The following is a 288,358-nucleotide window of genomic DNA, read 5'->3' on the forward strand; positions in this document are numbered from 1 at the left end:
AAACCATTGGTCATGGGGGCGGGGTTACAGGGAACTGGGAAAGATATAAATTTGAAGGAGGGTTCCAGAAAGTTCCAGTCCCCAGGGGGAGCTCCAGTGACAGGAGGACTTCGACAGTTTGTGCACTGTGAGGAAAACCGTATCAGGGGGACTGAGGAGAGAGAAAGTCATGGGGGTGGTCCTGACAGGAAGAACCACAGTATAGACGAGACACCGGGTGTAGGACACCATATTTGGTACGACGTTTGACCAGTGAAATTAGTGTTGGTGTACAGGCCTACGGCAGCCACAGTGACGGAGCTGACAAGAGCGTCGAAGACTGAAAAAGGTACAGGACGTACAGATACGTCCCAGGTGAAAAGTACGGTGTGTGAAGCTGCCTGGGCAAGGAGGGCCGTGAGGAAGGTATTGTGTTGTATTGTGAGGACCGTCAGTCGGACGGAGAGAGCACGAATGAACTTGGACATGTTGCACCCGAAACCTGCCTCATCTTGTGTCTGTATGTCACTGCGCGGTATACAGAGGACCACCCCCCAGTCCGGCCCACGACTCTACACTGAGAAGGTCAGAAGACTAATGGTGTTACGGTTCTGCAGCACAGGACTAGGGTAGGAGGAGGAAAACTGACCCTGCACTGCGGCTAGGCTGATGCCATACGATGGAGTGGGCGACCCATTCCTTGTGAATAGACCCACCGATGATCCTAGGCTAATATCAAGCAAAGACCTATAGCTAGGGGGAAGGGGGTCCCTGAAAGATATAAGGAATGGGTACAAAAATGGGTCACCTCCTAACACAAAACACAAAGATGGCTGCAGAAACAAACTGAAAACAGAAACGAAGGCTAGCAGAACTGGAGGTCCCAGAACTGCACTAATTAAGCACTCTGAAAGCAAAGCAAGGCTCCAAGCCAGACTTCAAGTGGATTAACACTGTTGTCCAGCAAGGAATGAGAGACAAGTGCAAGCTAATACAGGGTGATACAATCACCTGACCAAAGGCAAACCCAGCACCAGGGGAAAAAGACCAGCAGCCAAAACACTACAAGAAAATGGCGGATAGTCACAAACTGAGCAGATTCTAACAAATGGTAACTATGTAGTAGAACATTGTAGTAGAGCCTTGTAGCAGAGACCAGTACTACAGCAGAGCTGGGTATGTCAGAAGACACACAAATAGTGAAATAGCAGTACACCAAATACTTGAATATTCATATAGAATGTTACCATCTGAACTGGCTTATAAAGCCTGAGAGTGTGACTTTAGTGGTGTGCACCGGGTTATTATGATAGCCTCAGGCGGAGCAGAACATTCTGATCCTGGAGCGAGGATTTGTGAGTAACAATACCTTTATAGTTTATGTCATAGGGACTTAGTATGCATCTTTTCTTTACTTTTGTAATTCAGTCTCCATATGAATGGTGGTGTTTTTCTTTCCCATGAATGGTGGTGAGCTTGAGGTGTTGACGAGATTGATCCATTAAAGTACATTTGAGATACCTGAAGAAGCATTTAAATGTTTGTTCTGACATTTGGGAGATTCACTACATTTCACTTATGAGCATAAAAGAGAATTAGGATGTTAAAACCCATCCCTTTCATTAAAGGGCACCTGTCAGCAGGATTGTGATGAGTAACCTACAGTGTCAGGTTAGTGCAGTTGTACTGAATAAAATGATACCTTGGTTGTTTAAATCTGTCTTGTGGTTGTTGTTTAATCTTTATTTTCAATTTTGAGTTCATGAGATTCTCATGATCTGGGGCGGCCTGTGTATGTGTGTGGGGGGGTCTTTATATTGTGCTCTGCTTAGGTATTCATACTGATGGCTTATGACTAGAGTTGAGCGATACCGTCCGATACTTCAAAGTATCGTATCGGATGGTATCGGCCGATCTTTAAAAAAAGTATCGGTATCGCCGATTCCGATACCGGAAGTCCCATTCAAGTCTATGGGACTTCCGGTATCGGAATAAGAAAAACCCTTTCCTGCCCTTGTACAGCCTCTCTGGGGTCTGTACGGGCCTTTCGGGGGGCTGTGCCGGCCTGCCAGGGGGTCTGTGCAGGCTCCGGTGGTCTGTGCCGGCCTGCCGGTGGTCTGTGCAGGCTCCGGGGGGCTGTGCCGGCCTGCCGGGGGGCTGTGCCGGCCTGCCGGGGGGCTGTGCCGGCCTGCCGGGGGGCTGTGCCGGCCTGCCGGGGGGCTGTGCAGGCTCCGGGGGTCTGTGCAGGCATCGTCCGATGGGACTACAAGTCCCATCGGGCGATGCCTGCTACCATGACAGTGATTGACACATTAGCCAATGATGGGACAGTAGTAGTCCCATCATCCGGCTAATGTGTTAAATGTAAAAAAAAAAAAAAAAATTACATGCTACATACATACAACATGCATACTACATACATGCTACATTCATACTACATACTACATACATGCTACATACATACTACATATATACTACATGCATGCTACATACATACTACATGCTACATACTACATGCATGCTACATACATACTACATGCATGCTACATACATACTACATACATACTACATATATACTACATGCATGCTACATACATACTACATGCTACATACTACATATATACTACATGCATGCTACATACATACTACATACATACTACATATATACTACATGCATGCTACATACATACTACATGCTACATACTACATGCATGCTACATACATACTACATGCTACATACTACATATATACTACATGCATGCTACATACATACTACATGCTACATACATACTACATATATACTACATGCATGCTACATACATACTACATGCTACATACATACTACATATATACTACATGCATGCTACATACTACATGCTACATACATACTACATATATACTACATACATACTACATACATGCTACATACATACTGCATGCTACATACATGCTACATACATACTACATACATACTACATACATACTACATGCATGCTACATACATACTACATGCATGCTACATACATACTACATACATACTACATATATACTACATGCATGCTACATACATACTACATGCTACATACTACATGCATGCTACATACATACTACATGCTACATACTACATATATACTACATGCATGCTACATACATACTACATGCTACATACATACTACATATATACTACATGCATGCTACATACATACTACATGCTACATACATACTACATATATACTACATGCATGCTACATACTACATGCTACATACATACTACATATATACTACATACATACTACATACATGCTACATACATACTGCATGCTACATACATGCTACATACATACTACATACATACTACATACATACTACATGCATGCTACATACATACTACATGCATGCTACATACATACTACATGCATGCTACATACATACCACATACATACTACATGCTACATACATACCACATATATACTACATACATACAATACATTCATACAATACATACGTAGACATACAGTACATATAACATAGAGTAACATACTTACCAATACTTGTCACATTGTTCCCCGAAGCCATTGTCTATTCCGGGATAAATATTAACATAACAAACCACAAAAATACTCACCCACGATCCGAAGCAGTCCACGAGTGTGTCCCACGACGATCTTGGGTAGAGAACTGCAGCATCAGATGATGCTGCCGTTCTCTACGGGCTGCAGGAATCCAATGACGGAAGGTAGGTATCCTTCCGCACTGTATTCCTCCGCCACTTAAAAAAAAAAAGTCCCTAGTCTCACTTTATGCCATTGCTGTGTGGGAATTTCCCACACAGCAATGGCATAAAGTGAGATGAGGGACTTTTTTTTTTTAAGTGGCGGAGGAATACAGTGCGGAAGGATACCTACCTTCCGTCATTGGATTCCTGCAGCCCGTAGAGAACGGCAGCATCATCTGATGCTGCAGTTCTCTACCCAAGATCGTCGTGGGACACACTCGTGGACTGCTTCGGATCGTGGGTGAGTATTTTTGTGGTTTGTTATGTTAATATTTATCCCGGAATAGACAATGGCTTCGGGGAACAATGTGACAAGTATTGGTAAGTATGTTACTCTATGTTATATGTACTGTATGTCTATGTATGTATTGTATGAATGTATTGTATGTATGTAGTATATATGTGGTATGTATGTAGCATGTAGTATGTATGTGGTATGTATGTAGCATGCATGTAGTATGTATGTAGCATGCATGTAGTATGTATGTAGCATGCATGTAGTATGTATGTAGTATGTATGTAGCATGTATGTAGCATGCAGTATGTATGTAGCATGTATGTAGTATGTATGTAGTATGTATGTAGCATGCAGCATGTATGTAGTATATATGTAGTATGTATGTAGCATGCATGTAGTATGTATGTAGTATGTATGTATGTAGCATGCAGTATGTATGTAGCATGTATGATGTATGTAGTATGTATGTAGTATGTATGTAGCATGCATGTAGTATGTATGTAGTATGTATGTAGCATGCAGTATGTATGTAGCATGTATGTAGTATGTATGTAGTATATATGTAGTATGTATGTAGTATGTATGTAGTATGTATGTAGCATGCATGTAGTATGTATGTAGTATGTATGTAGCATGCAGTATGTATGTAGCATGTATGTAGTATGTATGTAGTATGTATGTAGCATGCATGTAGTATGTATGTAGCATGCATGTAGTATGTATGTAGTATTTTTTTTTTTTTTTTTAACATTTAACACATTAGCCGGATGATGGGACTACTACTGTCCCATCATTGGCTAATGTGTCAATCACTGTCATGGTAGCAGGCATCGCCCGATGGGACTTGTAGTCCCATCGGACGATGCTTGCACAGACCCCCGGACATCAGCACAGCCCCCCGGCAGGCCGGCACAGCCCCCCGGCAGGCCGGTACAGACCCCCACAGGGTGCACAGACCACCGGCAGGCCGGCACAGCCCCCCGGCAGTCCGGTACAGACCCCGGGCAGTCCACACAGCCCCCCGGCAGGCCGGCACAGCCCCCCGGCAGGCCGGCAGAGACCCCCGGAAGGCCCGAAATGACGGCGCATCATGATGCGCACACACCGCGCATCATGATGACGTCAGGCTGTCAATCAACTGAACTTCCGATTCCGATGCCGAATTCCGATATTGAAAAAATATCGGAAGTCGGTATCGGAATTCCGATACAGCAAGTATCGGCCGATACCCGATACTTGCGGTATCGGAATGCTCAACACTACTTATGACAGGTCACTGATCCCTCAGTGAACTGCCCCCTATATTATATACTGATTATTACATGTATTGAGAAAAAATAAAATCACATTCACCACACAGGTGACTGTGGCCCCTGCGCTCCAGCATGGTCGCATGTTTAGTGGGCATAAAATTGTTTTATTTAATCATATACATTTATTCTGAAAAAAAAATCTTTCTCAAAATGGCACCTTCCGTGCCTGCGTAGAAGCATCTATTGGTGATCCGATAGATGCTACTGTGCAGGCGCTGGCGGCGCCATTTTGCTAGAAGAAAGAAAACTGACTCTACCAAGATGGTGCTGCTGGCACCTGCACAGTAGCATCTATCGGATCGCCAATAGATGCTACTGCACAGACGCTGCCGGCGCCATCTTGGTAGAGAAATTTTTTTTTCCCTGTAGCAAAATGGTGCCGCCAGTGCCTGCGCATTAGCATCTATCGGATGTGAAGTTTTTTTTTTCAGAATAAATGTATATGACTGAATAAAACAATTTCATGCACATTATACATGTGATAATGCTGCAGCACAGGCGCCGCGCTAACTTTTGACATGGCCACTAGATTAGTGTACTGCAAATCTTTTTTGCTCATCTCTACTATAATACAATAATAAGAAAGTGCAACACATAAGAAAGTCACAAAAAACATTAAATCTCCCATGTTCTTCACTAGAAAGCATATGAAATTCTTCTAATTTTGATAGATGAAAAGGTATGTAAAACTAAATTTTGGGAGGAGTCAGAGGTTAACGACATGAGGGAAAGAGTATATGGGTAGCTGTAGAAGGTAAAAAAAGGCAAGTAGAAAAGACTCACATTTTTCGCAAGGAATATTTTAAGTTCATACAAACTGAATATTTTTTTTTGGATTCATTTGAAGCAGAGTTTTCTGACGTAACACAAAATACCTTGAGAAATCCTTATTGCCTCATTAGCTGAGTGGTCGGTTTATCGTTATTCATTATTTATAGGTAAAAATGAGCAATGTAGAAATATAATACTTTAAAAGAAAAGGATGTGCAAACTGCAAAATGACTTTTGGAGTTGTACACAGTGATAAAGAAACGTTTGCTTATTTTAGCCTAATGTTGGAGTGTAGAAAGAATCATTTTGTGTATTTTACTAGTTAGAATTTTTTTGACTACCAGCAAATAATTAAATTGTATTTGGTAAGAGGAAAGCAAATATATTTGAGTGAAATCAAATTTTAATTTTGCAAAATACTGCATTTACCATAATGCATATTTTAAGTGATTCACTTCCACATTAATTAAGTAAAATGTCACTTTTGATAAACTGTAAAGAACCTCAAAGAACCATAAAAAAATACTTTTACTCACCATAAAACTCTTCCACTTTTCTTCCATGATTGCTGAATTCCTGGGCCTCTTCATATTAACCCCTTCATGACCCAGCCTAATTTGACCTTAATGACCTGGCCATTTATTGCAATTCTGACCAGTGTCCCTTTATGAGGTAATAACTCAGGAACGCTTCAACAGATCCTGAGATTGTTTTTTCGTGACATATTGGGCTTCATGTTAGTGGTAAATTTAGGCCGATAAGTTTTGCGTTTATTTTTTAAAAAAACGGAAATTTGGCGAAAATTTTGAACATTTCGCAATTTTCACATTTTGAATTTTTATTCTGATAAGGCAGAGAGTAATGCAACACAAAATAGTTAATAAATAACATTTCCCACATGTCTACTTTACATCAGCACAATTTGGGAAGCAAAACTTTTTTTTTGTTAGGAAGTTATAAGGGTTAAAAGTTGACCAGCGATTTCTCATTTTTATACCAAAAATTACAAAACCATTTTTTTTAGGGACCACCTCACATTTGAAGTCACTTTGAGGGATCTATATGGCAGAAAATACCCAAAAGTGACACCATTCTAAAAACTGCACCCCTCAAGCTAATCAAAACTACATTCAAGAAGATTATTAACCCTCCAGGTGCTTCACAGGAACTAAAGCAACGTGGAAGGAAAAAATGGACATTTTAATTTTTCCAGCAAAAATTTTCTTTTACCGTCAACATTTTCACATGGGTAACAGGATAAAATGGATTCTAAAATTTGTTGGGCAATTTCTCCTGAGTACACTGATACCTCATATGTGGTCATAAACCACTATTTGGGCGCATGACACGGCTCAGAAGGGAAGGAGCACCATTTGACTTTTTGAATGGAAAATATGCTGAAATATTTAGCAGTTGCCATGTCGCGTTTGGAGAGCCCCTGTGTGCCTAAACATTGGAGCTCCCCCGCAAGTAACCCCATTTTGGAAACTAAACCCCTGAAGGAACTTATCTAGATGTGTGGTGAGCACTTTTAACTCCCAAGTGCTTCACAGAAGTTTATAACGCAGAGCAGTGAAAATATAAATTCATCTTTATTCCTCAAAAATGATTTTTTAGCACACTATTTTTTATTTTCACAAGGCTAACAGGAGAAATCGAAGCACAAAAGTTGTTGAGAAATTTGTCCTGAGTACACTGATACCCAATATGTGGGGGGAACCACTGTTTGGGCACATGGGAGAGCTCAGAAGGGAAGGAGCGTCATTTTGGAATGCAGACTTTGAAGGAATGTTCTGTGGGCGTCATGTTGTGTTTGCAGAGCCCCTGATGAGCCTAAACAGTAGAAAACCCCCACAAGTGATCCCATTTTGGAAACTAGACCCCCGAAGGAGCTTATCTAGATGTGTAGTGAGCATTCTGAACCCCCAAGTGCTTCACAGAAGTTTATAAACGCAGAGCCATGAAAATAAAAAATCATTTTTTTCCTCAAAAATGATTTTTTAGCCCGCTATTTTTATTTTCCCAAGGGTAACAGTATAAATTGGACCCCAAAAGTTGTTGTCCAGTTTGTCCGGAGTACGCTGGTACCTCATATGTAGGGGGAACCACTGTTTGGGCGCATGGCAGGGCTCAGAAGGGAAGGAGCATGATTTGACTTTTTGGATGGAAAATTAGCTCCAATCGTTAGCGGACACCATGTCATGTTTGGAGAGCCCCTGTGTGTCTAAACTTTGGAGCTCCCCCACAAATAACCCTATTTTGGAAACTAGACCCCCTAAGGAACTTATCTAGATGCATAGTGAGCACTTTGAATCCCAGGTGCTTCACAGACGTTTATAACACAGAGCCGTGAAAATAAAAATAAAAAATTTTCCTCAAAAAATGATTTTTTAGCCCGCTATCTTTATTTTCACAATGGTAACAGGAGAAATTGGACCCCTAAAGTTGTTGTCCAGTTTGTCCTGAGTACGCTGGTACCCCACATGTGGGGGGAACCACTAGTTGGTCACACCTCGGGGCTCGGAAGGGAAGTAGTGACGTTTTGAAATGCCGACTTGATGGAATGGTCTGCGGGCGTCATGTTACGTTTGCAGAGCCCCTGATGTAGCTAAACAGTAGAAACCCCCCACAAGTGACCCCATTTTGTAAATTAGACCCTCCAAGGAACATCTAGATGTGTGGTGAGCACTTTGAACCCCCAAGTGCTTCACAGAAGTTTATAATGCAGAGCCGTGAAAATAAAAAATCATTTTTTTCTGCAAAAATATTTTTTTTAGCCCCCAATTTTTTATTTTCCCAAGGGTAACATTAGAAATTAGAACCCCAAAGTTGTTTTTTAATTTTTAACATGTGTTTATATTTTGTGTTCAGCCATCCTGGCTTCCCTAAATGCTTCCTATTAGTCTCTCTTTTAGGGATTGCTAATGATTGTGATTTGAGAATCTAATTTTTCTAAATTTCACATCTGTCCTGGAGATATTTCTGTCCTTACAGACATCCAGCCATTGAATTCCTTTTATCCTCTTTCTGAGTCCCTTAAATCTGTCTTTCTGCAAAAGGGAGGAGATACTAAAAGACAGCTCATGACCAGAGAGGCTTTCTGGATCTTTCACCTGGGAACTTGTTGACCTGTGGAACTAAATGCCCGCAAAGAAATCATATTTCATTATTACCCATCTTGTTTATTCATCATGTTGTGTATTTTTGTGCATCATTTATTTTTCATTTGTCTGTTGTTTTTTTTGTTCTATTTTTTCCGTCTGCTGTTTAGTTTAATTTAATTGCACATTAGTCATGTGATTTTGCATCAGAAGTCATGTTGGTTGATTACACATTGTATAAAATTCCTTTAGGACCTTACATGTTTAGCTTTGATAAAGGACGCATTGAGCTTGTGAAACGCGTACTTAATATGTGAACCTTTTTCTACCATCTACTTTTAATGTTTAAATAAGCATTTTTGAATTTAAGAAGCAGGAACACTATCCTATTTTTTTGCATGAAGACTTTTCTAGACCTGTTACTTTTGCATAAGGCTATGTACCCACGTATGCAGAAAATTCCTGACTAAAAACCGGACTCCTTCCCAGAAAACGCAGGTTTTTTTCCCACGTGTTTTCCGCACGTTTTTTGCACGTTCTTTATGCGTTTTTTCCGGAGCGTCCCCAGGCTCATAGAAAATAGTTAAAAATGTGGATTTTTCTGCGAAATTAATGAGCATGCTGCGTTTTTTACCATGGTGCATTTTTTTCACGGAAAAAAACACATCAATATGCACAAAATGTGAACAATTCATTAAAAAGAATGGAATGCTTATTGTAAGCATTTTTTAAGCATTTTTTCTGGTAAAAACGCTTAAAAAACATGAAAAAAAATGCTTATGTGTGCACACACCCTAAGAGGGATTCTCAGGCAAATCCCCAAAAAATAATTAAAAAAAATTTGCTGGATTGAATTTGTCATCCATACAGTTTAACATTCTTTTTGTTTATTTACAAAGATTATGAACTAAAAAAAGTGCTTTGCCTGCTGTAGGCAAAGAAAAACCTGGTTTCCATAGAGAGAGTAATAAGAAAATCCTTCAGACTTGCAGTAATGGACGGAGAAGGGGAAGTGCTGATGATGGTGCACTCACACACTGAAAACCTGTGGCAGGTGTGACTGCTCCTGTAGCTGAAGTACAAGAAACGTGCCCATACCTGCCACATAGCTTCCTGTCCCACTTTGCAGGGAGGCACAGAACACCACTTCTGAAACCACACAAGTGCAAACAGGTGGTCGATTGGATAGGAGATAATGCTGCCAGTAATCTTGTCAGCACCACCCAGTCTTCCACATGGTCCATTTTTATCAGCCAAAAGTCTGGATCAATTAACTCTCTCCTTGATAAGACACTAAGTCATGAGGACCATGGTGGTGCAAGACAAGGTGGTTGATGATGAAATCACTGACCAAAACTGGGATGCTGGCATGTAAAGTGAGGCAAGCTGCTCTGAGGTGAAGGAATCAGCAGCACCATAACAGGCAGGAAGAGGCAATGGGTAACCAGAGGGAGAAGTTGGGCAATTGTTCTGAAGAGCACCAACTCTTGTGCATTTTCTCATGAAAGAGTTAGGCGTTCCCCAAACAGGGACTTATCAAAAAGACTTCTGAGACAAAAAAAATTGTAATTTGCAACCTGTCAAGGCTGTCATTTGCCAAGATCAGCATGGGCCTGACTACTAAGAGCCTAACCACCACTAGCATGATCAGGCACATGTCATCTAAGCACCTGACTCGGTGGGTTGAATGCCTAGGTCTACAATTGGTGCAAATGGTTGATACCTTTCTGGCCCTTACCTTTTGGTAGATGCTTGCCAATCTGCTGCCCATGAAACTGTCACAGATACCTCCCACTCTGCACCTGTCATTGTACATTCTGGGGCACCATCATCAGGCACTTCCAACTTGATATCACAGCACGGTGTTCAGCTGTCCCTATCCCAGGCCTTAGAATTAAAAACATAGTTTTCAGCCACCCACTCACAGGCCCAAATGCTAAACAGGCACATTTCAATGCTGTTTGCCATGGAAATGGTGCCTTTTATTTTTGTAAACACTATTTCTCCTGGTGTGGCATCCATGCCTTGAACCAGCATGTGTCCATGAACATCACCCATGCCCTTACCAATGTACTTACTGGTATTGTCCACTTAGCGACCAACATGTGGACAAGCACTTGTGATCGGAGACGCTACATTTCCATGACCGCACACTGAGTGAATATTGTGGATGCCAGGGCTTATTCCTGAGGATTTCTGGCCCTACTTATATCAGGGTTTCCTCCACATCCTACATCAGTTCCTGTATCCCCTCCTTCTCCTCTCATCCTCCATCTCCAATGTTTTTATCTTAGAGCTTGTCGTCCACATCAACCAGAAGCCGGACGCTATGCAGCACTGCCTCACTGAAGCAGCAAATGCTCAGTTGAAGCTAATTTGTCTTGGAGATAAGCTGCACACTGTGAGAGTGACTTAAAGGAATATCGAATAACAGACCAGACAGATCTGTGGCTCTTGTCGCTGAACCTAAAACTAGACATGGTCATGTCTGATAATGGTCATAATCTTGCGGCAGCTGTGAAGCTTGGCAAGCTCGCACATGTACCATGCTTGGCCCATGTGCTCAACTTGGTGGTTCAGTGATTTCTAAAAACCTACAGAGATCTGTCAAATCTTCTGATCAAGGTACACCATGTCAGTATCCATTTTCGCAAGTCAGCTATAGCTGCTGCCACTCTGGCAGTTCTGCAGCAGTGCATGCAAGTGCCAGCTCACAGGGTGGCAGCATACATTTGGAAGCTACTTTTCTTCCTCCATCCCTTGATGCATCCTTTAAAACATTTTTTCCAATATAATTAAAAAGGGATTGACAATTCTTTACAGCAATGGTCCAACAAACAAATTTTGTAGCCTTTTTGAAAGGTCTAAGTAAGTCAAACTGCTTAGATCAAATCATTTATTTTCTTGATTGCTGCCATAAATAAATCACCATTTCACCTTATTTGAGTGCCAGCTCTCTATCGACATATTGATAACAGATCATGTAAGAAAGAAGAGGAGGATGAGCATGGAAAGCAGTAAATGATGATGATAATGACTAGGCAGTACTTGAAAATATCTTCTAGCTACCAGAAAGATGATTACGAGAAGGAGGACTGCTTGAACTTAGCTCATATTACTGGCGAGTTTGCTTTTGCCATGTGAGTCGATAATGTTTCATGACAGCAGTGACAACAACCCAAAATAATGGTATGGTGTGTATTTCTGTCAAATTTTACTAATATGATGGTTGTGCAAATAATTTGCAATCTGTTACAAACACTGTGAGGTAGACAGTGACACAGTTAAATGTATATACTTTTTCTGTTAGCTTTTGTATTTATTTTAACTATTTCCCATTTCTCAAAAAGGACCAACCAATGTTTTGTACCTGGTGCACTCAAAAAAACAGCTGCAATTACCCACAGAATTTTTGTGGTTTGCACGCATGTCAAATTTGACTTGTGCAAAAATCTGTTTGTGACATGTATCTGTACTAATAGCAATTAAGTGATGTGAATATGTAGCACCATCACTCCTTTCTGTCTAAAATTAAATGTTGCTATTAGTGATGAGCGTAAGTGATTGTTAATCGAGAATTGCCGATGGAGATCGGATATGCACTGAGTAGTGCGGGTGCTCAAAGGAGATGTCTACGTCCTCGTGGCAGCGGATGTTTGGTGGATGTTAAACAGTCACAAAACATGCAATCCCCCATGTTTTGATGCTATATTCAGCGTCAAGGATGTGAACATCTCACTTGAGCACCCAAGCTACTCAGTGCAAATCCAAACCCCCTAGACAAACTTGAGTAACGAGCACATATGCTCATCACTAGTTGCTATGTTTTCAGACACCATATTATTAAGAAATTCAGCATATAGCTTTTGATGGTTTATCTTTGTGGAGTTTATGAAATTGGCACCACAACACAAGCAGTTGGTTGACACCATATTTATGCATAATGTACTGTAGACTGTATATATCTGGAAATGAAAGTATCCAGACTTGTACAATACAGCATCTATTGGCTTCTATATAGCTAACAGTCACCGCATCCCTTTAGACACTGTTTGTCAGGCTTACATCTGGAATTGTTTTTCAGTATCCAATTAATGAGAGCGATGAGCACATATTTGCAATCCCTTATGCATGTATTTGTGTATGATTACATCCTGTCCATCAAGATGTGTTTGTTTTCGCTGAATGGGTTGAAGTAGACTTAATCTGTATAATGGGTTTATTAATTACATTTACATGTTTCTTGTTATTGCATAGACTATATTATATCGTTGAATGGCTGTAATGTTAGAATTACATATAGAATTGCATATTGTGCACAAATCCAATGAGCATTAATCAGTGTGAAGTGACAATAAAGAATCTATAACTTGTGACTTCATTTGTGCCATAAATACACTCCTACACATAGTAATTTATTAGCTCTACCAATTAAACTAATTTACAGATGCCTAGCAAGTCCCATCGATAAAACAATTTCTACTAATCAGATATTTGATGAGGGTTGATTTAAACAAAGTGCTTCCGTGATAGCAGTAAAAAGAAGAAAGGGCAAGAACCCGGTAATGAGGAAAATAACAAACAAGATAAAAAGGTGATTACTTTAATAGCCATTGAAACAAAAACTGGTGTTAAGCTTTTAGGCTAGGACGCTTATGGTGAATAACGGAATTTAACTCATCAAGCAATTATAGGTATAAGCAAAAATGTTCAGAGTGGGAGCTTTAAAATATACACAAGTGAATGTGTGCTTTCTTCATATTCTGTAACATTAACAACTGTAGTGGATGTCCAAAAGCTTTGGTGAAGATTTTATTTCCTAAATTACAGAAGTGGAAAGTATTCTCTAATGAAATATTGGAATATAAGAAATAGCACAAATGACTCACATTTTTTGACATAGGAATGCAATGACAGAGGAGCCCACGTACAGATTAAAGTAGTTAAAGTAGTCATTGGAATACAATTTCTTATAGCACCTACTTACTATGCATTCTCTAGCCCGTCATACTGTATGTCAAATTTGGTAAAAAAAAAGTTTGAGAAGTAAAATTAAAGCAGGGATGTGGTAGGTGTGTAAATGTGTGTATGTACTGCATATGACTTATGTCCTGAAGACGATTACTTTTGCAAATAAAGCCAGACTGGCTATTATATGATTGTTGTGGATCTTGCGTTACAAACCCACATTATGTCAAGGCAGATGATAAGACTGTAGGAAAACAAATAGCACCAGATCATTGGGTGATATTCTTCTAAAAATGCAATAGATCCAGGTAATATGCTTACCTGAGTGAGTTATGTAGGCACAGCTCCTCTAAAAGTTCAGTATTGCTTGCTGCTGCCCTTTGCCTGGGGATGAACAAGAAGAGATAATGCACAGTTATTTCGATAAATAATGATTCTTGATCCAAAGATATAATGTGTATCTCCAAAGAAACAACTGCTGGAATAGCCACAAACCACCAGAATATATTTAAAAATAATTGCTTTACTGACACAAGATTAAAATAGCACACATTGTATAATGGTTTTATAAGGAGGACAAAAATGTTGACGAACAATCATGCACATGGGTAGAAGGTAGCTACATCATATTCTCATATTATAGTGGACTTACATGGTTAAATTATTATATCTAGTCACATAGTAAATACTATTATTCCTCATAAATTCCCATACATTTCTCATATTCCATCAAAGTCTGCATTCCAAATTGGCACTCCTTCCCTCCCGAACTCTGCCATATGCCTAAACAGTGGTTCCCCCCACATAAGGGGTATCAGCATACTCAGGATAAATTGCACATCAACTTTTGTGGTTCAATTTCTCATGTTTCCAGTGTGAAAGTAAAAATTTGGGGGTGAAAAGATAATTTTTGTGGAAAAAATATTATCTTTTATTTTCACGGCTCTACTTTATAAACTTCTGTGAAGCACTTGGGGGTTCAAAGTGCTCACCACTAGAGTTGAGCAAAACAGGTCGAAAAAATTCAAAAGTCGCCGACTTTCGCCAAAGTCGGGTTTCATGAAACGAAGCCTGACCTTAGCCACGAGGTTGGCGACTTTAGCGCCAAAGTCGCTTTTCAAAAGATGCTTTAGCGCCCTTTTTCAGCCAATCAGGAAGAACGGACACTGTGGGCAATGTGATAACATAGGCAGCCGTCACCACCATCTTGGAGAAGGGCATGCAAGTGATTGGCTTGCTTTGTGTGGCGTCACAGGGGGTATAAAAGGGCGGGGATGCCGACCACCATGTTACTCATGCTGATCTCAGAATAGGGAGAGCTGCTGCAGCTGCTGATTCTGTAGGGAGAGCGTTAGAAAGGCAAAAAGGAAAAAAAACTGCTTCTGCTAGAGCTTTTCACTGTAGTTACTGTGCAGTGAAAGGTGAAGATTTTTGCTTTTGTGTCGCAGTGCAGGTGGTGATTAGCCTGCCTTTTAAGGCTAGCTGCATTGTTGTGTGCACACTGGTGTTCAAACTGCTTTTTTAAAAGCAATCCAAATTGTATTGTTTTGTCCTGGTGAGGTAGTGAGCGTTCATTTTTTCACACACCATACAGCGGTGTATGCTCCTCACACAGTACCGTGTAACGGCTGTTATCATGGCCAAATTGAAGCTATCTAAGTGTGTGACTCTGTAAGGAAAAGCCGAGGAGTTTGTCCATTCTTACAGACCTACACCTTATAGTTTTGTCCATTTTTCAAACAGTTTAGTATATTTGCTGTTTGATTACATTCAAAACTAGAGAGAGACAGCGTGTGTCAGTCCGTATAGAAAAACACGGAGCTTGACAATTTTACATACACCGTACAGCGGTGTACGTGCACGCTCCTCTCTCAGTACCGTGTACCGGCTTTTATCACGGCCAAATTGAAGCTATTTACATGTGTGACTCTGTAAGGAAAAGTCGAGGAGTTTGTCCGTTCTTACAGACCTACACCTTATAGTTTTGTCCGTTTTTCAAACAGTTTAGTATATTTGCTGTTTGATTACATTCAAAACTAGAGAGAGACAGCGTGTGTCAGTCCGTATACAAAAACACAGAGCTTGACAATTTTACATACACCGTACAGCGGTGTACGTGCACGCTCCTCTCTCAGTACCGTGTAACGGCTGTTATCACGGTCAAATGAAGGTGGAGGGCTGGGATGGCTTTGCGAGAAAAGAAGTGGTGACTGGGTAGGTCATAGCGTGGTACTGCGTAGGCCATGAGTTCGCGGAAAGCTGCGCTTTCAACCAACTGATAGGGCATCATCTCTAACGAGATTAGTTTGGCAATGTGGGCGTTCAAACCCAGTGTACGCGGATGAGAGGATGAGTACTTTCTTGTCCTACTCATAGTCTCTGGTAGGGTGAGCTGAACTTGAGAGCTGCATATGGTGGAACTAGCGGTGAACATGGCGGACTGAGAGAGGGTTGATGATGGTGATGGAGTTGGTGTTCTTTCTGATGGCCTAGATTCAGTCGTTGCAATAACAGTGTGATTCCCTGACTGATTTGCCCTTGCGACGACAACTCAACATTTGCTGCTGGTGGTGTGCTAACTGGTGGACTTACAGTGGGGGAAACAATGTAGCGTTGCTGACTACCTTCTTTGGGAGCAGTAGCCCATGTGGTACGTGAGTTTTGGTAGTCCGTCCACGCTTGCAAGTGCATGGTGGTTAAATGTCTTAGCATGCAACTGGTATTCAAATTTCTCAGATTTTTCCCTCGGCTAAAGGTCTTTGCGCACTTCTTACAGATAACCTTTGCCTGATCATTAGGATTTTGTTCAAAAAAGTGCCACACTGCACTCTTCCTACTATGGAAGACATTTTGAAGCCTTGCACTCTGTGCTATTTTTACCGTCTGGCCAAGCTGTCCTGCAACTCTTTTGGTTTTTGTAACCCGTTTTTGGACTGCTCCGGGCCTGCCAGATAACAGCTGTTGCGATGTCGATGCCCGCTGCGGATGCTCCTCCTCCTCTTCTGAGCTATTGGCAGCGGCACCCTCTACCCCCAATGGATGCCAATCTGGGTCAACAACTGGGTCATCCATCACCTCCTCTTCAATGTCATGTGCACCATCCTCTGTTTCACCGTGTATGGTGGTATAGTATGCGGGAAGGGGCACCTGAGTTTCATCTGGGTCAGATTCTGGCTCAGTACACTGCGAGGACAATGTAGTGCTCTGAGTGAATGTACCAGCAGATAAATCTAGCAGTGGCTGTGCATCAGTACACTCCATGTCAGATTCATCTTTGCCTGGGTAATTCACGATTTGACTTGATAACCCAGGCATGGTATGTGAAAACAGCTCCATGGAGTAACCTGTAGTGTGGCCTGCCGCATCCTTCAATTTTGGTTGGGATGAAGGACACAAGGAAAGGTGTGGTTCATGAACATGAGCCTCCAATGATGACTCAGTGACTTTATTTTTTAAAACTTCAGAAGAGGAGGTGATAGAGCTGAAGGCTGAGTCAGCAATGTAAGATAAAACTTGTTCTTGAAGCTCTGGCTTTAAAGGCGGTTTACCTACTCCCAGAAAAGGGAGCCTTCGAGGCCTTGTGGAGCCAGACGATGACGCAGGCTCAACACCTCCTGCATTAGGTGCTATTTTACTTTTGCCACTACCAGCAGATCCACCACCAACACCAATACCATAATTACCAGCTGCCAAACCCCGCCCACTTCCACGGACTCTTCCACCACACTTCCTTATTTTTGGGGAAAATGTACCCAAAAAACCACCAACTGTATGGTACTGTAAAACAAGGTACAAGTTGTATATAGTAGTGGGGAGAATTGGAATCTCTGTAGACTTCAGGACACAGTTGGATTCTGTCAGGCCCTGTTTATTTTACACAGCAATGTGACAGGCAGATTCTCGATGGTGTAATAAAGGTGAATAGAGGACTGTGGAGAATTGAAATTTCTGTAGACTTCAGGACACAGTTGGATTCTGTCAGGCCCTGTTTATTTTACACCGCAATGTGACAGGCAGATTCTGGATGTTGTAAGAAAGGTGGATAGTGGACTGTGGAGAATTGAAATCTCTCTACACATCAGAACACAGTTGGATTCTGTCAGGCCCTGTGTCTATAATAGTGCAATGTGACAGGCAGAAATTGTCTAGTGTATGACAAACTACAAGGTGTATTTAGAATTGGGCAGAATTGGAATCTCCCTAGAGTGTAGGTCTTTAAGACCGGACAAACTCCTCTGCTTTTCCTTACAGAGTCTCACAATTAGATAGCTTCATGTGAAAGACCGCATTATCCATGCACTCAAGCAATCAGTGAGTGGAAAGGTGCACCTCACAACTGATGCATGTCCAGTAGGCATGGCCAGGGCCGTTACGTGTCCATCACTGCGCACTGGGTTAATGTGGTGGATGCAGGGTCCACAGGGGACAGCTGTGATGGCACAGTGCTGCCTAGCCCACGGTATAGGAAACAGTTGGCTGTAGGTGTTCGACCATCCTCCTCCTCCAGAAGTGAAAGCTCGTCCACAGAGCGCAGTCGCACGAGCACTACATTCGCAGCTGACAGTGGTGCACACGATGTGTCCCACTATCGATCAGCTAGTTGAAAGCGTCAGCAGGCTGTGTTGCAGATGATGAGTTTGGCAGACAGACACACGGCGGAGGTACTGGCCGACTACTTTCAGCGACAAACTGAGTCATGGCTGGGCAGTCTACATCTTGAGACAGGCAAGGTAGTTAGTGATAATGGCCGGAATTTTGTGGCAGCCATAGCCCTTTCAAAACTCAGACACATACCTTGCTTGGCTCACACCTTGAACCTGATGGTGCAGTGCTTCCTCACTAATTATCCGGAGTTAACAGGCCTGCTCCATAAGGTTCGAAGACTGTGCTCGCACATCCGCCGGTCGCCGGTACACTCCAGTCGTATGCAGAAGCTGCAGCGATTGCTCCACCTTCCCAAGCACCGCCTAATTATCGACGTTGCAACAAGGTGGAACTCCACCCATCACATGGTTGAGCGGCTGTGCGAACAGAGGCAGGCCGTAATGCATTTGTGGGAGGATACACGGGCAGGCACTTTGAGGGCAGACATGAAGTTGACAAGTATGCAGTGGTCGAAGCTGAAAGACCTCTGTAAAGTCCTTCAATGTTTTGAGGAATGCACACGGCTGGTAAGCGCAGACGACGCCATCATAAGCATGAGCATCCCACTTATGCGTCTGCTCATGCAAACTTTGATGCACATCAAGGAGCTGGTGTCTGCAACCGAGGATGATGAGGAAGAGGAGGAAGGAAGCCTTGATGACAGTCAGCCATTGTCTGTTCAGGGAACTGTCGTGGACGAGGTGGAGGAAGAAGAGGAGGAGGAGGAGGATGATGGGGATGATTATTTAGGAGAAGAGGATGCTTCTCATGGGGCAAGAGAAAATGTTGGCTTTGCATGGTCTGGTACTGGGTTTGTGCATGACTGGTGGGATGTGGATTTGCCTGAAAGTGCTCCTCCACCCAGCACTCGCAGTGCGTCATTGACACCGGGAACATTGGCCCACATGTCAGATTATGCCTTGCAGATCCTAAAAAGGGATTGTCAAAATGATGAACGATGATGACTATTGGTTGGCCAGTATCCTGGATCCACGCTATAAAGGCAAATTCCAAAACATCATGCCACAGGAGAACCTTTACCTAATATTGACTAACAAACATGCAACTCTGGTAAACCGGTTGGTTGTGGCATTCCCAGTACACAGCAGCGGTGATGATTGTCACACGAGCCGTAGGGGCCAGGGGCAACTTGGAAGAGGTGTTGGTGGTGCACAGATCAGAAGTGGCATTGGAGACAGGGGTTTCATGACCATGTTGTGGACTGATTTTTCAAGTCCCGCTCACACGACTGGTAATACTGCATCAATTGAAAGTGACAGGAGACAGCACTTGTCAACTATGGTTACAAACTACTTTTCCTCCCATATCGATGTTCTCCCTCACAGGTCATTCCCATTTGACTATTGGGCAGCTAAACTGGACACCTGGCCTGAATTGGCACAATATGCCTTACAGGAGCTCCCTTGCCCAGCTGCAAGTCTGCTATCGGAAAGAGTCTTCAGTGCTGCTGGATCAATCCTGACAGAAAAAAGGACCCGTCTCTCGACCTAAAATGTGGATGATCTAACTTTCATTAAAATGAACCATGCATGGGTTTCCAAGGATTTTGTCACACCTTACCCTGATGACACATAGGTTGACATAAAAATGACTTTCTTTGGTCCGCCTCTTCCTGGGACTTGACCAATTTCGCCTTTAGCAGCAGGTGAATGTCCCACATCAACATATGCCATTTTGTAAACCTCCCTAAGTGGGCTGCCTCCTCCCCCCATGGCCAGGGTCACCACCTAGCGCACGCAACCGTGCGAGTGCCGTTGCCCTGGACAGGTGGGTGGGCCAACTCTTGGGCGTGGGGACTGGCACAGGGTCCCTCATAGTGCAATCAAGTGTCTCTGACGGTGGGGTACACACCCGCCGTCAGACACACCGCCGTACTATGAGGGGCCCAGTACAAGTACCGACGCCCATGAGTGGGCCCCCCTTGCTTGGGCAGGGCCCCAGCATTTGCAATGTTTACCTCTCCCTGCTCCTCCGCTGTGTAGTCTGGGCTGTCAAATCCTTCACTGTGACTGCCATTACAAATTTGGTGAACTGATAGAAGATGATGGTTGCGACGTAGCTATGCCCTGTCCCGCTGGCCGGGATCTAGCTTCAGATGATCAATGGCTTCCATTTCTTATGGACGTCGACTCACAATGAGATGCAGTGGTGGTTTCTCTTCAGCTTTCACAGTTTTCCTACCCACAGACGTGTGACATTCCAGTGCACATTTTTAAATGTACCCTCTCATGCCAATCCAAATGAATTGCCTACGGCCTGTGGCTTCTCTCTTTTGCACTCCAAAGTTACATGACAGAGCATGATAGGCAGTGAGCACCATGTTTACATCTCTCCATGTGATCAAAATTATATGGATATGAGTAATGGCGATGGGATCAACGGTACTGCGATACAGCAACACTTTCTTCACAATGAAAGGTTTTCGCTGTCTCCACACACTAAGTAATTGAGGGTCTGCATCGCCTCTGAGAATTGTGACGGAAGTTTATCCCGTGAATAGGAATTCCTAGATTTCTGCAATCACTAGAATTTATGTCAGTAATTGTATGCATCTCATTTCCTAATGCGGAGAGTCTGGACTGTCTTACTGAGACAGAAATATATATGAAGATTTAAAAATACCACCAAAAGTGTATACTGGTGTACGCTTCAAATACATTTCCTTTTTTCTACTTTTTAGATTGTTGTCTAATCCATACTGAGAACATGGAGATTTTAAATATTTAAACTATGCTATATTTACCTGCTATCCAGTGATAATGTACCCTTTCTCAACTTTGTACAAGCTGGTCAAATCCATACTGGGCCTGAGACCGTCTGAGCCTGCATCCTGATCTATAGACATAGGTTTTTAATGTGTAAACTATGCTATACATACCTGTAATCCGGTGATACGTTACCCTTTCTCACCTTTGTCCAATCACATCTAATCCATACTGGGCCTGAGACCGTCTGAGCCTGCCTACTGTTACATAGACCTACATTTTTAATGTGTAAACTATGCTATACATACCTGTTTTCCAGTGATACGGTACCCTTTCTCACCTTTGTCCAATCACGTCTAATCCATACTGGGCCTGAGACCATCTGAGCCTGCCTCCTGATATATAGACATAGGTTTTTAATGTGTAAGCTATGCTACATATATACGTGTTACCCGGTGAAACTGTACCCTTTATCAACTTTCTAGAATCTTGTCGAATCCATACTGGGCCTGAGAACGGCTGCCGAGCTGTTAAGCAAGCTACAGCAACTGTGGTTTGGACACGTAATTTTTTGCATTTTTTCAGGAATGCCGGTTAGGCCTAATTCAGGAATTGCGGTTGACCTGCACTTACTGGGAAATCATCGTTCGCGGGGAATAATTGGAATCACAGATCCCCATCACTAATGGTGTTCTGCTGGTTATCTGCACCTGTAAGCGACAAAAGCTGGTCCTTTCAGTGTAGCGTGCATGCAGCCCTGGACATGTAACGCCATGATAGACCATGATAGTGCCAGAGCCTCGCGTATCCCTCTAGTAAGCTTGACGCGTACCGCGGGGGCATGCCGGAGTCTCGCTCGTTAACGGAATAAAGCTGACAAATTGCTAGGACAACTACAAATGGACATACCACTCCACACACACAATCGACAAAGCTTTCTATATGTGCATCTTTTCTTGTGGTGGCATGGTTGTGGTTTCCCGGGTGGAGTCCAATTAAGCCGCAGGCTCCACTCCTGGTGGTGGCCTTTTGGACATTCCTTTAAGGTTCAGCTTTGCAATCATACTGCCCCCGGTAAGCAAACACTTTGCCTTCATGGACGTTGTTTGGAGGTTCGTGGGAATAACGCTGCCCGATCGCCAGTTGGCATAATTTATTGGTGGGAAGTCCGACGGTATATGATCGTGTTCGATTTCAGAATTGTTTTTTTTTGGATGGTATTTTACATTTTTATTCCAGCCTTTCTTGACTTCATAAGGGAATGACAAGCCTATATCTGTCTCTCCTCCACCTCCTCCTTTTACTCCTCCACCTCTTTTCTAAATGTAGTTGCCCTTTTCCATATGTAATATTTGTCTTCTGAGCATATTCTCTGCTTTGGGACACCTTTTAAGGTGTTTTGTAATTGTTTTCTATGTGTTTGTATGTGTTTGTGTTTGCCTGCCATTGTTTTCAATGGGGTTCGACGAACTTGCCTCCTGTGTGACGAACCAAAACACTAGCGTGGTGGCTCAACACTACTCCTGATATATAGACGTACATTGTTAATGTTTAAACTATGCTATATATACCTGCTATCTGATGATACTGTACACTTTGTCTACTTTTTATATTCTTGTCTAATCCATAATGAGCCTGTGAGCGTCTCTGTGTGACTGATGGAATATATATGGAGATTGACAATTATCCTGTGACTGAATAGAGCTGTACATTTCTGATACAGTGCCATATATCTGAGGTTATTTTGTGTCTATTTTGTGCAAAATTTTGAAGTTTGGTGGAAGAGGCCATGGACGTGGGCTCGGGGGGGTCAGCTGGTGATGATGGTGGTGGTGCATCTGCTGGTAGTGGCAAAAGCACGATAGCAGCTAAGGCAGGAGGTGTTGAGCCTCTGTCATGGTCTGGCTCTGGAACGCCTGGAATGATACCTTTTCTGGGAGTATGTTAACCGCTTTTAAAGGCGGAGCATGAGGAACTGGTTTTGGCTTACATTGCCGAAACAGACTCGATCAAATATGCCCGCCTCTTCTGAAGTTTCAAAAAATGCAAGCACTGAGTGGTCAAGTGCTGGCTCCTGGTCAGGAAGAATCCCTTTCCTTGTGTCCTGCACCCCCACGCAAACTGAATGAGGCAGCAGGCCACACTTCACATTAGTCCATGTAGCTCTTTCTATCATACCATGCCTGGGTTATCAAGTCAAATCGTGAATTCCCCAGTCCAAGATGAATCTGACATGGAGTGTGGGTGGCCAGCCAGGGCAGTGGGGTTAATCGGTACCGGGCCGGTGTCTCACAGGGATGTGTCACGGTTCCGTGGCCCTGGGCGTCTATGCAAAGGGGTGAATTACGTTTATAGGTGAATGATACGTGACGCCACCTCTGGTTTCTGATTAGATTGACAAGCGCTGCAGTGTCGCTTCTGTGGGACAGATGTTGTGGTGCAGCTAAGATGTAGAAGACCTGCACAGGTAGGGCCGTAGTCACAGGGCAGATGAAAGAGTTGGGAGATGGTGTGCAGTACAGGATGTAGCTGAGCCATGCGCCAGGCGCAAGAGAAAGATGACAGACACAGTCGTGCAGTTCCTTTACCTGTACTTGGTAGGTGCTGTCCAGGACCCAGACTACAGATGGAGAAGGAGTTGGTAAGCCAGGAAGCCAGTTTGGATTTCTCTCTCTGCAGATAGGTAGTGTGGCCTCCATTCTAGCGCTTATCTGAGGTACTCGCAGTGCTGAGTTCAATGAAGTTATCCCTGTTGACTTTCTTTTGGAACTTTCTCGTATGGCTGGCAGCCATAGCCTTTTCCTTCTGGCTCACACATGTCGATGCTGGGGCCTCTGAGCCTCAGTTGGGTACAGAGCATTTACAACTGCTACTTCCTCCGGATTCTGCTGCAGGAACGTCAGTGTCTCTACAAACTCGGAGACCGGAATCCGGACCATGCGCTCCAGCTAGGAGTGAGCCTTAACTCTGCTCATGCTCATCCTCCAGCTCCCCTTCTCACGTCCACACACTTCCCCTTCCCTGCACAGAATGGCCTAACTTACCTCCTCCCGACCACAGAGAGCAGCTCCTCAGCAGTCATGTTCAGAGGTCTCCCTGCTGGCGTGGATTGGGAAATGTGTTGTGTGTTGTTTTAACTGCTAGAGAGATCCTTTGTTGCTCCCAAGCATGACATCACACTCCCTAGGAGGAAGGTAATGCCACTGTGGCGACCGTACTCCTGGGGACGCCACAAGTGCACTGATGCCCAGTCACTGCTAGATGATTCTGCTGGTACATTGACCAAGACCACTACATTCCCCTCACACTCTACACAGCCAGAATCTGACGCAGAGGAAACTCAGGTTTCCCTTCCCGCATACTATACCACCTTACACGGTGACAAAGAGGAAGGTGCAGATGAAAGTGCAGGTTCCTTGAGCTGGTGGAGGGGCATACTAATGGGCGACGGCTCTGGCACAGGGCCCCTCATAGTACGCAAAAGTGTCTATGCCGGTGGGAGGGCCCACACCCCCCCACCCGCCGTCAGACACACCGCCGTACTATTAGAGAGGCCCTGTGCCACTACCATCGCCAACGAGTGGGTCCCCTCTGCTTGCTCAGGATCACAGCACTTGCAAAGTTGAAATACTTACCTCTCCCTGCTCCACCGCCATGACGTCTTCCGCGTTTCCTGACAGTGATAGTCTGATCAGAGAGCGCAATGACATCATGTCTGTATGCCCTCTGCCTAAACAGCCAAGTGCAGTGAGATGGACGATGGGGACGACGAGGAGTCCAGACTAGTACAGCGATTCCATAGTGAGGAGACTTATTTAATTGTTTTCAATGTTGGGACAGCAATTTTTGGGGAGCACTATACTCTGGAGAATGATATATGGGGACCACCATACACTGGAGCATTCCAAAGGTGGACATCAGACACTGGAGCAGCATTTACAGGGCACATTATACACTAGAGCATTAGAAATGGGGCCCATTATGTATGGAGCATTATTTGGGCCCATAAAACAGTGGTGCTTCATCCATGGGGACCAACATATACTGTAGCATTATGTGGAGCTCATCATATACTGTTTCAAACATTATATGGGACCAATGATTCTGTATGGAGAAATATATGGGCCTCATTACTATGTATAGCGCACTATGCGCTGGCCATAATAATGTATGGAGTAATATACTGTCCGTTTTTGGAGCTATTAAAAATGGATATCAGTCATGAGAAGTAAAAAGTGAAGTATTTTTCATTGTACTATGCCGCTATTTCTCTGCGGTATCGGAGCATCATGAGTTGTGGTATGTGTTAAAGGGGCGCTCTTTGGCCAAGGGCACATGAATACCTGGAGCCAGCCCTACCCCCCACAAAATTAGCCAAATAACCCCCATTTTTCAGTGCGTAACTAGTATTATGAAGTAAATTAAGGTTGAAAAGCTTCAGTAATCAGAATTGATGTTTTTGACATTCAAAAGGGCACTGTAGGTGTGTTTCCTGTCCTCCACTCCCTGCCGACTTTGCTTCCCCATTGACTTGCATTGGGTTTCGTGTTTCAGTCGGCCTTCAACTTTTCACGATAATCGGCCGATTTCATTCGACCCGACTTTTGCGAAAGTCGGGTTTCATGAAACCCGACTCGACCAGAAAAAAGGCAAAGTCGCTCATCTCTACTCACCACACATCTAGTTTCCAAAATGCAGTCACTTGTGGTGAGTTTCTACTGTTTAGGCACATCAGGGGCTCTGCTAATGCAACATTATGCCGGCAGACCATTCCATCAAAGTCGGCATTTCAAAACATCACTACTTCCCTTTCGAGCCCCGACGTGTGCCCAAACAGTGGCTCCACCCCACATATGTGATACCAGTGTACTCAGAATAAACTGGAAAACAACTTTTGGGGTCTAATTTCTCCTGTTACCCTTGTGAAAATAAAAAAATGCAGGCTAAAAAATAATTTTTGTGGAAAAAAACTTGATTTTTAATTTTCACAGTTCTGCGTTATAAACTTCTGTGAAGCACTTGGGGGTTCAAAGTACTCACCACACATCTAGATAAGTTCCTTAAGGGGTCTAGTTTCCAAAATGGTGTCGCTTGTGGGGAGTTTTCACTGTTTAGGCACATCAGGGGCTCTCCAAATGCAACATGGTTTCCGATCTCAATTCCAGCCACTTCTGCATTGAAAAAGCCAATTGGCAGTCCTTCCCTTCCAAGCTCTGCTGTGCACCCAAACAAGTGGTTTACCCCACACATGGGGTATTAGCGTACTCAGGACAAATTGCACAACAACTTTATGGGTCTAATTTTTCCTGTTAAACCTAGTGAAAATAAAAATTTTGGGGTGAAAAGATCATTTTTTGTGGAAAAAATATGATTTTCTGTTTTCACGTCTCTCCGTTATAAACTTCTGTGAAGCACTTGGGGATTCAAAGTGCTCACCACACATTTAGATAAGTTCCTTAAAGGGAATCTGTCACCCTTTCTTTGGCCTTTCAGCTGCCGGCATAGACATTGGGGACTTATCTACAGCATTCTGTAATGCTGTAGCTAAGCCCCCGATGTAACCTGAAAGAGAAGAAAAACACGTTATATTATACTCACCGAGGTGGGCGATCCGGTCCGATGGGTGTTGTGGTCTGGTCCGGCGCCTCCCTTCTTCATGCAATGACGTCCTCTTCTCCCATCCTGAAATGGCTCCGGCTCATTGCTCTGCACTGTTGAGGCCCGAGCAGAATTCTGCAGTGCGCAGGCGCCAGACTTCTCCCAATGCCTGCGCACTGCTGGACTCTGCTCTGCCCTCAACAGGGCAGAGCAGTGCGCTTGTGCCAGAGCCATTTCAGGACCGGAGAAGAGGACGTCATCACATGAAGAAGGGAGGCACCGGACCGCAGCACCCATCGGACCGGCCCGCCCACCTCGGTGAGTATAATATTAAGTGTTTTTCTTCTCTTTCGGGTTACATTAGGGGCTTATCTACAGCATTACAGAATGCTGTAGATAAGCCCCCAATGTCTATGCCGGCAGCTGAAAGGCCAAAAAAATGGTGACAGATTCCCTTTAAGGGGTCTAGTTTCCAAAATGGTGTCACTTGTGGGGGGTTTCCACTGTTTAGGCACATCAGGGGCTCTCCCAAAGCGGCATGGCATCCAATCTCAATTCCAGCCAATTCTGCATTGAAAAAGTCAAACGGACCTCCTTCCCTTCCAAGCTCTGCTGTGCACCCAAACAGTGGTTTACCCCCACATTTGGGGTATTGGCATATTCAGGAGAAATTGCAGACCAAGCTTTGTGGGTCATTTTCTCTTTTTACACTTGTGAAATTAAAAAAAATGGTTTTTAATTAAAATGTTTGTAAATAAAACTTAAATGTTAATTTTTTCCTTTTACATTACTTCAGTTCCTGTGAAGCACGTAAAGGGATAATAAACTTCTTAACTTCTTGAATGTGGTTTTGCGCACCTTGAGGGGTGCAGTTTTTTGAATGGGGTCACTTTTGGGTACTTTCTGTCATGTACACTGCTCAAGGTAACTTCAAATGTGAGAAACCACTGGTCAACTTTTAACCCTTATAACGTCCTAACAAAAAAAAATGTTGTTTCCAAAATTGTGCTGATGTAAAGTAGACATGTGGGAAATGTTATTTATTAACTATTTTGTGTGCCATATCTCTATGATTTAAGGGCATAAAAATAAAAGTTTGAAAATTGCTAAATTTTAAAATTTTTTGACATGAACACAAGTCATATCGAAGAAATTTTACCACTAACATGGAGTACAGTATGTCACGAAAAAACAAACTCAGAATCAGTGGGATCCGTTAAAGCATCCCAGAGCTCTAACCTCATAAATTGACAGTGGTGACAATTGTAATAATTGGTCTCATCATTAAGCTGCAAATTGGCTCTGTCACTAAGGGGTTAAAAAAAGCTGAGGTCATGAACATGTAGCCACTGCAGATATCAAATCTACCATAGGCAAGAATGGTTTGTATTTCAATAAATAAGCATTGAGCAACAGTTCATATTTTAATTAAAAAGCACTAGAGTTGAGGTAAACGGGTCAGTCAGATTCAAAAGACGCTGACTTTCGCCAAAGTCAGGTTTCACTCAGCGAAACCCGACCATAGCATGAAGTCGGCAATGCAGTCGCCGACCCAAGCGCCAAAGTCGCGCTTCCCATAGTGCCTTTCAGGTGCCTTTTCTCTGCCAATGAGAAAGGACGCAGACTGTGGGCAATGCGATGACATGGGCAGCGGCCACCACCATCTTAGAGAAGGGCATTGCAGTGATAGGCTTGCTTTGTGTGGCGTCACAGTGGCTATAAAAGCCCTGACCACCGACCACCATTTTACTTCTGCTGATGTTAGCATAGGGAGAGTTTGCTGCCGCTGTTTCTCAATAGGGAGAGTGTTAGGCAAGAAAGAAAACAGATAGGCAGAAAAGAAAAAAAACATTCTGTGCTTCTGCTGATAGCAATTGTGCTGCACAGTTAGTGTGCAGTGACAGGGGAGGATTTTTTTGTGTGCAGCAGCTCTGGTTATTAGGCTGCCTTATAAGGCTACCTGTTAGCTGCATTGCTGTGTGCACACTGCTGTGCAGACTGCTTTTTACATAGCACTCATAATTTTATTCTTTTCTTCTGCAGTTACCGAGCGTTCATTTTTTCCCACACCGTATAGAGCTGTACGCTCCTCACACACTACCGTGTAGCGGCTGGTATCACGGGCAAATACATGCTATCTGTGTGTGACTCCGGAAATAAATACACGGAGATTTACATTTTTCCATACATCGTATAGAGCTGTCCGCTTCTGATACAGTACTGTATATCTGCTGTTGGAATTACGGTCAAATCCAAAATCCATACTGAGACAACGTGTGTGTGTGACTCCGGAAATAAATATACAGACATTTACATTTTTCCTTACACCGTATAGAGTTGTCCGCTTCTGGTACAGTACCGTATATCTGCTGTTTGGATACGGTCAAATCCATACTGAGACAGCGTGTGTATGTGACTCCGGAAATAAGTATATGGAGATTTACATTTTTCCATACACGGTATAGAGCTGTCCGCTTCTGTTACAGTACCGTATATCTGCTGGTTGGAAAACGGTCAAATACATACTGGGAGGGCGTCTATGACTAAGGAAATATATACGGAGATTTAAATGTTTCACTACACCTTATACAGCTGTAGGTTTCTGATACAGTACCGTATATCTGCTGTTTGGATTACGGTCAAATACATACTGGGAGAGCATCTGTGACTAAGGAAATATTTACGGAGATTTAAATTTTTCACTACATCTTATACAGCTGTACATTTCTGATACAGTACCGTATATCTGCTGGTTGGATTATGGTCAAATACATACTGGGAGAGCGTTTGTGAATAAGGAAATATATATGGAGATTTAAATTTTTCACTACACCGTATACAGCTGTGCATTTCTGATACAGTACCGTATATCTGCTGGTTGGATTACGGTCAAATACATACTGGGAGAGCATCTGTGAGGCCGGGGTCCGATGCAAAATACGGTCCGTAGTTTACATGCGTAATACGGATGAATGACCCCTAAATAGTGCTCCTTATGTCATCTGTAAGCAAGGTGTGGTCGCTTATTTTGCGCATGTCAGCATCCGTATGTAATCCGTATTGCGAGATTTTCTTGCAGGCTTGCAAAATGGACATTTAACGGTTTTGAGGCCAGCTAACTATTTAAATCATTAGCCTGCGCCCTATTTATTGCCTCAGGAACAGGTGGCTGCCTCCATTGTGTCCATTTGTGACCTTGCCCTCACTAGGTGTGTTGGTGTTGCATGTGCAACGTGGCAGACAGTCTGAGTTTCAACACAACTGAGCAGGTTCTCTTCAACTGGCTTTTGTCACACCGCTTTGGTCAACCATACCCAGTGATAGTGGATCCGTGGAGGAGGAGACGCATGTGAGTACATCCACTTTTGAGGCAACGACTCACAAGAGGTCATTTTCACTGCCTCTATTCTTCTCTGCGGGAGCATCCTGCAAAATTCTACCAATACTGTCGCATGAGCCTTGCAACATTTGATCGACTCTTGGAGACAGTGCGCCCTGGGATAACCTTTCAGGACACAAGGATGAGCAAAGCTATATCTGCAGAGGAGCGACTTCTACTCACATTACGGTATGTAATAAAAAACCACATTCTCTTTGTTCATGATGTGTTGCCCAAAGTATGTATTTATTGCTTCATGGACTAATTTTAATGCTCTCATCTTATTCTAGATATGTTGAAACTTACAGACCAGAATGTTATGTGTAATATGTACTGAATATCACTTAGTCATTGTGCGACCAAATATGTGTGTGTTAGTAGATCTGAAATCCTAACAAGTTTGGTGTGTATGTACCTGTTTTTTGGTTAATTTGTGCATTCTAAAATGTTCCTTTTCTGTTGTTCTTCAGCTTCCTGTCCACTGGCCTGTCTTATGCCGCCCTCCACCATGAGTTTCTGATTGGAAGATCTACCATTTCTGGCATAGTCAGGTCGACATGTAGTGAAATATGGTCAAGACTACATCAAATCGTCATGCCCGAGCCCAGGATGGAAGACTGGTTGAGGATATTAAGGGACTTTGAGGAGGCATGCCAGTTTCCTAATTGTATTGGGGCCCTTGATGGCAAACATATCCGGGTGCCTAAGCCGCCGAACTCTGGCTCCCAATTCTTCAATTATAAATAATACTTTTCTGTTGTATTGTTGGCTCTGGTCGACCCTCAATACAAGTGTATAATTGTTGACACTGGGGCCTATGGAAGGACGGGAGACTCTCGAGTCTTCAATACTTCCATTATGGCTCGGCGGCTACGCACCAACCAGTTGGATTTACCACCACCACGCCAGCTACCAGGCTCCACTCAAGAATCTGTCCCTTATGCCCTTGTGGCAGATGAGGCGTTTCAGTTAATGCACAATGTCATGAGGCCATATCCCCGGCGCAACCTTGACCACCGGCGCAGAATTTTTAACTTGCACCTATCACGTGCTCGGCGACTGGTGGAGTGTTCCTTTGGCATTCTTTGTGCAAAATGGCGGGTACTCCAGTCTGCCATTCAGCTGAGTGAACAAAATGTTAATGAAGTAGTTAAAGCCTGTGTGGTTCTTCATAACTTCACCAGGATACATGATTGCTCCTCCTCTGCTGGTGTTGTGCGTGGGTTGGACAATGTGCGTAGGGCGAGACCACCTATCAACCCTCAACGTAGACGGCTCTCTTGCCTCAAAGTGCGTGATATTTTCACAAATTACTTTATGTCACCCGAGGGGGAAACTTCTTGGCAAGAGCATGCTGTGTCTATGTTATAATATTTTGGTTTCTGTGTGTCTAAATATATATATTTCTTCCTCTTCTGATTCTATGACTGTTGAATTGCATTGGTAAGCGTATGTTAGTATGCTGACATGTTTTTTTAGAATTGAGACAGAGACGTAAAATGTAGTAGACAAATGTTTACTTTTGCCTTTTTTTTTTTTTTTTTTAGAGCAAAACATATTCTTGCCATATCAGAAATGTGGCAATGGGCCAAATTGGCCTTTTTGCAGATGTGAACATTCTGTGACAATAAAATTTTCACACATAGAAAACAACAAAAATAACATTAGCCAATAACAAAATGGAAATATAAATTTTGGCACGTTGGGGGAGGAGAAGGCGGAAGACCAGCCTGTGTTTGCTGCTGGCTACTTTGCCCAACTTTCCCATAGCCCTGTGTGGGGGAATACTGTTGCCCATGATGTGGGTAGTGTACTGCCTCCAGGGATTGGGCTTGGTACTGGCCAGAGTGATAATGAACAGGGGCATCTTGTTGGGTCTGGTAGGCCCGTGTCTCATACCCACCAATATAGCCATGTCATCCCCAACCAGGTTGGGACCAGCCTCTAACACTGGGTGGGAAAAAGTGGCCATATTGGTGAGGATGGCAAGAGCCAGACATATGTGGCTGCTGTTGTAAAGGTTGGGATGGGGGAGGAAGGGGGTGAGGTGTAGGCCCACGTATTTGATGATCCTCAGAGCCTGCTTGAGCAAGCATGTGTGTGGGTGGTCTAAGGCGCATTAGATTTTTGGGTGAAAGCTGCCACCTCTCCAGATATTCATATAACTCATATGGCTATTGGGGTGTGTGCTTGCATCAAGCAGGATCTGAAAACATCCTCGAATACGGAGCCTCACCTCACCGGAAAGGGCACGAAGATAAAGGGCCAGGCTGCGTGAGTATGCCTCCTCGCCATCATCATTATTGACTCTAGACAGATAGTTGAGGACCCCTGTGTCCACATTGGTACGGGTATCTTGGGCAGGGATATGGCGCCTTCTTCTTCCTCACCGGGATGGTCCAGCAGGCTGTGGGGAGCCCCGGATCTGGGCAGTTGGGCTGCTGCTTATGTTGCCCTGCTCCTCTTGTATGGCTGATGGTGCAGCAGCAGACGGTCCTGGTTGTGGATGTGGTCCTGGTGGTGGGGTTTGTGGCGCAGGCACTGGGTTTTCCTGAGAGGATTCTTCACCCATGCTTCTTGTAGGGGGAGAAGATGGGCCAGCCACCTCATCCCCTACAGGATCAATGATGGGCTCTGTATCTGAGCCAGTTCCTTTCTCCGTAAGGTTGGACTGAGTTCTGTTATGAAATAGAACAGAGCCAAAAATAAATCAATATTTTTGGCCCTGTAAAGTATCTGTGTAATGTGGTGTGAGGTATCTACTTACGGTCTCAGATCCAGAATAGGGGCGAGGAAGGAGAGGCGGTCATAATATATGTATTTCCTCTTTATGTGGCCCGCATCACCACTCCTGGACCGCTGCTGACGTTCCCGCCTGTATTGGTTGCGGATGCTGCGTCAGCGTTTCATCACATCTTCCACTGCAATGTGACAGGAAATATTCTCAATTTCACATATTTTATAGGTCAAATTTGCTACCAGTAGCTTAGGCATGTGGCCTTCTGGGGTGTGCTTTCTACACAGGGTGGCAAATATAATTGGGGCATCCAGGCCAGATACACAGGGTCACAGTAGTTCATGTATCAAGTAACTACACTTACTAACTTGGTTGGCCAGGAGGATGAGGAGCTTGTGGCCTGGGCCAAATTATGGCAGTGTAAAACCATGGGTCACATCAAAATCTACCCGCCTCATGAGGGAAAAAGTACAAGCACAGGAAGGGGGGGGCGGATTCTATATGCATTTTTTGATGTGAGGTAATTTTAAACAGTTTTTGGGTTGTACTTAGTTGCTGCTGCTCCTCATGTGGCCGATCACCAAAATCGTGGAACATCTGGCGACATATGCGCCTCTATGACGCCTCCTTTCTTGCCCGGTTGGCATAATGGGCATCACGTTGGTCCCAGATTTCTGGCCGCTCCTGCACTAACACAATAAACATCTCCACATTGAGAAAATATGGCGCCCTGACGCTGATGTACTCTGTGGAGACGTACTTCCTGTATGTCTGAAGCGCTTTTTGAGCTCATTTGCCTGTCTAAGCTTCCTGATGATGGATTGGCCCATTTCCTGTCACCTGCCAAAAGACCTGCATATTTCTCACAAGTCACACGTGTGGTCCGTGTGTAATCCGTATTTTTTGCGCACCCATAGATTTGCATTGGCGTACTACGGGCGTAGTACGCTGACAATCGCAGCATGCTGCGATTGGCATGGACCGTAGAATATGGGCGAGAATTATACGGCTGTTGGGAGCTGCCCCATAGAGAATAATTTGTCCGTGTATAATGCGTGCTTTTAACGCCTCACACTCGCCCGTGTTCCTCTCTAGTGTGACCCCGGCCTGACTAAGGAAATATATACGGAGATTTAGATTTTTCACTACACCTTATACAGCTCACGCTCCTCATATAGTAAGATATATCTGCTGGTATTTTTGGTACATTTTTCCAAACTCGAGGAAGTATGGTGGAAGAGGCCGCGGACGTGAGCGGGGGGGAAGCTGGTACTGATGGTGGTGGTGGTGCATCTGCTGGTTATGCCAAAAGCACAATAGCAGCTAAAGCAGGAAATGTTGAGCCTGCGACTTCGTCTGGCTCAAGAAGGCCTGTAAGGTTCCCTTTTCTGGGAGTAGGTAAACCGCTTTTAAAGCCGGAGCATCAGGAACTGTTTTTGGCTTACATTGCTGAAACAGCCTCCTGCTCTATCGCCTCCTCTTCTGAAGTTTTAAAAAAATGCAAACACTGAGTCATAAGTGCAGGCTTCTGGTCAGGAAAAACACCTTTCCTTGTGTCCTTCACCCCCACCAAAAGTGATGGATGTGGCAGGCCACACTTCAGATTACTTCATGGAGCTCTTTTCACATACCATGCCTGGGTCAAATCCTGAATTCCCCAGTCCAAGGTGAATCTGACATGGAGTACACTGATGCACAGCCAGTGCTAGATGATTGTGCTGGCACATTGACCCAGAGCACTACATTGCCCTCGCAGTCTACTGAGCCAGAATCTGACCCTGATACACTATCGAACAGCTAGTGGTAAGCGTCAGCAGGCTGTGTTAAAGATGATGTCTTTGGGTGACAACAGACACACCGTGGAGGTACTGGCCGACTACTTGCAGCGAGAAACTGAGTCATGGCTGGGCAGTCTAGATCTTGAGCCAGGCAAGGTGGTCAGTGATAACGGCTGTAATTTTGTGGCAGCCATAGCCCTTGCAAAACTCACACACATACCTTGCCTGGCTCACACTTTGAACCTGGTGGTGCAGTGCTTCCTTAACCCCTTTCTGTCATGTGACGTACTATCCCGTCCATGTGCCCTGGGACTTAATTCCCAGGGACGGGATAGTACGTCACAGCGCTCCTGCTGATCGCGGCCGCGTGACAGCTGATTATCTCAGCTGACACCCGGCACAATGTGTCAGGGGCAGTCACGGACTGCCCCCGACATGTTAACCCCTGGCACACCACGATCAAACACGATCGCGATGTACCGGGGGTTAAAGGGAAGTATTGGCAGGGAGGGGGCTCCCTCCATGCTTCCCTGAGCCCCCCACAGCAGCGCAATGTGCAGTGCTGCTGCGGGGGGCTCCATCCCTGCAGGTCCCCGAATCCAAGATGGCGATGGGGATCTTTTGGGGGCCTGCAGGGAGCTGGCTTCCTCAATGCCTGCAAAGCGCAGGCATGAGGAAAGCCTGTGTAGTGCCTGTGACAGATCGCTGATCTGTCACAGTGATCTGTGATGTGACAGATCAGCGACCTGTCACATGACAGGTATGTCCCCCCTGGGACAATATAATAAAGTTGAAAAAAAAAAGTGTAAAAATAATTTTAAAAAAATTGCTAAATAAATTAAAAAAAAAATATTCTCTAATAAATTCATTTTTTGGAAATAAAAAAAACAATAAAAGTACACATATTTGGTATCGCCGCATCTGTAACAACCCACCCTGTAAAACTGTCCCACTAGTTAACCCCTTTAGCGAACCCCTTAAAAAATAAAAATAAAAAACTAAGCAAAAATAATGATTTATTATCATACCACCAAGCAAAAAGTGCAATAACGCGTGATCAAAAAGATGCATATAAATATCCATGATACCGCTGAAAACGTCATCTTGTCCCACAAAAAACAAGCTGCCATACAGCATCATCAGCAAAAAAATAAAAAGGTTATAGCTCGCAGAATAAAGCGATACAAAATAATTATTTTTTATATAAAATTGTTTTCATTGCATAAAAGCGCCAAAACATAAAAAATAACCTAAATGAGGTATCGCTGTAACCATACTGACCCGAAGAATAAAAGGGCTTTATCAATTTTACCGCAGGCGGAACGGTGTAAACGCACTCCCCAAAAGAAATTCATGAAACGCTAGTTTTTGTTCATTCTGTGTCCCAAAAATCAGAATAAAAAGCGATCAAAAGATGTTATGTGCCCAAAAATGATACCAATAAAAATGTCAACTCGTCCCGCAAAAAATAAGACCTCATATGACTCGGTGGATCAAAATAGGGAAAAATAGCTCTCAATATGTGGTGATGCAAAAACTATTTTTACAATAAAAAGCGTCTTTTAGCGTGTGACAGCTGCCAAAAATAAAAACCCGCTATAAATAGCAAATCAAACCGCCCATTATCACCCCCTTAGTTAGGGAAAAATAATAAAATTAAAAGAAAATGTATTTATTTCCATTTTCCCATTAGGGTTAGGACTAGGGATAGGGCTAGGGCTAGGGTTAGGGCTAGGGTCAGGGCTGAGATTAGGGTTAGGGGTGTGTTGGGGTTAGAGTTGGAGTTATAATTGGGGGGTTTCCACTGTTTGGGCACATCAGATGCTCTCCAAATGCAACAGGGCGTCTGATTTCAATTCCAGCCAATTCTGCGTTGAAAAAGTCAAATGGTGCTCCTTCCCTTCCAAGCTCTACCATGCGCCCAAACAGTGTTTTACCCCAACATATGGGGTATCAGCCTACTCAGGACAAATTGCAAAACAAATTTTGGGGTCCAATTTCTCCTGGGAAAATAAAAAAATTGGTGACTAAATGATCATGTTTGTGGAAAAAATACGATATTTTATTTTCACGCCTGGGCGTTATAAACTTCTGTGAAGCCCTTGGGGGATCAAAGTGTTCACCACACATCTAGATAAGTTCGTTAGGGGGTCTAGTTTCCAAAATGGTGTCATTTGTGGGGGGTTTCCACTGTTTAGGTACATTAGGGGCTCTCCAAATGCAACATCACACCCGCAGAGCATTCCATCAAAGTCTGCATTCCAAAACGTCACTACTTCCCTTTCGAGCCCCAAATTGTGCCCATACAGTAGTTTTCTCCCACATATGGGGTATCTGCGTACTCAGTACAAATTGCAAAACAACTTTTGGGTTCCAATTTCTCCTGTTACCCTTGGGAAAATAAAAGAAATGGGGACTAAAAGATCATGTTTGTTGAAAAAATACGTTTTTTTTATTTTCACGAACGGGCGTTATAAACTTCTGTGAAGCAATAGGGGAGTTCAAAGTGCTCACCACACACGTAGATAAGTTCCTGAGGGGTCTAGTTTCCAAAATGGGGTCATTTATGGGGGGTTTCCACTGTTTAGGTACATTAGGGGCTCTCCGAAGGCAACATGACACCCGCAGACCATTCCATCAAAGTCTGCATTCCAAAACCTCACTACTTCCCTTCCGAGCCCCGACTTGGGCCCATACAGTAGTTTCCTCCAACATATGAGGTATCAGGGTATTCAGGACAAATTGGACAACAACTTTTGGGGTCCATTTTTTCCTGGTACCCTTGGAAAAATAAAAAAGGGGACTAAATGATCATGTTTGTGGAAAAAATACGATTTTTTTATTTTTACGCCCGGGCATTATAAACTTCTGTGAAGCCCTTGGGGGTTCAAAGAGCTCACTACACATCTAGATAAGTTCCCTGGGGGTCTAGTTTCCAAAATGGTGTCATTTATGGGGAGTTTTCACTGTTTTGGTACATCAGGGGCTTTCCAAACACCACATGGTGTCCGATCTCAATTCCAGCCAAAAAAGTCAAATGGCGCTGCTTCCCTTCCGAGCTCTGCCATGCGCCAAAATAGTCGTTTACACCCACATATGGGGTATCAGCGTACTCAGGACAAATTGCACAATATTTTTTAGGGTCCTGTTACCCTTGGAAAAGTAAGAATTGAGGGTGAAAAGATCATTTTTGTGGAAAAAATATGATTTTATAATTGTACGGCTGTACGTTATAAACTTCTGTGAAGCCCTTGGGGGTTGAAAGTTCTCACCTAACATCTAGATACGTTCCTTGGGGGGTCTAGTTTCCAAAATGGTGTCATTTGTGGGGGTTTCCACTGTTTTGGTACATCAGGGGCTTTCCAAACGCGACATGGTGTCCGATCTCAATTCCAGCCAAAAAAGTAAAATGGCGCTGCTTCCCTTCAGATCTCTGCCATGCACCAAAATAGTCATTTACATCCACATATGGGGTATCAGCGTACTCAGGACAAATTGCACAATAACTTTTAGGGTCCTGTTACCCTTGGGAAAATAAAAATTTGGGGTGAAAAGATCATTTTTGTGGAACAAATATGATTTTTTAATTGTACTGCTGTACGTTATAAACTTCTGTGAAGCCATTGTGGGTTCAAAGTTCTCACCATATATGTAGATAAGTTCCTTGGGGGGTCTAGTTTCCAAAATTGGGTCACTTGTGGGGGGTTTCCACTGTTTAGGTTCATCAGGGGCTCTCCAAACGTGACATGGCATCCGATCAGAATTCCAGCCAATTTTGCATTGAAAAAGTCAAACGGCGCTCCTTCCCTTCTGAGCTCTGCCTTGCACCGAAACAGTGGTTCCCCCCACATATCAGGTATCAGCGTACTCAGGACAAATTGCACAGAAACTTTTCCAGTCCAATTTCTCCTTTTACCCTTGGTAAAATAAAAAAAATTGAACCTGAAATATTTTTTTTGTGAAAAAAAGTTAAATATTCATTTTTTTTTAAATATTCAAAAATTCCTGTGAAGCACCTGAAGGGTTAATAAACTTCTTGAATGCGGTTTTGAGCACATTGAGGGGTACAGTTTTTAGAATGGTGTCACTTTTGGGTATTTTCTATCATATAGACCCCTCAAAGTGGCTTCAAATGTGATGTGGTCGTAAAAATAAAATGGTGTTGTAAAAATGAGAAATCACTGGTCAACTTTTAACCCTTATAACTTCCTAACAAAAAAAAATTTTGGTTCCAAAATTGTGCTGATGTAAAGTAAACATGTGGGAAATGTTACTTATTAAGTTTTTTGTGTGCCGTATGTCTGTGATTTAAGGGCATAAAAATTCAAAGTTGGAAAATTGAAAAATTTTCAAAATTTTCACCAAATTTCCATTTTTTCACAAATAAACGCAAGTTATATGAATGAAATTTTACCACTATCATGAAGTACAATTTGTCACCAGAAAACCATGTCAGAATCACCGGGATCTAATGAAGCGTTTCAGAGTTATTACCTCATAAAGGGACAGTGGTCAGAATTGTAAAAATTGGCCCGGGAGTTCTCGTGCAAACCACCCTTGGAAGTGAAGGGGTTAAGGGTCCCGTTTCACTTAGCAACGCACCAGTGATCCCGACAATGATACGACCTGGTAGGGATCGCTGGTGCATCGCTAAATGATCACTAGTAAGCTGCCAAACAGGCTTTCATATGTCGGAACTGTAAGAAAAAATAAAAAAGAATTGCCTACACAGTTTGTAAGTGTGAAAGGGAGAAAACAGTACAGCAGTATGTTTGCATTCCATAATGGAAAGGTTTTGGTTTCCTATCTACCACGTGAAAAAAAAGTGTGCTTCTTCTCTCAACACTTCATAATGAGCACCTTGCAGGTCAGCCACACAGACAGCTGGTGACCAGGAAGCTGGTCCATCATGTGTTCCCCTGTCCCACGTCTCTGCCACTGGTTATGCGGGCACTACCCGCCAGCAGCAGAGGGCCTTGGACAGGAATGTCTTGCCCGAGTTTTTGCACTGTAGCGAGGCCTTTAATGCCAGCCTCAAGTCGCTGTCCGACAGAGTGGAAAGCGGTTTTTCACTCATGGAACGTGGTTTTAACCACATGGAACACCACTTCCATTCTGTCGAACAGCGCCCTGACCGTCTGGAGGCTGACCTCAACAGACCTGTGCACCATTTTTTTAGTAACATTGAAAAGGGCATGGCGGAACACCTTAGTCTTAAGCAACAGCTGAATATGCTGCAGGCCTGCAACAATGCTTTCTTGCAGGCTATGCAGCATAATCGGTACGGGCAGCAGTCAGTGGTATCATTTCCACCTGTGACACCATTGACTCACTTCACCTCACTACCGACTTGTGCTGCATACCACTGCACGGACACCTCTATTCAAAGCCACGACACCCACCGTTAGACCACCACAAGTCTGAGTGCAGCAGGTCACTTCTCCAACACCACCTTGGCAAGCGTTGCTCCTGTCTGGAGCACCACCGCCACCCCCATGCATGCTTGGAGCACAGCCACCACTCCGCAAATGTGGAACAGCCCTGCCGCTACAACAACATGTAGTAGCCCTGCCACCACCACTCCGCAAACCTGGACCGTCACTGCCACCACCAGTCCTCCTGCAAGGACGAGCACTGCCACCGCCACCACAGAGCATAAGCAGCAGCCACAGCATCAGCAGCAGCCACAGCAGCAGCAGCCACTGCAGCAGCAGCAGCCACAGCATCATCCACAGCAGCAGCAGCCACAGCTGCAGACAGTGGACCCACATTCAATATTTGCCCCAAGTTCAAGGCGCCATCAATCAAGGCGGGCATTGGGCCCAAGTAGGTCCAGGCAGACAAGCTTACGGAGATAAGCACTTAGGACCAATGTCCCTGAACCTCTTTCCTCTCCTCCAAGTGTTTCTAGTTCAATTCCCTTAACTGGACTCCCTTCCCCCACAAGTTTTCTTGCCCTTTCCCCTAGAACACTTTCTTCAACTGTAAGTTCTGCATCTTCCGTGCGCACCCCCAACTTGCAACCATCTGCCCCCAAACGCAGAAAAAAATAAAGTTTTTTTATATTTTTGGTTAAAAATAAATTTAAAATTTCTGGTTCACCATAACAAAGTTTGATTAATGTTTTTGGCGCCGCTCACACACACTGCGCAGTACACACAATGCGACTTAAACTTTGCAAGGTGTCATAAAAAGTGTTTGGAGGATTGGCTGTTTTTACCATCCTCATTTCACTTATTGTGATTCTAAGCAAGGGGGATTATTGATATACCTTGTAATTAACAAGATACTCTTGTGTGTTGAACCCACTGATGGGTAAAATACACGTCATATGTTAATATGTTAAATACCAAGGCCTAGTATAATAACTAGCGTTTTACCGACTAGGATCTGGTTTCCAGAAACACAAACTGGTGAAACTCGGGCAAAAAAAAGGCGAGTTTCTTTGCATTGTGGTTTGGTTTTGAACAAATCTCCTACTTGTTTTCCACTAGTTGGACAAGTTTCATTTGAAACAAATTTGGTTTCATGAAACCCGATCCCACCAAAGTCGATCAAATGTCATATTCATAACTATTTGTCAATCATGGCCTGGTTAATACACATATCATATTTAACCTGCAGCTTGGCTTACATACCAATATATTTAACGCAGACTAGCGATGCTGCATTTTAACTCATATGTGTATTTACCTGCGCAGGTTTGAAAACATCATGAATTCACAAGTAGACATGGGTATTTTTTTATTTTATTGGAGTGTAAAAAACATAGTGCACTCGGTACTGGTATCAAATCAGGTTTTTTATTAACATACACAAACGAAAACATTCTTACACCATTTCATCTTGCCAGTGCACCCGTCCTACATCAGAGATAAAGTAGGCTGCAAATTGGTCCCTCATTTGGCCAACTTCAACAGATGACCTGAGAGGGTGCTGAGTGAATTCAGGCAATGGGGTAGGAGCAGCATCATCGAGTTCAAAGGTCGGGTGCTCTTTAGCCATCACAAAATTATGTAGAACCACACACGCCTTCACCACCTCATCAACTGTTTCAAGTTTAAGATTAATGGCCGTGCCGAGAATTCGCCATCTGGAGACAAGAATCCCAAAAGCACACTCAACAGTTCTTCTGGCCCGGGTCAGCCTGTAATTAAATATTTTTTTGGTGTGGTCCAAGTCCCGGCTGGAGTAGGGTTTCAGTAAGTTTGCGCACATTTGAAAAGCCTCATCCCCAACCATTACAAAGGGCAGTGGCGGAGCTTCGGTGTGAAGAAGAGGCTGTGGCATAGGGAAATTAAATTGGTTGCCATACAATCTCCGGCCCATGTCTGAGTTTTTAAAAGCCTGTGAGTCATTACCACGGCCAAGTGCTCGAATGTCCACTGCTACAAACATACGTCCGGCATCCGCAATGGCCATGAGTACTATTGAAAAGTACTTTTTGTAATTATAGTACTCAGATCCAGTTCTTTTGGGTTTGATGATCCGTATGAGTTTACCATCAACAGCTCCCAAACAGTTGGGGAAATTGCAGACTGTCCAGAATTTGTCAGCAATTTGCATCCACTTTTCTGCGGTGGGCAGGGGCATAAATTCTGGACAAAGAACATTCCAGAGAGCCCGGCAGGTGTCCGCAACATTTCCAGACAAGGTAGAGATTCCAAAACGGTACTGGAAGTGTAGTGAAGATAGGGTTTCTACAGTCGCCAGGAATCTGCGAAACAGAGAAAGAAGTAAAATTAATATTTCTGTATATGGTTTTGTAAAACTATAAAATAAAATATAGTACATTCACGAAAAATAATTAGCCAAGGTTTTGAATAGTATATGTAAAAAAAACCCCATCAGACTCCACCCCTTGGTTTTTAAATATTACGTACCGTAATGTCACCAGTAGCCATTCCTCAGGAGGAATCGCACAACGGAGCTGTGTGTCCTGTCTCCGGATGGATTCTTGGACACAAGCAAGCAAATCCCTGAAGCTTTCTTGGGACATCTGGATATAATCTGTAAATTTCTCTGGGTTTGCCTGTAGCTCACTGTAGAGGGTGTGGTATGCCCCACGGCTCTCCCGGAGTTCAACAATCGGCTGTATCCACATGCACTGCCGCTGCCGTCTTCGCTGCCTCTCTCTCTTCCTTTGTTCATGGCAAGCAACTGCATAAGCCTGAGCCTTCGCGATGTCCAAATCCAAGTTGAAGTGAAAACTCTTCCAGCGCAGATCCATGTTGACACGAGAACAATCAAGCAAATGTGAAGAATACGGTATACAGGGTCTATATATTAACTTACCACACCGCCACTGACGGCCCATTGGTTGTGTGTGTTACCAGATTGTTATTTGTTTTTTGTTTTTTTGGGTGAGGACAAACAATGTGGAAAAAAACGCAAACGCACTAAAAACGCATACAGACGCATAAAAACACTGCATTTTTTTCCTGCAGGAGGGGTTAAAATGAGAAAAAGAAAGTGAAACATAAATACGACCTACAGGTTAAAATAAAAGCATATTATAATTTTGAATGACATTGAGCTAATTAATAAGAACATTATAAAAAAGAAAAATGTTTTAAAACAAATCTGAGTTTTCTATTCAGTCATGTGATGTGTATTGAGACTTTTTGCTTCAATGTTAACCCCTTTACCACAAAGCATGTTTTCACCTTCCTGACCAGGCCAAATTTTCCAACTCTGACCTGCGTCACTTTATGAAGTAACAACTCAGGAACGCTGCTATGTATCCCAGGGATTCTGTGAATTTATTTTTTTCATGACACATTGTACTTGATGGCAGTGGTAAATTTAGGTTAATATTTTTTTCATTTTATTGTGAAAATATCAGAAATTTGGTAAAAATTTTGATAATTTTGCAAATTTCCAACTTTCAATCTTTATGCCCTTAAACCAGAGAGTTATATAACAAAAAATAGATAATAAATAACATTTATCACATGTCTCTTTTACGTCAACATCATTTTTAAACATAATTTTTTTTGAAGAGTTAGAAGGTTATCAGTAATTTCTTATTTTTTTCAAAACCATCTTTGTTTGCTGCTGTATGTGCGTGTTTATCTCCTGTTCCTTTTTCACATTCAGTTCATTTCCCTTCTGTCCATATCCTCCCTCCTATTGTTGGTTAGTGCTTTTGTATTGTAGAGGTTTCTGTTATCCCTGTATTGTCTTTGTGTCTGGTTTACTTTTTATTTCTGTCCCATGCCTCATGGGGTGGGAGAGGGGAAAGATTATTTTTTTTACGGAAGCATTGTAAAGTCAGAGACTCGGGCCTCTCTAAATTTAAGAGTACCCATAGGACAGTAGGACAGAGATTGTTACGGTCCCAGCTCCAGGGGTAGTTTGAGACCCCTCGTCCTTACTGAAGACCATCATCACAGTGTGACATTTGCGTTTGCAGAGCCCCTGATGTGCCTTAACAGTGGAAACCGCCAACAAATAGCCCCATTTTGTAAAGTACACCCTCGAGAAATTTATCTAGAGGTGTGGTGTGAACCTTGAACCCACAGATGCTTCACAAAATTTGATAATATAGATAATACATTTTTTCCCACAAAAATGTTGCTTTAGACCCAAATTTTTCATTTTTGCAAGCATAAAGAAGAGAAAACAAATGGTACAATTTATTGAACAATTTCTCCTGAGTGCACCAATAACCCATATGTGGTTAAAAACTTCTTTTGTGGCAAAATACAAAGCTCAGAACAGAAAGAATACCATATTGTAGTACAGATTTTACTGTTATAGTTTGTGGGTGCTATGTCACTTTTACAGAGCTAATGAGGTGCTAGAACAGCAAAACCCTCTCACAAGTAACCCCATGTTACAAACTACACCCCTCAATAAATTAATCTAAGGGTGCAGTGATCATATCGACACCACAGGTGTGTCATAGAATCCTTTACCATTGGGCGATGAAGAAAAAAATATTTACATAATTACCACATAAAATTTTGTTTTAGCCCCAGAATTTACATTTTCACATGGGGAAATTAGTAAAAATGACACTAAAATGTGTCAAACCATATCTTCTGAACGTTCAAATACCCCATATGTGGCTGTACAGTACTGCCTAGTTATATGGCGAGATTCAGGAGGGAAGAACCACTATTTGTCTCTTAAAGCACAGATTTTCCTAGAATTGTTTGTTGATTCCATATACAGAAGCTCTAAGTTCCAGAACAGCAGAATCACACCTGAAGTGGCCACATTTTGGAAATTACACCCCTCTGGGAAATTATCTACAGGTGTAACGACAATTTTGACTCTAAGGGTGTTTTCCAGAAACAAACGGCACTTGATGTTGAAAATTGCAAATCTGCCATTGTAGTGCCTATAATTGAAGATGGCTTTAAGGTGCAATGATACACTGCGCTGCTGTAGGTATAATTCAAGGAACTTTATTGGTGCCTACGCGTTTCCTGAGCTGTCCCAGCTCACTTCATCAGGGCATGATACAAGCATGCAATGCAGGAGTTTATATACAATCCAAAGTGGAAAAAAAAAAGGAGGCAGGGCAAGTAACTGCCACATCAGCAAGGCAATGGTATAAAACACATTATAATAATTGTACTTTAATAGAATATATTAAAACCGCATATAATAAGAATACATACTCAAGAACAATAAAAGAGAAAATATATATATTTCTTTTGAAATAGACATGGGGGATCACGGGGTCCAATAAAAAAGTAGTTAAAACCATCCTCAAGGAGTCTAGAACACAGTTCCAATATTAAGAGTGTATGGTGTTTTAATCCACATGACCATGGTGACTAGTGAGGAATGGGGTATGATTTTTTGGATCAATGTTAAGATCAATCTATTCTCTTCCAGAATAAAGAGTAAATCCAAAGAGATGTACCCTGAATAACGGATAAAAAAATGATTAAGGGCACTTATATATAAAATGTAAAAAAAATACCGATTGTAAAAAAGAAAAAAATTTTTGAAATAAAGTGCAGTAGTGTTTTAATGTTAAATATATTAAATCATAAAAACATGGTAGCAATGTAAAAAAGGGGGGTTGTAGTATTATAAAGAGACACTAGATGGCGCTAACACGAGCTTCAAGGAAGTGTCAGAAGCTTGAAGAGAATACTACAGTTAAAAGAGAGAGCTTTCTGTGTGAAACCAATGTGTGGAATGGAAGGATAAAACAAGATGGTCAGGCTAAACATCCCAATGGAGGGTTCAGTATGCATGGGAGGCAGGAACAAAAATCTCCAAAAAGCAAAATGGACTTTTAATAAAAGACATCAGAAACAATATTTAGTCCAAAGGGTTCCAGAGATTTTAATTTGTAAATCCAGTACACCTCTTTCCTATTAAGTGTCTGGATTCGGTTTGGTGTATTGTCTGGTATCTGTTCAATGGGGTAAATAGTCAGTTCCTTGATGTCACGACCATGTATAAGGTCAAAGTGATGTGACAGACCATGCTTCTGAAAGCCAATTTTAATATTATGTCGGTAGGAATTTAACACACAATGAAGTGCCTGGGTGGTACGTCCAACATAGATTTTGGGACAAGTGCATGTAATGATATAGATGACGTGTGAGGACAGACAAGTGAGGTGGTATTTGATGGGGAATTTTTCTTGAGTGATGGGATGTGAGAAAGTGATAGTCTGATGTGCAATATTGTGACAGCAACTACATTTAGAGTGATGACATTTATAGATGCCAGGAGATAAGAAATTTCTGCTTGTGAGATGGAATAGTGAGCCTGCTGGGTGCCAATGTGTTTTTTAAGGATTTAGCCTTCCTGAAGGTTATAGCAGGTTTCTCTAGAATGATTCTGTTTAAAATGGGGTCTCTTTTGACAATATGCCACAGACCCTCCATGATGTTCCTGATAGATTTGTGTTTTGAACTGTAGGTGGTGATAAAGTTGGTACAGAATTTATCACCTGAGGGTTTGGGAGTGGGTTTTCTGGACAGTAAAAGATCTTGATTAGAATTTTTAAAAACATTCTCACATGTGGAAGAAACTAATTTTCTAGGATATTTCTGACTTAAAAACCTCTCCTTTAAAATGTTAGCCTGGCTAGTAAAATCATCATCACTAGTACAGTTCTTGTGGATCCTTTGGAACTGGTTGTGAGGGATATTAAAAAGCCATTTCTGGTCGTGGCTACTGCTAAAATGGACATAGCTATTTGTATCTACCTGTTTAAAATAAGTATTGGTGCAAATCTTACTATTTTTGACATAAAAAGTAATGTCTAGAAAGTTCATGGTTTGGTTACTGATGTGAGGGGTGAATTCCAGTCCCCAGTTATTATTCTGTGTGGTGGAAATGAACTGATCAGCACTTATAAAACATGTGTCCCACATTAAAAAGAGGTCATCTACTGTATATATCTTTTATAAAGGATTATGCTTTTTGCAAATTCTACTGTAGTAATAAAAGCCTCCTCAAAAACACCCATGAAAAGATTTGCATAAGTAGGTACGACCCGTGATCCCATGGCTATCCCACGTGTCTGATGATAAAAAACCCCTAAAAAAAGTAGTGCCTATACACTGTGCTAAACTTGTGCTTCTGGAGACATGCACCCATAAATTAAGTGGGCTCTCTTTTCTACAGTGCTGACAAACATGTGAATGCTCACCTCCAGGCTGTGTAAGGGCTTTTTGACCAAGAAGGAGAGTGATGGGGTGCTACACCAGATGACCTGGCCTCCACAGTCACCAGACCTGAACCCAATCGAGATGGCTTGGGGTAAGCTGGCAGCAGAGTGAAGGCAAAAGGGCCAACAAGTGCTAAGCATCTCTGGGAACTCCTTCAAGACCTTTGGAACACCATTTCTGGTGACTACCTCTTGAAGCTCATCAAGAGAATGCCAAGAGAGTGCAAAGCAGTAATCAAAGCAAAAGGTGGCTACTTTGAAGAACCTAGAATAAAAGACATATTTTCAGTTGTTTCACTATTTTTGGTTAATTATATAATTCCACATGTGTTAATTCATAGTTTTGATGCCTTCAAAGTGAATCTACAATTTTCATAGTCATGAAAATAAAGAAAACTCTTTGAATGAGAAGGTGTGTCCAATATTTTGGTCTGTACTGTATGTGACTTACCTGCAGTGAAGTGTGCAATCCTCCAATGTGCCTGATATAGGCTGAGCAAGCACTTGAGCAAGCTGGAAAGACCCCAAGGCAAATGTTTGGATTTGGTTGTGATGTATGTAAGCAGCTTTGGGGTAGTGTGCTTCCACCTGCAGGTAATTTGACCTTTCAAATGGTGTATCATTTATTTGTGTGGGTGGAGTATGAGCGGAGCAAGTGTGCAATTCAATAGGCAGTGCATGTTTACAAATGTGTTTGCATATGTGCCTCACCTGCAGTGAATTGTGCAATCCTCCAATTTGGCTAAAATAGGCTGGGCAAGCAGTTCAGCAAGCTGGAAAGCCCCCAAGGCAAATGTTTGGATTTGTTTGTGATGTCTGTAAGCAGCGTTGTGGTAGTGTGCTTTGGGGTACTGTGGTGCCACCTGCAGGTTATTGTTCCTTACTGCAGGTTTATGAAAATTAATGTTAAAACTGTATTTTGTGATCAAATCATGGATGTGTCGTTTGTTTGGCTATTTTCTTGCTGAAGGGGGCAAGTTTACCTTTCAAATGGTGTATCATTTGTGTGTGCGTGCAGTATGAACGGAGATACAAAGTAATCACTGAAAAAGAGTGTTTAGAAATAATAGAATAGATGATAATTAGCATTGACAGATCTGAGTGGAGACTTGCTTGTTTTGCGGTTTAAGTTGTAGATTTTATTGTGGACATTTTACATTGCAATTGAGTTCACATTTATGCTGCGCTCTACACTAAGCACTTAAATCAGGGTTTCCTTCTAAATCTCCGAGTGACATGATTCAGATAAAACCATCCACTATAATAAGGCAGCAGAGTTACTCTTGTCTGGCCTCTGTTCAGCGATGTCCTTCTTTTCAGATGTGCACAAAACTATGCCTGGCCATGCTTTTTATGCACGCCTAAAAAGATGCAGTTATGTGACATTAATGTATCACACTAAAAAATGCAATATCACCTAGTCTGTACAGTCTGCGATTGGGGTGCAAAAGTCCTTGGAGATCCATGCAGTTCATGGATCCATGCATAATGCAGTTAGACAATGCATTGAAGCTGATGTTCCTCTCTTCTCTTCTTCACACAGGTAATTCATTCCATCATCCATGTGTGCTGTCTGACAAGTGTGAACTGCATCATATATTGCCAGATATTTTTATGGTAATTCATTCCATCATCCATGTATGCTGTCTGACAAGTGTGAAGTGCATCATATAGTGCCAGATATTTTTATGGTAATTCATTCCATCATCCATGTGTGCTGTCTGACAAGTGTGAACTGCATCATATATTGACAGATATTTTTATGGTAATTCATTCCATCACTCCTGTGGTGGGTCTTTCTTTTTTTATCTATTTGGTTTGTGCTTTGAAGTGTAGAAAGGTGTTTTTTTTTTGTTTTGTTTTTTTCCCTTTCTCTGTTTGATGGCCTTGTCCAGCATTAGTTATTTACCCTGCATAGTAATGCCTGCTCTGGCCTTGTGCTAATTGGTTAATTACTGATTGTGGCCTTTTGGTGGCTGAAGCTAGCAGACATTTCATTTCATATATATTTAGCTCTGTCTGGGATAGCACGCGTGCAACAGATATTAAGTGCAACAGGATCAAGTGTTTTGCAGTTAGACAATGCAGTTGGACAGGGCAGGAGACAGGTAAGGTGCATAAATTTTTCATGCACGCATGCTTCTTGGTCAGTCGTACTACATATGCATTGATCATATCAACCTGCTGCTTTTTTGTCTTCACCTCTGCTTTCTAAAAACTCGCCTGCCCTTTTACACATTCTGTGCACTCTCTGCATATCCACCCCTCCCTTTTCCCCTCTCCCATGTATAACTCTGAGGCTCTATTGACATTTCTTACCCACACCAAACCATCCAAAACCACCATGCAGCACTCCAAACGTTCATACAAATCATCCCACCACCTGCTCTTTCTGTTTTTTCTCCTTTTAATAGCTGCAGGTGACATCTCCCCCAACCCTGGGCCTCCCTCCACCAGCATACGTTACTCTCCTCCAGCTGCATATAGAAACCCTGCTAATCTTATTAACATTCAGTGCATGCCTTCTCCTCTCACTTTCCAATGTGCTCTCTGGAATGCACGGTCTGTGTGTAACAAACTGACTTACATTCACGATCTTTTTCTCTCTAATTCCCTTAACCTTCTGGCTATTACAGAAACCTGGATCCAGCATTCAGACACCACTGCTGCTGCCGCTCTCTCGTTTGGTGGGCTGAAATTTTCACATACCCCCAGACCTGACAACAGACAGGGTGGAGGTGTTGGTTTGCTGCTTTCATCACAATGTGCTTTCCAGGTCATCCCCCCGGTTCCCTCACTTACATTTCCTTCCTTTGAAGTACATGCCGTCAGACTCTTTAAGCCCTTCTCCTTACGAGTGGCGGTTGTTTATCGCCCTCCAGGCTCCTCCCGCCAGTTTCTAGACCACTTCACCACCTGGCTTACTCACTTTCTATCCTGTGACATCCCCACCCTCATCATGGGAGACTTTAACATCCCCATCAATGATCCGCTCTCCCAGTCTGCCTCTCATCTTCTTTCTCTAACTTCTTCATTCGGCCTCTCACAGTTTACTAATTCTCCTACACATGAGGACGGGAATACTCTGGACCTGGTTTTCTCCCGTCCCGGCTCGCTGCATGACTTTACTAACTCGCCTCTCCCGCTCTCAGACCACAACCTTCTTTCCTTCTCTGTCAAAAAATCCCTGTATAAATATATATATATACACATATATTTAAGACCAAATGCTGAAATAATTAATAATAAATAAAATAAATAAATAAACTAATAAGCTGCCGCACATAAAGTGCGATGTGCTGCGGTGATACAGGTGATGCGGTAAATCAGCGCTTATAGTAAAAATAAATAATAAAAGAAGTGAGCACAGTGTGGATACCTTTCTGCTGCTTCTGTCCCCAGGATGTGCCAGCCCCGACGCGCGTTTCGGCGTACCTTCGTCAGGCACCCCCTGACGAAGGTACGCCGAAACGCGCGTCGGGGCTGGCACATCCTGGGGACAGAAGCAGCAGAAAGGTATCCACACTGTGCTCACTTCTTTTATTATTTATTTTTACTATAAGCGCTGATTTACCGCATCACCTGTATCACCGCAGCACATCGCACTTTATGTGCGGCAGCTTATTAGTTTATTTATTTATTTTATTTATTATTAATTATTTCAGCATTTGGTCTTAAATATATGTGTATATATATATATTTATACAGGGATTTTTTGTACACTTTTTTATTCACTATTTTTCAACACATTGCACTTTATTTGTGGTAATATATTTATTATTCATTATTAATTAATCTTTTTCATTGTATATTTATTTTAGTTTTATTTTTATATTACATTTTTTTTAATATATATTTTTTTACACAGTTCTTTCTTGCTTGCACTTATCATCTGTAGTTTTGCACTTGATATATATGTTTATATATTTATATATTATACATTTATTATACATTTTTGTTTTCACTAGATTTTGTATGACATTATTGTGGGTGCATTTTTACTAAGTATTTACAGCTGTCCCCTGGCTGTGCCTTCATTTTGGCATTGACCTCCCCTTATTAATCTATTTTAATTATATATATAATGTATACATTTGTTTGTTAAATAATAAAATAAAGAAATTTTAATGATTGGACATTTTCCTCGGTTTTTTCGTTTGTTTTATCTTATTTGTCCGAGTTGTCTTTTTAATATTTTCCATGGGTGCATAACTATGATATTTAGGTGAATTTTATACTGCACTTTCCTTGAGTTATTTTATTTTACTTCTCTGTCAAGAATTGTCTCCTCACCCGGGACACCCCCACTTACCACACTTATCGGAATACACGTACCATTAATACCCAACAGCTTAGGGACAATCTCCACACATCTTTAGCCCCCATCTCCACCCTCTCCTGTCCAGACATAGCATTGTCACACTTCAATAATACACTGAAGAATGCCCTAGATGAAGCAGCACCTTCTATACGCAGAAAGACCCGACACAGACAATGGCAGCCCTGGCACACAACGCAAACACGCTTTCTTCAGCGCTGCTCGAGGTGTGCAGAGCGGCAGTGGAGAAAATCTCTCTTAGCAGAAGACTTCATCCACTATAAGTTCATGCTCAAAACCTATAACTCTGCCCTTCATCTGGCCAAACAATCCTACTTCACCACCCTCATCACCTCACTATCCAACAACCCAAGATGACTTTTTGAAACCTTAAACTCCCTCCTGAAACCTAAAATACAGGCCCCCATCACAAACCTCAGCGGTGAGGATCTGGCCACTTATTTCCTAGAAAAAATCAGCCACATACATCAGGATATCTCAGCCCTATCTCCTCAGTGCCTGGATCCCCTTCCCTGCCGCACCTCAAGCTCACTAGACATCTTTGAGCCTGTTTCAGAAGAAGAAGTTTCCAAGCTCCTCGCTTCTGCTCGGCCTACAACCTGCAACAGTGACCCTATTCCTTCACAGCTCCTGCAGTCTCTCTCACCAGTGGTCACCACTCACCTGACTAAAATATTTAACCTCTCTCTTTCTTCAGGTATATTTCCCTCCTCATTTAAACATGCCATCATAACCCCTTTACTTAAAAAGCCATCCCTGGACCAGAACTGCACTGCTAACTACAGACCTGTCTCTAACCTTCCCTTCATCTCTAAACTCCTGGAACGCCTGGTCCACTCCCGTCTAATCCGCTATCTCTCGGAAAACTCTCTTCTCGACCCCTTACAATCTGGTTTCCGCTCTTTACACTCTACTGAAACTGCCCTCACTAAAGTCTCTAATGATTTAATAACAGCTAAATCGAAAGGTCATTGCTCCCTGCTGATTCTACTGGATCTCTCTGCCGCATTTGACACTGTGGATCACCAGCTCCTCCTCACTATGCTCCGCTCTATAGGCCTCAAGGACACAGCCCTCTCCTGGTTCTCCTCCTACCTCTCTGACCGCTCCTTCACTGTATCTTTTTCCGGCTCCTCTTCCTCTTCTCGTCCCCTTACTATCGGGGTCCCGCAGGGCTCAGTCCTAGGCCCCCTCCTCTTCTCTTTATACACTGCCCCTATTGGACAAACAATCAGCAGATTTGGGTTCCAGTATCATCTCTATGCTGATGACACCCAATTATACACTTCTTCCCCTGACATCACCCCTACCCTAATTCAAAATACCAAGGATTGTCTGTCTGCTGTCTCTAGCATCATGTCCTCCCTCTATCTGAAACTAAATCTCTCTAAAACTGAACTTCTTGTGTTTCTCCCCTCTACTAACCTCACTCTACCTAACATCGAAATAACCCTGGAGGGTTCAACCATAACTCCCAAGCAGCATGCCCGCTGTCTTGGGGTCATATTCGACACTGAACTTTCCTTTACTCCGTACATCCGATCACTCAGTCGCTCTTGTCACCTGCATCTTAAAAACATCTCCAGAATCCGACCTTTTCTCACCTTTGAAACTGCTAAGACTCTTACTGTCGCTCTTATTCATTCTCGTCTGGACTACTGCAACTCTCTTCTGATCGGTCTCCCTCTTACCAAACTTTCTCCTCTCCAATCCATCTTGAATGCGGCAGCCAGGGTCATATTTCTGTCCAGCCGCTTCACCGATGCCTCCATCTTGTGCCAGTCATTACACTGGCTACCTATTCGCTACAGGGTCCAGTATAAACTCATCTCTCTCACCCACAAAGCTCTCCACTGTTCTTCACCGCCTTATATCTCCTCTCTCGTCTCTGTCTATTGCCCTACACGTGCCCTCCGTTCTACAAATGACCTAAGACTAACATCCCCCATAATCCGAACCTCGCACCTCCGTCTCCAAGACTTCTCTCGTGCTGCTCCAGCTCTCTGGAATGCACTTCCCCAGACGATCAGACTGATACCTAGCCCTGACCTATTCAAGCGCGCTTTGAAAACCCATCTCTTCAAACAAGCCTACCACATCAACTACTCAGCAAGCTAACTTTGCCCTGTTCCCTCCTTCCAAATATTATTCTGAATCTGCACCCTACTATTCATCTGTCTCCACACCCTTCATGCACATGATAACTGCATTTGATACTTGTCTATTGCACTTAAACACACGGGCTGATGACCGGATCATGCAGCTTTATATGAAAATCCCTATTATAATTGCCAGACCTGAATTAACAAGCATTTCTCACCTACTGTGTCCCCCCATTTCCTTGTAGATTGTAAGCTTGCGAGCAGGGACCTCACTCCTAATGTCACTGTTTGAATTGTCTTAACTTGTATTGAATTTATTGTCTGTACCTGTCCCCGCTTAATTGTAAAGTGCTGCGGAATATGTTGGCGCTATATAAATAAAAATTATTATTATTATTATTATTATTATTACTTGTTCAACTTGATGAAAGTTAGGTGGTCTACACTTTCAGGGGACAGCGGGCTGCGCTTATCTGTCTGAGAAAACGCTGGCTGCCGGACACGATAAAACCTCCAAGGCGTGTGAGGCTTGTTCAGGCCACTCATCCATTTTGGAAGACCAAAATGTTAAAGCTTCTGAACCCTCCCTGACGGTATTGAAATTTATCTTTAGATAATCCTGCACCATCCTCTCCATTCGTTCACTACACGTAAAACTTAGACTCTATTGTCCTGGTGCACGAGCTGGTCTAAAAAGTGTCAAAGGACTCATAGAAATTGCTTCTTCCGCTTCTACCGCTGCTGATGCTAATGTTTTGTCATTGATAAATTGACATGCCGGAGGTTGTAAGTCTAGAGCTGCGATGTGAACTGTGTCCTTCACTGCTATCTTGGGGAAAAGCTCTCTTAAGGTTGTGTAAAAGTGTGTTTCGATACTCCAGCATTCACGGGTCCCTTTCCAGGGTGGGAAGCATCTAGCAAAATTTGGTTTTATAATGTGGATCTATCAGAGTGGCAACCCAGTATTCAGCAGTTTTCCTGATCATAAATATATGGGGATCATGTTGCAGATAGTGCAGCAAGAAGGCACTCATATGGCAGGATCTACCATGAGATCCAAGCCCATGCTGTGTTGGTGGCTGGGTAACACTGATGCTTGTTTTCTCTGTCCCCTCCCGCCAACCACAAACAACAGAAAGGGGAGGATTAACCTCTTCATCTGACAGCTTCCTGCCCATCACCTCTTCCTCCTACTTTTGTTCCTCTTATCTTGCACCTTCGATAACAATTTGTCTGTTATCATCAGCCCCCCTTGTTCGCAGTAATCCATCCTCCCTTGGCAACCTCCTGTGTGTCGATAGTCTTGAACTTAGAAAAGAATGTTATTCCTTCCACATTCTCCTCTGCTTCCTCTTCTTGTTCTGGGACCATCATCTACTCCTGCAGGCTATTCAACATCTGCTCCAGCATATAGATGACTGGAATAGTGTTGCTGATGATGGCTTCATCGGCACTAACCATCTTAGTAGCCATTTTGAAACTGTGCAGAAGGGTGCAGAGGTCCTTTCTCTGTGCTCACTCTGTAAACGTGACATGTGCCTTGTCCGTACTGCGTTGGCCCATTCTATACGACATGACATACTATGTCAGGGTTCATTGCTGCTGCCACAGACGCTGCAACATGTGCAGAGTGGAATTCCACCCTGTTGGCAAATTGCATATCAACCTGTCAGCTGGCATGGACAAAGACCAATGTATCAATGTAAGTCGATGAGCAGAGGGTGCAAACGGTGGAAATAAGCACACAACTTATGTGCTATCTGGAGCATCTCACCCAGGCCAGGATAGTGGCTGAGAAAATGCTGTACCACCAGGTTGAGGATGTGAGTCATTCAAGGCATGTGTGTGAGCTGCCCTCGCCATAGGGCAGCCACCAGATTCACACCGTTATCAGACACGGCCTTCCCTGGATGCATGTTCAGCAGAGACAGCCATTGATCAAGCTCAGCCTGGAGAGCTGTCCACAAATCTTCAGCTGTATGACTGCGATTTCCAAGGCATATACATTTTAAGACTACCTGATTGTGGTGAGACCTGGCTGCACAGTAGGAAGGTAGTGAGAGTTTGCTCTGCACTGTTGGAATGTGTGTCTGTATAAGGCAGAGGTTGAAGGTGCATGTGGAGGCCCTAGAGGAGATAGAGGAGACAGAAGCTGTGAAGGAAGTGTTAAATGTAGAGGTTTGTCCTGCAAGCCTTGGGGATTTCAAGACTTGTGGAGCAGCACCTGTTCCCACAGTCAGCACAGTCACCCAGTGCCCAGTCAGTGAGATGTTACTAGTCCAAGTGTCTGTGGTGAAATGCACCCTGGCAGACATAGATTTAGTCAAGGAATGGGTTATGCGACATGCTGGTGCAGCGCAGGCTCAGCTTTCTAAGAAAAGTACTGGTGACTGGGCAATTGGCACTGGGGAAAGCGATGGCAATCAGCTTTCAGAAACCATCTGTATCTAGCAGGTGGAAATGCAGCATTTCTGTGGCCAACAGATTGGAGTTGGTGGAGTTCAACCTCTTAGCTTTGTCATGCGTAGGAGGAAACAATCTTTTAAGTGTCCACAACTGCGGAATCGTGGGCTGGCTGCAGTGCTGGTAGAGGGCAGGCAGAGATATTAAGGTGGATTGAGAAACTTGTGGTGTGCTCGTTCTCTAAGATTGGTCAAAAACAGCAGGCATGTCCACTTCCGTTACAGCTGACAGTGGGCTCTCAGTCAGCAAGACTGGAGCGAGTAAAGAACCCAAGGTTCTGTGGTCGAAGACCTGTGTCTCAATATTTGATACGGTAACAGAGGAGGAGGAAGAAGCAGCAGATGTGATTGATGGGCGGCTGATGGTTGATGAGGTCCACTGGTCCGCATTTTTGTACAGTGGGATTCCCACAGTAAAGCATGTTGATTGCGCATGTGAAGGTTCATACATGTAGTAGTCAAATTATTGCACTTTTTAGCTTGACTCAGTTTCTTTTTTTGCAAAGCTGGCCGATTACATGAGTTGGCTCATCTTATGCAGTGAGAAAAAAGACCAAAGCTAGGAACCCTTGCAACCCTTGTGAGCTGCAGACCCATGTACGCTGCTGTTTACACGCACAGTTGTGGCTGAGAATGCTTTGCTCATTGTGGATGCATCACTATGTATCTGCGATGTTCGGCAGAACGTAACCTCCTCGTCTACTTCCTAGAATGACCTACTCAGCTGTGTGCCTCTATGTTCATGCCAACTGGGATCTAACACCTCATCATCATCATCATCCTCTGTGTTATCACATTCCTCGCCCTTAGAGTCACCATCTTCCTCTTCCTGCCCTGAAAGTACAGTACAATCAGCGTGAGCCTCATATATCTGAGTCTCATTGGGATCACCTCCTCCCCAGGGGTTAACATCTGATGACAAGAGTCAGGATGCTGTTCGGACTATACTATGTACTGCCTCGGATCCAAGCTAAAAAAATTTTGGGCATCGGTGCTGATTTCCTCCTCTTGACTCTTTAAAGCTTTTGAGTACACTTCTGATGACCAAGGCATAGAATGTGTGAATAGCCTTTCAGACTCCCCCATCTGTGGTTCAATACAGTCAGTCGCACGGTTGGAGAGGTAGAACGAGGGGGAAAGCAAAGGGAATTTTGGTGCAACCTCTGTGGACTGTACTGCGTGTGATGATAAGATGGATAAAGAGGAGGAGATACCACTTGAAGCTGCACTTGCCATCCACTCAAGCATATGCTCTTTCTGGGCATCATCTACAAGGCGTACTACTGTACGACTGCCAAAGAAAGGTAGTGGAGTACCCCATCCTGTAACAGAAGTCGTCAGTTGTCTTTGCATAGGACATGACGTTGGTTCAGTAGTGCTTTCACAAACATTACCACCTACCCCACATACACCTTCAACAACAAGCCTAATCCCCTTCCACCATGGCCTCAATTTTTCGCAATCATGCTGCTCAGATAGTGTGGTAGGTGCACAGTATTAGCAACAAAAAATATTTTTAAACTCTGCACCACCTCTGCAAACAGCTGAAATTCGGCAACAGTAAATTCCAAGTTGAAATATTGCTGTATCATGTTAGTCACAAAAAAAGAATTGTTTGAGTGTGGATGAGGCATGTATGACAAAGTTATGCTACAAACAATTTGAAAGTCAGGTCCCCTTTTGTATGACACAAGGAACAGAAGATTTTTTTGTGGCCTATGGATAAAGCCTCTAAAGCACAATAGATGCTAGAAACTATTTGAATGTGTGTTGTCCCATACTGTATGACACTAGGAACAGAAATTTGTTTTATGGCCTATGGATAAGGCCTCAATAACACACTAGATGCTACAAACTATTTGAATGTGAGATGTCCCCTACTGTATGACACTAGGAACAGAAAAATTTTGTGTGGCCTATGGATCAGGTCTCAATAATACACTTGATGCTACGAACTATTTGAATGTGAGATGTCCTCTAGTGTATGACACTAGGAACAGAAGAATTTCTTGTGACCTCTGTATCAGGCCTCTATAATACACTATTTGCTATGAATTATTTGAAAGTCAAGTCCCCTACTGTATGACACTAGGAATAGAATAATTTTTCGTGGCCAATGGATCAAGCCTCTATAACACACTAGATGCTACAAACTATTTGAATGAGAGATGTCCCCTACTGTATGACACTAGGAACAGAACAATGCTTTGTGGCCTCTGGATCAGGCCTCTACAGCTTAATTTCAACCCAACAAAATGTGAAAGTGTAATATGGCGGGTTGTCTAACTTTTTGCAATTGAAAAATTATAATTTTTTTACTGGGCCTTATGTCTGCCAACAGTTTCAATCACCACAGCACAAAATGCCAAGGTGGGATACAGCAGGCTGTTTCACATTTAGCTAGTGAAAAACTATTATTTATAATGCTATACTCGTGCATGGAGCACAATAGAAGCAGTGCACTAAACACTTGTAGGACATGTGCCCTGCTGGCTTTGTCTGCGGACCTCAGTAAAAGCTAAAAAAAGTGCTGGAAGGCAAATTTTACAGCCTCACGGGACACTAGCTAGCTACACTATTTGACTGATATACAACCAACTATTTAATTAAATCTGGCATACAGCAGGCTTTTTCATATTTATCTAGTGAAAAAATATTAATTAGAATGCTATACTCATACACAGAGCACAATAGAAACAGTGCACAATACACTTGTAGGACATATGCCCTGCTGGCTTTGTCTGTGGACCTCAGTAATGGACAAAAAAAATGCAGGAAGGTAAATTTTACAGCCACACAGAACACTATCTAGCTACACTATCTGACTGATATACAACCACCTAGTTAACTAGCTAAAATCTTGCTGCTAACAGTGCCAATGTCAGGAGCAGCCTCTCAGCGCTGTTACAGTGTCAAAATGGCACTAAAACAAGATGTCCACTATTTATATGGAGAGGGACATGTGATTTCAGCAGCCAATGACACAAGTTGTTGTGTCAGGACATTGTGGGTGTTTCCTACATCCTGATTGGCTAGCTGCAACATAAAGTTAGGAGAATAAAAAAAAATGCTTACAAGAATGCCGTGCCTCTGAGCTCTGTAAACCCCCTCTGTTGTGAGCTCATCTGTTCATTCATCTTTTGTGTCCGAGGATCTCCCTCTTCTGGTGAAGGAAGGTAGTGAGGCTGATTTGGATGAAAGAAACCAAACACCTGATCAGGTGGATCGTGACTGGGTAACGGGAACTACAGACTGGATATAAGGCAGCCCACGCCCTTCTGAGTCACTGGTGATTTCTCTGCTGTATTCTTGGAGACCAGCCTGACTCCTGCTTCCCAAAGATAAGTTTTTGCTCTGCTATTGAACTTATTAGTTTTGGTTTTGTTTACCTTGTTTTTTGAGTTCAGCCATCCCCGGCCGGGGGTGTGCTGGATTCTTTTTCCTTGATCAGTGTTCTCTTTTGCTCTGCTTCCAGAATATTCTGAGTGCTGATATAGGGTTTGAAGTCTAGTGACTTCAGGGTCCTTTTTGCTTATCAGTTGTGTTGGTAGTATTTTTTGGCAGGGTTTTCTCAGATTGCAGACAGCAGCTTTTCTGCCCTGTCCCTTTTAGTTAGCTTGGGCCCCATCATTTTCTCAACCTATCTTTCTATCTGTGTTAGTGTTTTCATCTTACTTCACCGTCATTATATGTTGGGGGCTGCCTATTGCTTTGGGGTCTGCTCTAGGGCAGTCAGTTTTTCTATTTTCTCTCTTTAGGCTTGTGTACATCTCCGGCTGTGACGAGGCGTCTAGGATCACCGTAGGAACACTCCACGGCTACTGCTAGTTGTGTGATAGGATCAGGGGTCTGCAATCCGCTAGTTTCCAACCTCTCTGATTTTCTGGGCTGAGCTTGTGTTTTGCTTTTTCCTCCTCGGTGACTCAATCATAACACCCCTCCCCTCATCAAACATGTGCCAAACGCTCATGATAAACCGTCGCTATCATTGCTAAAGTGCTGAAAATACTTTTGTGGCATTGCATATTTTTTCCCACACTTTTAATAATAACAATAATCTTTACTTATATAGCGCCAACATATTCCACAGCGCTTTACAGTTTAACAGTTTCAAAACTCAAGCCATAAGTAACAACGTTAACAATACAATAAATAAAGCAAAATAAGACGAAATAAGATGAAATAAGACGACCTTGCTCGTGAGAGCTTACAATCTACAATGAGGTGAGGGAGATACAAAGTACAGGTGTGTATTTACAATTGTGTATTTACAATGAAGATCCAGCCATCTTGAGGGAGTGAAGGATGGATGGATATAGTAAATGGGCTACACACGCACCCTTACACATAGAATGACTTTGATTAGTGAACGTGATAAGCCACTCTGAACAAATGTGTTTTGAGGGAGCGCCTAAAACTATGCAAATTGTGGTTAGTCCTATTTTCTTGGGGTAGAGCATTCCAGAGGATAGGAGCAGCATGGGAGAAGTGTTATGAGTGGCAGAAGGCACTAAAAAAATAAATAATTAAAGTGCCTTCGCCACTCGGGGTCCACCATGCGGCAGATGGCAAAACCGCTGCTAAGGGAGGCAGTGCACTACAGCGGTAGTGTGCACAGGGTTCTAAATCACCCAAGTGCAAAAGAGGCAGTCTCTGTTATGGGACACAGAGCTGCACAGGAAAATAATAAAGAAAAGGTAACGCTGAGCCTGTTAAACGCACAGGGGCACAGCGGCACACGTACGGTAGCCGAACACAGGAGTAGTTAAAGTAGCACTACAACCAAATGGACTTACCGTAAATGAGCGTGTGCAAAGCGTCGCAACTGCCAATGCCACAGAAGTCTGCAACCGCAATAACGCAAGTGCGATGCAGGACGCTTTGCTGCTGAGATGGCTTGAAGCTTGAGCGCGCTGGCGCTAGCGCTGCTACTGGCTGACCCAATCACTCACACACTCGTAATAACCGAAGGAAGGGGTTTCATAATAAGTCATCCACCAGACCAAGCATCCATCAACAAACATACAGCAGCAAGTATCAGAAAATACTAGCGCATGGCATAACGGCCATGCGCACTTTTTATAGTGACCGGGACCTTCCGGAAATCTCCAGAGACCTCAGCTGAACCAATGGAATCAGGAGCAGGACCTGAGCACCTGACTCCTGAACTCCAATGGGAGCTCATTCCAGGAGCATGCTCACAAGCTGGCAGAAAGGACTTAGCCTCTGGAGATAATTGTGAGGATCTGGATCTCTGCATTAGTATGGCAGGACACAGATTCCTAACAAGAAGTCTTGGAGTCGGGAGTGGGAGGTATGGATTAGTGCAGAGGTTAGTCGAAAGTCATTTGCAGAGTGCAGCAATCGGCTAGGCCGATAGACAGAAATGAGGGAGGAGATGTAGGGGGTGCTGCACCGTGGAGAGCTTTGTGGGTAAGTACTTTGAATTGGATCCTATAATGAATGGGCAGCCAGTGTAATGACTGACAAAGAGAGGACACGTCCGAGTACCGATTAGCCAGATGGACAACCCTTACTGCTGCATTAAGTATGGACTGGAGAGGGGATAGTCGAGTGATGGGGAGGCCAATTAAAGAGCGTTGCAGTAATCCAAGCAGGAGTGAATCAATGCTACAGTGAGGGTTTTTGTTGTTTCCATGGTGAGAAAAGGGCGGATTCTAGAGATGTTCTTTAGGTGTAAGCGGCAAGAGTGGACAAGAGATTGTATATGGGATGTGAAGGAGAGATTGGTGTCAAAAATAACGCCTAGACAGCACGCCTGCTGCCGGGGTGTTATTGTGGTACCACCAACGAAGAGGGAAATGTCCGATTTAGGGAGGTTAGTAGATGGCGGGAGCAGAAGAAGTTCAGTTTTGGAGAGGTTTAGTTTCAGCTAGAGAGTGGACTTGAGATTGGAGACTGCGGACAGACAGTCACTGGCGTTCTGTAGTACAGAGGGGGTAAGGTCGGGGAATGACGTGTATAGTTGTGTGTCATCGGCATAAAGATGGTACTGAAAGCCATATCTGCTGATGGTCTGTTCAATTGGGGCTGTGTAGAGAGAGAAGAGAAGGGGGCCAAGGACTGAGCCCTGAGGTACCCCGACAGCAAGAGGAAGAGGAGATGAAGTGGAGCCAGAGAACAAAACACTGAAGGAGCGGTCAGAGAGATAGGAAGAGAACCAGGAGAGAGCAGTGTCCTTAATGCCTAGTGACTGGAGCCTAGAGAGTAGGAGATGGTGGTCTGTTATGGAAATATATATGTATATGTATTTCATATAGATCTCACTTGCCTGCTATAGGCTATATACTCCATATACTGCTATATACTCATGTACTCTTATATATTCTTATATGCACACAGATACATATTCACAGTTTGAACCTTGTAACTAGTTGGTGGAAATGACCTACTGCCCCCCCATGAGATAGTCTGGGGAGCAGATGGTATTTTATGATAGCATTGTCTTGTGATATTTGTCCCAGACATAGAAAGAGGAAGTTTAGGCCACATGTGCCAGCCGATATCAGAACATTGCTGACATTGTAAGACAAAGAGCAGTATATCATCTGACGCTTAAGTCACCTTAGGTCGACGCCCATATATGTTTATGCATTAAAACTGACCAATTAGCTAAGAAGTAAAGCCTCTATGTTAATGAGTAGCCACTCCTTTTCTGTACAACTGATAAAACCAAGTATATTCAATAAACTTCCAGAGTTTTGCTGGGAGGTATTGCTGCCAACCAAGTCTGGCGTCTTTCCTTCTTTGAGCGCTCAATAAGACTCTGTCTAATTAGGACAGGCCACAGTATGCACAGGGGTAAATCTACCTAAATCAAAAGTAAATCCATCCACAACAAGTGGCGCCCAGCGAGGCCGTGGACGAAAACGCACGGGGATCCTGCTGACCGGAGAGGACAGAGGTGCCGGCCAAGGTCTTGGCTCATGGGAACGGAGATTTGCGCAACTCCATAAGTAAGGTAAGAAAATCTAGTTATCTTACCTGAATGTTCCCTGTGCTCAGTCCGGGTCATCAACTCTAGCCGGTCAGTGTGGTCACCAAACCCAGGTAGTGTTGAAAAGTCCACGAGAAAATCCAAACCCTGGGATAAGCTAAGTGTCTACTGTGGTCCTGAGTGTCTAAGATCCGGGTGGGGGAGTTGGTGGGAAATTGTGACAGACTTGTGTTTATGGTTGATGGTAGATCGATAACGGGTTAGTTTGACCCACTCAGATAGGTCCTCACAAATACACCTGGACACAGGGGGAGGACAGGTGAAGCCTTGCCCAGGGACAGGTGGTGGGGGCCTTATGGAAATATCACGAGGCAAATCTCACATCAAGCTATCACAACAAACACCCGTGCACAGGAAGGGACAACAGCGCCCACGCCAGGCCACACGGTGGTGTTAGCTTAGGGGAGATATTGCGAGCCAAACCACTTGACAGGTTGCCACCAACACACCTGGTCACAGGGAAGGACAGGAGAAGCCGGCCCAGGCATCAGGTGGTGGCAACATAGTGGGAGTTATCACATTACTGATACTGACGAGCCAGTCAGGACGTCCGGTACAGCGTGTTAACATTCCCGGGTCACCAGCGCAGTGCACCCAGTGTGGTTGGCAGTTATCGGTTACCAGCAGCTGTTTCACATACGCGTCACAAGACAAGGGCTTTCGATCTCTCTCCCTGGACGTCTATATGTGAATTCATTGCAGGGTTCCGCAAAGATCTGAAGCAGAAAGAGTTTTGCCTTTTTTATTGTAAACTTCCTCTTTTGCCTGCAGGGTGTGGTCCCTGAGATGTATATATATTTCATATTGTTATATTTGGGACTCTGTTTTTCCCTATTTTATCTTTTATTTTGCATTTTTGGTAGAGGCTTTTGTTACTGCAGTGTGAGAATTTTCGGGAAAGCTGGGTCTTTTTGAGCATATCAATGTTTGTTTTTTTTTCCTCTTCATGTCACTGAAAGACACAGGCAGAAAAAAGAGGAAGTTGGGTGCCTACATTCTACATTAACTGTTTTATTGTTGGTTTAAAGTTTTATATACTATATACTTTTTGATTTTATCAATTTTTTGGGGGGGTTTCATCCTTTAAAAATTTTTCCTTTTTTTATCTCTTTTAATTTTTCTTCCGAGTTTTTCTTCCACGTTTTTGTGACATATTTTATCAGTTTTTTTTAAGTTTTAGTTTTCACTTCTTTCTTCCAGTTTTGTGTTAAAAAAAGAATTTTGAATTTTTACCTGCTTTGGTAATTCCTGTGTTATCTTGCCAATTTTTGATTTTCCTTATTCTTGTTTTCTTTTTGTTCCCTTTTAAGCAGGTTAAATGGGGTTGCAAGGTGTTAAAAGGTTTAATCACTTACCTTTTTTTTTTGAAGTTTTTGGAACAGACACAGTAGGTGTTATTCAGAAAGTTAAGCATGTCGGTTTCTACGGGCAGCTCCGTATGCTGTACAATGGCATAATGTATTGAAAGGAGAAAAGGGAAGTAGCTAGTTGAGCTCAATTGCAGTCTGCATTTCTTAAAGTGACAGAGCATATAACAGCGCAGTAGGTGCTAGCAGATAGTGTGAACAAGACAGGATTGTTTTTTTTTGTTTTTACATGTAGGAAAAAGTGTTTTCATAGTAATCTGTGCCGTCTGAGGAGGACCATAGGTCGAAGAATGCCTTCCGTGACGGCAGGGGGGGGAGCAGTCCGCCCCCCCATCTTCTCTCTCCTCACTCTTCCCTCCTCCCATCTCCCTCCTCGCTCTATCTCCGCTATTTTCACAACCTCCTCCCCTCTCTCATCTATTTTCCCTCCTATACCTCGTCCTCCCTCACCATCTCTCCCTCCTCTATCTTCTTCACCTCCGCCTATCTCTCCTCCTATCCCTTCTCCTCCTCCTCCTTTTCTCTCTCCTACCTCTCCTCCCTTTCCATCTTCATCACCAACGCCCTCCTCTCATCCCTCTCATCCACTGCACCCGTCTCCTTTTCCCTCCTCCTTGTCTTCACCATCTCCCCCACCCTTTCTTCTTCTTCTTTTTCTTCTTCTTTCTCACCCACCTCTCAGTTCATCATCACCCGCTGGCCCAGTGCCAGATCCAGACAATGGAGTGTCCCTAGTTCCACAGGGGACTCTCTCTAAAGAGACAGTTATGTCACCGGGAGAAGAAAGTGAATAACTCCCCACGCATGACAACACAGGTGCCCTCCCGATACAACAGATAGCAGAAGGGACGTGTGGGCCATCAGACACTGCACCTGCTAACTCTGAGACTGAGGATCCTATGTGCCAAACAGAGCTGCAGTCTCAGAAGGGGGGGGAAGTACACACACACACAGAAAGACAATCACACAGTGGCACAGTTCCTCCTCTGATGAACATGAAGAGGAGATTATGCTGCATAGTAGGCAGGGGCAGATAGAGCCAGAACTCTTACACTATGTGCCCTTCACCCATAGTCAGGTGTTCAGTATTCTAAAATCATGAAGGAACACTCCAAGCTTCCATCAGAATTAGATGTGCATTCCTGGGAATCAGGATCAAAGCTAATTGAACAGCTTAGAGAGTGGGCCAACGCCAGACAAGCACTCAGCCTGCATAACATGAGCCAAGCCGAGACAGAGTCTGTAGACGAGTTTCATGGCAGAGTGAGGCAAGTATTCCAAATTTTAGGCTTCACTATTCATGATCAGATACACGGACAGATGTTGGCACAGGCCTTTGTGCATGGACTAAGAGAACCAATCAAGAAACTGCTGATAGTGGCCAGGCCTGAATACAGGACAATAGCAGTAGATGTCCTGCTTACAGTAGCCAGAAGAATTGAGTCCCTCCCAGGAGTACGGAGGACAGGCCCTCCCGTGATGGCCCCTGACGTGGAGGAGCAACCACCCTGCAGAGACAGAAGACCTGTCAGGCGTTTCAACTGTGGCAACTTTGGCCATTTCCGGAACCAGTGCACAGCACCCCGGCAACCCAGGTCATGCCGCAGAGGAGTAGGCCAAGAAAGAAACACAGAAGACAATGAAGAACCCTGTCCATAGGACAGAGGCAAACCAGGTCCGCCAGACGTCACGCCCCTGACATGTGAAACCCCATCAGCGGACCCAATACCTCAAATCACTGGGGGGCTGTCATATCTTTCCTTGTGGACACTGGTGCAGTCAGAAGTGAAAATCCCCGACACCCCCAGTCTATCAGAACACTCTGTGTCTTGTATGGGGATTTAAGGTCAAGACATACGTTCCCCAGCTTGCAAGCCCCTGAGCATGTGGACACAGCCAGGACACTCCATCTTGTTCCAGTTTACGGTGGAGACCTGCCCACCCCACCTGATGAGCGCAGACCTACTGCAGGAACTGAAGGTGACCAAAGTGTCCCATGAAGATGTGACCTTGACCTCTTCCCCACCTCAGACCCAAGAAGAATCAATCATGCTGGTGGCCCTACAAGAGCCTCGCTCGAACAACCGGTGCAAGCCTACCCAAGGAGGTGCTGGACATAGCACCCAGAAGCCTATGGCCCAAGGGAGACTTCAAGTTGCGCCAGTGCGGGTGTCATTCAAGTCTACAACCCTGGACGCTCCGAAGGCCCATCATCCGCAGCTCATCACCCAGAGCTAAACTGACTCTGACCAGCTGGAGGTCTAAGTGGAACTGCTGTTCAAGAAACGGCCTAAGAACTTTGGCAAGGGCCAGGAAAACTCTCAACCCAGAGGGACCACACCCGCTTCGTGAAATGGCTGCACTGCTTCCGGCTCCAGTGCCAGAGGATCATCTTGGACAAGATTCTGAAGGTGCTCCCCGAAGTTAATCCAGGCCCTGGACCATAAGACAGCCACTCAGCTCCTCAAATTGGTTAACAAGACGCTGACCTGGAATCAAGCTGGGTGAAAGGAGCTGCTGCTGGCTGGTAAAGAAGATGCCCCAGCAAAAAGACCACCTGTGAGAGCAAGAAAGCTCAGCTGAACGTCACCTCTGACGAAAAATAAGGACCCCAGCAAACGGTTTGGTTTCCTGCCAGCCCTGTGCCAGAAGATGGGAGTCGCTCACGGCACTGTGAAGAGCAAGGCCAGATTGAGCCGCCTCACCCACGGGAATCATCATGCGGTCCCAGCTTCTCTCGATCAAGAGGAAGACTGTGAAAGGAGAACCAGATCAGATTGAATGGTGTATAACCTGAAGACTGTGAGTGAAGCAACCGTGTTTGAAACCCCAGTTGTGCCAGATCTGCACACTCTGCTGACAAACGTGCCAGCCACAGCAACGGTGCTCACGGCAATGGATCTGCCCGAAGCTTCACCTAAATGTTCCCCCTCACCTGGACGACCAGTTCCTGAAAACGCACAAGGGGGTGCGGAACAAATGGACAGTGAGACCCAAGAGGGCCCAGAACAGCTTTTCACAGCTCGCCAGAGCATTGCCCTCCGTCACCACCAACTGGATTGCGGAGCATGCAGAAGTCATCGACACCGCTACCTGCACAGCGCTTTCCATGTCTCCTCTACTCTGCCTGGCAGAGCAGCAACGTATGTTCTGCAAAACAGAGTCCAGTGGTGTCAAAAGCAAGATCCTGAAGACACTGTATCGCCCACTAGACGAAACACTTGACAGATGACCGGAGGGCCGCGGAGGAGAAGGTGGCTCACTCAACAACTCCGAAGATGCAGTCCTTCCTTAGTCTAGTCTCGTACTGCAGAACTTGGATCCCTGGTGCTCCAGGCTTAATGCAGCCTCTGTACAATTGCATCAACGCATTGTAACCTTCATCTCGTACAGAAAACTGAAAGACTTCATAGTCTCTGCGCCAACTCTAGGCCTCACTGAGTACGAGAAGCTATCCCGTCCTGACCAAAACGGAAAAAGAAGGAACAAGATGGAGAAGGTCATGCTACTGGCCAGGCTTAAAACAGACTAACGGAGGGAAACCAGAGGCCTCTGGACTACCTCTCAGCTGGCCTGGATCCAGTTGCAAGGGGGGGGCCCTCCTGCATGAAAGCAATACCCGCAGCACACGCCCTCCTGAAAAGGCTGCTCTCCACCACTCTTCAGTGCTCTCAGCCGTTACCTGTCTCTACTCCCACTCCCAAGGGGGGATGTGGATACGGACCCTCAGATGAAAAATCTGCAAGATACCATACATGGCTCCAGCCTTGCAAATGACACGGGAAGGAAAGTTCCACACGGGATGTGCAGCGACCAGCAATCAAGACATTCTATGGTCCAGAAGGTTGTCAGCCCAAGAGCCCAAGAAACGGAGCTGATAGAGCTGACTAAAGACCTGCCAGATTGCGAAGAACGAAAACTTCCAGGTACTCGCATGACATGGCACCTGACTTGCGACCCATCTGGACTGCAAGAAACTTCATCACAGCAAGCGGATCGACTGTGAAGCACCATGGAGCCATCAGAGACCTGCTGGACGCTCTTCAACTACTAAAAGTGGTGGCAGTGCTGAAGGCCAAGGCACACGGAAAACTGAACACAGTAGAGACACGGGGCATCAACAGCAGACATGGCAGCCAAAGAAGCAGCCAGAGGAAGACAATATGGAAAATGGGAGAGGTCGTAGAGCCGGACGGCTACTACATGACGACTGAAGACGAGAAAACCTGGCAAACAGAAGTCAATGGGAAAACCATTGAAGATGCCATCTCTGAATTGGACAGAAGTGCTGCCTCCTCCTCCACCAGCCAACAAGCTGAATCACTTCCAGGACGAAGACTCTGACGTGGGTATGAATTCTGAGGCAGAAGAATGGTGCCCACCTTTACCAGAAAGGACGTATTTGATGGAGAACATTCCAGAAGATTGTCCTCCACCACCCTCTCGTGGGGAAGCTTCTTCTCCAGCACAGTCCTACGGTCAGCAGTCCACGGCAACACTTACCCCGCCCCCCGAGACGAGCTGCATGAGTCCGAAGGCATCCCAAGGCTACAACAGTTTGATCTTCCCCCTCATCCCCGGAGAATACATGCTGGACCTGTACCAATGCAAAGAGTCCCAAGTCCTCCTCTGACACAGTCTAACCAGAGTCTTCATACAAAGGGAGGCACGGATAGAGACAAAACCTCAGCTAAAATCCCACCATCAGCTCAGAGAATGTCAATTACCACAACCCAGTCACTAATCCTGACAAGATGACTTCCTGAAACCTGTACAAGAAGTAACAGGATCAGACTCAGAAGGAGGAGAAGGAGAGCTGGATGCTGAAGGCCAGAAGCCCTAGTCTACCTCAAACCATCTACCTCAAACCGTCTACCTCAAACCGTCTACCTCAAGACAGACCCAGTCTATCTCAAAGTGTGTACCCTACGGTGGTTCAATGGGCACATGGCCTCCACACAGAATTGAAGACACGACACAGATGAATGACCTGATTGGACTCAACTCACACCTAAACAGCTAAGATTCCCAGCAGCTGTTCGGCCACCGACAAATTTAACATCGGACAAGCGGGAAAAGTTCCCCCACATCATCTGGCCTGAAGACTTCCCAGTAAGGAACCAGTTGGCGAAGACTACCGCAAAGAAGCTACTCTCAAAAATAGTGTGCAGGTATGGGGTTTCCAGAAGCAATAGCAAGTGATCAGGGACCCGCATACACAGCAAACCTTACACAAGGGATCTGATCAGCAGTAGGGTCAGACGTAGACCTACACACTACTCACCATCCCACACCATAGACTAGGTGGGACACTTAAGAGCAGCATGCTAAAAAATTTGCCCAAGAGACAGACAAACCCTGGCATTAGACACTCCCGTAGGCTCAGAGAAAGCTGTCACCAATATGAGACTTTATTTGGGTAAAAAACCCAGTTTAGGGGTATTCTTTACTTAGCAGTTGACTATGCAATATGATACTTTGTCTGCATGTGTAATTGAATTTATCAAGAATTTTGCTAATGTCCATTCTTGAGTTTTTCTCCCTCATTGCCAGGTCCAGATTCGGTGCCTGGTATGCACGTCCTGAAGTCAGGAGACTGCTGAGTGTTGGTGAAAAAAAAAAAAAGTCTGTAAAGAGAAGCACTCGATCTCAGATCCGATGTCCCTTCTCCAAGTGCTGACGCAGCCGACCTGGAGAGAAAACCCCACCTGGATCCACGCATTGCATTACAGGAAAAGGCCTTCATACCAGAAGATACACCTGAGCTGGAATGATGCTGTGGATCACCTCCCTGACTTTACCTGACGGAGAATACACATGCACTGACTGCATAGACTGCTAGCTAAGAGACTTTGATTACATTGCACCACACCCCCTTTAGGGACAGATCTCCTGACTGCCCATTTGCGAAAAGTCTGTATAAAGGAGGATGTGTGCACTAGGCATATGTCAGTCCACTGGCAGCGTAAAAGAGTTGCAGCGCTTTGGGCCAGGAGCAGGGTTTTAGGGCAAGTGATATCTAAGGGGGGATTGTTATATTGTTATGGAAATATATATGTATATGTATTTCATATAGATCTCACTTGCCTGCTATAGGCTATATACTCCATATACTGCTATATACTCATGTACTCTTATATATTCTTATATGCACACAGATACATATTCACAGTTTGAACCTTGTAACTAGTTGGTGGAAATGACCTACTGCCCCTCCATGAGATAGTCTGGGGAGCAGATGGTATTTTATGATAGCATTGTCTTGTGATATTTGTCCCAGACATAGAAAGAGGAAGTTTAGGCCACATGTGCCAGCCGATATCAGAACATTACTGACATTGTAAGACAAAGAGCAGTATATCATCTGACGTTTAAGTCACCTTAGGTCGACGCCCATATATGTTTATGCATTAAAACTGACCAATTAGCTAAGAAGTAAAGCCTCTATGTTAATGAGTAGCCACTCCTTTTCTGTACAACTGATAAAACCAAGTATATTCAATAAACTTCCAGAGTTTTGCTGGGAGGTATTGCTGCCAACCAAGTCTGGCGTCTTTCCTTCTTTGAGCGCTCAATAAGACTCTGTCTAATTAGGACAGGCCACAGTATGCACAGGGGTAAATCTACCCAAATCAAAAGTAAATCCATCCACAACAGTCAACAGTATCGAAAGCTGCAGATAGGTCAAGAAGAATGAGCAGAGAGTGGTGACCATTACGTTTTGCTGTCAGAAGGTCATTGGTCACTTTGATGAGTGCAGTTTCAGTCGAATGTAGGGGCGGAAGCCGGACTGTGAAGGGTCTAGAAGGGAGTGAGTGGAGAGGTAACGGGTAAGGCGGGAGTAAACTAGGCGCTCCAAAAAGTTTAGAGATAAAGGGGAGATTGGAGACTGGTCTGTAGTTGTTTGTGCAGGATGGGTCGAGAGCGATTTTCTTTAGTAATGGAGTAACGATGGCGTGTTTGAAGGAGGATGGGAAAATGCCCGAGGAGAGTGAGAGATTAAAGATTGTAGTTAGGTGGGTTGTGACGACTGGAGAGAGAGACTGGAGGAGATATGAGGGAATGGGGTCAGTAGTGCATGTAGTCGGACGAGAAGAAGAGAGGAGTCTGGAGACTTCTTCTGTGATAGGATCAAATGTGGAAAGTGAGCCAGGGGAGATGCAGGAAGGGATGGAAGTCACAGCACTTGGTGGTTGGGAGCAGATTTCCTGACGGATATTATCTATTTTTTCTGAAAAGTGGGAGGCCAGGTCATCAGCACAAATGTCTGTGATAGGGGCTTGTACGTTTGGCCTGAGGAGGGAGTGAAAAGGGTCAAAAAGTTTCTTGGGGTTGTTGGCTAGTGAGGAGATCAGGGTGGTGAAGTAGGTCTGTTTGGCGAGGTGAAGGGCAGCGTTATAGGTTCTTAACATAAATTTGAAGTGGATGAAGTCTTCTGGTGTGCGGGTTTTTCGCCATAGGCGTTCAACACTCCTAGAGCATCGCTGGACCAGTTGAGTTTGCGATGTGAGCCAGGGCTGTTTAGCTCTGTGCTTGGAGGTTCTGAGGGTGAGGGGAGCTACTTGGTCAAGGGTGCTTCTAAGAGTGTCATTGTAGTGATGAACAGCCAGAATAGGACAGGAAAAAGAGGAGATTGGGGACAGTGATGAGTGTAGGGAGTCTGAAAGTGTCTGAGGGTTAATGGTTTGTAGATTTCTGACTGTGTGGTAGGTAGGAGTGAGCTGGGGTGGGCGAGGATTTGTGAGTGTGAAGGAGACAATGTTGTGGTCAGAGAGTGGAAGCGGTGAGTTATTTAGGTGGGAGATTGAGCAGTGCCGGACAAAGACCAGATCAAGGGGGTTACCATCCTTGTGTGTCTCAGAGGTTGAAAGCTGCGAGCGGCCTAGAGAGGTGGTTAGTGATAGAAGCTGGGCCGAATGTTACCGATTTTCTTCCAATTTTATGAAATTTTGCTCATGTTTCCGTTCATGAATCCGAATGTGCCATGTTCAAATTGAATTTTTGTTTGGCGATTGTTTTCCAAACAAATTTGCTCATTACTAGTTGTTATTTCATATGAACCCTAAGCCCAATCAGTGCTGGCATCACTGTCCTCGCCTTTGGACATATTGAGCATCAACAGGAAGTCAGGGCTGCGCCTGATCTCTGACTTAGATTTGTCATATGGCGAGGACAGTGACGCCAGCGCTGATTGGATGCAGAGCTCACATGACATATCAAACTCAAGTGATCCCTGGAAACGCAAGTGCTAACACCATTGGGTCAGTGACGTGGCGGGAGTGGAGTATGTGATTTTATTTTAATGGAGCTAAACATTCAGAATGAGCTCACAGTTTTGACTTGGTCTCCAAGATATCATTCTGATGGGATATCTGTATAATATGATGGAAAATTTTATTTGTTCAGTGAAAGACATATTTGGCAACATACATTACCGAAAGGATCTGCTGCTATATTCAGATAACATAACACACTTCATACCAGGACTTGTCAGATACCACAGCGCACACTCATAAGACTTGTTTTGGAAAAATGAAGGTATCAACACAATATTGGGCTAGGTGGTTTTAGTGTTATGGTTCATTTTTTTAATATGCTATGTAATGCTTACCTCGCATTCATATGTTGTATTTAAAACGAGGGCACTAGAACTCTCTGTACATCTTCATAAATCTAGGCCTGATCATTGGAGAATTTGAAACAGGTTTGTGCCTTTGAAAAATATATGTGCTTATATGATTAATGGTGAGAGGAATACACAGGGCAACCATAACGTATTAGTTTTCTTTTATTTGATGACACTTCGCATGTTGAAACTAATTAATCTGTGCAATTTTTGCAATATATTTTTTTACTTTTTTATTCCAGGATATTTGTTTTGTGTTTTGCTTTTGGTTTTCTCTGTGTAAAGGTCATGTGTTCATATGCAATTACATTTTGCATGCACATTAATTTACTTTTTCTGCTCAGACCCAGTTTCTCATTTGTTTCATTGTGCATTCTGTGCATATAAGGGTGTGACCGCCCTGTTTCTGAGTTTGAAAATCCATCCTGTCTGGCCTATACTATTACTGGTGGTTCAGTCCCTCTGTCCTTGTTCACATTTACGTCACTTGACAAGTGGAAAGGTTTTAAATACAAGAGTTAGGACTGTCCCACAAGGGTTGCCGTGACGTGGCGGGATGGCTTCTACATTATTTTGATCAAAATTATGTTAACTAAATACCCTTATTATTACTATTATTACTACCTTCATGCAATTTTTGCAATATATTTTTTTACTTTTTTATTCCAGGATATTTGTTTTGTGTTTTGCTTTTGGTTTTCTCTGTGTAAAGGTCATGTGTTCATATGCAATCACATTTTGCATGCACATTAATTTACTTTTTCTGCTCAGACCCAGTTTCTCATATAATTTTACATAGTTCTTTGCACATAGAGTAAAGCAATCTATTACAGATCTGTTTATAGAAATTACATCAGAAGAGTAAATATCCAAACTTGGGCAATCAACATTTTTTATCATACCATTCTAATTTTCTTTGCTGATTAATTTATTAATATATCCATATATTCCTACAGCATTCTTAGCTTTATTTTGTGACACACAAATTCAAAACATCTACATATTAATAGAGTTCAGTTGCAAACTTCTGTTTGCTTACATAGGACACCAGGAAAGCTTTGAAACTTAAAGGGGTTGTCTGATCTTCTACTAAAAGTCTGATATAATTCAAAGTTATTGCAAACTTCTGAATCCTTACAGCACACATTAGATATTGTCAAGATTCTAAATTTTTGATGCCAAGAGCCAGCTTTGTGATTATCATTATAAACCCTTTCAGATCTCATTTAATGGCAGTCAGTGTGGGAGGATGGTTACAGCTGACAGCACTGTGAGAGGAGATCTGGAATTGTTTGTAATGTCTCAGATTTGCTGAATCTTTACTCAGTAGCTGGAGAGATCAATGAGGTGAGGGGGGCATTTTCAATTATACCCTGCGTGATACTGCCACATTATTGATCAAACTCATGGAGAGAAAAAAGTACATGACCCCAAAGAGAAATCTCTGGTAACACCCACTTGAACTATAACATAAATTATAACCTAAATTTTACAAACAAATATCTTTGCTACAATTTACTCAGCTCTGCAGCCACTATTCAATCTGGTCAGTTTAACATGATAAAACTTGTGAAAGGTAATCTTTAATGTTGACAGCTCTTGAAGATGTATCTGTATCACCCAGAGCGGGGTACTCAGATCACCGGGCCGCATTGGATTCAGGAGGCCATAGGGGTGGCAGCCGTGCCCGGTGCCTGTGCTCCGGAGACAGTGAAATGGGGGTTAAAAAAATAAAATAAAAATAAAAGAAATTTGAAAAAGAGTTTGTGACGCCAGTTGTAGCATTCGACTTTAAGATAGCCGGCACTGCAGATGATCCCTGGGGGGTAGATAGTGATGGCAGTGTAGGTGTTTAACCCCCTGCAAATAGGGATGGCCCCAAGAGATAGCGATGGAAGTAGATGGTACGGAGTAACAAGGCAGTAGACAAGGAAAGTCACTTTATCATTTACTGAAGTTCAGATGCAGTTCAGAGGATAAAATACAACTCTCTCACCAGGTTTACAGTCTGCTCTGCACGATGGGAGTTATCTCTCTCTCTGCTGTGGTTCAGTGTAAACTTCCTGCTGTTCTAATCCCTGCATGGACAAAGGTTTCCCAGAGTCTGAAACTTCCAGTACTACCAGTACTCAGGGTGTTTTCTGCCCTGGCAATGTGCAGCTTGAATCCTATGTGAAGCACGTGCTCATTCTGGCATAATCCCTCACTGATTCTCCGTTGCTGTAGTTTTGTCATGGTCACGTGTGACTGGACACACCACCTCCAGCAGGGCGAATTTATATGACACGCGTGCAGTCGGATACACCGCTTCCAGCAGGCGAATTTCAGAAGTACACGTATGTCTGGATACACCGCCTCCAGCAGGGCGAATTTCAGAATAAAGGGGAAAACCAGGAAAACAATTACAATGGTGGCCCTGCAATAGGGAACGGGGAAGTGGAGACTTCCTGCACTCCCCTGAGTCAGTGTCTCTACACTCCTAAAGATCCCTAGGCCAGTTTCGCACCGGGGACCGATCAGGATACCTGAAATCCCTAGCTCGCCCTGAACCAATCCCTTACTAGTGAAGTGTATGGTGCAGAAACTAATCCCACCACTGCACTAAAACACACATTGAGGAAAGTGACAAACAGGGACACACCACTTAGTGTTGTTCTGTTGCTAATGCTCCCAGCAACAGATTCCACCACCAGAATGCAGCTTTCCTCCTGAATAGCTGCCACCAAGCTCTGTCAGAGCTGCAAGGAAATCCCCTCTGACTCCTTCCACACCAGGATTCTGACTGTGCTGCAAGGAACTCTCTCTAGCTCCTTTCTCCACCAAGGATGGTTGGAAATGAACACTATCACCAACACCAGTGAGAGCACATGACACACCTTTATAGTTAAGCCAGAGGAATCACACCTGTTAGTGATTCCCATGTAATAACGCTAACCACCACCGGGGGCAAACTAGAACAAAGTACACCACTGTGTAATAATCCTAATGGCCACCGGGGGCAAAACCAAACTTAAGCACACAGCTTAAGGAAAAAAAAAGGTTACATGTGCTTTTAACTGTCATCATCCAATCTGGATCATGACCGTTTTCCTGGGAAAAGACACTCCACTGCTGGTTGTGTAAACCAAACAGTCTCTCAGCTTACCATCCGAATCTAGAAGCATACATGGCCTAGGGGCTAAAGCCCTGATCCTTCTCAGCATTGCTCATAGAGAGAGCACATGTAACTGCTCCAAGAACATTCTCCATTTTGTCTTCACACTGTCTTCCTCTCAGAACAACTAACTAAACTCCTCCCCTCCCTGTTAGGGTACCTCTCCAAAGCTCTAAGCTTCAGGCAAGTTAGGGAGTGGGGTAAAATTGTGTGTGCAATTGTCTCCAGCAGAGAAAGCATAACTCCCATCATTTACAAAACATATATGCAATACTACACATTTGACCATTTTGTGGTGTCAAAGACACAGGGCGCCACATATCCAACAACATTAAGCGGAATTAATCCATCTGTTTCCTAAGCTACCTACACACATGGTCAAACTTGTTGGTACCCCTCGTTTAATGACAGAAAAACCCACAATGGTCACAGAAATAACTTGAAACTGACAAAAGTAATAATAAATAAAAAATCTATGAAAATGAACAAATAAAAGTCAGATATTGCTTTTCAACCATCCTTCCACAGAATTAAAAAAAAAATAAAACATGAAATAGGCCTGGACAGAAATGAAGGTACTCCTGAAAATAATGTGACATAAGGGACATGTTAAATCAAGGTGTGTCCACTAATTAGCATCACAGGTGTCTACAATCTTGGAATCAGTGAGTGGGCCTTTATAGATGGTTACAGATACTCACGGTGTTGTTTGGTGACATGGTGTGTATCACACTCAACATGGACCAGAGGAAGCAAAGGAAAGTTGTCTCAGGATATTAGAAAGAAAATTATAGACAAATAATAAAGCAAAAAGTTATAAGACCATCTCCAAGAAGCTTGATGTTCCTGTGACTACAGTTGCACTTAGCACTTATTATTCAGAAATTTAAGCTCCATGGGACTGCAGCCAACCTCCCTGGACATGGCCGAAGGATGAAAATTTATGACAAATCAAAGAGACGGATAATAAAAATGGTAACAAAATAGCCCAGAAAAACTTCTAAACAGATTAAAGGTGAACTTCACGCTCAAGGAACATCAGTGTCAGATGACCAAGGAGGATACCATTGTTGAAAAAAGTCATAAAAAAGCTAGATTGGAATTTGCCAAACTTTTTGGAACTTTTTGGCAAGGCACTTCAGCTCCATGTACACAGATGGAAAAATGAAGCATATCAAGAAAAGAACACTGTCCCTACTGTGAAACAAGGAGGATGCTCTGTTATGCTCTTGGGCTGCTTTGCTGCATATGGCACAGGGTGTCTAGAATCTGTGCAGTGTACAATGAAATCTCAAGACTAGCAAAGGATTCTAGAGAAAAATGTGCTGCCCAGCGTAAGAAAGCTTGGTCTCAGTCACAGGTCAGGGTCTTGCAACAGGATAATGACCAAAATCACACAGCTACAACTCCCAAGAATGGCTAAGAGGAAAACATTGGACTATTCTGAAGTGGCCTTGTATGAGCCCTGACCTAAATCCTATTGAACATCTTTGGAAAGAGCTGAACCTTGCCGTCTGCAAAAGGCAACCTTAAAACACGAGACAACTGGAGCAGTTTGCTCTTAAGGAGTGGGCCAAAATACCTGTTGAGAGGTGCAGAAGTCTCATTGACAGTTACAGGAATTGTTTGATTGCAGTGATTGCCTCAAAAGGTTGTGCAACAAAATATTAAATTAAGGGTACCATCATTTCTGTCCACGCCTATTTCATGAGTTTTATTTTTTTTTTAAATTCTGTGGAAGCATGGTTGAAAAGCAATGTCTGACTTTCATTTGTTCACTTTCATAGATTTTTGATTGTATTATTACTTTTTTCAGATTCAAGTTATTTCTGTCACCATTGTATTTTTTTATGTCATTAAATGACCAACAATTTTGACCACGTTTGAACTTGATATTTGTTTGATAGTGATTATATTGGTATTGTAAGTTAAGAATCATTACAGATATTCTTATGTACCCAATCCTGAGCAGAGATTGAAGCCTATGCAAATTTCTACCAGAAAACATAAAAAAAATTATGTATACAATTGAGAATTGTGTTAAACAAAAATTGTAATAATGGATTGACAAAAATGTTTGTGTGCTAAGTTGTGAAAGTTTTCACCTTTAGTGTCCTACCCTGGTCAGAAACCCAATTCTGTACAGTCCTACAGGGTGAATTCACTACAGTTTGTACATGCCACTCAAAAAATAATAATTTCACCAAAATTTAGTCATTAAAGCCAAACATTTTCTTAATTAAAGGTTCCCCTTTTTGCCCATGTCTATGCAAGTGCACAAACCAACAAAGGGCTCTACCAGGCAACTTAGGCACCCCAACAAGTTTTTAAATAATCGTACAAAAATTGAGAATATTGTTGAAAAAAATCATATTAATGAAATGCCAAAACATTTTGTCTGCTAAGTTACAACTACCTTTGCCTTTTGTGGCAATCCATGTCCATGTGCCCAATTGTATAAAGGGGAATGAACATGCTGCCCCAAAAATGTTAATTTACACTATATATAATGATGAAACAGAAATTTGAAGAAAATTGAGCCATACACAACACTGCAATTTTTTCTCTAACAATTTTGGCCCCCTGTGCTCATTTACTGTATGTCTAAAGGTGCAATTATACACAGGGTGCTTCCTCTGCAGTTCAGCCCACATACTGCCAACCCCCCCCTCAAAAAAAAAGAATAGAAAAAAAGAACTTCAGTAAATGCTCCCTTTGTATCCATCCATAGGCTCATTCCTGTGCAGGGTATTAGCTAGATAGTTCATTCCAGGAACTGTCCCCCAAAAATTAATATATTTAAAATTGTTGAGAATTATTAGATGTACCAAAATTTGAGTCACAAAGTCAAACAATTTTGTTCACTATTTCAAGCACTTCTGTAAATGACATATGGCCCTTATCAACTATAAACAATGAATTTCAAAGTAGCACAAGCTCTATGTCATATAATAATACTTATCAACTCATTGGCTGCAACATACTGTATGCAGTGGTAAATTCCATTACATTTCAATCTTGCTGGTGGTTCAGTCATACTGCTGTGGGAATGCAAGTCCTGGCGGCTGATCATCACCACAAATGACTGGTTGAATTTCCGACAGACTTTTCTGGCAAAGATTGCATTGTTAATCCAGAATGTATATTTATGGTTCAATAAGGTTTTTTTTATTTTTCCAAGAATCAGCAATTAAGATTTCAGAAAGAAAACAAATAAGACTACATGCCAATTTGTGTTAGCCCTTTCACAACCTTGGACATATCCATAAGTCCAAGTAGGGAAGTATTTCTCATCTTTGTATGCATGAATCGGTCCTCGCAATTTTGCGCGCACAGGAACTGTACGAGTGCGATAGCCGCTGGATGTTCTGCTGATATGACACCTGACACCCAGCACTTGGCATGCATTTAGAATGCAGGGAAAGGGAGGGGGGTACTTCTTACCTCCGACCGATGTCCCCGCGAAGTCATCGAGAGGGGCCGGTTGTTGCCATAGTGACCCGGAGACATCAGGGTCACCATGGTTAGCAACATGGTTAGATCACGTGCAGTGCATCTAGTTTGTGTCAGTGCAGTACATTGCAATGCTCTATAAAGTGATCAGACAGCAAAAAGTGAAAGTCATACACAGGGGCTAAGTAAAAAAGCAAAAAAATTGTACAAAATTGTGAGAATATTCTGAAAAAAATTAGAAGATAATTGTATTTTCCTGAAAAAAAAGTACACATATTTGGTATTTCCGCATCCAGAATGACTCAACCTACAAAATTGTTTCACTAGTTAAACTCTTCAGAGAATAAAAGACAAATGAAAAACAAGCCAAAAAACGATGCTTTTTCATCATACAATCAAACAAAAAGTGGAATGAAACACGGTCAAAAAGACAAATGTAAATATCCCTGAAAATGTCATCTTGTCTAGTGATGAGCGAATTTGTTCAGAAATCAATCGCCAAGCAAAAATTCATCACAAATTTGGCACATTTGGATTTGTGATAGGAAACACGAGGAAAATTTTATAAAATCGGTAACATTAGGTAAAAAGTGCAGGAAAATATTTGCGTTGTCACAAAAGAACAGGTGCTTCTCACAAAATCAGAATATCATCTAAAAGTTAATTTATTTCAGCTTTTCAATACAAAAAGTGTGTCTCATATATTATATGGAGTCACTACAAACAGAGTGATCTATTTCAAGTGTTTATTTCTGTTAATGTTGATGATTATGGCTTAAAGCCAATGAAAATCCAGAAGTCATTTTCTCAGTAAGTTAGAATAATTTACAAAAAACACCTGCAAAGGCTTGCTAAGTGTTTACAAAGGTCCCTTAGTCTGTTTCAGTAGGCTCCACAATCATGGGGAAGACTGCTGACTTGACAGATATCCATAAAGCAGTCATTGACACACTCCACAAGGAAAGTAAATTTTGCATTTCATTTGGAAATCAAGATCCTAGAGTCTGGAGGAAGAGTGGAGACGCACACAATCCAGGCTGTGTGAGGTCTAATGTGAAGTTTCCACAATCAGTGAAGGTTTAGGGAGCCATGTCACCTACTGGTGTAGGTCCACTGTGTTTTATCAAGACCAAAGTCAGCGCAGCTGTCTACCAGGAAATATTAGAGCACTTTATGCTTCCCTCTGCTGACAAGCTTTTTGGAGATGGAAATTTCATTCTCCAGCAGGACTCGGCACCTGTCCACACTGCCAAAAGTAACAATACCAGATTTTAAAACAACAGTATCTCTGTGCTTGATTGGCCAGCAAACTCACCTGACCTTAACCCCATAGATTCTCTATGGGGTATTGTAAAGAGGAAGATGAGAGACACCAGACCCAACACTGCAGATGAGCTGAAGGCTGCTATCAAAGCAACCTAGGCTTCCATAACACCTCAGCAGTTTCACAGGCTGATTGCCTCCATGCCACGCCGCATTAATGCAGTAACTGATGGAAAAGAAGCCCCAACCAAGTATTTAGTGCTTTTACTGAACATACATTTCAGTAAGCTAACATTTTTTATTTTTTCAGCTGCTGTTATAAAGTATTCTAATTTACTGAGAAAATGACTTTTGTGTTTTCATTGGCTGTAACCAATAATCATCAACAATAACAGAAATAAACGATTGAAATAGATCATTCTGTATGTAATAATTCTATATAATATGAGTTTCACTTTTTGTATTGAAGAACTGAAATAACTTAACTTTTTGATGATATTCTAATTTTGTGAGAAGCACCTGTATTCTCAGCACCTTAGCAATGATAATGGAGGTGTATCATGAGCATTTGGCACGTGTTTGATGAGGGGGATGAGTTTTCAAAGCTCAGGTGAGGCGTTCTTGTAAACAGTGATTTTTTTCCCTAACTTTGTGTGCACATTGTGGCTAGCCAATCAGGACGCAGGAGACATCCACAATGTCCTGACACAACAACTTGTCATTGGCTGCTAAAATCACATGTCCCTCTCCATATAAAGAGCGGACATGTTATTTTAGCGCCATTTTGACACTGTAAGGCTATGTGCACATGTTGCAGATTTTGATGCATTTCCGCAGCGTTTTTGGATGCGCGGAATTGCATCAAATCCGCAGTATAGTGCACAGCCAATGTTAATCTATGTGAAATTAAGAATTGGTGTGCACATGCTGCCGAAAAATCTGCGCAAATTTGCAGCATTTTATTTTCCGCAGCATGTCAATTCTTTTTGCAGATCTGCAGCGTTTCTGCACCCCTTGACTTCCATTGAGTCAGGCACATCCGCAGAAAAACAGCAGGTGTAATTGGGAGGAGTAAGAGTGTGTGGGTGGAGTGTGGGCGGAGACTGTGTGTGTGTCTGTGTGCAGGGTTCTGTGTGTATGTGTGTGTGCGGGTCTGTGTGTCTGTGTGTGTCCCTGTGTGTGTGTGTCAGTGTTGGCAGCCATTGTCTGATGGGACTACTGCTCCCATCCGGCTATATATGCTGTCACATATGACAGTGACAGCATTAGCCGATGATGGTGCAGTAGTCCCATCAGACGATGGCTGTGATCAATTGTAAAAAACAAACAAACATACAGTGCAGACAGTACACAAAACATATAACGTACAGTACATACTCACCAATCACCTAGTCCCGGATGCCCTCGATCTCCTGTAATAAAAATAAAATAATAAACCAACCTATACATACCTTTTCGCTGTAGTCCAGTTAATAACGAGTGTCCCATGATTATCACCTATGTAGAACAGCGACATTGGGTGATGTCAGTGTTCTGCAGGGCCTCCCGTGATGCACTGACAGGCAGAGGTAATCCTCTGCTTTGTATCCATCTGCCACCGGGAGAGAGGTCACATAAGTTCATTCTCTCACCGGCATTGCTGTAAAGTGAGAGCCTAAACTCAGGTAACCTCTTCAGTGATGCACTGCAGGAGCCATTATCTCCTGTCAGTGCATCGCAGGAGGCCTTGTAGAGCAGTAACATCACCTGATAAGTGCACAGATTCAGACTGCTTTTAAATGTTGTAAGTTCACTTAGATGGTGTCTTGACAAAGAGCGTTTGTTGCTCGAAACGGGGCAAAAGATGCCTGTATTCTTCTTTTTGTGAACATACAATTTTAATCTTTGCTTCAAGTACCTTGGAAAATAAAATGCACTTTTTTGGACTTTACCTGTGAGCTGGATTTTTCTACTTTCTCTATTGGATGTTGCACCCTGCCCAGGTGCTATCCATGCTCCAGAAGTGTGGAACTGCAGATGGTGAGTTGGATTTACTTCTGTGACTTTGACTGTAGAATTTTGTTTGTGTAAAATTTTGTTGATTTGAAATAAAAAATATTGGCCTGCTATAGGTGTACAAATTTGTCCCTTTGGCACTCGGTCCCCAGCTGCCACTATATCTCCATGTGTGGCTTCCGTGACTTGTTCTAGAATGTATTCAGGAACATCATCCGTGCAATTACCAATGTGATTACTGGGATTGTTCACTTAGTGACCAATACGTGGAAAAGCTCTTGTGGAGAGGGATCCTATATTTCCCTGATGGCACACTGGGTAAACATTGTGTAGGCTGGGGCCGAGTCCCACCCTGGTACAGCACATGTGCTACTGACACTAAGGATTGCTGGCCCTACTTCTGTCAGGGTTTCTTCCACCTCCTACACCAATTCTTACACTCCCTCCTGCTCCTTCTCATCCTCCATCTCAGATGTGCTGTCTCAGATTACGCCATTGACATCAGTTGGAAGCTGAAAGATCTACAGTACTGCCTCAGCAAAGCTGTGATAGGCTCTGCTCAAGCTAATTTGTCTAGGAGACAAACTGCACATCGCAGCAGAATAATTGAAAGGAATAACAGATCAGACAGATTTTTGGCTCTTGATGCTGAACCTACAACCTGACATGTGTGATAATGGACGCAACCTGGTGGTGGCTGTGAAGCTTGGCAAGCTCACAAATGTACCATGCTTTGCCCACACGCTCAACTTGGCAGTTTTGCAGTTTCTGAAAACCTACTCAGAATTGCCAGAACTTCTGGTCAAGGAATACCTATTTCTGCAAGTCAGCTACAGCTGCCGCCGCTCATGCTTGCATGTGCCAGCTCACCGACTTGCAATACCACAAGCTGAAACTCTGTACTGCACATACTGGCAAGGTTTTTTTGAGCAGCAGAGGCTAGCTCCTACATGCCCATCGATATTTTGGTTTAAAGGATGGTTGAGCAATACTTGACTGACAAAGTCAGCATGCTACCTAATTCCGCTGCAACCTTCAGCTATTGGGTCCCTTTGCTAGACACCTGGCATGATCTTTCCTTCTATGCCTTGGAATTGATGTACTGCCCTGCTGCTAGCATCTCGTCTGAGTGGGTTTTTTGTGACATCAGGGGGAGTCATAAGAGACAGGAGTTTTTGGCTGTCAACAGAAAGTGCTGACAGGCTCACTCTCATAAAAATGAACAAGGCCTGGATTAGCCCCAACTTTTTCACACCACCAGATGACAGCAGCATAAGTATTTTTAATCTTCAATATTTGACTGAGGCCCACCACTTCAAGGGTCTATGGATAATTTATTGATCCTACTTTAATTTTTTTACTTTATGAGTGTAAGAGTACATCAACTACACTTTCAAAATATTTTAATGAGGCCCGCAAGTTGCTGCCGTCAAGAGTCTATGGATGACTATATTACCCTCCTTATCATTTTTGTGCAAAGCCTTTATGAGTGTAGGAGTACCACTACATGACAATTTGAACATAATGTGTATGAGGCCCTCCTTTTACATCTAATATAGGTTGTATGTGAGTCGTTCTTCTATCTAATTTTTCACAGTTCTTAGGCCTCTTTCACACATCAGGTTTTCGCCGTCAGGCGCGATCCGGCGCTTTTGACAGAAACCGGATCCGGCGAAATGCAATGCCGGATCCGGTTTCCCCCCCATTGACTTGCATTTGCGCTGGATCGCGCCGGATCGCGCCGGATGGCCATGCGTTTCATCCGGTTTTCGCCGGATCCGGCAATGTGTCGCGATCCGGCGTCTGGAAAAAACATCTACTGTAACGTTTTTTGTCTCCGGCGAAAAAGCCGGACACGCCGGATCCGGCGCGTCCGGCTTTTTCACACAATGAAAGCCTATGAGCGCCGCAATGCGCCGGATCCGGCGAAAGCCGGATCCGGTGGCCGGATCCGTTTTTTTTGGTCTGAGCATGCTCAGTAGCTCTGCCCACAAGACATATATAAAAGCAAGACAGTGGGACCCACAGCCACACCCAACATGCCACCCAAGCCAAGAACCAGGAGAAGGCAGCAGACATCTGCAGCACCATCAGCACCACCACCACCCCAAATGGAGCAGCAAAGGGAACATGCTGAGGAGGGGAGTCCAGAAGCAGATGAGAGACGGTAATTATCAAATCCCCCATTCCTCCAAACTAGGGCCATGGAATATCAAGATATTCATTGGCCCTTTGTTTCTTTTTATTCAACAGCCGCCAAATAGATGCAGCAGCAGCAGCAGCAGAAATGGCATCACTGGCAGCAGCAACAGCAGCAGCAATACCCACAGCCATGGAGTCTGGCCATCAACAGGACAGCACATCTTCTTCTGGGAGCCCTCCCTCGCATCGTCAGCGTTTGACGGTAAGTTTTTATTTCCAAAATCCATCATCTCTGTAATATATGTCTATTCATTGACTTTTATTTCAAAACAGGAATCACAAGATGAAGAGGAGCTCCCAGAAGAAGAAGGAAGGGGTGGACAGACACCTGGAGTGGGCTCACAATTGGTAAGTTTTTTGCATCAAACGCAGAAACACAACATCACACTACGCACAACACATAGAAAACAATGTTCTGCAGACCACACACAGCAAACAAATGCCTACATCCAAAGACATAACATTTTTTGTTTTCTTCTCTAGTATTCCCAATCTGGTGCTCGGCCAAGAGGTCCTCGCAGTGCCTCCCAGGGTCGTCGGCGACAGCAACGCGGCGGTCACCAGCGTGTAAGTATAAATATTTTTGCTTTGTTTTTTTGCACTTTTTATTTCATTTCTTTTGTGGAGGCTAATTATGTTATTTTTGTCTTTTTCTTTAACAGCCTTCACAGCGTGCTCCCGACTCTGACGGTGAGGATGGAGGGATTGATGTGGACCACCTCATCGATCTCGTCAGAGAAAGGGAGCCGCTCTGGAATATGGCTGACCGCCGCCACGCTGACCTGATAGTTACCTGACGACTCTGGGAGGAAATCTGTTCTCTCCTTGTGGGCCGCTGGGAGGACCTCGAAGCTCGGGTCCAGATTAAAGAGCGTAAGTATATACAGTACCGGTTGCTTGATGTAAACCAGTGTTTCCCGAACTCCAGTCCTCGTGGTCCCCACGGATCATGTGTTCAGGATTTCTATTTACTATGGAAATCCTGAAAACATGACCCCTGGGGACCATGAGGACTGGAGTTTGTGAAACACTGATGTTGTATACTAACCACTCCTTTCTCGTTTCAGGGAACAGAATTGTGAATCGGTGGCGGTCTGTGAGGGATCGTTTCAAGAAGGAGTTCAATAAAGAGATGCGGGCCCCGAGTGGATCTGGAGGACGCAGGAGCAAGTACAAGTACGCACAAGCCCTGTCGTTCCTCCGGGAAACAATGCTCACCAGAAGGTAAATATTACACACCACATGTGAAAAGAATGTTAGATGTAACTTTTTTTTTCCAGCCAGGGCCATACCATGTCAGTATTTTAATTGTTTTTTTTCTCTTTATTACACAGCACGGTGAGCAGCACTCGGGAGCCTGCACGATTGGACCCTTCTGAGGCGATCCCTGAGGAGACCGGCACCGAGGGACACTTCGACCGCCCCGGTACATCTGCACCTTCCCAGCCTTCCCACACATTTGACCCATCTGTCCCATCCACCAGCACAGGAGCATCGTGGCCGCCTACATTACATGAAGCTGCTGGTGAGGAGATCGCTTTCCCTTTACCCCACCCTTCTGCCCCTGCCACCTCTAGTACACCTGCGGGTACTGGGCGGCAGCGGCAGAGGGGTCAGGAAAAGAGTTATGCGCAAGAGTTCTTGCATCTGAATGCATCTTTCCAGAACTGTCTCAAAGTCTTGTCAGAGCAAATCTCCGCAGGCTTTCAGCAGATCAACTCCAGCATTCTGGAGGTGAAGACACTTCTGCAAACCATGCATTCAGAAGCAAGATCTTCGCCAAACCACACCTTTTTCAGGTCTGTTGTGGAGCGCATGGAAACGCTATCTCCTACCCAGCAGATGCATGTAATGCATTCGTGCCACGGTGCTCTACAGCAGGTTACCTACCAACCTCCACCTCCCACCACTGTAGTTCCTCCACCTGCACCCCCTCCAGCCACTTTCCATCCTCCCCCTCCTATTACATCTGCACCCCCTCCAGCCACTTTCCATCCTCCCCCTCCTATTACATCTGCACCCCCTCCAGCCACTTTCCATCCTCCCCCTCCTATTACATACCAGCAACCTCACCAGTACCAGCAACCTCCCCAGTACCAGACATCTCCCCACTTCCAGCAACCTGCCCCGTACCAAACTCCTTCCCCATACCAAACTCCTTCCCCGTACCAAACTCCTTCCCCATACAACTTTCCATCAACATCATCTGCTCCTACAGTCCCTGCCCAACCCTCCACTCCACCGCCCACCACCTCTTCTGCCTCCCACATGTCCACCCATTCTGTAGCTTTTTCAACACCATCACCTCTAACTGTTCCTTCCCCACCACGATCCCAGTCCTCTCTCCACACACCCAGTGTCGAAGTGTCCCGCAGCCCCTCCAGCAGTATTTCCACCCCACAGTACACAGATTTGTAATGTGTGTTTTTTGTAATAAAAATGCCCATTGGGTTTAAAACCTTTATTAAAAAAGTTTTTTGCACTTTAAAAACATTTTACAAAAAAAAAAAAAAAATTAAATAAAAGTTAAATTATCGTTTCACAATGGTTGTCTGTCATTTCTTTCTGCGGCGAACTATGTTTTAAAAAAAGGTTAAATACAGGGTATTTCAAAGGTAAAAAGGTATTCAAAACCAGGTATATAACTGTGGGTAAATTTTAGCTTTTTGCCACAGTTGTGTTCCTGGTTGTGTTTGAAGCAAAGTATTTCACCTAAAAAGTTGTGTTTATTGTTGGTGATTTCCTACCAATGTACACAACTTTTGTTAAAAGGTGAAATACTTTGCATAAAACACAACCAGGTACACACCTGTGGCCTAAAGGTAAAAATAGTAAGACCATGACAAGATAGCCAACTTTGGTTGGCAAAGGTATATACTGTTGGTCCAAAAGGTACACAAGTTTGGTTAGGGCACAAATCTTTCACACTCTGTCATCCTGCCAGTGTACTCTGCCTTGAGGTGACATAAAGTATAGTGCAAAATTGTCCCTCATTACTGAAACCGTCACAGAACTTCTAGTGGTAATATTTCCAATGACAACATCCATCTTCGCCAGTAACTTGCTCTTCTCTCCAACCTGCACTTTCTTCTCTACAACCTGTCAAAGAAGGGCTGTAGGAACATGCTATATCTAGTTTTCCAGTAGCCAATCCCGTTCGGAAGGCCAGAAGGGTAAATTTTAAAAACCGGATGCGGCGTAATCCGTCGAAAAACGGATATAAAAACGGATAGAAAAACGGATGAACCGCATGAGACGGATCCGGTTTTGTCTGTCAAGAACAAGACGGATCCGGCAGAAAACCGGATCCGGCACTTCAGGTTTTACAAAACATTTGCCGGATCCGGCATTCCGGCACGACGCCGGATCGCGCCTGACGCCGAAAACCTGATGTGTGAAAGTAGCCTTACTTCATAAATTACACTGAAAATTCAATTTTTTATTAAAAAATGAAATGTTTATAAAAAGTAATAAATTCAATTTTAGTTTACTTTAATTATTGTTTTTTAAATCCTTTTTAATTTTTGCCTTATATTCAAGTCATTATACAGGTAATAATGTTTCTGAAAATTTTTTTTCTTGTAAACTCCAACTTCTCAACAGTTTTGAATGTTTTATTGTCAATCCTGAAAGTGGAGTAAAAGTGTGACACATTGTTATAGCAGGAATCTGGGTGGGAAAAATGCTTTCATGGTCTTCTCTAAGTTGTTTTCCTTAATTCAGAAATTTTACCATCAATTTCAACATTTTCACTGCCCCAGAGACCTCCTTGTAAGGTCTGCCATTGCTCAAATTTCCAATTGACTCTCATTATACTTGTTACTTGAAACAAATATCCGACCACTAGGAATTGCTATGTTCATTTAATGAGCATCAGAGTATTTTAGTGCTGGCTCATCCCTATTTATTAATACTCCGACATGCCCACCATATGTGAGTCATATTGCCCATCTGTGAGTTATATCTTCAACATTTGTCAGAGTTATTAGGGAACATTAGATCTGGATGAGCCACCAGATAAGTCCATCTAGAGGGATCAGATTCAATACTCTTCCAACTCAGCCAATAGTTTGTTAGAGACCTTTGTGAGTAAATTGAGTATGCAATTAAGCGAGGAGGCTTTCTTTATGATATGATCAAAGGTCTGGAGCTCTGGCTCCCCTCATTCTTTAGATCATGTCATCAGGATGAAGTAAGAAAGTCTAGGTCTTGAGGTGCCCCAGATAAACTTGAATGATAGTGATTTGAGCTTGAGAAAAAGGATCTAGGAAATTTAAATGGGATAGCTTGAAATAAAGTATTTCTTGAAAGACATCCATCTTCAAAATGTTTATCCTTCCAAACCAATAAACTGATAGCTTAAACCAGTTCAATAAGTCCCTCTCAATGTTATGGAGGAGACGTAGAAAGTTAAATGAGTATAACTGAGTGGTATCAGATGAGATTGTAATTTCTAGAAATTTGACATGATCATTCCTCCACTTAAAGGGAAATAGTGAGCTAAGGTGTGAAGCCTCTGTCACTGTTATGTTAATATTGAAAATCTTTTACTAAAAAATATTCACTTTAAAGTTAGATAATTGAGAGAAACATTTAAATTACTTTAGGATTACCAGGATTGATAATCTTGGGAAAGGGACATAAAGTAAAGATGCAAAGATTGACATTTTGTGTTTTTTGTTACCTAATGGGATTCCCTGGATAGAATGATTGACTCTGATAATATTAGCTAGAGCCTTCATCACCAATGAATAGAGAATGGGGGATAGGGGGCATGCCTGATATGGGCAATTGTGTATGTTACACTGATGAGCAAATGGATAACAATGTTTTGAGCTTTTGAGATTCATGCTTCATATCTCATCATCCACTACTGTTTCGAATGTGAGAATACCATAATTTTATAGACAATTATCTTGGCTTTCTCATACTTAAATGTGAAATGCAACTATTTAACATATGATTACTTATGCAGATTCTTGTCATTTCATTGAATTGTTACTCTTTTGCTCCCAAAAATCTACATTTTAATCTTCATTATTTTGCTAGTATTTTGTAAATCCACCTTTGGCTTTAAACAGTTCCTTAATACTTCCAGGCATGGTATCGATCAGATTAAAGCATGTTTCAACTGAAATCAGATCACAGGTGTCTTCTACAAGTTCCCAAAGTTGGTGCATGCTGGTCGACTTACTTTGATATGTATACAGGTTTTTTTTAACAACTCTTCCCACAAGTGTTCAATTAGGTTGGGGTCTGGGGACTGTAGGGACAAATTCAGCACCTCTACCTCATTTTCATTGAACCATGTTTTTAGCTACACTACCGTTCAAAAGTTTAGGGTCACTTAGAAATTTCCTTATTTTTGAAAGAAAAGCACAGTTTTTTCCAATGACGCTAACGTTATATGATTCAGAAATACACTCCATACATTGTTAATGTGGTAAATGACTATTCTAGCTGTAAATGTCTGGTTTGCAATGCAGTATCTTCATAGGTGTTGTGATAAAACACTCCGGGATCGCCTTTGCTGGGGTCAAAGGTCACGTGCGTTCAGCATGAAACTCAGGCGCAGCGCTGGGATTCGGGTATAACTGACACTGGGTCAGGTTTATTAAAGGTGAAAGCAATGCGAAAAGGAAATAAAACATAAAACAAATCCTTGCCTGTCCGGCACTAACTAAACAATGGACAACCTAACTACCAACTGGCGGGCTTCTCCCGTCCAGCCAAACCACAGTTGCAGTGTGCACTGCTTTCACTCACGTGTGTCTCTCACACAGACAGGCTCTCTGTGTTCCCAGGCTGAGACACTCACACAACCACCTGGCATCCTTTTATATCCGCCTCCCATTATTCATTAGTAAGCAGGTGCGATACTGACCAGACTAGGCCACATAGGAAAGGAATCTGGGCGAGATATACCTGCCCTCATCCACTATTCCCACATGATTCTCACATATCCCCCCCTCTGCTCAGACCACTCCGGTCAAGCAATGACACCCGCCAAACAGTGCACTCGGGACAGGGCATCTGCATTCCCCATCTGTACCCCTGGGCGGTGCTCCACCGTAAAAGTGTAGGCCTGCAGGGCAAGGAACCACCGGGTCACGCGGCTATTCCATTCCTTGTTCAAGTGCATCCACTTGAGAGGGGCATGGTCAGTGATCAGCCTGAACTTTCGGCCCACCAGGTAATATTTGACGGCCTCTAGAGCCCACTTAATGGCGAGGCACTCTTTTTCTATGACTGCATACCTTTGCTCGTGTTTATTCAGCTTCCTGCTGAGATAGAGAACTGGGTGTTCCACTCCGTCCCTCACTTGTGAGAGTACGGCCCCGATACCGGTATCAGAGGCATCCGTTTGTACCACAAACTCGCTGCGGAAGTCCGGAGTCACCATTACGGGCTGAGAGCAAAGTGCCCGTTTTAGGCTATGGAAGGCTTCTTCAGCCGCTAAAATCCATTTAATCATAACGGAGTCTTTCCCTTTTGTAAGATCCGTCAGGGGGGTAGCGATGGCTGCAAAATTGGGTATGAACCGGCGATAATAGCCGGCGATCCCCAGGAAGGCTTGCACCTGCTTCTTGTTGACAGGTTGTGGCCAGTCCTGAACCGCCTGAATCTTATCAACCTGGGGTTTAACAACACCCCTCCCAAATACATACCCCAAATACCGGGCTTCTTCTAGCCCGATATGACATTTCTTGGGGTTCACGGTTAGATCTGCCTCCCACAGGTCGTCAATCACAGCCTGTACTTTCTGGAGATGAGTCTCCCAGTCCAAGCTGTAAATGACAATGTCATCCAAATAGGCCGAAATGTACTGCCTATGCGGCCTCAGGACTCGATCCATCAGTCTCTGGAAGGTCGCCGGTGCTCCGTGCAGTCCAAACGGCATATACACATACTGAAATAGACCTTCCGGCGTAGCAAATGCCGTCTTTTCTCTGGCAGCCTCCGCCAAATGGATCTGCCAATACCCCTTTGTTAGGTCTAGGGTCGTAATATACCGGGCTTTTCCTAACCGCTCTATTAACTCGTCGACCCGGGGCATAGGATAGGCATCAAATTTTGAGACCGCATTCAGTTTCCTGAAGTCATTGCAGAACCGGATTGTGCCGTCCGGTTTAGGAATTAACACAATCGGGCTGGACCAAGCACTGTGCGATTCCTCAATGACACCTAACTCTAACATTGCCTTCACTTCTCGGGAAACGGCTTCACGGCGCACTTCCGGGATTCGGTAGGGCTTTACGTGAACTGTGACACCAGGTTCCGTTACGATGTCATGTTTCATTAGCGTAGTCTGCCCGGGTTTTTCTGAGAAAAACTTTTGGTTGTGAAGTAGAAACTGCCTGACCTCAGTCTTTTGCCGCTCCGAGAGAGTCTCTGCAACCCGTACCTCCGGTACAAGCTCCGCTGACAAGGCAGACCGATCTTTCCAGGGTTTTATCAGATTTACATGATAAATCTGTTCAGGTTTCCGTTTACCTGCCTGGTATACTTTGTAATTTACTTCCCCAACTCTTTCCTTAATCTCAAAGGGGCCCTGCCACTTTGCCAGGAATTTACAGTCCACCGTGGGGACCAGGATCAACACCCTATCTCCGGGTGCAAACGTACGGATCTTGGCGCCCCTATCATAGATTCTTTTTTGGGCTCCTTGAGCCTGTATCATGTGTTCTTTGACGATAGGCATAACAGCCGCAATACGGTCCTGCATTTGTGTGACGTGATCTATCACTGTTTTAAACGGAATGACCTGACCCTCCCAGGTTTCTTTTGCAACGTTTAACAGTCCGCGAGGATGTCGGGCGTACAATAACTCGAAAGGCGAGAATCCCGTGGAAGACTGGGGTACTTCCCTGATGGCAAAAAGCAAATACGGAAGTAAATAGTCCCAGTTCTTCCCATCATTGTCTATCACCTTTCTCAGAATCTGCTTCAGAGTTTTATTGAACCGTTCGACCAACCCGTCTGTTTGACGGTGATACACGGATGTGCGTAACGGTTCGATTTGTAACAATCGGCAGAGCTCCTTCATTACCCTGGACATAAAGGGGGTCCCCTGGTCGGTGAGTATCTGTTTTGGTATACCGACCCGACTAAACACATGCACCAGTTCCTTGGCAATCGTCTTGGTGGCCGTGTTACGCAAAGGGATGGCCTCCGGGTAACGAGTGGCATAATCCAAGATGACCAGGATATGTTGGTGTCCACGTGCAGACCGTGGAAGGGGCCCAACTAAATCCATCCCAATCCTCTCAAACGGGACTTCAATAATAGGTAGGGGTACCAAAGGGCTACAGAACCGGGGCTTAGGTGCAGAGGCTTGGCAGTCAGGACAAGACTCACAATATACACGAATATCGTGATGCATGCCTGGCCAACAAAACAGTGTAATATCCTTTCGGTGGTTTTCTGGACTCCCAGGTGACCTCCCATCACATGTCCGTGGGCCAGGTTCAGCACCTGCCGCCGGTAGGGTTTTGGCACGACTAATAGTTGCACCGTGTCTTCCCCCTTTTTCTCTATCTGATAGAGTAAATCATTCTCCAGAACCATGTAAGGATATGCCAGCCTAGAGCCAGGTTCTACGGGTACCCCATTTATCACTTTTACATTTGTCCTAGCCTGAGAAAGGGTAGGATCCTTTATTTGCTCGCTTTGGAAGTCATCTTTCTGAACTTCTAAATCCAGCAAACGGGGAGGTGGACGGCTATCGGCCTCCTCCTCTTCCCTGGTCTCCTCCGTATCACCCGCCATGACTGAAAACGGGAACTGCAGGTCATTTCCCGCAGACTCTTCCCCCGAGTCTTCTGGGGAGACCTCTTCCAGGGGTTCGGGACCCACACGCGCCCTGGGAGAAGAATCATGTACACTATTACCCTGGGGTATCAACTGATTCTCCCACAATTGCCAGAAGTGGGGAAAATCCCGGCCCAGGATAACATCATGCAATAACGCCGGGACGAGTCCCACTTTATGTTGCACAGACCCATAGGAAGTAGTAATGCATATGACCGTGGTGAGGTACGAACAGGAAGTAGTAATGCATATGACCGTGGTGAGGTACGAACAGGTGTCTCCATGCACACACGTTACAGAAAATTTGTCTGATGGTCCAGTCGGGGCTGACACCAGACTGGCCTTCACCAGAGTCACCACACTTCCCGAGTCTAACAATGCCACCACATTTTTGCCATCAACAGTGAAATCACACAAGTGTTTTTCCACATCCTTTTGACCGGCATTCACACTCACTACCCGTGCAACCATAGATATGCGGTTTTTAGAGTCTGTGACGTTGCACTGCATGGGTTCAGTAGTGACCGGACAGTTCGCAGCAATATGTCCCATCTCTTGGCAGCGGAAACACCTAACGGGCCCCTTACTTAGACCATAGTTCGTTACTCTCGGCCTCGCATTGCGGGCAGTCCCGTTTTCCTCCCCCACTGTCTTAGGGATTTTTCCATCTCCCCTACTCCCTGGAACAGTCTTACTGGTTCCACGTGGAGATGATGAAGAACGAGGTGGGGTAGCGTCGTCTTGGAGTCCTTCTGCCACAGAGTAACGTTCAACCAGATCCACCAGTTGATCTGCCGTCGTAGGATTTCCATGGCTTACCCACTTCCTCAGGGCTGGCGGTAGAGCTCTCAGGTACTTGACCATGACGACTCTCTGGATTATCTCTGGCGCTGTCAACACCTCGGGTTGTAGCCACTTCTTCGTCAAGTAGATCAGGTCGAACATCTGTGACCGCGGTGGTTTATCCGGCTGATAAGTCCATTGATGCACTCTCTGTGCACGGACAGCGGTCGTCACTCCCAGCCGGGCCAAGATCTCGGCTTTCAATTTGTCAAAGTCCTGCGCGGCCTCAGGCTCTAAGTCATAATATGCCTTTTGGGCCTCACCGGAAAGAAACGGGGCAATCAGGCCGGCCCATCGTGCCTTCGGCCATTTTTCTCGCACCGCCGTCCGTTCAAACGTGGTCAGGTATGCCTCGACTTCATCTTCGGTCGTCATCTTCTGCCTGTACCGACTCACGTGAATCACTCTCGACTCTGCTTCCAGGTTAACCTCAGGTAAGCTTGCCAAGCGCTGCGCCACCTGCTGGAGAAGCGAACGATCGGTAACTGTCATGTCCACCAACTCCTTCAGCTGGGCCATCATCACCCGATTAGCTTCTTGCTGGACGGCGGTGGACTGTACCAGCGCTTTCACCACATCCTCCATGCTCATGCTTGCAGCGTGGTGCCCGAGTTCTCCACCACAATGTGATAAAACACTCCGGGATCGCCTTTGCTGGGGTAAAAGGTCACGTGCGTTCAGCATGAAACTCAGGCGCAGCGCTGGGATTTGGGTATAACTGACACTGGGTCAGGTTTATTAAAGGTGAAAGCAATGCAAAAAGGAAATAAAACATAAAACAAATCCTTGCCTGTCCGGCACTAACTAAACAATGGACAACCTAACTACCAAATGGCGGGCTTCTCCCGTCCAGCCAAACCACAGTTGCAGTGTGCACTGCTTTCACTCACGTGTGTCTCTCACACAGACAGGCTCTCTGTGTTCCCAGGCTGAGACACTCACACAACCACCTGGCATCCTTTTATATCCGCCTCCCATTATTCATTAGTAAGCAGGTGTGATACTGACCAGACTAGGCCACATAGGAAAGGAATCTGGGCGAGATATACCTGCCCTCATCCACTATTCCCACATGATTCTCACAGTGTATAGAGGCCCATTTCCAACAACCATCACTCCAGTGTTCTTATGGTACTTTGTGTTTGCTAACTGTGTAAGAAGGCTATTGGATGGTTAGAATACCCTTGAAAACCCTTGTGCAAGTATGTTAGCACAGCTGAAAACAGTTTTGCTGCTTAGAGAAGCTATAAACCTGACCTTCCTTTGAGTTAGTTGAGAATCTGGAGCATTACATTTGTTGGTTCCATTAAAGTCTCAAATTGTCAGAAAAAAAGAACTTTCATGTGAAACTCGACAGTCTATTCTTGTTCTTAGAGTTGAAGACTATTCCATGCAAGAAATTGCCAAGAAACTGAAGATTTCAACAATGGTATGTAATACTCCCTTCAGAGAAGAGCACAAACATGCTATAACCAGAGTAGAAAGAGAAGTGGGAGGCCCCGCTGCACAACCGAGCAACAAGACAAGTACATTAGAGTCTGTAATTTGAGAAATCGATGCCTCACAGGTCCTCAACTTGCAGCTTCATTAAATAGTACACTCAAAACGCCAGCGTCAATGTCTACAGTGAAGAGGCGAATCCGGGATGCTGGCCTTCAGGGCAGAGTGGCAAAGAAAAAGCCATATCTGAGACTGGCTAATAAAAGGAAAAAATAATATGGGTAAAAGAACACAGACATTGGACAGAGGAAGATTGGAAAAAAGTTTTATGAACAGACAAATCCAAGTTTGAGGTGTTTGTATCACACAGAAGAACATTTGTGAGATGCAAAACAACTGAAGAGATGCTGGAAGAGTGCCTGACGCCATCTGTCAAGCATGGTGGAGGTAATGTTATATTCTGGGGTTGCTTTGGTGCTGGTAAAGTGGGAGATTTTTACAAGGAGAAAGGGATTTTGAATAAGGAAGGCTATCATTCCATTTTGCAATGCCATGCCATGCCCTGTGGACAGCGCTTGAATGGAGCCAATGTCATCCTACACCAGAACAATGACACGAAGAACACCTCCAAATTATGCAAGAACTATTTAGGGAAGAAGCAGGCAGCTGGTGTTCTATCTGTAATGGAGTGGCCAGTGCAGTCACCAGTTCTCAACCCCATTGAGCTGTTGTGGGAGCAACTTGGCCATATGGTACGCAAAAAAGTGCCCATCAAGCCAAACCAACTTGTGGGAGACGTTTCTGGAAGCATGGGGTGAAATTTCTCCAGATTACCTCAGCAAATTAACTGCTGGAATGCCAAAGGTCTGAAATGCTGTAATTGCTGCAAAGGGAGCATTCTTTGACGAAAGCAAAGTTTGAAGGAGAAAATAATTATTTCAAGTAAAAATCTTTCTTTTGATTCTTGTCAATGTCTAGACTAGATTTTAAATTTATTTAGCAACTTATTTGATTAATAAAAGTATGAGTTTTCATGGAAAACACAAAATTGTCTGGGTGACCCCAAACTTTTGAACGGTAGTGAATCTCGAGATATGCTTCAGGTTATTGTCCTGTTGGAACGCTGTCATCCTTTTCATAACCATAGCACTCTACATAGTACTATGAAGTTACTCGTCTTGAAGGATACTCACATATAGCTCAGCATTGAGACCACCATAGATCCTGATCAAGTATCCAATGCCTCTAGCTGTAAAACAACCCCATATCATCATGCCTCCTCCACCAAACTCAATAGTTTCTTAATTTCTTGATCCATTAGCCCCTTTTTCCTTTGTGTCTTCTGGATCCATTTGCACCCAGCAAAGCCTAGTCTATTGACTTTTGTCTCCGCTCAAAATCACCTATTTCCAATCTTCTGCAGTCCACTTTTCATACTTTTAGGCAAACTCGAGTCAACGCTTCTTACAACAATATTGAAATTGAGGCTTCTTCCCTTTTTTTCGAAGCACAAGTCCACATTTTTGTAGCATGCATCACACAGTGCTTGCATGGACGTCTGTGATCTCCCTATTATGAAGCATACGAACCACTTCCACTGCCGTTTTTGTTGCATCAGAAATGAGAGACCTTGTGAGGAGTCAAATTATTGACTCCTATATTTTGCCTGGACATCTACCTCTTGGCTTCTGAAAGTAGGGATGGACTTCATCTAGTATTTTTCTAACTGTCATGGCACTCACATGAGGCAGTTTGGCAATTTTCTCAGCCAAGTGTCCTCTATTGATGATCTGCATGTTGCTATTTCGCTGTTTTTGGGAATTCTTCTTCATCACTGCTCCTTGATTTGAACCAGTGACCTTTTGCTTAGAAATCAACCTGAAAATACTCTGAGCTATTAGAGAATGTGACAACAGGTTCTATTTTGAAGTATACAGAAAGTAAAAAAAATGTTCCACTACCAGGAGCAAAGTTAATCATATGCTAAATAGTTGCAAGTAAATTTACATATGAGATAGCCAAGATGATTGTCTATAAAATGATGTTAGTCTCACGTTCGAAGCAGTTGTTGATGGTGAGATATGGCCTGAAAGTCAAACATTCAAAACATTATTAGCCTTTTGCTTGTCAGTGTAAAGGGGATTAGAGTAACCAACATTGATACTGACTTCAGCAATAGGTGATTTATTAAGGGCCATAATATGAAAAATCATATTGCCTCACAAGCTAATCTTCTTCAGTGTCGCCTCTAGGAAGTCCCATCCCACCCTACCAAAAGTTTTATCAGCATCTATAGACAATAGGTAGGATGGAACTCCAAGAGAACGCACTCTATCAATAATGGACATCATATTTATAGTCTTGTACCTTGCTTCCCTACCCATAAGAAAACTTACAGTTGTGCTCAAAAGATTACATACCCCGGCAGAATTTTTGCTCTTGTCCTTTTTTCAGTGAATATGAATGATAACACCAAAACTTTTTCTCCAAAACCTACAGTTGTGCTCAAAAGTTTACATACCCGGCAGAATTTTTGCTTTCTTTGCCTTTTTTCAGAGAATATGAATGATAACACCAAAACTTTTTCTCCACTCATGGCTCGTGGTTGGGTGAAGCCATTTATTGTCAAACTATTGTGTTTTCTCTTTTTAAATCATAATTGCAAACCCAAAACATCCAAATGACCCTGAACAAAAGTTCACAAACCCCATTTCTTAATACCGTGTATTGCCCCCTGTAACATCTTGAAGTCTATTGTGGTTCTTTATTTTCTCAGATCTTAAAGCTGCCCTCTCTTCTTGGGAAAAGCCTCCAGTTCATATAAATTCCTGGGCTGTCTGGCATGAACTGAAAGCTTGAGATCTCCTCAGAGAGGCTCAATGACATTGAGGTCAGGAGACTGAGATGATGACTCCAGAACCTTTATTTTTTCTTCTGCTGTAGCCAATGACAGGTCAACTTGGCCTTGTGTTTTGGATCGTTGTCATGTTGGAACATCCAAGTATGTCCCATGCGCAGCTTCCAGGCTGATGAGTGAAAATTATCCTGCAGTATTTGATGATAATGTGCTGCATTCATCTTTCCTTCAACTTTGACAAAGTTTCCTGTGCCTTTGTAGCTCACACATCCCCAAAACATTGGCGATCCACCTCCGTGCTTTACCGTAAGAATGGTGTTCCTTTCACTATAGACCTTGTTAACCTCTCTCCAAATGTATCGTTTATGGTTGTCACCAAAAAGTTCAATTTTGTTCTCATCACTCCAAATTACCTTGTTCCAGAAGTTTTGAGGCTTGTCTCTGGGCTGTTTTGCGTATTGTACGCAAGATACTTTGTGGCATTTGCGCAGTAATGGCTTTCTTCTGGAGACGTGACCATGCAGCCCATTTTTCTTCAAATGCCTCCTTATTGTGCATCTTGAAACAGCCACACTGCTAGTTTTCAGAAAGTCCTCTATTTCAGCAGATGTTATTTGTGGGTTTTTCTTTGCATCCTGAACAATTTTCCTCGCAGTTGTGGATGACATTTCTGTTGGGCTACATGTCAATGGTTTTGTTTTTACAGAGCCCCTGATTTTCCACTTATTAATCACAGTTTTAACACTGCCGACTGGCATTATCAATTCATTGGATATCTTTTTGTATCCATTTCCTGTTTTACACAGTTCAAATACCTTTTTCCATAGATCCATTGACAATTCTTTTGCTTTCCCCAAGACTCACAATCCAGAAATGACAGTGGCTGGATGAAAGATGCAAGTCTGTCTGGATCCCAGAAACTCACTCAGGTTTATGCACACACACTGACTACAAGCAAGCAGGTCACAGGTGAGGATGGTACCTTTAGTAGCCATTCAAATCTATTTGTGTCAACTTTTGTGCATGTTTTCAGGCCAAAATTACCAGGGTATGTGAACTTTTGATCAGGTCCTATTTGGATGTTTTGGGTTGTCTTTATGACTTAAAAAGAGAAAACACAGTAGTTTGACAATAAATGGCTTCACCCAACCACAAACCAAGAGTGGAGAAAAAGTCTTGGTGATATCATTCACATTCTCTGAAGAAAAAAGGCCAAGAAAGCAAAAATTCTGCCTGGGTATGTAAACTTTTGAGCACAACTGTTCATGTTATTTGTGTATAATTCTATGAATGAAGGGTTGCAGACTAAAGACTAATATTTTTGAATAGATTTTAAGATCAATGTTAATTAGTGAGATTGGTAGGAAGTTATAACAATATTGGTGGTCTTTCACCTCCTTGAGAATAACTGTAATATGAGCTAATAATGATTGTAAAGGAAATTTCTCACCTTGTGCTATAGGTTTATATGACTGGAGTAAAATTTGGGCCAGATGTTCCATAATTGATTTATGGAATCTTGGTGAGAAACCGTCAAGGCCTGGACTCTTATCTACTATCACATCTTTAATCACCACCAAGATGTAAAGGTTAGCTAAGACATAAAAACGGTTAGAAGAGGAGGAGGAGGGTGACAGACAGGGTACATACTTGACACATGCAACAGGCATGGGGAAACATATTGTACTGGAAGAGACAACTTCCAGGAGCACAAACAAACTAGTAGCTCCAAACAGGAGAATAGAAGACGCATTAAACAGTTACCAATAATTATGTGGAGATTAGGAAGCGATAACAGGGCCCGCTTCTGCGGGAGACCCATAGAACACTAACAACTGAAACATAAGTGGTATACCCAACCAAATAGAGATAAATTACAAGTGAGAGAGAAAAGAAGACGAAGAAAAGGAAGACAAAATAGAAAGAAATAGAAAGAAATAGAAAGAAAAAGAAATGGGGGAAGAAGGGAAGTAAAAAGGAAAGAGATTAGGAGAAATAATAATTGTGGAGAGGCATAAGTGGCAGAAGAGTCTGTCAAATGTGCTCTGAGATATTGGCCTACTGATGCTCAAATATAACCATTAAGGAAGCTGTATTGGAAGTCTAAAGAGGGAAACCTAAATTGTACAGTCATCTGGGTGAGGACATCACTGTTCTGAGGTGATCATCATGGCGAGACAAACGTTGCAACTTTGGAGATGGGCTGTCTTCCAATCCGCATGTAGGACCAGTGGTGGTAGGGAACAGAGGGACAGCCATTATGGTAGGTGAATCTTTGGCAGGTCGAAGGAGGATATGAAGCTGGGAAGATACCCCAGATTTTTGAACATGGCAAAGCAGCCATTTTTTTTGCAAAGAACTGGAATGGAAACCCTCAACAGTAATAGATGCCATGGTCTCGAAGTAATTGGGTGAGCAGTCTTAATGTTCTGCAAGGTTGAAGTGTGCACTGGGCTTAATGCGGGAGGATCATAATATCACATCCTTCCATTTGTAAATCCTTGTTAGTACCTACAGCTTGAATGATGGCCTCTTTATCTTTATAAAAGTGCATGCGGCATATAATGTCACGTGGCCTTGAAGTCATATAGGGCTTCAGGCCTAAGACTCTATAGATTCTGTCCACTTCTATAGTGTAATCCTCTCGAATAAGGAGATTATTTCATCTATGATATAGTTCAATGTTATCCAAGTGGGTTAAAAAGTCTAAGATCTGAGTAGTATGCTCAGATAAGATATAGTGATGCTCCTCCATTCTGTAGCATAAGGATGCTGTGCTAGATTCTACGTTGTCTACTCGATAGTTGTCAAATGTTTTGTTTGACTGATTCAGTAGCGCGGTCCTGAGTGTCCTCAAGTTTGCTAAAAATAGCCTCCAGGCCCTGTCTTGTGAGAATGGAGTGCAGATGATCTCTCCAATCCCATTCATCCCCATGAGGCTGTGGAAGGGAATCCCCTGTCAGTGGGGACAATTCCACTGACAGATGCCATGTGAATTAGGCTGCAGGTGGTACAGAGCCAGGGTCTAGGAGCGGAATAAAACTTGAAGGTAAAAGACAGTGCAATAAAGGTTTTATCCAAGGGAGCTAAAGTTGTTTAAATAAGGTTATATGAACCTGATTTAGTTGTGTAAACACAACATTTCAATCACTTATACATGCAGCTGCTGCAGGTCCAGATCAGATCGGGAAAACACAAATTAGGAGGATTTGTGGATAATCTGCACTTCTGGTGGAGCGCCCTCACTCACCAGGGCTGTGGGGTACTCAGTACCGGGCCGGTTGATCTTCTCAACGGGGGGTCATCATGGCAGCAGTGACCCGATCCGTGGGCGTGGGCTCCATTACATGGGGGTTGTTTCAGCGTGCTATTGGTGATGAAAGTTTATAAGTGATTCATGATGCCACAAGTGGTGTTCGGCAATGAAGATGTAAGCCGACGCTGCAGACAGATCCTCTGGGACAGATGGTGTGGTGCAGCAGTAGTCCCAGGGCAGTGTAGGTGAAGTGACACGTAGATGGTGTAGTGTCAGGCGCAGAGGTGACGGCTGGGCTAGGCGGGATGGCACAGGGAATAAGTGGAGGACACCAGGGCATGAAGTTCCAAAGCTTTACTCACAGTCTGCTGTACAAACAGGTGCCCGCATCCGTACCGTGTCCTCCGGTCAGGTACCCAACCTCCAGGCCAGATGGAATACTCCTTTCCAACACTCCGCCAACATGTGCCTTTCTGAACGTCTCCACTTATAGCACCTTTGAATGAAGTACTCCTAGTACTGAGATGCACTGGAGTTCCTCCTGTCCAATGTTCTTATGACCTCTACTTGTATGGCAGACAGCTGTAGCCTGCTTCGGGGACTTCTTGCTACTAAGTCCCAGCTGTTGTGAGTTCATTTTCCCCTTCACCATTGAGGTCTGATGAGCTCCCTCTTCTGGTGAAGGAAGGTAGTGAGGCTGATTACCAAGCATCTGGGCAGGATGATGATGAGTGGGTGACGGGAAATGCTGACTGGATATAAGGCAGACGACGCCCTTCTGCCTTGCTGGTGATCTCTCTGAGGGATTCTAGGAGACCAGTCTGATTCCTGCTCCTCAAAGGCTAAGTTTTCTGCTCTGCCTTTTGCATTTGTGTTTTGGTTTTGTTTTTCCTTGTTTTTCTGGATTTCTGCCATTCCCTGCTGGGGTGTGCTGAATTCCTTTTTGCTCTGTCTTCAGAAGATACCTGGGTGCTGATATAGTCTTTTTGAAGCCTAGCGTCTTCAGGGCTTTTTTCCCTATCAGCTGTTGGCTCTTGTTTTGATAGGGTTTTGGCGGATTACAGACAGCAGCTTTTCTATCCTGTCCTATGTAGTTAGCTTGGGCCCCATCTTTTGCTCAGCCTATCTTTCTATCTGTGTGAGTGTTTTTTCATCTTGCTTCACCGTCATTATTTGTTGGGGGCTGCCTATTGCTTTGGGGTCCGCTCTGGGGCAGTTTAGATTTCCCTTTCTGTCTTTAGGCTATGTAGTTCTCCGGCTGTGATCGAGGGGTCTAGGGTACCGTAGGAACCCCCCACGGCTACTGCTAGTTGTTGTTGATAGGTTCAGGGGTCTGTAATCCGATAGCTGCCAACTTCTCTGGTTTTCTGGACTTAGCTAGTATTTCTGTTTTTGCCTCCTATGGTGACTCATTCATAACACCCGGCTCACTATCCAGTTGCTGCTGTGCCACCAAGTTTTGTGAGGGAATAAAGTGGTCACTACTTCTATTCCTCTGGTGTCTGCTGCAGGACCTTTAGTATCCATACAACCTCGGGGACCGGGCCCCGGCCTTGCGCTTTGGACTTCTAGGAAGGGTTCTCTTCTAACCCACATCCTCTGTTCCCTTTTACTCTTCAAATTCCGTACTAATCTTTCTTTCTATGAAGAATCAGGCTTTCTGTCTATGTTGCTCTCTCTCTCTTCCTTTCCCATGCCAGCAGACCCAGGTCACTGGGATCTGCTGCAGCACTTCGATCCATCTATCCCTCTCTCCAGGGATCTTCTTCTCTCCAACACCTAAACCAACTGACCTCTCATCCTAAACTCTTCCCGCTCCTTGTAATGTAATCTATCTCCACCCACCTCCCAGCATGTTTCGTGTTCCAAGCAGGGAGCCACCAATGGGTGCTTTGCTACACTCCAAGCAGGGAGCCGCCGAAGGTGCTTTGCTACACTACTTTGTGGTGTGGGGTGCGGGTGTTGGAGTGTCCACCTTACCTGGATGGTGGGGTACCACACCTCAGGAGGAGGTGCAGCACCTCTGTGGCGACTGAGCCTCAGGGGCGCCACATACCCCCTGTTAAACACAGCACATCCACGGGCTGCAAGGCAAACACAGTTGACAATACAGGAACATACAAATTTTTATATTGCATAATGAACATGTCTTATACTAAACTTCCCAATGTGGGAGGCACTGTGTCTTGAACATTGCAAACAATTTAACTGTCTATCTATATTGAAAGTTATGCTACCTAATTTAAAGTGCTATGGAAGCAAATTCACTATCAGAACACATCTTCTAGCAACACATTTCTTTTCTGTTATCTGTTACACTTTCTACTTCCTTAATGAGTGACAACTGTCAGCACCTGGTTCGTCACCTGCAGCTTCTTTTATTCAAATCTCTCATCTCTTTATTAAAGCATTCCTAAATCCTATATTAAAGCTATATTAAAGCTATTTTCTAGTCATCAATACTTTCATGAGACACATTATCAAATACGGCACATTAAAACTTCAATAATTCTTGTAAGTGCTGGACACCGCTCCCAGCCGGGATCTCTTGCAGTATCCCTTGATTAGAGCTATGCTCCAAGTGAGGTAATCCTTATCTTCAAAAGGTCTATGTAAAACCAAGAGAGAGCCCCTAAAGAGGTGCAAACTATTTACATTAGCAGTTCCGGATCACTCAGCGTCCATGATCTCCACAATTCAATTCATATTTTTCAAGAAAAATATGCTGCCAATGCAACTGGGCAGTAAAAACTGGAAAACAGAAAAAGAACCATGATAAACAAATAAGACACAACGGTGCAAATACCCTCCAGGGTAACAAAGTTAGTTATTACTTGGTCTAGTAGTCCCCTCCTGGGGTTCTGGAAGCTGGTTTCCTTGGCTGCTGCTTCCATGGAAGATGCTCTGGGTGTCCACCTCCTGGTGGGTTGATGAATTGCCGGTATTCAGCTGGCATAGCTGCTGCCTGAGGTACAGCAGGGGAGGTGACTTGTACCTTGGGGTGTTGTGCTGGAGTAGAGGTGGCTTGCTTGGCCTTGGCTTTTGGTCTCTTGCATGGTAAACTTGGGTGCTGCCACTTGATGGCTGTGCAAGCACAGGACCATTTCTGTCCATAGGCACCTTGCCTAGCACCAGGATCATGGATTTCACACTCGATGTCTGTGTGGCTGGTGTGCACTGTGTTGGTGGGGGTGCAGCTGGGGTCACTACTGCTATGAACATGGAGGCTGCGGTGACTGTTGGGACAGGCGGGGACCCGATGGGGCCTGACAGGGCTTCCCAGGACTTAGGTGCGACAGAGGTACCTTTTTCCTCATGGCCGCTCAGGTCCTCCGCAGGCATCGGCAGCAGGTCAATTGGAGCATCCTCCACTGCGATGTCGGTCCCTGGTCCCGAGAATAACACCTCCTGGCAGGCAGCAGCGTCCGCAGCAGTGCCAGGGTGGAGGCGGCAGCAAACGCTGGCGGCGATATTATGGGTGTCGTGGAGGCAGCAGATGCTGATGGCGATGAGGCTGGCACAGTGGTGATGGGTACCTCTTCAGCAGGACCCTCCTGGGCACGCTGCCTCCACTGCTTCAGCAAGGCCTGCCTCGGCTGCAGGCTGTCATTCAGCTGGGCAGTATCTTCCTCCAGCTGCTCCACGTCCATGGTTTCCAGCAGGCCAGTGCTTGTGACCACTGCGCCGGTGGAGAGGTGTTATTCTCCTTTGCGATCTCCTGGCCTCCGCCCGTCCTCCATGATGGCGTTCTCTCTTTCTTCTTCCTGTCTCTGCTCTTTTCCCGCCACTGGCTTCCGCTCCTCCTTCTGGGGGCGGCGTCTTTTTCCTACTCCTCCATACCAGGCCAATATACGAACCCATTGGGGGGTGGGCCATGTTGCTGTCGCATAGAAGTTCAGACAGGGAGGCCCAGGACCGTTCGTGATCTTTTTTTAGGACCCCCCCATATTATCACGCCCCTCTTCTCTGCGCCAGCGGCCATTTTTAGCATTCATTTTACAGTCTATCAAATTGGGTCTTCTGCACATTTCCACAATCTTTTAAGCTCAAAAAATCGTAGGCACACAGAACCCGGTGGCACCGGGTTTCGTCATCCTGTTCGTGATGCCAAGTTGGAGCGCCCTCACTCACCAGGGCCGTGGGGTACTCGGTACCGGGCCGGTTGATCTTCTCAATGGGGGGTCGTCACGGCAGCAGTGACCCGGTCCGTGGCCCTGGGGCTCCATTACATGGGGGTTGTTTCAGCGTGCTATTGGTGATGAAAGTTTATAAGTGATTCGTGACACCACATGTGGTGTTCGGCAATGAAGATGTAAGCCGACGCTGCAGACAGATCCTCTGGGACAGATGGTGTGGTGCAGCAGTGATGTAATAGCCCTCCACAGGCAGGGCTGTGGTCCCAGGGCAGTGTAGGTGAAGTGACACATAGATGGTGTAGTGTCAGGCGCAGAGGTGGCGGCTGGGCTAGGCCAGATGGCGCAGGGAATAAGTGGAAGACACCAGGGCATGTAGTTCCAAAGCTTTACTCACAGTCTGCTGTACAAACAGGTGCCCGCATCCGTACCGTGTCCTCCGGTCAGGGACCCAGTCAACCTCCAGGCCAGATGGAATACTCCTTTCCAACACTCCGCCAACATGTGCCTTTCTGAACGTCTCCTCTTATAGCGCCTTTGAATGAAGTACTCCTAGTGCTGAGTTACACTGGAGTTCCTCCTGTCCGATGTTCTTATGAACTCTACTTGTATGGCAGACAGCTGTACCCTGCTTTGGGGACTTCTTGCTACTAAGTCCCGGCTCACTATCCAGTTGCTGTTGTGCCCCCAAGTCTTGTGTGGGAATAAAGTGGTCACTACTTCTATTCCTCTGGTGTCTGCTGCAGGACCTTTAGTATCCATACAACCTCGGGGACCAGGCCCTGACCTTGTGCTTGGGACTTCTAGGAATGGTTCTCTTCTAACCCACATCCTCTGTTCCCTTTTACTCCTCACGTTCCGTACTAATCTTTCTTTCTATGAAGAATCAGGCTTTCAGTCTATGTTGCTCTTTCTCTCTTCCTTTCCCGTGCCAGCAGACCCAGGTCACTGGGATCTGCTGCAGCACTTCCATCCATCTATCCCTCCCTCCAGGGATCTTCTTCTCCCCAACTCCCAAACCAACTGACCTCTCATCCTAAACTCTTCCCACTCCTTGTAATGTAATCTAACTCCACCCACCTCCCAGCACGTTTCGTGTTCCTAGCAGGGAGCCACCAATGGATGCTTTGCTACACTCCAAGCAGGGAGCCGCCGAAGGTGCTTTGCTACACTACTTTGTGGTGTGGGGTGCGGGTGTTGGAGTGTGGTCAGGAGTCTCCACCTTACCTGGATGGTGGGGTGCCACACCTCAGGAGGAGGTGCAGTACCTCTGTGGCGACTGAGCCTCAGGGGCGCCACACTGGTATCCCATATGATAAATCCAAGTCCAGACCGAAAGCACATGCGATGTTTATTTATTTAGTCAATGCATTTCAAAGTACTACTGACTTCTTCATCAGACATCAGGGTCCAGGAGCAGGGACTCACTGCTGCATTCTGGCACCAGCGCCATATTTGATGGCGTCTCTGAGGGATTTGATCTGTGCCGTACGTCATCGAGCCCGGACTAGGGGCTGCAGACATCTTATTTCTGCCCATGGATAAGTCGCCAGGTAAACAGTAATGAAAACAGGCTTCTGGTATAAAACCAAGGGTTCTACAGGAGCTCAGCGGATGCGCGTATTATACTATCATCTGCAAGCAAGCATTCCCCCAGAATGTATATTTAAAAAAAAAATGTTTCACTATCAGAATAAATGAACTTGATTTAATTTGTGTGATAGCGTCATGCAGGACAATGAATGAATTGGCTACATGTAGAGTCACTGGTCATAACTACTACCGATGGTTGAAAGCTTCTTGCTGCACAACATTAATTTCAACGAGTCGACCACTGTCTATGCCATATTTTTTGTATGGAATTCAAAAGTAAAAATATATATTTAGTATCATATATAAGGTATACTTTACTGCCATATGTAACTTTGTAGAGATCTGTAAGGCAAGATTCACTCTAATTTTGGAGTATCCAATAAGAAGCTACAACACAAGTTCCACATTTCTTTCCAGAAGACAATTGTTGAATTCTATGACTATTTTAGTTACAATGATAGAGACTCTATTGGGAAATAAAATGTCTCCATTGTTATCATCGGATATGTCTGACTCCATTAATGTCTGTCACGAGAATGATGGGTTTCTTGTTGCAGCTCATTTTTTGTTTTCATAAAGGATCTCCCAAAACTCCCTGTTAACATTCACTAATACAATATTAATTTCTAATTCTTACCCTCAGAATTGCTGGATAAAATAACTTTGCCTTTTAGAATATTGAATGTTTTTATTCCAAGGAAAATCATCATCACTCATTTATCCAGTAGTTTTCCTTACTTACCTTAACTTGTGATGAATTCCGTAGAGTATGAAGCCTTACGGTAAAACGTATCTTTAGATCCTAGATTCTAAAATAACAAGAAATAATTTTTAATTGCCTTTAGTGGCTGTGTGTTTGTTCTTTTTAAGTAAATCTGTGGCTAAAACATAAGATTCATCTATTTAGCAAAATTGAATTGATTGCAATTGTCAAGAGTGATGAGCGAGCATGCTCACCACTCACCTTTGTTACTCGGTCTAGTATCTTGGGTGCTTGAGCGCAATGCTCGAGCTCCCACCTCGCACGCTTGCATCTGTTAGACAGCCAATAAAAATGTGGGGATTGCCAGACATAAATAAACGTTAGTGCTATAGACATCTTGGATACTGGCATTAATATTATTGGCTCGCTGCATCGTATCATCAGGTCTTAGGCTGAGTTTACATGTCGCGGTTTTTTCGCGTTTTCATGGCGGTTTTAAACGCGCAAATTTACCGCGAAAATGTGAAAAATAAGCATCCCATGCAATCCTATGGGATTCTGCAATGCTGTGCTAATGCTGCGTTATTTTCCGCGGCAGAATCGCCTCGCGGTAAAAAACACAGCATGCTCTTAAATTTAGCGGAATCGCGGCGATCCCGCACCCATAGGATTGCATTGTTCCGCTTACTTCCCGCATGTGGCTGTGCCCACCATGCGAAAAGTAAGCAGAACATTTGCGGATGGTACCCACAGTCCGGAGGAGAGGAGACTGTCCTCCGGGCTGTGGGTACCATATCCCTGTAAAAAATAGAATTAAAATAAAAAATATTGTTATTCTCACCTTCCGGCATCCTGCTCAGCCTTCTCGCCTCTCTCCTCCACGCTCTCGGTCCCAGTAATCCTTTGCGAGAATGACCGCAATGACGTCGAGATCTCGCGGGAGCGCGACGTCTCGCGGTCATTCGTGATTACATCGCGGGAGCGCGACATCTCGCGGTCATTCGCGCAAAGGATTACTGGGACCGGGAGCATGGAGAGAGGCGGGAAGACTGCGCGGGATGCCGGAAGGTGAGAATAACAATATTTTTTACTTTTTTTATTATTTTTTACATTTTATCTTTTACTACTGAGGCTGCATAGGCAGCCTCAGTAGTAAAAAGTTGGTCACACTCGTCAAACACTATGTTTGACGAGTGTGACCAACCTGTCAATCAGTTCTCCAAGTGATGCTCCAGATCGCTTGGAAAATGCTAGCATTTTGCAAGCTAATTACGCTTGCAATTCACGGGATTTTAAAATGCGATTTTTCCCACGGAATGGAATTCCGAAATTCTCACGGTAACTTCCACCAGAGTTCCGCTATGTGTGCACATAGCCTTATGGAAAAACCAGGGATGCGATGCTTTGTACACTCTCCTTTGGAAGCAGTTCAGGGAGAGTTGATTTAGAAGAGAGAGTTTAAGGGCCCGTTACACATAGCGATATCGCTAGCTATAATGTCACTGGTTTTGTGACGCAGCAGCGATATTGCTGTGTGTGACACTTACCTCCGACCGGCTCCCCCGCTGATTATCGCTGATCGCGCAAGAACTTCCTGGACCATTTCTCGTTGGCCACTTCCTGCTGGGCTTCCTGCTGTGGCGACGAGCAACGCATGGACGCGGGCGGGAGGACATCAGGATCGCCTCGTCTGACAGGTAAGTAGCGACCCCCGACCGTTGCTATGTCGCTGGTGAGATCTGATTGTTTGGCAGCTCTCTAGCGACCACTTAGCGATGCACCAGCGATCCTGACCGGGTCATATTGTGGTCGGGATCGCTGGTGCATCGCTAAGTGTAACGGTACCCTTAGATTAGAGCAGGCATATGGGCAGTGTTTAATTGCTACTGTAGTACTTACAAATTGATGGTACACCATTAAAAGAAAAGTCCTTTTCAGGGCTATATACTATCCTTTCTCTACTAAATCCACCATTACCTGCATTCAGTGTAGGGATAGCTGGTGGAGGAGGGATAGTTTTGGATTACAGGAATATAGGAATTGTTTATTACCTTACAGTCCTTCTGTGGGTATATTGCTACTGCAACCTCAAAACAAAGTATTTTAAGGGCTACATATTTTCTTTGCCCTATTAATATAGGCAAGTTTACAGGCATATATTATACCCCTAATTTAAAATGCACAAGGTGTGGATTAAGGGATGGCGTTATGGACATGTTTCTGATGGTGCACGTAGAGGCCGTGGCCGTGGGCCAGGTGAAACTGTGCTTGCTGCGAGAGCAGAATAAACATGCTCATCCATGATACCTAGCTTCCTCTCCGACTTTGCAGGGGGTGTGGGAAACTTCTTTTAAAGCCAGAACAGTGCAAAGAGATAGTCGGATGGATGGCAGATAATGCTTCTAGCATGTTTCTGGGCACCACTCTGTCTTTCACAAGGTCCAGTCTCACTAGCCAAAAATGTGGAAGATATAATTCTTATCCTAATTAGAGATGAGCGAATTTGTTTAGATTTGGTTCCGAATACTATCGGAATTGAATATTGTTTTTGCAATATTCGTCGAACACAGCCAAATGTCTTTAGAGTCATTGGGAGTAGAAATTACCGACTATGTTCGGAACAGAACAATAGGCATACATTTGGCATCAGATTTGGTGACAAAATACAAACAAATTTGCTCATCTCTAATCCTAATCCTCCTTCCTCCCATCATAATGAGTATCAGGTGCTGGCCTGCTCTGCGGCTAACGTTTTGTCAGAGCGGGTTTTTAGTTCCACCGGTGGCATAATAACTGATAGGTGCATCCGCCTGTCAACTGAAAATGCTGACAGGCTGACTCTTATCAAAATGAACAAGTATATAACAGCGAAGAATCCGAAAAGCAAACGTCCAATAATTAAAATAGAAATTTTATTCAAAAAATTAGTAACATACAGAAAATGGTTGGAAACACATACCAAACGGAAAAGGGGCAAAAACTAGGAATCTATATAACACCACAATGAAGCATATGAATATAATGAATGAAAAATGGATTAATATAAAAATGTGCAACTATACCTATGAAGTGCCAAAGTACTTCAGAATATGCACAGAGTGTTAACCAGGTGAAAAAATCAATTCACAAAAATATGAATAAATACAATAATTAAAGTGCAAATGCAGAAAAAAATTTTTCCTTATGTATATCCATAAAATGATGATATACATAAATGTATACAAAATGAACAACGCCTGGATTGGCCCAGACTTCTCAACACCACTGGACGACAGCAAAAAACATAAAGCCCAATCCAAAGTTCTTTTTATTCTCGTGTATTCCCATGCACCCCTTCCCACTCAAAAAATGGTATATCACTCATAATTTCTTCTTTTTCTTGTCCACCTCCTCCTCCACTATATCGCAGGGTCATCATGTGGCCGTCGCTCCAAATTTTTTGAGGGTCACCATGCGGCCCTTGCTCATAATTTTTAGAGGATCCTCAGGTGGCCCTCACTCTTAATTTTTAGAGAGTAAAAAGGTGGCTCTCATTTTTAATTTTTAGAGGTTCATCAGGTGGCCCTGGCTCATAATATTAAGAGGGTCAACATGTTACCCTCGCTCTTAATTTTCCCAAGGTGTGTATGATACTTTCCTTCATAATTTTTATATGATGTGTATGAAGCCTACCTTTACAATTCTCTTACACTTATAATCATGAGTGTAAGTACTCCCTAAAAATTGGAAAAAAGTGTTTTTGGATGCTCTCCTCTATCTGCATTCCACGGTGTCTTGCAGTTCCTCCTTCAGATACTTGTGGTCTTTACTGATGAAGAAGTCATTTGTACTTTTTAAAGAGTAGAATAAACCACCATTTTGCTATATATCCTGGAATATGCGTCTCATTAACCGTCAACAAGTGCAGAAACCATCCACAAACCTTTCCTTCCATAACTTGATGTCTTATGGTCAATTTCTGACCCGTGGATCTGCTGCAGCTGAAATTCCATTTGACATGCTTTTTGAATATGTCTAGAAGGTGAGTGTAATCTGATTTTACCACTTGTCATATCTCTCTGATAAGACCCTATTTTTGTGCTGATCTTTCCTACAGCTCTATCAAATTCAGTGATGGTTATTTTCTTATTGAGGATCTGTAACTAAAGATGATAGAACCTTTTGATATTTCAGCAAATTTGATTAATTTTCCCCAAAAGATTTTATTTGAACTGAACCAATTTAAGGAATATTGCAATACTGCAAACATCTAGCCGAATGGAAAATTCATTTTTAAGACTCTGAGGACTCCAAGGACTGTATTGAACCTATTTCTAAATTAATGTTAGACGACAGACTACTTAAAAATACATTGCACTGACAGGGGTTTTAAGCTTCTTAAATTTAAAAACAGGTAAAAAAACATTTTTGAGGGCAGATGATTGTATTGCTTTTATGTATATACTGACAGTGAAAGAATCAATGGCTTTTTTCACAAAGGCAAACACAAAAATTATTTCTGCTTGCGGAGTATCAAGACCTTTGCTCTTTCTGAGACAAAAAAATGATAGCTTTAGTTATTTTCAACCCTTGCAAAACCATCTCTTTAATAAGGGAGCTAAAACAGGTTTTATAATGGGATCACTGTTTGTATTTGCATTGCATGGCAGATAAAAAAAATGGCTAACATGATCAGGCTTGATGCTAGCCACACGGTTTTTCTAATCCAGGTGTTGTCCAGACCTTTACCATTTTAACCTCTTTACCGGAATCTGAACTTGCAGAGGGTCCCCTGTGCATGAACCTTGGTGTTGGCTGCTATTCAGTGGTGCAGGCTGGCAGGAATAGCCAGGTAGCAAGGTCAGAACCAGGAGTGCAAGCAAGGAACAAAAATGTCAGACGAGAAAATGATCAGCAAAAGAAATGAGGTGAGAACCAGGAACATTCTTTATAAACCAAGGGCTAAACATCAGTGGGTGTGAACCAGGAAGGCAAAACTATAACTGTCAGCATACAGCAGGAAGATGGGAGCTTTTGTAGGGTGTCATTTTGTCCAACTGGTCAAGATAGAGAGCTGATTACTATAGCTAACATCACACAATCATGCAGCCGCACTGGATGGCATCTCAGTCACCCTAGTCAGTTCTTTATTTTCTTTATATAGCGCTAACATATTCCACAGCGCTTTATAGTTTTGCACACTTTATCATCACTGTCACCGATGGGCTCACAATCTAGATTCCCTATCAGTATATTTTTGGAGTGTGGGAGGAAACCGGAGTACCCAATGGAAACCCACGCAAACACGGGGAGAACATACAAACTCCTTGCAGACTGTTACATCACCTGCTGCCACGCTCCCCGCTGCTCCCTCTGTGCCGCTCGTGGCCGCGTCCTCTGCTCCGCCTCACGAGCGCCGGCGCGCTCTCCTCTCCCGGCGCGCTCCCGGTAGGCGCGCGCATCCTCCTGCGTCCTCTCCTCCGCCGCCGCTGCCGGCCTTCCGTGCCCGCCGGGTGCGCCTGCGCACTGCGCGCCACTAATCCTGCTTTCACTGCTCCACCTCCTGTCCCCTCCTGACCCGGAAGCGCTGCTTGCCGCCCTATATCTAGCAGTCCCGCCTCCTGCTCGGTGCCTGACTATCCATTGTGCCTAGCACGGCTTATTCAGGTCCCCTCTGCTCTGCACTTCTCCTGCCTAGCGCCTTGTCCTGTTTCCTCTGTGCCCAGTCTCCTCTTGTGATTGCTCCCTCTGTTTTCTTCCCTAGTGTCTGCTTCGTCACCGGTCTCCAGCTCCCGCCGCAGGGTCTACCTCTGTCTGCCTGGATCCGTACCTGCCTAACCTAACCTTGTGGCTATCCCTGTTCTCTCCCTACTGTGTCCCCGGGTACCAGCTTCCGCGGCGATAGTCTCTCCGAGCCTTGTCCCAGACGCTCCCTGTATAGGGGGTGGTCCACTTGGCCAGCTCGCCTCGAGGAGGTTCGTCGTCGCGGTCCTGCGGGTTCACTTCCGGTTCCCCTGAGTTCTCCAGCATAACAGTATAGTCAGGCCATGGACCCCGCTGGTGCTCCGACCCCAACCCAAAAAGAGCTCCTATTCTTAAGGGAGAATCAGGCAAGGATAATGTCCTTCCTTAAATCCATGGAGACCCGCTTGTCATCTCTACAGGCCTCTGATCCTGGGACCGCCTCCCAGCTGGGCAGTCTCCAACAGGAGCTGGCTCAGCAGCGAGACACCCAGGCCCATATATTGAATTATATGGCTTCCATAGATAATCGTCTCCTTGCCCTGCAGTCTGTAGCCTCGACCCCGGCCCAGGCGGCGGTATCCCATCCGCCGCCCCGTTTGGCAAAACCCCCGCGTTATAGTGGTGATTCTAAGTCGTGCAGGGGTTTTTTGAATCAGTGTCAGCTCCATTTTGAGCTATTGCCTCTACAGTACCCCACCGACAGAGCCAAGGTGGCCTTTGTCGTGTCCCATTTGGAGGGTGAGGCTTTAGCCTGGGTAAACCCCCTTTGGGAGCGTGATGACCCCTTGGTCTCCCAACTCTCCACCTTCCTTGACTCTTTTCGCAAGGTGTTCGACGAGCCGGGTCGCGTAGCCTCTGCTACCGAGTCACTTTTTAACCTGCAACAGGGCTCACTCTCCGTGGGTCAATACGCCATTCGCTTCCGTACCCTGGCCTCCGAGGTTGGATGGAACAATGAGGCCTTGGTAGGAGCTTTTTGGCGGGGCCTCTCAGGTCGAATTAAAGATGAATTAGCAGGACGGGACACTCCAACCTCGTTGGAGGATCTAATTTCCCTGGCTATACGCATCGACTTGCGCTTCCAGGAGCGTTCTCGAGAGGCCGCCAGGGATAGGAGGTTTCCTCGTGTTCCAACCGCTGCCCGCAGCCCACCTCGCTCACGCCCTGCCCTGGCGTCGGCATCCCCCGCACCTGAGCCTATGCCAATAGATCGCCTCAAGCCAGTGGAGCAACGCCGCCAGGAGAGGTTCACTCAGGGTCTTTGCCTGTATTGTGGGAGTGCATCACACTTCTTGCGTTCCTGCCCTGTGCGTCCGGGAAACGCCTCAGCCTAGGACAGGTAAGAGAGGCCTCCCTAGGTACCAACGACTCCTCTCTACCCTTGACTCTTTCTGTTCTCTTGCACCTTGGTTCCAAGCGTTTCTCCGAGTGGGCTTACATAGATTCAGGTGCGGCTGGAAATTTCATTCAGCTTGAGGCAGTCAGGAGGCTTCGTATTCCGGTCAGATCCCTGGAGACTCCTCGGCAGATTGCATCGGTTGACGGCCAACCCCTGCGGGTGTCCGTTACACAGGTCACCGAAGAATTGGACCTTCAGATCGGCGCCTTGCATCTGGAGAGGATTGCCTTCTATGTGCTGCCGACCCTATCACACACTATCCTGTTGGGTCTTCCTTGGCTAAGAAAACACGAGCCAATCTTGGACTGGCGGTCTGGTGACGTCGTATGGTGGGGACAGCTCTGTCACAGAGGGTGTTTGCTTTCCGTCCAGCCAAGAGACTCCTCTCGGCCAACTTCGGTATCTCCAGATTTACCTTCGGCCTATTGGGCCTATGCGGATGTCTTCAGTAAGAAAGAGGCAGAGGCCCTGCCCCCTCACCATTCCTACGACTGTCCCATCGATCTCGTTCCCGACTCTACTCCTCCCCGAGGTCGGATTTATCCGCTGTCGCCATCAGAGACCCAAGCCATGTCCGAATATGTTCAAGAAAACTTGGCCAAAAGCTTCATTCGCCCGTCTTCCTCGCCCGCGGGTGCGGGTTTTTTCTTCGTCAAGAAGAAGGACGGAACCCTGCGTCCCTGCATTGACTATTGGGGACTCAACGATATTACAATTAAAAACAAATATCCGCTTCCTCTCATCCCGGAACTGTTTGATCGTCTCCGAGGGGCGCAAATCTTTACCAAATTGGATTTGCGGGGAGCCTACAACCTAATCCGCATCTGTTCCGGAGATGAGTGGAAAACGGCTTTCAACACCCGCGATGGCCACTATGAATATCTGGTTATGCCCTTTGGTTTATGCAACGCACCCGCCGTGTTTCAAGAATTCGTCAATGATGTCTTCCGGGACCTTCTCTATTCTTGTGTGGTGGTGTACCTGGATGATATTCTGGTATTTTCCTCGGACCTGTCTTCTCACAGAAAGGACGTCCGTCAAGTCTTGTCGCGCCTAAGAGAGCATCGTCTCTATGCCAAACTTGAAAAATGCGCCTTTGAACAGTCTTCTCTACCGTTTTTGGGCTACATCATTTCTAATACTGGTCTACGGATGGATCCGGGAAAATTGTCGGCCGTACTAAACTGGCCGTGTCCCCAGGGAGTGAAGGCCATCCAACGATTCCTGGGGTTCGCCAATTACTACCGGCAGTTTATTCCACACTTTTCCTCCCTGACCAGCCCTATCTCCGCTCTGATCCGTAAGGGGGCTAATCCCCACTTCTGGTCTCCTGAGGCCGAAGACGCATTCCGCTCCCTGAAACAAGCTTTTGCAACGGCTCCCGTACTCCATCGCCCAGAGGTCAACAAACCCTTGACTTTGGAAGTAGATGCCTCTGCCATCGGAGCCGGTGCAGTTCTCTCCCAGACGGCACCCTCTGGTCGATTGGTCACCTGTGGCTTCTTTTCTAAGTCCTTTTCCACCCCGGAGAGAAACTATACCATTGGCGATAGAGAACTGCTCGCCATCAAGTTGGCCTTGGAGGAATGGCGGTACCTCCTCGAGTGAGCGGTCCACCCCGTCAGGATCTACACTGACCACAAGAACCTGGCGTACATCCGGACGGCGCAAAGACTCAATCCCCGTCAAGCCAGGTGGTCTCTGTTCTTCGCTCGGTTCGATTTCGAACTCCATTTTCGCCCCGGCGATAAGAACCTCAAGGCAGATGCCCTATCCAGGTCCTTTTTGGTTACCGACTGTGACGAAGAGCCTTCGCACATCGTGGATCCTAGCAAGGTCATGGTGGTTGCTCCTGTAAACCTAACTTCATTGCCTCCGGGTAAGACGTTTGTTCAAGAGAACAATAGGAGGCGAGTCTTACAGTGGGGTCATACCTCCAAACTAGCTGGCCACGGTGGTCTCAAGAAAACCCTCGCCTTCGTCTCTCGTTATTACTGGTGGCCCTCTCTTGCTCAAGATACCCGAAGTTTTGTCGCCTCTTGTCCGTCTTGTGCCAAGAATAAAGTTCCCCGACACTTACCCGCTGGTCTTCTTCACCCGCTCCCGGTTCCTTCGGCTCCCTGGCAGCACATCGTGTTGGATTTTATTACCGATCTACCTCGGTCTTCGGGTCACACAGTCATCCTCGTGGTTGTAGATCGATTCTCCAAAATGGCACATTTCATCTCCCTGCCTGGGTTGCCCTCCGCTCCTGAACTGGCGAGAATCTTCATTTCCCATGTCTTCCGGATTCACGGTTTTCCTCAGCATATCGTTTCGGATAGAGGAGTTCAGTTCACTTCACACTTCTGGCGAGCCCTGTGTAAACGCATGGATGTCACTTTGGACTTCTCCTCAGCCTACCATCCTCAAACTAATGGTCAGGCTGAGCGCACAAACCAGATTTTGATAAACTATCTTCGCCACTTCTCCAACGCCCACCACAACGACTGGTCCCACCTGCTCCCGTGGGCCGAATTTGCCTACAACAACCACATCAACGAGTCTTCGTCTAAGTCTCCTTTCTTCATCGTCTACGGGCAACATCCCAGTGTACCTCTGCCGGTACCCCCTGTCTCGGGTGTGCCGGCAGCCGATCTTCTGACCGAGAAGTTCTCCAGGGTCTGGCAGGAAACCAAGTCTGCACTCGAGTTAGCGCAGGATAGAATGAAGAGACACGCAGACAAAAGGCGTCTGGATTCTCCGTTGTACCATCCCGGAGATAAAGTGTGGCTGTCCTCCAAGTTTGTTCGCCTCAAGGTCCCCTCATATAAGCTAGGCCCTCGGTATATCGGGCCTTTTGAGGTCATGGCTCGCATTAATAACGTTGCCTACAAACTAAAACTTCCCGCCTCACTGCGAATCCCCAATTCTTTTCACGTGTCCCTCCTGAAACCTGTCATTTTTAACCAGTTTCATGCCTCTGTTGGTCACTCTCCCCAGCCAGTCTCTGGCCAGGATGTCTTTGAGGTCCAGGACATCCTGGCCATAAAGAGATCTAGAGGGAAGACCCTCTTCTTAGTTGATTGGAAAGGTTTTGGTCCCGAGGAGAGGTCTTGGGAACCCCGGCAAAACATCCAGGCTCCCCGCATTCTTGCCAGGTTCCTTGCCAGTCTCAAGAAGAGGGGGCGTAAAGAGGGGGGTACTGTTACATCACCTGCTGCCACGCTCCCCGCTGCTCCCTCTGTGCCGCTCGTGGCCGCGTCCTCTGCTCCGCCTCACGAGCGCCGGCGCGCTCTCCTCTCCCGGCGCGCTCCCGGTAGGCGCGCGCATCCTCCTGCGTCCTCTCCTCCGCCGCCGCTGCCGGCCTTCCGTGCCCGCCGGGTGCGCCTGCGCACTGCGCGCCACTAATCCTGCTTTCACTGCTCCACCTCCTGTCCCCTCCTGACCCGGAAGCGCTGCTTGCTGCCCTATATCTAGCAGTCCCGCCTCCTGCTCGGTGCCTGACTATCCATTGTGCCTAGCACGGCTTATTCAGGTCCCCTCTGCTCTGCACTTCTCCTGCCTAGCGCCTTGTCCTGTTTCCTCTGTGCCCAGTCTCCTCTTGTGATTGCTCCCTCTGTTTTCTTCCCTAGTGTCTGCTTCGTCACCGGTCTCCAGCTCCCGCCGCAGGGTCTACCTCTGTCTGCCTGGATCCGTACCTGCCTAACCTAACCTTGTGGCTATCCCTGTTCTCTCCCTACTGTGTCCCCGGGTACCAGCTTCCGCGGCGATAGTCTCTCCGAGGCTTGTCCCAGACGCTCCCTGTATAGGGGGTGGTCCACTTGGCCAGCTCGCCTCGAGGAGGTTCGTCGTCGCGGTCCTGCGGGTTCACTTCTGGTTCCCCTCAGTTCTCCAGCATAACACAGATGTTGTCCTTGGTTGGATTCAAACCCAGGACTCCAGAGCTGCAGTGCTATCCACTGAGCCACTGTGCCATGTCAGTTGATGGACAGCAACTGTCCTGCCCAGAGCTTCTGGTTCCAAAATCTCTCCTATCACCAGTGTCACCAGCAGAAGTAACTCTGTGACAGAATCAGATGTTGCAAGAGCTGGTCCCAGATCAAATGTGACGTGTGCTGTTTTGAAAGTGAAGAAGAACTAGTTTCTCAAGTAAGAGTGAAAAGCATATCACATTTTTAGGATGCTCAATGGGTTTCCTTTTTTCAAAATGACTATAAAAGTACAATTGGCCATGACTGCTAGCATAGTCAATGATGCTATTTGCACTTTGTCATAAAATTTGAAGTCTCTTCAAAGGAATTCAGTAGGCTTGCATGTATCTCAAGCCACACTCCAATTTGGCCACTGCATAACATAGTCATTTAACATACACCATTTTTGCACAGCTCATACAGACGTTCCAACATATGCAGCGTTGAACTCCTGCTGTTGCTGATGTCGCTAATCAGGCAGCATTTTGCAAGAACATTTTGTTTTTGCTAAGCCAGGAGAACATGTTTTGCTAAGTAAGCATTGTTATGATGTATAAACAATTTCCTTCCCAAAGCCACCACCTTCCTCAAGCAGGTATCTTTCTGAAAGAAATGTTGCAAAACTTAAATTCAATATATGTGTCATGCAAGGAGCGTGAGTTACTTTGTACATTTGTCAAGCAGCCAGAGTATTTCAAGCATTGTAATTCACAACAATTCCCAGCTGCAGTTGCCCAGAAGTCAATCAGAGTGTTGTTGCTTGATGCAAAGCATCAACTGGTCCTCTGTATGGCGTTCCTCACCTATGTTTTCAATCTATAAAACCATGGAACTGCTTAGCAGTGCTTTAACTTGCATAAATAAAAATAATAAGTGCACTGTGCTAAATCAAATTGTACCATGTGGCTGGTGGCAAAGGGGAAATGTCTGTTTAGTAGGGTATGGAGGAGGTATAGAAGAAGAAAGATAACCTGCGTCTAGCAGTGGAAGCAGACATAACTCTCAGTTGTGGAGGCTTCACCACCTGTCCTGGCTGAGGTGGTGCAGGACTGAAGTAGTGCAGCGCTGACACATAATACATTCACTCAGTTGCCTGTGAGTCTTAAATCTTGTCCCTGCATACATTTGTTGCTATATATTTTTACAGTGCTACGTACTTTTGAGCTCAAAAACAAGTCGAGAATGTTGTTGTCACAGGTTGACTACAACAGAGAAGAGCCAGAAAATTGCAGCGTCTGATTTCTCATACTCCTGCACTAATTATAAGCACCTCATCTTCTGTTGTGAGTTAATTCTCCCCTCCGTCACTGAGGCCTGGTGAACTCCCTATTCTAGTGAAGGAAGGTAGTGAGCCTGATTATCAGGCACCTGGGACTAATGAAGACGATTGGCTGAGTGGAGTCACTGACTGGATTTAAGGCAGCCTACGCCCTTTCTGCCCTGCGGGTGATTTCTCTGTGGACTCTTGGACACCAGTCTGATTCCTGCTCTCCTAAAGCTAAGTTTTCTGTTTTGCCTTTTTGCATTTAAGATTTGTTTTTGTTTTTCTTGCTTTTTGGATTCTGCCATTCCCTGCTGGAGTGTGCAGTGTTCCGTTAGCTCTGTCTTCTGAAAGTACCTGAGTGCTGATTTAGTTTTTGAAGCTTAGTTGCTTCAGGGCCATTTTTATATCAGCTTGTTGGCTTTTGTCTCTGATAGGGTTTTGGCAGATTGCAGACAGCAGCCTTCCTATCCATTCCTATCTAGGTAGTTTTTGGGCCCCGTCTTTGCTCAGCCTGTCTTTCTGTCTGTGTAAGTGTTTTCATCTTGCTTCACCGTCATTATATGTGGGGGGCTGCCTATTGCTTTGGGGTCTGCTCTGGGGCAGTTAGATTTCCCCTTTCCTTCTTTAGGCCTAAGTATCTCTCCGGCTGTGATCGAGGGGTCTAGGTCATCGTAGGAACCCCCCACGGCTACTGCTAGTTGTGTTGATAGGTTCAGGGGTCTGCAATCTGATAGTTGCCAACTTCTCTGGTTTTCTGGACTTAGCTAGCATTTCTGTTTTTGCCTCCTACGGTGACTCAATCATAACAGAATCACCCACCCAACCGCAGATCCTGGGGTACTCAATAGCAGGAAAGAATTGTGTTTAAAAAAAAAAAAAAAAAAAAAAAAAAAGAGGAGTTTGTATATTCTTTCCTCTATATCTCTGAGGCCGTAGGGGGAATTTTTTTTTTTTCTCTCTCAATGGAGATAAAGCAAGTGTCTGATAGTGTGGAGCAGCTCGCTGCTGAAGTGCGAGGAATTTCCGCCTATCTTGCTCGTTCACATGCTGTTGAACCAAAGATCCCCACACCTGATGTATTTTTTGGGGATCGATCTAAATTTTTTGAGTTTCAAAAATAATTGTAAATTATTTTTTGCTTTGAAGCCTAACTCGTCAGGGAGCCCCGCGCAGCAGGTTAAAATTGTCATCTCTTTGCTGCGCGGCGATCCCCAGGATTGGGCGTTTTTTTTTAAACCAGATGACCCTATTCTGACTAATGTGAACGCATTTTTTCAAGCCTTGGGGTTGCTGTACGACGAACCTAATGCTATTGATCAGGCTGAAAAGACCCTGTTAGCATTGAACCAGGGTCGGGAATCTGCAGAGTTGTACTGTCAAAAGTTCCGAAAGTGGGCGGTCCTTACTACCTGGAATGATAGTGCCTTGGCTGCTCTCTTTCGGAAGGGTTTGTCAGAAGCCGTAAAAGATACTATGGTGGGATTTCCTGTTCCCTCTGGTCTGGACGATTCTATGTCTTTAGCCATTCAGGTTGATCGGCGTTTACGTGAACGCAGGATTACACGAGAGGTGTTGCCACCAGTTGAACAGACGTCTGAACCTATGCAATGTGATAGAGTTTTGTCTAAGGCGCAACGTCAGGAATTCAGAAGGCGCAATAAGCTCTGTTTTTTCTGTGGAGATGCCTCACATATTATTTCTGTTTGTCCTAAACGTGAGAAACGCTTTGCACACACGTTTTCTGTTGGTGGCGTTCAGCCTAAGTTTCTTTTGGCGATTACTCTGATCTGTTCCCTGTCCACATTTTCCGCCAAGGCTTTTGTGGATTCGGGAGCAGCGCTAAACCTAATGGACTTGGATTTTGCTAAATGTTGTGGATTTCCGTTGACACCTCTGCAGACGCCTATCCCTTTGAGGGGGATTGATGCTACCCCTCTGGCTAAAAATAAACCTCAGTTTTGGACCCAGTTGGTCATGCGGGTTGCCCCAGACCATCAAGAAAATTGCAGATTTTTGGTGTTGCATGGTCTGCATGATGCCGTTGTTCTGGGGTTTCCCTGGTTGCAGATTCATAATCCAGTTTTGGATTGGAAGTCTGTGTCTGTGGTGAGTTGGGGTTGCCGGTGTACCTTTAGTGAGGCTTCATTTTTTTCCACCTCTCCTCAGTCGCATGAGGTTCCTGACTATTTGGCGGACTTCTATGATGTATTTAGTGAGAATGAGTCTGCGTCCTTGCCTCCTCATAGGAGTTATGACTGTGCAATTGAACTAAGCCCGGGGTGCAAATTTCCTAAGGGTCGGCTCTTCAATTTATCTGTACCCGAGCACGAGGCTAAGCGGTCCTATATTAAGGAGGCGTTGGAGAAGGGTCATATTAGACCATCCTCTTCACCCTTAGGAGCCGTTTTTTTTTTTGTGGCCAAGAAGGATGGTTCTTTAAGGCCTTGTAATGATTATCGTGCCCTCAATAAAATTACTATTAAATATCAGTATCAGTTACCCCTGATTTCGGATCTATTCTCTAGAGTCAGAGGTGCTTGCTGGTTTACCAAGCTTGACCTCAGGGGGGCGTATAATCTTATCCGCATTAAGCAGGGGGATGAATGGAAGACGGCGTTTAATAATCCGGAGGGACATTTTGAGTACCTGGTGATGCCTTTTGGGCTCACTAATGCCCCTTCTGTCTTCCAGTGCTTCATGAACGATATTTTCCGAGACTTTGTCGATAAATTTTTGATTATCTATCTGGACGATATTTTGATCTTCTCCAAGGATTGGGATGCTCATGTGGAACATATTCGGACTGTGTTCCGGATCTTGAGAGAGAATTCTCTGTATGTCAAAGGATCAAAATGCCTTTTTGGAGTACAGAGGATTTCTTTTTTGGGATTTATTTTGTCTCCGTCAACTATTGAAATGGACCCGGCCAAGGTACAGGCCATTTATGATTGGGTTCAGCCCACTTCTTTGAAGGCCCTCCAGAAGTTTTTGGGTTTTGCTAATTTTTATCGGAAATTTATAGCAAAATTTTCTAGTATTGCCAAACCATTGACTGACCTGACCAGGAAGGGTGCGGATGTGTTGAATTGGTCTCCGGAGGCGGTTGCTTCCTTTCAGGAGCTGAAGCGTAGATTTACCTCCGCCCCGGTTCTGCAGCAACCTGATGTCTCACTCCCGTTTCAGGTAGAGGTGGATGCTTCTGAGATTGGTGCAGGAGCAGTGTTGTCCCAAAAGGATCCGGTAACATCTAAAATGAATCCCTGTGCTTTCTTTTCCCGAAAGTTCTCTTCATCTGAACGTAACTATGATGTGGGGAATCGGGAACTGTTGGCCATGAAATGGGCATTTGAGGAGTGGAGACATTGGTTGGAGGGAGCCAAACATCAAGTTGTGGTCCTCACTGACCACAAAAATTTGATTTACCTACAGTCGGCTAAACGCTTGAACCCTAGACAGGCTAGGTGGGCCTTGTTTTTTACACGTTTTGATTTTGTGGTCTCTTTCCTTCCTGGAACTAAGAATGACAAGGCAGACGCCCTCTCTAGGACTTTCTTTACTGATTCTCCTGTGGTGACCAAGCCTGCTACCATCTTAGGTGAAGGGGTAGTTCTTTCTGCCATCTTGCCCGATTTGAGACTTGCTCTGCAAGAGTTCCAGGAGGACAAACCTGAGCATTGCCCCAGTGGAAAGTTATATGTTCCTGACCAGTGGAAGAAGAGAGTGATGTCTGAAGTTCATTGCTCTGCATTGGCTGGTCATCCGGGTATTTTTGGTACTAGAGATCTGGTGAGTCGCTATTTTTGGTGGCCCACCTTGTCTCGTGATGTCAGGAATTTTGTGCAGTCCTGTGGGACTTGCTCCCGGTCTAAATCTTGTTCTCGCTCTAGTGGGTTGTTGATGCCTTTGCCGGTCCCCAGGAGACCATGGACCCATATTTCAATGGATTTCATCTCTGATATGCCGGTCTCTCAAAGAATGACGGTTATTTGGGTGATTTGTGAAAGGTTCTCTAAGATGGTTCATCTTGTACCACTCCCTAAGTTGCCATCTTCCTCTGAGTTGGTGCCCCTGTTTTTGCAACAGGTGGTTCGCTTACACGGGATTCCTGAGAACATTGTATCTGACAGAGGAGTTCAATTTGTGTCTAAATTTTGGAGGACGTTCTGTTCCAAGTTGGGAATTCAGTTGTCCTTCTCCTCTGCTTTTCACCCTCAGACCAATGGGCAGACAGAGAGAACAAACCAGACCTTGGAGTCGTATTTGAGATGTTTTATTTCCGCTGATCAGGATGATTGGGTTTCATTTTTGCCCTTGGCCGAATTTGCTTTAAATAATAGAGCTAGTTCTGCCACTTTGATGTCACCTTTTTTTTGTAACTTTGGGTTTCTTCCTCGATTTTCTTCAGGGCAGGTGGAGCCCTCTGCCTGCCCAGGTGTTGACACTGTGGTGGAGAGAATGCACCAGATCTGGGACCAAGTGGTGGATAAGTTATCTCTCTCCCAGGAAAAGGCCCAGCGGTTTTCCAATCGACATAGGACCATTGGTCCCCAGTTTAAGATTGGTGATATGGTGTGGTTATCATCAAAAAATATTGCTATGAAGGTGGCTTCTCCTAAGTTTAAACCTAGATTTATTGGACCTTACAAGATTTTGGAGATTATTAATCCGGTCTCTTTTCGTTTGGCTCTTCCTGTCACATTTAAGATCCATAATGTGTTCCATAAGTCCTTGTTGAAGAGGTTTGTTGAGCCAGTTGTGCCTGAGGTGGCACCTCCGGACCCTGTATTGGTTGAAGGTAACTTGGAATATGAGGTAGAGAAAATTCTGGATTCCCGTCTGGCTAGACGGAGACTCCAGTATTTGGTTAAGTGGAAGGGTTATGGTCAGGAGGATAATTCCTGGGTCTCTGCCTCTGGTATTCATGCCAAAAGATTGGTGTGTGCCTTTCATCGGGCTCACCCTGATCACCCTGGTAGCGTTGTTACCCCTCCTCAAGGGGGGGTACTGTTGTGAGTTCATTCTCCCCTCCTTCACTGAGGCCTGTGAACTCCCTATTCTAGTGAAGGAAGGTAGTGAGCCTGATTATCAGGCACCTGGGACTAATGAAGACGATTGGCTGAGTGGAGTCACTGACTGGATTTAAGGCAGCCTACGCCCTTTCTGCCCTGCGGGTGATTTCTCTGTGGACTCTTGGACACCAGTCTGATTCCTGCTCTCCTAAAGCTAAGTTTTCTGTTTTGCCTTTTTGCATTTAAGATTTGTTTTTGTTTTTCTTGCTTTTTGGATTCTGCCACTCCCTGCTGGAGTGTGCAGTGATCCGTTAGCTCTGTCTTCTGAAAGTACCTGAGTGCTGATTTAGTTTTAGAAGCTTAGTTGCTTCAGGGCCATTTTTATATCAGCTTGTTGGCTTTTGTCTCTGATAGGGTTTTGGCAGATTGCAGACTGCAGCCTTCCTATCCGTTCCTATCTAGGTAGTTTTTGGGCCCCGTCTTTGCTCAGCCTGTCTTTCTGTCTGTGTAAGTGTTCTCATCTTGCTTCACCGTCATTATATGTAGGGGGCTGCCTATTGCTTTGGGGTCTGCTCTGGGGCAGTTAGATTTCCCCTTTCCTTCTTTAGGCCTAAGTATCTCTCCGGCTGTGATCGAGGGGTCTAGGTCATCGTAGGAACCCCGACACGGCTACTGCTAGTTGTGTTGATAGGTTCAGGGGTCTGCAATCTGATAGTTGCCAACTTCTCTGGTTTTCTGGACTTAGCTAGCATTTCTGTTTTTGCCTCCTACAGTGACTCAATCATAACAATCTTCATATTAAATGGTGTAAATTTATTTTAGCAGTGCAGGGGTTAATCTGCTCAGTTGAGAGCTCCTGAAGCATTAAGGCTCTCAGCTGTGCACTGTTAGCCATTCCCATCTCCTGTATAAACTGTGTCCTGGCTAGCACTCATTGTCAGAGCAAGCTTATGCTGCATGGCAGGAGGTTGTTGTTGGTAATCATTGGAGAAGGTGTTCTGTGGATTTATCTATTACTGTTGCTAAGTTTTGAGTGTGTGATAATTACCTTTGCTCTCTTATTTTTGTTTATCCCCATCCTTCACTCCCTGATGCATTCCTCTGTTATACTGTATGTATGTTGGTATTTTTTGTTACCCTGTTCTAATTACCTTGATAGTCTGGTTTGCGTACTACGTTACACTACTACTCCCCTCTTCCCTGGATGGGGGAAGGATACAGACTGAGGGCGGATCAATGATCTAAGGCAAGGTATGTGACCCTGGTGTCTTTCCAATCAGAATTAATCTGGGTAGCAGGGTGTGCTAGAGCACCCTTAGCTTTAGGGACAGGGAAGGAGTCCCTGGTCTTGGGACACCCAACAACAGAGCTATGACTGTGACTCACATTTTCCTACACATGAGGACACTGAACTGGCTCCCCTTTTGGTGATAAAAAATGGAAAATGTATATCTTCCAGTGATGCTGAACACATACCATTATTTCTCAAATGGCAATTGACTTTAGCTGGTGTTATAGCTGCAAATGCACCAACAGCGACTTGACCAGATCAGAGTTTACTTGGCACAAATCCAAATGACAGAGCATATGACAGTTTACTTAACACAAAATCAGGGACTTATATCTGACAGTGTGACTGAGAAGGAGGAGGGTGGGTACATGACAAGCAGTAGTTGTAAATGATGATGACAGATGATGTTGTACTTGTGGATGTTGCCTGGTAGATAGAAAAATGAGTGTGAGAAAGTGCAGGAGGACACCATGAGGCTTGTTATTTTTGTTGGCTGGCTTGATTTCCTTTCATGAGCTGATGACAAGCTGTAGTTCCTATTCTTTGTGAGCTGAGATGTCTCCATCTTATTTTCCTCCTGTAAAAAATTATTGGGTGGCATTATGGAAAAGAAATTCCACACACAAGATGACCGCATATATGTCGCACCATCTCCGCTACTAGAGTTTACATATGCGAGTGAGCCTCCTGCACCAATAGTATTTGCAGAATCACCTCAGAATGGACTGCAGAAGAAGCATATTTTGCCACAATTGATTTTTTAGTTGCACATTGCCTCTGCTAAGGCCTACAGTCACATCCTATGATGGCATCACCTTCCCAGCTTGCCTAATGCAGAATCATTATCGTCATTAACTGACAGTTGCCTTTCTGTGGAAAGTGGCCTGAGCCCACTCAATCCTCCCCAGCCTATTTCTTGCTCCAAGATTTACCTGGCTAAGAGTGCCACTTCAACTCACAAAGCTGAGCCAGCAACATGGCTATACTTTTCAATCATGTCCTCCATCTCCATTGGCCACATGTTTACCTCTTCCAAGAAATCAACTTAAAAAGTTGTTTAGGTGAAGTATCCTTAGACTCTGAGGTTCTGTTTTATAGTGGACTAATTAGCAGATCAGATACAAGTGTCAATGATGGAATTGAAATTCTGCTATGTATAACAATAAGCACTATGGTAATATATGTGGACGCAGAAGAACACTGAGATGAGTGATATGACATGTATTCCATTATTGCCCTACACTTCCTCCCCACTAACTTTCAAGATGCAAAGGAGGTTAAGTGTGACTTGCATTTGACACTATTACTGCCTAGATAGCTGGTGCTAGTGGTATGCTGCTATCGGCTATCACTAGTGTTGAGCATTCCAATACTGCAATATTGTGTATCGGCCGATATCCGCGGTATCGGAATTCCGATACTGAGTTCCGATACTTTTAGTATATCGAATACCGGAATAGGAAGTTCCCATAATGCAATGAGCCAGTTTGATTTTATTCAGCCAATGAGGATCCTAAGTGTGGGCACATCCTGTTAGAGCATGTTAGGCATGTAACTAGTGGCATGGCTGTGATTGGCTGCTGAAATGATGTCATGATGGGCTAAGCAACAGCACATGTGAAAAAGACTTGGGTATACTAATAGATCACAGACTGAATATGAGTCAACAGTGTGATGCAGCAGCAAAAAAGGCAAATGCAATTCTATGATGTATTAACCGAAGCAAACAGTCTAGATCACGTGAAGTCATTATTTCCCTCTGCTCCTCTTTGGTCAGACCTCATCTGGAATATTGTGTCCAGTTTTGGGCACCACATTTTAAAAAAGACATCAACAAACTGGAGCAAGATCAGAAAAGAGCGACCAGAATAGTGACCGGTCTGCAAACCCGGTCTTATGAGGAAAGGTTGCAGGATTTGGGAATGTTTAGTTTGCAAAAGAGAAGACTGAGAGGAGACTTAATAGCTGTCTACAAATATCTAAAGGGCTGTCACATTGTAGAAGGATCAACTTTATTCTCATTTGCACAAGGAAAGACTAGAAGCAATGGGATGAAACTGAATGGGAGGAGACACAGATTACATATTAGAAAAAACTTTTTGACAGTTAGAGTGATCAATGAGTGGAACAAGCTGCCACGAGTAGTGGTGAGTTCTCCTTTAATGGAAGTCTTCAAACAGAGGCTGGACAGACATCTGACTGGGATGATTTAGCGAATCCTGCTTTGAGCAGGGGGTTGGACCAGATGACCCAGGAGGTCCCTTCCAACTCTACGATTCTATGATTCTATGATTCTAAAAGCCGCCGCCGCCATTTTGGGTTCACTCTGCTGTGAATTCAGTTAGGGATAGAACGCTGCTGTTCTGAGGGACAGTGTGACCTAGCGATTTACTATATTGTGCTTTATCCAGGATACTTTATCAACCGCTGTAGCTTTCTTTTGCCTTGCAGCGCTGTTCACGGCTGTCTGCGAGGTCTCTGTGTGTGAGTGCATCTCACGCTGTAGTGTGTTCTGCAGACAGCCACCTCCAGTTGTAGTCCACTCAGTGTGCGTCACTGCCTCATACATTGTCCTTTTTTGCATTAGTGCTGCTCATTTTTCCAGATTTCTACTATTAGTGTGGTTCCATCCGTATCCAGCTAGAATATTTGCAAACACTATATAGGAGTAGATAGAGGAGCCTTTCTGCTGGCTTGTGCCCTGCAGCCCCAGCCAGATTAGTGTTAGCCTATTTTTTGGAGCCTCATCTATTGCATTGTAGGTTACCTTCCTTCATTGTAATAGCTACAAAAAGTTTGTGATACTATTGGTTTTACATCTTTGGGCACATCCAGTGTCTTTTTGTGAAAAAAAAAAATATTAATAAAGTTCACCAAACACTCCACTTTACAGTTGTGTAGGCCACATTAGCTCATATTAAAGTCTAGTCCACACTTTATAAAATTAGTGTTTCTTATACCTGTTAGCAGCTGTTCAGGAATAAGCACACTAAGCCCTTATTACTTTTCTGCCTATCTTTATCAGTCTACCAAGATGAAGAAGGCAGGGAGTAAGGCACGTGGTCGTGGGTGTGGAGTTTCTGCAGGGAGATTCTGTGCCTGCTGCGGGCATCAGTGACTCAGCATCCCCCAGTTTTCCCAGGGAATAGTCCTTTATGTGCAGCTTTGTAGGAGCTCGCCATACCCCACTGCTGTGGGACGAACAAATTGAAGCCGCTGTCGGATGGATGGCAGCTAACCCATCGACTTCAATTAGTTCCAGATCCTCTCAGGTCCAGAGCACTGAAGAGCACCCATCTGTCTCTTCACCAAATGCCAAATTGCCCAGGCAGTCAGATAGCCCTGAACAGGAGCCATCTCTACTTCTGTTCTCTGAATCTGTTGGCTTGTAAAGAGGTGGCCAGCCAAGCAGCATTCAAGAATTTGAAGAAGAGGTAGTATGCAGTGATGCGCACAGCTTTGTCTCTCTGAATCTGAAGAGGCGGGTGGGCCAGTGCCTATGGTCAGCACACCTCAGTATGCATCTGATGATGAGACTCAGGTGCCACTTTCTGGTGCACACTGTGCTGTCGAGACTACCCAGGAGAAACAGTCATTTGAAGAGGGTAGTGTAGATGATGAGGTGAGGTCCTTGACGCATCATGGCGTGAGGTACAGGAAGGTGGTGGGAGCAGCACTGAGGAAGAGATTCCCCGAACGGCCAAAAAAGGAGGGAGAGCGAGGGGGCAGACTCGGTTGCCTGTAGCCTCCACTTCGGCACCCATTAGGAGCATGCCTCTTCCAAAACCCAAAAAAGGTGCTCCCAAGACTTGCAGTGCCAGGTCCTTTTTTGATACAGTTGCAGATGACATTTGCTTTGTCAAATGCAAGCTGTGTAATCAGAAAGTGAAAAGAGGGAAAAGTGTCAGCAACCTCAATATCACAAATATGTGGAAACATGCGCGGACCAAGCACGTGGTGGAGTTACAAAGACACACTGATGACCTAGGCCAACCTACAGCGTCACTTAACACCTCTTCAGCTCGTGTTGTAGCCTCTTCCTCCAGCTCACGCACAGCTGGTTCGGCTTCCTCACAGGATCGCCATGGAAGAACCTCTGGCACTGTTGTACAGAGACACAGTGTCAATCCACCTACAGCACCACGTTCCCTGTCATCCTCACACTCCCAGGCCAGTCTACAGCCATCGGTAGCACAGGCATGGGACAAAAGGCACCCATACTCGGCAAACTACCGCCGAGCACAGACTCTGAATGCTGGCAATGCAAAAATACTGTCCCTTGAAATGCTCTCATTCAGGCTGGTGGAGACTGACACCTTCCATAACTTCATGGCATTGGCAGTCCCACAATACAATGTGCCCAGCCGCTTTTATTTCAGCAGGCAAGCCGTCTCTGCCCTGCAAAAGCATGTGAAGGGAAAAATTAAACATGAGCTACAAAACGCCGTCAGTAGCTAGATCCACCTGACCACCGATGCGTGGACCAGTAACCATGGACAGGGACGATATCTTTCACTCACTGCCCATTGGGTAAATGTTGTGGAGCTGGGTACAGATCTTTTGAGTGGCGCTGTACGTGTTCTACCAACTCCAAGGATTGCAGGAATCCAGTCTGTACACATTGACTCCTCCTCATACTCCAGTTCCTCTGAATCAGCGCTGCAGGAGCCGTCACAGTCTACCTCCACATGGACCCGTGAGCGCTTACCTGTTAAGACCAATATGAGCACAGCCGTTGATAAAAAAGTCAACAGGCCATATTGAAATTAATTTCTTTGGGGAATCGAAGCCACACAGCGCAGGAGCTCTGGAATGCCATCAAGCAGGAAAGCGACATGTGGTTTGTGCCAGCGAATCTCCAGGCAGGCATGGTAGTGTGTGACAATGGTCGAAATCTGGTGGCAGCTCTGGGCCTAGGCAACCTCACTCTCATGCCATGTCTGGCACATGTGCTCAACTTGGTCGTGCAGAGTTTTTTGAGGGACTATCCGGATCTTGATGCAATGCTGCACAAGGTCCGCCTAGAGTGCGCTCACTTGCGGCGTTCCAGCATGGCAAGATCGCGCATTGCAGCTCTGCAGCGCCGATTATGCCTTCCGGAACATCGCATCATATGTGACCTACCCACCAGGTGGAATTCAACGTTACATACAGTATGTTGGAGTGGTTGTGTGAGCAGCAGGCAGCAGTAATGGAGTACCAGCTGCATCAGGCACAAACAAGTCGCACTGCGTGCCATTCACACTTCACCACCACTGAGTGGGCCTCTATGAAGGACATCTGCCACGGTTTGCGTGCCTTCGATGATTCCACGCGGATGGCGAGTGTAGATGATGCACTAGTCAGCATGACTATCCCCCTTATCTGCCTGCTTGAAAAAACACTGCAAGCACTAAGGGAGGAGGTTGTGGAAGAGGTGGAGGATGAGGAGTCACAAATGCCATCTGCTTCTGGACAGTCTGCGCAATGTGGTTCCTCACAAAGGCCTAGGCAGGGGACACTTTGTGAAGAGGAGTCAATGGAGGAAGAAGACATCTGTCCAGAGGAGGGAGGTACACAATGCTCTAGTAGTCAGTATGTAGAGCGAGGGTGGGGTGATGCAGAGCAGGCAGAGATGACGCCTCAAGCAGGGGACAGAGTTTCTTGGCCAGTTGGCAGTCTGCCGCACATGGATGATTTCATAGACAGTATGTAGAGCGAGGGTGGGGTGATGCAGAGTAGGCAGAGATGACGCCTCAAGCAGGGGACAGCGTTTCTTGGCCAGTTGGCAGTCTGCCGCACATGGTTGATTTCATGCTGCAGTGCCTGAGAAACGACCGCTGCATCGCCCACTTTCTCAACACGGCTGATTATTGGGTGTACACCCTCCTAGATCCTCGCTACCAGGACAACTTACAAAGCCTCATAACACCATTGAACCGGGAGCGTAAAATGCGGGAGTACCAAGACACACTGGTGCATTCCATCATGTTCTCCATTCCACCTGAGAGCAGTGCTGCTAGTGCTTTACAAAGCAGCTCAGTGCGTCGAGGAGGAAGTGGAGGAAGCTCTGCACAAAGAGGGAGCAGAAGCAGCGCCTCAGCACAAGGCAAGACCAGTATGGCCCTAATATGGCAAAGTTTTGTGTGTCCGCCACAAATATCTACACCATCACAGACGGCTCCAGTCAGCAGGAGGCAATATTTCCATCAGATGGTGACAGACTACGTGTCTTGCCCTCTCAGTGTTCTCCCACACGGCTCTTCCCCCTTCAAGTTTTGGGTCTCTAAGCTGGATACATGGCCAGAGCTTAGCCAGTATGCATTGGAGGTGCTGGCTTGCCCTGCTGGTAGTGTATTATCGGAATGCATCTTTAGTGCCGCAGGTAGTGTACTAATAGACCGACGCATGCGACTATCCTCCGATAACGTTGACAGGCTTACTTTTCTGAAAATTAACAAGGCCTGGTGTTGTGAGTTCATTTTCCCCTTCACCTTTGATGTCTGATGAACTCCCTCTGCTGGTGAAGAGAGGTAGTGAAATTGATTGGGATGGGAAGAACCTGTCATCTGAACAAGCGGAGTGTGATTGGACATCTGGAATTTCTGAGTGGATATAAGGCAGTCGACGCCCTGCAGGGTTTGCTGGTGATCCTTTCTGCCCTGAGCTCTGGCATCCAGTTTTAGTTCCTGTCTACTAAAAGCTAAGTTTTTGCCCTGCTATTATTCCATGAGATTTTGTCTGGTTTCCTTAGTGTTTGTATTCAGCCAGTCCTGGTTGGGAATGACTGAATTCCATTTTTGCCTCTGATCAGTTGATCTCTTTGCTCTGTTTTCAGAATATACCTGAGTGCTGATATAGTGATTTTGAAGTCTAGCAACTTCAGGGCCTTTTTTCCTATCAGACGGTTGGGACATTTTTGTAGGGTTTTTTGCGGATTGCAGCCAGCATCTTTTCTGTCCTGTCCTATCTAGTTAGTTGGGCCCCATCATTTGCTCAGCCTGTCTTTCTCTCTGTGTTTGTGTTTTCATCTGTTTTTCACCGACAATACATGTTGGGGGCTGTCTATTGCTTTGGGGTCTGCTCTGTGGCAGTTTAGATTTCCCCTTTCTTTCTTTAGGCTCATGTAGTTCTCCGGCTGTGACGAGGGGTCTAGGGCACTGTAGGAACCCCCCACGGCTACTGTTAGTTGTGGTGAATAGGATCAGGGGTCTGCAATCTGATAGCTGCCAACCTCTCCGGTTTTCTGGGCTTAGCTTGTATTTTTGCTTTCTCCTCCTCCGTTGACTCATTCATAACAGAATCACCAGCCATACCGCAGATTCTAGGGTACTCAATAGCAGGAAAGAATTGTAAAAAAAAAAAAAAGAAAGTGTCAGAATTTTTTTTTGTGTATATTTTTTCCTCTATTTCTCTGAGGCCGTAGGAGGAATTTTTTCTCAATGGAGATTAAGCAATTGTCTGATCGTGTGGAGCAGCTTACTGCTGAAGTGCGGGGAATTTCCACCTATCTTGCTCATTCACATGCTGCTGAACCAAAGATCCCTACTCCTGATGTGTTTTTTGGGGATCGGTCTAAATTTCTGAATTTTAAGAATAATTGTATATTATTTTTTGCCTTGAAGCCTAACTCATCGGGGAGCTCCGCGCAGCAGGTTAAAATTGTCATCTCTTTGCTTGCGCGGCGATCCCCAGGATTGGGCGTTTTCTTTGAAACCTGATGATCCTATTCTGACTGATGTGAACGCATTTTTTCAGGCCTTGGGGTTGTTGTATGATGAGCCTAATGCTATTGATCAGGCTGAAAAGGCCCTGTTGGCATTGAGCCAGGGTCAGGATTCTGCAGAGTTGTACTGTCAAAAATTCCGAAAGTGGGCTGTCCTTACAACCTGGAATGATGGTGCCTTGGCAGCTCTCTTTCGGAAGGGTTTGTCAGAAACCGTAAAAGATACTATGGTGAGATTTCCTGTTCCCTCTGGTCTTGACGATTCTATGTCATTAGCCATTCAGGTTGATCGGCGTTGGCGTGAACGCAAAACTGTACAAGAGGTGTTGCCACCTGTTGTACAAATGTCTGAACCTATGCAATGTGATAGAGTTTTGTCTAGGGCGCAATGTCAGGAGTTCAGAAGGCTTAATAAGCTGTGTTTTTTCTGTGGAGATGCCTCTCATATGATTTCTGTCTGCCCTAAACGAGAGAAACGCTTTGCACACCATTTGCTGTGGGTGGTGTTCAACCTAAGTTTCTTCTGGCAATTACTCTGATCTGCTCCCTGTCCACATTTTCCGCTAAGGCTTTTGTGGATTCGGGAGCAGCTCTGAACCTGAAGGACTTGGATTTTGCTAAACGTTGTGGGTTTCCAATGACACCTCTACGGACGCCTATCCTTTTGAGGGGTATTGATGCTACTCCTTTGGCGAAGAATAAACCTCAGTTTTGGACCCAGGTGGTAATGCGGGTCGCCCCAGACCATCAAGAAAATTGCAGATTTTTGGTGTTGCATAATTTGCATGATACCATCGTTCTGGGGTTTCCCTGGTTGCAAATCCATAATCCAGTTTTGGATTGGAAATCTGTGTCTGTGGTGAGTTGGGGTTGTCGTTGTGCCCTTAGTGATGCTCTTGTTTTCTCCACCTCTCCCCAGTCGCATGATGTTCCTGACTATTTGGCGGACTTTTAGGATGTATTTAGTGAGAATGAGTCTGCGTCTTTGCCTCCTCATAGGAGTTATGACTGTGCAATTGAGCTGAGCCCTGGGTGTAAATTTCCCAATGGTCGACTTTTCAATTTATCTGTACCCGAGCACGAGGCTATGCGAGCCTATATTAAGGAGCCGTTGGAGAAGGGTCATATTAGACCATCCTCTTCACCCTTAGGTGCTGGGTTTTTTTTTGTGGCCAAGAAAGATGGTTCATTAAGGCTTTGTATTGACTATTGTTCCCTCAACGAAATTACTGTTAAATATCAGTATCCGTTACCCATGATTTCTGATCTATTCTCCAGGGTTAAAGGTGCTTGCTGGTTTACCAAGCTTGACCTCAGGGGGCATATAATCTTATTCGCATTAAGCAGGGGGATGAATGGAAGACGGCATTTAATACTCCGGAGGGACATTTTGAGTACCTGGTGATGCCTTTTGGGCTCACTAATGCCCCTTCTGTCTTCCAGTGCTTCATGAATGATATTTTCCGAGATTTTGTGGATAAATTTTTGATCATCTATCTGGATGATATTTTGATCTTTTCCAAGGATTGGGACTCTCATGTGGAACATGTTCGGACTGTGTTCTGAATTTTGAGGGAGAATTCCCTGTATGTCAAGGGATCGAAATGCCTTTTTGGTGTACAGAGGATTTCATTTTTGGGATTTATTTTGTCTCCGTCAACAATTGAAATGGACCCGGCCAAGGTACAGGCCATTTATGATTGGGTTCAGCCCACTTCTTTGAAGGCCCTCCAGAAGTTTTTGGGTTTTGCTAATTTTTATCGTAAATTTATAGCTAATTTTTCTGGTATTACCAAACCATTGATTGATTTGACTAAGAAGGGTGCTGATGTGCTGAATTGGTCTCCAGAGGCTGTTTCTTCCTTTCAGGAGCTGAAGCGAAGGTTCACTTCTGCCCCGGTTTTGCGGCAACCTGATGTCTCACTCCCGTTTCAGGTAGAGGTGGACACTTCTGAGACTGGTGCAGGAGCTGTTTTGTCCCAAAAAGATCCTGTAACATCTAAAATGAATCCCTGTGCTTTCTTTTCCCGAAAGTTCTCCCCATCTGAACGTAACTATGATGTGGGGAATCGGGAACTGTTAGCCTTAAAATGGGCATTTGAGGAGTGGAGACATTGGTTGGAGGGAGCTAAACATCAAGTCGTGGTCCTTACTGACCACAAGAATTTGATTTGCCTGGAGTCGGCCAAACGCTTGAATCCTAGACAGGCTAGGTGGGCCTTGTTTTTCACACGTTTTGATTTTGTGGTCTCTTTTCTTCCGGGCACTAAGAATGTCAAGGCAGACGCCCTCTCTAGGAGTTTCTTTGCTGATTCTCCTATTGTGACCAAGCCTGCTACCATCTTAGGTGAGGGGGTAGTTCTTTCTGCCATCTCGCCCGATTTGAGACGTGCTCTGGAAGAGTTTCAGGAGGACAAACCTGAGCATTGTCCCATTGGAAAATTGTATGTTCCTGACCAGTGGAGGAAGAAAGTGATGTCTGAGGTTCATTGCTCCGCATCGGCTGGTCATCCAGGTCTTTTTGGTACTAGAGATTTGGTGAGTCGGTCTTTTTGGTGGCCCACCTTGTCTTGTCATGTCAGAAACTTTGTGCAGTCCTGTGGGACTTGCTCCCGGTCTAAACCTTGTTCTCGATCTAGTGGGTTGTTGATGCCTTTGCCGGTGCCAAGCAGGCCATGGACCCATATTTCAATGGATTTTATCTCTGATATGCCTGTCTCTCAGAGAATGACTGTTATTTGGGTGATTTGTGATAGATTTTCTAAGATGGTCCATCTTGTACCACTCCCTAAGTTGCCATCTTCCTCAGAGTTGGTGCCCTTGTTTTTGCAACAGGTGGTTCGCTTGCACGGGATTCCTGAGAACATTTTATCTGACAGAGGAGTTCAGTTTGTTTCTAGATTTTGGAGGACTTTCTGTTCCAAGCTGGGAATTCAGTTGTCCTTCTCCTCTGCGTTTCACCCTCAGACCAGTGGGCAGACGGAGAGAACAAACCAGACTTTGGAGTCGTATTTGAGATGTTTTATTTCTGCTGATCAGGATGATTGGGTTTCATTTTTGCCCTTGGCCGAATTTGCTTTAAATAATAGAGCTAGTTCTGCCACTTTGATGTCACCTTTTTTTTGTAACTTTGGGTTTCATCCCCGATTCTCTTCAGGGCAGGTGGAGTCTTCTGCCTGCCCAGGTGTTGACACTGTGGTGGAGAGAATGCACCAGATCTGGGACCAAGTGGTGGATAAGTTGTCTCTCTCCCAGGAAAAGGCCCAGCGGTTTTCCAACCGGCATAGGACCATTGGTCTCCGGTTTAAGGTGGGTGATATGGTTTGGTTGTCATCAAAGAATATCTCTATGAAGGTGGCTTCTCCAAAGTTTAAACCTAGATTTATTGGACCTTACAAGATTTTGGAGATTCTTAATCCGGTCTCTTTTCGATTGGCTCTTCCTGTTACATTCAAGATCCATAACGTGTTTCATAAGTCTGTTAAAGAGGTTTGTTGAGCCAGTAGTTCATGTGGTGGCACCTCCTGACCCTGTATTGGTTGAAGGTAATGTGGAATATGAGGTAGAGAAGATACTGGATTCTCATCTGGTTAGACGGAGACTCCAGTATTTGGTTAAATGGAAGGGTTATGGCCAGGAGGATAATTCTTGGGTCCCTGCATCCGGTGTTCATGCCGAAGGATTGGTTCGTGCTTTTCATCGGGCCCATCCTGATCGCCCTGGTGGCGTGGATGAGGGTTCGGTGACCCCTCCTCAAGGGGGAGGTACTGTTGTGAGTTCATTTTCCCCTTCACCTTTGATGTCTGATGAACTCCCTCTGCAGGTGAAGAGAGGTAGTGAAATTGATTGGGATGGGAAGAACCTGTCATCTGAACAAGCGGAGTGTGATTGGACATCTGGAATTTCTGAGTGGATATAAGGCAGCCGATGCCCTGCAGGGTTTGCTGGTGATCCTTTCTGCTCTGAGCTCTGGCATCCAGTTTTAGATCCTGTCTACTAAAAGCTAAGTTTTTGCCCTGCTATTATTCCATGAGATTTTGTCTGGTTTCCTTAGTGTTTGTATTCAGCCAGTCCTGGTTGGGAATGGCTGAATTCCATTTTTGTCTCTGATCAGTTGATCTTTTTGCTCTGTTTTCAGAATATACCTGAGTGCTGATATAGTGATTTTGAAGTCTAGCAATTTCCTTTTTCCTATCAGACGGTTGGGACATTTTTGTAGGGTTTTTTGCGGATTGCAGCCAGCATCTTTTCTGTCCTGTCCTATCTAGTTAGTTGGGCCCATCGTTTGCTCAGCCTGTCTTTCTGTCTGTATTTGTGTTTTCATCTGTTTTTCACCAACAATACATGTTGGGGGCTGTCTATTGCTTTGGGGTCTGCTCTGGGGCAGTTTAGATTTCCCCTTTCTTTCTTTAGGCTTATGTAGTTCTCCGGCTGTGATGAGGGGTCTAGGGCACCGTAGGAACCCCCCACGGCTACTGTTAGTTGTGGTGAATAGGATCAGGGGTCTGCAATCCGATAGCTGCCAACATCTCCGGTTTTCTGGACTTAGCTTGTATTTTTGTTTTCTCCTCCTCCGTTGACTCATTCATAACAGCCTGGATCTCGCAGGAATTTGTCAGTCCTCTTCCAGATTAAATAATTGGTTGGCAACAGTATCCAGATCTCCTGTTGTATTCATGTTTCTACCACCTGAACTATAATCCCTGGGCTCCAACACCGCCAGTTGCTGCTCATAAGTGCCGTCTGCACTGTCAGCACATGCTCCAGTGTTATTGGGGTTCAGTAACGTCAGCTTATCCCCTGCTGTGTGTCCGGCAATTTCTCCTGCTCTGTCCACATTCACAGTACTACAGATATTAAACTTGCTCCTATTAGGCCTCTGGCTACACTCTGTTTCTACTGTATTCCCTGGGCTCCAACACCGCCAGTTGCTGCTCAGAAGTGTCTTTGGCATGGGTAATCCCACCTGCCCAGCCTGTTTCCAGCACGCCAGCTGTTTCCGGGTAGTGTCAACGTCACTTTGCCTCCAATACTGTTGTGTTGCAGTTGGGTTGCCTGCAGTTTAGGTGCTTCCTATGTGGGCTGCGGGATCTGGCAATGAAGGCTGGTTCCGCAGTGCTAATAGGACAAGCTCCCCCTGTAGGACTGTGGGTTTCAGTAACTCCAGCCAGCTCGCGGCCTTGCAACTTTTTTTTTTATGTGTACCTTCTGCTGCCTATCTGAGTTCCAGTACCATCAGCTGGTTCTTTGGAAGTCAATCTTGAATATGTCTCCCTGGGTTCCAGTAATGTCAGCTGGTTCCAGCCAGAGCTTTTGGCTTAGGTGCCTCCTTCTCGGTATCCGAGTTCCACCAACGTCTGCTGGTCATAGGTAGTGCTTTCTGGCACAGGTACCTCCTGCTTAGTAACCGGGTTCCAGTACCATCAGCTGGTCCTCGGTAGTTCCATTGGCTCTTGTACCTTCGGCTACCCATCCAGGTTCCAGTACCGTCAGCTGGTTCTCAGCAGTTCCTCAGCCTTCTTGTACCTTCTGCTACATTTCCAAGTTCAAGCTTTTTGAAATGGCTTTTGGTAATCACTCTGGATCTCCCTAACGACGACCCTAAAGACGACGACCCTGAAGACCACTCCGAAGAAGACGACGACCCCGAAAACGACGACCCTGGCGACGACAACCCTGAAGACCACCCCAAAGAAGACCAAGAAGATGACCCTGAAGAGGATGATGAAGGAGAAAGTGTGGGAGAAGCAAAAAAGGTGAAGAGCATGGAAGTAGTGAAACATAAATATCTGACAAGATGTAAAAAAGTTTAACATAGTCAATATCTTTGTAACTCCGAACATCTTAAAAAAAAAATTAATTCCTGCTATTCCATTTAATTGGGCTAAACCTCTATGCCTTTAATGTCTCCTCCACCTCCCCAATACATTCTACATCATTCTTAGTTGTTTTCCTTCATGTAGAATTAAACTCTTACTTTCCTTGTAGGTTATTTTCATTCCGATATTTGTGTCCCATTGACTTGCATTGGTTTCCGGTATCGGAATCTGCGATATCCGATATTTTTGGGGTATCGGTCCAATCCAATCCGATTTGATATTTCCCGATATCGGAAGGTATCGCTCAAAACTAGCTATCACTCTTTTTGGCTATGATATTGGATTTTTAAATTATCACACTACCATTTCTGCTGCCAGTGCCATGCTAAGTCATGGCCCAAAAATCTAATTAAAAATAACTCTAAGGCTATGTGCGCACGTTGCTGATTTGCTTGTGTAAAATTCTGCGTGGTTTTTGACTCTATTGGCAGAAAACACAGTTGAAAATCCATGTGGTTTATATGCAGGATTTGACGCAGATTTTCATGCGTTTTTGTAAGCTAAATAAGGATATATTATTAAAAAAAAAGAAATGTGATGTAATTTCCATGTTTAACCTCTTCTTTTTCATTCTCCATTGAAGACTTGAAGACTATAATATTATTACATACCATGTTCAAATATAATGTTTACACACAAAACAAATATAAGTGAATATACTATATTATATGTATAAATATATATATATATATATATATATATATATACACTCACTGGCCACTTTATTAGGTACACCATGCTAGTAACGGGTTGGACCCCCTTTTGCCTTCAGAACTGCCTCAATTCTTCGTGGCAGAGATTCAACAAGGTGCTGGAAGCATTCCTCAGAGATTTTGGACCATATTGACATGATGGCATCACACAGTTGGCGCAGATTTGTCGGCTGCACATCCCTGATGCGAATCTCCCGTTCCACCACATCCCAAAGATGCTCTATTGGATTGAGATCTGGTGACTGAGGAGGCCATTTGAGTACAGTGAACTCATTGTCATGTTCAAGAAACCAATCTGAGATGATTCGAGCTTTATGACATGGCGCATTATCCTGCTGAAAGTAGCCATCAGATGCCTGTTCTTAGCTGAGAGGAGTGGTACCCAGTGTGGTCTTCTGCTGCTGTAGCCCATCTGCCTCAAAGTTCGACGCACTGTGCGTTCAGAGATGCTCTTCTGCCTACCTTGGTTGTAACGGGTGGCAATTTGAGTCACTGTTGCCTTTCTATCAGCTCGAACCAGTATGCCCATTCTCCTCTGACCTCTGGCATCAACAAGGCATTTCCGGCCACAGAACTGCCGCTCACTGGATTTTTTTTCTTTTTCGGACCATTCTCTGTAAACCCTAGAGATGGTTGTGCGTGAAAATCCCAGTAGATCAGCAGTTTCTGAAATACTCAGACCAGCCCTTCTGGCACCAACAATCATGCCACGTTCAAAGGCACTCAAATCACCTTTCTTCCCCATACTGATGCTCGGTTTGAACTGCAGGAGATTGTCTTGACCATGTCTACATGCCTAAATGCACTGAGTTGCCGCCATGTGATTGGCTGATTAGAAATTAAGTCTTAACACACAGTTGGACAGGTGTACCTAATAAAGTGGCCAGTGAGTGTATATATATATATGTATATATATATATATATATATATATATATATATATACTAGATGGTTGCCCGATTCTAACGCATCGGGTATTCTAGAATATGTATGTAGTTTATTTATGAAGATTTAATAAAAATGCAATAATGCACCCCCCAATCCTGATATGCATGGTACTCTCACCCCCCAATCCTGATATGCATGGTACCCCTCCCCCCTATCCTGGTATGCATGGTCCCCTCACCCCCCTATCCTGGTATGCATGGTCCCCTCACCCCCCAATCCTGATATGTATGGTTCCTTTCACCCTCCGATCCTGGTATGCATGGTCCTCTCACCCCCTATCCTGGTATGCATGGTCCCCTCACCCCCCAATCCTGATATGCATGGTCCCCTCACCCCCCAATCCTGATATGTATGATTGCTCTCACCCTCCAATCCTGGAATGCATGGTCCCCTCACCCCCTTTCCTGGTATGCATGGTCCCCCTCACCCCCCTTTCCTGGTATGCATGGTCTCATCACCCCCTTTTGCTGGTATGTATGGTCACGATCACCTCCCTTTCCTGGCATGCATGGTCCCCCTCACCCCCCTTTCCTGGTATGCATGGTCCCCTCACCCCCCTTTGCTGGTATGCATGGTCCCCTCACCCCCCTTTCCTGGTATGCATGGTCCCCTCATCCCCCTTTGCTGGTATGTATGGTCACCCTCACCCCCCTTTCCTGGTATGCATGGTCCCCCTCACCCCCCTTTCCTGGTATGCATGGGCCCCCACCCCCTTTGCTGGTATGCATGGTTACCCTCACCCTCCTTTCCTGGTATGCATGGTCCCCTCACACCCCTTTCCTGGTATGCATGGTCCCCCTCACCCCCCTTTCCTGGTATGCATGGTCCCCCCCTTTGCTGGTATGTATGGTCACCCTCACCCCCCTTTCCTGGTATGCATGGTCCCCCTCACCCCCCTTTGCTTGTATGTATGGTCCCCCCTTTGCTGGTATGTATGGTCACCCTCACCCCCCTTTCCTGGTATGCATGGTCCCCCTCACCCCCCTTTCCTGGTATGCATGGTCCCCCCCTTTGCTGGTATGTATGGTCACCCTCACCCCCCTTTCCTGGTATGCATGGTCCCCCTCACCCCCCTTTGCTTGTATGTATGGTCACACTCACCCCCCTTTCCTGGTATGCATGGTCCCCTCACCCCCCTTTGCTGGTATGTATGGTCACCCTCATCCCCTTTCCTGGTATGCATTGTCCCCTCACCCCCCTTTGCTGGTATGTATGGCCACCCTCACCCGCCTTTCCTGGTATGCATGGTCCCCCTCACCCCCCTTTCCTTGTATGCATGGTCCCCTCACCCCCCTTTCCTGGTATGCATGGTCCCCTCACCCCCCTTTCCTGGTATGCATGGTCCCCCTCCCCCCGTTTGCTGGTTTATATGGTCACCCTCCCCCCTTTCCTGGTATGCACGGTCCCATCACCCCCCTTTGCTGGTATGCATGGTCCCCCTCACCCCCTTTTCCTGGTATGCGTGGTCGCCCTCACCCCCCTTTCCTGGTATGCATGGTCCCCCTCACCCCCCTTTCCAGGTATGCATGGTTACCCTCTCCCCCCTTTCCTGTTATGCATGGTCCCCCGCACCCCCCTTTCCTGGTATGCATGGTCCCCCTTCCCCCTTTGCTGGTATATATGGTCACCCTCACCCCCTTTCCTGATATGCATGTTCCCATCACCCCCCTTTGCTGGTATTTATGGTCACCCTCACCCCCCTTTCCTGGTATGCATGGTCCCCCTCACCCCCCTTTCCTGATATGCATGGTTACCCTCACCCCCCTTTCCTGTTATGCATGGTCCCCTTTATCCCCCTTTCCTGGTATGCATGGTCCCGTCACCCACTTTTCCTGGTATGCATGGTCCCCCTCACCCCTAGGAAACTGCACACATACAAAAAAAATCATTTATACTCACCCATCTTTCCTGTGGTCCAGTGCTGTCTTGTTCTGCCAGAGGCTGGGGGAGCCGGGAGGAGTGTGGCACTGGCGCCGGAATACGCGCATGCCCATACCGCGCTGTCTGGTGCCATTTTCCTGAAGACACACTGCAAATGAGTCTTCAGGAAAATGGCGCCGGATAGCGCTATGTGCATGCACGATTCTCACGCACACTCCTGCCCCGCATCTTCCGGTCCCAGTAATGCTTAGCGCGAAGGACCGAAGATGACATCACTCTCGCGAGAGCACGATGTCATCAGTGGTCTTTGGCGCAAAGCATTACTGGGACCGTGATGCCGGGCGCGTGGTTAGAGAAGGGAAGTCAGGGGGCCATCGGAAGGTGAGTATCTCACTATTTTTTATTTTAATTCTATTTTTTACAGATTAATGGTACCCAGGGTCTGGAGGAGTCTCCTCTCCTCCGGACCCTGGCTACCATCTGCACATTAGGCCGCAACCAATCAGCGATGCGCGGGAGGCAGGACTGATTGGTCACTGAGGCGGGATTTCCGTTACAGACAGACAGAAAGTCAGACAGACAGACAGATAGAATTAGACAATTATATATTAGATAAATACGTATATATAAATACAGTATATATAAATAGAAAAAACAATTTTTTTTCCATATATATATATATATATATATATATAAATTGGGTGTGGAAAGTATTCACATCCCTTTAAATGTTTCACTCTTTGTTTCATTGCAGCCATTTGGTAAATTCAAAAAAAGTTCATTTTTTTCTCATTAATGCACACTCTGCACCCAATCTTGATGGAAAAAAAAACAAAAATGTAGAAATTTTTGTAAATTTATTAAAAAAGAAAAACTGAAATATCACATGGTCATAGGTAATCAGACCCTTTGCTCAGACACTCATATTTCATCTGTTGAGACTAGTTCTCGTCGTTTCAGTCAGTTTTTTTTATATTTATATGCTAAGCAGTCCGCCCTTGACCGTGCAGTGATTTAAATTACATCTAATCACATCAGGTTCTGACCAACCAATTAATGTAGAGGTATTTATATTCACTCATGCATTCAGAGATTAGCCATAGGTAAATGTTCACACTGGGCAGTTAGGTCAGGGACCCATCCGATTCATGAGATTACCGTCACGATGGTGGATGGGCTCACATTTTTTGGCCACATTTTGTGCTAAGCGTCTCATGTGTATTTTCCGTAAATTCCAAAAGCCATTTTGCTATTCGCACTTCATTTATTTCACATTGACATGCTTTAACATGATTGAGTGCAACCATTTTCTTATTTTGATATGCAAGTTGTTTTTTGGTATGCACCTGTTCAGACTAGTTCACGTTGTTTCAGTCAGTTTTTCTGCTATTAATATCAGCTCAACGCTGTTTGCTTAGCCATTGCTGACTAGTTTACAGGGGAACCTCAGAAAAAAATTGAAATGGGGTCCCCCTATAAAATTGAACCAGCAATGGCTACGCAGACAGCTGCGGGCTTGTATTAATAGCCTGGGAAGTGGCCATGGATATTGGCACCTCCCAGGCTAAAAACATCAGCTCTCAGTCACCCCAGAAATTGGGCATCTTTTAGATGCACCAATTCTGCCACTTAGCCTCGCTCTTCCCACTTGCCCTGTAGTAGTGGTAAGTGGGGTTCATATTTGTGGGGTTGATGTCACCTTTGTATTGTCTGGTGACATCAAACCCATGGCTTAGTAATGGAGAGGTGTCAATAAGACACCCATCCATTACTAATCCTACAGTTATATGGTAAATAAAGACACAGCCAGAATAAAGTCCTTTATTTGAAACTAGCTGAAGAGCCTGGCGTTGCCTGGGCATAGTAACCAACTGTGGTTAGTTATAACAAATTATAATGATTATATTGCACATAAAAACATTTCACATCATATAATCAACACTACAGATTTGCAACACAAATTAACTAAACGATTACCCAAGTATTGATAGCATTTTATTTTCAACTCATTCAAGAGCCTTTTGATAAACAACATGTTTGGTTTTTCCTTTCTGTGCAAAGATGAACAGATTTATGGCAGTTCCAACTCTTGAACAGATCACATAAAGTAGACCATGAGAAAAGCATCGAGATTGCAAATCGATCCCTACTACTTTCAAGGACTGTCCCTGAGCATTGTTAATGGACATTGCAAATAGCAGTTTAACTGGAAGCGTTTAAAATAAAAAAACAAATCAGATGGATTGAGTGGAATTCTTGGAATGAAAATGTCCTCTCCTTTGGCACATCCTGTTTCTGAGCTGTGTATCTAACCCTATCCTGTGTCATAATGTCTGCTGAGCTGTGTACATAATCCTCTTCTGTGTGATACTTTCTGCTGAGCTGTGTATCTAATCCTATCGTGTGGTACTGACTGCTCAGCCTTGTATCTAATTCTATCCTGTGTGATACTGATTGCTGAGCAGTGTATCTAATCCTATCCTGTGTGATACCATGTGCTGAGCCGTGTATCTAACCCTATCCTGTGTAATACTGACTGCTGAGCCATGTACCTAATCCTATCATGTATGTTACTGACTGCTCAGCTGTGTATCTAATCCTATTCTGTGTGATACTGACTGCTGGGCCATGTATCTAATCCTATCCTGTGTGATACTGTCTGCTGAGCAGTGTATCTAATACTACTCTGTGTGATACTGTGTGCTGAGCTGTGTATCTAATCCTATCCTGTGTGATACTGATTGCTGAGCCATGTGTCTAATCCTCTCCTGTGTGATACTGACTGCTGAGCTGTGTATCTAATCCTATCCTGTGTGATACTGACTGCTGAGCCATGTATCTAATCCTATCCTGTATGATACTAGGCTCCCCCTGCAGTCTGTGTCAGAGTGTGGTCTGTGTTGGCACGGTAATAAATTGTGTTATTTCCAGCTTTACAGAAGGATGATAACACCATAGAAATGTTAAGAATAATAGGCCTCAGTTACCACAACTGTCTACAAAGAAAACGGTTGCTGATAGCAACCAATCACAGCTAATTTTTCATCTTTTAAACAGCACTGGGACAGCGTGGTGAGTTTTGAGTGGCGACTTTTGTGTTTCAACTTTTATGTGGCGAGGTTGGTGTATGTGTGGTGAAATGTGTGCTGAGGGTGGAATATGCAATGAAGCACGTGGTAGTGTGTGGCACATTTTGTGTGTGTGTTCATATCCCCATGTGTGGTGAGTATCCCATGTCAGAGCCCCACCTTAGCAACTGTACGGTATATACTCTTTGGCACCATCGCTCTCATTCTTTAAGTCCCCCTTGTTCACATCTGGCAGCTGTCAATTTGCCTCCAGCACTTTTCCTTTCACTTTTTCCCCATTATGAAGATAGGGGAAAAATTGTTTGGTGAATTAGAACTCGCAGGGTTAAAATTTCACCTCACAACATAGCCTATGACACTCTCGGGGTCCAGACGTGAGCTCTGCAAAATTTTGTGGCTGTAGCTACGACAGTGCAGGTGCCAATCCCGGACATACACTTTTTCCCCATTATGTAGATAGGGGCAAAATTGTTTGGTGAATTGGAACGTGCGGGGTTAAAATTTCACCTCACAACATAGCCTATGACACTCTCGGGGTCCAGATGTGTGACTGTGTAAAATTTTGTGGCTGTAGCTGCAACGGTGCCAATCCTGGACATACACACATATATACATAAAAACATACACACACACATTCAGCTTTATATATTAGACTAGATTATGGCCCGATGCTATCGCATCGGGAGGATGCGATAGCATCACACCTCTTGCCATGTTAACCCGCAACACACACACTCCTCAACACACACTCCTCTCACCTTTCACCATCTCCACTCACTCTTTCACTCCACATACGACCCCTTCTCTCACTCCGTCTCTCATACTCACGCCGTCATCGCCGCTGCTCCACGATCCCCGACATCTTCTTCCGCCGGCGCCATCCTGGATCCAGACGTTGTCCATGCCGGCGACATGTTCTTACGGCGACGCCATTTTGAGTATCGTGAAATCCCGCGATAGTCAAGATAGCGTCGCCGGAAGAACATGTCGCCGGCGTGGACGACGTCGGGATCCAAAATGGCGTCAGCGAAATCTCGCGAGTCAATTTGCCTCCAGCACTTTTCCTTTCACTTTTTCCCCATTATGAAGATAGGGGAAAAATTGTTTGGTGAATTAGAACTCGCAGGGTTAAAATTTCACCTCACAACATAGCCTATGACACTCTCGGGGTCCAGACGTGAGCTCTGCAAAATTTTGTGGCTGTAGCTACGACAGTGCAGGTGCCAATCCTGGACATACACTTTTTCCCCATTATGTAGATAGGGGCAAAATTGTTTGGTGAATTGGAACGTGCGGGGTTAAAATTTCACCTCACAACATAGCCTATGACACTCTCGGGGTCCAGATGTGTGACTGTGTAAAATTTTGTGGCTGTAGCTGCAACGGTGCCAATCCTGGACATACACACATATATACATAAAAACATACACACACACATTCAGCTTTATATATTAGACTAGATTATGGCCCGATGCTATCGCATCGGGAGGATGCGATAGCATCACACCTCTTGCCATGTTAACCCGCAACACACACACTCCTCAACACACACTCCTCTCACCTTTCACCATCTCCACTCACTCTTTCACTCCACATACGACCCCTTCTCTCACTCCGTCTCTCATACTCACGCCGTCATCGCCGCTGCTCCACGATCCCCGACATCTTCTTCCGCCGGCGCCATCCTGGATCCAGACGTTGTCCATGCCGGCGACATGTTCTTGCGGCGACGCCATTTTGAGTATCGTGAAATCCCGCGATAGTCAAGATAGCGTCGCCGGAAGAACATGTCGCCGGCGTGGACGACGTCGGGATCCAAAATGGCGTCAGCGAAATCTCGCGAGTTTTCACCGACGCCATTTTGGATCCCGACGTCGTCCTCGCTGACGACATGTTCTTGCGGCGACGCCATCTTGACTATCGCGGGATTTCGCCGATCCAAAATGGCGTCGCCGCAAGAACATGTCGCCGGCGTGGACGACATCGGGATCCAAAATGGCGTCGGCGTAATCTCGCGAGATTTCGCCGACGCCATCTTTTTGGATCCCGAGTCGTCCACGCCAGCGACATGTTCTTGCGGCGACGCCATCTTGAATCTTGCGGGATTTCACGAAATCCAAGATGGCGTCGCCGCAAGAACATGTCGGCGGCCTGGAGAACGTCTGGATCCAAGATCGCGGCGGCGGAGGAAGATGTCGGGGCAGCGACGATGACGGTGTGAGTATGAGAAACGGAGTGAGAGAAAGGAACGTATGTGGAGTGAAAGAGTGAGTGGACATGAGTGGAGGTGAAAGGTGAGAGGAGTGTGTGTTGAGGCGGTGTGGTGTGTTGAGGGTTAACGTGCGTGTGTGTGTGGTGACGTCACCGGTTACAACTGGACGGAAGTTGTTACAACCGGAAGCTGGTTAGGGCATTTATTATTATAGATGATGAGGAAGAAGCCGTCTGTTGTTGGCGGTGATGGCGTGTAGAGGCTTCTTCAGCCAATGTAATAGATTTAGAGTTAGGGGATTCGTGTGTGAGACGACGGCGTTTATAAGCCTTAATCTTGTCAAGTCGATGCTGTTTTTCCTCAGGAGTCTCATTAGCACGGCGTTGTTTTTGTCGTAGTGCTAAAGCTGCTTTCCTTTCACTGGCATTGGCATACTGTGCATCGGTATTGAATGGAGGTATTGATAGGGCAGAAACAGATTGCTGATTAGTAATGTCAGTGAACGGCATATGGGATGAAGTGTAGCAGTAAATTGTTCCACATGCTGATGTGGAAGCATCCTGTTGTGAGTCTAATAATAATGATGAGGAAGAGGCCGTCTGTTGTCGGCGGTGACGGCATGCAGAGGCTTCTTCAGCCAATCTTATGGATTTAGAGTTAGGGGATTCGTGTGTGAGGCGACGGCGTTTATAAGCCTTAATCTTCTCAAGGCGATGGTGTTTTTCCTCAGGAGTCTCATTAGCACGGCGTTGTTTTTGTCATAGTGCTAAAGCTGCTTTCCTTTCACTGGCATTGGCATACTTTTTGTTATGACTCATGTTGGCACAGGTAAAGGAGTCTATTTGGCAGTTATCTGGCAGTGAAGAAGGCGTCCTGGAGTATTGTAGAGTAAACAGATACTAATTGACCATGTAATTGCCCAGCAGTAGTTATGAAGTGGTAGTGGCAAATTGGCCCTGTAGTTAGACACCGGCAGAGGAGCAAGGCAGCAGTAGTTATGGCGGTAGAAGCAAATTGGCCCTGTAATTAGACACCGGCAGAGGAGCAAGGCAGTAGTAGTTATGGCGGTAGAGGCAAATTGGCCCTGTAATTAGACACCGGCAGAGGAGCAAGGCAGCAGTAGTTATGGCGGTAGAGGCAAATTGGCCCTGTAATTAGACACAGGCAGTGAACAGTCAGAGGAGCAAGGCAGCAGTACTTATGGCGGTAGAGGCAAATTGGCCCTGTAATTAGACACCGGCAGAGGAGCAAGGCAGCAGTAGTTATGGCGGTATTGGCAAATTGGCCCTGTAATTAGACACCAGCAGAGGAGCAATGAAGCAGTAGTTATGGCGGTAGAGGCAAATTGATCCTGTAATTAGACACCGGCAGAGGAGCAAGGCAGCAGTAGTTATGGCGGTAGAGGCAATTTGGCCCTGTAATTAGACACCGGCAGAGGAGCAAGGCAGCAGTAGTTATGGCGGTAGAGGCAAATTGGCCCTGTAATTAGACACCGGCAGAGGAGCAAGGCAGCAGTAGTTATGGCGGTAGAGACAAATTGATCCTGTAATTAGACACCGGCAGAGGAGCAAGGCAGCAGTAGTTATGGCGGTAGAGGCAAATTGGCCCTGTAATTAGACACCGGCAGAGGAGCAAGGCAGCAGTAGTTATGGCGGTAGAGGCAAATTGGCCCTGTAATTAGACACCGGCAGAGGAGCAAGGCAGCAGTAGTTATGGCGGTAGAGACAAATTAGCCCTGTAATTAGACACCGGCAGAGGAGCAAGGCAGCAGTAGTTATGGCGGTAGAGGCAAATTGGCCCTGTAATTAGACACCGGCAGAAGAGCAATGCAGCAGTAGTTATGGCGGTAGAGGCAAATTAGCCCTGTAATTAGACACCGGCAGAGGAGCAAGGCAGCAGTAGTTATGGCGGTAGAGGCAAATTAGCCCTGTAATTAGACACCGGCAGAGGAGAAAGGCAGCAGTAGTTATGGCGGTAGAGGCAAATTGGCCCTGTAATTAGACACCCGCAGAGGAGCAAGGCAGCAGTAGTTATGGCGGTAGAGGCAAATTAGCCCTGTAATTAGACACCGGCAGAGGAGCAAGGCAGCAGTAGTTATGGCGGTAGAGGCAAATTGGCCCTGTAATTAGACACCGGCAGAGGAGCAAGACAGCAGTAGTTATGGCGGTAGAGGCAAATTGGCCCTGTAATTAGACACTGGCAGAGGAGCAAGGCAGCAGTAGTTATGGCGGTAGAGGCAAATTAGCCCTGTAATTAGACACCGGCAGAGGAGCAAGGCAACAGTAGTTATGGCGGTAGAGGCAAATTAGCCCTGTAATTAGACACCGGCAGAGGAGCAAGGCAGCAGTAGTTATGGCGGTAGAGGCAAATTGGCCTTGTAATTAGACACCGGCAGTAAACAGGCAGATGACCAAAGCAGCGGTAGTTATGGCGATAGAGGCAAATTGGCCCTGTAATTAGACACTGGCAGAGGACAAAGGCAGCAGTAGTTATGGCAGTATAGGCAAATTGGCCCTGTAATTAGACACCGGCAGAGGACAAAGGCAGTAGTTATGGCGGTATAGGCAAATTGGTCCTGTAATTAGACACCGGCAGAGGAGCAAGGCAGCAGTAGTTATGGCGGTACAGGCAAATTGGTCCAGTAATTAGACACCGGCAGTAAACAGGCATAGGACCAAGGCAGCAGTAGTTATGGTGGTACAGGCAATGCCAAGCGTCCGCACAGCAAGTCGGCATGAGGTAAATGACGCAATTTCACGAATGCAAGATGGCGTCGGCGGACGTCGTTAACACCTCTTGCCATGTTAACCCTCAACACACCACACCGCCTCAACACACACTCCTCTCACCTTTCACCTCCACTCATGTCCACTCACTCTTTCACTCCACATACGTTCCTTTCTCTCACTCCGTTTCTCATACTCACACCGTCATCGTCGCTGCCCCAACATCTTCCTCCGCCACCGCGATCCAGGATCCAGACGTTCTCCAGGCCGCCGACATGTTCTTGTGGGACGCCATCTTGGATTTCGTGAAATCCCGCGATATTCAAGATAGCGTCGCCGCAACAACATGTTGCTGGCGTGGACGACATCGGGATCCAAAAAGATGGCGTCGGCGAAATCTCGCGAGATTACGCCGACGCCATTTTGGATCCCGATGTCGCCCACGCCAGCGACATATTCTTGCGGGACGCCATCTTGGATGTCGTGAAGTCCCGCGATATTCAAGATGGCGTCGCCACAACAACATGTCGCTGGCATGGGCGACAACGGGATCCAAAATGGCGTCGGCGTAATCTCGCGAGATTTCGCCGACGCCATCTTTTTGAGGGTTAATATGTGCGTGTGTGTGTGGTGACGTCACCGGTTACAACTGGACGGAAGTTGTTACAACCGAAAGCTGGTTAGGGCATTTATTATTATAGATTATCAAACAGACTTCTTTATTGAATCTTTATTTACTATACTTACTGAATGCCTAATCCCAACTCCCTCATCTTCTGCTATAAAATAAAATAATAATCCAGCATATAATAATCCCTGTCTGATGTAGTCCATTTACCGAGTGTCCCACGACGATCTCACATGTAGAACAGTCACATCAGGAGTGGTCAAAGAGGGAGCAGTAAGAGAGGTGGGAGGACAGTTCGAAATGGACATGTTGCTTCAGTAGTTTTGAGGCAAAGGGGATAAGTGATATGGGGCGATAGTTAGATACAGAGAATGGGTCAATTGAGGGCTTTTTGAGGATGTGTGTGATTGAGGCATGTTTGAAGAATGAGGGGAAAACACCAGTTGTTACTTATAGGTTGAAGAGATGGGTTAGAGTTGGTATGAAGACTGTGGTGAGGTTTGGGAAGAAGTGGGATGGGATTGTGTCAAGTACACTGGTGGTGAGATGTGATCTCGAGAGTAGAGTGGAAAGTTGGTCTTCTATAAAGGTGGAGAAGCTGGTTTTGGAGGAAGAGGACTGAGTAGTTAGGAAGAGGGGTTGTGGGGTTTGTAGGAAAAAGCTTTCTCTGATGTTATCAATCTTCTGTTTGAAGAATGAGGCAAAGTCTTCAGCTGAGATAAGTGGAGAGATAAAAGATGCTGGGGGATGGAGGAGAGACTTGAAGGTGTTGAATAGCTGTTTAGGGTTGTGAGACAGGGAGGATATGAGAGTTGTGCTGCTGGGAGTGTGGCCTTAAAAGAAGTGAGGGATTGCTTGAATGTGATGAAGTGCTTGATGGAGTGGGATCTTTTCCATCTCCGCTCAGCACCTCAGTTCTTTGGTCAGGCTGGTATGCAAGGGTTGTTTGTTGATTTTGTAAACTTTGGTATATGTGAGAGGGGTGACCAATTCAAGAGCTGCAGCTATTGTGGTGTGATACAAAGCGGCAGCGGCATCTGCATTGTATAGGGAACTTTTCTCTGTAAGAAGGAGAAGGTATTCAGAGAATGAGTGTAGATCGAGGTGTTTAAGATTTCTGCAAGAGTGTTCAAGTTTGTGGGGTGAGGACTGTGGACCTGGAGAGGATAGGGAAGAGAATGTAAGTAGGTTGTGGTCAGAAAGAGGTAGAGGTGAGTTAGAGTGGTTAGATAGGGAGCTGAGGTGGGTGAAGATGAGGTCCAGTGTGTTTCCATCTTAGTGAGTGGCTGCAGAAGACCATTGAGCAAGGCCGAAGGAGGAAGTGAGAGATAGAAGTTTAGCGGCAGCTGAGAGGGAAGTGTCAGTGGAGATGTTGATGATAGTGGGGATGTCATGGGAGAGAAAATAAAGTAGCCAGGTGGTGAAGTGCTCAAAGTAGGTGGTGGCTGGCCCTGTGGGGCGGTAATTGACAGCCAGTTGCAGGTTGGTCGGGGAGTAGAAGTGCACAGAGTGCACCTCAAAGGAAGGGAGGGTAACAAAGGGTGGCAGTGGGATGTGGGTGAAGGAGCAGCAATCTGACCAGAGAAAACCAACTCCTCCGCCACGCTTGCTGCTGGGGCAGGGTGTGTGGGAAAGGTGAAATCCACCATATGAAAGTGCAGCTGGAGAGACTGTGTCAGAGGGGGTGAGCCAGGTTTAGGTGATAACGACTAAGGAAAGTGTCATGGTCACGTGTCTCTGGACGCAGCGGTTACCGCAAGGTGAACCCATAACACACGTGACCCTGGAAACACCGCCTCCAGTGGGGCGCATTTAAATAATAAAACGTGCAGGTGGATATGCCGCCTCCACCTGGCGAATTTAGGTATTACACGTTATACAATAATTCTGGAAACCCCGCCTCCAGTAAGGCAAATTTAAATAATAAGGGGGAACCTGGGAAACATTTACAATGGTGGGCCCTGCGATAGGGAATGGGGAGATGGAGACCTCCTAAGCTCCCCTGAGCCAGTGTCCCTGCACTCCTAACATTCCCTATACAGGCTCCGCGCCTGTCGCCCCACCACTGCACTAATAACACACATGAGGAAAGAGACAATACAGGGGGAACACCACTTAGCTTTGCTCTGTTGCGTGCGCTCCTAGCAACAGAGCCCACCACCTGCGTGCATCTTCTCCTCCACCTGGATCCATCACCATAACAGGATCCTTCACCTTAGTGCAGCCTTGGAGCAGAGTCCACGACCAGTTGCTGCTGCTTAGTAACAGAGTCCCCAAGATGAGTCCAGCTTCTGCCACAAAGTCGAGCATGCTTGAGTCCAGCTCAGCAGCCAAGTCCCACATGGTGAGTGCCACTCTCCATAGTCGCCACTCCACCAGTCCATGCAGACACTTCCCGCCGACACCATCACTGCGACCCCACCACGCCATGCCAGCCCTTCGTCCAGACACCATAGCTGAAACACGTCCCCCCTGGCTAAGCTGCGCAGGACTCCTCTCCAGCTCCATCCTTCCACCAGGCTCTCAAACTCAGAGTGAACACAATCTCACAATATCACAGGCAGTGATTGCACACCCCTAGCACACCTTTATAGGGTGTCACACCTGATCCATAATTACGTGCACAAAAACCTAAAGTGCGATACCACTAACCACCACTGGGGACAGTCAAGACACCTTGGAACTTTCCAAAGTAAAAAAAGTTCACCCAGTGCAATTTAAAACTGTCAGATCATGACAGAAAGTTTGTTAGTAATGAAAAGTTCATGGATGTAGGAAAGTTTGTTGCAGATGGAGCGAGGGTTCCATAGAGCTCCTGTTAATGGGACTGGGGAAGAGGGGGCTGGGCGGATAGATATAAGATTTGAGAGGTTAAGAAAATTTATGAGGAGGGCCAGGATTTGGAGAAACATCACCGGCAGTTAGGAGGAGTGGAAAAAGTGATAGCAGGTGGGAGCAGAAGAGGGAATCGAGGGGGCTGCCTGTGTTTGGAAACAGAGGATTGTATGTTGAGGAAAAGTTCTGAGGAGGAGGTGAGATGGATGGTGAGGATAGAGGGGGAGCTAACCAGTTCCTTACTAGGTGTAGGGGTGTGGGGATTGGGGGGTGGTAGAGCGGCTCACTCGGCTGGACACAGAGGTAAAACTGGAACACTGTCTCTTTAAGAAAAGACTTGCTTTATTATAGCAGCATAAATCAAGCTGGTAAAATTAAAGAGCCCTCCTGACAAAACAGCAAACCAAAGAAACAAAAAAAACACAATCCTTTTCTTAGAGGGATCAACCCGCTCACAGACAGCAATGTACACAGTTCAGTTTGAGCACACAACTTTCTCTAGTCCTATCTCTCCAGGAACCACTGAACACTAAAGGCTTTGGCGGTCAGCCATTTAAGCCCAGACCTTGTGAGCCCTCCATCATGTGACTGATCACATGATCCTGACATCACACAGGTCCTTTAAGCACACCTAAAGGGAGATACGTGGACCTACTCCCCCCGGCTCTATGGAGGTCCACTAAAACCAGCCCATAACATAGGTTACTATTAAACCCTCTCAGCCCTTAGCGTGCTGGAGGCAAAAACACTCTGGTTTTACCTCACTGACCGCATCATGCGCAGTGACACGTATCTCACCTACATCACTTCACCAGTGACTCTGTCACAGGGGTTAGTAGAAAGTGAAGAATTATAGGGGTGATAGTGAAAACAAACAGAAACATTGTTTACAGTGACTATTGAAGCAAGTAAAAATAGAAAACAAAATTTTAAAAATGCAAAAAAATTAAAAAATATAAATGTTCAAATCACCCCCCTTTTCCCCATTCACAATAAAACTACTAAAAAAAACTAAAAATACACATATTTGATATAGTTGCTTTTAGAAACACCCAATTTATCAAAATATAAAAAGAAATAATCTGATCAATAAACTTCATAATGAGAAAAAATTTCGAAATTAGTTTTTTTTTTGGTTGCCGCAACATTGCAATAAAATGCAATGACGGCTTATCAAAAAATAATATCCACCCCAATATAGTATAAAGAAAAACATCAGCTTGGCAAGCAAAAACCAAGCCCTCATCCAGACTCAGATCCCTAAAAATGAAGACGCTAAGGTTCATGGAAAATGATGCCATATTTATTTTTAACAAACTTTGGATTTTTTTTCACCACTTAAATAAAAATGAATCGGTACGTATTTGGTATCTGCTAACTCGTAATGACCTGGAGAATTATAATGGCAGGTCAGTTTTAGCATTTAGTGAACATAGAAAATAAAAAAAAACAATTGTAGTATTTTTTGCCACGTTCCAGTACAGTGTGTGGTTAAATCAATGGTGTCATTCAAAAGTACAACTCTACCTGTAAAAATCAAACTCTCACATAGACATGTTGTTGGGAAAATAAAAAAAATGGCTCTGAGAAGAAGGGGAGCAAAATACAAAAATGAAAATATGGAAAATGGCCCAGGGATGAGGGGGTTAATATTTGGTGTAAACATACTTTATCCTCAAAAGAGCATCAAAGTATCATACTAGATACACTTGCACATAGTTGTTGAAAGAACTCAGCAGGGAAGTTGTTCCAAACATCTTGGAAAACTAAACACAGATCTTCTGTGGATGTAGGCTTGTACAAATCCTTCTGTCTCTTATATTCATGCCAAGTCTTGATGTTGTTAAAAAAGGGACCATATTATCCCTTCCAAGACTCCTTATTCTTCTTTATGCTGAAGATACATGTGTTTCTCACAAAATTAGAATATCATCAAAAAGTTAATTTATTTCAGTTCTTCAGTACAAAAAGTGAAACTCATATATTATATAGAGTCATTACAAACATAGTGATCTATTTCACGTGTTTATTTCTGTTAATGTTTATGATTATGGCTTACAGTTAATGAAAACTCAAGTCATTATCTCAGTAAAATACAAAAAATACCCCAAAAAACCTGCAAAGGCTTCTTAAGCATTTAAAAAAGTCCCTTAGTCTGTTTCAGTAGGTTCCCCAAACATGTGGAAGACTACTGACTTGACAGATGTCCAGAAGGCAGTCATTGACACACTCCACAAGGAGGGTAAGCCACAAAAGGTCATTGCTAAAGAAGCTGGCTGCTCAGAGTGCTGTATCCAAGCATATTAATGGAAAGTTGATTGGAAGGAAAAAGTGTGATAGAAAAAGGTGCACAAGCAACCGGGATAACCACAGCCTTGAAAGGATTGTTAAGAAAAGGCCATTCAAAAATTTGGGAAAAATTCACAAGGAATGGACTTCTGCTGGAGTCATTGCTTCAAGAGCCACCACACACAGATGTATCCAGGATATGGGCTACAAGTGTCACATTCCTTGGATCAAGCCACTCATGACTAATAGACAATGCCAAAAATGTCTTACCTGGGCCAAGGAGAAAAAGAACTGAACTGTTCTTAGTGGTCCAAGGTGTTGTTTTCAGATGAAAGTAAATTTTGCATTTCATTTGGAAATCAAGGTCCCAGAGTTTGGAGAAAGAGTGGAGAGGCCAAAATCCAAGATGCTTGAGGTCAGTGATGATTTGGGGAGCCATGTCATCTGCTAGTGTAAGTCCACTGTGTATTATCATGACCAAAGTCAGTGCAGCCATCTACCAGGAAATTTTAGAGCACTTCATGCTTCCGTCTACCGGCAAGCTTTTTGGAGATGGAAATTTCATTCTCCAGCAGGACTTGGCACCTGTCCACACTGCCAAAAGTACCAATGCCTGGTTTAAAACCACAGTATCACTGTGCTTGATTGGCCAGCAAACTCGCCTGAATCTATGGGGTATTGTCAAGAGGAAGATGAGAGACACCAGACTGTTGTGAGTTCATTCTCTGGTTCACCAGTTGTGAGTTCTCCTTCCAGACTCCCTCTGGTGGTAACAGGAGGTAGTGAGGCTGATTTGATCGGTGGAGATCTGCCACCTGAGAATGAGGATGACGATTGGATCTCAGGAGTCTCAGATTGGATTTAAGACAGCCGACGCCCTATTCAGTTGCTGGTGATTACTTCTGGCTTGTCAGCTCTTGGTTTTCAGCTCTGTTCCAGTCATCTAAAGCTAAGTTTTTCTGCTAATGTTCACACTTGATTTTGTTGGTCTATTCAGTTTTTTGTGTGGTCAGCCAGCCCCAGCTGGGGGCTGTGCTGAATTTCCACTCTTATTTATCTGTATTTGCCAATTTGCTTTTTGTCCCTTATTAGATTGGCCTCTTTTTGCTCTGTCTCAGAATATTTCAGAGTGTTGATTGTTGTGAGTTCATTTTCCCCTTCACCATTGAGGTCTGATGAACTCCCTCTTCTGGTGAAGGAAGGTAGTGAGGCTGATTACCAAGCACCTGGGCAGGATGATGATGACTGGGTGACGGGAATTACTGACTGGATATAAGGCAGCCAATGCCCTTCTGCCTTGCTGGTGATCTCTCTGAGGGATTCTAGGAGACCAGTCTGATTCCTGCTCCTCAAAAGCTAAGTTTTCTGCTCTACTTTTTGCATTTGTGTTTTGGTTTTGTTTTGCATTGTTTTCCTTGATTTCTGCCATTCCCTGCTGGGGTGAGCTGAATTCCTTTTTGCTCTGTCTTCAGAAAATACCTGAGTACTGATATAGTCTTTTTGAAGCCTAGCGTCTTCAGGGCTTTTTTTCCTATCAGCTGTTGGCTCTTGTTTTGATAGGGTTTTGGCGGATTACAGACAGCAGCTTTTCTATCCTGTCCTATCTAGTTAGCTTGGGCCCCATCATTTGCTCAGCCTATCTTTCTATCTGTGTGAGTGTTTTTTCATCTTGCTTCACCGTCATTATATGTTGGGGGCTGCCTATTGCTTTGGGGTCTGCTCTGGGGCAGTTTAGATTTTCCTTTCTGTCTTTAGGCTATGTAGTTCTCCGGCTGTGATCGAGGGGTCTAGGCCAACGTAGGAACCCCCACGGCTACTGCTAGTTGTTGTTGATAGGTTCAGGGGTCTGTAATCCGATAGCTGCCAACTTCTCTGGTTTTCTGGACTTAGCTAGTATTTCTGTTTTTGCCTCCTACGGTGACTCATTCATAACAGCTGATATAGTGGGAGAAGTCTAGTGACTTCAGGGTTAATTTTGCTATCAGAAGTGTTGGACATTATTTTGTAGGGTTTGGGGCAGATTGCAGACAGTGTCTTTCCTTTCCTCTCCTTTCTAGTTAGTCTGGGCCCCATCATTTGCTCAGCCTATTTTCCTACCTGTGTTTGTGTTTTCATCTTGTTTCACCGTCAATACATGTGTGGGGGCTGTCTATTCCTTTGGGGTCTGCTCTGGGGCAGTTAGTTTTCCCTTTTCTTGCTTTAGGCTTATTTAGTCCTCCGGCCGTGACGAGGCGTCTAGGTTCATCATAGGCACGCTCCACAGCTGCTGCTAGTTGTGTGGTAGGATCAGGGATCTGCAATCTGCATAGTTACCAACCTCTCTGGTTTTTCTGGGCTTAGCATGTTTAGGTTTTTCCTCCTTTGTGACCCATTCATAACACCAGACCCAACAATGCAGATGAGCTGAAGGCTGCTATCAAAGCAACCTGGGCTTCCATAACACCTCAGCAGTGCCACAGGCTGATTGCCTCCATGCCACACTGCGTTGATGCAGTAATTGATGCCAAAGGAGCCCCGACCAAGTATTGACTGCATTTACTGAACATACGTTTCAGTAGGCCAACATTTTGGAATTTAAAATCATTTTTCGAGCTGGTGTTATAAAGAATTCTAATTTACTGAGATAATGACTTTTGGGTTTTCGTGCGTATTTTTGCGGTTTTGCGCGCGTTTTTTTTAAAAAACGCATGCATTTTTTTAAAAAAACGCATGCGTTTTTTTGCGCTGACGTGCGCTTTAACATGTGCATGTCAGCGCACCCATAGACTATAATGGGTGGTTGGATGAAAAAAAAACGCATTGCGTGCACATGCGTTTTTTGGGGGCAAGTCGGACGCTCAAAAAATGCAACAGAGTGCATTTTGTGCGCCTGAGCGCACACTACGAAAAAACGCATGCGCATACAAATGCGTACAAACCCATGTTAAGAATAGGAAAGAAAAGCATGCATTTTTTTGCGTGAAAAAACAGCGCAAAAAAAAACGCAAGTGTGAAACCAGCCAAAGCCATAATCACCAACATTAACAGAAATAAACACGTGAAATAGATCACTCTGTGTGTAATGACTCTATAGATTAGATGAGTTTCACTTTTTGTATTGAAGAACTGAAATAAATTAACTGTTTGATATTCTAATTTTGTGAGAAGCACCTGTAGATGTAAATGACTCTTGTTCCATATTTGGAATGGCTGTTCTGCTGCGGAATAGGTTTGGCGCTAATCATATGCCTTACTGATTTTATTACATCATGCATACTGTAAGTATCTGGCTGTATTTCTCAATATTGGCAACCACCATCAGTATTGTTGTGGAACATAAGGTTGTTAAATTGGACTAGCAATACAGTTATACAACAAATGAACCTCTATCTGTATTTTTATATCAATATATTTTTTTTTTTAATTGCCTTCCCACACCCCCCACTTGACAACAATGTTATAACCCTAAAAAATATGTGGCTATGTAAGTATTCTCACGAAAAGGAAGATATGGTATACACAAGTAATACTGTTGCAGATATGGTTGGTAAATTGGAATAATAAAACAGGTAGGCAAAATTTTAAATGTGTCTTTTTGAAAAACATTTTAAAAAGACATCCCCAGGGTCAAGAGAAGCTATGTAGTTTTCACATTTGAAAATCAAGCATGGGAAACAGGCCACTTAAATCCAATGGAGTGTATAGGTATAATATTGGACTCATACAAAAAATTATTAAAAAAATGATATTTTTTTAAAACAACACACATATACTTTGTAAGGTAAGGCATTAAAATTTCAGAAATGTTCGGATTTTTGTTTTGTCTTTTAAAAGAAAAAAAACAAAAAACCTTTACAAATAGAAATGCAAAAACAGATATCGCTTATGGCTTGTCCTTCTCACAAGACAGGAAGCTTCCTTTCTCAGACAAGAATTGGTTTCCTCTAACTTTGAACTTGCAGTGTTCCTAGGGAACACTGCCAGAAGCCTGTGTCTGATTATGCATCAAATTTGCAGCAGGTCATAACAGCCAAAGATTGCTCCACTAAGTATTAAAACTGCTTGCCATGAAACAGCTGAATAATTCTGAGATGGCAGTGAAAGTGACATTTTGTAGTGAATCTAGAGAAACCACTTACTGTATTTTATTATTGGATTGAACTATTTAAATTGTTGTATAGAAAGTTTGTAAATTTCGCTAATAAACCTAATTTGCATTGGGAGTTGAATAATTTGCTTCACAACTTTATATATCAGTATCATCGCATCCACTTAAATATGCAAATAAATAAATAAAGCCAATAAATAAATAATGATTTAATTAGCAAACCCATTATAGAGATGTTAACATCGCTTACTTTTAATCTTAATCTATCATGCCAGCAGGGATTAAGCTCTAAAATCTTTACATATTTTTAGATGGCACAACAAATTGTCACCAACAGAATTCTCAGCTGTCACATAATCTGGCAAAAAGTAATATATTTTTGCTCCACGGCTCCCAGACACTTTTAGTTCAGTGTCTGCAAGATGCAGTTTTGGCTGTTTGCCCATGTTTCAGTAATTACTGTCATGTCAACAGATTTCCTAGACCAGAAGCCACATTTTTGTAGGAGAGAGCAGAACTGTTACATTTGATTAACTATGTTCCTGAAATTATTTCAGGAAAGCTTTGAGAATAGTTTTAATCTCAAAGGAGATTGTTGACAGAGATAAATAAATCTTTATGAAATTAGTGAATTTTTCTCCATCTCACAACTAGAAATGGCTCCAAATACTGAGCAATCAGTATCTCTACTTAAGCTGTTCAGAAGCGGATCGCAACCATTTGTTTACCTGAAGTTAAATCATCGAACAAATTTTGAGATATTTCTAATCAGTTTAGCTATGTCTAAAGCCCCCATTACACATAGTGATCTCGCTAGCAATATCGCTGTAGCGTCACCGATTTTGTGACATAGCAGCGATATTGCTAGCGATATCGCTATGTCTGATGCTTACCTCCGATCGGCTCCCCCGCTGGTTATCGCTGATCGCGCGAGAACGTCCTGGATCATTTCTCGTCGTCAGCTTCCTGCTGGGCTTCCTGTGGCGCCGACGAGCGACGCAAGGACGCGGGCGGGAGGACGTCAGGATCGCCTTGTCTGACAGGTAAGTAGCGACCCCCGACCCCTGCTACGTCGCTGGTGAGGTCTGCCTGTGTGTCAGCTCACTAGCGACCACTTAGCGATCCATATCGTTGTCGGGATCGCTGGTGCATCGCTAAGTGTAACGGTACCCTAAAAACTTATAGTTCAAACACGTTATCTTTGAGTTTCTATTATCTGTATCTCTAAGAACATCAATCAATATATGCAAATATCATTGAGAATTTTGCTAGGATTGCCCCAGTTACAAGTTTGCAGCATTTAGGAATCTCAGCCACAACTACATCACTGTTTCACAGATAAAGAAAACACACCAGAGAACAGGTTTTTTAATATTTGTTTTATTTAGCCTAAAAAATATAGAGTACAGTAAAAAAACACACAAAGCAGAAACATAACAAAAGAAAACAGAGAATAGCTAAAGTGCAAAAATTCTTCAGAATCAAGAGTGAAATAGCTATCGACAACCAACAGGCAGGCACTGTATGGACTCAGGAACCACGGGTGCAGATGGGACCAGCTGAGGAATGGAAAAACACTGACAGGTGTGATCTGAACCGGATGATGGACAGAAGAGACCAGACCGGTACGAGAAGACGGGTACAGGGTAGAAAAGCCGATGGGCAGACCTGGGGAACCTGAAAATTAGCAAGCATGCAAGGCAAACTAACAACCTAGCTCAGGCACCTGCATATTGGAGGTGAAGCCTTAAATAGATGGTGTCGCCCAGCTGTAGGCTGGGAAATCCTTAGGTTGACATGGGCGGTCCTTTCAAGAGAGAGCATAGCACACGTACCTATAACTGAACCTTCGGGGACACCGACACATTGGAGGTAAGATGAGGAGGGGATGCTTGAGTGGGAGTCACTAAATAGTTACCACAATAAATGTCCAATATACTCAGGGCACTTCAAACAACAATTAGACCAATCTAATCCCACGTACAACTATGATGAGGGAAAAATGAAGAGATCCCAAAAATAATAATAAAACCATTTCTTTATTGACAATTATTAAGAGTAAAATACTAAAATCTTACTAAAAAAGCACAATGCTGTGCAACGGACACTGAGCAGTGAAAAATACCATAAATTGGTATATATCATACAGATTGTATCTGAAGTTCACATAAATTACAATATGTGCCACTAAGGTATATTACACGTGTGTACATATAAGTTGCAATTAGATAATACAATAATTTATCCACACATAAAGTAAAAATCACTATCGTCTCAGCATATGAGTGATTATGGCAACATCGCCTAATATATAGAAATGTATGTCAGGATAATAGAAATAACATGAATGTGACCACTACAAAGTAAACACCACCCTAAAGATCAAGCTGAATCATGGCATAAATGTGTGAAATATGTCACACATATGTAAATATAAGGTGCAATACAATAGTGCAATAATATATCCACACTCAAGGTGAAATCACCAGCGCTCCCAGTATATAAGTGATTATGGCAAAACTGCCTAATAAAAAGAGTGTATATCAGGATAATATAAGGATGACACAAATGTGACTGCTGTAAAGTTAGCACCGCCCTAAAGATCGGGTTGGACCATGACGTGAACATAAAGTAGAAAGAGGTAATTACCTGCTGTAAGAGATATGACTGCTCAGCGTCCCCTCACCCCGACCTGCGTTTCGCCGCCAGCTTCTTCCGGGGGCATCCGGAAATAACCTGTCTGTTAGGTATGAGGAAATCCAACAAAGGGCCAAGTCTGTAATGGCAACAGATCAGAAAGTCTGTAGTAAGAGGGAATGGTCCACTTTGCAAAGGCAAATGCCAGATCCAAGAAAAGGAGGAGGATAAACTAGCATCGCTTTGATTTGGTGGTTAGTAGGTTATTGGTGACTTTAGTCAGGGCAGTTTTAGTGGAATGGTGTGGACTGAAGTCAGATTGTAAGCGGTCAAAGAGGGAGCAAGAGGAAAATGGGAAGACAGTTCAAAATGGGCATGTTGTTTGGAGGCATAGGGGAAAATGAGATGGGGCAATAGCTAGACACTGAGGATGGGTGTGATCGAGGTATGTTTCAATCAGGAGGGAAGACACAGTTGTTAGTGACAGGCTAAAGAGATGGGTTAGGCTTGGGATGAAGACTGTGGTAAGGTTTAGTATGAGGAGTGACGTTATTGTGTCAAGTTCACAGGTAGTGAGGCAAAGTCTTCAGCTGAGATAAGAGGAGAGGGAAGGGGAGCTGGTGGATGGAGCAGAGAATTGAAAGATAGAATAGCTGTTTAGGGTTGTGAGACAGGTATGATATGAGGGATGAATCGTAGGTTTGTTTTGCTGCAGTGAGAAATTTCACAGCATTTTTACAATTTCTTTTATAAGACGGGCTACTCCACTCCATTTCTTTGGCAGCCGCTCAGCGATATGCTTTGTAGATGAGGGCCAGAAAGAGCATGTGCTCCAGTACATAGGAAGCGCTGCATCAAGTGGCCTCTGCTCCTCTTCCTCCACCCTAGCATCACACACAGTACAGTCCTCAGAGGTGGCACCCCAGTTACCCTTGTTTTCCCCATGTCACAACTCCCTAACCGCTCAATTGACTGTTGTGAAAAACAGATGGCTGAATCTGCAGATCTGCTCACACACTATATGCCATGGGCATCGGAAGTGTCCGCCAAAGATTCACAGAGTCAAGAGGAGGAAATAATCTGCACTGATGCCCGAATATTTTTTCAACTTGATCCAGAGCTGAACGTAGTAGGGTCGGAGAAGATTCCAAACCCTCGTCAACAGAAGTTAACCCCGGTGGGTGGAGGTGATCCATTCATGACGAGACTCAGATACATAAGGCACCCGCAGACTGTACTGTGCTGTCAGGGGAGAAAAAGGAGAAGGGTGACTCTCAGGGCAAGGAATGGGAGAGCAGAGAGGATGATGATTTGGTGATACATCACACTGGGTGTAAACCCAGAGGCATACAGCTGAGTAGCTCAGCAGAGGATGAGGAGGAAGAAAACGAGGAGGTAACCTTGTGGCTTCCCACAGACACAGAGTTATGCAATCATGACAAGTAATTCATCCTGAGCCCCAACTCTGGCAGTGGCAAGCAACATTTGGGGTTCAGCAGTTGCCTAGCTTGGGTCTTTTTCAGACTGACAAAAATTTTAAAAATCATGTTGTCTGCCAATTTTTTTTAAAACATTACAGAGTAGAGTTAAAAAAAATGCAATAATTTGAGTACTACATGCATAAACTTGTACATGAGCGATAAACATGTGTTAATCTGGGAATCTCACTGTGCTAAAATGCAGACTAGAGGGCCTCGCCAGCCAACGTCAATCCCCATCAACCGCACAGGTCTATGGATGCAGAACCTCCACTTTTCCACCAACTACAGTTGTGGTGACTGAGAAGCTGTCAGCTGATACGGAAGTGGACATGCCTGCTGTTTTTGACTGATCTTACATACCAAACCACACTCCTTCTTTCTCAAACCAGAGTAACATCTCCAGCTGCACCTCTCTCATAGTTTATCAGCCTGTCGTGTTCACCCTACTCCACCCTGTGTCAGCACAGCAGCGAGCCCTCATCTGTGCTATTGTGCTACACCACACACACCAACCTGACATACACTACACTACACACCACATACCAACCTGATGTACTCTATGCCACACACACCAACCTGACATAGTTTGTCAGGTTGGTGTGTGTGGCGTAGTATACGTCAGGTTTGGGTATGTGGCATAGTGTACGTCAGGTTGGTGTGTGTGGTGTATACTACACCACACACACCAACCTGACATACACTACACACCACACACCAACCTGACATACACTACGCCACACTACACACCAATCTGACAAACACTACACCACACACACCAACCTGACGTAGTGTATGTTAGGTTTGTATGTGGTGTGGTGTATTGTACGTCAGGTTGATGTGTGTGGTGTAGTAAACACCACACAACAACCTGATGCATACTACTCTACACACACCAATCTGACATACACTACATACTTTCCATAAGCGACATGGTGTCCGCTAAGTATTGGAGCTAATTTTCCCTTCAAAAAGTCAAATGGCGCTCCTTCCCTTCTGAGCCCTGCAATGCGCCCAAACAGTGGTTTATGACCAAATATGAGGTATCGGTGTACTCAGGATAAATTTTCCAACAAATTTTAAGATCCATTTTATCCTGTTGCCCATGTGAAAATGAAAAAATTGAGGCTAAAAGAAAAGTATTTTTTCATTTTTACGGATCAATTTGTGAAGCATCTGGGGGTTAAAAGTACTCACTATGCTTCTAGATAAGTTAATTGGGGGGTCTAGTTTCCAAAATGCGGTCATTTGTGGGGGAGCTCCAATGTTTGGGCACACAGGGGCTCTCCATACGCGACATGGGGTCTGCTAATGATTGGAGCTAATTTTCCCTTCAAAAAGTCAAATGGCGCTCCTTCCCTTCTGAGCCCTGCCGTGCGCCCAAACAGTGGTTTATGACCAAATATGAGGTATCGTTGTACTCCAGAGAATTTGCACAACAAACTCTAGGATCCATTTTATCTTGTTGCCTATGTGAAAATGAAAAAAATGATGCTAAAAGAACATTTTTGTTGGAAAAATTAAAATGTCCATTTTGTCCATCCACATTGCTTTAGTTCCTGTGAAGCACCTGAAGGGTTAATAATCTTCTTGAATGTAGTTTTGAGTAGCTTGAGGGGTGCAGTTTTTAGAATGGTGTCACTTTTGGGTATTTTCTGCCATATAGACCCCTCAAAGTGGCTTCAAATGTGAGGTGGTCCCTATAAAAAATGGTTTTGTAAATTTTGTTGTAAAAATGAGAAATCGCTGGTGAACTTTTAACCCTTATAACTTCCTAACAAAAAAAATTTTGCTTACAAAATTGTGCTGATGTAAAGTATACATGTGGGAAATGTTATTTATTAACTATTTTGTGTCATCTGGTTTAACAGAATAAAAATTCAAAATTTGAAAATTGCTAAATTTTCAAAATTTTCGCCAAATTTCCATTTTTTTCACAAATAAACGCAAACATTATCGACCTAAATTTACCACTAACATGAAGCCCAATATGTCATGAAAAACAATCTTGGAATCGCTAGGATCCGTTGGAGCGTTCCTGAGTTATTTCCTCATAAAGGAACACTGGTCAGAATTGCTAAAAATGGCCTGGTCATTAAGGTCAAAATAGGCTTGGTCATGAAGGAGTTAAACAGGGGGACACGTCTGGCATTGCATGATCTGAGTCCCTGGCGGTGTAGTGTGTTACTGATGGTAGCCTTTATTACGGTGGTCTCAGCTCTATGCAGGTCTTTCACTAGGTCCCGTTGTGTGGTTCTTGGATTTTTGCTCACCGTTCTAGTAATCATTGTGACCCCACGGGGTGAGATCTTGTATGGAGCCCCAGATCGAGGGAGATTATCAGTGATCTTGTATGTCTTACATTTTCTTGTTATTGTTCCCACAGTTGATTTCTTAACACCAAGCTGCTTGCCTATTGCAGATTCAGTCTCCCCAGCCTGGTGAAGGGCTACAATTTTGTTTCTGGTGTCCTTTGACAGCTCTTTGGTCTTCACCGTAGTGAAGTTTGGAGTGTGACTGTTTGAGGTTGTGAACAGGTGACTAGAGTTGAGCGAAACGGGTCTGCCAAATTCAGAATCCGCCGACTTTGGCTAAAGTCGGGTTTCGCCGATCGAAACCCGACTATAGCGTGAGGTCGGCCATGAGGTCGCCGACCCGTGCGCCAAAGTCGCGTTACCCACAATGCTTCCAGCGCCTTTTCTCATCCAATCATCAAGGATGCACACTGTGGGCATCGCGATTACATAGGCAGTGGCCCCCACCATGTTAGAGAAGGGCATTGAAGTGATTGGCTGGCTTTGTGTGGCGTCACAGTGCCTATAAAAGGCTGTGACCGCCCACCACCATCTTACGTCTGCCGATCTTAGCATAGGGAGAGGTTGCTGCTGCTCGTTCTCAATAGGGAGAGTGTTTAGGCAGGCCAAAAAAATAAAAAATAGCTTCTGCTGATAGCGAATGTCACTGTACAACACAACAGTATAGTGTGCAGTGACAGGGGAGCATATATTTGTGTGCAGCAGCTCTGTTGGTTATTAGGCTGCCTTATAAGGCTCCCTGATAGCTGCATTGCTGCTTGCACACTGCTGTGCAGAGAGCTTTTTTAAAAGCAAAAATATTTTTATTCCTTTTTTCTGCATAGTTACCAATCCTTCATTTTTTCACACTTTTTTGTGCAGCAGCTCTGTTGGTGATTAGCCTGCCTTATAGGCTCCCTGATAGCTGCATTGCTGTTAGCACACTGCTGTGCAGAGTGCTTTTTTAAAAGCAAAAATCCTTTTATTCCTTTTTTTCTGCACAGTAGATACTGAGCGTACATTTTTTCACACACCGTATAGAGGTGTACGCTCCTCACACACTACTGTGTACTGGCTGGTATCACGGACAAATACATGCTATATGTGTGCGACTCAGTAAAAAAATACACGGAGATTAACATTTTTCTATACATACACCATATAGAGGTGTCCGATTATCAAGCAGTATCGGATATCTGGTGTTCTTATTACTGTCACATCTACACAGAGTCAGCATGTGTGTGTGACACTCCATAAATACATATACGGACATTTCCATTTCTCCATACACAGTATTGAGCTGTCCGATTCTCAAACAGTACTGGATATCTGGTGTTCTTATTACGGTCACATCTACCCAGAGTCAGCGTGTGTGTGTGACATTCCGTAAATACATATACGGAGATTGACAGTTTCACCAACAACGTATACAGCTGTACACCTCTGATACAGTACCATATATCTGCTGTTTGGATTACAGACACATCTACACAGAGTCAGCGTGTGTGTGTGTCATTCCCTAAATACATATACAGACATTTCCATTTCTCCATACACAGTAATGAGCTGTCCGAATCGGATATCTGGTGTTCTTATTACGGTCACATCTACACAGAGTCAGCATGTGTGTGTGACACTCCATAAATACATATACGGACATTTCCATTTCTTTATACACCATATTGAGCTGTCCGATTCTCAAACAGTATCAGATATCTGGTGTCATGATCCCAGTGCAGGTTTTTGAGCTGCACACCGGGGGTTAATGTCTGGAACTCTGTGCAGGTTTTGACCTGCACACTTGGGGTTAATGATTGTGGCCTCTTTCTGGTTCTGGGAGAGCTTCATAAACCTCTGGGTAGCTTCAATCCCTGCCAGTTATACTTTTGCCTTTGGCCTAGTGTGCTGACCCCCGTGTGCCTGTTTGTTGCTATTGCTTGTTTATATGGTTCTGACCCGATTCTGTTTCCCGAAGTGAGTTTGCCTGTTGTTTTTGTACTGCGTTATTATCTGTGTATGACTTATTGCCTGTGACCTGACTACTCTCTGCTCGCCCCTCTTGTACCTTGCAGCTATCTGTGTATGACTCATTGCCTGTGACCTGACTACTCTCTGCTCGCCCCTCTGGTACCTTGCAGCTATCTCTGTGTGTGACTCATTGGCTACGTCCTGACTATTCTCCCTGTCTATGCCCCTTGGTAACTTTGTCTCGCAGTTACTCTGCTAGGACTTGTCTTGCAGCTCCTAGCTCTGTGAAGTTTAGGCCACGCCTCTAGCAGTCACATTCTTCAGGTCCTGCGGCTCTGAAGTACGCATCTATTCGGTTGCTGCCCGCTCCACAGGTAGCTTTGAGCACGCTTTCGCTTTACTCAGGGCACGCGCACTGGCTCAGTGAGCAAGTTCAGTGCAGTGTCTCTGACATTATAACTGGCCCATAATTTTTTTTTCTCTCCTCACTTCTGCAGCAGGGACCCAATGTGTGCTTTATCTGAGCAGGTGAAAAGCTTGACTCAGTCACTGCAGAAGCTTAGTTTGGAACACCAAGCTCTGGCCCAGTCCCAACGGCGGGTTGAGGACTCAGTTCAAGGGGTACTTTCCGCTGGCTTCCAGTAGGTGGGGAATAGAGATGTCAGTTTAGTCCCACCTGAATCCCCGGTTAAATTACCAGATATGTTTTCTGGTAACAAGGATGATTTCAGGGCATTTAAGGAGGGCTGTAAGCTTTTTTTTTCTTTGAGACCCCGCTCCTCTGGGGATGAGAAACAGAGGGTGAGGGTGGTGATGTCCCTGCTTAGGGGGTCCCCACAAGCCTGGGCATTCTCGCTTTCCTCTTCTGCCCCTGAGAGAATGTCTGTGGATGCATTTTTTGAAGCCTTAGGGCTTATTTATGATGAGCCTGATAGAGTGTGGTTGGCTGAGTACAAAGTGATGAGTGTCTGTCAAGGTGAGCACTCGGCCGAATGGTTCTGTACTGAATTCAGACGTTGGGCAGCGGAGATTTCCTGGAGTGACGCCACCCTGCGGGGGCTGTTCCACAGAGGCCTGTGTGAACGTCTGAAGGATGCTTTGGCACTTCATCCTCCGCCTGACTCCCTGGAGGATGCCATGGTCCAAGCGGTTCGCATGGATCGCAGGCTGCGGGCTAGAGGCATTATGCAATGGGAAATGCCCTTATTCTTCAGTGGAGATGAGACCCAGACTCTGCCTATGGCTATGGAGGTGAGCGCTGTCACCTGTGAGGGAAAGGAAAGAAGACGCCGCCGGGAAAAGCAGTTGTGCTTCTATTGTGGGAAATCTGGACATTGGAAGAAGGACTGCCCCTCCTGTCCGTCATCCTCCAAGATGGCGGGAAATGACTAGGTCTGGGTAGTAATCGAGGAGGCTACCCAGACTTTCAGGTACAATTTTCCTCATGTGCAAAAATGGTGCTGCAGGTGGAACTGGAACTTGGTTATGGTCCTGTTCAGACTACTGCTTTTATTGACTGCGGTTCGGCTGTGAACCTGATTGATACCAAGGTTATGACTCTTTATAAGATAGGGACAGTCAGGCTTCACGATCCTGTTAAACTTGTGGCAATTGACTCATCTCCTCTTACCCAAGACGGTATCTGTTGCAGGTCTGAACTTTTTTCTCTAAAAGTGGGTTCCACTCTTGTGGAGAAACTAAGTTGTCTGGTGGTAGATAACTTGCCTGCAGGACTGGTACTGGGGATGCCTTGGCTTCAACGCCATAATCCTACCATTGATTGGGTTACAGGGGAAATCACTCAATGGGGATGCAATAGTAAATGTGGTAACCGGGGACATCTTGTTAACGCTGTTAAATCAGTGTCTGTGTCGTCTGTCAATCTGGAAGGTATTCCGGAGTACCTGAAAGATTTTGAAGATGTTTTTTCCGAAAGTGAGGCTGAGGTGCTGCCACCACATAGACCCTATGATTGTGCCATTGATTTAGTACCCGGAGCCAAGTTACCTAAGGCTCGATTGTTCAATTTGTCTGGGCCTGAGTGCCAAGCCATGAAGGAGTACATAGCTGAGAGTCTCCGCAAAGTGCATATCAGGCCTTCTGTGTCACCTGTGGCAGCAGGGTTCTTCTTTGTGAAGAAAAAAGATGGTGGTTTGCGGCCGTGCCTCGACTTTCGGGAACTGAACAAGATAACGGTTAGGAACTCTTACCCGCTTTCCCTCATCCCAGACTTATGTAACCAGTTAGCTGGGGCCCCATGATTCTCCAATTTGGATCTGCGGGGGTCCTACAATCTGATAAGGGTTCGGGAAGGGGACGAGTGGAAAACTGCATTCCTCACATCAGAAGGACTCTTCGAGAACCTGGTAATGCCATTTGGGTTAACTAATGCACCCAGTATTTTCCAAAATTTCATCAATGTTGTGTTTTCTGATCTGATAGGCCGTTTTGTTATTATTTATTTGGATGATATTTTGGTGTATTCCCCGGACAGTCAATCTCACTTGCAACATCTAAAGACTGTTCTCCAGAGACTCAGGGAGAACCAATTGTTCGCCAAATTGGAAAAAATGTTGGTTTTTTGTACAGGAGCTACAGGGGTTGATTGTGTCCTGTGAGGGGTTTCGTATGGATCCTAAGAAGGTGCTGGCGATCGCTGACTGGGTTCAGCCTCGAGATCTCAAGGGGCTCCAGCGCTTCTTAGGATTTGCGAACTATTACCGGAGATTCATTAAAGGCTTCTCACAAGTGGTTAAACCACTCACGGATCTTACCCAGAAGGGAGCTGATGTAAAAAATTGGTCTGTACTCGCTAATGAATCCTTCTCAGCAATTAAGAAATGTTTTATGTCTGCCTCGGTGTTGGTGCAACCTGACCCGTCCAAACCATTAATTGTGGAGGTAGATGCTTCTGAAGTGGGGGTGGGGGCTGTGCTGTCCCAGGGTCCTGCCACCCTTACCAATCTCAAACCCTGTGCCTTCTTCTCCAAGAAGTTCTCTTCAGCTGAGAAAAACTATGATGTAGGCAATAGAGAACTTCTTGCGGTCAAGCTGGCATTTGAGGAATGGAGGCACTTTTTGGAAGGGGCGGCTCACCCTATCACGGTTGTCACGGATCACAAAAATTTGGCATACCTTGAATCTGCTAAGAGGCTTACTCCTAGACAGGCCTGTTGGTCACTTTTTTTTTCACGATTTCAGTTCTCAATTACTTTTCGACCGGGATCCAAAAATGTTAAAGCGGATACCCTGTCCAGAAGTTTTGATCCAGTGTCTCCCCCTGAGCCGCCGTCCTCCATTCTTCCCCCAGGGGTGGAAGTGGCGGGGGTCTCAACTGAGTTGGAACAAGAAATCCTAAGGGCTCAGGCCCTAGCTCCGGCAACCAGGCCAAGCGATAAACTGTTTGTTCCAGATTCATTGCGGCCTAGACTTCTGCAGGAGTTTCATGATTCTAGGCTGAGTGCTCATCCAGGTATCACGGCCACTAGAGAGGCAGTAACCAGGGGTTTTTGGTGGCCTTCATTAAGGTCCGATGTCAAGGAATTTGTTTCTGCTTGTGGCATGTGTGCCCATTCCAAAAGCTCGCATAACCGACCGGCTGGGGAACTCATACCTTTACCGGTTCCTGATAGGCCATGGACTCATCTTTCCATGGATTTTATTACTGGTCTTCCACCTTCCAGGGGCAATACCGTGATCTGGGTGGTGGTGGACAGGTTTTCTAAACAGGCCCATTTCATTCCCTTGGCAGCATTACCTTCAGCAGAAACATTGTCAAGGTTGTTTGTGCAGCATGTGGTCCAATTGCATGGGGTACCCCTGAATGTTGTGTCTGACAGAGGTGTGCAGTTTGTGGCCAAATTTTGGAGGGCGTTCTGTATGAAATTGGGCATCTCACTCTCCTTCTCGTCGGCATATCACCCGGAGAGCAATGGTCAGACGGAACGCACCAATCAATCCCTGGAACAAATTCTCAGGTGTCTGACCTCCGCCAGACAGGAGGATTGGTGTGATGCGTTACCGTTGGCTGAATTCGCTTTTAACAACCGGGTGAGTCAGTCCACCAACATGTCCCCATTCCTGATTAACTACGGCTTTAATCCGCATTTTGGGGACTTTTCTCTGGTGGATTCCGGTTGTCCAGGAGCAGAGGGTCCGTTCAACGGTTAAAAAACCTCCGGGCTGAAGTCCGGCGTAATATCTCTCGGGCCCAGGGGAGATACAAATATTTTGCGGACAAAAAGAGAGCCCCGGGAGACATGTTTCAGGTGGGAGAGAAGGTTTGGCTCTCCATGCGTAACATCAACTTAAAGGTACCATCAGTTAAGTTGGTACCAAAGTTCATTGGTCCGTACGAGATTATGGAGATAGTCAACTCTGTGGCATATAGGTTGCGTCTCCCCGCCTCCTTAAAAATATCTAATGTGTTCCATAAGTCTCTGTTGAAACCAGCAGGATCTGTCAAAGAGAACTCTGAGACTGTTGTTCCTCCAGTGCTGGTGGAGGGTCAATTGGAGTATGAGGTCGGACATATTGTGGACTCTCGGCGGGTGCGCCGCTCTTTGCAGTACCTGGTCCACTGGAAAGGATATGGACCAGAAGAGCGCTCATGGGTCCCTGCTCGTTTGGTACATGCAGATCGCCTGGTTCAGGCGTTCCATGCCAAGTACCCGGGGAAGCCTGGGGGTCCAGAGGCCCCCCGTTGAGAGGGGGGTACTGTCATGATCCCAGTGCAGGTTTTTGAGCTGCACACCGGGGGTTAATGTCTGGAGCTCTGTGCAGGTTTTGACCTGCACACTTGGGGTTAATGATTGTGGCCTCTTTCTGGTTCTGGGAGAGCTTCATAAACCTCTGGGTAGCTACAATCCCTGACAGTTATACTTTTGCTTTTGGACTAGTGTGCTGACCCCCGTGTGCCTGTTTGTTGCTATAGCTTGTTTATATGGTTCTGACCCGATTCTGTTTCCCGTTGTGAGTTTGCCTGTTGTTTTTGTACTGCATTATTATCTGTGTATGACTCATTGCCTGTGACCTGACTACTCTCTGCTCGCCCCTCTTGTACCTTGCAGCTATCTGTGTATGACTCATTGCCTGTGACCTGACTACTCTCTGCTCGCCCCTCTGGTACCTTGCAGCTATCTCTGTGTGTGACTCATTGGCTACGTCCTGACTATTCTCCCTGTCTATGCCCCTTGGTAACTTTGTCTCGCAGTTACTCTGCTAGGACTTGTCTTGCAGCTCCTAGCTCTGTGAAGTTTAGGCCACGCCTCTAGCAGTCACATGCTTCAGGTCCTGCGGCTCTGAAGTACGCATCTATTCGGTTGCTGCCCGCTCCACAGGTAGCTTTGAGCACGCTTTCGCTTTACTCAGGGCACGCGCACTGGCTCAGTGAGCAAGTTCAGTGCGGTGTCTCTGACATCTGGTGTTCTTATTACTGTCACATCTATACAGAGTCAGCGTGTGTGTGTGACACTCCATAAATACATATACGGACATTTCCATTTCTTTATACACCGTATTGAGCTGTCCGATTCTCAAACAGTATTGGATGTCTGGTGTTCTTATTACGGTCACATCTACACAGAGTCAGCGTGTGTCTGTGAGACTCTGTAAATACATATACAGACATTTCCATTTCTACATACACCGTTGTTGTGAATTCACTTTCTGGTCTACCTCTGGTTGCTGGTGAGGGTGGTGGGGCAGGTTGTATTGACAGAGGAGTCGTTAGCAGAGTTGAGCGAAACAGGTCGGTCATATTCAAAAATTGCTGACTTTCGCCAAAAGTCGGGTTTCACCGATCGAAACCCGACCCTAGCGTGAGGTCGGCCATGAGGTCGCCGATCAGCGCGCCAAAGTCGCATTTCAAATAATGGAGGACGCACACTGTGGGCAACGCGATGACATGCGCAGCGGCCAGCACCATCTTAGAGAAGGGCATTGAAGTGATTGGTTGGCTTTGTGTGGCATCACAGTGGGTATAAAAGGCTGTGAATGACGACTGCCATCTTACTTCTGCAATCTTACATTAGGGAGAGGTGCTGCTGCTGATTCTGAACAGGGAGAGCGTTAGGCAGGGAAGAAGAAAAAAAACTGCTTCCGCTGATAGCGCTTTTCACTGTACAGTTAGTGTGCAGTGAAAGGGGAGGATTTTTGTTGTGTGCAGCAGCGCTGGTGGTGATTAGGCTGCCTTTTAAGGCTACCTGCTAGCTGCATTGCTGTGTGCACACTGCTGTTCAAACTGCTTTTTTCAAAGCACTCCAAATTTTATTATTTTGTCCTGGTGAGTTACTGAGCGTTAATTTTTTCACACACCTTCAAGCGGTGTACGCTCCTCACACACTACTGTGTACCGGCTGGTATCACAGACAAATAGAAGCTATCTGGGTGTGACTCTGGAAAAAAAAGCCGAGGAGTTTGTCCGTTTTTCCAGACCTACAACTTAGAGTTGTGTCCGTTTTTCATACAGCTTCGTATATCTGCTGTTTGATTACAGTCAAAACTAGACAGAGACACGAGAAGTGGTGAGTTCTCCTTCAATGGAAGTCTTCAAACAGAGGCTGGACAGACATCTGACTGGGATGAATTAGCGAATCCTGCTTTGAGCAGGGGGTTGGACCAGATGGCCCAGGAGGTCCCTTCCAACTCTACGATTCTATGATTCTATGACAGCGTGTGTCAGTCAGTATACAAATACACAGCGCTTGACAATTTTCCATACAGACACCGTACAGAGGTGTACGCTTCTCACACACTACTGCGTACCGTCTTCTAGCATGGACAAATAGATGCTGCCTGTGTGTGACTCTGGAAGAAAAAGCCGAGGAGTATGTCCATTTTTTCAGACCTACACTTTAGAGTTGTGTCCGTTTTTCATACAGCTTCGTATATCTCCTGTTTGATTACAGTCAAAACTAGACAGAGACAGTGTGTGTCAGTCCGTATACAAATACACGGAGCTTGATAATTTTCCATACACACACCGTCTAGTGGTGTACGCTCCTCACGCACTACCGTGTACCGGCTGGTATCACGGACAAATAGAAGCTATCTGGGTGTGACTCTGGAAGAAAAATCCGAGGAGTTTGTCTGTTTTTCCAGACCTACACTTTAGAGTTGTGTCCGTTTTTCAAACAGTTTCATATATCTGCTGTTTGATAACGGTCAAAACTAGACAGAGACAGCGTGCGTCAGTTCGTATACAAATACACGGAGCTTGACAATTTTACATACACACACCGTACAGCGGTGTATGTTCCTCACACACTACCGTGTACGGCCTTCTAGCACGGACAAATAGAAGCTACCTGTGTGTGACTCTGGAAAAAAAAGCCGAGGAGTTTTTCCGTTTTTCCAGACCTACACCTTAGAGTCGTGTCCGTTTTTCAAACAGTTTCGTATATCTGCTGTTTGATTACGGTCAAAACTAGACAGAGACAGCGTGTGTCAGTCCGTATACAAATACACGGAGCTTGACAATTTTCCTTACACACATCGTATAGAGCTGTCCGATTCTCCAAAAGTATTGTATATCTGCCTTTACAGTCACTTTTATACCTAGTCAGCGTGTGTGTGTGACATGTCGTAAATGCATATACAGAGATTGTTAGTTGCACAAAAATCGTATACAGCTGTACACTTCTGATACAATTCCGTATATCTGCTTGTTGGATTACGGTCCAATACATACTGTGAGAGCGTCTGTGACTAACATAATATATACGTAGATTTAATTTTTTTAATACACCTTACACAGCTGGACGCTCCTCATACAGTACCATCTCTCTGCTGGTATTTTTGGTACATTTTCCCAAACATGAGGAAGTATGGTGGAAGAGGCCATGGACGTGGGCAGGGGGGCGCAGCTGGTACTGATGGTGGTGGTGCATCGGCTGGTTCTGGCAAAAGCACAATAGCCGCTAAGGCAGGAGGTGTTGAGCCTGCGTCAACCTCTGGCCCAAGAAGGCCTGTAAGGTTGCCTTTTCTTGGAGAAGGAAAACCGCTTTTAAAGCCGGAGCATCAAGAACAGGTTTTGGTGCACATTGCCGAAACAGCCACCAGCTCTATTGCCTCCTCTTCTGAACAGTCGAAACCTGCAAGCATGGAGTCAACAGTGCAGGGTTCTGGTCATAAAAAACCCCTTTCCTTGTGTCCTTGACCCCCACCAAAAGTTAAGGATGTGGCAGCCCACACTTCAGATTACTCTATGGAGCTCTTTTCACATACCATGCCTGGGTTATCTAGTCAAATCCTGAATTCCCCAGTCTAAGATGAATCTTACATGGAGTGCACTGATGCACAGCCACTGCTAGATGATTCTGCTGGTACATTGACCCAAAGCACTACATTGCCCTCGCAGTCTATTGAGCGAGAATCTGACCCTGATGAAACCCAGGTGCCCATTGCCGCATACTATACCACCTTACACGGTGACACAGAGGAAGGTAAAGAGGAAGGTGCAGATGACTTTGAAGAGGAGGTGATGGATGACCCAGTTCTGAACCCAGATTGACATTCATTGGAGGAGGAGGGTGGCGCTGGCAATAGTTAAGATAAGGAGAAGGATCCGCAGCAGGCATTGACATCGCAGCAGCAGTTATCTAGCAGGCCCGTAGCTGTCCTAAAACGTGGAACAAAAACTAAAAGAGTTGCAGGACAGGTTGACCAGACGATCAACTTAGCACAGCGTGCAAGGCCATAAAATGTTTACCATAGTAGGAATAGTGCAGTGTGGCACTTCTTTTTTCAAAATCTTACTGATGAGGCAAAGGTTACCTGTAAGAAGTGCGGAAGGACCTTTAGCCAAGGTAAACAACTCAGAAATTTGAATACCAGTTGCATGCTTAGACATTTAATCAACATGCACTTGCAAGCGTGGATGGACTACAAAACCTCAGGTAGCACATGTGCACCTGCTCCGACTGAAGTTAGCCAACAACGCTCCATCGCTACCCCCACTGTAAGACCACCGCCACCATTAAGCACACCACCAGCACTTAAATGTGGAGGTGTCGTCGCTGTAAGAAAATGTTCTTATCGGGAGAGTTGGAAGAGCCGGACAAAATTGCAGACAATTCTTCTCGAAGCTGAGGTTGAAGTTTATTCGGAGATACACGGCAAAACAGATACAGAATAACAGAGGAGTTGGAATATGCGGGCAAAAACAGGAATTCAGACAGGCAGAGATTTGCTAGGAGGTCTGGCGGTGATAAGACTCTGTGCCCTGGCCATGGTGAGGCACAGTGGCATGATGGCGATGGAATGGCAACAAGCAACAGTAACAAGAGCTTCTTATACATTATCAGAACAAAGAAAGCTGCATTTTGCCGCAGAGGGCGTTAACATTATAATTCTAAGGCGTTTTCATGGTAATCTACAGAAACGTGGTTTAGAACAGAGAATATAATGACATAATACGAAGATATTAATTAACGTTTCTCCAAACAACAACAAAACCCATAAGTCATTGGTATCTATGGCTACGGTCCTAAAATCTTATCGTTGTCTCCAATCTATGTCCATAAATTCTTACATCCTGACATTTTAATTACTTTACTTTTCGCTACCACACTATCACGTATAAGCAAATTGATCATATATTTGGTGACCCTATTCCCCTATTGATCCAATCTTCCTCTATGCACATCTACTGAAGTTGGTAAGAGACATGATCTCATTTTCCATCCTCCATTTAGTACATGTTATTAGCTCTTTTGTAAAAGTTGAATCTTCTCTAACTTTCAACAAAATGGCTGCTAGAGACAACATAGCCGCTCAGTATATTGTGGCTGACCATTCTCTTGCAAGTCCCCCTCTTGTACTCTATCCAGAGTACAACATACAGGACTGTAATATTCATTGGTGAATTATTGAAAAAAAGAATATGGAGGTAATTCAGCACTTTATGCACGTGTATGTGTGAGGCAAAAGTCCCTAAAAATAGAACAAACACATAATAAAATAATAATTCAAATAATCCCGAATAAAATATATTACACAATAGTCAAGTCTTTTGATCTTTTTCTTCTCATTCTTTGTCTTCTGGATTTTCCTGATCTTCTCCCCCTCTCACACTATCAGAGTCCCACTGTATAGTGTGAAACATCTTCTCCTGATCATCCAATAGGTTCATGGTCCCAGGAGTCGAATATGAAAATCTTCAGCGGACCTGGAGAAAATAGAAAAAAAGAGTGGAGTATCAGTCCTTACCAGAAATCTCAGTAAAATAATTAGGAAGTCTACACTGATTGATATGAACCATTTTAATCACCTTTTTAGCGTGAAAATTTGAGCCAAGACTTAATCATTGTTGTTGTTGGAATGTAAGGCGCTAGCCCGTCCCCTTCAATGGGCAGGGACTCAAGGGAATTGAACAGGGATGAGTCTCCATCCTTCTCCTGTGTTTTTACGAGATCTTGAAGAGGAGAAAAGACAAGGGGGGGCTCTCGGGGTTTTGTAGTGACTGCAGCGATGACTTCTTGGGGATATTTGTCATCGCCCGTAAGTGCAGCTTCCTTGGCTGCGTGGTCTACATATGCATTGCCAAGGATGTGGGGGTCAGGAATTAGTCTCTGGTGCCCTTTAATTTTACAGAAGGACCATAATTTTGGAAATTCTTTGCCCCGCTGCTCAATTTGTTTAAGAATTTCTGCAGCAGAGTTTTTAAAGTGACATGCGGGGTTTGTAAACTTAAAGTAGCAAATCCCACTATATGTCTCACTTGATTCATAGTCCAGTGCACGCCCAGTAGGTGCTTCATACACTGAGTGAATCCTTTTTCCACGGGGGTAAGCAACCTAGAGTAATAACCTAGGGCATACAACTGACTAGACACTTCTGGGCTTTCTTTGGGCCATTTTTGTAGGAGCACCGAAGAAATAGAGATATCACCAGTGTGAGTCTGAATGTAAAAAGGCTGGGAAGGGTCAGGGTTAACCAATGCAGCAGCTGCCGTAAAGGCGCGCTTCAATCCCTCAAAAGCCTGTAAGGCTGCTCCTTCTACAGTTACAGGGGTAAAGTCATCATCAGCATTTTTGAATAAATCATACAGTGGTTTAGCCAAATTGGCGAAATCTTCAATAAATTCTCTGGAAAAATTAATAAGACCCAAAAATTTTCTGAGTTCAGTAATGTTAGTTGGTATGGGGACAGCCTGAATAGCTTTAACCCTATCATGCATGGGCTTCTTTCCTTCTGCTGAGACAGACACACCCAGAAATTTAACCTCTGATTTCATCAATTGTACTTTATCTAGACTCATTTTGAGTCCTGCCTCTTGTAAAGCCTGACAAACATTTTCAAGGGTTTCTCTGTGTTCACATTCATTGACAGTTTGAATCAATAAATCATCCACATACTGTAAGACTTTGTCTCTGTAGCCAAGGGGTTCTAACACCTGAGCCAATGCCTGATGGAAATACACAGGAGAACTGTGAAATCCCATGGGCAACCGCGTGAACAAGTATTGCACATTTTCAAAAGTGAATGCGAAGCGGAGGGCAGATTCAGGTGTTAGGGGTACTGAGAAAAAGCCATTTGCAATGTCTAAACAAGAAAACACTTTACAATCACTCCTCAGCTGTGACATAACTTCAGGGACAGATGCAACAAGGTGAGCAGCTGAGGGAGTGTACTTATTTACAAGTCTCAGGTCTACTACCATTCGAAAACTGCCATCTTCCTTTTTTACAGGTAAAATAGGACTGTTACATGGAGAATTACCTTTCACAACAACACCTTGTTTCTCCAATTCACTGACTGCAACCCTTATGTAAGGGATTGCATCCTCAGGAATACGGTACTGACGCTGGAAAGGTGGCAGTTTTTCACCATCAATTTTAACCTGAGTTTGCATTAACCCACAATCAGTTTTCTTTGTGATCCACAATTCAGGGAACTTTTGCTTCAATTCATTCTTTAAAGCATCATTGTCAGCATTTTCAACATTTTCACCAGTACATGCTCCGAAACTAGCAATGGGTAATTTATGACTCTCCTGATCTTCTTCCATAGGTACAAATACAGAACAGATAGTGGCTTCTTTGTTCCACCACAAGACTTTGCTACATAAATCAACAACAATTCCCATTGCTCCCAAAACATCAGTTCCCAAAATAGTGTACCGTAACTGTGGGTTTACCCAAAAAGTGCATCGAAGACCCCTTTGCTTCGATCCCCCTGTGTCCTGAAATCTCAGGTTTACTGGACGACTTTTAACAGCTTGAATACAGGAGCCTTCGAATCCCACCAATGTTGTGGTCTCAGGCAGTCCAGGGGGTGACTGCAATTTGTGTCGTGTTATTGAAACTGAGGCTCCTGTATCGATGAGGATGTCTTCCCAAGGCAGCCCCTCTATTCTCTCTCTGACATAAGGCTGACCGTCCCTGCCCAGGGAAAGGGGGGCAAGAAGGGTAAGGGGAACAGGGGGAGCACTCCATCAATCAGTGTTACCTGCCATGGGAAGCCCGAAAAATCCATCATCCCCATCTGGACACGGCTTCCGTCCAACAGCTGCCACCTCCGCCCCAAAGAGATCCTTAATCAGGGTCCGGTCCTCATGTTCCCGCAGCTCCTTAATCAGCGGAGCATAGGGACGAGGAGGAGTGACCCCTCCCTGAATAGCATGGACCTCCGGGTGCGGATGAGTGAAAGCCATTGGGGAGGGAGCAGGAGCAGAAGGCTCCTGTGAGACTGGGTTAACCATTTGAAGACCGTTGTACTGCTGATACTGCCTAGGGTCATTCACTGCTGGATACGGAGGTCTAACTCCAAAAGGTGGTCTAGAAAACTCCCGGGGCCGTTGGGGGTTAAAGGGCTCCCGGGGTTCTCGGGATATAGGCCCTGGCACAAAGTTGGGACAAATCCGTTTAAAGTGCCCCAACTGCCCGCAAACATAACACAAGGGAGGACCTCTCATGGGATCCCGTGGGGGCTCTGCCGAACGGGACCTGCCCATTCTTGGCAGCTGGCCGTACCCCCCCGGAACTCCTGGCCTCCCGGAATCAACAGATGCCCCCCGAGGTGAATGGTACGCAAAAACATTAGACTCATCACCCTTCACCTCGGATTGCATCGTTCTAACATTGGTTAATAAAGCCTCAACCACTTCCTCAATTGATTCCGCATTTTGAAAAACTCCTGATTTAAAAACTCCTTCCAGGGGCACCTTTTTTACAAATTGTTCCATCATGGCAAATTTATCACCATACTCCATAGTATCTAAGGTCTTATCAAACACAACACACCAGGCTGCAACCCATTTATCTGCCTCCATCCTGAGATCACTCCCCTTTCTAATTTTAAATGAATCTAATAATGCCAGTGAGGGCTTTCTCCCCCCTAACTTCTGTGAAATCACAAACTTCATTCTTTCCTGCGGCTCTGGCAAATCACACTGAACACCCTTTGCCTGCTGGGCTCTAAGGTGAGACATGAGCTCAGGGGGCACAAAAGACATGAAATAACGGGAAGCATCCTCCCTAGATTTAATTTGGAATTTATCAAGCCATGATTCAAAGCCAAGGACATTACGAAACACTCCCTTACTTTCCTCCCAATTAGGCAAATTTTTAATAAATTTAAGATGGACCAGAGACATTTGGGTAGGGATTTTTCTTGGGGTAGAGGCAGTGTCAGCGTTAAATTTAAAATCTACCTGTGATGAATCATCCCCTTCTTCGATCAAATCTTTACTTAACTGTGCCTGCATAAGTGGAAGCTGCCAGGACAATCTATCCTGTGTATTGGTATATTCTCTAATCCAGTCTCCTAACATTGACTTCCATTCTGAGACTGTGTCTACGTCAGCCCCGCACTTCCCCACTGCAGACTCCATCTGTACTATAAGTGCTGTCAAAGGCTCCAACTCAACCCCCTCCTTTTGTGTTTCCTCTGCTCATCTCAATGTCTCATTCAGCTGTTCTAATCTCTCCCCATACACTGCCCCTGCCCGGGTGACCCCATATACATACTGTGGTGTAGACTGTTTATCAAGAGCCTGATCAAAGGTTATGACTGTCTTACACAAAGCCGATACCCGGCTGTTACTTTTCCCTTACGAATTCTTTCTATCTAGTTCCCTGTTCTCTGTGGTAAACCATCGCATACAATTTAGCCACGTGGTTTCCACATTAACCCCCTCCAGCTGGGGTGTGCCAGCATATTTCTCTGCCTGCTTCCGTAACCACTCCATATTTACAGTGGTCTACAAGGACGAGTTTTACTCTGTTCTAGTATCAACAAATGCAATTTAAGCAAAGTTAGATACTCACACCTCTCTCGAATGGAAGACCTCCTGCAGGCTGGGTCGACCAGATATCAAAAGAGGTGCAGCCGTGATTCCAGCCTCACTCGTTAGCTTGCCAGGCGTTTCCCCACGCCCTTTTAAAGCCTCTTGCTACCGGACACAAAAAAGTTCTCATGTCCTTGTAGATAGCTTCTTCTTAGTTACTCATCTTTTTATAGTCTTTTTCTTTGTCCGTGGTTTACTTATAAAAAAAATCGGGCAGGCAGTCTCGGAGCGATCACGAGAGGTTCTCCTTCAGGCTGGCTTCCTTTGATCGGTTTCACGTGTGGCCACACGCGTTTCTTTTATTTTTTTCTCTTCACTCTTCCAACCTCAAACTCTCATCTGCAACTTCTTCCACAAAGGTTCTTCTGGGGGCCACTCTCCGGAGCTACTCCTCCTGGCTGGCAATCGCCACTTGTAAGAAAATGTTCTTATCGGGAGAGTTGGAAGAGCTGGACAAAATTGCAGACAATTCTTCTCGAAGCTGAGGTTGAAGTTTATTCGGAGATACACGGCAAAACAGATACAGACTAACAGAGGAGTTGGAATATGCGGGCAAAAACAGGAATTCAGACAGGCAGAGATTTGCTAGGAGGTCTGGCGGTGATAAGACTCTGTGCCCTGGCCATAGTGAGGCACAGTGGCATGATGGCGATGGAATGGCAACAAGCAACAGTAACAAGAGCTTCTTATACATTATCAGAACAAAGAAAGCTGCATTTTGCCGCAGAGGGCGTTAACATTATAATTCTAAGGCGTTTTCATGGTAATCTACAGAAACGTGGTTTAGAACAGAGAATATAATGACATAATACGAAGATATTAATTAACGTTTCTCCAAGCAACACCAAAACCCATAAGTCATTGGTATCTATGGCTACTGTCCTAAAATCTTATCGTTGTCTCCAATCTATGTCCATAAATTCTTACATCCTGACATTTTACTTTACTTTTCGCTACCACACTATCATGTATAAGCATATTGACCATATATTTGGTGACCCTATTCCCCTATTGATCCAATCTTCCTCTATGCACATCTACTGAAGTTGGTAAGAGACATGATCTCATATTCCATCCTCCATTTAGTACATGTTATTAGCTCTTTTGTAAAAGTTGAATCTTCTCTAACTTTCAACAAAATGGCTGCTAGAGACAACATAGCCGCTCAGTATATTATGGCTGACCATTCTCTTACAGTCGCAAGGCCAAAGCACTCAGGGAATCACAATGGTTTTGCAACACAACACTAAATCTAGGCCATCACCACCAATACCATCACCAACTCCCTCTCACTTCATCCGGTCCACCGCTACTTCCCCCATATGCAGCTCTCCAGTCCAGCTCACCCTACCAGACACTCTGAGTAGGACAAGAAAGTACTCATCCTCTCATCCACGTACACTGTATTTGAACACCTACATTGCCAAACTATTCTCATTAGAGATTATGCCCTACCGTTTGGTTGAAAGCAAAGCTTTCCATGACCTCATGGCCTACGCTGTCCCACGCTATGACCTACCCAGTTGACACTTCTTTTCTCGAAAAGCCATCCCTGCCCTCCACCGGCATGTGAAACACTGCATTGACCATGCAATAAAACAGTCAGTGAGTGGAAAGGTGCACCTCACAACGGATGCATGGACCAGTAGGCATGGCCAGGGCCATTATATGTCCATCACTGCGCACTGGGTTAATGTGGTGGATGCAGGCTCCACTGGGGACAGCGGCGGTGGAACAGTGCTGCCTAGCCCACAGTATAAGAAACAGTTGGCTGTAGGCTTTCGCTCCTCCTTGTCTATCAGCGAAAGCTCGTCCACAGAGCGCAGTCGCATGAGCACTACATTCACAGCTGGCAGTGTTGCACACGAGGTGTCCCACTATCGAACAGCTAGTAGTAAGCGTCAGCAGGCTGTGTTAGGCCGGTTTCACATTAGCGCATTTTCAGCGCGCGCACGGCCGGGGGTAGCTCCGCCCCCGATCCGGCTCTCTGCCCGGCGTGCCCGCCCCTTGCTTGTAGCGCCGCCTACTAGCGGACAGCGGCGCCTGCGATCGGCGCACCCTATCTTTAGCATAGGGTGCGCAGATCGTGCGCAGGCCGTGCGCTAGTTGCGCTTTGACCTGTGCTGCGCACTTTTGACGGTGCGCCGTGCACGCCAAAATCCGAAAAGTTTGATTTTGGCGCGCACGGCGCACCGTCAAAAGTGCGCAGCACAGGTCAAAGCGCAACTAGCGCACGGCCTGCGCACGATCTGCGCACCCTATGCTAAAGATAGGGTGCGCCGATCGCAGGCGCCGCTGTCCGCTAGTAGGCGGCGCTACAAGCAAGGGGCGGGCACGCCGGGCAGAGAGCCGGATCGGGGCGGAGCTACCCCCGGCCGTGCGCGCGCTGAAAATGCGCTAATGTGAAACCGGCCTTAAAGATGATGTCTTTGGGCGACAACAGACACACCGCGGAGGTTCTGGCCGACTACTTGCAGTGACAGAGTCATGGCTGGGCAGTCTACATCTTGAGGCAGGCAAGGTAGTCAGTGAAAACGGCCGTAATTTTGTGGCAGCCATAGCCCGTGCAAAACTCACACACATACCTTGCCTGGCTCACACTTTGAACCTGGTGGTGCAGTGCTTCCTTAATAATTATCCCTGCTGCATAAGGTGCGAAGACTGTGCTCGCACGTCCGTCGTTCGGCCATACACTCCAGTCGTATGCAGAAGCTGCAGTGATTGCTCCACCTCCCCAAGCACCACCTAATCATAGACGTTGCAACAAGGTGGAACTCCACCCTGCACATGGTTGAGAGGCTGCGCGAACAGAGGCAGGCTGTAATGGATTTGTGGGAGGATACACGGGCAGGCAGTTTGAGGGAAGACATGGAATTGTCGGCTGTGCAGTGGTCAAAGCTGAAAGACCTCTGTAAAGTCCTTCAGTGTTTTGAGGAATGCACACGGCTGGTAAGCGCAGACGACGCCATCATAAGCATGAGCATCCCAATTATGCGTCTGCTCATGCAAAGTTTGACGCACATTAAGGATCAGGCATCTGCAGCGGAGGAGGAGGAGGGAAGCCTTGATGACAGTCAGCCATTGTCTGGTCAGGGAACTGTCCTGGACGAGGTGGAGGGAGAAGAGTAAGATGAGGAGGATGAGGATGAGGGGGATGATTATTTTGGGCAGGAGGATGTTTCTCAGGGGGCAAGAGAAAATGTTGGCATTCCAAGGTCAGGGACAGTGTTTGTGCATGACTGTAGGGATGTGGATTTGCCAGAAACTACTCCTCCACCCACCACGGACAGTGCATCATTGACACCTGGAACATTGGCCCACATGTGCGATTATGCCTTGCAGATCCTAAAAAGGGACCACCGCATTGCCAAAATGATGAGGGATGACAACTACTGGTTGGCCAGCATCCTCGATCCACGCTACAAAGGCAAATTACACAACATCATGCCACAGGAAAACCTAGAGATAATATGGGCAAACAAACAAGCAACTCTGGTAAACCATTTGTTTGAGGCTTTCCCAGCACACAGCAGCGGTGCTTGTTCTCCCACGAGACGTAGTGGGCACAATGAAAGAGGTGTTTGTGGTGCACACAGCAGAAGTGGCGTTGGAGACAGGGGTTTAATGACCATGTTGTGGAATGATTTCTCAAGTACCGCTCACACGACTGCTAATACTGCATCGATTAAAAGTGACAGGAGGCAGCCGTTGTCAACTATGGTTACAAACTACTTTTCCTCCCATATCGATGTTCTCCCTCACAGGTCATTCCCCTTTGACTATTGGGCCTCTAAACTGGACGCCTGGCCTGTATTGGCACAATATGCCTTACAGGAGCTCGCTTGCCCTGCTGCTAGTGTGTTATCTGAAAGATTCTTCAGTGCTGCTGGATCAATCCTGACAGAAAAAGGACCCGCCTGTAAACCCAAAATGTTGATGATCTAACCTTCATTAAAATGAATCATGCATGGGTTTCAAAGGATTTTGTCCCACCTTCCCCTGATGACATATAGGTTACCAGAAAAGTGCCTCGATTTTTCCTCCTCTTCCTCGGACTTGCCCAATTACACCCTTTGCAGCAGCTGAATGTCCAACCAACACATCTACATATGCCAATTTTTAAACCTCCCTAACTGGGCTGCCCACCCCTCCCCCAACGGCTGGGGTCAAGACCTGGCGCACCCGGGCAAGTGCCGTTGCTCTGAACAGGTGGATGGGCACACTGATGGCCGACGGCAATGGCACAGGGCCCCTCATAGTACAATACAGTGTCTCAGACGGTGGGAGGGCCCACTCGCCGTCACACACACCAGCGTACTATGAGGGGCCCTGTGCCAGTACCGTCGACCACGATTGTGCCCCCATGCTTGGTCATAGCCACAGCACTTGCAAGTTGCAATACTTACCTCTCCATGCTCCACCGCTGTGTAGTCTGGGCAGTTAAATCCTTCACAGTGATGGCCACTAGAAATTTGGTGTATTGATCAATGATGGTTAAGATGTAGCTACAGCCTGTCCTGCTGGCCTCTACCTTCAGATGATCAATGGCTACCATTTGAAATGGACATCAACTTACAAGCGGATGCAGTGGTGGTTTATGATCACCTTTCACAGTTGTGATAGTCACAGACGTGTGACATTCCTGCCACCATTTTTCAATGTCTCTTCTCATGCCAATCCAATAGAATCGTCTACGGCCTGTGGCTTCTGTCTTTTGCACTCCAAAATGATCAGACCCATCATGATAGGCAGTGAGGACCATGGGTACATCTCTCCCTGTGATCACAATTTGATGGAGATGAGTAACGGTGATATGATCCACGCTACTGCGATAAAGCAATACTTTCTTCACAAAGAACCTTTTTCGCTTTCTCCACAGACACAGTAATTGAGGGTCTGCATCGCCTCTGCAACATCTACCGGGAGGTTTTCCCGTGATGAGTAATTCCAAAATTTCTGCTAACACTCTACTTTGCATCTATACTTGTATCCATGTAGTTTTCAGTAGCGGAGATTCTTGACTGGCTTACTGAGATTGAAATATATACGAAGATTTAAAAGTACCACAGCACTGTATACTGGTGTACGCTATGAATACCTTTCCCTTTTTCTACTTTTTTAATTCTTGTGTAATACATAGTGAGCCTGTGAGTGTCTGTGTCTGACTCCGGAAGTATAGACGGAAATTTAACGCTAGACTGGACACACCTGGTATGTGCTGATACAGTACCTTGTTTCAAAAATTTGTATTAAGGTATCATCTGTAGGATAACCAACTGTGGGGGGGACCCTCTTCTTGCCGCAGACAAACATGAGATTGAGAGTGAGTTTGCAATGAACAGGTCCGTTTTTAGTGCCCATCCTTCTGTCGACAACAGCAATTAACCACAGCCGTTTCACATTTTTCTGTACACAGGCCCCGATACCTTTACTTCCTTTGTAACTATAATCGTGGCGTCCTCTGTGGCTCTTCCACTGTGGCTGGCCTAGGCCCAACCTCCACAGCGCTGCACCTGTCTGAGCACACCGTCCATATGATAGCCCCAGGCCATCTTTGTCTGCGGCTACCATCCTCTGGGCAACCCCCCCATGACCGCCTCAACTGTCAGTCCTCTCTGGAGCCTTTCCACTGTCTCTATTTCCTCAGCAGAACTTCCTCTTTACTGTGTTCCCTTCGCTGACTGACTCTTCCAGAACCTTCCCTCAGCCTTTTATACTTCCAGTTCTGGTAACTCCGCCCACCATCACCTAACAGTTTCTCTAACCAATGACAGTTATTCAGTCCCACTCCTACACTCTCCACTGCCCTCCAATGGGCAAGCTAAAACACTGCACCCTTTCTCTTTTTCTTAGCGGTTTCACACCTACACTTCGCTACACCTCTGCTTCTCACTACAGGCTGGTTTGTCTGTCAGTCCACCTTCCCTACATCATCCATAGTGAGTGAGCGTGTGTGGGTTACGCCTTCTATATATACGGTGAATCGGAGAAACAAATTTTTACACTATACTCAATACAGCTTGTATCTTGTTATACAGTACCTTTGTTCGACATTTAGCATTACGGTCAAATCCATACTGTGTAAGCGTCTGAGAGTGACTACGGGACTATTTATAGGGAGATTTCAATTGTACCCTAAAAAATATATACTTGCTATCTTGTTATCCAGGACCTTTATACAACATTTTTTATTATGGTCAAAACCAAACTGAATGAGCGTCTGAGGGTGACTACGGAAATATATACCAATATTTTCAATTTGGCCAACACTATATACAGCAGAACGCTTCTGATACAGTAACCTTTTTAGCTATTTAGATTCTGGTGTAATCCATAATGAGCCTGTAAACGTCTGTCTGTTACTCCGGCAATATATTTGGAACTTTAAGATTAACCCAACACTGTATACAGCTGTATGCTTGTGTTACATAACCCATATTCTTGTGTAATCCATCCTGGGCCTGAGAGTGTTTGTGTCTGCCTCCTGAAATGTATACGGAGAATAAGAATGTTTACACTATAATATATATATCTTGTATCTGGTGATACTGTACCCTTTTTCAACTTGTTATTTTATTAGGTAATCCATACTGAGCCTGTGAGCATCTGTGTATGCCTCATGAAATATATACGGAGATTTACTGTTATCCATAGACTGTATAGAACTGTACTCTTCTGATACAGTACCATATATCTGCTGGTATTTTGGGTCCATTTTCAAAAACATGAGGAAGTATGGTGGAAAAGGATGCAGATGTGGGCGTGGAGGGCCACCTGGTACTGATGGTGGTGGTGGTGCATCTGCTGGTAGTGTCAAAAACACAATAGCAGCTAAGGCAGGAGGCGTTGAGCCAGCGTCATGGTGTAGCTCTGGAAGGCCTGTAAGGTTCCCTTTTCTGGGAGTAGGTAGACTGTTTTTAAAGCCGGAGTATCAGGAACTGTTTGTGGCTTACATTGCTGAAACAGCCTCCAGCTCTATCGCCTCCTCTTCTGAAGTTGTAAAAAATGCAAGCACTGAGTCGGAACTGCAGGCTTCTGGTCAGGAGCAATCCCTTTCCTTGAGTCCTTCACCCACACCAAAAGTGAAGGATGTGGAAGCACACACCTCAGATTACTCCATGGAGCTCTTTTCACATACCATGTGTCATGATCTGACAGTTTTAAATTGCACTGGGTGAACTTTTTTTACTTTGGAAAGTTCCAAGGTGTCTTGACTGTCCCCGGTGGTGGTTGGTGGTATCGCACTTTAGGTTTTTTTGTGCACGTAATTATGTATCAGGTGTGACACCCTATAAAGGTGTGCTAGGGGTGTGCAATCACGGCCTGTGAGATTGTGAGATTGGTTTCATTCTGAGTTTGAGAGCCTGGTGGAAGGATGGAGCTGGAGAGGAGTCCTGCGCAGCTTAGCCAGGGGGGACGTGTGTCAGCTATGGTGTCTGGACGAAGGGCTGGCATGGCGTGGTGGGGTCGCAGTGATGGTGTCGGCGGGTCTGCATGGACTGGTGGAGTGGCGACTATGGAGAGTGGCACTCACCATGTGGGACTTGGCTGCTGAGCTGGACTCAAGCATGCTTGACTTCGTGGCAGAAGCTGGACTCATCTTGGGGACTCTGTTACTAAGCAGCAGCAACTGGTGGTGGACTCTGCTCCAAGGCTGCACTAAGGTGAAGGATCTTGTTATGGTGATGGATCCAGGTGGAGGAGAAGATGCACGCAGGTGGAGGGCTCTGTTGCAGGTGCATAAGCACAGAGCATAAAGCTAAGTGGTATTTCCCCTGTATTGTCTTCTTTCCTCATGTGTGTTGTTAGTGCAGTGGTGGGATTAGTCTCCGCACCGACCTATTCCCTAGTGAGGGTTTAGGGTCAGGGTGAGCAAGGGTTTTAAGGTACGCGTGCGGCGACAGGTGCGGAGCCTGTATAGGGAACGTAAGGAGTGCAGGGACACTGGCTCAGGGGAGCATAGGAGGTCTCCACGTCCCCCATTCCCTATCGCAGGGGCCACCATTGTTAAAGTTACCCAGGTTCCCCCTTTATTATTTGATTATTGTATAACGTGTAATACCTAAATTCGCCAGGTGGAGGCGGCGTATCCACCTGCACGTTTTATTATTTAAATGCGCCCCACTGGAGGCGGTGTATCCAGGGTCACGTGTGTTATGGGTTCACCTTGCGGTAACCGCTGTGTGCCCAGAGACACGTGACCATGACACCATGCCTGGGTTAATTAAAAATAGGGCCCATCATATACTGGAGAAATGTAAATGGGGCAGATCAGACACTGGAGGAGCATCTAAGGGGTACATAATACACTGGAGCATTACAAATGGGGCCCATTATATATGGAGCATAATTGGAACCCATCATACACTGGAGCATCATCCATGAGGCCCATCATGTACTGGAGCAATGTAAATGGGGTAGATAAGACACTGGAGCAGCACCTAAGGGGCCCATTATATACTGGAGCATTACAAATAGGGCCCATTATATATGGAGCATTATTGGAGCCCATCATACACTGGAGCATCATCCATGAGGCCCATCATATACTGGAGCATTGTAAATGGGACAGATCAGACACTGGAGCAGCATCTAAGGGGCCCATTATACACTGGAACATTACAAATGGAGCCCATTATATATGGAGCATTATTAGGGCCCATGATACACTTGAGCATCATCCATGAGGCCCATCAGGTACTGGAGCATTGTAAATGGGGCAGATCAGACACTGGAGCAGCATCTAAGGGGCACATTATACACTGGAGCATTACAAATGGGGCCCATTATATATGGAGCATTATTGGAGCCCATCATACACTAGAGCATCATCCATGAGGCCCATCATGTACTGGAGCAATGTAAATGGGGGAGATCAGACACTGGAGCAGCATCTAAGGGGCTCATTATACACAGGAGCATTACAAATGGGGCCCATTACATATGGAGCATTATTGGAGCCCATCATACACTGGAGCATCATCCATGAGGCCCATCATGTACTGGAGCAATGTAAATGGGGCAGATCAGACACTGGAGCAGCATCTAAGGGCCCCATTATACACTGGAGCATTACAAATGGGGCCCATTATATATGGAGCATTATTGGAGCCCATCATACACTGGAGCATCATCCATGAGGCCCATCATGTACTGGAGCAATGTACATGGGGCAGAACAGACACTGGAGCAGCAGCTAAGGGGCACATTATACACTGGAGCATTACAAATGGGGCCCATTATATATGGAGCATTATTGGAGCCCATCATACACTGGAGCATCGTCCATGAATCCATGAGGCCCATCATATACTGGAGCAATGTAAGTGGGGCAGATCAGACACTGGAGCAGCATCTAAGGGGCACATTATACACTGGAGCATTAAAAATGGGGCCCATTATATATGGAGCATTATGTGGAGCTCATCAGATACTGTATGGAACATTATATGTGACTAATTATTTGGTATGGAGAAATATATGGGGCTCATTATTCTGTATGGTGCACAATATGGTGGCCATAACACTGTATTGAGTAATATGCTGTTCTGTTTTTGAGCTATTGTATAATTTAAAATAGATCAGTCATGTCATGTAAGCAGTGAAGCATGTCATTGTACTATACCTATATTTCTGTGGCGTATCGGAGCATCATGAGTTGTGGTATGTGTTAAAGGGGCGCACTGACACTCTTTGGCCCAGGGCACACGAAAACCTGGAGCCAGCCCAACCCCCCCACAACTTTAGCCAAATAACCCCCAGTTTTCAATGCATAACTATTATTAGGAAGTAAATTAATGTTAACAAGCTTCAGTTATAAGAATTGATGTTTTTGGCATTGAAATGGGCACTGTAGTTGTGTTTACTGTCTTCCACTCCCTGACGACTTTGTGTCCCCATTGACTTGACCTGTTCCCTCTTGTCTTGATGATTCTATGTCATTATCCATTCAAGTTGATCAGCGTTTACGTGATCGTAAAGCTACACGAGAGGCGTTGCCGCCTTTTGAACAAACATCTGAACCCATGCAATGTGATAGGGTTTTGTCTAGGGCGCAACGTCAGGAGTTTAGAAGGCGTAATAAGCTGTGTTTTTTCTGTGGAGACGCATCTCATATTATTTCTGTCTGCCCTAAACGAGAGAAATGTTTTGCACACACATTTGCTGTGGGCAGTGTACATCCTAAGTTCCTTTTGGCAATTACTCTGATCTGCTCCTTATCCACATTTTCCGCTAAGGCTTTTGTAGATTCAGGAGCAGCTTTGAATCTGATGGATTTGAACTTTGCTAAACGTTGTGGTTTTCCCATGATACCTCTGCGGACGCCTATTCCTTTGAGGGGTATTGATGCTACTCCTTTGGCTGAGAATAAAGCTCAGTTTTGGACCCAGGTGATAATGTGGGTCTCCAAAGACCACCAAGAAAACTGTAAATTTTTGGTGCTGCACAATTTGCATGATACTATTGTTCTGGGTTTTCCTTGGTTGTAAACTCATAATCCAGTTTTGGATTGGAAATCTGTGTCTGTGGTGAGTTGGGGTTGCCAGTGTGTTCTTAGTGACACTCCTATTTTCTCCACCTCTCCTCAGTCTCATGATATTCCTGATTATTTGGCTGATTTTTCTGATTTATTTAGTGAGAGTAAGTCTGCATCTTTGCCTCCTCATAGGAGTTATGACTGTGCAATTGAGTTGATGTCCGGGTGTAAATTTCCCAAGGGTCGGCTTTTCAACTTATCGGTACCCGAACATGATGCTATGCGATCTTATATCAAGGAGTCATTGTAGATTGTCATATTAGACCATCCTCTTCACCCTTAGGTGCTGGGGGTTTTTTTGTGCCCAAGAAAGATGGTTCATTAAGACCTTGTATTGATTATCGTTCCCTTAACAAGATGACGGTTAAATATTAGTACCCGTTACCCCTGATTTCTGATTTATTTTCAAGAGATAAAAGTGCCTGCTGGTTTACCAAGCTTGACCTCAGGGGGGCGTATAATCTTATTCGCATCAAGCACGGGGATGAATGGAAGACGGCGTTTAATACTCCGGAGGGACATTTTGAGTACCTAGTGATGCCTTTGAGCTCACTAATGCCCCTTCTGTCTTCCAATCCTTTATGAATGATATTTTCTGGGACTTTGTGGATAAGTTTTTGATCATCTATCTGGATAATATTTTGATCTTTTCCAGTGATTGGGATTCTCATGTTGAACATGTCTGGACTGTGTTCCGGATTTTGAGGGAAAATTCCCTGTATGTTAAGGGATCGAAATGCATCTTTGGTGTACAGAGGATTTCATTTTTGGGATTTATTTTGTCTCCGTCGGCTACTGAAATGGACACAGCCAAGGTACAGGCCATTTATGATTAGGTTCAGCCCACTTTGAAGGCTCTCCAGAAGTTTTTGGGTTTTGCTAATTTTTTTCGTGAATTTATAGGTAATTTTTCTGGTATTGTCAAACCACTGACTGATCTGACCAAGAAGGGCGCTGATGTGCTAAATTGGTCTCCAGAGGCTGTCTCGGCATTTCAGGAGCTTAAGCGGAGATTCACTTCTCCTCCCGTTCTACGGCAACCTGATGTCTCACTTCCATTTCAGGTGGAGGTAGATGCTTCTGAGATTGGTGCAGGAGCTGTTTTGTCCCAAAAAGATCCGGTGACTTCTAAAATGAATCCCTGTGCCTTCTTTTCTCGAAAATTCTCCCCATCTGTACGTAACTATGACGTGGGAAATCGGGAATTGTTGGCCATGAAATGGGCATTTGAAGAGTGGAGACACTGGTTGGAGGGAGCTAGACATCAAGTTGTGGTCCTCACCGACCACAAGAATTTGATTTATCTTGAATCAGCCAAACGCTTGAATCCTAGACAGGCTAGGTGGGCCTTGTTTTTCACGCGTATTAATTTTGTGGTCTCTTTTCTTCCGGGCACTAAGAATGTTAAGGCAGACACCCTTTCTAGGAGTTTCTTTGCTGATTCTCTTATTGTAACCGAGCCTACTACCATCATAGGTGAGGGGGTAGTTCTTTCTGCCATCTCGCCCAATTTGAGTCGCGCCCTGGAGGAATTTCAGGAGGACAAACCCGAGCGTTGTCCTATGGGCAAATTGTATGTTCCTGACCAGTGGAGAAAGAGAGTGATGTCTGAAGTTCATTGCTCCGCATTGGCTGGTCATCCAGGTATTTTTGGTACCAGAGATTTGGTGAGTCGGTCTTTTTGGTGGCCTGCCTTATCTTGTGATGTCAGGAATTTTGTGCAGTCCTGTGGGATTTGTTCTCGGTCTAAACCCTGTTCTCTTTGTAGTGGGTTGTTGATGCCCCTGACGGTGCCCAAAAGGCCATGGACCCATATCTCAATGGATTTTATTTCTGATCTTCCTGTCTCGCAGAGAATGACTGTTATCTGGGTGATTTGTGATAGATTTTCTAAGATGGTCCATCTTGTACCACTCCCAAAGTTGCCATCTTCTTCAGAGTTAGTGCCCTTGTTTTTACAACAGGTGGTTCGGTTGCATGGGATTCCTGAGAACATTTTGTCAGACAGAGGAGTCCAGTTTGTTTCCAGATTCTGGAAAGCTTTTTATTACAATCTGGAAATTCAGTTATTTTTCTCCTCTGCGTTTCATCCTCAAACCAATGGGCAGACTGAGAGAGCAAACCAGATTTTGGAGTCCTATTTGAGATGTTTTATATCTGCTGATCAGGATGACTGGGTCTCATGTTTTCCCTTGGCCGAATTCGCGCTAAACAATAGTTCTGCCACTTTGATGTTGCCCTTTTTCTGTAACTTTGGGTTTCAGCCTCGATTTTCTTCGGGGCAAGTGAAGTCTTCGGCCTGCCCAGGTGTGTACACTGTGGTAGAGAGAATGCAGCAGATTTGGGACCAAGTGGTGGATAAGTTGTCCCTCTCTCAGGAAAAGGCCCAGCGGTTTTCCAACCGGCATAGGACCATTGGTCCCCGGTTTAAAGTGGGTGATATGGTTTGGTTGTCGTTAAAGAATATCTCTATGAAGGTGGCTTCTCCAAAGTTAAAGCCAAGATTTATTGGACCTTATAAGATTTTGGAGATTCTTAATCCTGTTTCTTTTCGATTGGCTCTTCCAGTTACGTTTAAGATCCATAACGTGTTTCATAAATCTCTGTTGAAGAGGTTTGTGGAGCCAGTAGTTCCTATGGCGGCACCTACTGATCCTGTATTGGGTAAAGGCAATGTGGAATATGAGGTAGAGAAAAATTGGATTCTAATTTGGCTAGATGGCGACTCCAGTACTTGGTCAAATGGAGGGGTTATGGCCAGGAGGATAATTCTTGGGTCTCTGCTTCTGACATTCATGCCGATAGATTGGTTCATGCTTTTCACTGGGCCCATCCTGATCGGCCTGATAGCGTGGATGAGGCTTTGGTGACCCCTCCTCAAGGGGGGGTACTGTTGTGAATTCACTTTCTGGTCTACCTCTGGTTGCTGGTGAGGGTGATGTAGCTGGATGTATTGACAGAGGAGTCGTGAGTAGTGTTGAGCATTCCGATACTGCAAATATCAGGTATCGGCCGATATTCGCTGTATCGGAATTCCGATACAGAGTACCGATATTTTTACAATATCGAATACCGGAATCGGAAGTTCCCATAATGCAATGAGCCAGTTGTGCTAGCCATGCTAACTAATGGCATGGCTGTGATTGGCTGCTGAAATAATGTCATCATGATGCGCGGTGTGTGCGGGCCTGCCGGGGGTCTGTGTGGGCCTGCCGGGGGTCTGTGCGGGCCTGCCTGGGGTCTGTGCGGGCTGCCGGGGGTCTGTGCGGGCCTGTCGTGGGTCTGTGCGGGCTGCCGGGGGTCTGTTCGGGCCTGCCGTGGGTCTGTACGGGTCTGCTGGGGGTCTGTGCGGGCTGCCGGGGGTCAGTGCGGGCCTGCCGGGGGTGTGTGCGGGCTGCCGGGGGTCTGTGCGGGCCTGCCGGGGGTCGTGTGTGTGTGTGCAGGCATCGTCCGATGGGACTACAAGTCCCATCGGGCTATGCCTGCTACAATGACAGTGATTGACACATTAGCCAATGATGGGACAGTAGTAGTCCCATCATCCGGCTAATGTGTTGAATGTAAAAAACAAACAAACATACATACTACATACATACTACATACATACTACATACATACAACATACATACATACTACATACATACTTCATATAGACTACATTCATACAACATACATACATACATACTACATACATACTACATATATACTACATTCATATAACATACATACATACTACATAATGCATACAAGAAAGAAATAAGAAACTGGGTCTGAGCAGAAAAAGTAAATTAATGTGCATGCAAAATGTAATTGCATATGAAAACATGACCTTTACACAGAGAAAACCAAAAACAAAACAAATATCCTGGAATAAAAAAGTAAAAAATATATTGCAAAAATTGCAAGAAGGTAGTAATAATAGTAATAATAAGGGTATTTAGTTAACATAATTTTGATCAAAATAATGTAGAAGCCATCCCGCCATGTCAAGGCAACCCCCGTGGGACAGTCCTAACTCTTGGCCTTAAAACCCTTCCACTTGTCAAGTGACGTAAATGTGAACAAGGACAGAGGGACTGAACCACCAGTAATAGTATAGGCCAGACAGGATGGATTTTCCAACTCAGAAACAGGGTGGTCACACCCTTATATGCACAGAATGCACAATGAAACAAATGAGAAACTGGGTCTGAGCAGAAAATACTACATATATACTACATTCATACAACATACATACATACATACTACATACTACATACTACATACATACTACATACAGTGGGGCAAAAAAGTATTCAGTCAGTCAGGATATATCACAAAGTATTGAGATGAAATTTTGTTTCTGACCAAATACTTATTTTCCACCATAATATGCAAATAAAATGAAAAAAAAAACAGACAATGTGATTTTCTGGATTTTTTTTTCTCAGTTTGTCTCCCATAGTTGAGGTCTAACTATGATGTAAATTACAGACGCCTCTCATCTTTTTAAGTGGTGGAACTTGCACTATTGCTGACTGACTAAATACTTTTTTGCCCCACTGTATATGCTGCATTCATACAACATACATACATACATACAACATACATACTACATACATACTACATACAATACATTCATACAATACATACATATAGACATACAGTACATATAACATAGAGTACATACTCACCATCACTTGTAACTTTGAACCCCGAAGCCAGTGTCATCTCACTGTAAAAAATATTAAAAAAACAAACAACCGATATACTCCCTGATCTGCAGAAATCCACGAGTGTCCCACGACGATCTCCTGCAGTGCATCACTGAGAGGTTACTATAGTTCACTGGTCTCACTTTATGGCAAAAGCTGCGTGGGAACTTTCTCACACAGCAATGCCAAAAGTGAGAGAAGGGACTATTTTTTTACAGTGGCGAGGAATACAGTGCGGAAGGATACCTACCTCACGTCATTGTATTCCTGGGGCCCCTAGAGAGTGGCCGCATCAGCTGATGCTGCTGTTCTCCACGGGAGATCGTCATGGGACACTCATGGATTTCTGTGGATCAGGGAGTATATCGGTTGTTTGTTATTTTAATATTTTTTACAGATTACACTGGATTCGGGGATCAAAGTGACAAGTGATGGTGAGTATGTACTCCATGTTATATGTACTGTATGTCTATGTGTATGTATTGTATGAATGTATGAATGTATTGCTTGTAGTGTGTATGTGTTTGTATGTTGTATGTCTGTAGCATGTTTTATGTATGTTGTATGTATGTAGTATGTATGTACTATGTACTATGTATGTATGTTGCATGAATGTAGCATATATGTAGCATGTATGTAGTATGTATGTTGTATGTCTGTAGCATGTTTTATGTATGTTACATGTATGTAGTATGTACTATGTATGTATGTATGTTGTATGAATGTAGTATAAACGTAGTATGTATGTAGTATGTACTATGTATGTATGTTGTACAAATGTAGTATATGTGTAGTATGTATGCAGTGTGTATGTTGTATGAATGTAGTATATATGAAGTATGTACGTAGTATGTAGTATGTATGTATGTTGTATGAATGTAGTATATATGTAGTATGTATGTAGTATGCATGTATCTTGTATGAATATAGTATATATGAAGTATGTATGTAGTATGTAATATTTATGTATGTTGTATGAATGTAGTATATATGTACTGTGTGTAGTATGTATGTTTGTTGTATGAATGTAGTATATATGAAGAATGTATGTAGTATGTATGAATGTTGTATGAATGTTGTATGTATGTAGTATGTATGTAGTATGTATGTAGTATGCATGTTTTTTTTTTTTTTTTACATTCAACACATTAGCCGGAAGATGGGACTTCTACTGTCCCATCATTGGCTAATGTGTCAATCACTGTCATTGCAGCAGGCATAGCCCGATGGGACTTGTAGTCCCATCGGACGATGCCTGTACACACACACAACCCCCGGCAGGCCCACACAGACCCCCGGCAGCCCGCACAGACCACCAGCAGGCCCTTACAGACCCCCAGCAGGCCCGTACAGACCCCCGGCAGGCCCGCACAGACACCCAGCAACCCCCACAGAATCCCCCGGTAGGCCCGCACAGACCCCTTGCAGCCCGCACAGACCCCCGGCAGGCCCGCACAGACCCCCGGCAGCCTGCACAGACCCCCGGCAGGCCCGCACAGACCCCCGGCAGCCCGCACAGACCCCCGGCACGCCCGCACAGACCCCCGGCAGGCCCACACAGACCCCCGGCAGGCCCGCACAGACCCCCGAGAGGCCCGTACAGACCCCGCCCACACACACAGACACGCACAGTGTCCGCCCATGCACCGCCCACACTCTTCTCCCCTCCTGAACTGGATGTGCAACAAAAGAAAGGGTTTTTTTAATTCCTATATTTCTGTCCCATTGACTTGCATTGGTTTCCGGTATCGGAATCGGCGATGCCTGATACTTTTTGGGTATCGGTCCAATCCGATCCGATATTTCACGATATCGGATGGTATCGCTCAACACTAGTCGAGAGTTCTCTTTCCGGGCTCCCTCTGGTGGTTGCAGGACGTAATGAAGGTGATCTAATTAACCTGCCACCAGGCAATGAGGACGACGATTGGACATCTGGAGTCTCTGACTGGATTTAAGACAGCCGACTCCCTCTATCCCTGCTGGTGATTTTTCCTGCCTCCTGAGGTCTTAGTTTCCAGTTCAGTCCCTGCATGCTCAAGCTAAGTGTTCTTGGCTATTGTTCACATTTGATTTGGTTTTGTCTATTCAGTTTTGTGTGCTCAGCCAGCCCCGGCTGGGGCTGTGCTGAATTTACATCCTTATGTTACTGTTTGTGCCAGTTTGCTTTTTGTCCCTTATTAGATTGGCATCTTTTTGCTCTGTTTTCAGAAAATTTCAGAGTGCTGATATAGTGGGTGAAGTCTAGTGACGTCAGGGTTTTTTTTGCTATCAGAAGTGTTGGACATTTTTGCAGGGTTTTTTGGCGTGATTGCAGACAGAATCTTTCCTTTCCTGCCCTTTCTAGTTAGTGTGGGCCCCATCGCTTGCTCAAACTATTTTCCAACCTGTGTTTGTGCTTTCATCTTGTCTCACTGACCATATATGCTTGAGGGTTATCTATTCCTTTGGGGTCTGCTCTGGGGCAGTTTAGATTTCCCCTTTTCTTGCTTTAGGCTTATCTAGCCCTCCGGCTGTGTCGAGGCATCTAGAATCATCATAGGTATGCTCCACGGCTACTGCTATTTGTGTGGATAGGATTAGGGTTCTGCAATCCGCTTAGTTACCAACCTCTCTGGTTTTCTGTGGCTTAGCTTGGTCTTAGTTTCCTCCTCAGTGACCCAATCATAACACAAAGTATTGAGCTGTCCGATTATCAAACAGTATCAGATATCTGGTGTTCTTATTACGGTCACATCTACACAGAGTCAGCTGTTATGAATGGGTCACCAAGGAGGAAAAAACCTAAACATGCTAAGCCCAGAAAAAACAGAGAGGTTGGTAACTATGCAGATTGCAGATCCCTGATCTTACCACACAACTAGCAGTAGCCATGGAGCGTGCCTACAATGAACCTAGATGCCTCGTCACGGCTGGAGAACTAGATAAGCCTAAAGCAAGAAAAGGGAAATTTAACTGCCCCAGAGCAGACCCCAAAGTAATAGACAGCCCCCACACATGTATTGACGGTGAAATAAGATGAAAACACAAACACAGGTAGGAAAATAGGCTGAGCAAACGATGGGGCCCAGACTATCTAGAAAGGAAAGGACAGACACTGTCTGCAACCTGCAAAAAACCCTACAAAAATAATGTCCAACACTTCTGATAGCAAAATTAACCCTGAAGTCACTAGACTTCTCCCACTATATCAGCACTCTGAAATATTCAGAGACAGAGCAAAAAGAGGCCAATCTAATAAGGGACAAAAAGCAAATTGGCAAATACAGATAACTAAGAGTGGAAATTCAGCACAGCCCCCAGCCGGTGCTGGCTGACCACGCAAAAAACTGAATAGACCAACAAAATCAAGTGTGAACATTAGCAGAAAAACTTAGCTTTAGATGACTGGAACAGAGCTGAAAATCAAGAGCTGACAAGCCAGAAGGAATCACCAGCAACTGAATAGGGCGTCGGCTGTCTTAAATCCAATCTGAGACTCCTGAGATCCAATCGTCATCCTCACTCTTAGTTGGCAGATCTCCACCGATCAAATCAGCCTCACTACCTTCCGTCACCACCAGAGGGAGTCTGGAAGGAGAACTCACAACTGGTGAACCAGAGAATGAACTCACAACAGTCAGCGTTTATGTGTGACACTCCGTAAATACATATACGGACATTTCCATTTCTCTATACACCGTATTGAGCTGTACGATTATCAAACAGTATCGGACATCTGGTGTTCTTATTACGGTCACATCTACACAAAGTTAGCGTGTGTGTGTGTGAGACTCTGTAAATACATATACGGACATTTCCATTTCTACATACACCGTATTGAGCTGTCAGATTATCAAACAGTATCAGATTTCTGGTGTTCTTATTATGGTCACATCTACACAGAGTCAGCGTGTGTGTGACATTCCGTAAATACATATACAGAGATTGACAGTTTCACCAACAATGTATACAGCTGTACACCTCTGATACAGTACCGTCTTTCTGTTTGTTGGATTACGGTGAAATATATACTGGGTGAGCGTCTGTGGCTCACAAAATAGATTTCACTTCTTACATACACCTTACACAGCTGTACGCTACTCATACAGTACCATTTCTCTGCTGGTATTTTCGGTACATTTTCCCAAACATGAGGAAGTCTGGTGGAAGAGGCCGCGAATGTGGGCGGGGGCGCAGCTGGTACTGATGCTGGTTGTGGTGCATCGGTGGGTTCTGGCAAAAGCACAATAGCAGCTAAGGCAGGAGGTGTTGAGCCTGTGTCATCATCTGGCACAAGAAGGCCTTTAAGGTTCCTTTTTCTGGGAGTAGGTAAACCGCTTTTAAAGCCGGAGCATCAGGAACAGGTTTTGGCTTACATTGCCGAAACAGCCACCAGCTCTATTGCCTCCTCTTCTGAAGTTACAAAAACTGTAAAGTACAGAGTCATCAGTGCAGGCCTCTGGTCAGGAACAACACCTTTCGTTGTGTCCTTCACCAACACCAAAAGTGAAGGATGCTGCAGCACACACTTCCACACTTCAGACTACTCCATGGAGCTCTTTTCACATACCATTCCTGGGTTATCAAGTTAAATCCTGAATTCCCCAGTCCAAGATGAATCTGACATGGAGTGCACTGATGCACAGCCACTGCTAGATGAATCTGCTGGTACATTCACCCACAGCACTACATTGCCCTCGCAGTCTACTGAGCCCGAATCAGACCCTGATGAAACTCAGTTGCCCCTTCCCGCATACTATACCACCTTACACAGTGACACAGAGGAAGGCGCAGATGAAAGTGCCGGTTCCCTGAGCAGGTGGGGGGGTCCTACTCGTGGGCGACAGAAGTGGCACAGGGCCCCTCATAGTACGCAAAATTGTCTCTGCTGGTGGGAGGGCCCACTCGCCATCAGACATACCGTCGTACTATGAGGGGCCCTGTGCCAGTGCCGTCGCCCATGAGCGAGCCCCCCATGTAATGCTTGCTCAGGGCCACAGCACTTGCAATACTTACCTCTCCCTACTCCACCACCGTGATGTCTTCTGCCTTTCCTGACAGTGACATTCAGGTTACAGAGCGTGATGACATCACGTCTTTATGCCCTCTACCGAAACAGTACAAGTGCAAAGAGCTTTAAAATGGCAATGCTGAGGAGTCAAGAGTAGAGCAGTGCCCAGCGAGGAGAGGTATTTAATTTTTTTAAATGATGGGAGCATTTTTTGGGGAGCAATATACACTGGAGAATGATATATGGGGCCCATCATGCACTGCAGCATCATCCATTTGGCACATCATATACTGGAGCATTCCAAATGGGGGACATCAGACACTGCAGCAGCATTTACAGGGCACATTATACACTGAAGCATTAGAAATGGGGCCCTTTATATATGGAGCATTATTTGGGCCCATAAGACAGTGGAGCATCATCCATGGGGACCAACATATACTGTAGCATTATGTGGAGCTCATCATATACTGTATGGAACATTATATGGGACCAATTATTCTGTATGGAGAAATATATGGGGCTCATTATTCTGTATGGCACACTAGGTGGTGGCCATAATACTATATGGAGTAATATACAATCAGTTTTTTGAGCTATTGTATAATTTAAAATAGATATCAGTCATGTCATGTAAGCAGTGAAGTATTTTTCATTGTACTATACCTATATTTCTGTGCCGTATCGGAGCATTATGAATTGTGGTATGTGTTAAAAGGGCGCACTGACACTCTTTGGCCCAGGGCACACGAAAACCTGGTGCCAGCCCTACCCCCCACAACTTTAGCCAAATAAGCCCCAGTTTTCAATGCGTAACTATTATTATAAAGTAAATTAAGGTTGCCAAGCTTAAGTAATAAGAATTGATGTCGTTGGCATTGAAATGGGCACTGTAGGTGTGTTTACTGTCCTCCACTCCCTGCCGACTTTGCTTCCCCATTAACTTGCATTGGGTTTCGTGTTTCAGTCGGACCCCAACTTTTCCCTAAAGTTGGCCGATTTCGTTCGACCCGACTTTTTAGAAAGTCGGGTTTTATGAAACCCAACTCGACCCGAAAAATGGCAAAGTTGCTCATCTCTACAGGTGACTTTTATATTGATAAGTTCAAACATGTGCCATTACTATATGTAATGAGTGGATGACAGAGGAGCATCTTAAAGAAGAAGTTATAGGTCTGTGATAGCCAGAAATGTTTCATGTTTTTAGGTGACCAAATAATTATTTTTCACAATAATTTGCAAAATAAATCTTGCCAGAGCAGACAAGGTGATTTTCTGGATTTGTTTTTTTCATTTTGACTCTCATAGTTGTGGTCGATCTATTATGTCAATTACAAGCCTCTCTCATCTTCTTAAGTGGGAGAACTTTCACAATTGGTTGCTGACTAAATACTTTTTTCCCCACTGTATCTCTGAGCCTAGATGAGCCCATTACCGAAATTGGCATTCCTTTCCCCACGTGCCCATGTTATTCAGCTACCTCCAGAACCCTGCATTATGGAGTTTTAAAGCATAGCTAACAGGAATTAAATATGGTAGGCATATTTGGTGTCTATGTGCAGATAAAATCCAGCAGTATCCAGTGACATTGCTGACAATTCATTCAGAGCTTCGGGCGCAAAGTTATGGTCCAGCCACGGTTTTGGACAGAAAATCATAATCTCAGAGATGGAAGGAGAGAGGCTGCACAAGCCCAGGGGTGGGCACAAAGTGTGATAGGGAACAGCCTTGGAGATAAGAGGCAGCTGCTCATTTGGAGCTGAGTTTTCTAATGGCCAGAGGATACATTAGCTGATGCAGCCAGGAAAGTCTGTAAGTAAGATTTGGACCTGTGATCCATCAGCGCCTCCCTGTGGTCACATGCTACATAACATGGTAAATACAAACTATCTATACCCTATCCTTGTTCTCCAATTGTGACTGTATACCTGTATACTGTTCTTGTAAATATGTACCTGTATATTTCTGGTGCGCCTTTTCACCGATGAAATATAAAATTAATTTTGGGCTGTTCTTTTTTCTCGATTCAGGAATCCCCACGTCCGCACGCTAGGTTGGTCAATTGTACGCTACCCAGGTTGGTTTCTGACCCAATATAAGCCTGATGTCGGACGGGGCTTATGTCGAAAGAGGAACTGGTGGCAGTGTACCACTTTGTTTTAGTGAGGAACTCTGGCAGTGATGGCCAGGAGGTTTATATATATATCCCCAGCCAGGACTGGTGATATATATCCCCCCTCACTGGGAGCGCCTCACTAACTTGTACCTCTAAGGGAAGCCTTTCCGGTGACTATTTGCCCTTGGTGCAGTTCACTGACTGACCTGGAGCAAGTGGTGGTGCCAGAGAGCTGATTCCCCGAGGTGAACGAAGTTGACGCCCATCTTCCCCTTTGAGATCCCTCACAGCCGCCCTAAACAGTTGTGTGTTGAGGGAGCACCTAAAAAATGTCTAAGTTGTGGTTATACTCCTAATTTTATGGAGCACAAAGGGTAACAGGTGAGTTATCTACGTAGGAAATTTAACTGAGCTGGACAAAGACCAGATCAGGGCTGTTACTCTTGTTTTGTGTCTCAGGTTGAAAGTTATGAGGACACAAGAAGTGGCTACAGATAACAGCTGGGATGCAGTTGGGGAGGTGGGGCTTTTGAAGTCTTCCAGGATAAGGATTGTCAATTCTGAGGACAGGAAGTGTGGTAGCAATACAGAAAAGTGGTCAAGGAAGTAAATGGGTGACCCTGGGGGACAGTATCTGACTGCTACTCAGTTGAGATGGGAGGAACAGATGGAGAAGGACGAGGAAAAGGATGAGAAGGAAGCGGTGATGGACGTTCAGCAGTTAGGAGATGAAGATGATAATGATTCCCTCTCTGTTGTCCATGGTTGCCACGAGGGGATGGAGGAAGAAACCTTGAGTGCTATCCCGCCACCAACATACTGTGGAGTTAGACCTCATGAAAGAAACTTACCCATGAGCACCTTCTTGCAGCACGATCTACAACATGATTGTTACTCGTATAGTTATGATAAGAAATAGTGCTGACTGTTGGGTTGCCAATGTGTTCTATCCATGATACAAAAGTAAATTTTGCCAGTGGCTTCCCCCCTTGAAATGGACACACCCATGCTGCAGTATCAAAACATGCTTGAATAAAATCTTGACAGTGGTTTTACCCAAGACAGCAGTGAGACACACAGTTTGCATCGCAGTGATAGACTTCCAACCCCATAAACATTGAATTGTCAATGCAGATAAATAAATGTGAACACTTATTTATTGGAAAAGTATTAACACTGTACAATTACACAGTGTTAATACTTTTTCAATAAATAAGTGTTCACATTGTAGCCCATACATAGGTATTTATCTGCATTTTTTTTTTGTATATGTTCATTTATTAAAGTTATTACATCTCTCATTTAGAATCAGATCTAGACCCAGTCATGGCAGTTCTATTTCACTGATTTAACTATTCGAGCTCCTATAGCAATTACATTAATTTGGCCGTGTTCACACCCAGCGGCATTTTATTATGTTTAGTGCAATTACACAGTGTTACTACTTTTTCAATAAATAATTGTTCACATTGTAGCCTATATATAGGTATTTATTTGCATGTTTCTTTGTATATGTTCATTTAGTAAAGTTATCACATATTTAATTCAGAATTAGATTTAGACCCTGTCATGGTAGTTTCATTCTGCTCATTTAACTATTTGAGCCCCTACAGCAATTATATTCGTTGGCCGTGTCCACACCCAGTGGCATGGCATTATGTTTAGTGCAATTACACATTGTTAATACTTTTTTAACAAAGACGTGTTTACATTGTAATTTTTTTTTTTTGCTGTTTAGCACCCAGATCAGATGAGAACTATGAAGCTATATTGGAGATGTGTACTACCGGTAACAGCAAATACTATCTCCTTGCTGGCCTTCTATTTTCAGAGAAAATGGTTCTGTTGGTGCTCTTATCTCTGTATTCAAGTGTTTATAGTCACTAAATTATTGTAGCATTTTTTTTCCACATATATCATTTAATTTGTATTTTCCTTTTTTACATGGATAGCTCACTTTATTTTGTTGTGCTTGCAATTTCATATGCAAATTATTTGTATGTTAATTGTATCATGATGTCATAGGAGGTTGTTCTCCTATATATTGCTTCCGTTAGGACATTCATGCTATATTCTATGACTAAGGGCCTCGGTCAGATACATGTCAGAATCTCTTCTTGTTCTTAACCTGTCTGGACTCAATTTAACGATATAAAGTAAAGGAGAAGCTTTTTATCCATATCCAGATGGCCGATCCTTTTTTTTGTATAGTATGAGATACTTTATCAAATGCTTTGTTGAAGTCAAGATATACTATATCTACTGCATTTCCTGATTTCTTCCGATGCCCGTGGCTTACAATGTGTGAACAAATCTGCAGACTCAGCCATCTATGGTTCCCAACAGTCAGTTGAGCAGTTGGAGTGTTGTGACGAGGGGGAAAACAAGGGTAATTGGGGTGCCACCACTGAGGACTGTACTGTGTGTGATGCTAAGGTGGAGCTAGAGGAGCAGAGGCCACTTGATGTAGCGCTAGCCATCTACTGGAGCACATATTCTTTCTGGTCCTCCTCTACAAAGCATATAGCTGAACGGCTGCCAAACAAAGGGAGTGGAGTAGCTATTCCAGTAACAGAAGTTGTAAGAATACTAGGCAATTGCTTACTGCAGCAAAACAAACCACCTTCTCATCCCTCATATCATATCATCCCTGTCTCACAACCCTAAACAGCTATTCAGTACTTTTAATTCTCTCCTCCATCCACCTGCTCTCCCTCCCTCTCCGCTCATCTCAGCTGAAAACTTTGCCTCACCACCTGTGAACTTGACACAATAGCGTCCCATCTCATTCCAAACCTTACCACAGTCTTCATCCCAAGCCTAACCCACCTCTTCAACCTGTAACTAACAACTGATGTCTTCCCTCCTGATTGAAACATACCTCAATCACACCCATCCTCAAAAAGGCCACCCTTGACCCATCCTCAGTGTCTAGCTATTGCCCCATATCATTACTCCCCTATGTCTCCAAACTACTGGAACAACACATCCATTTTGAACTGTCCTCTGACTTTTCCTCTTGCTCCCTCTTTGACCGCTTACAATCTGGCATCAGACAGCACCATTCCACTGAAACTGCCCTGACTAAAGTCAACAATGTCCTACTAACTGCCAAATGAAAGCGACATGAGTTTGTACTCCTCCTCCTGGACCTGGCATCTGCCTTTGACACAGTGGACCATTCCCTCTTACTACAGACTTTCTGATCTGTTGACATTACAGGCTTGGCTCTTTGTTGGATCTCCTTTTACCTAACAGACAGAACATTCAGTGTCTCCCACTCACACGCCACATCCTCATTTTTCCCCCCTATGCGTTGGTGTCCCCCATGGCTCAGGTGCAGGACTGAGCAGCATGCTTAGGGTGCACACACTCCCTCCTTCTTAAAGGGACCGCCCGCATCAACCTATGGTATTTGCAGCCTATAGCTTGATGACACCTTCTATTTAAGACTTCTCCAATATGGAGGTTCCTGCTTTTCCAATCTCTGCTCTGAATCCACTCCTTTGTCTCCATTCAATGTCAGCAAGCAGTTAATCCTGAATGCTATCTCTGTGTTTTCAACTCTGCAAGCTTCTATATGGTAACCAGCTTTTCCAATCTCTGCTCTGAATCCACTCCTGTGTCTCCATTCAATGTCAGCAAGCAGTTAATCCTGAATGCTATCTCTGTGTTTTCAACTCTGCAAGCTTCTATATGGTATATAGTTTTTTTCAACTTACTCTGCTTGTCCCCTTATGTTGTGAGGTCAAGAAACTTTTCAAAGTGCTTTATGATCCATGTAGTGCTGGACATGTGTTTATTTGACCACAATATTTTATTGGGTCCTGGTGTCTCAATTTAGTGTGATTGATTAACGAGAAGAGAGAGAGCCCAAAAAAAAAAAGTTCTAAGTCTTATCCTCCTATATATTCAGACATAGCTTGGGGATAGCATTTATGCAGGGGGCATTTATGCACACTTTATCCAAGTACAGTTTATCAAAGTACTGGCAGTTATAACATGGCAGTTAGACAGGGCAGGAGACAGGTAAGACATTTATATACATCTACTCTCTGTACTATAGGAGTACAACAATTCTATACCATCTGCATTTGTGTAATTTACATCCTGGCCGCTACATTCACACACATCCACCGCCCTGGCATTAACTCTCTACACTCCATCCACATTGGCCCCTCGCTTCTTTCCTCTCCTATGTATAGCACTCATGCTCTTTTCACGTTGTTAAACTGCACAGATCCAGTCAGTCCCACCATTCAACATCAGAGACGCTCTCACAAATCACTTAACCATCTGCTCACTCTTTCTATCCTCCTTCTCCTAGTCGCAGGAGACATTGCTCCCAACCCTGGTCCCCCATGTTATAGAAAGTCAAACCTCCCGACTGCTACACTCAGAAACCCCTCTAATCTTATTAATATTCCCTGCATGCCATCTGTCTCTCTTAATTGTGCACTTTGGAATTCTCGCTCAGTGTGTAACAAACTCTCCTTCATTCATGACTTCTTCCTTTCTAATTCTCTTAACCTCCTGGCTCTTACTGAAACCTGGATCCAGCAGTCAGACACTACCGCTGCTGCTGCTCTTTCATACGGGGGGCTTCACTTCTCTCATACCCCAAGATCAGACAATAGAGCTGGTGGAGGCGTTGGTCTGCTCCTATCACCAAAATGTACCTTTCAGGTTATCCCTCAAGTACCCTCACTTGTCTTCCCTTCTTTTGAGGTCCATGCCGTCAGACTCTACACCCCCTTCTCCATGCGAGTGGCGGTGGTGTATCGTCCTCCCGGCCCCTCCCATCAGTTCCTGGATCATTTTGCCACTTGGCTTCCACATTTTCTCTCCTGTGACATCCCTACCCTCATCATGGGTGATTTCAACATCCACATTGCTCTTCCCCTCTCACCATCTGCTACTCACCTTTTATCTCTAACCTCCTCATTTGGCCTTTCGCAGCTTACTAATTCTCCAACGCATGAAGACGGAAACTCCCTCGACTTGGTCTTCTCTCGGCTTTGTGCAGTGGATGATTTTGCAAACTCCCCTCTCCCGCTCTCTGACCACAATCTTCTTTCATTCTCTATCAAGAACTGCCAGGCTGCTCAGGTCACCCCCACTGTCCAGACTTATAGAAACATACAGGCCATTAACACCCAGAAACTTATGAAGAACTTGCAGTCTTCATTGGCCCCTATCTCCTCCCTCTCATGTCCTGATTCTGCATTGAAGCATTACAATGAAACACTTCAAAGTGCCCTGGATGAATTTGCACCCCCTATAAATAGAACACCACAACGCAGACGGCGACAACCCTGGCACACGGTGCAAACACGTTTCCTGCAGCGGTGCTCCAGGTGCGCCGAACGTCTGTGGAGAAAATCCAATCTACCCGAAGATTTCATCCATTTTAAGTTTATGCTTAGAACATACAACACTGCCCTTCACCTCTCCAAACAAACCTATTTCAACACCCTCATCACCTCACTGTCCAATAACCCGAAACGTCTCTTTGACACTTTTCATTCTCTACTCAATCCAAGAGTACAGGCCCCAACCACGGAGCTCCGAGCTGACGATCTGGCCAATTACTTCAAAGAAAAAATTGACCAGATCCGACAGGAAATTATCTCCAAATCCCCTCATACCATGCACTGTCCTCCCTCCCCCACTGCATCGAACTCACTCTCTGATTTTGAACCAGTCACAGAAGAAGAAGTAAGCAGGCTCCTTGCATCTTCTCGCCCAACTACTTGCACCAGTGACCCATTTCCGTCACAGCTCCTTCAGTCCCTTTCCCCTGCTGTCACCCCTCACCTAACTAAAATATTTAACCTCTCTCTCTCTTCTGGTATTTTTCCCTTCTCATTTAAGCATGCCATCATACATCCACTACTTAAAAAACCATCCCTCGACCAAAACTGTGCCGCTAACTATAGACCTGTCTCTAATCTTCCCTTCATCTCTAAACTCCTGGAACGCCTGGTCCACTCCTGTCTTATCCGCTATCTCTCAGAAAACTCTGTTCTCGACCCTCTCCAATCCGGTTTCCGCTCTTTTCACTCCACTGAAACTGCCCTCACTAAAGTCTCTAATGATCTGCTAACAGCTAAATCAAATGGTCACTACTCCATGCTAATTCTCTTGGATCTCTCTGCAGCATTCGACACTGTGGATCATCAGCTCCTCCTCACTATGCTCCGTTCCATTGGCCTCAAGGATACCGTTCTCTCCTGGTTCTCCTCCTATCTCTCCGACCGCTCCTTTACTGTATCTTTTGCCAGTTCCTCCTCCTCTCATCTTCCCCTTACTGTTGGGGTCCCCCAAGGATCGGTTCTAGGTCCCCTCCTCTTCTCCTTGTACACTGCCCCTATTGGTCAAACAATCAGTAGATTTGATTTCCAGTACCATCTCTATGCTGATGACACCCAATTATACGCTTCTTCTCCTGACATCACGCCAGCCTTTCTAGAAAACACCGGCGATTGTCTAAACGCTGTGTCTAATATCATGTCCTCACTATATCTGAAACTGAACCTGTCAAAGACTGAACTCCTGGTGTTTCCTCCCTCTACTAATGTACCTATACCCGACATTGCCATTTCTGTGTGTGGTTCCACTATTACTCCCCAGCAACAGGCCCGCTGTCTTGGGGTCATACTTGATTCCGAGCTTTCCTTTGCCCCCCACATTCGATCACTGGCTCGCTCTTGTCATCTGCACCTCAAAAACATTTCTAGAATTCGACCTTTTCTTACCTTTGACTCTGCAAAAACTCTTACTGTTTCTCTTATTCATTCTCGTCTCGACTATTGTAACTCTCTTCTAATCGGTCTCCCTCTTACCAAACTCTCCCCCCTCCAATCTGTCTTGAATGCTGCAGCCAGGATCATATTCCTCACCAATCGTTACACCGATGCCTCTACCTTGTGCCAGTCATTACACTGGCTACCCATCCACTCCAGAATTCAGTATAAACTTATTACCCTCACTCACAAAGCCCTCCATGGCTCAGCACCACCCTACATCTCCTCCCTTGTTTCAGTATACCACCCTACCCGCGCCCTCCGTTCTGCTGATGACCTGAGATTAGCATCCTCAATAGTCAGAACCTCCCACTCCCGTCTCCAAGACTTTACACGTGCCGCGCCAATTCTTTGGAATGCACTTCCCAGGTCAATACGATTAGTCCCCAATCCCCACAATTTTAAGCGTGTCCTGAAAACGCATTTATTCAGACTGGCCTACCACCCCAACACATTAACCTAATCTATCCCTGTGTGGCAGAGCCAAAAGTTTTACCATAACCAGGTTCCCCTCATCATGTTCCCACATGCTTTATGCCTCCATTAGCCCTCTGTGTCTGTACTGTTACACACTTAACATTATGACTGGTCCATACAATCAGGGTAACTGTTACCACCCACCTTTCGTGTCTCCCTCTTTCCTCATAGACTGTAAGCTTGCGAGCAGGGCCCTCTTTCCTCTTGGTATTTGTTATAATCTACTGTATGTGATTATTGTTATGCTGTAATGTCTATTGTCTGTACAAATCCCCTCTGAAATGTAAAGTGCTGCGGAATATGTCGGCGCTATAAAAATAAAATTTATTATTATTATTATTATTATTCCTGAGCTATGTTGTTAATTTACCTTGTATGCTTGCTAGTTTTCATCGTTCCCAGGTCCGCCCGTCTGCTTGTCCACCCTGTACCCATCTGCTTGTATCTGTCTGTGCACATCTGCTCATACCTGTCTGTGCTCTTCTGTCCATCAGCCGGTCTAGATTGCACCTGCCACGGCCCATCTATCTAACACCCGGTCCAGCCTGCAACTGCCAATGCTTTTCAGTTTCTTAGCCGGTCCCATCTACACACGTGGTTCCAGTGTCCCTACAGTGCCTGCCTGCATTCTTCATCCCTCATTTTGGCCATAGCAGTCTACCCGCTGAAGGGGGTCAGCTGCCACCCTCTGTAGGTCAGCCATGAAGTAGCACTTGGTGCCACCTCCTTGTCCCTCCTTGGGTCATAGTTTTTGCCTGCTGACACTTATCCGAACTGGGATTTGATAGGCCACCTAATCGTGCCCCTCCAGGCTTTCAGAGGGATATGGCACAGTGGTTCCACCACCTTGACAGGTACAGTCTCCATCTGCTAGGCTGGCTGTAGTGGAAGAGTTGTTGGTCCCCGTTATACTAGTTCTACTCTGTTGCAATTGATGCCACTTTATTGGTGTCTGCCACTATTTTTTGTAAATGTGCAGACTCCTAGTTGGGTCTCCTTCATGCTTGTTGCCTTTAGCAGTAGGCCTCTGAGACAGTTAGGCCTCCACCCCCTTGGAGTGAACTACCCTTGTTATTATCCTTAGATTTTTCTGATAGTAATAGCCTAAGAAAACTATATTTCTGCCACATGAGTGTTTTTGAGCATGAAAGCAGGTTGAGCTGTTGCAAGTGGTATCAAGGCTCCCAGCACAGCAGGCCTACACTGATCCCTCACCCACCTCGTATTAATTTGATGTTCAATTCAAAGCTGTAAATGGTGACCCAGACCACGATACCTCATGCATGGCTGATTGCTGCAGTGACATTCTGAAATTTGTACCGTCGGTGAATTGAGGCCACTTTCCTGGTGTCTGTCCCTCATTTGATGTGTTTGGGCAACTTTTGGGGCTGTTAGAAGGAGTAGTACATTCGTTTGTTTTTGCCTCCCATTGACTGTAATGCCATTTGGCTGTGTTCGGCGACGATTTAACAAATAAATTATCAAATATTGCAAATTCGGCAATCATAATCTGAACCGAATATTGAAATATTTGCTCATCTCTATTGGATAGCCCTCGACGGACAAATATGAGAGGACGAGTACGAGAATGCACAGGGACACGGCAGGAGGCTACATACTCCCTGATATCCTGATAAAATCATGGCCACCAAAAACACAGAGTAAGAAGATCAGTGGTGGCTTTATTACCAGGATGTCCAACCCAGACAGAATTGTAATGTTCACTAAGGACTGTTAGACGAAGATTCACAGAAACAAACAGTCTACTTAACGGAAAGACAGCAGGGGGTATCCATGAGCGTCAAAAACCTCTCTTTCAACATTGGAGCATATAGCCGCTATAAACACTCCTTTTTGGAAAATAGTTATTAGTTCACAATTATTTCCTCCCCCAGAAAAACAATGACATAAGGCATCTGCCTTAATGTTTTTGTTTCCCGGCCTATATGTGACAAAAAGTTAAACCTGGTGAAGAACCATGTCCATCTTGCCTGTCGAGGCATTAGATGTTTTGCCGATTCTAAATATGCAAGATTCTTATTATCTGTGATCACCATAACAGGATGAATGGCTCCCTCCAAAAAAATGATGCCATGCTTCAAAAGCCCACTTGATTTCCAAGAGTTCCCTTTTACCAATGTTATCAATTTTCTCTGCAGATGACAGTTATTTCGAAAAATATGCACATGAGCGCCATTAACCAGGAGACGCACCCTCTGACAACACAGCCTCCACTCCCACGTCAGACGTGTCAACCTCGACTATAAGAGCCTGAGGATGTCAGGCTGTATGAAGATCGACGCATATGAAAAACACCTCTTCAAAGTATTGAATGCCTCCCTGGCCGGACTGGACCACTTGGAAAAGTCTGCCCCTTCCTAGTCATATACATCAGAGGTTAGGCTACTACCAAAAAGTTTTTGATTAGCTTACTGTAGCAGTTGGTGAAACCTAAAAACCTTTGCAACGCCTTCAAATCCTCAGGCTGATCCCAATCCAATACCGCCCGGACTTTTGCTGGATCCATGCGAAAACTGGTGGATGACAGCACATATTCTAGCAAAGGGATCTCCTCAACCGAGAACATACATTTCATTTTTTTGACAAATAATTTGTTGTCTCTGAGCATATGTAAGGTAACTTTCAGACTAGCGTTCTGAGGCGCAGAGCAGGGCTGCCGCTAAGCTCCGCCCCCGACTGCGCCTCCTCCAGTCAGCTCCTCCTATGATTGCACGATGTTGCAGGCGATCAGCGTACCCTATATTTAGCATTGGGTACGCTGGCTGTGCGCTGATATGATTTTGCCAGTGCTTGCACCCTTTTGGCGCTACGCAGAGCATGCAAAAATGCACCGTGTTGCATTTTTTTTACCCAATGCAAAATATAGGGTACACTGAACACATAGACAAGAAATATACAACCATATATTTGACAAAGCGTCACAGAGAGATTAAGGTGCAACCAAAGTGCAGAGTTACTGTTGCCCCCAGAAGAAGCCCACGTGAAACGCGCGTCAGGGCATAGCATGTGACGTTCCTAGAAGCAATGGGTGAGCAATGACCAAGGGGTTATGACCTTTGTACTATTAGCAGGCGGATTATTTAGTAATTCACACCTCACTTGGGGAGTACTATACCGATGCTAATTAGTACCTATGAGGCCTCCTGATTACAATAGCACTTGCTTTGCATATGTTAACGTTGTTTGCTGTTAGTAACTCTGCACTTTGGTTGCACCTTAATCTCTCTGACTCTTTGTCAAATATATGGTTGTATATTTCTTGTCTATGTGTATTGTACATGGTTTTTGTGAGTATAATAAATAATGAAGTGATTTTATTTTTGGATACAGACTCCTTTCTTGTAGTTTGTTTGTTTATATATGTAATGGAGTTTTCCATGGGCTAATGCCTATTTGTGGCTTGGATTATAAAGCATTTACCACTATTGGTTATAATCTCTGCAACTGGGATTTTGTATTACTTATGGGTATCCACTCTAGCAAGTCAGGTAACCAAGCAGTGTCCTTGACAATACTTACTCCACTTTACTCCTTCCTGAGTCTGTCAATCTACCACGGAATTGTGCAGAGTGAACCAAGGAAGCCAAGAGCTACAGGTGAGGGCAGACCATCTAGAACATAACTGCCTATTACCTCAGGGTGCATGGCCCCTACCTGAAGATGTAAGCCTCAGACAACTTGAGTAAAATAACCCTGCATCAAAGGGGCATAGTCGATGGCGATTATAAGTATAGTTTTGGACAGAGCATGTGGATTGATGCCTCGGACCTGGATGAGCCTAGCGTTGATCAAGTTAAACCCCACCCCACTGTCCAGAAATGGAGACTCACCTACCTTAATTTCACCCAGGTGAATTTCAACTTGCTGAAAAAATTGTGTAGTACCCATGGAGGTGATGAGTACACCCGGATTGCTAACCTCCCCTCAAACTGGGCCTCTTAGTTTTCTGGCGACTGTTTACTGTACGGTCGGGAAGGACATGTACCCATGAAATAGCCCTTTTTACTACAGTAAAAACATGCTCCCTCTTTGTACTGAACAACAGACTGTTTTCCAAAGTGAGTTGCCACACCCACCTGCAAGGGTTCTTCAGATGACTCAGTGCCGATCTCTCTTGGCCCTGGAACATGTCTGTATGTCTCAGGCGAAGACAGTGATCAACCTGGATTGTCAGAGACATGTCCACTTCAAACAAGACTGGAATCTCATACAGGGCTAAGGCATCCTTTACCCTTACTATAAGCCCCTCACAGAACTGGCTACGGATTTCGGGGTCATTCCTCTTACTGTTTGTGGCCAACCTCTGAAACTCCGAGCAACACTCCTCCATCAGTCGGTCTCCTTGCTGAAGTTGGCGCAGTGTGGATTCTGCCAAGGAGACACGGTCAGGGTTGTCGTATATTATGCCCAGTGCCAGAAAAAATTCCTCCTTCATCTGAAGCTACTGGGAGTCAGATGGGACAGAAAATGCCCATGCTTAGGGTTCCCCCTTAAAATGCGAGATTATTATCTCCACACATTGCTCCTCTATACCTCAGGTAAAGGACATAGCCTAAAGTAAAGTTTACAGGTCTCTCTGAAAACCATAAACTTGTCATGCCCCTCAGAGAATCTGTCAGGCAAAGCAATCTTGGGCTCCACTATGGTTTGCCTGGGAGACATGATTCCTACACTAGATGTATTAGGGTGCTGCAAAACAACAGTGTGTAGATCTGCCTCCTCCTGACTGAGCAGCTGCAGTTGCCCTGTCAGAGCAGTAATAGGATCCATAATGGATTAAAAAATTGTTTACGGTCAGAGCTAATGTCACAACTTAGATGTCAGATGACCCGGGAACAGGTGCTTCTTCCCTGTCCCTAACACTAGGGGCAAACCAGCTTACCCTATTCCTTGTGATACTTCTGATAGTGAAGATGTCGGGACCTCCATCCTTGCCTTACATATCTCCTGAATCAGCCCTTTGTCTCTTCCCTTTCCCCATCCAGGGAAGAGGGGAGGTGCCATGCACTGCAGTGCACCATCCCAATGAACAAGGCAACACTAACAAGGGTGAACTGAAAATCACAAAACAGAAGAAAATCCAGCTCAACAAACTTGTGAACAAACTTCTTTCTGTATTCACTGAAAGTGCTCAGCAGTCAGATGTCTAAGTCTTCTGGCTCCTCTCTGTTGCGGTAACCCTGTGACAAATGTTCCCCATACCAAGGAATACTGTATGGCTGAGATATGTAATCCAGAACAATTCTGAATGCTTTTTTGGAGTGATAGATATTACAGTAATGTACCCCAAACCATGGAATACAGTATGTATGGGTAATTTAGCCCAGAAAATTTGTAAACAGCTTTTTAGAGTGCTAGATATAAAGATAATGTACTCCAGAGCACAGAATACTGGATAGGTGAGAAATTTAACCCAGCACCTTTTTTAATGCTTTTTTTTGGGTGTTAGATATCACAAAAATGTACCACGGGACATGGAATACTCTAAGAGTGAGCAATTTAATCCTTAAAAAAAAATCAATAAATTTTTGGATGGTTAAATAACACAAAAATCTACCAAAAAGCACATAATACTTGAAGGATCATAAAATATATTCAATTTTTTCATGCCCAAGAAGAAAGCTGCACCTATATAAGTTGCATGGGACTGCACAGCCCCATTCCCTGTCTGCAGATTGCATTCTGCCACTGTCCCTGCTCCTGCAACTCTCTCTTCCTCCCTAAACTAAATGCAGCATGTATGTGATGCAAAATTTAGCAAAGCAATTAGCCCTTAGAAGGGCTGTTAGTATGATGGCTCAGCTTCAGCACCACTATCAACACTAGGTGACTCAGATTTGTTATTATGTGCACACAGATGGCTAGACAAGCACTCTCCAATAGAAAGTGTCACAGAGCTGTGTAATGGAGTCAGTGTGCTGCTGAGTCGTTCTTCGCCTGTTCTTTCATAACCCCAGATGATGTCGCACGGCCAGCCAATCACAGTAATGCCGCAACTGAGATGGCTACGACATTACACCAACACGCAGTCAATCCTCACATGCTTATTTGCTGAGTAACAGGAGCAAAACTTGCAGGGCGGAGATTAGAGTTTTACAACAATGCTCGCCGAGTAACAAGTACAATCGAGCGCGCAGACACTCTAGTGGTATCTGAGTATCAGAGATCACGTTCACTTATCCCTAATCTTAAGACATACTGTACAAATTGTATTTTATTAGTCAGTAATAGCAGAAATAATATTTTAGCAAAATCAAAAGCAATGCCTACTGTAAGTGGGCATAACTGAACTTACATGCGTGCTGAAGTTTTTCAACTGGTAGCAATTTTGGCACACCATGGAACAAGTTTCTTAACTCTACAGTGTAGAAGTACAAATATAGCTCTCCTCTTGACCTTTTGTTGGCAATAAAACTAAATAATATCCAATTGAATTCATTTTTGAGTAAAGAAGCAGATGATTCTATACTTGGAGAAAACAAATGAGTTTTCTGGATTGCTTTCCAGTAACCAGCAGTCCAAACGTGTTTGGAAAGACCAGAAAAGCAGGAGGAAGACAATATACCAGTTAGAGATGAGTGAATCAATGAAATGGGAATTTAATTTGAATCAAATTCTATGAAATCACAGGTCCTGGAGAATTTTAACAATTTGCGATTTAATTTGGCTCTTGGGCAGCAGATGCGAGTGCCACTGGGACTCTAAACTTTTATTCCATCTGCTGCATTATGGCTTGTGCTTAATATACTACTTGGAATTTCAAAACAGTATTTTTGTTAAGCTGCACTCAAGGACTATAGGCACCAGTGAACAACAATTGCTATAGAGCTGTCTTGCTTTGTAAATCTTTTTATTCTCACTCACAGTGCCTTGAAAAAGTATTCTTAAACCGTCAACCTTTCCACATTATTTCCCATTATATCTTCAAACTTAGTTGTATTTTCTTGGGATTAATATTTGATACACCAACACAAAGTAGCAAGTGTTTGTGAAGTGTAAAGGAAATGATACATGGTTTTCTAATCATTTAAAAATGTAAATCTGAAAATTGTGATATGCTTTTGTATTTAGCGCTCTGTAGTCTGAAACTCCTAAATAAAGTCCGGCTTGACAAATTGCCACCAGAAATCACATAATTAGTAAACTGAGTCCACCTGTGTGTAGTTTAATATCAGTATAACTACATATGTTCTGTGAAGGCCTCAAAGGTTTGTTTGAATACATTAGGAATCAAGCAGCTTTTCAAATCTGAAGAACTCACTAGACAGGTCAGGGATAAACTTGTGGAAAAAAAGTAAATAAACATTGGGTAATAAAAAATTAGCCCAAACTAATTTTCAGGCTCTGAATATCTTATGGAGCACTGTTCAATCCATCATCCAAAAAGGGAAGGAGTATAGAACAACTGCAAACCTACCAAGGGCATGACAATCCACATATGCAGTCGTCCAAAGCAAGCAGTGCACTTATTAGAGAAGCAGCCTACAGACCTATGGTCACTCTGGAGGAGCTGCAGTAAGCCACAGTTCAAGTGGAAGACAGGCAGGGCAACTACAAGTCATATGAAAAAATTGGAAAATGTAGGTAACATTAACATTGATAGACCAACTAATCATATCACTTTTATCTCTACCTACAGTCTCCAATTTGACTGCTAGAAACGTTACTAGACAACATATTTACATACTGTATTAGGATATGAAATTAAAATTGATTCTTTCTCAATCTGTGCGATTTGTTGCAAAGACAGCACTAACAGTTGGTGTCATCCTATCCTCAAGCCCCTATCTGAATGACACTTCTTATTTTGATAAAATATTGTTAATAACCAAAGGTTTATCTGTCTGCACTTGCTGTAAACGCATAAATAATACTAAAACATTTACATCTTCCGTTATCAGGCAAAAATATAATATTACCACATACATTATTTGCAACACAACATATGTTGTATACCTTATATTTACATCCTCCAATTTACAGTATGTTGCCCACTAAAGGAAAGCATCTTTCTGATTCTGTAAATAAATTAACATTTAACTTTTTTTTTTACAAAAAATTTACTTCAGATACATTTTTTTATTTTGACAAGGGTAACAGGAAAAAATGGACACCAAAATTTGTTGTGTAATTTCTCCTGAGCCACTGTTTGGGCACACTGCAGAGCTGAGAAGGGAAGGAGCACAATTTAATTTTTTGAGTGCAAAATTTGCTGGAACAATTGGAGGATGCCGCATTTGGAGAGCCTCTAATGTGTCTAAACAGTGAATATCCCGCACAAGTGGCACCATTTTGGAAACTAGACCCCTCAGGGAACTGATCTCGATGTGTGGTGAGCACATTGAACCCTCAGGTGCTTCAAAAAAGTTTAGAACATTGAGCCACAAAAATAGAAAAAAATCAAATTTTCCTCACAAATAATTTAGCCCAAAATATTGCATTTTTATAACAGCAACAGGATTAATTGCACCATGCAATTTGTTTTGCTATTTCTCCTGAGCACACCGATACCCAATATGAGGGAGAAAAACTACTGTTTGGCTGCACAGAATCATTAGCGGACGTCATATCCCAATTGGACACCCCCTGATGTGCCTAAACAGTGGAAAACCCCAACATGTGACCCAATTTTGGAAACTAGACCCCTTCAGGAATGTATTTAGGTGTTTGGTAAGCACCTTGAAACAACAGGTGCTTCACAGAAGTTTATAACGTTGAGCTGTGAAAATAATAAAATCACATTTTCCTCACAAAAAAGTTATTTTAGCTCCTAATTTTGCATTTTCATAATCGTAACAGGAGAAATTGCACTATACAATTTATTGTCCAATTTCTCCTGAGTATGCCAATACCCAATATGATGGAGAAAACTGCTGTTTGGGCGAAGAAAAGAAATCAGGAGGGAAAGGTCGTGATCCAGTTGAAGTTTTGGGTGTTGTCTCTCCTTTCCTAATCCGGTCATTCAGGGTTGAACTTCCTATACCTAGTTTTGGTGTCTGGTCTGCTATTTCTCTGCGCTGCATCCTGCAGGTAGTGCCAGTTAAATTTCGTGCCTCCGCCATGTGTAGCTGGTTCTGGTGTGACCCTGATGTGTCCTGCTGCATTTAGCTAGCTTTGCCCATGTCTGTGTACCCCTCTCCTACCTGTCCCGACTCTGTGTATCCCTGTGTGTTTGGACTAACCGGTATTCGACTCTGACCTGATTCTGTCCATTCCTTCTGGTACTTCTGCTACAGACTGGTACTGCTCTTTTTGCACTCTTCTGACTCTGTGTGCAGGATTCTCCAGGGTACTACGCTACCCTCTGGTAATGACCCAGCTTGTCTGATTATTCTGCTGCCATCTGGTGGTAGCCACACTGCAGTGCTGCTGATCTGCTCTGAGCAGGATTCCAGCCCTCTCTCCACTCTGCTGTCATCTAGTGGAGCTTGCATTACTCTGCATTTACCTGCAGTGCTGCAGAGTGACAGGAAAGAATTTGAATTCAAATTGACTACATGAATGTAAAATTTCCTGGAATCATTAAGGGATGTCATGTCTCATTTGGAGAGCTCCTGATGTGCCTAAACACTGGAAACCCACACAAGTGACCCCATTTTGGAAACTAGACCTATTGAGAAATGTATTTAAATGTTTGTTGAGCACTGTGAACCCTCAGGTGCTTCACAGAAGTTTATTACTTTGAGCCGTGAAAATAATGAAATCAAAAATTCCCACAAAAATGTTATTTTAGCCCCAAATTTTGCATTTTCATAATTGTAACAGGAGAAATTGCACCATACAAATTTGTTGTGCAATTTCTCCTGAGTACGCTGATTCCCCATATATGGGGGAATACTACTTTTGAGGCACAATGCAAAGCTCATAAAGGAAGAGGCACCATATTGAAGTTCAGATCTTGCTGGACTTATTTGAGGGTGCCATGTCACATTGGCAGAGCCCCTGAGGCACTAGAATAACAGAAACCCCCTATATGTGAACTAATTTTTCAAACTACACTTCCCAATGTATTAATATAGGGGTGCAGTGATCATATTGACACCACATATGCCTCACAGAATGTTATACCTTTGAGCATTGAACAAAGAATAAATTACATTTTGACCACTAAAATGTTGGTTTAGCCCATAGTTTTTAATTTTTCTAAGGGATAATAGGTATTTTTTTTTACAAAAATCTGAGGTCCATTTTTTCTTGAGTGCGCCAATTCTCTACATGTAATCAGGAAATATTTTTCAGGCACAGTGCAAAGCTCAGAAGGCAAGGAGTGCCAGATTTTACTGTTATTGTTTGCAGGTGCCATGACCCACTGGGAGAGCCCATGAGGTGCCAAAAAAGAAGAACCCCACAAAAGTGACCCAATTTATCTCTCAATGAATTTGCCTAGGGGTGCAGTGATCATATTGGCACCACGGATGTGTCACAGAATTTCATACTTTTGGGCAGTGAAGAAAAATAACAACATTTTTACCTCTAAAATTTTATTTTAGCACCAGATTTTACATTTCCACACAAGAAGTGGGTAAAAATGACACCATAATTTGTCCCACAATTTCTACTGAACGTGAGAATACCTCATACGTGGCTGTACAGTACTACTTAGCCATACGGAGAGACTCGAGATGAACGGAGCACTATTTGCCACCTGCAGCGCAGATTTTCCCAGAACAATTTGATGACTCCATATACAGAGCCCATAATTGCTATATAAGTGCAGAATTCCCCCTCAAGGGACCACATTTTAGAAATTATTCCCCTTTGGGAATTTATCTACAGGTTTAGTGAGGATTTTGACTCCATGGGTATTCTCCAGAAACAAGCTGCAAAGAATGTTGTCAAGTGAAAATTGCAAACTGCCAGTAGGCTGTAGCGACCAGTACATTGCACTCACCACTACATTATTCCCAGCCCGTGCTTCTGGAGACATGCACTTGTAAGTTAGATGGATTCTCATTGCTTCCGAAATGCCAAACATGTGGATGCTATATGTGGTGTAGGTACACTGTGGGGCTCAAAAGGGAGAGGGTATTTGGATTTGGGAGCGAAGAATTTGCTGAATTTGTTTTGGCGGGTGAGAATCCATTTCACTTTTCCAAAGACTTTGCATTATCATCAATGCGGAAGCCCCCTATATTTCTGTTAATAGATGACAGACCTGAATGAGGGCTTGCTTTCTTTGTGGATTGAGTTGAAACTTTTTTTGGGAACATTGTACATAGCGTTAGGGATCACATTGATCCGGCGCTCTACACTGACCACTTTGGGGTTTCCATTTAAATCTGAGTGATGTGATTCAGATGAAACCACTGAGGGATTCATTTACTATAATGAAAAAGCAGAGTTACTCTGGACTCTATCTGGCCTCTGTTCAGCAGTATCCTTCTTTTCAGAAGTGTACAAAATTGTGGCCAATGGCACTTTTATGCAATCCTAAATAGATGGAAACCGCCGGATGACAAGTCAGATGTCGTCCACAGTGCCTCCATCTGCCTCACTATAGGTAATCTTCTGCCAGAGGTTCTGTCTGAATCACATATTTCAGAGATATACATGGAAACCCCAGTGCAAGCGCTCAGCGCAGGATAAATGTGCGCTGAGCCTTACTGAGATATTTGGGAGGCAGAATGAAAAAATCAACAACAGGTGAAGAATTGGTTTTAATCATTTTTTACACCATTCTTCATGCTTGCGTGGTAAAGTTGGTAAGGCATTTGTTCGGGTCAGTACAATTATATTTTTTTTATGTTTTGACGCTTTTACACAATAAAAACTATTTTATAGAGAAAATAATTATTCTTACATTTCTTTATTCTGAGAGCTATAGCTTTTATTTTTCCTCTGATGAAGCTGCATGACGGCTTGATTTTTAAGGGACAAGGTGATGTTTTCAGTGGTACCATGTCTATTTATATTTGTCTTTTTGATCACATTTTAGTCCACATTTGGTTTGGCAGTATGATGATAAAGCATTGTTTTTTATTGACTTTTTTATGGTGTTCACTAATTACGCTAACTAGTGGGACAGTTTTATAGGTTGGGATGTTGCAGACTCAGCAATACCAAATATGTGTACTTTTATTGTTTATATTTTTTCATACATATATTTATTTATATATACACAAAATATTTTGATTTTTTTATTACTTTTTTATTTATTTTTTTTATATTTTTGCAATTATTTTAAAAAATGTTTAACTTTTTTTAAATTTTTTTACCTTTTACCACTATGGGACTATCATCCTCATACTATGCAAACTGTCAGCTCTGTACTGACAGAGAAAGATGCTGACCATGCACTGCTTCAGTCAGTCTGTGTTATTGGCAATAATATTAGAGAGCAGTTGGTAGTGGCTGTAGCAAGTTAATATTTATCAACATTCACTAGTGTGGGATATAGGGAATTACTATATTATGAGGTGAGCATAGCGAAAAAGAGTTTATAGCCTGATGTCCCCTCATACACAGTGGCTGTCCTATCTTTTGATCTTATTCTTTAATCCCTTAACCCTCGGAGCTTTTTCAGTTTTGCGTTTTCATTTTTCGCTCCCCTCCTTCCCAGAGCCATAACCTTTATATTTTTCCATCAATATGGCCATGTGAGGGCTTATTTTTTACAGTTGTGCTTTTGAACGACACCATTGGATTTACCATGTCATATACTAGAGAACGGGAAAAAAAATCCAAGTGCAGTGAAATTGCAAAAAAGTGAAATCCCACACTTGTTTTTTGTTTGGCTTTTTTTGCTATGTTGTCTAAATGCTAAAACTGACACACCATTATGATTCTCCAGGTCATTACGAGTTCATAGACACTAGACATGTCTAGGTTATTTTTTATCTAAGTGGTGAAAAAAATTCCAAACTTTGCTAAAAAGTGCCATTTTCCGATACTCATAGCGTCTCCATTTTTCGTGATCTCGGGTTGGGTGAGGTCTTATTTTTGCACGCCAAGCTTACATTTTTAATTATACCATTTTACCATTTTGGTGCAGATACGATCTTTTGATCGCCCGTTATTGCATTTTAATGTAATGTCACGGCGACGAAAAAAACATAATTCAAGTGTTTTGAATTTTGACCTAAAGTTCAATAAGGGTAGTGGTCGATGAGGAGCACCAGGAATGGTGGCAAATGTATTGAATGAGAGTCAATGCTTCACTGCATCTGCAGCCGTACACCTTCATGGAGGATATTGAGCTAGGACAAATAAAATGAACGGTCAGCGGAGCGCTGCGAATACAAAGACACCACGAATATCCGTCAAAACGTGCTGTGGTTTAAAGAAGAATATTTGTGATGTCTTTGAATTTGCAGCGCTCCACTGACCATTCATTTTCTTTGTCCTTAAATTTTGACATGTCCCGGGAAATATGTGGGCTCAGAGCAGGAGCCCTCATCAAAAGGGAGGTATACCGACATCAACGTAATTATACGTCCGATGTCAGTAAGGGGTTAAATAGTTCATGAAAAGTTAATTTTTAACTGTCTTTAGTTAGGGATCAGTTGCCTTCATTGGCAAATCGTAATTAATGTTAATGACCTACTCTGACTGGGTGGACAACAATTTTGTCTGTTTGCACTCACTTATGACTCTGCTTGCTGCGATGTTGGTTGTTTATTATTTCTTTTCCTTTTTCAGGGGACATATGAATCGGTGGATTAGGTGTAAAGGTAAGTATTATGGTTGTTTATCATTTTTTGTTTTATACAGGTGACATGAACTTCAGTGGATTAGTTGATTAGCTGTAAAGGTGAGTTTAACTTATATAAAAAATGGAGTCTCTTATTATTTCAATTAAAAGATTTTTTATGTCTTTGTTTATGTTTTACAATCTAACTATGGGGTTATTAATGGGGGTGCCTTAAAGACGCCTCTCCATTACTAACCCCTGCACTTGATGTCAATGGCCATAAAACAACTTACAACAACCCCACAACTATAATTCCACTTCTTCCCGCATCAGGGCAAGTGGAAAGAAAGGCTAAGTGCAAGATATGGTGCATCTTATTGATGCACCATTTCTGGGGTGGCTGAGAGCTGATGTTTTTAGTCTGGGAGGTGGGCTAACATTCATGGCCCTTTTCCAGGCTATTAATATCTGCCCACAGCTATCTGCATAGCCTTTGCTGGTTATTAAGCATAGGGGGAACCCACGTCATTTTTGGGGGGTATCCCCTGTGATAACCAATACAGAGTAAGCAAACAGTTGTGATTTTTTTTTAATAGTCTAGGAACCTTTTTGGCTATTAGATATTTCCCAGAATATTAACATCAGCCCTCAGCCATTGGCATTCCCTCGGCATTCCCAAAATTATGGAAGACCAAACACCATTTGTTTCATTTATTTTTTAATTTATAACAAGCACAGTAAAATACACACAAAAGGTCATTTTAGTTCAGATCCTCTAGGTGTTTCAGCAGCTGGAAACTCCAGTAAACTTAAAATGTCCCTCAATGTTTCCCATGATGTTTCTCAGCCTTGCAGCTGCCGGGAAACCCAGTTGTTGTAAACTCTGGTAAACTGTGCTTAAGCCGTAAGGTCTCACAATATCTACAGAGCAAGACTGGTGAATGCTGTTGTGCCAAGTGCTGGATTCGTGGGCGTTCATCAGTCTGGCACTTGCAAAGAGTGAGAAACAGTTGCTATAATGCGACCTCAATGTTCGTGTTATTACATTTAAATATTAAAACAAAATGATTTGGGGTCCTCTGTAATTTTTATGATGAAGAGGTTTGGAAACCTTGAAATACGTTGACAAATAAACCGCATTCATGCATCACCTCCGTGTGTCATCGCATTTTTGTAACCTTAGGCAGCGTGGCACCATATTCCTCATTCATTGCATCTTATCTTCTTGGTGGTTCTGCTGCATCCTTTTACATGCTTCTATAGGTGTTGTGACTGCCACAACCCTATCAGATGAGCGTGTCTAAATAGATAAGACTCTATTTGCACTTTTTGTCTCTCAAGTTTTACCATTTGTTTTAATTCTTTCAGTTTAAGGATTTTATTCTGACTGTGCCTTTTTTTACAATCTAAATATGGGGTTTGTAATGGGGACATCTTACAGTATAGACGCCTCACCATTAGTAACTTGTGGGCTAGATGTCAGCAGCCATGAAGCAGCTGACATCAACTCCATAACCATTACCCCCTTGCCACTGCACCATGAAAAGTGGAAAGTACTGGGCAAAGCACAAGAATTGGCACATAATAATAATCTATTTTTATATATCGCTAACATATTCCGCAGCGCTTTACAGTTTGCACACATTACTGTACCCGATGGGGCTCACAATCTAGATTCCCTATCAGTATGTTTTAGGAGTGTGGGAGGAAACCGGAGAACCCAGAGGAAAATCACGCAAACACGGGGAGAACATACAAACTCCTGGCAGATGTTGTCCTTGGTGGGATTTGAATCCAGGACCCCAGCGCTGCAAGGATGCAGTGCTATCCTCTGAGCCACCATGCCGCCCATCTAATAGATTCACCTTTTCTGGGGTGGCTGCGAGCTGCTATTTTTAGGCTTGGAGGGCCAATATTCAAGGCCTCTTACCAGTCTGAGAATACCAGTTCTCAGCTGTTTGCTTTTGCTTGGCTGTGCAAAAATGAGGAGGACCCTCACCATTTTATTAAATTATATATTTAATTAAAAAAAATGGTGTTGGACCCCTATTTTCTTGATAACCAGCCATTATAAAGCTAACAGCCGAGGGTTGCAACTGATAGCTGTCATTTTTTCCTGTGCTGGTTATCAAAAAAAGAGACCCCCATGTCATTTATATATTTATTTATAGCTCAGGCACCAGCTGATGAATACTCCCATAAGCGGCTCCTGCTCATGCTGTTAATAATGATAGCAGGCATAGGTTTATAAGAGTAGTACTCGCTCTCTTGCCTATAATACATAAGCATTTATGGTCAGTGAGGTCCTCTCTCTCGCTTTCTCACCTGTAAAATGTAAGCTCTTATGGATATCAAGGTTCTCTCTCTCTCTTTTCCCCATGTGTTTTTATGAGCAATTACAATTCCAGTATTGAAATTTGCACAAATTTATTTGACGCAAATTAAGTTTTGGCGGAAAATTCAGCAAAGTCGGCAAATTCAAATTTAAAAATAGTCGCTCATCTTTAATTATGAGAGCTTTAAAGGGTTTTCTTCTTTGGCTAATCTATTCCATAGAAGGATGAAGATTATAAGCACTGTGAGCTCCAGCAGCAAATAGTTCAGATTTCTTTGATTTAGCTGAATGTTTTGATTGAATCCGACTAAATTTGGCCCAAATCAAACCTCCCCCAATTGCAATTTACTACGCTTTGAGATTTCCAGACCCAACCTCTTCCACTACTTGCTAATAAATGTTGGTCTTCCACATTTCTCATTTTGAGTGTTTTTCCATGGTCATGACATAAATCATGCCCAATGAGCACATACTATGAGACCTTGTTAGGGCCAGAAGATCCTTAAGCAAAAGACAAAGGATGAGAAAAAATAAAGATCAGAGACTCACATCAATCAGAGGAGTTGTAGCGTCAAGACAAAGGAGGAGTTAGCTTAATGCACATCAATATAATCATTTATTGTTGTGTTTTATCCCCTTTTCAACCCTAAAAAGAATCCAGCAAACTGGTGGCCAGCTGGTTGCCATTTTTCTGGATTCATCAAAATCAAACCTATTCTGGGAAATCAGAACTTCTCAAAACTTTAGTGACAAATGTGATTCATAATTAATCTATAGGCTCTTCTATATTCACAATTTCTTTTTGTTCTAATCAGCTTTTATCAGACCAGTCTGCAAAATGATGACTAGAAAAGCATCAATAGGATATTATAAACCATTGACTAGATTGAGTAACAGAAAAGTACAGTTTTTAAAAAAAAAAAAAAAATGTCTAAAACTGATTCTGCTTTAACCCCTTAACCCCCAAGGGTGGTTTGCACGTTCATGACCGGGCCAATTTTTACAATTCTGACCACTGTCCCTTTATGAGGTAATAACTCTGAAACACTTCCATGGATTCCACTGATTCCGACATTCTTTTCTCATGACATATTGTACTTCATGTTAGTGGTAAAATTACATTCAAATAACTTGCGTTTATTTGTGAAAAAAATGGAAATTTGGCAAAAATTTTGAAAATTTCGCAATTTTCCAACTTTGAATTTTTATGCCCTTAAATCACAGAGATATGGCACACAAAAAACTTAATAAATAGCATTTTACATATTCTTACTTTACATCAGCACACTTTTGGAACCAAAAATTTTATTTGTTAGGAAGTTATAAGGGTTAAAAGTTGACCAGCGATTTCTCGTTTTTGCAACACCATTTTATTTTTACTGACCACATCACATTTGAAGTCACTTTGAGGGGTCTATATGATAGAAAATACCCAAAAGTGACACCATTCTAAAAACTGCACCCCTCAAGGTGCTCAAAACCATATTCAAGAAGTTTATTAACCCTTCAGGTGCTTCACAGGAATTTTTTGAATGTTTTAAAAAAATGAACATTTAACTATATTTCACAAAATTACTTCAGGTCCATTTTTTTAAATTTACCAAGGGTAACAGGAGAATTTGGACTGCAAAAGTTATTGTGCAATTTGTCCTGAGTACGCTGAAACCTGAAGGGAAGGAGCTCAGAAGGGAAGGAGCGCCGTTTGACTTTTTCAATGCAAAATTGGCTGGAATTCAGATTGGACGCCATGTCACGTTTGGCGAGCCCCTGACGTACCTAAACAGTGGAAACCCCCCACAAGTAACCCCATTTTGGAAAATAGACCCCAAAAGGAAATTATCTAGATATGTGGTGAGGACTTTGAACCCAAAAGGGCTTCACAAAAGTTTATAACGTACAGCTGTACTATTAAAAAATTCATATTTTTCCCACAAAAATGATCATTTCACCCTCAATTTTTATTTTCCCAAGGGTAACAGGACCCTAAAAGTTATTGTGAAATTTGTCTTGAGTATGCTGATGCCCCATATATGGGTGTAAATGACTATTTGGGCACATGGCAGAGTTCGGAAGGGAAGCAGCGCCAATTGACTTTTTTGTCTGGAATTGAGATCGGACACCATGTTGCATTTGGAAAGCCCCTGATGTGCCTAAACAGTGAAAACGCCCCACAAATGACACCATTTTGAAACTAGACCCCCCCAAGAAACTTATCTAGATGTGTGGTGAGCACTTTGAACCCCCAATGGCTTCACAGAAGTTTATAACTCCCGGACGTGAAAATAATAAAAATCATATTTTTTCCACAATCATGATCTTTTAGTCCCCAATTTTTTTATTTTCCCAATGGTAACAGGAGAAATCGGACCCCAAAAGTTGTTGTCCAATTGGTCCTGAGTGCGCTGCTCCCATATGTGGGAGAAAACTACTGTATGGGGACACGTCGGGGCTTGTAAGGGAAGTAGTGAAGTTTTGGAATGCAGACTTTGATGGAATGGTCTGCGGGTGTCATGTTGCGTTTGGAGAGTCCCTGATGCACCTAAACAGTGGAAACTTCCAACAAGTGACCCCATTTTGGAAACTCAACCCCCTAAGGAACTTATCTAGATGTGTGGTGAGCACTTTGAACCCCCAGTAGCTTCACAGAAGTTTATAACGCCCGGGCGTGAAAATAAAAAAAATCATATTTTTTCCACAAAAATGATATTTTTGCCCCCAATTTTTTATTTTCCTAAGGGTAGCAGGAGAAATTGGACCCCAAAAAGTTGTTTTGCAATTTGTCCTGAGTAGGCTGATACCCCATATGTGGGGGTAAAACACTGTTTGGGCGCATGTCAGAGCTTGGAAGGGAAGGAGCACAATTTGACTTTTTCAACGTAGAATTGGCTGGAATTGAGATCAGACGCCATGTTGCGTTTGGAGAGCACCTGATGTGCCCAAACAGTGGAAACCCTCCAATTCTAACACCAACCTTAACCCCAACACACCCCTAACCCTAATCTCAGCCCTAACCCTAGCCATAACCCTAACCCTAGCCCTAACCCTATCCTTAACCCTAATGGGAAAATGGAAATAAATACATTTTTTAATGTTATTATTTTTCCCTAACTAATGGGGTGATAATGGGGGGGTTTGATTTACTATTTATAGCGGGTTTTTATATTTGGCAGCTGTCAAACGCTAAAAGACTATTTTTATTGTAAAAATAGTTTTTGCATCACCACATATTGAGAACTATAATTTTTCCATATTTTTACCCACCGAGTCATGTGAGGTCTTATTTTTTTGCGAGATGAGTTGACGTTTTTATTGGTACCATTTTCTGACATGTGACATTTTTTGATCGCTTTTTATTCCGATTTTTGGGACGCAGAATGAACAAAAACCAGCATTTCAAGAATTTCTTTTGGGGGGTGCGTTTACACCGTTCCGCGTGCGTTAAAATTGATAAGGTGGTTTTATTCTTCTGGTCAGTACGGTTACAGCGATACCTCATTTATTTTTTTTATGTTTTGGCGCTTTTATGCAATGAAAACAATTTTATATAACAAATTATTTTTGCATCGCTTTATTCTGCGAGCTATAACGTTTTTTATTTTTTTGCTGATGACGCTGTGTGGTGTCTCATTTTTTGCGGGACAAGATGATGTTTTCAGCGTTACCATGGCTATTTATATCTGTCTTTTTTATCGCGCGTTATTGCACTTTTTGCTTGGCGGTATGATGATAAAGCTTTATTTTTTCCTTTGTTTTTTATTTTTTTAAGGGGTTCACTAAGGGGGTAAACTATAGGAACAGTTTTGTAGGGCGGGCCGTTATGGACTCAGCGATAACAAATGTGTACTTTTATTGTTTTTTGTTTCCAAAAAATGAATTTATTAGGTAATATTTTTTATTTATTTAGCGATTTTTTTATAAATTATATTTACACTTTTTTTCTTTTAACTTTATTACAATGTCCCGGGAGGGACATAACTGTCATGTGACAGATCGCTGATCTGTAGCATCACCAATCGCTGTGACAGATCAGTGATCTGACACAGGTAGTGCTGCAGGCTACCTCGTGTCTGCGCTTTGCAGGCACTGAGGAAGCGGGCTCCCTGCAGGCCCGCGAAGGTCCCCGCTGCCATTTTGGATCCGGGGACCTGCAGGGAAGGAGACCCCCGCCGCAGCGCTGCACATTGCGCTGCTGTGGGGGTCTCAGGGAAGCACGGAGGGAGCCCCTTCCCTGCACCCCCGGTACACTGCGATCGTGTTTGATCGCAGTGTGCCAGGGGTTAATGTGTCGGGGGAGGTCCGTGACCGCCCCTGACACATAGTGCCGGGTGTCAGCTGTGATAATCAGCTGACACCCGGCCGCGATCAGCGGCGCTCACACGTGGGCGCCGCTGATCGCTATGACGTACTATCCCATCCCTGGGAATTAAGTCCCAGGGAACATGGACGTGATTGTACGTCAAATGTCAGAAAGGGGTAAAAGAGAAATTTTGTCTTCATTCCATTAGTCTGCATTTTCTAATTTTGTGAGAACTAACATTATTAGAGTTTGCAGTCAAAATCTGAAATTTCATTCAGTAATATACCCAACTTAAGGTGGAGACTAGTGATGAGTGAATAATTTCTAGTGGAATTGAATTTTATTTAAATTTGACAAAAATATACAATTGAGGAAATGCAGATTTGTTGTAATCTGCTTCCGTGTAGATTTAGCAAAATGAATAATGAACCATAATGAATGATTGAAAGGTTGAAAAAATGAAAAATCCTTATATTTGCCTTACCTCTTTGGCCCCTTTGCTCTTTACTGTAACTCATCCGGTCCTTGTCACATCATTTCATCCCCACTGCAGTCTCTGATGTCAGGAACACAGAGCCAGTGCGCGTGTCCTGAGTACAGAAACAGTGCTAAAAGATACCTGTGGAGCAGGGCAGCAGAGGTGACAATGCGTGCTTCAAACTATCGGTGTCAGGATCCTGTCAGCACCGGAAAGTAAGGATGCACAGGACCTGAGGACACTGAAGTTAGCAAGCTGGCACAGGACTTACGGTCATGTGACTGCAAGGGGGAGGGGCTTAGCATCCTGCATTCAGATATGACAGGACACCATACAACAACTCAGAGTCAGGCAAAACGTAGGTCACACACAGTACGGGCAAATGAGGCACAGGAGGGACAAATAGACGGGTGGTCAGACAAAGCCAAAGGTCATACACAAGAGGGCGATGTGGTACCAAGGGGACGAGCAGAGATAAGTCGGGTCACAAGCAGAGAGTCATACACGAGACGTAGCACAGTACAAGAGGGACAGGCAGAACTCGTAACAGGGACAGAACCGGATCAAAACCAAACAAGCAAGCAAGATATCAGGCACAAGGCACACGTACGCACAAGGTCAACTAACTCAGCCGAGGGCAGGAGGATAACTGACACCGGACCTAGGTCCAGGGAGAATTAAATAGCCGCCCTCTGCCAGAGAGGCAGAACAATTAACCCCCAGTCTGATCAGGATGGGCCAAAGCAAAACCCCATCCTGGATCATGACAGTACCCTCCTCTCAATGGGGGGCCACCGGACCCCCAGGTCACTCAGGGTACTTGGCGTGAAAGGCCCGGACCAACCGATCTGCATGGACCGATCGAGCAGGAACCAATGACCGTTCTTCAGGACCGCAGCCTTTCCAATGTACCAGATATTGAAGGGCATGACGGACCAACCTAGAGTCGACAACTCGTTCCACCTCGTACTTCGACTGCCCGTCTATCAAAACCGGTGGTGGGAAAGCTGATGATCCTTCCCAACTGGCCCTCACAGGTTTCAAAAGGGCCTTATGGAAAACATTTGGGATCCGCAGAGATGGCGGGAGACGCAACCGAAAAGCCACCGGGTTAACTGCTTCGGTAATTACATAGAGACCTATAAACTTGGGTCCAAGCTTCGCAGAGGGGACCTTGAGCCTTATATTCTTGGTGGACAACCATACCTTATCCCCAATCTGAAACACCGGTCCCGCGGATCGTTTTTTGTCCGCAAAAACTTAAATTTGTCCTGGGCCTTCGTAATGTTACTCTGGACCTCCCGCCATACCTCCCCCAACCGCTGGATCGTCTCATCCGCCACAGGACACCCAGAATTCAAATGGGAAAATTCTCCAAAATGAGGATGAAACCCATAATTGCAGAAAAAGGGAGATGTACCCGTAGACTGGTTAATGCGGTTGTTAAATGCAAACTCGGCCAATGGTAACACAGAACACCAACCATCCTGTCGGGCTGAGGTCAAGCAACGCAAAATTTGCTCCAGAGACTGATTGGTCCGCTCGGTCTGCCCATTAGTCTCAGGATGATAAGCGGATGAAAAGGACAGACCAATACCCAACCTCTTGCAAAAAGCCCTCCAAAATCTGGAAACAAATTGCACTCCTCTATCAGACACCACATTCAAGGGTACCCCATGCAACCGCAACACATGCTCAGCGAACAATCTGGACAACGTTTCCGCATTAGGTAGAGCTGCCAAAGGTACAAAATGTGCCTGCTTACTAAACCTGTCCACCACAACCCAAAAGACGGTATTACTCTTGGAGGGGGGAAGGTTGGTGATTAATTCCATGGACAAATGAGTCCATGGTCTCTCAGGAATTGGCAGTGGTACCAATGCCCCGGGAAGGCCGGTTATGGGGGGGTTTTGCACATGCACAAACATCACCAGCAGGCACATATTCCCCAACATCAGAGGCTAAAGCAGACCACCAGAATACTCTAGCAATGGCCTTCCGGGTAGCTGAGATCCCTGGGTGTCCACCCAGAACTGAGTCATGGAACTCCCGGAGGACCTTGAGGCGAAACTGAGCTGGCACGAAAAGCTTATCCACCGGCTTAGTCGGAGGTGCCAGAGACTGAGCCTCCCGAATCTCCCGTTCCAACATATTAGAAATATCTGCCACCACCACCCCAGGCTGAAGAATGGAGGATGGAGGGTCCGAGGGGGACACCGGATCTAGACTGCGTGACAAGGCATCCGCTCTGACATTTTTAGATCCTGGCCGAAAAGTGATCGAGAAGTTGAACCGGAAAAAAAAAGTGACCATCTAGCCTGTCTGGGAGTCAACCTTTTAGCTGACTCAATGTAAGCTAAGTTTTTGTGGTCCGTAATTACTGTTATAGGATGGAGAGCCCCCTCCAAAAAATGCCTTCATTCTTCAAAGGCCAACTTTACGGCCAGAAGTTCTCGATTCCCCACATCATAGTTTCTCTCCGCAGGGGAGAACTTCTTTGAGAAAAAGGTGCAAGGTCTCAAATTGGTCAAAGTGGTGGGTCCCTGGGACAATACCGCCCCCACCCCCACCTCTGAGGCATCTACCTTAACAATAAATGCTTCCGACGGGTCCGGTTGAATAAGAACCGGGGCAGACATGATACATTTTTTTAAAAACTGAAACGCCGCTACCGCTGTGGTTGACCAATTCTTGATATCGGCCCCCTTTTGAGTCATGTCTGTGAGGGGTTTAACCACCTGTGAGAACCCCTTATAAATTTATGGTAGTAATTGGTGAATCCTAGGAAACGCTGCAAAGCCTTCAAATCACATGGCTGAACCCACTCGACAATGGCCTGTACCTTATTAGGATCCATGTGATACCCTTCAGCAGACACAATGAACCCCAGAAAAGACAGTTCCTGGACAAAAAATAAGCATTTTTCTAATTTAGCAAAGAGACAGTTCTCCTGGAGCCTTTGGAGAACTGTTATGAAATGAGTCACCGTAGGAGGCAAAAGCAGAAATACAAGCTAAGTCCAGAAAACCAGAGAAGTTGGCAACTATCAGATTGCAGACCCCTGAACCTATCAACACAACTAGCAGTAGCCGTAGGGGGTTCCTATGATGCCCTAGACCCCTCGATCACAGCCGGAGAAATACATAGGCCTAAAGAAAGAAAGGGGAAATCTAAACTGCCCCAGAGCAGACACCAAAGCATTAGGCAGCCCCCAACATATAATGACGGTGAAGCAAGATGAAAATACTAACACAGACAGAAAGATAGACTGAGCAAAGACGGGGCCCCAAAACTACCTAGATAGGAAAGGACAGGAAGGCTGCTGTCTGCAATCTGCCAAAACCCTATCAAAGACATAAGCCAACCAGCTGATATGAAAAAGGTCCTGAAGCAGCTAGGCTTCAAAAACTGAATCAGCACTCAGGTATTTTCAGAAGACAGAGCTAAATGAATTCAGCACATCCCAGCAGGGAATGGCAGAAATCCAGAAAAACAAAGCAAAAACAAAGTCAAAACACAAAAGCAAAAGGCAGAGCAGCAAACTTAGCTTTGGAGGAGCAGGAATTCAGACTGGTCTCCAAGGATCCCACAGAGAAATCACCCACAGGGCAGAAGGGCGTCGGCAGCCTTATATCCAGTCCGTAACTCCACTCAGCCAGTCATCATAATCAGCCTCAGGTGTTTGACAATCAGGCTCACTACCTTTCTTCACCAGAAGAGGGAGTTCCTCGGGCCTCAGTAATGAAGGGGAAAATGAACTCACAACAGTACCTCCCCCTTGAGGAGGGGTCACCGAACCCTCAACTACGCCACCAGGGCGATCAGGGTGAGCCCGATGAAAGGCACGCACCAATCGTTTGGCATGAATATCAGAGGCAGAGACCCAGGAATTATCCTCCTGACCATAACAATTCCACTTAACCAAATACTGGAGTCTCCGTCTAGCCAGATGGGAATCAAGTACTTTCTCTACCTCATACTCCATGTTACCTTCAACCAATACAGGGTCTGGAGGTGCCACCCCCGGAACAACAGGTTCAACAAACCTCTTCAACAAAGATTTATGGAACACATTATGGATTTTAAATGTGACAGGAAGAGCCAAACGAAAAGAGACCAGATTAATAATCTCCACAATCTTGTAAGGTCCAATAAATCTAGGCTTAAACTTAGGAGAAGCCACCTTCATAGCAATATTTTTTGATGATAACCACACCATATCACCAACCTTAAACTGGGGACCAATGGTCCTATGTCGGTTGGAAAACCGCTGGGCCTTCTCCTGGGAGAGAGACAACTTATCCACCACTTGGTCCCAGATCTGGTGCATTCTCTCCACCACAGTGTCAACACCTGGGCAGGCAGAGGGCTCCACCTGCCCTGAAGAAAATCAAGGATGAAACCCAAAGTTACAAAAAAAAAAGGTGACATCAAAGTGGCAGAACTAGCTCTATTATTCAAAGCAAATTCAGCCAAGGGCAAAAATGAAACCCAATCATCCTGATCAACAGAAATAAAACATCTCAAATATGACTCCAAGGTTTGGTTTGTTCTCTCTGTCTGCCCATTGGTCTGAGGGTGAAAAGCAGAGGAGAAAGACAACTGAATTCCCAGCCTGGAACAGAAAGTTCTCCAAAATCTAGGCACAAACTGGACTCCTCTGTCAGATACAATGTTCTCAGGAATCCCGTGCAAACGAACCACCTGTTGTAAAAACAGGGGCACCAACTCAGAGGAAGACGGCAACTTAGGGAGTGGTACAAGATGAACCATCTTAGAGAACCTATCACAAATCACCCAAATAACAGTCATCCTCTGAGAGACAGGCATATCAGAGATGAAATCCATTGAAATATGGGTCCATGGCCTCTTGGGGACAGGCAAAGGCATCAACAACCCACTAGAGCGAGAACACGATTTAGACCGGGAGCACGTCCCACAGGACTGCACAAAATTCCTGACATCACGAGACAAGGAGGGCCACCAAAAAAACCGACTCACCAGATCTCTAGTACCAAAAATACCTGGATGACCAGCCAAAGCAGAGCAATGAACTTCAGACATCACTCTCTTCTTCCACTGGTCAGGAACATACAACTTTCCACTGGGACAACGCTCAGGTTTGTCTTCCTGGAACTCTTCCAGAGCACGTCTCAAATCGGGTGAGATGGCAGAAAGAACTACCCCTTCGCCTAAGATGGTAGCAGGCTTGGTCACCACAGGAGAATCAGCAAGGAAGCTCCTAGAGAGGGCGTCTGCCTTGACATTCTTTGTTCCAGGAAGAAAAGAAACCACAAAATCAAAACGTGTAAAAAACAAGGCCCACCTAGCCTGTCTAGGGTTCAAGCGCTTAGCCGACTCTAGGTAAATCAAATTCTTGTGGTCAGTGAGGACCACGACTTGATGCTTAGCTCCCTCCAACCAATGTCTCCACTCCTCAAATGCCCATTTCATGGCCAACAGTTCCCTATTCCCCACATCATAGTTACGTTCAGATGGAGAGAACTTTCGGGAAAAGAAAGCACAGGGATTCATTTTAGATGTTACAGGATCCTTTTGGGACAAAACAGCTCCTGCACCAATCTCAGAAGCATCCACCTCTACCTGGAATGGAAGTGAGACATCAGGTTGCCACAAAACCGGGGCGGAGGTGAATCTTCGCTTCAGCTCCTGAAAGGAAGAAACAGCCTCCGGAGACCAATTTAACACATCAGCACCCTTTTTAGTTAAATCAGTCAATGGCTTGGCAATACTAGAAAATTTTGCTATAAATTTCCGATAAAAATTAGCAAAACCCAAAAACTTCTGGAGGGCCTTCAAAGAAGTGGGCTGAACCCAATCGTGAATGGCCTGTACCTTGGCCGGGTCCATTTCAATAGTTGATGGGGACAAAATAAATCCCAAAAAAGAAATCCTCTGTACTCCAAAAAGGCATTTAGATCCCTTGACATACAGGGAATTCTCCCTCAAGATCCGGAACACAGTCCGAATATGTTCCACATGAGAATCCCAATCCTTGGAGAAGATCAAAATATCATCCAGATAGATAATCAAAAATGTATCGACAAAATCTCGGAAAATATCATTCATGAAGCACTGGAAGAAAGAAGGGGCATTAGTGAGCCCAAAAGGCACCACCAGGTACTCAAAATGTCCCTCCGGAGTATTAAATGCCGTCTTCCATTCATCCCCATGCTTAATGCGAATAAGATTATACGCCCCCCTGAGGTCAAGCTTGGTAAACCAGCAAGCACCTTTAACTCTGGAGAATAGATCAGAAATCAGGGGTAACGGATACTGATATTTAACAGTAATTTTGTTGAGGGCACGATAATCAATACAAGGTCTTAATGATCCATCCTTTTTGGCTACAAAAAAAAAAAAGGCACCTAAGGGTGACGAGGATGGTCTAATATGACCCTTCTACAACGCCTCCTTAATATAGGATCGCATAGCCTCGTGCTCGGGTACAGATAAATTGGAGAGCCGACCCTTGGGAAATTTACACCCCGGGCTCAGTTCAATTGCACAGTCATAACTCCTATGAGGAGGCAGAGACGCAGACTCATTCGCACTAAATACATCATAAAAGTCCGCCAAATAATCAGGAACATCATGCGACTGAGGAGAGGTGGAAAACACCGGAGCCTCACTAAAGGCACACCGACAACCCCAACTCACCACAGACACAGATTTCCAATCAAAAACTGGATTATGAATCTGTAACCAGGGAAACCCCAGAACAATAGTATCATGCAGATTATGCAACACCAGAAATCTGCAATTTTCTTGATGGTCTGGGGCAACCCGCATTACCACCTGGGTCCAAAACTGGGGTTTATTTTTAGCCAAAGGAGTAGCATCAATTCCCCTCAAAGGGATAGGCGTCTGCAAAGGTGTCATCGGAAATCCACAACGTTTAGCAAAATCCAAGTCCATTAGGTTTAGGGCTGCTCCCGAATCCACAAAAGCCTTGGCGGAAAATGTGGACAGGGAGCAGATCAGAGTAATAGCCAGAAGAAACTTAGGTTGAACACCCCCAACAGAAAACGTGTGTGCAAAGCGTTTCTCTCGTTTGGGACAGACAGAAATAATATACGAGGCATCTCTACAGAAAAAACACAATTTATTATGCCTTCTGAACTCCTGACGCTGCTCTCTGGAAAAGACTCTATCACATTGCATAGGTTCAGACATTTGTTCAACAGGTGGCAACACCTCTCGTGCTGCTTTGCGTTCGCGCAAACGCCGATCAACCTGAATGGCTAATGACATAGAATCGTCAAGACCAGAGGGAACAGGAAATCCCACCATAGTATCTTTTATGGCTTCTGACAACCCCTTCCGAAAGAGAGCAGCCAAGGCATTATCATTCCAGGTAGTAAGTACTGCCCACTTTCGGAATTTTTGACAGTACAATTCTGCACAATCACGACCCTGGCTCAATGCCAGCAGGGTCTTTTCAGCCTGATCAATGGCATTAGGTTCGTCATACAACAACCCCAAAGCTTGAAAGAATGCGTTCACATTAGTCAGAATAGGATCATCTGGTTTCAAAGAAAACGCCCAATCCTGGGGATCGCCACGCAGCAAAGAGATGACAATTTTAACCTGCTGCGCGGAGCTCCCTGACGAGTTAGGCTTCAAGGCAAAAAATAATTTGCAATTATTTTTGAAATTCAAAAATTTAGACCGATCCCCAAAAAATACATCAGGTGTAGGAATCTTTGGTTCAGCAGCATGTGAATGAGCAAGGTAGGCGGAAATTCCCCGCACTTCCGCAGCGAGCTGCTCCACACGATCAGACAATTGCTTTATCTCCATTGAGAGAAAAAAAAATTCCCCCTATGGCCTCAGAGATATAGAGGAAAAAATATACACACTTTTTTTTTTTTTTTACAATTCTTTCCTGCTATTGAGTACCCTAGAATCTGCGGTGAGGCGGGTGATTCCGTTATGAAATGAGTCACCGTAGGAGGCAAAAGCAGAAATACAAGCTAAGTCCAGAAAACCAGAGAAGTTGGCAACTATCAGATTGCAGACCCCTGAACCTATCAACACAACTAGCAGTAGCCGTAGGGGGTTCCTACGATGCCCTAGACCCCTCGATCACAGCCGGAGAAATACATAGGCCTATAGAAAGAAAGGGGAAATCTAAACTGCCCCAGAGCAGACCCCAGAGCAATAGGCAGCCCCCAACATATAATGACGGTGAAGCAAGATGAAAATACTAATACAGACAGAAAGATAGACTGAGCAAAGACGGGGCCCCAAAACTACCTAGATAGGAAAGGACAGGAAGGCTGCTGTCTGCAATCTGCCAAAACCCTATCAAAGACATAAGCCAACCAGCTGATATGAAAAAGGCCCTGAAGCAGCTAGGCTTCAAAAACTGAATCAGCACTCAGGTATTTTCAGAAGACAGAGCTAAATGAATTCAGCACACCCCAGCAGGGAATGGCAGAAATCCAGAAAAACAAAGCAAAAACAAAGTCAAAACACAAAAGCAAAAGGCAGAGCAGCAAACTTAGCTTTGGAGGAGCAGGAATTCAGACTGGTCTCCAAGGATCCCACAGAGAAATCACCCGCAGGGCAGAAGGGCGTCGGCAGCCTTATATCCAGTCCGTAACTCCACTCAGCCAGTCATCATAATCAGCCTCAGGTGTTTGACAATCAGGCTCACTACCTTTCTTCACCAGAAGAGGGAGTTCCTCGGGCCTCAGTAATGAAGGGGAAAATGAACTCACAACAGAGAACTGCCCGAACATGACCAATGTGAGCTTGTTTATCAGGAGAGTAGATCAATACGTCATCCAAATATACCACCATAAAACGTCCAATGAAAATCAGAGAACACATGATTAAAGAAATTTTGGAAAACCGCTGGAGCATTGGTCAGACCGAAAGGCATGACCAAATTTTCAAACAACCCTTCAGTAGTGAGAAGAGCGGTTTTCCACTCATCTCCGTACCGGTCTCAGATAAGGTTATACGCTCCCCGTAGATCTAACTTAGGAAACCACTTAGCTCCGGACAACAGATTGTATAAATCAGGAATAAGTGGAAGGGGATACGTATTCCTCACAGTTATCTTATTTAACTCACGAAAACTGAGGCATGGGCGTAAACCACCGTCTTTTTTCTTTACAAAAAAGAACTCCGCCGCTACGGGAGAAACAGAAGGACGAATATGTCCCTTACGGAGACTCTAGGAATTATATTCTTTCATCGTGGCCCATTCTGGACCCGAAAGGTTATATAAGTGGGCTTTAGGCAATTTAGCACCTGGAACCAGGTCAACGGCACAATCAAATGGGCGGTGTGGTGGTAAAACCTCAGCCTCTTTTTCGGAGAAAACGTCCATCTTTCAGGCACTCCGGAATACCTTCCAGACCCACGGATGACACAGACACCGTAACAAGACATTTTTCAGAACAATAGGGACCCCATTTAACAATGTCCTGATATTCCCAAGTAATTACTGGATTATGCAATTGTAACCAGGGGAACCCTAACACCAGTCCCGCAGGCAGGTTGTCCATCACAAAACATGAAATGTGTTCCTGGTGTAAGGAACTCACTTTAAGGAGAAACTCTTCAGTGCGAAACATAACGTTATTCTTAACCAGTGGTGTTTTGTCAATGGCAACAATGTGAATAGGAGTCTCCAACCTAACTGTCCCTAACTTACACCTGGCCACCAAGTCCGAGTCAATAAAGTTCAATGATGAGCCGCAATCCACAAAGGCAGAAGTGGATGTAGAGACACTCCCACAACAAAGTTCCACTTGCAACAGCATTTTAGAGAAGGCAGAAAACGGTACCTGAGAGCCTGGGTGACCTCCATGACAATCATCCAGGCTCAGTCGCTTGCTGGTCAGTGAACCGGAGGGGCAATCCTTTCTCCAGTGTCCAGAATTGCCACAGTGAAAACAGCATTTTCCTATGCGCCGTTGTCTCCTTTCATCTTCTTTGAGGTCGATGGTTCCCATCTCCGTGACTTCCAATGTATGACTGGCTCCCCTTCCTTGGGAGAATACCGGTCTCTCAATTTGCATCACTCCCCTCGCCCATAGCCTGCGATCCATTCGGACGGCCTGTGTCATAGCCTCCTCCAGGGAATCAGGCGGAGGGTGGAGAGCCAAGGCATCTTTCAGATGTTCAGACAGGCCTCTACGGAACAAACCCCGGAGGGCGGCATCATTCCAGCAGACCTCAGCAGCCCAGCGTCTGAACTCTGAGCAATACCACTCGGCTGAGTGCTTCCCCTGGCACACACTCTTCACCATGTCCTTAGCCATACACATTCGATCAGGCTCATCATAAATATGCCCCAGGGCTTCAAAAAAATGCATCCACATTCATACGCTCAGGGGCCGTGGTCGAAAGGGAGAAAGCCCAAGCTTGGGGGGCTCCCCTTAACAGAGACATAATGACCCCCACTCTCTGACCTTCATCCCCAGAAAAGTGTGGTCTCAATGAAAAAAAATAAGCTTACAGCCCTCCTTGAAAACTCTGAATTTCTTTTTATCTCCAGAAAAGGTATCTGGTAACTTAACCGGAGACTCAGGGGAGACTAATTTAACATCCCGAGCCCCCGATGAGAATACCCCCTGCACCATGTCAGCGATCAGCTGCTGAGACTGAGCCAGGACTCATTCTCCAAGGAGTTTCCGAGACATCTGAGTCAGCTGCTTTACCTGCTCAGAAAGAGTGTTTATAGGATCCATCACATACACAGGAGAAGGGGAGCAGAGAAAAAAATGGTATTGGTCAGTTATAATGTCAGGAACATCGCACTACACTCGCTCACTGAGGCAGTGCGCGTGTCATGAGTACAGAAACAGTGCTAAAAGATACCTGTGGAGCAGGGCAGCAGAGGTGACTGTTGTGAGCTCATTTTCTCGTTCACCTTTGATGTCCGATGAACTCCCTCTGCTGGTGAAAGGAGGTGGTGAAACTGATTTCGATGGGAGAAACCTGTCAACTGAACAGGTGGATTGCGATTGGACATCCGGAATCTGAGTGGATATAAGGCAGACGACGCCCTGTAGGGTTGCTGGTGATTTCTCTGCTCTGAGCTCTGGCCTCCAGTTCAGTTCCTGTCTTCTAAAGCTAAGTTTTGCTCTGTTATTGTTCCATGAGATTTTGTCTGATTTGCTTAGTTTTGTGTTCTGCCAGCCCCAGCTGGAGCTCTGCTGAATTTCCATTTTTGTCCCTGATCGGTTAAATCTCTTTTGCTCTGTCTTCAGACTATAGCGGAGTGCTGATATAGGGATTTTGAAGTCTAGTGACTTCAGGGCCGTTTTCCCTATCAGACGTGTTGGGACATTTTTGGTAGGGTTTTTGCGGATTGCAGCCAGCATCTTTTCTGTCCTTTCCTATCTAGTTAGTTGGTCCCCATCGTTTGCTCTGCCTGTCTTTCTGTCTGTGTTTGTGTTTTCATCTGTTTTCACCGACAATACATGTTGGGGTCTGCTCTGGGGCAGTTTAGATTTCCCCTTTCTTTCTTTAGACTTATTTAGTTCTCCGGCTGTGAAGAGGCGTCTAGGACCACCGTAGGAACACTCCACGGCTACTGTTAGTTGTTGTGAATAGGATCAGGGGTCTGCAATCTGCTAGCTACCAACCTTTCCGGTTTTCTGGACTTAGCTTGCATTTTTGTTTTTTCCTCCTCCGGTGACTCATTCATAGCAGGTGACAATGCGTGGTTCAAACTATCGGTGTCAGGATCCTGTCAGCGCCAGAAAGTAAAGATGCACAGGACCTGTGGACGCTGAAGTTAGCAAGCTGGCACAGGACCTATGGTCATGTGACTGCAAGGGAGAGGGGCTTAGCGTCCTGCTTTCAGATATGACAGGACACCATACAACAACTCAGAGTCAGGCAAAACGGAGGTCACACAGTACGGGCAAATGAGGCACAGGAGGGAAAAACAGACGGGTGGTCAGACAAAGCCAAAGGTCATACACAAGAGGGTGACGTGGTACCAAGGGGACGAGCAGAGAGAAGTCGGGTCACAAGCAGAGAGTCATACACGAGAGGTAGCGCAGTACAAGAGGGACAGGCAGAACTCGTAACAGGGACAGAACCGGATCAAAACCAAACACGCAAGCAAGATATCAGACACAAGGCACACGTACGCACAAGGTCAACTAACTCAACCGAGGGCAGGAGTATAACGGACACCGGACCTAGGTCCAGTGAGCATTAACTAGCCGCCTTCTGCCAGAGAGAGGCGGAACACTTAACCCCCAGACTAATCAGGATGGGCCAAAGCGAAACCCCGTCCTGGATCATGACACTGAGACCTGGAACCATTCCACACAAGTGAGCACAAAGTAACGGTGCATGTCAATACATCATGATATCTTGTCCTTATGTGTGGACCACATGAGAGCCAGAAAACTCTGCTCACTGTGAGAGACCCAGGGATTTCAGAGCGACCATCAGTAATCAGTAGATGCGAGGATAACGGGACATGTGATGGTGAAGGGTGGAGGTGCCAGAGAGATGAGCGGTGAGGTTATCATACGTATTATTTTATTTCTTAAATATTATATTTATTATTCTTTGGGGTCTGAAGATAGCCCATTGTAAAATATAAGACATCCTATGTGTCCTAAGTGGACATCATTATGTTGTACAGAAAAGAAGTGTTAAAGTTATAACAGACAAAAAATATAATTAACATATTGGGTTTTTTGTTTCATTTTTAGAAATTATGTAACTGCTAATATAATCACAAAAGCTTTCAACTACACTAAAGATATTTTTTCTCTTTTTATTTTATCAAAAATTGGCTCTCACACATGTTCTGCATTGACTACCAATGACACCTTTTCAAGAAGTGGCTGAAAGCCACCAAATGCATCAGGGATAATCAGTTTAAGTAACTTAACCAGTATGAGTCAGCAAGATTATAATACATTCAAATATATAGAATGCAATGTATAGTATCAAACTCAATCCACTATAATAACGCAGAGCTTTAAGTCAACTGTAATTTGTTTTGTTTCTCATCAATAAAAATGGCTGTAAATTGTGACACCATGGACAAAAGTATTGAGACACCGACTCATTACGCTTTCTATTACATCCCATTCTAAATCCATATGAGAGGATATAAAATTGGTTCACCGTTAACAGCTAGAATTGCTTTTACTATCTTTGGAAAGCTTTCTACAAGATTTTGCAGTCTGTGGTATTTATTTCCCATTAGTCCAATAGAGCATTTCTCAGGTCAGACACTGAGCTTGGACAAGAGAGCCTGGCTCGCAATCTTTGTTGTAGTTCATCCCAAAGAAATTTGATGCGGATAAAGTCATGTCATGGGGTTACCGCAACATAGAAGAGCTAGAAGATCACAGCGTCTGATTGCTCCTACTACTGTGCTGAATCGAAGTACTCCACTTCCTTTTTAAATGGTGTAAATTTCTTTCGGTAGGTGTTGTAGGGGTTAATTTGCTCTGTTGAGAGCTGTGGGAGCTATGGTTCTCAGCTGAACATGGTTTGCCATTCCTATCTCCTATATAATCTTGGTCCTGACTAACACACATTGTCAGAACGAGCATATGCGGCATGGCTGGGAGGATAGTAGTTGGTGGTTATAAAAGTAGGCGTTTGGAAGATTTATTCAGGACTGTTGCTTAGTTTAGTAAGTGGTATAATTCTCTTTCTTCTCCTACTTTGGTTTTATCCCATCCTCCACTTCCCAGTGCATTTGTTTATTATATGTGAGTGTTTATTTGTATGCCTGGTATTTTTCGTTTCCCCTATTTGTGTTACCTTGTTTGTCTGGTTGGTGTACTTTAATGCTCTGCTACTCCCCTCATCCCTGGGTGGGGGAATGGTACAGATGGAGGGTGGATTCAGGAGATAAGGAAAGGTACAGGGACCCGGCATCTTCATCTTCAAAAGTAACCTGGTGAATTTTGCGAGCTAGGGCACCCTCTAGCATTACAGACATGGAAGGAGCCCCTGGTCCTGGGACACCCAACAGAGTCGAGACAATCCAATAAAAAAGTAAAACAGCCGACAGCACATCAATATTAGGATGCTAACTCCAGATCCAAAGACTCAATTAGAAATGAGACAATCCAATAAATAAAAAAGGAACAGCATCCAAACCAAGTGATGAAAAAATTGAAGCAAACTTTATTCCGCCATGATGCAATGTCGTTTCGACCAATATAGGTCTTTATCAAGCATACACATTATATAAAATGGCAGCCTTATATAGTGTGGTGGCACTTGCACACCAATCACCAACAAGGTACTGCCCACTTAAGTTAAATACAAAAACATACATGAAATAAATACAATAAAAAACCGTATTCATTACACAGAATATACATACTATATATAATCAGATAGAAAATATCCAGAAAACAGAAAAAAGAAAAGAAAAAGAAATATAATATCCACCCTCTTTGTGAAGGCAAAAAATCGAAATAAAACATTCTCGTTGATATAGAGACCAAAATCCAATCCAGATTCCATACAAATAAGACAACAACCTAGTCACACCAACCAATGTTTATATCAGCAATGGCACTCAAAACGCCGGAAGTCTCAGATAATCACATATACTCACTCAGCCGTAGTGTTTGTAAAATCCGCTGTCATTTGCTAGTCCATCATTGAGTGTTAGGCCTCTTTCACACTTCAGTTTTTTGCATCAGTTATAATCCGCCAAAAAGGCGGACAAGCGGATCCGTTCTCAACTGATGTGAACGGATGGCACAGGATCCGTTTTCAGACGGATCCTGAAAATGAAGAAATTTAAAGGAATCGCTGGCCGGGAAGGGAGAGAGAGAGAGAGAGAGAGAGAGAGAGAGAGAGAGAGAGAGGCCTCTTTCACACTTCCGTTTTTTACAATCAGTCACAATCCGCCAGGTTTTGAAAAAAAACGGATCCTCAAATTTTTTTTGAGGATCCGTTTTTTTCCCATTGACTTGCATTAATGGCGGATTGTGACGGATTGCTGTCCGTTGCATCCGTTTTTTTGTGAGGATCCGCCAAAAGTTGCTGTCCGTCACCATCCTCAAAAATTTCAAAACGGAGCTTGTAACGTTTTTTTCTCTGGCGGATCCTGCAAACACTGATTTAACCCGAATTTCTTTCTGGGTGCCGGACAAAAAAAAAAATTCTCTCTCTCTCTCTCTCTCTCTCTCTCTCTCTCTCTCTCTCTCTCTCTCTCTCTCTCTCTCTTTCCCGGCCAGCGATTCCTTTAAATTTCTTCATTTTCAGGATCCGTCTGAAAACGGATCCTGTGCCATCCGTTCACATCAGTTGAGAACGGATACGCTTGTCCGCCTTTTTGCCGGATTATAACTGATGCAAAAAACTGAAGTGTGAAAGAGGCCTAAGTGCCCAGTGTGCATGCGCACCAGTCCGTCAATGTAGGAGCTAAACCACGTGACTAAGCCACATGATCGCTCCCACGTACGGCGGTACCAAGAGCGCATGTGCACTGTGTATGCCAACACTAGCAGGAGAAGTGTCCAGCCATCTCCCTATCAACAGGGTCACCTGATCTTGTAGTCAGTGTAATCCCCATAAAGACCAATGCGCTTGTATTCCCTGCCCATGTAAGAAATAGGAGATATCACATCTGGTCATATCCAAGACAAAGGAATCACGCTCCAATAGCGAACTATTAACCCCTTCATATAACCAATAGGATTCTAATTATCACATATTGTGAATGGCAGAGACTATAGGTCTAATATCTTACAAGGTCACGTAATAAAGATATACAATTAATAACATTTGACAACAAGGGAGGAAAAGAAAAAAGGACATGGGGAAAGACAACAAACAAAAATAAAAAATATTGCAAACATTATCAGCAATCATCCGGATTCCAATTCCCCATGTCCTTCAGTCATTCTCTGCTGTCAAACAAGGAATCTACAAAAAAGAAAAGAAACAATAAAAATACCAAAAAATGAAAAAAAAATTGAATTGAAAACCATAAAAATAAAAAATAAAAAGTGCGCACAAATGACAGACGCCAATCCAGAACAAAGGAACAAAGTGGTCAAGATACACAAATCTGAAGATTGTAATTGACATTGAGCTCGCTGGGTTGTAAAGTCCACAATGTTGAAATCCATCTCAATTCCTTTTTCTTTAAAATATTCAATCTATCCCCCCCTCCTCTGTACTGGGACACAATCAATAACCCTAAACCTAAGAATGTCTAGACTCACAGAAATGTTTAGGTACTGGTAAATCAAGCAATCTAGTTCAAATAGTACTTTTGTGTTTGCTAATCCGTGCCTAGATCTCCATAGTGGTCTCTTCCACATACATCAGCCCCTATGGGCATACTAACAAATCTATGACAAAGCATGAGGTACAAGTATATCGATCCTTTATATGGACCTTTTTCCCAGTATATGGGTGATAAAACAATCACCTTTCAGCATATTTCCACAGCATGCACAACCCCCGTCTAGGGGGGGGCATAATGTCCTCTGTATTGAGGTTTTAAAAGAACCAACATTGGATCTAAAAAGTTTGTCTTTTAAATTTTGACCACGTCTATGCGAAAGTATAGGAAATAAGGCAAATTTAGAAATTGATGGTCAAAAGTGCACTATGACTTTATGGCCACTCTGTATATATATATAATCTAGTGTTAGAATTTTTTTTTTATTGTGTTGCCCTTCTCACGATCTCGGCACTTTTAAATTTGGAACATAAATGCATTAATCTGCTCCACACAATTCTTCAGGCTTCAGCCTTGCACAGAATAATAATATGCGCATTGAGACATTATCTATATACAGTATATGCTGCTAGTTTGAAAATCTTACCCACCCATCCCTTTATAAAGGGAAATTCTACATAATACCTCTGTTAGCATACGCCATATACTGCTCATATCAACCACACCCCAGTAGGTGGGCGAAATGCATGAGTGCAAAATCTGTGTCTGAGGGTGAAACCACTGGCCCTTCCCCTGTGTTACGTCCTTCCCAATCTGTAAAGGAAGCAGGTGCTGATGCTGCCTGCCCACAACCTGCAGTTGCACAACAGTCAGCAACCAGGTCCAGTTTGTTGTCCCAGCATAGCATTCAGTTGTCCCTCTTAAGCATAAATGTCTTTTCACAAATTGTTAGATAGGGCATACATATTTGTTAACACTTTATACTGTCTGGTGCTGAACAAAGACCATTGTTGTCTTTTCCAGGCTCCTAAATGAGACTTTTTTTTCTGTTTATTAAACTGTCACATTTTCTAAATTTTGGTCCTAAAAAAATGGTGATGGGATATTGGCCAGATTCTGTATATTTTAACCCCTACCTGACATCAGACGTACTATCCCGTCCATGGGACCCGGGCCCCTATGCCCATGGACGGGATAGTACGTCTAACGCGATCAGCGGCACCCACGTGGTGAGCGCCGCTAATCGCGGCCGGGTGTCAGCTGATTATCACAGCTGACACCAGGCACTATGTGTCAGGGGCGGTCACGGACCGCCCCTGACACGTTAACCCCTTGCACACCGCAATCAAACATGATCGCGGTGTACCGGGAGTTAAAGGGAAGCATCGGCAGGGAGGGGGCTCCCTCCGTGCTTCCCTGAGCCCCCCACAGCAGCGCAATGTGCAGCGCTGCTGCGGGGGGCTCCTTTCCTCCAGGCTCCCGGATCCAAGATGGCAACGGGGGCCTTCGGGGGCCTGGAGGAAGCTGGCTTCCTCAGTGCCTGCAAAGCGCAGGCATGAGGAAGCCTTGTGCACTGCCTGTGACAGATTGCTGATCTGTCACAGTGATCTGTGATGTGACAGATCAGCGATCTGTCACAGGACAGTGATGTCCCACCTGGGACTATGTAATAAAGTAAAAAAAAAATAAAAAAAAGTGTAAAAATAATTTTAAAAAAATCGCCAAATAAATTGGTAAAAAAAAAAAAAAATATTCCCCAATAAATTCATTTTTTGAAAATAAAAAAAACCCAAAACAATAAAAGTACACATATTAGGTATCACCGCGTCTGTAACGACCCGCCCTATTAAACTGTCCCCTTATTTAACCCCTTTAGCGAACTCCTTAAAAAATAAAAATAAAAAACGAAGCAAAAAATAATGATTTATTATCATACCGCCAAACAAAAAGTGTAATAATGCGCGATCAAAAAGACCCATATAAATATCCATGGTACCGCTGAAAACGGCATCTTGTCCCGCAAAAAACGAGCTGCCACACAGCATCATCAGTGAAAAAATAAAAAAGTTATAGCTCGCAGAATAAAGCGATGCAAAAATAATTATTTTTTATATAAAATAGTTTTCATTGCATAAAACCGACAAAACATAAAAAAACGACCTAAATAAGGTATCGCTGTAACCATACCGACCCGAAGAATAAAACCGCTTTATCAATTTTACCGCACGCGGAACGGTGTAAACGCACTCCCCCAAAAGAAATTCATGAAACGCTGGTTTTTGTTCATTCTGCGTCCCAAAAATCGGAATAAAAAGCGATCAAAAAAGTCACATGCCCGAACATGGTACCAATAAAGATGTCAACTCGTCCTGCAAAAAATAAGACCTCACATGACTCGGTGGGTCAAAATACGGAAAAATTATAGCTCTCAATATGTGGTGATGCAAAAACTATTTTTACAATAAAAAGCGTCTTTTAGCGTGCGACAGCTGCCAAAAATAAAAACCGCCATAAATAGTAAATCACACCCCCCGTTATCACCCACTTAGTTAGGGAAAAATAATAAAATTAAAAAAATGTATTTATTTCCATTTTTCCATTAGGGCTAGGGTTAGGGTTAGGGTTAGGGTTAGGGCTAGGGTTAGGGTTAGGGCTAGGGTTAGGGTTAGGGCTAGGGTTAGGGCTTGGGTTAGGGCTGAGATTAGGGTTAGGGGTGTGTTGGGGTTCGGGTTGGAGTTAGAATTGGGGGTTTCCACTGTTTGGGCACATCAGGGGCTCTCCAAATGCAACATTGCGTCTGATCTCAATTCCAGCCAATTCTGAGTTGAAAAAGTCATATGGTGCTCCTTCCCTTCCAAGCTCTGCCATGCGCCCAAACAGTGTTTTACCCCGACATGTAGGGTATCAGCCTACTCAGGACAAATTGCAAAACAATTTTTGGGGTCCAATTTCTCCTGTTACCCTTAGGAAAATAAAAAATTGGGGGCAAAAATATCATTTTTGTGGAAAAAAAAGATTTTTTTATTTTCACGTCCGAACGTTATAAACTTCTGTGAAGCACTTGGGGGTTCAAAGTGCTCACCACTAGTGTTGAGCATTCCGATACCGCAAGTATCGGGTATCGGCCGATACTTGCTGTATCGGAATTCCGATACCGACTTCCGATATTTTTTCAATATCGGAAGTCGGCATCGGAATCGGAAGTTCAAAGTTGATTGACAGCCTGACGTCATCATGATGCGCGGTGTGTGCGCATCATGATGCGCCATCATTCCGGGCCTTCCGGGGGTCTCTGCCGGCCTGCCGGGGGGCTGTGCCGGCCTGCCGGGGGGCTGTGTGGACTGCCCGGGGTCTGTACCGGCCTGCCGGGGGGCTGTGCCGGCCTGCCGGTGGTCTGTGCACCCTGTGGGGGTCTGTACCGGCCTGCCGGGGGGCTGTGCCGGCCTGCCGGTGGTCTGTGCACCCTGTGGGGGTCTGTGCCGGCCTGCCGGGGGGGCTGTGCCAGCCTGCCGGGGGGCTGTGCTGATGTCCGGAGGTCTGTGCAAGCATCGTCCGATGGGACTACAAGTCCCATCTGGCGATGCCTGCTACCATGACAGTGATTGACACATTAGCCAATGATGGGACAGTAGTAGTCCCATCATCCGGCTAATGTGTTAAATGTTAAAAAAAAAAAAATACTACATACATACTACATGCATGCTACATACATACTACATGCTACATACATACTACATACATACTACATACATACTACATACATACCACATATATACTACATACATACTACATACATACTACATACATAACACATATATACTACATACATACTACATACATACTACATGTGTGGGAATTTCCCACACAGCAATGGCATAAAGTGAGACTAGGGACTTTTTTTTTTTTAAGTGGCGGAGGAATACAGTGCGGAAGGATACCTACCTTCCGTCATTGGATTCCTGCAGCCCGTAGAGAACGGCAGCAACAGCTGATGCTGCAGTTCTCTACCCAAGATCGTCGTGGGACACACTCGTGGACTGCTTCGGATCGTGGGTGAGTATTTTTGTGGTTTGTTATGTTAATATTTATTCCGTAAAAGACAATGGCTTCGGGGAACAATGTGACAAGTATTGGTAAGTATGTTACTCTATGTTATATGTACTGTATGTCTATGTATGTATTGTATGAATGTATTGTATGTAGTATGTATGTAGTATATATGTGGTATGTATGTAGCATGTAGTATGTATGTAGTATGTATGTAGCATGCATGTAGCATGCAGTATGTATGTAGCATGCATGTAGTATATATGTAGTATGTATGTAGCATGTAGTATGTATGTAGCATGCATGTAGTATATATGTAGTATGTATGTAGCATGTAGTATGTATGTAGTATGTATGTAGTATGTATGTAGTATGTATGTGGTATGTATGTAGCATGTAGCATGCATGTAGTATGTATGTAGTATATATGTGGTATGTATGTAGCATGTAGTATGTATGTAGCATGCAGTATGTATGTAGCATGCATGTAGTATATATGTAGTATGTATGTAGCATATATGTAGTATGTATGTAGTATATATGTAGTATGTATGTAGCATGTAGTATGTATGTAGCATGCATGTAGTATATATGTAGTATGTATGTAGCATGTAGTATGCATGTAGTATGTATGTAGTATGTATGTAGTATATATGTAGTATGTATGTAGCATGTAGTATGTATGTAGCATGCATGTAATATATATGTAGTATGTATGTAGCATGTAGTATGTATGTAGCATGCATGTAGTATGTATGTAGTATGTATGTAGTATGTATGTAGTATATATGTAGTATGTATGTAGCATGTAGTATGTATGTAGCATGCATGTAGTATATATGTAGTATGTATGTAGTATGTATGTAGTATGTATGTAGTATATATGTGTTATGTATGTAGTATGTATGTAGTATGTATGTAGTATATTTGTGGTATGTATGTAGTATGTATGTAGTATGTATGTAGTATGTATGTGGTATGTATGTAGCATGTAGCATGCATGTAGTATGAATGTAGTATACACTCACTGGCCACTTTATTAGGTACACCATGCTAGTAACGGGTTGGACCCCCTTTTGCCTTCAGAACTGCCTCAATTCTTCGTGGCAGAGATTCAACAAGGTGCTGGAAGCATTCCTCAGAGATTTTGGACCATATTGACATGATGGCATCACACAGTTGGCGCAGATTTGTCGGCTGCACATCCCTGATGCGAATCTCCCGTTCCACCACATCCCAAAGATGCTCTATTGGATTGAGATCTGGTGACTGAGGAGGCCATTTGAGTACAGTGAACTCATTGTCATGTTCAAGAAACCAATCTGAGATGATTCGAGCTTTATGACATGGCGCATTATCCTGCTGAAAGTAGCCATCAGATGCCTGTTCTTAGCTGAGAGGAGTGGTACCCAGTGTGGTCTTCTGCTGCTTTTGCCCATCTGCCTCAAAGTTCGACGCACTGTGCGTTCAGAGATGCTCTTCTGCCTACCTTGGTTGTAACGGGTGTCAATTTGAGTCACTGTTGCCTTTCTATCAGCTCGAACCAGTATGCCCATTCTCCTCTGACCTCTGGCATCAACAAGGCATTTCCGGCCACAGAACTGCCGCTCACTGGATTTTTTTTTCTTTTTCGGACCATTCTCTGTAAACCCTAGAGATGGTTGTGCGTGAAAATCCCAGTAGATCAGCAGTTTCTGAAATACTCAGACCAGCCCTTCTGGCACCAACAATCATGCCACGTTCAAAGGCACTCAAATCACCTTTCTTCCCCATACTGATGCTCGGTTTGAACTGCAGGAGATTGTCTTGACCATGTCTACATGCCTAAATGCACTGAGTTGCCGCCATGTGATTGGCTGATTAGAAATTAAGTCTTAACACACAGTTGGACAGGTGTACCTAATAAAGTGGCCAGTGAGTGTATATGTGGTATGTATGTAGCATGTAGTATGTATGTAGCATGCAGTATGTATGTAGCATGCATGTAGTATATATGTAGTATGTATGTAGCATATATGTAGTATGTATGTAGCATGTAGTATGTATGTAGCATGCAGTATGTATGTAGCATGCATGTAGTATATATGTAGTATGTATGTAGCATATATGTAGTATGTGTGTAGCATGTAGTATGTATGTAGCATGCAGTATGTATGTAGCATGCATGTAGTATATATGTAGTATGTATGTAGCACATATGTAGTATGTATGTAGTATGTATGTAGCATGCATGTAGTATATATGTAGTATGCATGTAGCATATATGTAGTATGTATGTAGCATGTAGTATATATGTAGTATGCATGTTGCATGCATGTAGTATATATGTAGTATGCATGTTGCATGCATGTAGTATATATGTAGTATGTATGTTGCATGTAGTATATATGTAGTATGTATGTTGCATGTAGTATATATGTAGTATGTATGTTGCATGTAGTATATATGTAGTATGAATGTAGCATGTATGTAGTATGTAGTATGAATGTAGCATGTATGTAGTATGCATGTTGTATGTATGTAGCATGTAATTTTTTTTTTTTTTTTTTACATTCAACACATTAGCCGGATGATGGAACTACTACTGTCCCATCATTGACTAATGTGTCAATCACTGTCATGGTAGCAGGCATCGCCCGATGGGACTTGTAGTCCCATCGGACGATGCCTGCACAGACCCCCGAAGCCTGCACAGCCCCCCGGCAGGCCGGCACAGCCCCCCGGAGCCTGCACAACCCCCCGGCAGGCCGGCACAGCCTCCCGGCAGGCCGGCACAGCCCACCGGAGCCTGCACAGCCCCCCTGGCAGGCCGGCACAGCCCCCCGGCAGGCCGGCACAGACCACCGGAGCCTGCACAGACCCCCTGGCAGGCCGGCACAGCCCCCCGAAAGGCCCGTACAGACCCCAGAGAGGCTGTACAAGGGAAAAACAGGATTTTTCTTATTCCGATACCGGAAGTCCCATAGACTTGAATGGGACTTCCGGTATCGGAATCGGCGATACCGATACTTTTTTTTAAGATCGGCCGATCCATTCCGATCCGATACTTTGAAGTATCGGACGGTATCGCTCAACTCTACTCACCACACATCTAGATAAGTTCCGTGGGGGGGTCTAGTGTCCAAAATGGGGTCACTTGTTGGGAGTTTCAATAGTTTAGGTACATCAGGGGCTCTCCAAACGCACATGACACCCGCAGACCATTCCATCAAAGTCTGCATTCCAAAATGGCACTGCTTCCCTTCCGAGCCCCGACGTGTGTCCATACAGTAGTTTTCTCCCACATATGGGGTGTCAGCGTACTCAGGACAAATTGGACAACAACTTTTGCGGTCCAATTTCTCCTGTTACCCTTGGGAAAATGAAAAAATTGGGGACTAATTGATCATGTTTGTGGAAAAAATACGATTTTTTTATTTTCATGCCCGGGCATTATAAACTTCTGTGAAGCCCTTGGGGGTTCAAAGTGCTCACCACACATCTAGATAAGTTCCTTAGGGGTTCTCGTTTCCAAAATGGGGTCATTTGTGGGTGTTTCCACTGTTTAGGTACATTAGGGGCTCTCCAAAGGCAACATGACACCCGCAGACCATTCCATCAAAGTCTGCATTCCAAAACGTCACTACTTCCCTTCCGAGCCCTGATGTGTGTCCATACAGTAGTTTTCTCCCACAAATGGGGTGTCAGCATACTCAGGACAAATTGGACAACAACTTTTGGGGTTCAATTTCTCCTGTTACCCTTGGGAAAATAAAAAAATTGGGGACTAATTGATCATGTTTTTGGGAAAAATACGATTTTTTTATTTTCATGCCCTGGCATTATAAACTTCTGTGAAGCCCTTGGGGGTTCAAAGTGCTCACCTCAAATCTAGATAAGTTCCTTATGGGGTCTAGTTTTCAAAATGGGGTCATTTGTGGGGGGTTTCCACTGTTTAGGTACATTAGGGGCTCTCCAAAGGCAACATGACACCCGCAGACATTCCATCAAAGTCTGCATTCCAAAACGTCACTACTTCCCTTCCGAGCCCTGACGTGTGTTCATACAGTAGTTTTCTCCCACATATGGGGTGTCAGCGTACTCAGGACAAATTGGACAACGACTTTTGGGGTTCAATTTCTCCTGTTACCCTTGGGAAAATAAAAAAATTGGGGAATAATTGATCATGTTTGTGGGAAAAATAAGATTTTTTTATTTTTATGCCCTGGCATTATAAACTTCTGTGAAGCCCTTGGGGGTTCAAAGTGCTCATCTCACATCTAGATAAGTTCCTTAGGGGGTCTAGTTTTCAAAATGGGGTCATTTGTGGGGGGTTTCCACTGTTTAGGTACATTAGGGGCTCTCCAAAGGCAACATGACACCCGCAGACCATTCCATCAATGTCTGCATTCCAAAACGTCACTACTTCCCTTCGGAGCCCTGACGTGCGTCCATACAGTAGTTTTCTCCCACATATGGGGTGTCAGCTTACTCAGGACAAATTGGACAACAACTTTTGGGGTTCAATTTCTCCTGTTACCCGTGGGAAAATAAAAAAATTGGGGAATAATTGATCATGTTTGTGGAAAAAATACGATTTTTTTATTTTCATGCCCTGGCATTATAAACTTCTGTGAAGCCCTTGGGGGTTCAAAGTGCTCACCTCACATCTAGATAAGTTCCTTCGGGGGTCTATTTTTCAAAATGGGGTCATTTGTGGCGCGTTTCCACTGTTTAGGCACATTAGGGGCTCTCCAAAGGCAACATGACACCCGCAGACCATTCCATCAATGTCTGCATTCCAAAACGTCACTACTTCCCTTCCGATCCCCGACGTGTTCCCATACAGTAGTTTTCTCCCACATATGGGGTATCAGCATACTCAGGACAAATTGGACAACAACTTTTGGGGTCCAATTTCTCCTGTTACCCTTGGGAAAATAAAAAAAATGGTGACTAAAAGATCATGTTTGTGGAAAAAATACGAATTTTTTATTTTCACGCCCGGGCATTATAAACTTCTGTGAAGCACTGGGGGGTTCAAAGTGCTCACCACACATCTAGATAAGTTCCTTGGGGGGGTCTAGTTTCCAAAGTGGTGTCATTTGTGGGGGTTTCCACTGTTTAGGTACATCAGGGGTTTTCCAATCGCGACATGGTGTCCGATCTCAATTCCAGCCAAAAACGTCAAATGGCGCTGCTTCCCTTCCGAGCTCTGCCATGCGCCCAAATAGTGGTTTACCCCCACATGTGGGGTATCAGCGTACTCAGGACAAATTGCACAATAACTTTTAGGGTGCTGTTACCCTTGGAAAAATAAGAATTGAGGGTGAAAAGATCATTTTTGTGGAAAAAATATGATTTTTTAATTGTACGGCTTTATGTTATAAACTTCTGTGAAGCCCTTGGGGGTTCAAAGTTCTCACCACACATCTAGATAAGTTCCTTAGGGGGTCTAGTTTCCAAAATGGTGTCATTTGTGGGGGGTTTCCACTGTTTAGGTACATCAGGGGTTTTCCAATCGCGACATGGTGTCCGATCTCAATTCCAGCCAAAAACGTCAAATGGCGCTGCTTCCCTTCCGAGCTCTGCCATGCACCCAAATAGTGGTTTACCCCCACATGTGGGGTATCAGCGTACTCAGGACAAATTGCACAATAACTTTTAGGGTGCTGTTACCCTTGGAAAAATAAGAATTGAGGGTGAAAAGATCATTTTTGTGGAAAAAATATGACTTTTTAATTGTACGGCTTTATGTTATAAACTTCTGTGAAGCCCTTGGGGGTTCAAAGTTCTCACCACACATCTAGATAAGTTCCTTAGGGGGTCTAGTTTCCAAAATGGTGTCATTTGTGGGGGGTTTCCACTGTTTTGGTACATCAGGGGTTTTCCAATCGCGACATGATGTCCGATCTCAATTCCAGCCAAAAACGTCAAATGGCGCTGCTTCCCTTCCGAGCTCTGCCATGCGCCCAAATAGTGGTTTACCCCCACATGTGGGGTATCAGCATACTCAGGACAAATTGCACAATAACTTTTAGGGTCCTGTTACCCTTGGGAAAATAAAAATTGGGGTGAAAAGATCATTTTTGTGGAAAAAATATGATTTTTTAATTGTACCGCTGTACTTTATAAACTTCTGTAAAGCCCTTGTGGGTTCAAAGTTCTCACCACATATCTAGATAAGTTCCTTGGGTGGTCTAGTTTCCAAAATGGGGTCACTTGTAGGGGGTTTCCACTGTTTAGGTACATCAGGGACTCTCCAAACGTGACATGGCGTCCGATCTGAATTCCAGCCAATTTTGCATTGAAAAAGTCAAACGGCGCTCCTTCCATTCTGAGCTCTGCCATGCGCCGAAACAGTCGTTCCCCCCCACAAATCAGGTATCAGCGTACTCAGGACAAATTTCACAATAACTTTTGCAGTCCAATTTCTCCTGTTACCCTTGGTAAAATAAAAAAAATTGAACCTGAAGTATTTTTTTTGTGAAAAAAAGTTAGATGTTCATTTTTTTTTAAATATTCAAAAAAATTCCTGTGACGCACCTAAAGGGTTAATAAACTTCTTGAATGTGGTTTTGAGCACCTTAAGGGGTGCAGTTTTTAGAATGGTGTCACTTTTGGGTATTTTCTATCATATAGACCCCTCAAAGTGGCTTCAAATGTGATGTGGTCCTAAAAATAAAATGGTGTTGTAAAAATGAGAAATCGCTGGTCAACTTTTAACCCTTATAACTTCCTAACAAAAAAAAATTTTGGTTCCAAAATTGTGCTGATGTAAAGTAAACATGTGGGAAATATTAGTTATCAAGTTTTTTGTGTGCCGTATCTCTGTGATTTAAGGGCATAAAAATTCAAAGTTGGAAAATTGCGAAATTTTCAAAATTTTTGCCAAATTTCTGTTTTTTTCACAAATAAACACAAGTTATTTGAATGAAATTTTACCACTAACATGAAGTACAATATGTCACGAGAAAACAATGTCAGAATCACCAGGATCCATAGAAGCGTTCCAGAGTTATGACCTCATAAAGGTACAGTGGTCAGAATTGTAAAAATTGGCCCTGTCATGAACGTGCAAACCACCCTTGGGGGTCAAGGGGTTAAGCACGTATAAGAGACTTTGTTGATACGCTCCACAGACGTATTCAGGCTGCAACTTTACACATATTGGAACATGGTTATTGCCACAGTAAGGCTTCTACCTGAGCTCTGTAGCACTGCCTGTCACCTGAGTAATACACTCCACAGACCTCGTCACTAGGGATGAGCGAGTATATTCGCAAATATTTGGTACTTGGCGAGTATTGCGATTCTAGCGGTACTCAGAACATAGCAAGCATTTCACTACTCACCTCACAATATTAGGATCTCCCGCCCAGCATGTTAGCCAATCATAGTAATGCTGCAGACACCTCAACGGAGTCTGTGCGTGTAGCGGTTCGGGCCGTATTAATTGCGGAAATCAAAAGAAGAAGAAGAAGAAGAAGTTAGCAGCGTTCGGATTACAATATATTGTTTTTTTCAAACCACTATAATAAGTTAGCAGCGTTCGGATTACAATATAGTGGTTTTTTCAAACCACTATAAAAACAACACACCACCAGAACACATATTTAAAGGTGATGCCAACATGTGGAGAACGAACCACAGGGAAAACCATCTTGGTTGTGGCATTACTATGATTGGTTGGCCGCGCAGCCTCATAGATCAGTCATAGCCTATGACTCAAAGGCTCTATATAAGCCTTAGGCTGGTTTCACACTTGCGTTTTTTTTCCGCGGTATTTTAGCGCTAAATAGCGCATGCGTTTTTTTTTCCTATACTTTGCATGGGATGCGCTTATGTGCGCATACACATGCGTTTGTACGCGTTTTTCCGCGCATGCGTTTTTTTGCGGTATGCGCTCGGGCGCACAAAATGCATCCTGTTGCATTTTTTGGGTGTCCGACTTGCCTCAAAAAAACGCATGCGCGCGCAATGCGTTTTTTTTACAGCAAGACACCCATTATAAGTCTATGGGTGCGCATATGTGCGCATTGGCATGCTTATGTATGCGTTTTTTTGCACATGCGTTTTTTTTGTTAACCATGGAATTTAGGGGTTTGGGTTAGAGTTAGGGTTAGTTAAGGGGGTTTAGGGTTAGGGTTAGGGTCAGGGTCAGGGTTAGGGTTAGGGTTAGGGTCAGGGTTAGTTAGGGTTTAGGGTTTGGGTTAGGGTTAAGTATGGTTTGGTTAAGGGTTAGGGTCAGGGTTAGGGTTAGGGTTAGGGTTAGGGTCAGGGTTAGGGTTAGGGTTAGGGTTAGGTTTAGGGTCAGGGTTAGGGTTAGTTAGGGTTTAGGGTTTGGGTTAGGGTTAAGTATGGTTTGGTTAAGGGTTAGGGTCAGGGTTAGGGTTAGGGTTAGGGTTAGGATCAGGGTTAGGGTTAGGGTTAGGGTTAGGTTTAGGGTCAGGGTTAGGGTTAGTTAGGGTTTAGGGTTTGGGTTAGGGTTAAGTATGGTTTGGTTAAGGGTTAGGGTCAGGGTTAGGGTTAGGGTTAGGGTTAGGGTCAGGGTTAGGGTTAGGGTTAGGTTTAGGGTCAGGGTTAGGGTTAGTTAGGGTTTGGGTTAGGGTTAAGTATGGTTTGGTTTAGGGTTAGGGTCAGGGTTAGGGTTAGGGTCAGGGTCAGGGTTAGGGTTAGGGTCAGGGTTAGGGTTAGTAAAGTCATGGTTTGGGTTAGTGTGAGGGGCCACCTAATGTTTGGAAAAAACGCAAACGCGGTAAAAACACACTAAAAACGCATACAAACGCATAAAAATGCTGCGTTTTTTTCATGCATGCTCATAAAAATGCTTGAAAAAAACGCAGCAGTTGTATGCTTTTGTATGCGTTTTTTCAATGCGTTTTTTTGCGGGAAAAACGCGCTGCAAAAAAAAGCAAGTGTGAAATTAGCCTTACCGCCGCCATTTTCTGCACATTGCATCCAGAACACAGCTAGTGTTGGCGTAGGGAGAGTGTGAGCAGCTGCTAGGGAGAATTGTGCTTTTACAAATCATCCATAAATCATCTCAAAAACACAAAGCTCTTGTGAGAGCTGCCTGGAGTATTTTAGTAGTAGGTGACTGTAGTGCAGGGAGACCGGCAGGAGCATTACAGTAAACACAATACACACAGTATATACTGTACATAGTACCTCAATATCTCAGATCTTCTGAGAGCTGAAAGTACTGTATAAGGTCAGGGAGTAGTGACATTTTTCTCAGCTATTTTTGGGGTTACATTTACCCCTGCAGGCCAATTTTTTTGCCCTTGCGGTGAGACGCAGCCAGCACCGCTGTCTTCTGTGGTGACTAGTGAACTAAATCTTCAGCTTTAACCTCAGGCCAATTTTTTAGCCCTTGCAGTGCTGTTTGTAAAACACAAAGCAGTACTAGGCTGTAGTGCTGCCTTCCACAAAGCACAAATTGCTCCTTGTTCCCCAATATCTGCATATGAACATCTGCAACTGTCACAAAAACCTCAAATTCCCAAAAAGCCTGTTATGAAGGGACAGGGACATGGATGCGGACATGGGCATGGGGTTGTCAGTGGTGCCCGGCAAGGCACTGAGTCTGGGAGACAGAAGAACGTTGATGCATCTATAGAACTATAAAAGAAGAAAAGGGAGCTTACATCCCTCAAATATGAGTCAAATATACATGTGTGCAAACAAATCACTAATGTTGTTTTGACACGGAGTAGGATTGTGTGCTGTTCTTTTACAAATTCCTACCTATGGGGAAATTCCCCTTTTTTTCATCTCCTACCATTGCGTGGGCTATGGGACTATTTAGAGCAAGTACTTTTTACATCAGGACACTGAAGCCCTCTATTTTTACTCTATTGTGCCTGTAGGGTTGCACCATGGTTTCATCATTGCCCATTGGTCTTTTATCACCGTTCTTTACTACATGTGTGTTGTAAATTTTGCTGTTTGTAATTGTGTCCCTTTGAATAAAATTTGGTATATTTTTGCATAAAGAGGACTCTTTTCATCATTTTTTATGGTTGATTTGTTTGCAAACATGCATATTTGACTCATATTTGAGGGATGTAAGCTCCCTTTTTTTCTTCTATGGTTCTACATTCTGTGGAGAGTATCTTGCTGCAATATTAAGCATGCCATATTTTTCTATCTTTGGTCCTTGGTATGTTTTCACGTTGATGCATCTGTGTTCCAGGCGAAAATTCACAGTCTGGAAGCCAGAAGAGCAAGAGCAGATACTGTCTTGGATGGCAGATAAGGGCTCAACGAAATTTTCTAGCAACACCCAATCTTCCACGACCACACAGTCTACTGTCGATACACAGAACGCTGCGTCATCTAATCCTCAACCTGTTCCTACTTCCTTCCCCCCTCAGCAGTCACAGGAAAGATTTGACCCAAAGCTTGGCCACTACGATGATCTGTTTGGTACATAAGATCCTTTGGCTGCCTCTGGCCTCTCAACGCCAACATTGAAGAGGAACATGAGGAGGTATCGTCTGCTCATGGCCAAATATTTGAAAACCCACGGCCAGAAGAAAGCCACTTTTAGCCATGTGATATACTAGCTCAAGAGGTGGAGGCTGATGATGATGAGACACAGTTGCCATCTGGCCAGCTGACAATATCAACATGGAAGGAGGATGACATGAATGATGAGGTGGTCGATGATGAGTCCACTTATACGACCTGGAGCGTTGGTATGCATAACCAGCATAGCTGCACAGAGGAAGAAAGTGGATACGCAACACCAACAAAGGCACCAAGGGCTACTGGTTTGAGCAGAGTGCAAAGTGTGTCAACTGTTGCCAAGAGCAATTCCTCTGTGCCCCAAGTCAAGGCAAGGGGGCAATCATCCTTTGTCTGGAATTTTTTTTCGAATAGTCCTTCTGACCCAAAGATTGTCATCTATAGCATCTGCCATATGAAGCTGAGCAGATGCCAGGACAAAGACAACCAGAGCACCACCAGTATGCAGAAACACATGGCAGCCAAGCACCCTAGTCAGTGGGCAGAACAACAGGTTACCAAATCAGTGTCTGCAGGTCAAACCACTGCCATGTCGCCTGTGATCCGTCCTTCTCAATCTGCTGGCCAGGAACCAGGTGTGTTGTGAACTCATTTTCTGGTCTGCCTCTGGTTTCTGGTGAGGGAGCTGGTTGTGCTGACAGAGGAGTTGTGAGTTCTCTTTCCGGGCTCCCTCTGGTGGTGGCAGGAGGTAGTGAAGCTGATCTAATTAACAGAGACCTGCCACCTGATAATGAGGAAGAGGATTGGACATCTGGAGTCTCAGACTGGATTTAAGACAGCCGACTCCCTATTCCCATGCTGGTGATTTTTTCCTGCCTCCTGAGGTCTTAGTTTCCTGCTCAGTTCCTGCCTTCTCAAGCTAAGTTGTCTTTGCTAATGTTCACATTTGATTTGGTTTGGTCTATTCAGTTCTTTGTCTGGTCAGCCAGCCCTGGCTGGGGCTGTGCTGAATTTCCACTCTTATGTCACTGTATGTGCCAGTTTGTTTTTTGTCCCTTATTAGATTGGCCTCTTTTTGCTCTGTTCTCAGAATATGCCAGAGTGCTGATATAGTGTGAGAAGTCTAGTGATATCAGGGTATTTTTTGCTATCAGAAGTGTTGGACATTTTTGCAGGGTTTTTTGACGTGATTGCTGTCAGTATCTTTCCATTCCTGTCCTTTCTAGCTAGTGTGGGCCCCATCATTTGCTCAGCCTAGTTTCCTACCTGTGTTCGTGTTTTCATCTTGTCTCACCGTCAATACATGTGTTGGGGCTGTCTATTCCTTTGGGGTCTGCTCTGGGGCAGTTTTAGATTTCCCCTTTTCTTGCTTTAAGCTATGTTCACACGTGGCGGTTTTTCGCGTTTTCGCGACGGTTTTAACTGTGTGATTTTGCCTTGAAAAATAAGCATCCCATGCATTCCTATGGGATACCACAATGCTGTGCTAATGCTGCGGTTTTTACTGCGGTGGAATCGCTTCGCAGTAAAAAACTCAGCATGCTCATTAATTTAGCGGAATCGCAGCGATCCCGCACCCATAAGAATGAATTTTTCTGCTTACTTTACGCATGTCGCTGTGCACACCATGCGTAAAGTAAGCAGAACATTTGCGGATAGTACCCACGGTCTGGAGGAGAGGAGACTGTCCTCTGGGCTTTGGGTACCATATCCATGTAAAAAATAGAATTTAAAATAAAAAATATTGTTATTCTCACCTTCCGGCATCCCGCGCAGCCTTCCCGCCTCTCTCCACGTCCCGGTCCCAGTAATCCTTTGCGAGCGATGACGTCCGTTCTCGCATGATCGCGAAGTCTCCCGGTCATTTGCGCGACATCATCGTGAATGACCGCGAGACGTCGCGATCCCACGAGAACGGACGTCATCGCGGTAATTCTCGCAAAGGATTACTGTGACCGGGAGCATGGAGAGAGGCGGGAAGGCTGCGCAGGACGCCGGAAGGTAAGAATAACAATATATATTTTTTTTACTATTATTTTTTACATCCTATCCTTTACTATTGATGCCGCATAGGCAGCCTTAAAAGTAAAAAGTTGGTCACGCTCATCAAACACTATGTTTGACGAGTGTGACCAACATGTCAATCAGTTCTCCAAGCGATGCTACAGATTGCTTGGAAAACACTAGCAATTCTGCAAGCTAATAACGCTTGCAAAATGCTAATTTTTCCTCGGGAAAATCGCGGGAATTTAAAATGCGATTTTCCTGCAGAATGGAATTTGGAATTCTCGCAGTAATTTCCGCGAGAGTTCCGCTACGTGTGAACGTAGCCTCAGGCTTATTTAGTCCTCCGGCTGTGACGAAGCGTCTAGAATCATCGTAGGTACGCTCAACGGCTGCTGTTAGTTGTGTGGTTAGGATCAGGGGTCTGCAATCCGCATAGTTACCAACCTCTCGGGTTTTCTGTGACTTGGCTACGTCTTGTTTTCCTCCTCGGTGACCCATTCATAACACAGGTGCTCATACCTCCTGCTCACAAGCTGCAGATGCAGAGACACAGCACACAACAATCCCATTCACTTGTTTGTCCCAGCTAAGCGTCCAGTTGTCCGTGCCCCAGATCTATGAAAGGAAGCATAAACACCAACCCACACACCCACAAGCACAAATACTAAACATGCACATTGCCAAGTTGCTATCCATGGAGATGCTGCTGTTTAGGCTTGTAAGGACACAGTCTTTCATTATCTCTTTGCTGTGGCTGCCCCACAATACTCTGTTCCCAGCTGGCACTATTTTTCCAGGTGTGCCGTCCCTGCGTTACACTAGCACGTGTTAAACAATCTGAAGCGTGCTCTCACTAACACCAAAACCGGGAAGGTCCACCTAACAACAGACACGTGGACAAGTAGTTGTGGACAGGGACAATATATTTCTGTCACGGCACACTGGCTGAACATGGTGGAGGATGGGACAAAGTTGCAAACTGTAACATCACATATACTACCCATGCCACGAATAGTGGGCCCAATCTCAATGATGGTTTCTGCCTCATTATATACTTCCTGCCTCCCCTCTTCCTCCTCCTCCTCTGCCTCCTCATCCTATGCTGAATTACCCTCCACATCACTCCCAAGTTGGGAGCTGTGCAGCAGCACATTGGCAAAGTGGCAAAACGCTCTGCTGAAGCTGATCTTTTTAGGTCAACCACCACACACTGCAACATAGCTGTGGCAAGGAATAAAACAACAGACCGATCAGTGGCTCTCCCCACTGCAACTCGAAGCCGGTCTGGTTGTCTGCGATAATGGGCTTAACCTGGTGGCGGCTTTAAAGCTCGGGAAGCTGGTACATGTGCCATGCATGGCTCACGTGCTGAACCTAGTGGTTCAGAAATTTTTTAAAATATACCCTGACTTGCCATTCCTATTTGAGAAGGTGCGCCGTATTTGCACCCATTTCCACCATTCCTCTACCGCTGTTGCCAAACTTGCAGCGCTTCAAAGGCAATTTAATTTGCCAAATCACCTACTCATTTGTGACCTGCCCACACGGTGGAACTCAACATATCATATGCTGGCAAGAATTAGTGAGCATCAGAGGGCACTTGCTGAATACCAGCTTAAACATGCCCATCAGACTGCGACTCAGCCAAGACACATAACTGTCGAGAGGGTGTGGATCACTGACATTTGTGAGTTGCTTGATAACTTTGAGCACTGCACCAACCTCGTGAGTGATGATCAGGCTATTATCAGTGTTACCATCCTGATGCTATGTATGTTGAAAGAATTGCTGCATAATGTAAACATGGAATATTTGAGTGCCCATCAGCTGGGTATGGAGCACAATTTTACACTGGGTGAACCTACCCAGCGCAGCCAATATTATGAGGCAAGATTTGGGTGATGAAGATGAGGAGGAAGACAAGGAGTGAGAGGACTTCTTTTTGTTTGGTACTGAGGGGACCATTGATGCTACAGAGAGGACTCCCAACCTCAGCTTCAAGTCTGTCCAGCATGGCTGGGCTGGAGAGGACAAGGTGGAGGAGGAGAGTCAGTGTGAGGAGAGGATGGATATTGTTCCTCCTTCTGAGGCCACAGAACATTTGCCTCTTTGCAGCTTGGTACACATGACACAGTATATGTCTAACTGCCTGTCCCAAGACCCTCATGTGATCCACATTTTCAACAGCAAGCTATACTGGTGTTGATTCTGCCACACTATGGTGTGGCCCGTCTTAATTGTCTGTGGCCGAATTGGATCTTTGGCAGAGATTTTACGTGCACGGAGAAAAGAATACACAAGACAAGGTGTATCGTGTCAGTATGATTCTTCTCTGTCTTTAATCCAAAAATGAACAGCTTTTATACAGAGTTTGTGTTATTACATCATGGGTACATTTCTAAGTTACTATTTACCGTTCCCATGCCGCTACATATCACTATGTACGTTTCTGAGTTACTGTTTACTGTTCTCATATGCTACATAATCACCGTGTACATAAGTATTGTTCTTTAGCCCGATCCACCCTTGTCCACCCAGTATTGCGGTATTACACGAAGCCTAGGTGGGTCCTACACAGAAATAATTCAGCAGAAAATCAGAAATATCTTAAAGCAACATGATCCTACTATTCAGCAAAGCGGCTATATAATGGTACAATTTTGATTCTTGTATATATTCATGTGCCATATATTCTCCCCTTAACAGTCCCTCCTTTGGAGATATGCTGTAAGGTACACCTGGGGTGGACCCGCTAGACCGTGGCAACGAACCTCCCGGGGGCGAGCTGACCAGGTGGACCACCCCCTATACAGGGAGCGTTTGGGGCAAGCCCGCGGGTAACTATTACCACGGCAGCTGGTACCCTGGAGAGTAACGACAGACAGACAGCTAGAGCCGAGTTGGGGGTACAGGACTGACGGTACCGGCCTGGAGACACAGGACAGGCGGGCACGGCTGGGAGACACAGGACAGGCGGGCACGGCTGGGAGACACAGGACAGGCGGGCACGGCTGGGAGACACAGGACAGGCGGGCACGGCTTGGAGACACAGGACAGGCGGGCACGGCTGGGAGACACAGGACAGGTGGGCACGGCTGGGAGACACAGGACCTAGGAGAGAGGAAAAATGGAGAGGTGAACGAACAACGGATGGACAGGACGCGATAGCGTGCATAGAGGGCGGCCAGAATCACTAGGGAAAAGCAGTGATACTCAGGCACCGCTGGCAGGAAGAGGCGGCCAGATATAGGGGCTAGTAGGAGGACTTCCGGGTCGTGACCTAAAGTGGAGGAGGAGCAGGCGCGCGTCCTCAGGAGGAGGAGGAGGAGGAGGAGCGCGCGTGCCCAGGCACAGTATGTGCGCGCGCCCGCCGAGCAGGAGGGGCGGGGGCGTGCACCCGGCGCGGTCCGGAAGACCGGACGAAGGGGACCGCCGGACAGAGAAGAGGAGCCGGGGAGGACCGAGGACGCCGGCGCAGAGGGAAGCAGGATGCCGGAGGAAGGGTAAGCTGCGGCCGGGAGGAGGCAGAGAGAGGAGCGCGCGGCAGCCGCCGCGTGACAGTACCCCCCTCCTTACGCGCCCCCCTCCGCAGTCCGGAAAAGAATTTGGCCAAGATTCGAGGGGCCTGGATGTTCTCTTGGGGCTCCCAGGACCTCTCCTCGGGACCAAAGCCCTTCCAATCAACCAAGAAAAAGGTTCTCCCCTTTTGCTTCCTCATGGCCAAAATATCTTTAACCTCAAATACATCGTCTGCGGAGACAGGCGGAGGTGAGTGAGGGGCCTTAGAAAGGAAACGATTGAAGACGACTGGTTTTAGCAAGGACACATGAAAGGCATTAGGGATATGGAGAGAGGCAGGAAGCCGTAGTTTATAGGAGACATCATTAATACGGGACAAGATCTCAAAAGGTCCAATATAACGGGGACCCAGTTTATGGGAAGGGACCTTGAGGCGAATAAACTTGGAGGCCAGCCAAACTTTATCACCAGGGTGATATGGCGGAGCATCCAGGCGTCTTTTGTCGGCGTGTCTCTTAACTCTGTTACGTACCAACTCGAGAGCGGCCTTGGTCTCCTGCCAGATCCTGGAGAATTCCCCGGTCAGAAGGTCAGCCGCCGGTACACCCGAGGCAGGAGGAACCGGTAGAGGTACACCAGGATGTTGTCCATAGACGATAAAGAAAGGGGACTTGCCTGAAGACTCGCTGGCGTGGTTATTATAGGCGAACTCAGCCCACGGGAGAAGTTCAGCCCAGTCGTTCTGGTGGACATTGGAAAAATGCCGGAGGTAGTTCACCAAGCACTGATTTGTCCGTTCGGCCTGACCGTTGGACTGGGGGTGGTAAGATGAGGAGAAGTCGAGAGTGACATCCATTGATCTGCATAGGGCTCTCCAGAAGCGAGAGGTAAATTGGACTCCTCTGTCAGAAACAATATGTTGGGGCAGTCCATGAAGACGGAAGATGTGCTGAACAAAGATCTTCGCCAAGGCTGGGGCTGATGGTAAGCCGGAAAGGGGAACGAAGTGTGCCATCTTAGAAAACCTATCAACCACCACTAGGACGACTGTACAGTTGGCAGAGTGGGGTAGGTCCGTAATAAAGTCCATGGCAATGTGTTGCCAGGGGGACGAGGGTATAGGAAGCGGGTGTAGAAGCCCAGAAGGCAGCTGCCTAGGCACCTTGATCTTGGCACAGGAGAGACAGGAGGCGACAAAATCCCGGACATCCTGGGGAAGAGTCGGCCACCAGTAGTAGCGGGATACCAGGTGAAGTGTCTTCTTAATCCCGAGATGGCCAGCCAGCTTGGAAGCATGTCCCCAGTGAAGGATTCGTCCTCGGTCCTTCTCCGGCACAAAAGTCTTGCCAGGTGGAGGTGAGAGAAGAGAGAGTGGTGCCACCGTGATGAGCCGGGATGGATCCAAGATATGCGTGGGTTCTTCTTCGACATCTGCGGGAAGGAAGGACCTGGACAAGGCGTCAGCTTTGAGGTTCTTGTTGCCTGGGCGAAAATGTAGATCAAAATCGAATCGAGCGAAGAACAGAGACCACCTGGCCTGGCGTGGGTTGAGTCTCTGCGCAGACCGAAGGTAAGCTAGATTCTTATGATCTGTGAAGATTGTGAAGGGATGTGCGGCGCCCTCCAATAAGTATCTCCACTCTTCTAGAGCTAACTTGATGGCCAACAGTTCTCGGTCCCCTATGGAATAATTCCGCTCTGAGGTGGAAAAGGACTTGGAAAAGAAGCCGCACGTGACGAGTTTAACGGAAGAAGATTTTTGAGACAAAACCGCTCCGGCTCCAGTTGCTGATGCATCCACTTCGAGGACGAACGGTTTGTTGACCTCAGGACGATGGAGTACGGAAGCCGTGGTAAAAGCTCGTTTTAGAGATAGGAAGGCCTCCTCTGCTTCAGGGGTCCAGACGTGCGGGTTGGCTCCTTTACGAATCAAAGATGAGATAGAGCCGGCCAATGAGGAAAAACGAGGGATGAACTGCCGATAATAATTTGCGAAGCCGAGAAATCGCTGAACGGCTTTCACCCCTTGGGGACGTGGCCAGTTGAGCACGGCAGACACCTTCACCGGATCCATACGCAGGCCGAAGTCGGAGATGATATATCCCAAAAATGGAAGGGAGGACTGTTCAAAGACGCACTTCTCCAATTTGGCGTACAGGCGATTCTCCCTCAATCGGAACAGCACTCGGCGGACATCTCTTCTGTGGGTGGACAGATCGGGAGAGAAGATCAGGATATCGTCAAGGTATACAACCACACTGGAGTACAGAAGGTCTCGGAAGATGTCGTTCACGAATTCTTGAAAAACTGCGGGAGCGTTGCACAACCCGAAGGGCATGACGAGGTACTCGTAGTGTCCATCCCTGGTGTTAAAGGCGGTCTTCCATTCATCTCCGGAGCGAATACGGACGAGATTATAGGCTCCACGGAGATCCAATTTAGAGAAGATTCGCGCACCTCGCAGCCGGTCGAACAGCTCGGGGATGAGAGGCAGAGGATATCTGTTCTTGATGGTAATCTGGTTAAGACCTCGATAGTCAATACAGGGGCGGAGAGACCCGTCCTTTTTCTTAACAAAAAAGAAGCCAGCCCCAGCGGGAGAAGAAGACTTTCGGATGAAGCCTTTGGCCAAATTCTCTTGTACATATTCAGACATGGCCTGGGACTCGAGTGGACTCAACGGATAGATTCGTCCCCGGGGCGGAGTCGAGCCGGGTACAAGCTCGATGGGGCAATCATATTGCCGGTGCGGTGGAAGAGCCTCTGCCTCTTTCTTATCAAAGACATCTGAAAAAGCCCAATAGGCCGAGGGCAAATCCGCAGGACCCGAGACAGGAGACGAGCATTTGAGGGGTTGTACTGGACGAAGACATCTAGTCTGGCAAACGCAGCCCCAGCGAAGGATGTCTCCGGTCCGCCAATCTAGGACAGGTTCATGCATCCTCAACCACGGAAGGCCCAGGAGCAAGGTGTGGGATAGAGACGGCAGCACGAAGAAGGTTATTCTCTCACGGTGCAGGACCCCGATCTGTAATTCCAGCTCTTCAGTGACCAACGTTACAGTCTCGCGCAAGGGAATCCCGTCGACTGAGGCTAACTGCCGGGGAACCTCCAAGGACCTAACAGGTATCCCCAATCTCTTCACCGCCTCGAGTTGGATGAAATTACCAGCAGCCCCTGAGTCAATATAGGCTAGCTCCGAGAAACGTTTGGATCCCTGGATAAACAAAACAGGAAGGGTCAAAGGTAGAGAGGTGTCGAAGGCACCTAGGGAGGCCTCTCTTACCTGTCCTAGGCGGAGGAGTTTCCCGGCCTCACAGGGCAGGAACGTAGAAGGTGGGAGGCACTGCCACAATAGAGACAGAGACCATGAGTGAGTCTCTCCTGGCGGCGTAGCTCTGCGGGCCTGAGTCCGTCAACCTGCATGGGTTCAGGGGCTGACGCCGAGGTGGAAGGCCGAGCGCGGGGAGGACTGCGCATCGGAGGAGAGAACCGAGTGGGTCTTCTCTCCCTGACGGCCTCGCGGGAACGCTCTCGGAAACGCAGGTCAATTCGCGTTGCCAGCGAGATGAGATCTTCCAAAGACGTAGGTGTATCCCTGCCTGCCAACTCATCTTTGATTCGGGGCGACAAGCCACGCCAAAAAGCCCCTACTAAAGCCTCATTGTTCCATCCTAGTTCAGAAGACAACGTACGGAACTGGATGGCGTACTGTCCCACAGAGAGAGCACCCTGGCGAAGGCAAAATAAGGACTCGGTAGCGGAGACCAGACGCCCGGGCTCATCAAAGACCTTGCGGAATGTCTCCAAGAAGGTTGCGAGCTGGGAGACTATCGGGTCATCTCGCTCCCACAAAGGATTCACCCAAGCCAATGCCTCACCCTCTAAGTGGGAAATCATAAAGGCCACCTTGGCCCGGTCGGAGGGATACTGCAGGGGTGCCAGCTCGAAGTGCAACTGACACTGGTTAATGAACCCCCGACAGAGCTTGGGATTCCCACTATAGCGTGGGGGTTTAGCCAAGCGGGGCAAGGACTGGGAAGCTGCGGCAGGCACAGGGACAGCGGCCGCCGTCTGTAGAGCTAGAAGGCGGTTATCTACAGAGGCTATGTAGTTTAAAATATGGGCCTGGGTGTCGCGCTGCTGAGCAAGCTCCTGCTGTAAGCCGGAGATTTGGGAGGCAATCCCCGGATCGGAGGTTTGCAGAGATGAAAGTCTGGACTCCATAGAATTGAGGAACGACATGATCCTCGCCTGATTCTCATGAAGGAACAAAAGTTCCTTTTGGGTCGGGGTCGGGGTACCAGCGGAATCCATGGCCTGAGTATTCTGTAAGGTACACCTGGGGTGGACCCGCTAGACCGTGGCAACGAACCTCCCGGGGGCGAGCTGACCAGGTGGACCACCCCCTATACAGGGAGCGTTTGGGGCAAGCCCGCGGGTAACTATTACCACGGCAGCTGGTACCCTGGAGAGTAACGACAGACAGACAGCTAGAGCCGAGTTGGGGGTACAGGACTGACGGTACCGGCCTGGAGACACAGGACAGGCGGGCACGGCTGGGAGACACAGGACAGGCGGGCACGGCTGGGAGACACAGGACAGGCGGGCACGGCTGGGAGACACAGGACAGGCGGGCACGGCTGGGAGACACAGGACAGGCGGGCACGGCTTGGAGACACAGGACAGGCGGGCACGGCTGGGAGACACAGGACAGGTGGGCACGGCTGGGAGACACAGGACCTAGGAGAGAGGAAAAATGGAGAGGTGAACGAACAACGGATGGACAGGACGCGATAGCGTGCATAGAGGGCGGCCAGAATCACTAGGGAAAAGCAGTGATACTCAGGCACCGCTGGCAGGAAGAGGCGGCCAGATATAGGGGCTAGTAGGAGGACTTCCGGGTCGTGACCTAAAGTGGAGGAGGAGCAGGCGCGCGTCCTCAGGAGGAGGAGGAGGAGGAGGAGCGCGCGTGCCCAGGCACAGTATGTGCGCGCGCCCGCCGAGCAGGAGGGGCGGGGGCGTGCACCCGGCGCGGTCCGGAAGACTGGACGAAGGGGACCGCCGGACAGAGAAGAGGAGCCGGGGAGGACCGAGGACGCCGGCGCAGAGGGAAGCAGGATGCCGGAGGAAGGGTAAGCTGCGGCCGGGAGGAGGCAGAGAGAGGAGCGCGCGGCAGCCGCCGCGTGACAGTTGCAAAATCAAAATCCTAATCTCGTCGAACCTATCGATCTGTCCTCCCGGCCTACCTATCTCAACAATGCTGGAACCTAACTAACTAATCTTCACCGTTTATACGAGACGACCCATCTCTAGTAGATGGACCCCCTCCTAACGGACTTTGCACAGGAGGAAGTCAGATCCTGGACTTTCCCTCGTTGGTTTACTTCAAGCAGGCATATTCCGGAGGTGGTGCTTGCATGTTTTCATTGGGACATCTTTCATACAGGGGATCTTCAAAATCGGCATGCATGGTCATCACTGTGGTTTCCATAGTTTTCATCATCATTTTCTTAAGGCATGGAACTATGCAGCATAGAATTAAAGAAAATATGATCAAAGGACATAAAATAACTTTTGCAAACTTAATGGGTCAATAATTGCCTTTATGGCATCCCCAGTGTATTTTATAAACCATTGTTGATTATTGTATAAATAGTTTATCCGCTTTGCATTCTTATTTACGGTGATGGTACATTTAAACACAACTATTGTCTCGTTCTTGACTCTGAATTTGTCAAGTGCTCCCTGTGTGCCCCCACTGGTATCTATACTTCTTAGCCAAAATTTACCTTTTGTGTCACCATTTTCCCTCCCAAGTTTAGTACTTGAGCCTAGTACATATAACCCTTGCTCATTCTCTGAAGGGTTGTCAATAGTAAGGTACAGAACTATGCATCCCTCCTTGGGGCAGTGAGCGGCAGTGACGGGGAGTAATGAATCTGGAAGGCCGCTCTGACCCTTAAAATGGGCTTTGGACAGGGTCATGCGACTTAATAGGCTTATTCCCCATTTGTCCCTTCGCAGCAGGGCCTGGACATTCTTATTGTGAGACAGTAGTCAAATTGATATGTTACTCTTGGGGTGGAGACATTATACCAGAAAGTCAGTATGCCCTTCTCATGAGTGACTACCCCTTGGTGACTGACTACCCCTTGAGCTAGGAAAAGGATAAGTGCCAGATGGATGAAGAGTGGCAGCCGCTACTGGACTCTGGATCCGGCATCTCCTTGCAGTGGGAAGCGAGGACCCATGGACTGCTGCGATAGTTGACAGGACTTGGAACAGGCTGTCATCTCTAGGTTCAAGGGTACGTCTGTTGAACCTCTTGGTGATGAGGACTCAGTCACCGGGCAGGATCTGGTGGGCTCCTATGTCCTCAGGATCTGGGATGGATGAAAAGACTCGAAAATGCATTTTAGTCACATGTTTTTAAACTTAGTCTACATATAGGCAATTATACTTGTGCGTGTATGTGAACCAAGGGAAAGACTAAACTCTTATGCTATGACTTCCCTGTTTCCTGTATAGCATCAAGTATGTAGAGTTTTGTTCGAGGCCTTAAATTTTTCTTGTTCATCCGTAGGCGTATTTCATCCTGTATAACTTCATCTTAGGTCCATTTCTTCTTTTCTTCCTTGGATACTTGTTTCTGGAGTGTTATTCCTTTTCCTCTGTTTCCGTGTCAACCGGTATTACTGCTGCTTCTTTTGCTGTTACTTCAGCTAGCCTGTTGCCCACTGCTTCCCTTGAAGTGTCTCCAGTGTGTGTGCTTTTACTTTTACCACTGCAACTCTTCCTGGCATCAACAAGGACTCCATTAATTCTTGTATGACTTTGTGGTGTCTGACCGGCGTTCTGTTAGCCGTGATGAAGTCTCTTTCCCTCCAGATTGATCTTGATAGCTTCATGTTGAGTGGACCTCTCGTATGCTTCTGTCAAGGCCCGCAGTCCTGCCTTTGGATGTAGGCAGTGGTTTTTCTGGCAGCAAGTTACTTCTGTGGCTACTGCTATACCAGTGTGCGAACGGCCTTCTTGGTCTGCATACCTTGGTCTATCCACAAAGAGCATCAGGTCAGGAAATCCAGGTGTTCTCTTGCCTCATGACAGCAAGACAATCGCGTTCAGCCATTTCAGAGTCGACTACCTCTTCCACTAATGTGTCAGAGATGTGGTTTTCATCCTCCATCTTCCTCCCCCCTTTGGCAGAGGTAGAAGAGTAGCTGGATTATGGACAGCACATCTGGAGATGGTGACGTTGTCCGGGAGCAGAGTAGGGCATTGCAGACAGGTGCTTTGGGCCAGGATCTTCAACTGGTGACCCATAAAAATATCAGAAGCTTTGTCCAGCACAGGTGGGTTGCAAACACGGTTCTCATGCAGGTTTGGACTTCACGAGTCACTTGGTCAAGTCTTGGAGAGTAGAAGCCAGGAGGGCATTGTCTTCCTCCGTGAAGCTGTGTTAGGACTCCATTTACATGGTCAGGCTTCTTCATGACAAACAGACAAAACAGTTCGGTATAGCCTGGCAGTCCTAGGGCTGTGAAAATGTGATTGCAATTTAGTATATAAAACACACTGATTACCTTCTCGGAAAGTCTTGAAATAATTATAAAAAGGTTGCATGTGTAGAAGAGCAGTATTGGCTTGGCTGTCTTCAGTCAGGGGAAGAGGTCATCCATATATATTGTAAAACAAAATGGCTGTGGGATGTATCCTCTTCCAGGGCTCCAGGACCGTGGTCATGGCTCGGGTGAACATAGAGAGGCTATACTGTGCCCCTTGAGGCATCATAGTCCAAATATATTGCTGGCCCTCGTGTGAAAACAAACAGGTACTGGCTTGCAGCATGTAGAAATAAACTGAAGAAAGCATTGGCCAGGTCAATCACCGTGAACCATAGAAAAATAAATAGAATTGATTAAAAAAAACATAGTGTGTGGGTTTGGTACCATAGATGTGTTCAGTACTATAACTTCATTGACAGCACACAAATCATGTATCATCCATAACTTCATAGAAATAATTACAAATTATGAAATCGAGGGTGAATATTGCAATTTCCTTGACAGCAGGGCTACTGGCTTCGGCCCCACCTTTACAAACTGGATTTTCAGCCTGCCCATATTGAGTCTGGGATCAGTGCCATTAGTTCAACGCCCACATGATCTACAGATGTGTCCTGTAAAAAAAGAAAAGACTACATACTTCTTCAGCAAGTAGATCAATATCCCTGATTACTCTTCTGATTGCATCGGGACCCACCAGGAATTTGAGAGGAGTATCCTCAACCTCTGTCTGGGTGAGAGATGTTGTTTCTCTATTGTATTTTTGTGGGGGGGTCTGCAAGAGTATACATACTTTCATGGGTTGTGGAATCAGTATGCCAATACCCTATTAAAATCTGGAGCTCGGTATTGGTGGGTGTCAAGCTTCTTCCAACTTGGAACTAATTTGCATTTCAAATCTGAGATCCAGAAACTTTTTGTTACATCGGTGGAAGAAATTATCCACAGGTTCTCCTTTTCCCTGCATGACATCCTGGAGAATGGGGGTCTGGCAAGCTGTTTACTAGAGAATCTGTCTCCTGGTATTTCCAGGAGTCCTTGCGTGGAGTAGATTGTGTTCAAAAGTATGAGCTTTGAGGCTTAAAAGATGATGATAATTATGTCCCCCCAACATATAATGATAAATACTGTAGATTATCAGTCTGAGCTATTTATTTCCTGTCTCCTCCTGTTCTGTTTACTTATATACCTCCATGTCATATTCATCTTTTTCTTCATTATTCTTTTCATAAATTACATTAATTAATAAAACTATAATGGATGCTGGACAGGATGTAGCACAAGACGTGCCGTCTATATAAATAGTTGGAAAGAAGGTACGGCTCTTTGGGTTGCTCATCTAACAGTCAGAACAAGTCTCACGACATTCTGCATTCTGCGTTTGACAGCTGGCACACGTCCAGTCATCGGGAATGTATATAGAAGTATAAATGAATGTAATGCAGATATTGTAACTGACATCTTCCTGTGTAAATATTTGTTTTGCACAAAATTCAGCAATCTTGTTATATTCCTCTCCTCATCCCTTTTTTTTCCTAACTTCCTCTGCCATCTTATAAAATGCTTCAGGGTCCTGTAACACCTCATAATACCTGAGGCTGGGACGCTGCTCTCTACTCAGTAACACATTCTTGTATCCCTTCTTATCTAATGCTCCTCCCCTCGTGATCAGAGGGTTTCTTAACGTACATTTTCTTTCTCACTCCACTATGGGTCATATCTGTCTTATAGATGTTGACTGACTGCTCCCACCCATTCTATCATCTGAATTCTGAGTATATCTGAAAAACATATGTATGTGTGCGTCTTGAAACAAATTCTCACGGGGTTATAAACAGTTGGATATGTGACAGTAAAAGCTGTATGTACTCCTTATGTCTGAGTAAAGGGGTCTTCAATGAACATAGTGATGTCTAGCTATCTTGAACACAGTAATATAGGGAATTAACCAACAACTAACACCAGAGTATTTCACAAATCTTGTGTATCCAGAAACTGCGTAGTATAAAAATACCTTATAAATTGTTAAAATTTCTGTTTCCTCAAAACTTTCGCTCTAAAACATTGCAAAGAAAACATCTCACAGAGAAATGTAGTGACATTAGTAAAACAATAACTAAAAAGTAACAATAGACCTCGGATCTCACAGAGATATCTGTACAAATCAAGCAATTACCATTCAAGTAATTCTCTTTCTACCTGAACCAACTAACCTTATAATTATAGTATGCAGAACAAAACCAGTTTATCCAATTCTAGAGTTGAGCGACTTTTGCTTTTTTAGGGTCGCGTTTCGTTTCGTGAAACCCGACTTTTCCAAAAGTCGGGTCGAGCAAGATCGTCCGATTATAGGGAAAAGTCGGGGTCGTCCCGAAACACGAAACCCAATGTAAGTCAATGGGGAATAAAAGTCGGCAGTGAGAGGAGGACAGGAAACACACCTACAGTGCCCATTTGAATGCCAAAAGCATCAATTCTTCTTACTTAAGCTTGTCAACCTTAATTAACTTCATAATACAAGTTACGCACTGAAAAATGGGGGTTATTTGGCTAAATTTGTGGGGGGGGAGGGCTGGCTGCAGGTTTTCATGTGCCCTGGGCGAAAGAGCGCCCCTTTAACACATACCACAACTCATCATGCTCCGATACGGCAGAGAAATAGCGGTATAGTACAATGAAAAATACCTCACTTTTTACATCTCATGACGAGGCCCATCTATTTCTCCATACAAAATCATTGGTCCCATATAATGTTTGAAACAGTATATGATGAGCTCCACATAATGCTACAGTATATGTTGGTCCCCATGGATGAAGCTCCACTGTCTTATGGGCCCAAATAATGCTCCAAACATAATGGGCCCCATTTCTAATGCTCTAGTGTATAATGGGCCCTGTAAATGCTGCTCCAGTGTCTGATGTCCACCTTTGGAATGTTCCAGTGTATGGAGGGCCCCATCTATCATTCTCCAGAGTATAGTGCTCCCCAAAAATTGCTGTCCCAACATTGAAAACAATCAAATAAGTCTCCTCGCTAGGGAATCCCTGTACTAGTCTGGACTCCTCGTCGTCCCCATCTTCCATCTCACTGCACAGTAGTTCAACCTTGCAAGCTGAGATGAGATGAGATGAGATGAGAGCTCGCCAGCCGTTCTCACGCCCAGTATGGATTGCACGTGATTGCACAAAGGTTAGAAAGGGTACCGTATCCCTGGATAACATGTATGGATAGCGTACACATTCAAAATATATGTCTATACAGCATGAGGCAGGCTCAGACGGTGTTAGGCCCAGTATGGATTGCACGTCATTGCACAAAGGTTAGAAGGGGTACCGTATCCCCGGATAACATGTATGGATAGCGTACACATTCAAAATATATGTCTATACAGCATGAGGCAGGCTCAGACGGTGTTAGGCCCAGTATGGATTGCACATCATTGCACAAAGGTTAGAAGGGGTACCGTATCCCCGGATAACATGTATGGATAGCGTACACATTCAAAACATATGTCTATACAGCATGAGGCAGGCTCAGACGGTGTTAGGCCCAGTATGGATTGCACGTCATTGCACAAAGGTTAGAAAGGGTACCGTATCCCTGGATAACATGTATGGATAGCGTACACATTCAAAATATATGTCTATACAGCATGAGGCAGGCTCAGACGGTGTTAGGCCCAGTATGGATTGCACGTCATTGCACAAAGGTTAGAAAGGGTACCATATCCCTGGATAACATGTATGGATAGCGTACACATTCAAAATATATGTCTATACAGCATGAGGCAGGCTCAGACAGTGTTAGGCCCAGTATGGATTGCACGTCATTGCACAAAGGTTAGAAGGGGTACCGTATCCCCGGATAACATGTATGGATAGCGTACACATTCAAAATATATGTCTATACAGCATGAGGCAGGCTCAGATGGTGTTAGGCCCAGTATGGATTGCACGTCATTGCACAAAGGTTAGAAGGGGTACCGTATCCCCGGATAACATGTATGGATAGCGTACACATTCAAAATATATGTCTATACAGCATGAGGCAGGCTCAGACGGTGTTAGGCCCAGTATGGATTGCACGTCATTGCACAAAGGTTAGAAAGGGTACCATATCCCTGGATAACATGTATGGATAGCGTACACATTCAAAATATATGTCTATACAGCATGAGGCAGGCTCAGACGGTGTTAGGCCCAGTATGGATTGCACGTCATTGCACAAAGGTTAGAAAGGGTACCGTATCCCTGGATAACATGTATGGATAGCGTACACATTCAAAATATATGTCTATACAGCATGAGGCAGGCTCAGACGGTGTTAGGCCCAGTATGGATTGCACGTCATTGCACAAAGGTTAGAAGGGGTACCGTATCCCCGGATAACATGTATGGATAGCGTACACATTCAAAATATATGTCTATACAGCATGAGGCAGGCTCAGACGGTGTTAGGCCCAGTATGGATTGCACGTCATTGCACAAAGGTTAGAAAGGGTACAGTATCCCCGGATAACATGTATGGATAGCGTACACATTCAAAATATATGTCTATACAGCATGAGGCAGGCTCAGACGGTGTTAGGCCCAGTATGGATTGCACGTCATTGCACAAAGGTTAGAAGGGGTACCGTATCCCCGGATAACATGTATGGATAGCGTACACATTCAAAATATATGTCTATACAGCATGAGGCAGGCTCAGACGGTGTTAGGCCCAGTATGGATTGCACGTCATTGCACAAAGGTTAGAAAGGGTACCGTATCCCTGGATAACATGTATGGATAGCGTACACATTCAAAATATATGTCTATACAGCATGAGGCAGGCTCAGACGGTGTTAGGCCCAGTATGGATTACACGTCATTGCACAAAGGTTAGAAGGGGTACCGTATCCCCGGATAACATGTATGGATAGCGTACACATTCAAAATATATGTCTATACAGCATGAGGCAGGCTCAGACGGTGTTAGGCCCAGTATGGATTGCACGTCATTGCACAAAGTTTAGAAGGGGTAACGTATCCCCGGATAACATGTATGGATAGCGTACACATTCAAAATATATGTCTATACATCAGGAGGCAGGCTCAGACGGTGTCAGGCACAGTATGGATTTGACGGCCCAGATTACACAGCGGAGGAGCAGGGAGAGGTAAAGATTGCAAATGCTGGGGCCCTGGCCAAGCAAGGGGGGCCCACTCGTGGGCGTCGGTACTGGCACTGGTCCCCTCATAGTACAGCGGTGTGTCTGACGGCGGGTGTGCACCACCACCGTCAGAGACACTTGATTGCACTATGAGGGACCCTGTGCCAGTGCCCACGCCCAAGAGTCGGCCTACCCACCCGTCCAGGGCAACGGCACTCGCACGGTGTCATGCGCTAGGTGGTGACCCCGGCCATGGGGGGGGAGGCAGCACAGTTAGGGAGTTTTAGAAAGTGGCATATGTTGATGTTGGACATTCAACTGATGCAAAAGGCGAAATAGGTGAAGTACCAGGAAGAGGTGGACCAAAGCAAGCCATTTTTCTGTCACCCTATGTGTCATCAGGGGAAGGTGGGACAAAATCCTTGGAAACCCATGCGTGGTTCATTTTAATGAAGGTTAGATCATCCACATTTTGGGTTGACAGACGGGTCCTTTTTTCTGTCAGGATTGATCCAGCTGCACTGAAGACTCTTTCCGATAGCACACTTGCAGCTGGGCAAGCGAGCTCCTGTAAGGCATATTGGGCCAATTCAGGCCAGGTGTCCAGTTTAGCGGCCCAATAGTCAAAGGGGAATGACCTGTGTGGGAGAACATCGATATGGGAGGAAAAGTAGTTTGTAACCATAGTTGACAACTGCTGTCTCCTGTCACTTTCCATCGATGCAGTATTACCAGTTGTGTGAGCGGTATTTGAAAAATCAGTCCACAACATTGTCATGAAACCCCTGTCTCCAACGCCACTTCTGCTGTGTGCACCACGAACACCTCTGCCAAGCTGCCCCCGGCCCGTACGGCTCGTGTGAGAACCATCACCGCTGCTGTGTGCTGGGAATGCCTCAAGCAACCGATTTACCAGAGTTGCTTGTTTATTAGCCAATATTAGGTCAAGGTTCTCCTGTGGCATGATGTTTTGTAATTTGCCTTTATAGCGTGGATCCAGGATGCTGGCCAACCAGTAGTCGTCATCGTTCATCATTTTGGCAATGCGGGGGTCCCTTTTTAGGATCCGCAAGGCATAATCTGACATGTGGGCCAATGTTCCCGGTGTCAATGATGCACTGCGAGTGCTGGGTGGAGGAGCACTTTCTGGCAAATCCACATCCCTCCAGTCACGCACAAACCCTGTACCAGACCTTGCCACGCCAACATTTTCACTTTCCCCACGAGATGCATCCTCCTCCCCTAAGTAATCATCCCCATCATCCTCCTCCTCCTCCTCCTCTTCTTCCTCCACCTCGTCCAGGAGAGGTCCCTGAGCAAACAATGGCTGAATGTCATCAAGGATTCCCTCCTCCTCTTCCTCCTCATCAACATTGGCTGCAGACGCCTGCTCCTTAAGGTGCGTCAAAGTTTGCATGAGCAGACGCATAAGTGGGATGCTCATGCTTAGGATGGCGTCGTCTGCGCTTACCAGCCGTGTGCATTCCTCAAAACACTGAAGGACTTTACAAAGGTCTTTCAGCTTCGACCACTGCACGCCTGTCAACTCCATGTCTGCTCTCAAAGTGCCTGGCCGTGTATCCTCCCACAAATGCATTATGGCCTGCCTCTGCTCGCACAGCCGCTCCACCATGTGCAGGGTGGAGTTCCACCTTGTTGTAATGTCGATAATGAGGCGGTGGTTGGGAAGGTGGAGCAATCGCTGCAGCTTCTGCATACGAACGGAGTGTACAGGCGACCGGCGGATGTGCGCGCACAGTCTTCGCACCTTCTGGAGCAGGGCTGTTAACTCCGGATAATTTTTGAGGAAGCACTGCACCACCAGGTTCAAGGTGTGAGCCAAGCAAGGTATGTGGCTGAGTTTTGAAAGGGCTATGGCTGCCACAAAATTACAGCCGTTATCACTAACTACCTTGCCTGCCTCAAGATGTACACTGCCCAGCCATGACTCAGTTTGTCGCTTCAAGTACTCGGCCAGCACCTCGGCGGTGTGTCTGTCGCCCAAACACATCATCTGCAACACAGCCTGCTGACGCTTTCCACTAGCTGCTCGATAGGGGGACACATCGTGTGCAACAGTGGCAGCTGCAGATGGAGTGCTCGTACGACTGCGCTCTGTGGACGAGCTGTTGCTTCTGGAGGAGGAGGAGGAGGAGGGTCGAACGCCTACAGCCAACTGTTTCCTAGACCGTGGGCTAGGCAGCACTGTCCCACCACCGCTGTCCCCTGTGGACCCTGCATCCACCACATTAACCCAGTGCGCAGTGATGGACACGTAACGGCCCTGGCCATGCCGACTGGACCATGCATCAGTTGTGAGGTGCACCTTTCCGCTCACTGACTGCTTGAGTGCATGGACAATGCGGTCTTTCACATGATGGTGGAGGGCTGGGATGGCTTTGCGAGAGAAGAAGTGGCGACTGGGTAGGTCATAGCGTGGTACTGCATAGGCCATGAGTTTGCGGAAAGCTGTGCTTTCCACCAACCGAAAGGGCATCATCTCAAATGAGATTAGTTTGGCAATGTGGGCGTTCAAACCCAGTGTACGCGGATGAGAGACTGAGTACTTTCTTGACCTACTCATAGTGTCTGGGAGGGTGAGCTGGACTTGAGAGCTGCATATGGTGGAAGTAGCGGTGGACAGGGCGGACTGAGAGAGGGTTGATGATGGTGATGGAGTTGGTGTTCTTTCTGATGGCCTAGAATCAGTCTTTCGTTGATATAACAGTGGGATTCCCTGACTGCTGTGGCCTTGCAACGACACCTCAACATTTGCTGCTGTGCTAACCGGTGTGCTTACAGTGGGGGAAACAATGTAGAGTTGCTGACTACCTTCGTTGTGATCAGTTGCACATGTGGCACTTGAGGTTTGGTGTTGTGTCCACGCTTGCAAGTGCATGCTGGTTAAATGTCTAAGCATGCAACTGGTATTCAAATTTTTCAGATTTTTCCCTCGGCTAAAGGTCTTTGCGCACTTCTTACAGATAACCTTGGCCTGATCATGAGGATTTTGTTAAAAAAACTGCCACACTGCACTCTTCCTACTTTGGCAGACATTTTGCGGCCTAGCACGCTGTGATCTTTTGACCCTCTGGACAAGCTGTCCAGCAACTCTTTTGATGTTTGGAACCTGTCTTTGGAGTGCTCCGGGCCTGCCAGATAACAGCTGTTGCGATGTCGATGTCTGCTGTGGATGCTCCTCATCTGAGCTATTGGAAGCAGCACCCTCTTCCCCCAATGGATGCCAATCTGGGTCAACAACTGGGTCATCCATCACCTCCTCTTCTATGTCATGTGCACCTTTCTCTGTGTCACCGTGTATGGTGGTATAATGTGCGGGAAGGGGCACCTGAGTCTCATCAGGGTCAAAATCTGGCTCTGTACACTGCGAGGACAATGTAGTGCTCTGAGTGAATGTACCAGCAGAATCATCCATCAGCGGCTGTGCATCAGTGCACTCCATGTCAGATTCATCTT

Source organism: Dendrobates tinctorius, unplaced genomic scaffold, assembly GCF_039654945.1.
Source record: "Dendrobates tinctorius isolate UK_male_01 unplaced genomic scaffold, ASM3965494v1 ptg000129l, whole genome shotgun sequence".
NCBI lineage: Eukaryota > Metazoa > Chordata > Amphibia > Anura > Dendrobatidae > Dendrobates > Dendrobates tinctorius.